At 39.5% G+C, this 208,473-nt stretch overlaps 4 protein-coding genes and 1 long non-coding RNA gene across 11 annotated transcripts; 2 read left to right on the forward strand and 3 right to left on the reverse strand.

Annotated features, from left to right (window-relative positions):
- The first annotated feature begins 25,369 nt into the window (after positions 1–25,369).
- Positions 25,370–30,947, forward strand: LOC103472410 (uncharacterized). Its single transcript, XR_014089706.1, has 3 exons — positions 25,370–27,586; positions 27,680–27,766; positions 30,835–30,947. It is a non-coding gene; the product is annotated as an uncharacterized LOC103472410 (long non-coding RNA).
- Positions 27,923–51,730, reverse strand: zbtb10 (zinc finger and BTB domain containing 10). 2 transcript variants are annotated; one of them, XM_008422037.3, is made up of 5 exons: positions 50,764–51,729; positions 41,810–42,842; positions 34,627–34,692; positions 32,595–32,770; positions 27,923–31,144 (listed from the first exon to the last, which is right to left on the reverse strand). In XM_008422037.3, exons 1-5 carry the CDS (start codon positions 51,442–51,444, stop codon positions 30,863–30,865), a joined length of 2,238 nt encoding a protein of 745 aa, XP_008420259.1. In that variant the 5' UTR covers positions 51,445–51,729; the 3' UTR covers positions 27,923–30,862. The 2 variants fall into 2 exon arrangements, with proteins under 2 accessions (XP_008420259.1, XP_008420260.1); XM_008422038.3 differs by lacking the exon at positions 34,627–34,692 and having other exon boundaries at positions 50,764–51,730.
- Positions 51,731–55,429: 3,699 nt separating this feature from the next.
- On the forward strand, positions 55,430–76,141 carry tpd52 (tumor protein D52). 3 transcript variants are annotated; one of them, XM_008422042.3, is made up of 7 exons: positions 55,430–55,583; positions 69,121–69,248; positions 69,642–69,790; positions 70,380–70,481; positions 71,733–71,774; positions 72,932–72,980; positions 74,598–76,141. In XM_008422042.3, the coding sequence occupies exons 1-7, from the start codon at positions 55,565–55,567 to the stop codon at positions 74,712–74,714; spliced, it is 606 nt and encodes a 201-aa protein (XP_008420264.1). In that variant the 5' UTR covers positions 55,430–55,564; the 3' UTR covers positions 74,715–76,141. The 3 variants fall into 3 exon arrangements, with proteins under 3 accessions (XP_008420264.1, XP_008420261.1, XP_008420263.1); XM_008422039.3 differs by lacking the exon at positions 55,430–55,583 and adding an exon at positions 64,706–65,332; XM_008422041.3 differs by lacking the exons at positions 55,430–55,583; positions 71,733–71,774 and adding an exon at positions 64,716–65,332.
- A 1,654-nt stretch (positions 76,142–77,795) lies between these two features.
- On the reverse strand, positions 77,796–146,267 carry znf704 (zinc finger protein 704). Of its 2 annotated transcripts, none has more exons than XM_008422044.3 (9): positions 145,287–146,267; positions 135,488–135,672; positions 100,237–100,340; positions 98,493–98,770; positions 94,396–94,496; positions 93,850–94,144; positions 93,628–93,753; positions 92,878–92,969; positions 77,796–92,719 (listed from the first exon to the last, which is right to left on the reverse strand). In XM_008422044.3, exons 1-9 carry the CDS (start codon positions 145,545–145,547, stop codon positions 92,605–92,607), a joined length of 1,557 nt encoding a protein of 518 aa, XP_008420266.1. In that variant the 5' UTR covers positions 145,548–146,267; the 3' UTR covers positions 77,796–92,604. The 2 variants fall into 2 exon arrangements, with proteins under 2 accessions (XP_008420266.1, XP_008420265.1); XM_008422043.3 differs by having other exon boundaries at positions 135,488–135,675.
- A 2,364-nt stretch (positions 146,268–148,631) lies between these two features.
- On the reverse strand, positions 148,632–207,948 carry pag1 (phosphoprotein membrane anchor with glycosphingolipid microdomains 1). 3 transcript variants are annotated; one of them, XM_008422045.3, is made up of 10 exons: positions 207,651–207,947; positions 189,363–189,499; positions 168,159–168,195; positions 165,528–165,759; positions 164,307–164,364; positions 160,700–160,796; positions 159,510–159,679; positions 158,919–159,350; positions 152,511–152,567; positions 148,632–151,928 (listed from the first exon to the last, which is right to left on the reverse strand). In XM_008422045.3, the coding sequence occupies exons 4-10, from the start codon at positions 165,713–165,715 to the stop codon at positions 151,587–151,589; spliced, it is 1,344 nt and encodes a 447-aa protein (XP_008420267.2). In that variant the 5' UTR covers positions 165,716–165,759; positions 168,159–168,195; positions 189,363–189,499; positions 207,651–207,947; the 3' UTR covers positions 148,632–151,586. The 3 variants fall into 3 exon arrangements, with proteins under 3 accessions (XP_008420267.2, XP_081468903.1, XP_081468905.1); XM_081612777.1 differs by having other exon boundaries at positions 207,623–207,947; XM_081612779.1 differs by lacking the exon at positions 168,159–168,195 and having other exon boundaries at positions 207,651–207,948.
- Positions 207,949–208,473: the final 525 nt, after the last annotated feature.

A 208,473-nucleotide genomic window follows, 5' to 3' on the forward strand; every position in this document is an offset into this window, starting at 1 on the left:
ATCCCTGGAGAACTCCTGTGCTTTTTTTGTGGGTAACTAATATTATTAATGTCATAAACTGTGTTTTAGTCTTGAGGGAAGGTCAAAAATCAATTTATAGAGCAAAGTTTTAAGGTACTGCTCAAGAGAGATTTGCTGGAAGCTGCTTTTAGAAGCCTGTGCTAAAGCCTGATTGGTAGGGAGCAGTAATATAGTCATGGTTTATCAAGGCAGTGGCCAGAAAACCAAAAAAGTACTTAAATTTAGGGCAAAGGTATGTGCCAGGTAGGTCTTTTTGGGGCACAAGGAGACAGAATCGAGGCCTGGTTGAACACTGAGAGCATAGTTTGAGTAGGACTTGATTACCACAGTCAACTCAGCAGTACATGGGTCTCACCATGGTTACACTTTGGTTTAATGAGTTGCTGAGTGAAGAAAGTAAGCTGTACCACAAATCCCAGGTGCATGATGACAGTAAGCAATATGGATTTTTTAAAAACTGAAACATGTTATTTGCTGAAGAAAAGGGTAAATTGCTTAATCTACTTTGATTTGAATTACTTATAATTTTACCATATCATAAACTCTTTGCCGACTTAAACTAAATTAACACTTTGCCCCATAAAAGGGTCAAAACTGTTAAATAATTGCGGGAGCTGTGCTGATGCAGCGTAACGCATTTAATGCTGTAAGATTTGCAGGTGGGAAGCCGTTGCTTTGAACACGTCAAATCCAGGTTGTGTGGGAAGTTGCTGACCATCGCTGACTACACGACTTGAATGATGTTATTACATCACTCCGAGGCCCAGTTCAAAACATTAATTAAACACACTTCCCTGGTTTGTTTGCTTTTGGACTTGTGAGTGACGTGTGTATGCCTTCGTGTGCATTGTGTGTGGTTTCTGTGATGTGAATCCAGATTCACTCACCGAGTCTCACTGTTTGCTGTGTGTGTGTGTGTGTGAGTTTGTGTTTGCATGTGTGCGTGTGTGTCACACAGTGGTTAGCGCAGTGCTGATTGCTGTTTATTTGGTCTGTGGGTCGACACAGAGCCTTGCAGTTAGAAGCGCTACTGACAGCACTGTTTTTATTGGGTCCCTGTGGCTGAACCAACACTAACATTGGGGTCGCGCTCTTCGCTCTGTCCCCCACACCAAAAAACTCCCATACCGAGGTTCCTGTCTGCTTCAAAATAACATACTGTTAATCACCATGTGTGCAACATGAGATTTTTACTGGGGAAACATAGAGATTTTTGCCTCAAAATTATGCGGAAATCCATCACACTGACGTGGATCAAAGACCTAACAACTACTCTTTTGATAGAACCACCATTTATTGTTGCTTAAATAAGACAGACAATCTGTCTGCATGTCGGTGCGAGTAAACCGCTCCATTTTGTGCAACATTTGATTGTTTTGTGTATCTTCTGGACAGTGGCGGTTTCTGATATGGGCGACATGGGCAACCGCCCAGGGCAGTATCTTGAGTCGCATGAGTCGTTAACTTCTCCTGTATAGTCTCCATGTCTGGACTAAAATCTAGGGATGTAAATCAAAAGATTTTTCATCCAAAGAACAAAGAAAGCATTCAGAAACTGATAAAATCTTATTGACACAAAAAAAAACACTGAACATATATATAAAAAAAGTCCAAAAGTGAAAGATGCAGTGGCAACATCATGATCTGAGGAGACGTTTCGTCATGCAGAGCTGCAAGTTGTTTTTGGTCAGAGTTGATGAAATAACAGTTTGGACCCATAAACTTCAGGTAAAAAGTTGTAGAGACAGAGATGCCTATTTTTCAGCACTTCTGAGTCCAAGCATTCGTCAAACCATGAGAGAAAAGTTACAGTTTCAGAAAATATTCCTGAAGTTTAAATTCTAAAAATTGGTGTAACTATTCACTTCTAAATGAAATTATTTTTGGTATTTTACAGCTTCCTGTATAATGTCTCATGACTTGGTGGACACGGTGGAAGGCCTGCCTTATCAGATGAAGGCTAATGCTCACACACTCTCGCACACACACACACACACACACACACACACACACACACACACACACACACACACACACACACACACACACACTGACATGCACAAGGTGGTGCACAGTAAATGAACGCCTAGTCATCCATGTAATATGACCCTGCCTCAGCCTACACATGAACACACGCTTATAAAGAGGTCACCGCTTTGCCGTCTGGTGGTCAACCCCCCCAAACACACACACGCACACACATGCACGCGCACGCACACACACACACACACACACACACACACACACACACACACACACACACACACACACACACACACACACACAGAGTGTCTATGTGTGATTGACTGTTCACACAGTGATCAAAGCAAATTGATCATTTTTGTCCCTTTTTTTAAAACCTAAATCACACAGATCCGTCAGCTGATGTCTCCCTTTACTGAAAGAAGCGGAGATGCACTGGTGACCTCACGGACACAGAGGGTGGGATGCTGGGATGAGACGGCTGTTTGTGCGTGTGTTTATCTGCGAGTCCCCACTGTAACGGCTGCTCCCGGCCGTCCACGCAGCTGTCTGCTCAACACACTCCCACATAAACACACCAATGTGCGCGCAACACTGAGCGGCTGTGAGAGATCCCCCCCGCGGCTGCTTCCCAGGCTGAGAGAAAAGAGAGAAGGGGAAACGGCTGGAAAGGATTACGCACAACAATCAACCAGTCGCAGAGCGACAGCCACACGTGGAACCTTGTGAATGTGCGGATTATCGAGGAAGTTATAGCAGTCATTCCTGCTGCATGATAAATAGTGCTGTAGTCTTCACGCGAAAGATATTAAAAGGCTAGTATGATGTAAAATTGGCTATTTTGGGCTTTGTATCATGTTATGATGTTATTCCCTCATCAAAAACATACCTGAAGTGTTGCCTTGAGTCTTTCATGCAAGTTTGAGAAATCTCCCATGGCAATCAATCAGCTGTGCAAAACGCCTGGTTGGACGTAGCTCCAGCTTCGAGGAAGAAGATCCTCCTAGCAGCATCCAAACGACTGTACTTCCACGTCAAAGACCACCCGTCCTCTGTAAATCCCCACTGAGCTCCTTCAGACTAGCCAGTAGCAATTAACAAACACCTAGTTGAACAGGTTACCTGCTGAGCTCATTACATCGGCCACTTCTCAGTGCAACGCTGGTAAAAACGTTGCTAAAGGGTTAATAGAGGAGGAATGTCGTGAGGACTTGAAGGCTTTAAATTAGAAAGTAACATTTCTTTTTGGTCATATTTGATACATGTAGCATTTTCATAGCTACTGCAGGTAGCATAGTTGATTGTTCTATAAAATGGGACTGTGTGCCTGGAAAACACATAACAATGCCCCTTTAAAAATAAAATTATCAAAATTTTGGAAAATTAAAAACAAACATTTCAACTGAAATCTATTTGTGATAATAATAGACATTTTTTATTTCTGGCAAGCATCTACAACTTCAAGACCTTATTGGTAGGAAAAATACAGCTTTAGTTTTGGTCAGAAAGAAAACAAAGTTTATGACAACTTTTACTTTCTGCAGACAGCAGGCACAATCAGACACCAAGCTAAATACCTGACAAGATGAGATCATTTTAATCATTTTACTTTAACACTGGATTATTTTAATCAACAACTCTTGTGTTTGAAAAGACCCTTCCTGTTTTCTAAATGGGGGTTGTGCTGAATTTAGACAAAAACATGCATGAAGTCATGTAAGAAAGTAAGAGTTATAGAAAAATTGAGAATAATAAGTCACTAAGACCAAAAGATAACAAAAATAAGTTGATAACTTAAAGAGTGTCTTCAATTATGTCCATTCACAGTTGAAAGTACGAAACAGTCCAACGTCTGTTTCATTTGTGAACGTCATGAAAGATAAATCATGGTTAGACTCCCTACTTGAATCACCTCCTGTTTGACGTCAGATACGCTCCAAAAGTGTTGTAGCCTTTTTTTTGTTGTTACATGGCAGAACACCACAAGTATGTGTTTGTTCCGTCAAATAAAGTTTAAGAAAAGAAAGAAAGAAACGAAAGATTGCCAAGTCATCTCTTGAGATAGTTTTATAAGAGCAGCAATTAATCTACCAAGCCAAAGCTTAAAAAAAGGAGAGGGGGGGAAAGAAGAAAGAAATCAGCCCTGCAGATTTTCTGTGTGAGAAGTTGTAGGGAAATTATTCATAGTGAACAGGAAATAGTAACACAGTCAGAAACAGGAAGCTACTTTAATGAAATTAAACATACCAGCGTTTTATTGCATGCTATTTTCAAACAACAACAACTTCCTTCCAGGCAGTCGTATTGTCACACATCACGTGTGTCAAACTGGCCAAGTTTAGATTTCACTTTCAGAAAGGTTTCCTTGAGTAATTGTATTCATTTTTCTCTATTTGTTTAAGATTTTGTGGGAATTCGGACATTGAAAAACACACATGGACTCAAAGGTTTTGTCTGTGTTTGTATTGCAGGCAATTTCCTTTGGGTTTGTTATCCCTGCAGACAGAAATAGACAGAAGCCGGGACAAGCAGGAACAGGGAAGGTTTAGCCGACGATGTCATGGGCCCCGCGGTTTCGCTGCAGGAGTTTCAACTTGTGTATGATCAAGGTCAGTGGGCATGTACTGTGGGTTTTAATGGAGACAAGAGGAGTAAAAAACAGAGAGGGAACTAAAACAAGCTTGACAGCAAGACGAGAATCAAAGTTTTGCCTTTGCTGCACACATTCCAGACTCCGGCTTTAAAGCTTGGTGTTCACCACACATATTTGCTTTGTAGCTGTAAAGACGTTCTCATGAATATTGGGGAGAATGTTTAGGCGACAGTGGGCTGCGCTCTTTGTTTGTATGCATGCGTGTGGCGTGTATGAGTGCTGTTGTGGTTATTGATTCATCCTGCTTATGAGGCATGACATGATGAGCCAGTCAGGACATTGGAGGGAGTGGAAGGGGGTGGAGGGTTGGATGTGTTTGTCGGGAGTTTTGTGGGAGGGAGACAAAAAACACTGAGGCACAGGAAAGACAAGGATGCAGGATTTACACGGCGCAAAATAAAAGCCGGGGGATCACAGAACGATAAAGACACAACAAAACATAAGAAGACAAAGTTTATGTGGGAATGTGGATGAAAGCGAGCCGTTCATGTGTCTGTTGGTGCAGCACTTTTGATCTGATTCAATGGGAATGTGGGGAAGCAGCTATAAAGCTAAAGTGTTCTGATCAGGAAGACGTGCAAACAAGTGGGACAAATACATTTAAGCAGAAGAAGAGCATTAATTATAGTATTATAATCACACATTCCACAATTCTTGCCTTCTTCTAGGAACGTGGGAATAAGAAAACCATTAATGTTTACCCCCAAATCTTGACGTAGATGTGGAAGATGGTGCTCAGGTTAAAAGACAAGAAGATCGCAGAAATCTGAAGTGGACAGACAAATTCTGGTTGTGTAGCTTCAAGCTAACGTGTGACACAGATGGTGAAAAAGGCTTTCCACTCTGTCCATAACTTCAAAGCTGGTCAATACAAAGCAAAACTGGTAATAAATAGATATGGAGTCCATACCCGCCTGATGAGACTCAATGCAGACGCGTTCCCACACTTCAGATGATTAAAAGCAACCTCATTCCCACACTAACATTTGGCCCTGAAAGAGCAGTTGAGCTATTGAAGAAAATTATGCCAAAGTTATAAAATGTGTTATTTTAACAAACTGGACAAAGTTCTCACACAGTTGTAAAACAGCTTTGTGTGTGTGTGTGCGTGTGTGTGTGTGTGTGTGTGTGTGTGGGTTGATGGGTGTGGGATCTGCAGTAGCAGCTGGTGGATTATGCAGAGCTCTCGCATCCCCCATGTCCTTCAGAGACTGTCGTCATGCTTCCTGTATTGTGGCCAGTACGACGTGATGTCACTTCCTGCACTCAGTAGCGTTATGTGTTTGTGTGTTTATGAGGGTGCGGACCCAACAGAGACCCAGCTGCAGCGTCGGAGTGTCTAAAAACAAGAAAGGAAAACCTCCAAGAATAGAGATCCTTCTAGGGACCAGAGCAGAATGTTTACACTGACTGCGTTATTTTTTTTTCTTGAATTTAAAAGAACGAAAAGCCTTCGAACATCATAGATTCAAACTTGTGCGATAAAAAGAGGCGTTAGTCTCCACTTGCTCATTTGATTCAGTTCACGTTGACTCTAACTCTAATAAACTCATGAGTTGTGAATCCTGGGATTATAGGTTTTATGTAATTCGATACATTCGGACGACCTTTGATCGTCGCTTGTCTCTGGGAAACCCAGATGATAACTAAAATGGAAGAGTTTTCATCTGACTGTCTTTAAAATATCATATCCATGATTTAATTGAGCTTTTCAGCCCTGTTTCTCACTAATCGCTCATTTTTCCTGCGCTTCTCATTCAGCTGTTTGTTCTCGTTCGTGTGACCCCGTTTCAGAGCCTTAGCTTGGCAGGACGGCCGCTTGGACACGTGGTTCATTGACTGGAAAAGTTTGGCTACACTCTCTGCTTCTCTTTCCTCTCACACCATTTATTATCTGCACTCGGAGACTCTCAGGACCCGAGGACTTGCGCTCACATGAACATAGAAACACACACACTCAAGCACGGAGACAAAACTCACACGCAGACGGATACAAGTAACACTCTTCCCCTCAGTGTGAGAACTTCTGCAATGTCTCCTCGGCTGAGTCACACAGATGTTCCTCTTGGCACCTCAGCAGGTTGCGGTGGGGTGTTTCGGGGGGCCTTTCTGGGATCTGGGAGGGGGCCACTGAGGGCCAAACAGGGCCCCAGAGCCTGGATGAGAGCTTCCTTTGTGGGACACAAAGCATTGTCTGTGCTGGGAAAGGCCACAGGGATGGGAACACCGCCCAGAGCCGGACACTAAGCAGCGATTCTGGCTTTTCCATGTGTGAGTGTTTGTGCGAGGGTGGAAGACCACGACGGACTCTGAGTGTGGGAGAGAGAAACAGAAAGCGTGTACTAACTTATCCGGCATGAACATGTTTGAGGAGGTGAAAGAGCAGCTGAAAGCATGACTTTGGAGGAGCTAGCTTTTCCTTTCTTTAACGTCTCACTTTCCATGACCTATTTTAGCGTCTAAGCATAGCTTTGCCCTGTTTAGACCTAACACATTTGGTTTGGTGCTCTCCTGTCTGTGGAAGACCAGGAGGAGATCCAAAGAGCTCTCTGAGGCCTTTGGAAATAACCACAGCAGTTTATTGATCTGGAAAGATTGTCTTAGCCATTTGGAAGTCATTCAATATAAAGAAAACTGTCCACAATTTAAATCAACAGCTATCATTCCCATGTAAGGCTGTTCACACAAGTTCAACCAGATAGTAGAAAAGACATCTCCATGAGACCCAGAGCAGGCTCTTTCTAATAAATAAGTGCATCCAGTGCAATTACAAAGATAAATGTGACCTATAATGCTTCCTTGAACAGGTTAGGATAGGTCTAAGCGAGATATAAAACATGTTCATAAAATTTTTTGCACAAAATCCTTTTTAGATAATTAGATTTTAGCCTGAGTTGTTTTAGAGCCTCCTATTACTTTAAATCCAAATAAGCTGCAGCTGGTCACACCCTTTCCTCCCCCCAAACTCAACATGTACACTCACAAGTGAAAATGGCTGCAAACAGATGCGCAGTCACACAACCGTACCAGACACGGACCCTCCTGCACAACCAACACTGATGTAGCAAGTGGTTTCTGAATGGTAGGTCAGCAACAAAACGCTTGTCTTTTTCAGCAGCCATTGTATGAGAGTGTGAGAAAAAAAAATTAAGCCGAAGCCAAAATAGATCTTCCAACACGATAAAAACCCACAACATGTCGGCTGGCTGAGAATAAAGAACTGGACAATTCAGAACCCGAGTCAAAGTCCAGACCTTAATCACATAAATTTCAGTCAGTTAGAAAAACGTTTGTTGGAAGGACAAATTAAATATTTCAGGTGGTTCAACAGCTTCAGCTCATGATCCTTCAACTGGGTCAATTAAAACAGGCTTAATGTACAGATCAAATCAAATCAGTTTCATGTCTATTGAGAATTTTTTTACATTTAGGCCGTAGGAGATAAAAAAAATGGAAGTATTGCATCTCATTTAGCTTGTGCAGTTTTAAAATTTCTCTATAGCATAACAGTCTCTTTAACACCAGTTCTAGTTTCCCTGATCCAATTATTCTAGCTAGATCTGTAAAACATTTCTGCAAGGATGTAGCATAAAATGCACAAAAATGACGTCAAACATTTGGGATTTTGTTTTTCTCCTGGAAACATATGTTACAGTTATGAGAATTTGCAAAACTGAAAATAACAAAAAGCATTTGTCTTCACTTTTGTCTAAAAAAACAAAAAAAGAAAAGTGATGCCTAAAAGTAAGAAAGCCATGCGTGTTTCTTAAGAGAAGAAAAAAATCATGACTTCATCATTGTAGCACTGGGATAAAGCTGTTGCTCCTACAACATCAACCCCACCCGGCTTTTCTTTCGAATATGATAAGATACGGTGCTGATGAAGGACCAGGAAGTCTATTTTAAGACTTTGGGAACTGTCGCTTGCAAAACTTGAACAAAAAAAAAAAAGTCAGCCTGAGCCAAACGAGTGAGCTTGCATGTGTGCATGAGTAACGGGGTGGAGCGTGGGGACGGTGGGAATGGACGAGGAATGTCAGAAAGCCAAAGAAGGGGAAAGAATGAAAACAAAAAAGCAAAGAAGTGGTTTATGCCCACAGAACAAAGATGAAGAGAGGGGTTTTTTATAATTGGCCTTTTCCTTCGGGTCCCAGACTCGCTGGCTGAGAGGAGGAGACGGGGGGACAGAGGGGAGAGTGTGTAGTCTCTGTCCAACACGCAGACACAGAGACAGGGAGACGGCAGGACTCTCGGAAGACGGGAGAGTTCAGGACGTAGGTGATGAGAACACTTTGATAAACGATTTCTGCCTAATTACAGTCGCCACAGCTCTTCCACATCCAAGCACGTCTCACCAAAACAAAACACAGACAAACGCACACTTTCGAAACTTTTCCCAAATCTCACACGCCTTAATCCCCTCACAAATGAGAACGTCTGAACTTCAGAGCGAGTCGGCCCTCGGGGGGGAAGAAGGGGAGCAAGCATCTCACCACGTGACTGCGTTTTACACGAGACAACCTTGACCTCGACACACCACGGTGAGTCTGCGTGTGTGTGTCTGTTTCACAAACCACCTCGGGAAGCCCCGCTCTTTAAAAAGCCCTGTGCGTCTGCGAAAGCCCCGTAGAGCGACAGTCTCAGTTTGTCGGCTTATTTCTGGGATGTTTCAGTGGGAAATCCTGAGAAAGTTCTCTGGTGGTTGTGTCTGGAATGGATGCTTCGGATTCATACGCTGCTGTAAACCATCACATGATGTGCAAGCGACGCACAATGAACAAGCAGCAGCTATGTCTGTTGCTCGGATACATCTGAATAGTAACAACAAAAAAATGTCCAACAGACGGTTAAAATGTAAAACATCACACGGGTTATGGGCAGTAATGTGTGGACAAGGTCGGGTAATAATGTAGAAATTTTGCATTAAAAACAAGCAAAGTATAATGTACAGCATACAGAGTGTGAGTGTGTGATCCCGTCTTCTCCGTCACGCTCACACACTCAGACTCAGTGGGACAGTGGCTCAGGCTGCAGGCTCCAGTTTCCTCCTGATGAAAGTGCAATCCTCACAGGTTCCTCCCTGCTGCTTTGTTCTCCTCATCCCTCAACCTGTGGGAAGGAGGGAGCGACGGACTCCGTCAGTGTCACAACACGAGATTATCGCTCTCAACACACACACACACCCACACACACACACGCACACACCCACACACACACACACACACACAAACAAACTCAAAGCGACAGGAAGGAGACGTCTGTCCTTTGTTATGCTTTTGTCTTTTCAGTTTCTCTCACATTTCACTTTTTTTTTTACAGCTGTTTTTCATCTTCTTTTCCTCCTCGGCTGTCTGCGACTGTAATTCATGATCGATTTAGACAGTGTAGTCAAACCTGACAGAATAAATCATATAAATAGACATAATGCTTGTGCAAAAAAAGTAATCTGAATGTTTTATATGGGTGTTATTTTCGCTTTACAAGAGAATAGAATTAGGTTTCTTTATCTCTACGGGAAAAAGCTGATATTGACTGAAAATATGCACAAAGTGTTTAGATGTTCAATGTCACAAATTATATTAATTAGCTTGTATGTAACTGGGATGTTTATATTAACTTAAACATGAAAATAACCCATTTAAAAAGCATTGTAAATGGTCCTAACCTTAGAATAACGTAGTGCAATGGCAGCCTCGTGTTGATTGGCAGACCAATCACAAGATGTTAATGTTTGACTGGATTTCATGAAAAACAAAGGAAGACTTTATGGGCTTATTGACAGAACTAATGAAAAGAAAACCTAATAGACTCTTCCAGAATACGAGGAGATTTCATAAAACACAACAGTAAACATTTTAAAACAGAATGATCTGTGTTAAGATCTGCTGAGTTTGGGTTATAGTTTCCTCTTGAGCTTTTTCTTTAAATTCAACACTTTCTAGCTTGTAAAGCTCCATTTATATTGTCGTATTTTATCATGTTTGATGTTTTTGGTGGGTTGTTTAATTGTGTTTTGTTTTTAAGTTGCTTTATATAAGGATGCTGATTATTTTTGTTCCTTTGCGGTAACATAACTGGGTACAAAGCTTCGCCCTCTGCAGCGGAAAGATGCGTGTTTTTAAAAATATATGTTTTTGCTTAAGATCTAGGAAGTGTAGCTACACTCCAATAAATATTCACAACTAGCAGGAGGTTGATTAAAGTGTTTTCTGGCTTGATCGGGGATCACAAGCTGCCAAAATTCACAAGAGTTAAATGGCTCAGAAAGAACCACAATTAATGGGAAACAGTGAGACAATGACTTCAGAAAACTTTTTAGGTCAATTAAATTAAGATCTGAGCATTTTAATGTCAGCATATTTCATGAACACAATCAGCTGCGAAGAAGTTTTAGTAAGTTTGAAATATTTCATATGACGATGTCCTGTATGAAAATGTTATGTTTCGTTGTTTCCCAGAAACAGACACACATCCGTCACTATTCGCAACTACATTGGAGTCAAATACCAGGTATTAGTTTGTGTCCTTGTGTTGTCTAAATGTTGGAAACCGTTAGGTTTAACTTTTAAAAAGCTAAACCTTCTTGTAATCTTTTGAAGCAGTTTTGATCAATAGTCCCATAGTTTTTCTATGAACATCTTTCAGTCCAGTCCAAGGTGCCTAAACTAAAGGGGTGAACTGGTTCTGTGTTGATACGTAAAAGACAACTTAGGGAACTGGTTTGGCGTTTTGTTGCTCTGATTTCTTTGGTTGAATCCATGAAAAATACAAAAACAACTACAGTTTGACAGAGAAACTTCCTCTTTTGTTTTTTGTTTGTCTTTTCTTTAAGTCAAGATGCTGTTAAACGACTGCAAAAGTTGGTTTTCTAAGCTGATGCCACTTTTGCACATTTACAAGAAGAACAAAGACGAGGCTTCTTAAATCTTCATTACCGGTAATTTAAAAAAACCTTTCTATATCATGATGCTGCCACCACCGTGCTTTACTTTGGGTTATATGTTGAGGGTGGTTTGCAATGTTGATCTGCTGCGCATGCACTGTTTTTCTGTTGGTTGCACAAAATTTTAATTAGAAAATAAATGCAAGTCAGACTTTGTGGTTGTTTAGAAACTACTTGGTAAATTTGAACTGCTTAGCCTCCACTTCACAATTATGGACAATTGTGTGTTGTGTGTGTTGGTCCATCACATAGAATTACAATAAAACACATGGTGAAGTTTGTAATGCTTGAAAAAAATCACTGTAAGCTAAGAGAATGAAACTTTGACTACTACAAATACGTCTGAAATCAGCAGATATAAAACAAGCTGCAATCAACTTCAAAGTCTTTTACATTGTTTGCTCGTATGGAAGAAAAGAATAGAAGAAGAAAAGTCAACTTTCTCCTTTACCCTCGCCCCCTCCCCGTCCACTTTAATGATGTGTGCGTATCCCAGGTCTTATCAAGCAACACCTGCGCTGCCGCTCAACTTCAACAGCCCAGATCCAGCCGGATCACGGTTAAATGCCCTGGGATTACAACACAGCTTAACACCAAAGCATTTAGACACAGAAGCTGCCTTCCTGCGATGTAACAATCCTCTGTTCGCTTTGACATGCGGTGGAGCTTAGCTGCCAAAAGACAGCTGTCCATCAGCGCCTGCCTTTGATAAGGAGATAAATCATGCCTTGAGGCTGCCACACTTTTTTTTTTTTTTTTTGTGCAACAAGTTATCAAAGGCCGCATTATGCTTGAGCAATTATTTTAATGAGTCGAATGCAGCCTGCAGCGATGTACGTTTTCATCTGAACTCTGTTCCAAAGAAAACAGTTTCTGCCTGTTTCAAGAGCCCGTTTGTAGCAATAAAAGGGAGTCGAGGCGACGGCTGCCAAAGCTTGATGTTTTACCCTTTGGATGGAAAAGTGACATCAAAAGCTGCAGCACATTGCTCCTGACTCCTACAGGAGATTAACAGAGGATAAAGAGAGGCGTGAACCTCATCCTATGCATCATCTGCACACAGCTGTCCACCGGGTTAGGAAAACAGAGCCACCAACAAAACCTCAGCAGCACCTGCACAGGTTTATTCCCCTCAAGTTGTTCCCAAACAGAACGGAAAGAGAAACGACAAAGAGTTCAAGTGCTCGGTGTCGAGATTGATTCTGATGTGTGCTTCGGGCCTTTCAAGGTTTGGACTTTTTTCTTTTTTTTCTTTTACCCCTAGAGTGGAGATGTGATCATAAAACAAAACTAGCAAGGAAAACAAATGAAGGCTGGGCGTATTTTTGTGTGGAAGAAAAGCAGGAAGCTTCGAGATCCGAATGCGAGCGGTTCAAAGAAGTGCAAGGAAGGTGGCAGGGTGCATATGCAGGGTCATATATCCACACGCACACATACACACACACACACACACAGTTATTTAATAAACATGAGGACCACTAGACACCCATAAGCTCGATGCATTAGCTATACCTGCTGGGCGCTTTTCACTCAGTGCAGAAGTAGCTCCATCGGCTCAGTTCATTTCACTGACAAACCACCACAAACTTGTGTAAAATTGACAAATGGAATGAAAATGATATGTTTTTACATTTTGCTTAAAAATAAAAATCAGTACTGTACTCAGCCGCTTTGTCGAGCCTCTTTTAACATTTGGTTAAAGCTACGCTTTCCTCTGCGAATTAACATCAATCTGCAATTTTTTTTTGCACCTATTTTCAATCAACTTTATGTCTGGACTTTGATTGAGCCGTTCTAACACATGAGTACGCTTTAATCTGAACCATTTCTTTGTTTCTTTGACTGAGTGTTTGGGGTCACTACCTTGAAGGTGAACCTTCGGCGGAGTCTCAAGTCGTTTGACCCCCTCTAACAGATTCTTCATGGTTGGCCATCAAATCAAACCAAAAGCATCCGACAACACCATGCTGCCTCCACAACCACGTTGTCCCCCCAATCGTGATGTTTCCAAGGTAATTTGCGGTGATGGAGTTTCACCACACGAAGCAGCGTATTTTGTCTTGGTCTTGTCTGACCTTCTCACACGTTTGCTGTCCCTTGTCGAAAACGTTGAATTGAATTTCTTACGGTTTTTATTTCAACGATGCAAAAAAGTTCACGAGGCACAAAGACATTTGCAAGCGTGTCCTTTGCCCACTTGTTTTCTCGTCCTCTAATTTTTTTTTTTCCCAGCTACGCGCATCGCCACACAGGAGAGGCCTTGTGTGCGAGGGGCCGTGACAACTGCGGCAGTAGCTGTGCGGTGACCTTTAATCCCTGACAGCATGGGAAAGTGGGCACTCTCAGCTGTTAGGACTCCAGCGGATCCTCCTGAGCAATAGTTTATGATTACACATTAATGGGAAGATGCACTAAAAAACATGGAGGATTGACAAAGTGCACACCAAAAAAAAAGGCCTACAGTATATCAGGGTTGCTGTGGTTACAGCTTCACAGTGGTATACTCCCACCAGATTCATTTGCTCGCACACACACACAAAGCTATTTAAGACCTAGAAATATTTCTGCCTCTCTCTTTATGTTCTCACAGTCCTCAGTCGCTGTAGGAATGTAAAGTATCCAGAACCCGGTTCCCCCCCAGGCCCTGGTGAGCAGGATGGTGGTGAGACCCTTGATTTAAACAACTCTGATTGTTCCCATGTCACTTGCTGCAACAATCTATACACCAGAGTCCTCCATCAGCTGCTCAACCTCAAAAGTTTTTCCAGGAACAGATGCATCGTCCTACTGTAGCTCCACTTAATCTACTGTGCACTTCACGAACAACAAGGCTGTTTTTTGTTGTTTTTTTTTTTTTTTTTTTTTAAAAGTTCATGCTTCGTTGGAAAAAATCTTGTGATTTTCTTAGATTTCTACATTTTAAGTAGAGATTTAAACGATTTTGTGGTCAGCTATTATGATTATGGGTGTGCATGTACTAAATTGTTTTGTTAAAATAAAATATTCTGCTGCTTTTGCACCAGGAAAACACAAGAGCTGAATATCGCCTTTCAATCCCGAGATTAAAAGACACGTTTTTCTGGAGGTTTTTTTTTTTCTTCTTCTCGGAAATCAGAGATTTCGATTTGGACGCGCAGTTCTGCCAGTTTTCTAATCCTGAATCCAGACTAAATATGTCTGATGAGAGGAACACTGTAAAAGTGTCTTGATTTCTGGTTGCTGTGGATCCAAAGGCTTTTTGATAAGGCTGACTGCTATAAAATATTTTAGAAATAAAGGTGACTTTATTTCTTTTAGCTTATAAATTATGTAGTACTTACAATTATCTTGCAACCCAGAAAAGTAATTAGAACAAACTTAGAATCCAGAGAAACTCATCTAGAGAAACTGCAAATTACCTTAGACCAACATTTAGGACCATCTACTTTATAGAATCAAACGGGGAGAACCAACAATTAGTTTTATGATATAAACTGTGGAGAACTTATTACTTTAGACCAATATTTAGCTTATTATTAACCACGAGAAACTCCTCCTAGCTTAGAAATTATAGAGTACTTATAACAGGAGCATTTAGTTTATATATTCAGGAAACAGAACAAACTTAGAATCCAGAAACAGAAATACAAGCACAGAAATACACAGGTCCTCAAAATTCTGCAGATGACAGAAAGTTGCAGAAATAAATGGCTTGTATCTTGCTAAAGTAGTACTTATAAAAACATAAAAATACAGCACAAAATAGTATTTTTCATTGTCAATCATCTTTGAGGGTTGAAAGTGCTATACTTTTCTTCTATCTTTATTTAACAAGGATAAAACTCCTTGAGATCAAAAATCTCAAGGGTGTCCTGACAATCTACAAGTCTGGTGTAATTTTGTTTCGTTTATTATTGTACAATCTCATTATTTTTTCATGTTCCTTTACCGTTTCAATTGACAGAGTGGTGGAAAGCCCATTTTAATTTACCTATTTTGTCTATTTGGTGCTTATTTATTGTTTATATTTGGCAGCCTGACAACTGAGCACAAGAAAGTGTTCACCCAACTTGCAACCAGAACTCATTCAAGTTGGGTGCAATGTCATTCCCAGATCTAAGCTTCGACTTCAAGGACAGTTTGACTTTAGTGTAAGTGAAACCATGCGTACCTGACAAAACCCAATGATGTCAAAAACCACTTCACTCATGTCCACTGTGACTTTGTGTCTTTAACATGCACTGAAAACCACAGCAATGTCCGTCTTTCTACAACTCACAAGATTTACCCCAGACTTGATGCCTTTGTACTTCAGTCGTATGTTGAAACGTTTGGTAAGGCGAAACTGCAAACAATGACCTATAAAAAAAATGAGTCACCTGTTGTGGGATCAAACTGGTCCATCACGGCTTCACCGCCAACCCGCCTCATGTGAAGACGTCTTTATTAGTTCTTTAAACATCTGAATGAAAATATTTTGTATTCAGAGGAAGAAAAAAAGAATGTTCTTTTGTTCGTTCTTTCCTTCTTTTTCCTCTTTCTCTTTCATTGCTTTTTTTTTTTTTTAGTTGCGGTGTTGTAATGTTGACATCAGTTTTTATTTTTCCAAAATGTCAGGATATACGGCGCGCTCTACTAATTGCTACCCCAGGTAGACGTGTATAAAAAGCTTTTCAAAAATGTTGAATTTAATTTTTTAAAAATTAATAATCCAATGTTTGTTATGGTAGATTTCTTTTAAAATCTTAACTCGTATTGCCAGTCTTTGACTTTGTTTCCCTCAGGCAGAAATTAGTCCCCACTTTTTTCAGCAATTGTTTAAAAGTGGAAAAGTAAGAGAGCATGCTTTTCAAGCGCTCCCTATGTTCATTAACCTCTCTAAACTAAGAAATGCCTCCAAGAAAATATGAATATAAAAATCCCATATCTAGTCAAAGCACCTAAATGAGACCTTGTAGAGGATGCCTCACTTGAGTCATTCTTTAAGCAGCATTTCTACTGATCTAACATTAGTGAGAAACATTTGGTTAGGATATGATTTAAGGTTAGGAAAAGACTTGCAACGAGTTAAAGCAAAGCGCCCGTCTTCGTTTGTTTTACTAAAACACAAAACGGTCTATGAACACATTTATGGTCTATGAACACATTTCTTAAATGAAATAAATGTGAACAGGTATGGGAAAGCATCCCAAACCAGAGTGATACGATTTCACATTTCCCATTGATTTGTTGTGTGGCTCATCACAAACAGAGAAAACTTGTTGTGTGGTTACAGTAGAGAATGCATCTGCAGTCCCATCAGGTTCGGGTCAAAGGACGCGCCGACCTCCAGAGCCGTCCTTCGATTGTTTCTAATCCTTCTGACAGCCGGGAGCCTCGGAGACACAGATGCACAGGCGAATGGCTGCCTTTCACAGAGGCAGCCATTCGCTTGTGCGTGTGCATATACATGTGTGTCTGAGGCGCAAGTTTACATGCGAGAATGACTGCGTGTGGTGTGGAGAGCCTCATGTTCGGCATCCTTTCCCTGTCAAATCGGCAGCTGACTGTGATTAATATTTCAAAAGGGAACAAATGGAGAGCACAGGCAGGCCAGCGTGAATGTATGTGTGTGTGTGCGTGTATTCGTCCGTGCGCGTGTGTGTGAGAGACGACGATATAATTGACATAATTACCCCCCTGCTTAAACATCACACACATCCTGACAGACACAGCCGGAGACACACAAGGACAGCGCTTCTCCCTTGTCTGTGTTCACCCAGATGATGCTTAAATGTGGTTTTAAGTGGGAGCCCACATTAAATCACCACACATGAAGCCACCAGCCCCCATACTCAAATGGTGCTTTTTTTTTTTTTGCATGATTCAAAAAAAGCCGTTTGACTAATAGACAATAAATGATGATGCTTTGGGAGATCAAAGATATAAAAGATATTAAATCTGTCTTAAAATATAATCAACACAGTGATGCCTGAAGCAAGAGGAGTTCATTCTGATTAAATATCTAACTGTAGGGAAAAATTTAAACAGTGCATTTAATAATTTACAATCTTAATCTTCATCTTAAGACAATTAATCTTAAATGATATCTGCAATGTTTGGAGAACTTTTGCACCATCTGAAAGGTGTGTGAAGACTACAAAGAACAAAACTGTTACTCAAACATTTGAAAGTCATTAAAAAAAACAACAAAAAAAACTGCAACTTCTCATACGACCCGGTTCTGGCTCTGATGTTTTCTGTGATGAAAGAAAAGTCTCACATGTATAACTTATGTTCAGATCAGACCAAAAGGTCGGAGAGCAGCAAATGCATCAAGAGACAGACAGCCTGCTCGAAATAAAAATAAAAACTTCCCTTTCTTCCATGAAGCAGTGAAACATTTTCAAATTAATACTTTTTTGATTATTAAAGGAAGCTTAAATGTGAGCATGTATGGAAATTAAACACAAGCGGAGACACAAATACTTTTCAGGGATGTGAAAAAGTATTTGATCCCTTTTAGATTTTTTCTTTTTTTTTTCTTTTGATGATTAAAAAACAGAAATTTGACCAAAAAAAAACACCCAGCAAAAATATAATAAGAGAGTCCTGGTTTTCTAAATCAAAACCCTCATCTACAGATAAGAAATGTAAATTATAAATCGCCGCCGCAATGACGTTTCTCTCTTTCGTTGCTACAAAGGAGGGTGGCACACACTTCCAGCAGTGGATAACTGATTTTGGAATGAAAATGAACGGCAAAGTTAAAACAGCTATCTCTGCTGTTTGCTGTTTCTTTTTTTGTACATGAAAAGTTCAAAATAAAATCCCAATCCCATGTGAAAGTTCTCCCTGATGACATGGCTTTGATGCGGCCTTTGAAGTGGAGACGTCGGGGGTAATAATGATGGTGATGGTGGTAATTGATAACGGGGAGCTGAACGGTAAATGGACGACCATGGGGGACAGGAAGTGCTGAATGTGAGTCAGCCTCGGGCTGTGTGATAATGTAAGGGAAGGGTTGGGACAGCCACGATAAGGGAAAATGGTAGTCGTGACGGTTTGTGTGTATTTGTCTCATGTCCGTGTTAGAGACTGCATGCTCAAGAAGAAAAATAAAGCTTGTACGCTTTCAGAAGATGCTGTTTCTCACAATGTTTTTCTTTTTTCTTTCTTTTTGTTTTTTAGGAAAAAACTCATGCTGCTACAGTGTTTACACATTAAAAAAAAGTCCGATTTTGATAATTGTGACCTCAAGTTCAGAAAACACAACAAAACTGTGGCTGTTTACTGAGCAAAGATGAAGCCAAAGCCATGAGTAGTTTTCATATCTTGAAAAGTAAGGAATGAAATGAAGTGTTACAAGATTTTTTTCTCATTACATTGCTGCTTCAGTTCATTTCTTCACAGCTCTAAGCCTTTAAATCAGGCTGTGATCTACAGTTTGACTTTTCCATGCAACATCTTCATTATCTTATTCTTCTGCCAGTTTTTTTTATTATTATTATTCTGATTTGTTGCTGTATTTAGTATTTGTTCCAGGTTGCTGCCATCGGACCGATTTCACCACATTGGATCCAGAATATGTTTGACAAACAGAGGACTAAGTGTCTGCAAGGTGTCCCTCAGCTGACTAATCATCACTACTCCACCTCCGTGCATCAAGACATACACCAGAGTCGGTTCTGATTTTTGCTTTCTCTTCTTTTGATATTAATTCGTAGGGAGAGGTTGAGTTGGGTTAGTGTGTGAGTAAATGTATGTGCAGCTTAACAATATGATGTAATATTTTTGATGCGAGTGTGTCACGAGACGTCTGCCTCTTTGACAAAGTTAAGACTTTCTTTAAACACGTTTTTGTCTGGTTTTGTACCCAAATGGGTTTTTATGGTATTTTAATTGTGCGCAACTTTGTAAAAAGAGATCTGATCTGACGGGACGTTTTTTTTGTAAAATAAAGCTCGGATAAGAAAAAGTAAATAAAATTGGCAACTTGCAAGAACATGGAGATTTGAGCAAAGAACGATCGCAGAAACGTAAACGAGGAGTTGAGATGACAACAGCTGGCTTGGATTAGACACTTCAGAGGAGTAACAAGCTTCTGACACATAAACGAGTGACTCAATGTTTAGTCGAAAGTTTGTTATCTTTTCTCCCTGCTATGTCTCTCGGGGAAAAAAGATAAGCAAACTTTGTTTCAAGCGGCTTTCTGACTTCAGCCGACGGTTTCCAGCGTAAATCCTCCCGAATGTCTCCAACACGTGAGCACACCTTGTGACGTCATGTGTTTGAGACATTTGGAGCGAATTTCAAAGCCACACACTCAAACAAAAGCCGGCAGGGTAAATACGACGGGAAAATTAGATTAAGGACATATCTGGTTCACCTCTGTGTTTTTGATGAAAGTCAATCGAATTAGATTTTTTTTTCTTCTGTTTCTGTCTCACTTTTTCATCTGCAGGTAAATAAGAAACATTCGCTCAGTTTTATTTAAGACACATTAATCTTAGAGTATTCAGAAACATTTAGGTGGTAGATAACAATTTTTAGACTTTAATAAACTTGTAAGGATGTTAAAATGCATTGTTTTAGCTTTTTATAGTGCTAAAAAACTCAATTTTTAACAGAAAGGAATTAACTGGTTCTATATTTTGCACGATTTCTCACGCTTGTATTCAGTTTGTCAAGTCCACGAGAGGAAATCAACGTGGATGCAGTTCACTCAAATGTAGAGGAAAACACGAACACGGATTCAAATCATTGTCAACCCAGACTTGTAGAGGGTTTGTGATTCCTTTGGTTTAATGTTCTTCACCTTTCATTTCTTTGATTGTTCTATTGAGTCGTTTAAAAGGTTCTGCAGCAGCAGCAGCAGGAAGCGGTGGCATGCAGATAACACTGGTCTGAATGTAGGGCTTGGTGACCCGGGGGAAACCGGGCCTGGGGATTCAAGCTCGCTCTCTCACACAAAAACACAATTGGGAGCCGGCAAGGCTGGACAAGGATCTCTTTAGTAGGTCTTTGAAAAACCAATCAAGCAGACATCTTGGCTCTCGTCATTGTTAGCTGCCACAGCGCTGCCCACAACAGACCAGGAATATCACAGGATGTAGTGGTTTGTGTGTCATATTTGAACGCAGAGAGCAGGGAGACATCTCGTCTATCAACCCTTAACAGACTTCAGAAACAAAAATATTGACTCGATCGATGATTAACTCTTCAGATGGTAGACGCGTGCATTAAGAAAAAACACAGAAGAGCAGTTGCAGTGTCAGAGATGTTACTGGACAATAATTAATTGTTAAGCTTGACAACTGAGAAAAAAAAATGTATAGTATTAAAAACAAACGATCGGCGCAGCTTTTACTTTCCTTGTCAGGCATGTCTCTGGTCTTGTTGCAACGATGCTTAGCTTTAAAAAAGAAAAAACCTTTAGAGTTTAGTTTGTTTTTTTGGCAACAAAACTACAGTTTCTAAAGTTTGGATGAACATTCTGTACAGATGTCACTGCTTGCTGCCATGGGATCATTTCTATACTCTTTTAAAATGAGGAAGTGCTGGTGGGCAAATTCACGAATCTGCTACAAGCTCCAAATGTGTGCCGACCTGAACTTGTGTGTCTGAAAGTTACACACAAAGGCACTTTGAATTGCATTAGCCTGTCCTGTAAGCAAACAATAACACACGAAGACATTAAGAACTGTCCTGTCCTAAAGGTCTGAAACATATAATGTAAAGCTAAATTAAAATTTAAAAATACAATGCAATTTTCTAAGATGTGTTCTTACGTTTTGACCATATTTTTGCATCATATCTTATTTGTGACATGAGCTATTGACTGTGACTATGGCGTATTGTCGATATTGTTATTGTGTGACTAGGAATAGATGAGTCCCTCCATGGTTAGCGACCGTTCCTTCTCCTCTGAGAACTGTCCACTTAGAGACTAATACACAAACAAGGCTCCATGAATACAGCAATAAAAAGCTCTGTGTTCACCTCAGTGACCACCACATAAACACTCGAACACTGAAACTCTGGAGGCAGTAGCATTTGCATGAATAACGGTGCACGCACGCACACACACACACGCACACAAACACGCACACTTGTTTTCACACAAACACTCAAACATGTTCTCACTGTTCACACAGACTTTCACTCCCACCCAGCCTGCCTGATTCCTCGTGATGGTGTTTTCCCCCCCAGCGCACGCAAACACAGACGCACACACACACACACACACACACGCATGCACACACAAACACACACGGCGCTCCCACACTCGCTCACATCTGTTTGAGTTTGTTTTCTGTCTGAAGCCGTCTCTCCTCCGGTTCCCTCCTCGCCTCCTCGCCTCGTTTCCTCAGCGGGCCGAAGGAAACGCTCGGCCTCCTCTCCGGCTGTTGCTCGGTGTCCGGCTCACGTTGCTAACTTGCCTCGAGGTTTTCAAGCCACTGGAAACGATATGCAAATGCTCACCTTTGAAACATAAACGTTTCTAAAAAAAAAAAAAAAAAAACACCTACTGAAAAATGCAAACTGAGCAGCTTGTTTTTTTTTTCTCTCCCTGGTTGCACAGAAGATTTTCATTTATACCTTTCATTTCTGAATAGAATGATCAACTTTTAATAATTACAACAAGCCAAAATCAACAGATTTATTAAATAACTGCAAGGAAAAAAAAGGATTTTACATGTCCTGCTGTGCAGTTTTTAAAATTATAAATATATTATTACAAGCCTCCGTTATGTGACATGATGAATGCAAATGGTGGGAGTGTCTGAGATCTGCTTTCTGCCATCACACTGCCCACTGCTGGAGTCAGGCTGGCCAAAAATCTCTTCGCTTTTAAAATAATTGTCACATTCTACTTATTTTTAAGTCATTATTTCATCTGATCTATGTTTTTTAATCAGGATTATCATTACTATCACACAAAAGTAGCCAACATTTGATTATTTAACCGACTAGCAGGTGGAAAGAGAAGCCCCTTTTACCACAAACCTATAAGCTTTAAATGTTTTATGTTTCAAACAACAATAATGTCATTAATTACAAATAACGTAGCAATACGTCGACACTTTCAAAGCAGTCACGATCCAGTCTCGACACTGTTTTTTTTGTTGTTGTTTTTTTCAGGAATTGACTTATAAAACCCTGAGTGCTTAAGGTACACCCAAGGACTGGAAGAGATGTTTTCATCCGGCCTCACATTATTCCCTCTGATGAACGCTGGAAGTAGCTTTGTGTAACTTCGACAACCACATCAGAAGAGACATCCCACGGTAATGGAAAAACTGTAAAGTCAAATTACGTGTCTGCGTCAGCTAATGAAATGTTGCCTTAAATACCTGGAATTGTCTTGAAGGGAGAAATTTGGGGGGGAAAAAAATCTCGATGTGTTCTGCTAAAAAGGCATTACTGGCAATTAAGGTCTTTTACTCATTGTCGAACGAATGAAGTAAACGAGGAGCACTTTTAAACGAGCGACGGGAAAAGGAGTGGTTTGAGAAGGAAGAAACATCTGTGCCCATTTCTCTGTTTTCAGCAGAGCCAGTTGAGTATGGATTCGGTCAAAACACCATAAAAGAAAAAGAAAAGCTGCGCGCGAGTTAGAAACTCGGTTTGTTTCAGGTCGAGTTTGAGCAACTCCATCCTTCCATCCGTCAACACTCCACCTCTTTCCGAGGAACTGAAAGCTGCTTGCTGTGCAGCAACGGTTTGCTGTGTTTTCCTTAACCTGAGGACTTCAGGCTCGTCTCTCCAGCAGGTTAAGCGTCGGCACTTTTGTGACATTAAAACGGATTGAGCAGATTTTTGCTCATTTAAAAAGCACAATGAATCAGGATTGGTCAGACTCAAAACAGTGACGGAGACGACGTAGATTTTGAAAAACAGATTAGTCACAATAAACTCGTCCGTCCCTAAAATGAATCTAAATGAATTACGTGTTTTTTGTTACTGTTTTATTTTAAACAATCATTTTAAGAGCTAAGGCACAGAACTGATATCTTTGAATCTAAACATGTTTTGTCATATTGCACAATAAAACTTACATTTATATTTTGTCAGGGAGTTCTTGTGATTGGCCAACACAGAGTAGAGCATTAATCTGTTTTCAGTCACCTGCACTAAGAAAATTGAATAAGATTCAAAGCAACCAAGTGCTTTCACAAATTACTTAATTAATTGAATATCCACTGGTGTAATTAATGGCTTGATGAATGAATGAACTAGTTAATTGTAGTGTGCTGTTCAGTCTGTCGCATGAAAACGAGAAGGAAGTGTGCAGCATAAATGTAAACCTGCAGACCTGATGGATTTGCAGTTTGTCACAAGTTGCGTCGGGAAAACGGGAAAGAAGGAGCTTTGTGAAATTAAACTTAAAATGCAAAGTTTAAGGATATATATGCAAAGCAATGTGTGCTGAGGAAAACCAAGTCTGCCCACTGCGAAACACGGTGGTGGCAGCATCACGTTTTTGTCACATGGGATAGGGAAACAGTTTAGAGTTGAATGGGAGCGATAGACGGAGAACAATTTAAAAAAAACTACGTGTCATTTCCCTCTGGCATGAAATCCCAGTAACGGACACGGAAGTCAGCAACTGTAGTGACTTTAAACATGAAGAAGTTCAAGGGGGCTGAGTACTTTTGCGAGACACAATCCGAACACAATCGCTCTGTTGAAACGGGATCATCCTGCAGATGGCTGAAAGTTTGCCACGGGGAGTCAGAGCTGCATTTATGGCCGTGAATATATGTCCAAGTGTGTGAATATGACTTTACACTGCTGCCGTCAAGCTCCTGGCGTTGACACAGTAAACTGATCCTGACGGGTCTGAGAGGGGAAACATCTCCCTAACACACACACACGCACACACACACACTCCAGAGGGAGAGGAGAGCACTGGAGGAGCGGCACTCACACGGAGATTGAGTTACAGCCGAATTAGATCTGAGCTGTGGGAACCAGCACCTTCGCCTAGACACACACACTCACACACACGTACACACACGTGGCTGTTCTTAACACAACAGACGAGCAGGGACACACGCTGAGATGACACGGTGTGTGTACTCGTTCTCACATGAACATGCTCTCCCACACACACACACACGTGAGCCGACAGATGCTTATAAACAAACACACGTCTCTGAACAGATGCAGGCCGACCCTGAGGAACACATGCAGAAAACGCGACATGAGAGAGGAGCTGCGTCGTCCTGGAAATAAAGTCCGAATGCGACACAATGTCGTGCGTGTCTGTGTGTGTCTCTCTGTGTGTGGTTGTATCAACTGACTCAATGACATAAAGATAAGTGTAGCTATAAAAAGATGCAAACAAGAAATTTCTGTCTCCCATAAACGGAAGACTGACAGAAGCCAGCAGCGGCAGGTTTATATCTGGAACAAACAATGCAGCGCACACAGCTAGCATGGAGCTTTGTGTGTGTGTGTGTGTGTGTGTGTGTGAGTGTGTGCGCGCGCGTGTGTGTGTGTGCGTGCCGGATAAAAACGAGAGAGAACAAAAGCACAGAAGAGAGGCCACAACACCACACACAAGTAAACTCTCCGCATCATAATTGCCCTTTCGTTTTCACACGCTAATGTCTTTCTGTCTGTGTGAACATGTGTGTTTATTTTCTATTCTCCTGCCAAGATTGCACAGCCAAGTACGCCAGAAAAACAAAAACCAACACAGAGTGCGTGTTTCCTGGCTGTTTACACACGGGCTGGGTAGATGGATGAATGGACGCTGCTGCTCGGTCAGGGTCCTTTCGTAATCGGCAGCGTGGACATTTGGAAACACCAACAGGAACCAAAATCCGAGAGGTTCCTCGAAAAAGCCCCAAATCCAACATGGCTGCTTTCACACAGACAATGTTTGCTTGTTTGTCCATTTTTTGAAGATGTACGAAAAATACTTGCAGCATGAAACATTATGTCAAAACCTTTATTTTGCATATTCCAGAGACTTGATGGAAATGAGAACGTAAGAATATTCCCTGTCCTTCTGCACCTACACGACTATACATTTATTACATTAATAATCCATAAATATAACATCTATACCCTTATTTAATAGTTAAACCTTCAATATAGTATGTATTTAATAACTACACTCACATCAATAACAAAAACAACAAAAAAAACTGCAACATTTGAATATTCATACTATACATTATATCCAGTAATATTGATATGTTTATGATTATTTGAACAGTTTTATGTTTGAACATTGTCTAAGTTCAACATCCAGTTTCATTCCACTTAATACTCAATATTTGCATATTTTGAACCGGGATTCTCCCTTTAACTTATAAATTTGCTCCTTCGTCTTAGACGGTTTTTGCAAAAACTGTCTTGCTTGACCTTTTCAGACTCATCCCGAGACACGTTAAGTAGGAGTGTTGCACAGGTGAATGTTGGCTTTGAGGAAAGAATGAGACGCTGGGAACCAAATTTTCCTTCACCAACCATGTAAAGGTCACAGCAGGTCACAGAGGAGAAAGCAGTGGTCGGGGGATAATGATCTGCATTAATGTTTGCTGTCCTCTTGACCTGCGTACTGTCACATGTCGGGTTATTGAGAACGCCAGAGGTCAGATACACACATAACACATTCATATTACATACCGGCACAGTGGGTGGCAGCCGGGCTTCCCTGCAGCTGTGACCATATGATTAGCCATCTTCTCTCTTTATTTAAGTGTCAAACAAACTACACACACACACACACAAATCTAAACATCCCCTCACGCCAAACACACACTTGCTCCACGCTGCCACCCAGCCCTGTGGACACAAACTACAGGAGCACCAGGGGAGAGAGAGAGAAAGGGGAGTGCAAACAAACTCTCCCCAGGCCCGGGGCTCCGGTTTCAGCCTTCCGTCCGCCGTGGGCTGGGGGGCCATGGGAACATGGAGCACCGGGGGCCCTGTGTCAATAAGGAGCAATGGTTCGACACAATGGAGGCCTGCCTGCAGACAACACCGCTGACAGACACCCACACAAAAGGGCCTGTGAATGGGAAGGAGGCAAGAAAAAGAATGGGGCAGTGTGTGGCTGGCTGCAGTGCCAGCGTTTGATGGTTGTTTCACTCGCAAAACCACGTCCACGAGGGGAAATCTCGCGGCGAACGCGAATCAGCAGACGGCTTCACGCGTTTTTTTTTTTTTTTTTCTAATTTGTTTCAGTCATCAACCGGTGGAAGTGACTGGATTTGGCGCTGAGTAAATTGTCACAGAAAGATTTCTGAGTGTGTTTGGCTTCGAATGTGCCGATCATGTGCATTGCTACAGAGACACGTTGATCTTATCTGCTAACTGAGATTTATATGGAAAGAAACTCTTTTTAAGCGACACAGAAACTAGTCTGAAACACTCAAAGGTTTGCTTTTTAAATTGAATAAAGATGAATTAAAATGTATTAAAACGAACACACGATGACCTTCTCAAGCAATAAATAGAGCATCACTGGGAAAAAAAAAAAAAAATTACCGCACAAGCCACCGTCGGTGGAAACCTGGACTGTATTTTCTTCTGTCAACGGCCAGGCTTCTTTAAAGATATGTGCTGCCACCTGGTGTCCAACGGCTGCTATTAGTCCAAAACAAGATCCCGACAGCAGGTGGCAGCACTTTTAAATCTAGCGAGTTGAGAAGAACACACTGGGGGGATTTTGTGTTTTGACCCCAGTGTGAGATATTTGCTGATAAAAACCTTAGCGCAGGATTATCTCGTAAAACCGAGCATAGACACTAATCTACGGTTTAAACGCGTATTTCTATCTCTGTGGAGGTATTTTATTAGACTTTTTGGAATAACTCAGACTGAATATGAAGCACTGAATGACTGCTCTGAGGTGCCCTGAAGCCACGGACGCTTCAGTGAATCTCAAACAGTGAGAACAAGTATTTCTACATGGATCAGGAAGGAGGTGGCGGGGAGATGTAAGGAAAGCAGTGAGGTAGGGAAGAAGGACAGATGGACAAGAAGAAGAAAGGAAAGAAAGCAAGGTAAGGTAGGGATGGATTTCACACCGTGAATGATTTTTTTTTGGAAGAAATACTTTTCTGTACTCTACTAATCTTCTTTCTACATCCATCCAGATCTGAAAAATGGCTACATTTCCACTCAGTGTGGGAGGTGGTGTGATTTATTCTGCCAGTCAGCTGTTTACTAAGTATCAACCTCAGGTGTGTCACAGTTAGAGCTGTTATTTGCGCCTCAGACAGTGGACTTTGCGTCAGTATGAACTGCTCAGGCACTTCGCTGCTTCGTTTTTTTAAAAAGTCAGTAACAAATAGCAGTTGTTTTCATGAAGACTGAATGAAAAAGGTGCACAAAAAAGGTTAAAGCAATATCAAAGTTTTATTCGTAAAATGTAGTATAGAGAGGAACAGTAGTACAATTCAGACAGAAAAAAAGGAAAATGTAGTTCCATCTTTGAAAACCTTTGATAAAAACGTAAAAAGAGTAACCTGAATTTGCTTCGTGTTCGGAAAAAAAGGGCACTGAGGCGCGGCCCCGGGTTTTGCATCACTGTTAAAGTTCGAGGGATAGAGAGAAGAGTTGAAAAATACAACCTTTTTTTTTTTTCTTTTGCAACAGCGTAAAAAAATACAGCTGGGAAAAAAAACCTCTGCTTTACATCTGTAGTGTTTTTGCTTTGTTTGTTTTTTCTCTTTTTGTGGGATTTTTTTTTTCTTTTGTCGATTTTGTTGTCCATATAACAAATACAGCATAAAATCTATCATGATACATCATAGCTTCTGCGTTTCATTCATTACAGTAAAATCAGTAGGATGGTAAATAGTATCAAAAGAACAAACATGACAGATGGTGAGATGAACGAGCACGCGGCGTGAAAACGGAGAAAGCAAAAAGGTTAAAAAAGTTCACCACAGCAGGAGGTTTGTGGCTGACCATGTTCCATTAATTCCATATATTCTTCATACATATATATATATATTTATCTCATATATTCTCAACATATATATATCCGCAACATAACCCCTCCCACTGTGACTTGAAGGTACAAAGTGACACAAAGAGGATGAATATCTCCATGACTTAAAATATATCTTCTTCCACTGAGCGTATAAAGGAAGTTACACATCTTCGGTATCATTAGCACTTCAGTACATACTGTATAATTCCACTGCATACGAACAGATACTGCTGTTCCAAGCTTTAAACCTGCAAACAATCAGTGTTTCTTTACAAAAACATGTGCTTGGTGAAACAAAGGAGGAAACATACGTGGAAAAAGACAAAAAAATAAAATAAAAATCAAATAAAACCAAGGTAAAGTGAATGATTTTGAAGAGTAAAAACATTTAAAAATCTCAACAGTTACAGACACGAGCAAGGATTTTTGTTTTTATTTCTACACTAAGCAAGTATTCACCTGGCTTTTCCGCATACATTATATTCCAACAATAATTAATAAAAACAATTTTGGTTGGACAAATAGAAATTAACAGTCTTGATTGCATTTTGGAGTCTATATATATATATATATATATATATATATATAATATTAAATAACAAAAACAGGACATCTATTAAAAAAAAGAAAAAAAAAAGATGCAACTGGAAGAAAGACAACAGTTTTTATATAGTTCCATTCAGACCCGCTTTTGGGGGAGAGACAAACATAAAAAGAAAAACTTTTTATGAAAAGTAAGTGCATGTCTATGAGGCGCCATAGAGCTTCACTTTATGTGGAACAAAGTGTTTTCTACCTGGCAGACCTAAAAAAAACAAACAAAAAAAAAAAAACACACACACTCAAAAAGACAAATTAAACTGTTGACTAACAAATGCAAATGGAGTTGTTTTGGACTCAAAACATCACGCGTCATAAATTTCTGCACGTTTCTAGCCCCGCCCCATCACAAACCAACGTTCAAGTGATTAGAAAATATATATATATATATATGCTCATTTAGCTCTCAACCTCAGTACCAAACATAAACAGGTAATTGATGTCCATTTAGGTCCTCAAGATGGCGATCACAAGATCGTTGGTAGTTTTGCAAAAAAAAAAAAAAAAAAAGGTGTGCGCGTGTTAAATTAAAAATAAAAGCTTCAAAACGATGGCAAAAGCATACCTGATAGTCGCCGTAGCAAAACAGTGTTCTATAGATTAAGCTGATTATATATGCATAACTGAGTCAGTTTAAGCTTTTATGATTATAAACATCATATATAGCCTGTAGGTCCAGTATTCTGCGACAAGCATTACAGCACCAAACGTTTCATCATTTGGCAAAAATTCAAGCTTTAAGTGAAAGTCAAATGCTTTTGTTTAATAATAATAATAAAGTGTTACTGTGACGCTGTGATTTGTATAAAGCTAGCAATAACATTTCCCCTCTTTTTCTATTTTTTTTTTTTATATTTCCCCACCCTATTAAAAACAACAAACCCAATGTTGTCTTTTTTTCTTTTTTTTTAAGTATATTCAGTAGTTTTTGTTTCCTGCTAAATCTTGGTGTGCGGTCTGTTTGGCACAATATCACAGCCCTTTTTTTTTTTCTTTTCTTTAAATTAATCATAAATATGGCTGTGATACATTAGAGTCACAAAACAGATTTTTTGGTTCCAAGATTTTTGCAGGGAAAGAAAATAGGAAAAGAAAACAAAAACAAAACAGAAACGAATACAATATTTAGCGCGTCTAAACAAGCTCTGCAGAGCAAGTATCACTCTTCCTGTGGACAGTAATGCTCTTCGTCTGTGTGCCTCAAGCAACACGCTTTCAGATTGCTCGCGCACACAGGACAAAAAAAAAAAAAAAAAAGGAAAAAAATTGCATTTAATAAGACCATATTAAGCTCTTTTCATAAATTAAATAATTAACATTTCTTTGTTTAGATGATTGGCCTACCTCAACTCAAAAAAATAAAAAAGAAAATTACAACACCCCACCCAACTTGCACCCCCGAAAAAACAAACAGGAAATAAAAATACATCACCAAAAACCTGATTCATCATATAATTCATCATTAGAATCATTCTCTTATAGGCGCTGGGCCCCAGAGTTGGACACATTATAATAATAAAATCTGTACATATTGGAGTTCCCATACTAACAAGACTTTTAAAAAAAAACAACAAAAAAATCATCTCTTTGTTGTGTACTTGCACAATTAAGTAACCTCGAGGTTTGATAGCACTTTGGAGTTGATTGTTTACCAGCTAGGTTTTGTGTACATATATATATTAAACATCAACCTTTTTTTCTTCTTTTTTTCAGATTTGTTTCTCAAGCTTGTTTAGATTTCTTAGTCCTCGTCTGGAGCGGCGGCGGCGTTGCACTCGCCCCAGTTTGATTGGTCGTTGTCGGTGGGCTCCTCCCCCTCCTCCCCCTCCGCTTCCTCGCCGTCGAAGTCGTCGTCGCGAGGAAACTCCATGCCCTCCAGGCCCTCCTGAGTGGCTTGGTGAGAATCGGCGCAGTCGGCGCACACGCCGTAGCGCCGCGAACCGTGACGGATGCCGACGCTGGCGGCGAGCATGAAGATCTTCTTGCAAACCATGCATTTGTATTTTTTGTCTTTCTTGTGCACCTGAGAATAAAAATGAAGCGGGACGATTACAAAAAAAAAAAAAAAAGAAAAAAAAAGTTATTGGAGTTGTGATCGATTTGTGACCATTTTTAAAGCTAACCCCATTTTAAAACGATGGTTATCGGTAAAGCAATATACTGCCCTATGAATAAAATCTGTGTAGATTTTATTCGCAGTAAAACAAATTAAAGGACAAAAGATTTGGATCTTTCCCTAATTCATACTGCAGACTAAAGTATCTACATAGAAATTTTCCACAAATGCAAGCAAAAAATTGGCAGTTGCACAAAGCCTTAGTTAAACAAATTGCCCAGAAAGTCTATTGTTCTCTAAAATGTTGAGTGATTTTTTTTCCCCCCCATAAAACCTGAAATAAGTAGACTCACTGTTCACTGCAGATCTACGTTTAGTCTGGGATTGTAATCGTAGTTTAATTGTAATTTATCCTTCCGAGAAAAAGATAAATGCACATTTTAAGTAAAGTGCAAAACTGCTCATTTTTGTGATCGTTCTGGTTTCGTCTTTTACTTGTTTTGCATGTTTTAAAGTCAGTTATACACTCTGTGATTAGTCTGTTGATGATCACATGTGAAATCAAAGCTTGGAAATTCTGTAAACTTTAAGTTGTAAAACAGGAAAAAGCCACTGTGCTTGTATACATAACATTTCAACTATTTCAATAATAAAGGTCTCAATTGGTTTTGAGGCGGCCAACGACAGAAGCTCTGCTGGTAACGGATTGGTCTAGAATAAATGGGAAGTGAGAGATGAGATTAATTATTTACAGGGATGCATTAAAAAAAAATTATCAAGCTGGTAGAAACCAATTAAGTCAACAAGTCAACTGATTTCATGGTAATACAATTAAGAGTCACTTCCTGGTTTGGGTACTTCGTTATAGTGTGACCAATAAGCTCAAAGCATGCAGCCCCTTCCCAGGAAAAAGCCTGTCTAAAATGGTCTTTGCAGGTCATGTCTCTTTTTATATTGTGTGAATTCCTTTACACTACAACAACTGGTCCTTTTATTCAAAGATATATTTTGAAAATCTCTTACCAGCCCACGCTTAGATAAAAGTGTCTTTTCTTATTAAATTCTGTGGATTATCCAGATGAGCCTTTGTTCGTTCAAGATTTAATACCTGGAAACAATCATCTTTGCCTTTTTTCTTTTTGGCTTATGAGCACCCATTCGTTTTTGTACCACTTTGTGAGTGACCCTACCTCACTCCCTGTTTCAACGGGAATTGATAAAGAGTCTGAAAGACTGTGTGTGCACTCACTCCCTGGAGGAAAGCTGCCAGAAGCAGAACACAAGGTGGTGTGGAATGAAGTGAGAGAGGCCAAAAATCTGGAGGGTTTGGCAGCGTTCGGGGGATGCGCACTGACCGGTGGCAAAACGGAGGAGAGAAGCAGGGGCGGAGTTGTTCAGTGTGCGTGTGATGACTCACCAGGGAATGTCTCTTTACGTGCTCGCGGCGGGTGAACAGCTTGCCGCAGATGTCGCAGCTGAAGGAGCGCACACCTGAGTGGATGATCAGGTGCCTCTTGAGTGTGCGGCGGTGCTTGGCGATGTAGTTACAGTGGGGGCACTTGAGCTTATTGAGGGCTAGGTGTGAGGCCTCGCCTGAGGAGAGAGAAGCAAAGCAGCAGAGGACGATCAACCAGAGTCGCCGTCCGTGAAACTTCAATTCGAGTTATCGGGAAGTTCCTTTAAACCAATAACGCTTGAGAGGCAACAAGACTATTATCATAAAAGCTGCATTTCAATCCGAGGGCCTAATGAGGAAAGGGGGTGTGTCAGGAACCAATATCCTGTTTATCAAATCAGTTGAGAGTAGAGATGCGGTGACCATTACTGCAAAAAAAACAAACCACAATCTGAAAAGATGCATTCAACATAATTTTCTCCAAGCTATGGAAGTCTGATAAACTGCAAAGGCACAAATGAAATCATTAAAAGCATCTGTGTTGCTGTTGCTACGTAACCGGTGTGCTACACGGAAAGAGGAACTGCATCCTAGTGCTAATTATGAAGCTCGGTATAACTGAACACAATAAAAGATACTGAATTATGCACAAGCTAAAGTCACACATTTTTATTTCTAACTAACACCAAGTTTTAGTAGTTTATTATGTAATAATTATGTTTATTTAATAAAAAATAATGTTTTAATTTTGCATGCTTTTTTTTTTTTCCAGCTGGATTTGCAGAAAACGCTCCAGTGATAGTCTTCCTGTTAGGAGAGTGGGGCTAACACGGCAGGGCCCTTTGTTTAGGCCGGAGAGAGCAAAACAGAGGCGTTGTTAAGGTAGCTTGCCAAGGGGCGAGGAGGGGGGATGGTTGATGAGAAGCAGGTCACCTGTGTATTCCCCTCGTGCGTGTGGCTGTGGGTTTTAAACAGCTGAAAAGAAGGTAGTGGATGTACCGCAATCTGATTGTTTAAGCTACATGGAAAGTTGCAATCTCTTCGCTGACTCGGCAGCGCAAAGAAGTGGTCCTGAAGGGTCGCATTAACGTTTCTTAAATTGTGTTCCTCTGGTTTGCGATCACTGTACAGTCTGTTCCTCTTTTGTCTGTTTTTATCTCGGTCTGAATCTGAACGTTTCGGCCTGATCGTCACTTTACTAGGAACCCCTACTAATGCGACATCCGGTCTTTCTGTATAAAAAGTCGCAACATGTTGGCGTTTCAAGCATTTTATATCTGAACTCTGAAGTCCCAATTTCCAAATTGGTAGCTGGGAGAAACATGAACTGGAATGAGAACTAAACAGACTGAAATGAAAAGCAGGAAGTTTTTCCTACTACATAGAAGACTTAAAGATCAAAAATGGCTCTTGCAGAAGAGAGAGCAACAAACTGTTAATTTGGATGTCTGAAAGTTTGTATCTTGATAAATCAGATTTTTTTACTGCATAAACACACAAAAAATATCCTTTTGAACCATTTTGCCAATAAAAGATAACAAAAGGAGAGATAAGTCCTACTAGTATTGTGATTCGCAGCTGGAACACCGGTTAGTTCGGTGTGATGTCATATCCGGATCCGGTTCTGGATTCCAATGTGAATGGAAAGCTGGATTAGCTGGCAATGCTGGTGCTTTTATACACCCATCACTTTTCAGAAGACATGCACCGCAACAGCTTTTTTTTTCTTTTTTTTTTGCTTCACCTGTGCATTGTGTGATCATTCCAACATCATTAGGTAGAAAGAAAAGGCTCAGGCTTCCTGTTTGCTCTGCTGTAACAACCAACAATGCACTTGAGGACACGTTTCCCCTGAGAAAACGCCTCATCATTAGTTGGAAAAATAAAAAATCTGCTTCATGTGAATCAACTACACGTATAAAGCCTGGTTTAAAGGATTTATGTGTAAAAGTGTGACTCAAACCTTTTTCAAAAGAAGCACATTAACAAAATCTTTCATTATTTACTAAATTAGTTGGCGGTTTAAGCTGTGCTCCAGAGAGTGGCATCTTACCATTCTCCCAGGACTCCCCTTGCTGTAAGTCTTGCATGATGCTATACTGGATCTGATTGGCCAGCTCTGGGAAAAGGGAAGGAGGGGAACAAGGGGGAGGAAAAAAAGAGAGAGAGAGAGGAGAGGAGGGTGAGAGCCTGTGGGGGATGCACACCTCACGATGTTCTGTGTACACAGCCAGCCGCCCCCACTCGACACAAAGGAGGCAAACAGACACTCATAGAAGCCTACTGTATGTAAAGCAGAGGTTCCCAAGATGGCAACAAGCTAACTAGGTTTCCAGCATGGTGGGGGTTAATGAGAGGATGACAGAGTAGAGCCTTCACACCGGCTCGTCTTACACTCCGCTTTTGTAAGCACCTGTGGATGTGTGAGTATACCCTTCCTAAAGCATCAGTGCTTAGAGCCCATTAAAGACACACCCCTATGAGTGAGTGAATGTGTGTGTGTGTGTGTGTGTGTGTGTGTGTGTGTGTTCATGCTCCCTGGGTCAATATTTGGAATAGTGAGGACAGCCCTGGTGCATTAGAGTGGATTAGGAAATGAAGGGACTGCCCCTGGCAGCTTTGCACCTCTCTGGGACCGCGGTTGGGGGTGGGGGGTAGTTACTCTGCATGGGTGTGTGCACTTTAGAGGCTGGTGTTCATGCAAATGCCCACCTGCTCTATGTGCCTGTGCAGATACAATCATTTAAAACAATCCAACAGCCCTGCTTGGAGCAGACAGAAGAACCTGCTGGCTGTGTGTGCTGTAGGAGCGCTCAGCGAGAGCAGCAGCTAGTGACAGTAAAGTACTTTAATCCTGTAAAGCACTCGTAGCTGCGCTTGCTTTTAAAAGCTACAGTGCGACTCTAAACTCGCTGCTGTGTGTCATTTTGGGGGGTAAACCTTCAAAAGACACAGAAGCTAATTGAAAATATGAGAATATCATCTGGATATGCCTCCATGAAGATCTAGCGTAATCATTAGAGCTAGGTTTATATTTTCTAGCGCCGTCGTATGTTAATGTGTGCGATTAATCCAAGAGTTTTAGCAATTTTGACCTAAAAGCCTCTATGCCGCAGAAGGTTACCTAGTTCAAAGTGGCCCGTGACACGGTTTTTGTACTGCGCTCACAAATGTGAGTGAAAATATGAGAAAGGAGGCAAAACTTGCCACTGAACGCACCAGCCTGACTCACACCAAAGTTCGAATCCTGCCCTCTGTTCCTTTGCTGTGTGTTTTTCGTCCCCATGTTTCAGATTACTGTCAAAATGAAAGCCGCTAGAGCACAAAAAAATTCTTAAAAAGAAAAAAAAGAAAAACTCATCATGATGGATGTTTGGTAAAAACTAAGGTAGTATGTAGCTTACTTGTGGGAACAGTGAAGAACCTTCCACCAAAAAACAACCAGTTAATAGTTAACATTTCTAGATTATGTTTCAAACAAAATGATTTCTTGTAAGAGAACCTGGATGTTTGAGATGTTTGGTTCGAGATAATAAAACATTTAACAGGTATTGAAAATTTCTCTGTTTCTGGGTGATTAATTTGATTAAAAAAAAATGTATCAATTGACATCACTGGTATTTTCCCCCAATCTTAAAACGTGAAGGAAACAAACACAGAAGTGTGGAGAATGCCCTCAGGCTGCTGCTGGTGTTCTGTCTGATGTAACTGTGTGAGGGTTGGTGTTATAACTGTAAAAAAAAAAAAAAGTAGCATTTAAAGCTGCAGAAAGAATGCCATCATTCAGGCCACTGTGTTTCCATCCTGAGGGCCTGGCAGCGCAGAACAAACTGAAGCCAAATGAAAGCCCAAAGCGTGACATCACTGTGGGAAACTGGGACGACTAATATCGCTGCACAAATACTCACAGGTTCAGATGGAAGCACGTATCCGGGCTATTTAGCTTTAGCAATCAGATTCAGTGAACCGTTTTCACAGTCAATAGAAGGGACGATACATCCACACAACTTTATGTATTCTCGGTCATTTTAAGACAATATGAGACTGCTCTACAGTAGGAATAAATACATGGGCTCTGTTTGCAATAGAAAACTAGAGAGAGGGAGAGAGGAGAGAGAGAGGAAAATGCTGTCACAAACAAGTAACGTGATGTCTATAAATGGGACAGGACAACTGGGTTGAAAAATAGCATTAAGTGGGTTACAAGTACTCCACATGCATAGTACTACTGAGCCTTCAAGTCTTTTCATCACCAATGTATGGGTCTAGACAGAAGGTTACTTAGCCTTTGCATGAGGGGAAAGTGAGAAAAACAAATATTACCACACGCTACATTGCTGTGAGCTAACTGTCACAGCAAATATACGATACGCTTCAACGTCTTTGATCGAGCTCAACAAAATCCCCACAGAGAGTGTGTGGGTGTTTTTACACGCCGAGTAGGGTCACACTTATCTTGTTTAAAGCAACATGACAGTGTGGCTGGCAAAAAGACCCCTGGGATCACTTATAGATAAATCTAAATGAATAGTTCAGCACTGCAGGGAAATAAGAGTCTTTTTTAACGTTCTGGCAGGGTGAACTCTAATCGGGTCAAAAAAATATATAACCCTTCAAGAAGAGTGCGCTGGTCTCTTATTTAATATTGCAAAACACATTATTTTATTAATTATGTCATCACTGCATTTTTTTTTTTCTTTTATGCAGACACTGTGTGCAGGCTGCGAAGAGTTTTGATTGGCAGAAACTGTCCTCCACTGTGGTCAAGTGTTTTATTATGTAATGGAAGACAGTTCATCCTGACATGAAATGTTTCACTACTGGATAATAACACCACCTACTACAGGGAGGAAGGGACAAAAATGATTCTTAGAAAGCTGGTAAAAATCTAACCACAGAAATATACATTCATTTTTTATGTTAAAAGCTTCATTTTTCTTTGCAGATCTTGGTCAATTTGCCCCTTTGCCAAATAATTTCCCCTTTTTGTTACCATCTGTTGCAATTTGTCCAAACAAAAACATTTATGTAATGGATTTCAAGCACTGAGTAGTAATTTATTTACCATGAAAGTTACATATGCTGATAAGTTATGCAGATTAATAGTCACAACAAAAGCTAAACCTGTCAAACCTGGACTGAATGATTATTCTACACCAATTAAAGAGAAGTAGTAGTTCTTCACACAGTTGAGCCCAATAAGTAAAAATCAATAAATAAAATTTAAAAAACAACTAATTAAACTGATCTTTTAGGAATTTTACATCAAATTCGGTTTCCGTTGACTGAACTTATTACGTTTATGAGAGATTATGATCTTTGATTAAGTTCAAACAATTTACCAACAACCCCCTGTAGCTAGAAATTATTCATCAGCATAAACGACCCTGAACGAATACAAATCATTGGTTCTCTTTGGGTATGAAACAATACAAAGTATCAGAATACAAAGTATAGCCAAAAGCATGATCAAAAGTGCTTGTATTTTCAAAATGGGGATGGAAATGCCCAGGGGTCTCAGTTATAAACATAGCTTATGTTCAAAATAGCACCTGAAACTGGTATGTCACTTTCCACTCAAAGGTTTTGATCTACAAACAACAAACGTGTGATCCCGCACACAAACTCTGACCCACTCTTACTACTTCTGCTTGTTTTGGAAACTGGAAACTATCATAAGCATTGAAAACAGCAAAAATAGTTAAAGTTTGGAGTGTCAATATCAACACATCATAGATACAGATCCTTCCACTCCGCATAAAGGACTTACTCCTGAAAACAACTCCAGAGGACTTGCTTCAAACAAAATCTGAATGATCTTTTTCAAGAAGGAGAACAGATGCTCCTCTGATCCTAAAAATAAAACCACTCCAGTAAAGTTTTCTAAAATTATCTCTTGGTTCTAACACTAATTGTTTTACAACCCTGCTTTCATATGTTCAAGACTGTGGCAAATAAATTCTGCAACTTTGAAAACAAAACCACCTTTTGAGAGGAAACCCCCCCCCAAAAAACATCTACATCTATAGTTAAGTGTCTAACAGTTTAAGCTTCCCAGCATGAGGCTATATTTAAACTGAACAAGATCTGAGAAAATTAACTAAATGTAAGAGACGCTTTTTTTCTTTGATAACCAGCCTGTAGCTTTCTTTGGGAAAACGAGCACAGGTGGGTAAATAAAGCGGCGCAACAAAGATGTGTAGAGAATAGAAAGCAGAGGAGTTGGCAAATTTTACTGGTGTTTTCACTAGACCATTACAACACACTGGACTTCTTCATGCACACGCATAGGAGGAGCTGGAGGCACTAAGAGCATTCAAGTGCATTTAGGAAGGCCTGGGGGAGCAACAGTTTCCCCTGCTTCCTTCATTATCCTACATCAGGGAGGCCTTTGCTCTCAAACACACTGAAAGCAGTTCTCCATTTCTGCACAGCCTTTCTGACACACACACACACAAACACACACAACTCCTTCGCTTGTCTATACCACTTCACCTAATATATGATATCATTATGGGCTAAATGGGACCAGCAAAAGGAGGTGGTTTGAGCCAGGAGATTATCAAAAGCACACCACTGGATACACATGCAGGGTACAATGAGTAGAGCAATGTACAGATTAAGAGATTTAGGAGGGGAGAAGGAAGAGGTAAACTGACAAAATGATGGGAAAAGAACAATTTTATCACCCAAAAAGGCCTAAACCTGAAGACAGGGCAGCTGGAAGACTTGTGAGAATGAAAAAACCCAGCAAACATCAAACGTCTAAAGACATACAGTGTCTTGCTTTGAAATTTTCCACATTTTGTAGCTTCAAAACACATTTTCAGTATTCTATTTTACGTGACAAAGTAGTATATATTTGTGAAGCGGAAAGTAAATGCATGGTTTTAAATACATTTTGGGAAAAGTGTGTCGTATTGAGCCCGTCCAATTTGCACATACAGACGGAAATTTTTGCCAATTCTTTTTTGCAAAATTTCCCAAGCTCGGTAAAACTGGACGAGAGTCTATGTGCTGAAAGGAGTAATCCACAGCATGATGTTTCTACAGGTGAAACAAGTATTTCACCTGTAGACTGATAAAGTTACATTTTTCATCTAACCAGAGTCCCTTCCTCTAAGTTTGTTGTGCCTCTACATGGCCTTTGAAAAACTTTTTTCAACAGTGGTTTTTTTTTTGTTTTTTTATCCAGACCAACTTGTAGCGGTCCTGTCAGCAGATTCTCATACTTACAGGGATAATCTCTGCTCCCTCTGCCCAGCCTGTTTACAGCAAACGTCATGTCCTGGTAGGTCTCTAGTGTTGCCTTACTTTTATTTTCTGATGATCCATTAGCAGATGTTCAAAGCTTGGGACACTGACAAATTAAATGCAGGCCACACTTTTCAGATTATCACCAAGATTTTATATTTAAAAAAAGTTCAAAACCTTGTAAGATTTTTCTACCATTACAGAAATATGCACTACTTTGTGTTGCTTTAATGCAAAACGTCCCAGCAAAACGTGTCCAAATGAACAAGTCAGGGGTGGGAATACTTTTGCAAGACACTGCAGTTCTTTATAGGTAAATACAAGTACTGATTAGCTACGTTTGAGTCAAACTTTTACATTTATTCTGCAATGAACAACAGCAGTTTATAAGAGAAAAAAAAGTTGATATCTCATGTTATTAGTTACTTTGAGAGTAGTAATAACTCCAATCAGAATAACTTCCATAAGAAAAGTCCTGATATACAATAATGTCCAATTAAAAATAAGTAAATACAAGTATTTTTTTTAACAAAACCGGTCAATGGAAAGTAGAAACGGTAGACCAGCCAGGAGACTTGGTGAAGCATATGGCAGATAAACTAGCTAATTTGGCAACGTCACAGCTGGACACAGGAACTTGCTCTCTTTAAAGCCCCTGACCATGTTTGCAGAATCAATCTCAACGGATCACTCGAGTAAATAGGAAGCACACTGTGGCAGGAGTAGGAGTATAAATTCCTAACATGAACTTTTATGGCTAAACTCCAGTCGCTCTAGTTAGAAAACCCCCCAAACGCAACGACCGATTATTTATATCCCTACATTCCTCAAACATCTCAGAAATTCTTGCATCATCTGCAGGCCCCCAAAAAAGATTTGTAAAACAGGTCAGTTTGAAAAGTTATTACAATTGGTCTCTATATGAAGTTCTTCTCTGACCCTTCTGTGACCCTGTCCATTGTTAATCTTTAGGTACTAGAAGCTTATGTGCTAGAGGCTACTTACACATGCAAAGCACGTTAAACTGAATGCCCTCCCTTCCCTGCAGTCTCTATCCACAGCTTCTCATTCACAGATCAGCCATAACATTGTGACAACAAACAAACTTGTGAAAAACAAACTGTTGTCATCATAGTGGCAGCGGGTTTGACGTATTAAACAACAAGCGAGCAACCTGCTGTCAAGGTTTGTGTGTTGAAAACAGTAAAAATAAAGACTAATTTATGTAAAAAGATTAAGCTACTGTGGTCCAAGGTAAGACAACTGGTGAAACCAATAACACGGGGAAGAAAGTCAAGGCCCACTGATAAGCAATCGGAGCAGTTCCACTTCTTGATAAGATTTGTGCCATCTATTGATATGACAAAGAGCGAAACATTTCTAATTTTCAGACTCTTAATCCAACAAAGTGCAGTAACTCAAGTTGTTTAATGAAAAATGAATGATTAAGGATGTAATTGAAACATTAGTTCAGAAATTTAAGTTTTATGCAATGAACAAAATAAGCTGTAGAAACTCAAATATTTTTGATTTTGATTTTTTCCCCCCAGATTTAGGCTTGTAAAATTCTAAAGTATCTGACAATGGATACAAGATCAACAAAAGAAGCTGAAATTATTAATCTAATGTTTTCATTCAAATTGATAAGAGTCTGTTTGGGTTTTTTGGTTTTAGGATAAACAAAGTTTAATCCAACAAATCATTAATTAAACGAGTATAATTCATCAAATCCCCACTTTAGAGCTTTGACAGAGCTGAAGGAACTGATGACAACTTTGGATACCATACAGACGCCTTGTTGAATCATACAGCTCGGTGCTACTTTGACCTAGTCAATATTAGATGTGTAATCACATGGTTATGGCTTAACAGTGTATAATCTTCACATTATAATCGCACTCAGGCTATATCTTAATCAGAGTTGTGAAATGACAACAGTAAACACAAGGAAATGCTTTCTAGATTTCCAATGCGCGCCTTACCAGCATTTTCTGAGAGTGAGGAGAAGTCCTCTCTGGGATAGGAGGCCGACGGCTGGATGAACATCCCTTCATCGAATCCTTCTTCGGGCTCTGGCTGGAAGTTGTAGACGAATCGCCTTGTGGTGGTCTGCTTTTTTCGCCGCCCGCTTCCCGCGGCAGCGTCCGTCGCCTCTCGCTTTATTGCGGCAGGCGCTGCCGCGGTGCCCCCCGCGACCGGCTCGTTCCAGACGAAGACCTGCGTCTGGCCGCTTGCCGCCCGCATGTCATTGGTCTCTGCTGAGTCAGATGAGGTTTCATTGTGGTGGGTCCAGTTACCAGACGCCCCAGGGGTCACAAGGGCACAGCCCTCAACCCCGGCCGCTGTCACCTCTATGTCACTGGTTTCCTCCTTTACCCTGCCATTAACATCGTCTTCTTCAATTGCATCCTTTCCTTGGTTGCCGCTTGCCTTGATTGACAGCTTGGACAGGATACTCGTGGCCCAAAAGTTGCTTGGTTTACGGTCCAGCCCTCTCTGTCCCTCCTTGGCCACAGTCTGCCTCTTGTTGTAGTCCACCACCACCGAATCAGGAGCCTCTTGCTTAATGCTGATATTCAGGGCGTCTTTTATGAAAGCCCTGCACGACTGTACGACCTCCGTCATTTGGAGGTAACTCGCAACGGTCATCACCTCAATGGCATTTTGGCTTGTGAGCAGCAAATTTCCGGAGTAGAGAAAGTCGAGGATGACCGAGAAGCCCTGCACGGCAGCAACATCAAGGTGTGTGACAGTGGCTTGGTCCTGCGCCTCGCTCTTGGTCAGACAGTAAAGAGTTTTGAAGTAGCGGCTGCCCGCCACCAGGATGTTCTTGTGCGCGCGGAACACCTGGCCTGAGACAACTATGTTCACATCACAGAGGATGCCACTTTTGCGCTGTTTGTCCAACTCTTGTAGTAGCTGGTAACAGTAGGAGTTTTCATTGGGCTTGTTGCGGTAGTCGTCCTCTGAGCAATTAGTGGAGGGGCTGGTGTTGTCCGATGGTCTCACAGTCTCCTTATAGCAAAAAGGGAGAAGAAATCAAAACATTAGTGGGGGGAAAAAAAACAACAAAACAACATATGCAAAATCTCATGGTATTAAATAGAAACATGTCGCCTCACAATGTAGTCCAACAATGAAACTTGCATGTTTGCTACTAGCATGCAAGTTGGTCTCAAGAAATAAGTATTGTTATAATCCCCAGACAGGAAGGTGTGTCCTTAATATTTGACACCCTGAATCTATGTATGAGACAGCATATAAAAAGGTTTCATAAAATCTCCAAATTAATTTTAAAGGAATCACTGTTCAGTGTCAAAATACCAGGTTTAGGTATGCCCATTAAATTATTTTTAGATTTTTTACATAAATATGCTCAATTTCTTCCAAAAAAGAAAAAAAAAAGCCCTTTAAAGAGCTTCTGCAAGTTTCAGAGAAATAAAACACCTGCGATAAAAATTTTAAACTTCCAATAATGACAAAAGAATAACTTGGTAACTTTATAACTTGCTTTGTTACTGGACTTTAAATCTTCACGAAAAAAAAGACTTCAGTAAGCTGCATAATACTGACTAACGACTGGTTTGGGCCAAATGCTTCAAACCAAAATTTGTTACATTTACGATCTCCTATGAGGAAGAAGCAGGTTGCAAAATAAGTAACAAGAAAAAAATTGAGCTGAACTAGAACCATGGCTAAAACACAAAGAATGAAGTATATTTCTCAAAAACAAAATAAATTAATGTTAGAATCATAAATTTAAGACATAACAGAGTGAAATGATAGACATAATATGGGAATTTTTAAGGTATTTAGTACTTTTACATCTAAAATTTAGATTATTAAATTTAACAATTTGACTTAGCAACACTCAGTTATGATATACAACCCTTTGTGGCAACAGTTTAAACTAGAGCAACACAATATATTAAATAGTAACCACTTATTGTAAAATCTCTATTTGTTAAAAAAAAAGGGTTTTATTTTCTAAGAAAAAAAGTAAAATTATATTGCTCTCGTGATCTTAATCTTGTGTCTTTCCTTCTCCGACACCTTGTACATGTGTTGCTACACCTTACTCAACTTTCGCACAAATATAGACACACAAACAGGTTTCATCCGTTTGTTTATATACAGTGGAAACATGCACACACATCCCCTTGACTCTCTATGTGACACCACTGCACCTGCCTCAAAGAGGTGAAACAGGTTCAACAGGCTACTGTTAAGAGGGGGGCAGGTAGGAATGAGGCAACGAAAGACATTACTTTAAGGCTTGCTCGTAAACAGCCATATAATCAAATTGTTTCCTCAAACAAACTTTAACCTCATAACGACAGATAAAAAACATGCAACGAAAGACTTTATTAAGCAGTTATATAACAGTCAACCTGCCGTTTGCTCTTACGTCAGGTCTTTCAGGTACGTACGCGTCAATAAATGTTTTAATAAGTTTCCCAAAATACCAGGGAACATGTACAGACTCGCTGAATTTAGCGAAGCAAATGAGAGAACAGGGTTAAGGTGGTAATAAGGAGCAATCTCATGGGAAATATCAGACTGAGTTCAATAAATATTTGAGCTTTTACTTATTCAGCTCCTAAAATACTTTTTTTTTTGTCGTTTGCATATACAATTCAGCTAATATACATGCATTAGATACAAGAACACAACCTGCCTGTTGAATGGGAGGGGAACAGGCGAAGCATAGACCTACCCTGTAACATCCCACTCACCCGGGTATTCATATAGCAGGGAGGGGGAGGGCAAAGAGCCAGCATGACAGGGAGCAGAAGACACAGTGTACACATACATGCACATGCTCAGTAAATACACGGCATCATTATAACCCACAAAAGACTGGGCTGAGGTGAGCCTTTTAAGCGTCCAGATATAACAATAGAAAAATGTTTTTAAATGCTGAAGAGCATAAAGGTGCTTTTTGTTTTGTTTTGGGCTTTTCTCCCCCCAACATAATACACACAAGCAGAGCGTAGATCTCTGGCTCATTTTCGAATTGCACAGCAGATGTCCTAATCCAGAATAATTCACATTGCTCTGGCCCTGCATTTTTGCCCCCACCCACCACCATCTCTGCCTCGCACGCTTGCGTGTGCAAGCACGGGTTGGAGTCAGGCTGCCCACACGTACACACAGCTGGGGCTTCGGACCGGGTAATTCAGATTAAATCCATTTCTCAGAGGTCCCCACCCAGCCCCCGCCTACCCCCCACTCCCTCCACACTGCAGCTCTTGTCCAGGGCAGCCTGGGCACAGAGGGCTGTATGGGGGGATGAGGGGGGCTTATCATCCTCTGCCACAGCTGGAGGGGGGTGGGGGGGAGATGGAGCGAGATGGGATAGAATAAAATGAGAGGCAGAATGAGGGAGAGATGGAGTGAGTGGAGGTTGAGTGGTAGATATAAAAAAATAAATAAATTAAAAAAAGAAAAGAAACTTAGACAACGATTGCAAGGGTTTGTGGGAGAAAAATATACATGTCACACACAGATGACAAAATAAGGTAAAAGGAGAGCGTTGAGAATTATTGTTGCGCAGATTAATGACGTGAACTAAAGGACGGGGACGGAGAGAGCAAAAACCTGAGCGCCGTGGAAAAAAAAAAAAAAACAGGCTGAGGAGACGACGTGAAGCAATGGGGGACAGAAAGCCAGCGTGATAGAGAAGGAGTTGTCGGGTCACCCCATTTTAGCATTCACAATAGCCTGTGCTCTCCCCGAGGCTGATTGTCCACTCACTGTGGGCCTTTGTAAAAAGGCTTGGCACTCAACTCTCTTATTACACAGCAGCTCAAACAAATGCAGAAAAGAGCCGTGGTGCATGTGGGTGAGTCTAAGAGGTTGAGCAGGGAGGATGAGAAATTAGTCCATGATGTACACATCAAAGCCTCTGGAGGGGTACATCCACCCTGCTGAGTACTAAGGTTGAATACATTTGCGTGGTAAAATGAAGGTGCACAGAGATCAGCTGGTAAACACAAGTGGGCAATATTGCAGCTTGCCTGGCCAGTCAGGAACTCAAAATCTGATTTTTATCTGATTAGTAAATGCACCGTATGAAAAGGCCAAGACTACAGGTATTGATAACACTCTTCCATGGGGAAGTTGCTACTGTGGGAAGAAGAAAGCCAGCCATCTGCAGTATCAGTATGGTTTTTAAAAATGAATTTAATGGTAGCTGAGATGCAACAAGTGGAGGACAGTTGTAAAGAAATAGGCTTGGTGGTCATTTCTTTTGCTTTTAGAGCAAAATTATTTTTGTGGGATTGTGACTACATGGAAAGATTCGTAGGTCACTCTTATCACATACCACAAAGGTTTGTGAAAATATGTCCAAAATGACCATCGTCACACATAATGAATTTAGAAATGTTAGCAGATGTTTGAAAACCTCAGAGTAGAGATAAGTGGGTGTCAGCCTTCTTCAGGGCAGGAGTTCATTATCGTGCAGTGCAAAGAATGTAAGAGGAAATACTGCTAAAATTCGTTTCTACTACTAATATAAGATGTTACAAGTATGAAGCATGTAAAAACAAAGTCCTATTCATTATGTTCATGTTTAAAAACAATGTAAAATCATATTTTTCCTAAAACAGTGTGTTGCTTCTGCTCCAAATCAAAATAATTATTCGCTACTTACTGCAGAAGCATCTTTAACTATCCAATTTAGACGAGAAAATATAATCTGCCAGAAACTGATTTTGGCAAGCCAAACGTTTATAAAGTCAAGAGATTGGAAATTTGTAACAAATAAAGCAAGAAGAGCCACACAGGCCTTTGAGTTAAATTGCACTTGTTAGAGGTTACCATTTTGACTTCTCTTGATTCGACAAGCTTTTAACCAATTATGTAGCAACAGGGAAATATCACCTAAAAGACGGTAGATCTTTTTGCAGGTCTCTGTACCTACAACTTTATACTTCCCACAGATTTTCTATGTTTGAACGTTAAAAGTCCAACTTTCCGGGTGCTGGATAGGTTGCTTCATCCTGGCCTCATCAGCGGCAGCATCCCTTCTCCAGATGTGCCACGTATGAGCTGAGAGCTACAGAGACCAGCAGAACAACCCTGTGCAGCAGATGCTGGAGGCAAAACCTAACTAAGCCAAGAGAGAATTGAGGGACAACATCAACCTCTGCCAAGTCCTTATTTGTTCCAGAGATTGCAAAAGGTGAACAGAAACCAAGAGGAGATGGGCAAGACGAGTCCTTTGATGTAGGTCAAAAAGAAAAGTTTGCAAAGCCAAACGTATGCTGCCAAAAATCTAGTGATTTACAGGTGCATTAAATGAATCAAGATGGCTTTAAAGTCAAGCTTAGCAATGTAGTGTATCAGCACTCAAGAAATTTACAACTTCAAAAAAATAGACCGCAAACCCAAACAATCCACAAAGTACCAAGGCCAACAGATGCATTAAAAAAACCTTTAGACGCACACCATGAACAAAATCACGTGATGCGACTCCTGTCTCCATGTGACATAAAGACCCACTGGAGTCACTTTTGTTTACCATTAAAGCACACGTTACCCTCCATTTGCACACCCGTACCCCCACCCACCCAGCATCCATCCTGTCCCATGACCAGCCCAGCCCAGAGGCCATCTCCACCGCTTTTTGCCTAATGCTACTGCGTCCTCCACTACGCCTGGCCCCTCCTCCTCGCCCGGCCCGGCTGTCCCCTAGATGCTAGAACAATATCGCAGTGTGCATTTGGCCCAAGGTGTGGGAGGGCTGCTCCGAGTGTCTCCCTGCGTACCGACAATGCTAAACAGCTATGGTGGGGGTGCCACAAGAAAGGGGGTTTTTAGCAAGAAGAATTCTCCCTCTGGCTTCACCCCACCCATTCCCCCTGACCTGTGGCCCCCAATAAACATCCCATCTATCTGCTAGGCTCCACTGGGTGTGTCATTTGGGGAGACGCTGCAATTATGAGTAAGCATTTGTCATAACCAAATTCAGGGAGGGGGGTTGAAAATTACTTAACAGTTCTGAAAATATCTTAATTTCCTGTCTGAGAATTAACTGTGATGATCTAATTTCACACTAAGATCAAGAAAAAGATAGGCATCGGCTAAGCTGTGATAAAGAATTTTTTTTTATTCCAACATAGCATATTTCATTAATTGTGTGTTTATTAGCAACGTAAAGAAAAGCATGACAGTGACACAAAAGGGAAAAAACAGAGAATGAATGGCGAGAACAGTTGTTTAGGACTTGAACAAGTTTCATGTGACAATTCAATTAATCTTTGTTTCATATGGTGGGAATGGAAACACAGTCATAGTTCGGCTTAAAGAGTTTAAATAGAAGGCGATAACACATAGGTCTGTGAGCAGTGGGCACTGACATAGGATTGACACATACTTGATTACTCTTCTGAGGAAAAATGAGGCAACAGTACATCATGACATCATGCATATAACAAAATGGGAAAACTGTTGCCTGTTCAACATTTAAGATCAAAATATTTGATTTCAGACACCCAAGGTCTACTTTCCCCCTGCCGCAACCTCTCACCATAGAGAAGTAGTATAGGAAGCATAAGACAACACGGAGAGAATTAAGAACAACAGCCCCCTTTTTTTTCTGAGGATACCCACATTTACTACAGCTGCCCGGGTGTACCAAGGCTAATTGAGTTAGCTTTAACAAATGCAGCAGAGGCCTGACTAACATCAGGAATGAGTGACGAGAACAAGACGCCGTCTCATAACGCCTTTAATGTGCTGCTTCACAATGCTTTACGCCTTCTATTATCATATTCAAGAAGCGGTCCTATGAAAGCTCTGAACTGAAGAACACAAATCAGAAATAAATAACTGTACACAGCTAACCAAGTTGTACATACAAACTAAACTCAGAAACTGGACTTTGTAGCTCAAACAGCCTCCTTAGTGGTATCTGGGGTCCTTGTTGCTGGGGAAAAGAAACACCAAGCCCCTAATCCACTCCTACTGCTCTCCTTACCAATTAGAGATGTGTACAAGTTAGTGGATGACTTTAAGTAATTCTGATTAGCAACTGCGTGTACAAAGGAAGGGAACTAAATGTAGGAGTGAAATCCTCTCTGCTCACAAATTAGAGTCAAATAGGACCCTGTTCTTAATTCTCCTGACAGCTCAGGCCATTGTCAGTACATGAGGCGGTACGCGACCATGATTAAGGAACAGAAAATGTGGGCACTAATCGGTGAATCAATGTTTCAAACTGAGCAGTTTGTTTATACGGACATCACAAACAAATCTGCTGTAGATGTAGGGCCTCTGCTCTAATAAAATTAAGTAAACCAATAAAAGACCTCATGCATATCAGCAACTAAATACTTATACTATTAAAGTGTCTTGATTTTCTTTAACAACATTCAAATGATGATACTGACAATTCCCGTCTACCTCCCGCACCCTTACGGTCAGTAATCTTTATAGCCCGATATAAAAAAGAAGTCATCGCAAAGTCAGTGAGAAGATGGTTATAATAATAATAATAATAATAACAATAATAATAATAATAATAATAATAATAAACCAGGATAGTGACCTCCATGTGAGCATTTTTGTGAGAGGGAGTTGTTTATGTTTATTGTTGTCCATTTTTACCTGCACACAAGACGTTTTTGTTTCTGAATCAACTTGTGAGGAAGTGTGGCTATGTGACTCCATTATGAGAGGTATGGATTCAACCAGGTATGGATTCAACATTTTTCAAATAAAAACAAATTAATCAAGGTTTTATATTACCTTCTAGCAATATTTACGATTCATTCAGAACAATATATACAGGAGCAAAGCTATAATGCTGGTTATGAAGTTGGGGTACCAATGGCAAGAAGGCAAACTGAGCCAGAGCCTTTCACATTTTGCATACCCAATAATATATTTGACTACCGTAGTCACATCAGAAATTCACCTCTTCCTACATTTATTGTTTCAAAGAAAACAAACTCGTAATGTCCTTGGAAGCTTGATCAATGCATCTCTAATGATTTCCCTAAACAGTAGGCAAAAAGTCCAGTTGTATATAAGATGATTCAGGTGATGCTGTGCTACTTGATTACAAACATCTATTTCACTGATTCCTCCCTGTTGTAAGGTCGCCTGTGGGCAAAGCAAGCTGTCAGGCTCCAGTCAGCATGATTTACTCCCAGCCTCTTGTTCAGCCTTGCAAGTGACACCATCTATGGATTTTGGGGGGTCATTCTCGCACAATGCCTCTAATTTAGCTCCCTGAAGGGAGGAGTAGGAGGAGGTTGGTGGAGGAAGAAATGCGCCAAAGGTCACCCGTGACTGCAAGGCAGTGGAGTTAGCATGAGAGGCGGGGGGTTGGGTAAGGGGTGCGGTTCCCCAAAGGCTGTCAGGGTCGAGCCCTTGCCATTGTTTGACCTCTAGGCAAGCTAGCAATCAACACAAGAGCCAATACAATAGTACTAAATTCTAAATGACACAATGACTGCCTTACATTTGTGAAATCAAAGTGCTGCTTTAACGATGCATTCTGAGACTCAACCTCTTGGTGTAGCAGGTGTCAAACAGAAGCAGGTGTAATTACTCTGATATCTGAAGGGACAGTTCATTTTAAACCTTGAAATGTTTTCTTAAAACCATCTTTAAGTGACTCACTGTTATGGGAGCACCTCACCGCCGTTAATGACCATCTACCTTTAGCTTGACAGCAACGCCTTAAGCGGCTAGAAAGCTATGCTAGCTGTTAGCTAAAGCTAGAAGGCTGGAGCTAACTAATTAGCCAGGGGGAGGGATTGGGAAGCTTAGGTAAAAGCCAATTTTCGCCTTAGCTTTATATTTTAAGTTCTTCAACGTAAAAAAGCAACAATAAAACAAGTAACGAAATGATAGTTTGACAGTTGTCTGACTGGTATTTCATGTTACGTAGGTAAACGGAAGCGGAGCCAGCTAACGTTACCTGTTTGGTGGGGTCATTTCTACCGTGCTCGGAAGACAGGTGATGTCTCAGCAGCAAGGCCCGCTTGTAGTTTCGGCTCCCTTTGACGAGCTCGTCGCTGTTTTTAGTGGCAATGTTGTGGCACCAAGAACAAGACATGAGTCCCGTCTCTTGGCAGAATTTGAGCCATGGGAATTCTTGCAGCCACGAAGCGTGGAACCGTGAGTGTTTCTGAAGCAGGGTCTGCGGTCTCATCTCTACCCCAGATTTCCTGGAACCAGTTTCGCCTCCCTTCGCAACGCCCCGACACTCTTGTCCTTCTTCAGTGTTGCTGGTGGGACCGTTCCCCGCTGTCCAGCTATTCCCCTCCCTACACCCGTCGTCTCCTTCAACCGAGCCCGCACGATCGTCCCCGTCCCCGGCTGCAAAGCTGCCCCCTTCCGGGTCCTCTTCCTCCTCCGCCTCGGGCTCCGTGCTGTCGCTGACAGACCCAGCGCCCTCCACTCTCTTCTGCGACGGTCCCTTCGCCCCCAGATCCCTGTCCTCCTCTTGATCCGGCCTATTCCCGTTAAAATGTCGGTCTTGACAGGCCGGGGCCTCCCAGCTGTTACAGTTCCCCCCGCCGATGCCGCTGGAGCCCGTTAACCCAGCTGATCCACCTCCTCGGAAAGCCAGAGACCTGCGATTTCTCTCACCGGACATTTTTTCTTTATAAATATTACTATCTTCACTTTCCCAACAGTGTCTACCCTCCAGCGAATAAACAGTGAATTTAAAAGCGATGTCTTTCCCCGAAAGAGATGGCCCGCCGTCGTTTCTTTCCCCTGCCTGGCCCTCCCGGTGAGAGTATGTAGGTTATGCGGAAATAAATAAAGGTTTTAAACGCATAATGAATTTCAGGGTTCTCGCTGCGTCCGCGCAGGCCCCGCAGAGGTCGAATGGCAACGACTTTCCTCCCCACAATGCACCTCGACCAGAGCGGGGGGAGGCTGGAGAGACAGAGAGGGAAGGGGGGAGGAAGGGGGACGGCTTTAAAGGGAGATGGGGGTGCTGTTGATCTGCAAGGGGTCCTTTGTATTTTAAGGCTGCACCCATTTTCCGCGTGCTTTTCATCTTTTGACTTAGCTTTTTTTTTTCGGTCTATAAATGCCGACATGCGTTCCCCTCTTTAGCTTAAAGCATTGTGACCACAATGGTCATATGACTTCTACAGGAGTACATTAACCGGGAAGTGTACATTTTAATAATAATATTCTTGAATAAATATTAACTAAATATTAATATTCATTTTATATACATGAGAAAAGCTTTTCAACAATTTTAATTCTAAATTGATCACATTTATTGATTTTTTTTACACTGTTGATGACACTAATGACACTACACGTGACCAATTTAGTCTTTATTTATTCCTGCTTCTGACCAATAAAATTGTAATTACATACAGCTATTGCTAGTTAAGGTGCACATAAAGTGATTTTATATCAGTTTAATAAAACACATAATAATAAATCAAATAACTAGCTTTTTCATTTATTTATTGGTGTTTTAATGACTTGAGATAATTGTGTAACTATTCCTAGAAAACAAGTGTACATATAGTCATAAATTACAACAATATTATTAGTATTGACAATTCATCCACTGTCTTTAATTATTATCATAATTATAATTATTGTTATTATTGGGACAATATAGAAACATAAGTTGTTATAAGTAATAGCTTATAGAAAAAAATATAAAATGTGTATGTTTAATATAAATACAAAATATTAAAATATATTTGGAAAAGTATTTTCATTTTGTAGATATTTTATATATTGACATTCCTTTGATATTCTAAAAACGAGTTAAAAAATGACTTTTTTATCAAATTTTATTGACTACTGGCTGCATTAATACAGTGGTTCTTGGTAAACTCTAAATCTGACCAGAATAAAATAAAACAGTGGCATTAGCTTTTAAACTGACCTAATTTATTGACATACATTCAATTTTAAGTCACTTAAAATAACGTGTAATACCAACTAAATGACTTCAACAGTCCAAAGTAGTATATTCACGTAAATATACACATTTTTCATCTTAAATGTGTATATTTTTAGACCACCTATTAAATCCTTTGTAAGTCATGATCAATATTGGACTTCATATCCACACTTTAAGGAACACTGGTCTACCAAAGAGCCATTTTTTTGTCTTTAAATTACATTAACAAAGTAAAAAGTAATAATTTGTTTCATTTTTGTGACGTGCATTGAGCAGTGTTTAATATTCTTTACATAAAAACTTTGACTTTGAATTATGTTGAGTGGATTTTGTTCAACCAACAACTACATGTACCAAGATAAGAATAAACATAAAGTTACGTAACTGAATCAACCTTCATCTTTCCCTGGATAAAATTAATCTATTTTGAGACTTATGTAAGGAACTGTAGCAGATCTTTCTAACAAGTCTGTTTCTACTTGATGTTAATGCAATGTATTCCAGCAGAGGGCACTGTTTCACGATAGCCTTTCTCTTACCGTGTGTGTCTGTTCATGGGTAATACTTGAAATACTTGTGGATATACTTTATCTGCTGCTTCTAATTAATAGTTTTACACACAGTGTGTAAACAAGAGAGGGACTTATCCGACGGTGTGGGGACAGTAAGATGGAGGGCATTATGTCCCACTGGTTTAATTGGTCTGGGGCGCTGTCGTTTCTTGTTAACAATGTGAAGGATTGTTTTCCCCAATAAAAAAAAAATCCATGCAGCCCCCCCCCCCCCCCCCCCCAAAAAAAAAAAACAAAGAGAAAAGAAGAAAGAAAAAGACTCTACAAGAGCTGCATATATTACAAGTTTGTATTATAAAAGCCCTTGAACCAGCATTTGGATTCTTTACAAACTCTGAATAAGTCACACCTTATTAATCAGATTGATCCATGTAAGTACCAGTAAGTACTGTAAGAGTATTTTGTAAGTGCCCAGTAAAAACTCTTATATACTGTGTGGCAAGTCACGCTTGTTACTTAGGACAGTTACAACCTGGTACCTACCCACAAGTACATGGTAAGTCCTGCCAAACGGATCTCTTGAGAAGTTAAACACCTACAGCCCAAAATACAGTTTAAATATCTTGTCAGCCCAAGATAAGTATTCTTACCACATAATACATCCAAATCTGAACAAGTACCTCATTAATACAAGTATTTCCCCATTAACATATAATAATTATTATGTGTATGATTAACATATGTATGAAGTTACAGGCACCCTTTAAGTTACAGGTAACTTGTCATGCCTGATAATACAGCCTGGTACCCATAAGTAGCCTGTAAGTATTCCCAAAAGTGTCTCTTTAAAACACTTGCTCACATCCCACAGGAAATATATGCCACCCTTTAAATGCCCTAACAGTTCATGGTAAGTAACACCTCATAATTTATGTATTATAAACATTGTCAAAAATGTAGAATGTCCTATTAAAGCCCATAAGTACATAGCCTGGTTAAAAAAAGCAAAAAACAGAAAACAGCTCCTTGGCCTATGTTATTTGCTGTAAGCAAGATTTTTTTTTCAAGCAGAATTATACAGGCAGGCAACGGTACCTGAAAATGGGTGAAAATTCTGGCTGGACATATTCAATTCAATTCAATTCAATTCAATTCAATTCAATTCAATTCAATTCAATTCAATTCAATTCAATTCAATTCAATTCAATTCAATTCAATTCAAGAATGATTTCTTAATCCCAAAGCTAAATTAAATGTTGCTGAGACTCATATTATCTTAGGTTCTTCAAATAGTTGTAGATCCTGATGACTGGGGGTTAGAAAGGATGTCCTCTAGTAGTCTGTATTACAGCAAATCTGAAGAAGCCTCTGACTGAAGACACTTTTGTTGTAAAGCAGTTGACTCATGAAGAGGATACTCAGGGTTGTCCATCATTTTCTTGATTTTATGAAGATCTTTGCACATAATCTCCAGGGGCTCCACAGAAGTCCCTAGAATGGAACAAGCCTTCTTTTTTATCTGGCTGTTTAGCCTTATCAAGTCATTGGCTCTGATGTTGCTACCCGAACAGATGATGACAGAAGAGATTATGTTACATCCCTATACCCCTATAAGTTTGTTTTCTGCAACAAATTTATAGAACATTTGCAGCTTCTTGCAGAAAATATTGAATGACTAAGCTTCCTCAAGAACCACATTCTGCCCTGTCTCTTCTTGTAGATGCCTTCACTGTTGCTTGTCCGGTTCAGTCTGTTGTCCAGATGAGCATCGAGGTATTTAAGCTTCTCAACCACCTTCACTTTTTATAAAACATGATGGAAATAATGCTTAACCTATCTCTTTTTCTTTTGATATTTATAATCACTTTCTCTGTTTTGATAAAGACACAACTTTTAAATGTACTTTTGTGCACTTCTGTCTTTGTTTGAGTGTAATACCTCTGTTAAGTCAGAGGTAACATCTATAAGCAGAGTTTATCTAGAATAAAATGTAAATACTTTGAATTTAACCCAGCACAGCACAGCGTGTGTTGATTATGTTGTATCCAACATATATTTTTTTATGTAAGTTTTTGTAAGAAAAAAAAAATCGTCCATAAGCTGACTTCTCGTTCATTTGCTGTGCTCTTAATAGTGTAAAAACTCAACCCACGTGCATCTCTTTGTTTACACTCCTGCGTGTTGACGTCACTTATAACTCCACCCCGTACGGCGGGCTGCCTGGCAACATGACGGAGAGAACAGGAAGACCTTCCGCCGTCAAGTTGGCAACCTGCACACCCTGGACTTAAAAACGACCAGAAACATTTCTGGACCACACGATGGAGGGCGAAGAGAAAGGTAAAAACTTTATTGCATTTTATTTGCACTGTCAGTATTGTTATTGATGTTTCTCATCTTTTTTTGTTATGTCTCAAAAGTTCACAGACTAGCTAAAAAGTTTGTATTGCGGTTGAATCTTGAGGCATGACAACATATGCTGTTTTTTTTGTAAAAAAGTGATGTAAGTAAAGTGACAATAAACTAACAGCATGTAGACTTTATCAACCTATTTTTGACACTGTTTCCAAATTAGAGTTTCAACGTTGCAAAAAATAATACGGAAGTCTGATGTTCCACGCCTTTTACCCCCACATGTAACTGTCAGATGGGCTACTTTAGTGAAAATATCAACGGGGAAAGTATATTAAGATGTTCAGGTTAAAATAGGGATTATGGCTTTGATAGCTACTAAAAAGTAAAGCAAAAAGAAGTGTTTTAATAATAAAAAGATAAGTTACGTAGGAAGCAGTCACACCTGTTTGACAGCTACATTCTGTAAATGTCATGAGTAGACAATGTTTCTTGCAAATAACGCGTTCCTATTTAAAAAACATTGTGTTTTGGGATAAAACAAGGTAAAGATATACTGCAAACATGCTTTACATGCAATATTTCATCTTCTCTGGCTTCCCGAATATTTCTGTAACATTTTATCCGTCTACACTTAAACCTCTTCATCTGAGACCTTTGGCTTTGTTAGCTAGTGTTTTAAGCTAGAAAGTATCTGGAGAAAAACAAACGTTGTAAACACGGACAGTTGGTTATAGTTCTACTGACTACATAGAAGCAGGTGACAGAGGTTTATTTGTGATCATTCAATAGAAGTTGAGTATTACTATTAATTAAAAAAGAAACCAAACAAGCAAAAAAAAAAAAAAAACAGCTCCCTTCCAGGTTTTCTGTATGTAATTTCCTGATTTTTGCCTGCCATTACAGCAACAGAACACAAAATATGTAGGAAATTCTTGGTGAACCAGCAGACACAGCCTGTTACAAATTTAATATAATTTTGTTTAAGTTTTTTTCTGCAGTTAATTGAGGTAAGAGTTATATGATAAATCATTTCAATGACAGTGGGAGGGTACTCCTATGGCAGCTTACTGTATCATCTTATGCTACAAAAACTGTACTAGCATGCGTCAAATATCCAGTATTTGACTAATCTTAAATGTGTTTCGGAAAAACCAGCACAGTTTAACAAAATCTAGCAATGCACAAATTAGGTTTTTTCTGTTCAATCATTTCTGTTTTTTTTTTATTCTGACCTGTTGGTTCAGACTGATTTATTTTCTTTTTTTTAATGCTTTTTAGGAGTAACGCATTAAACTAGAAAAAACGCATTACAAGTTTGTTAATAGAGACAATAGTTTATAATCCAACAGCAAATGAAGGAATTGCAATATTTTTCCCAGTTATGAATCAAATGAACCAAATTGCTATTGAACTGTAATCAAATCAAAATTTTGATGAATTCAGTCCTGGTTGATGCTCTTGTTGACTGTAAATGGTCAGTTTTTCAGTTTTGATGTATACATTGAATGTGGAGGAGAACAAATTCAAAATGTATGATCAGGGGATAACTGGCTGATTGGTGCATTACTATCCAATCACAAATGTTTTGCCTTGTAATGTAAGTGGATGCAATATCACAATAAAATATGGCTTGCATGTACTTTTTGGCAGACTATTGTATTTGAAGTGTCATATGTCAGTAGTCTGAATAATACATTTTAGCAGCTGGATTCACATTGAAGATAGAGTATGTTAGAATTTAGAGACCCAAACTCTTAAGAGCATATAAACTGCCAGAGATATTATAATAATTTAAAAGGAAGGGAAGGTTAAAGAAATTACTGCCACCAATATCATGACCACGAAATTCTACCAATAACATTGCAGTTGAATATTTTTATTGTCATGAAATTGTAAAGTGAGAAACACTCCACAAATGAATATTTTTGTGGGGTTCTTTGTTCATACTGTTATTCATGAGAATAAAGATTTTCATAAGGTTATTCAACTGTCAGTTTATGTAATTATTGCACGATATAAATCCAGTACTTTCAGAATTAAGCTTTTATTTTTTGCAGCAGCAGCTAACAAAGTAAAGTTAAAAGTCATTCTTCCTTTCTGTCACTTTAAATACGGTCACTTTTGTGTTCTCCTTTATGGAAATGTGCATTGTCACTCCAACAAACATTAATTTAAATTTTTTTTACATGTCCAGATATCCATGGTAGATGTGTACTGTCTACTATGGCATAAAGCTACTGACACAGTGGTTTATCTGAATACCTCCTTGTTTTGTTTAATTCTAAGCTAAAATGTTCATTTAGGGGAAGGTGTAGATCATCTCATTGCGCAGGATTGCTTTAAACTGCTACAGTTTAAAAATTGAACATTTTTATGCTTAAGTGTAAAATATTCTTAGTGAGAAGCACAAACAGTGCTGGAGGAGACCAGATTTTTCTTGTATAGAAAAACCTGTCACCCACATTTCAACGCACGCTTCTGTTTAGCTTCCTGATAGATTTCAGCTGCACTTTCTTACCTCATCCCCACTAACAAATGTGGGTGTTTGGTAATATTTTCCGACACAAAAAACAGAGACCTACCAAAATGATTCCGATTATGAAGTGTTTATTTTAAATTGCTTGTTATGCCTGAATAAAAATTAATCAAAACAATAATTAGATTTTTTTTTTAAATTAATTACTCATAACCTGTGGTGGTTTTACACAGTAGTAATATGTTGTTTTTCTGTTTTTTAAATTCGCAATACATTTTTTTTTTCAATTTTTGTTCAAATAACATTCAATAGCGGGATTTTTCCTGAGAGTTATATTACAAGCGGCCCACGCCTCATAAAATATGTCAGTCATGTAGACCTCTCTATAAAAATCACCTTATTTCACTCATCATCTAGTTTTCCCTTTGAAATGTGTTTCAGATGAAGCCTTGTGGTTATGCAGATGAAGTGAAATCAGGTTATCAGGTTGTAGTAGGAGTAAGGTTAGTGCATACTGAGCGGTTGGTAGTTTTTAAGAGTTCCCGTTGCTCTTATTGTGTGTGTGGGAAAGATGACCTACTTGCTTAGAAGCATCTCTTTCTTTGAGTGATCAGTTCTTTGCATTGTTTCTTTATGTTCAATGTGCTGAAAAGGAGCGACCGAGCGTACTTTGATAACGTGATTTGCATACAGTGGGAAAGATTAGGCTCTAATCAACATTTCATTCTTCGTTGCTGTTCCAAGCAAATGTTAAAAGCTGTGAATGAAAGTTTTTTTTTTTTTAAGTTGTGTTAAGCTGTGTCTCCTGTATTGTGTGTATGTTTTCTGTTTCCTTGGTCACTGACCTTTACATTCAGAATCAAAAACAAGACAGTCGTGGTTTCTGTCCAATGTCGTTTTTCGATTGGCTCGACTAAGAAGGTTGATCAGGAGCGCAGATCAACAATTTTGCTTTATTAGATTTGTATGAAGAACAACTGACTGCTTTCATTTGCCAGAGAAAGTATCTCACAGTCAAGAGCCTCAAAGCTGGTTTGTTTAAAAAAGAAATCAATTTAGCAGAACCAAATTTTTTTGTAAAATGCCCTCTGATGTTAGAGGTTTTACGGCACATCATTGCAGCCTCGTGTGAGAAGTTATTACAATCTCTACCAAACTTTTAAATTCATATTGATGTGTTTCAATTCCTTTAGGGCCCAATTTCACAATCACCTGCTTGTTTTGTTTTGTTTGTTTGTTTGACGTCTACAGCAGCTACACTGTATTTCACATTTATTGACATCCTTGGTATAGACGTGGAAAACTGACAACTGTAGAATAAATCAGTCTGCAATTGCAATAGCATAAATTCTACACAGAAAAAAAGTGCTGCAGTTTTTCTTGTTATTAAGGCTTTTACACATCTTTGCAAAAAGGGTTTAAAAAATTAGAAAGCATTGTAAATTTATCTGTTCTTTGTATTGTAATACTGCTGTCTTGTCTATCTGTGTTTGTGATTACAGATAGAAAACTGCCCTTTCAGTCAGTAAAATTAAATCAAATATGTTGTAGATAAATTGTTTTGTTATTGTTTAGTAATTGTGACTTAAAAAAACACCGTACTGCCTGCCTACATAATCACTCTCTTGTCATGGAAAAAAAAATGGCATTACGTTTTGAAGCTTTTGAAGATAACTTAGAATGTCTTTGATTATAGAACCAGATTTACAAAGGCATAAATTCATTTGCTGTTTTTAGACCTTTCTACTGAAGTTGTCGTTCAGATGTGAGGTTTGGCCTGGCAGTGCCGTCAGCTGAACGAGAGCTCTTAAATCACACAGACGGCCAACATGACACTGTGGAGAGACTCCTGAAGTTCCCCTCTCTGCCAAATGGAGCACAGTGTGGAGCCTATAAATTGTAATTCCTAAATAGCTGAAGATTTAATTGTGTAATTTGGGAAGAAGTTCTGTTTTTTAGACATTCTTGGAGGAGATGACTTGAACTTTGCTGCTTAGGCCCAACCATTTGTAACAGAGATACTGGAATTTTTGGTCCCTTTTTTTGTTTTTGTTTTTTTAACACTCCTCTGTTGTTATCCTGCATGACTGAAGACGACTATCATGTACCTCTTGGCATGCAGGATGGTGGCTTTTTCAGCATGGCTGCAGACTCTAAAGTAAAGACAAAACTGGGATACTTTGTTTTTTTTTCCACTTTAATGTGCCTGACTGGTTTAAAAAACTTTAACAGGAATTATGATGGTGATTATATCCTATAATTAACATTAAAGTGGAGCATGCTAAGGTGCTTTAATTAGTCATATTTCACAAAGTAGTGTGTAATTTCTTATATGTTTTGTACACTGCAGCAGCTTTTTCTGTTTCCATTTTGTGGAATTGGTTAAATTGGATTTGCTTTCTTTCATTTAAAGCTGCAGTTGAATGTTTTCTTTTGCTTGAGATTTACCTGATTTTATTTATTTGTTGGAATTATTCAATTTAATGCTTTTTTTTACATTATTGCTGAGTTTCTCAACCCGTGTTTAAAAAAATTGCAATTGCAATTCATTTTATCACTCAATAATTCACAATTGTAAATATTCATTCTGATAAATTCCAGTTTTGTTTTTAAAACAATGTTTTATTTTCCACATTTGATGGTTAGTTAGATGTTGGCACTCTGAAAACGTCCTTAATCATTTAAAAAGATTTTTGTATAAAATTGCAATACATGTGTTTTGAACTTTTTCACAATTTGTCCTTAATCTTTTTAATGTATTTTGGGGGGATTTTGTGAGATGGGCTAACACTTAGTAGTGGACAATTGTTGATTTTCTTCTTTTTTTTCCCACCAATATTCTTACAAGTAAAAACAAATTTAACAGATTGTCTGCATTTGTATTCAGCCAAACCAAGTAAAAATACCAAGAGGCTCATAGCTAGACTGCTACATATTATGTCACTTTGTTATATTTTTGTTCTTATGTTTGTGCTTTTGTAAAGCACTTTGTGATTTTTTTTTATTTTTATGTCTGTGACAGGTGCGATATAAATCAATTTTACTTACTTTTCTTAGCTTAATGACTTTGTATCTGCAACTACAGCACATCTGCTTGGAGTATTTGCTCCTCCTTCTTTTGAAAAATAGCTCAACATCAGTCGGACTGGATGGCGAGAATCTTTGAGCAGCAGCTTTTTTAAGTCTATTTGATTTTACTTCTGGATTTTTAGTAGTCTAGTCTAATGGATAGGTGTGCACGTATTAGTTCTTTCCTCTCCTGATTCAAATAGTTGGAGGTGGTTTCTTAGATGGAACAAGATTTGGTTGGACATTTTATTGTGAAGAGGTTTCCTCTAGCTTAGTGGCGGGGGATTTTTTAAAATGTTTTTATCCATCCTCCTTTATAAACTTGCATTGAAAACACATGTACAGTCTCTCTGCTCCATCTACGACTTTCCTTATTATTTTCCCATGATGCACATCTGATGGGAGCTTTGTGGGTCCAGTTCATGCAGTCATTCATGTCCCATGATTCTTGTTTTAGGCCAATCATGTGACAGGCTATGCCTCGAATAGTGGTGTAATTGATCTCATGCTGTGCTTCGTTAACCACTTTATGATGGCTGTTTGTTCCCTGTTACAGTCTAGGCGGGTCTTATCTGTTCAAATCCCGGTCATGAACATGTGAATATTAATCTGAAATGTTGCATAATTTATGACTTGAATGTAATTCTTTTAAAGATTCTGTGAGTTGCACTAAATACTACTTTTTAACAATCGTTATGTGAATTTTTTGTTTTCCTAATCTCTATGACAATTAGCTGCTAAAATATTCATAAATATTTGTTTTTTTAGTTAAGATAGAAAAAAATTATTTGAAAATATGCATTACGCTTGATTTTAAAAAACAGATGCTAATTCAGCTATTACATAATCAGGTCATTATCAGAACTCTACTTGAACCTTAATGCACGAGGATGTAATTCAGTCATTTAATTCAAGTGACCCATCCCTGAGCTCCGGGGTTTGACCCCCAGATCTAAAGGGTTTAGATGTTTAGGGCTAGCAGTGTATTGCTTTCTCTCTCTTAGGTCACCAAGGTTGAAGAGTTTGTGTGGAGTAGCTAGTGTAATTTGGGAACTTGTCATGGCCAACCAGCTACTTCCCCCTTGAGCTGGCTTTTCTGACTGGAAATGCACTTTGTCAAAGTTTAGGTCATCAAAGGCAGCAGCGTCATGCTTTTCTGTAGCAGGGGTAGAAAAGTTGGTCACATCTGATCTGATGAGAGGATCCTGGAGCTAAATTTCGAAAAACACTGAAAGATAATCTGTTGGGCACTAGAAGATGCTAGACCGGAGAAGAGGTTCCCTTTCCAACAGGACATCTGTTCTGGAGCCACAAGGACTGGTTTAGGTCGAAGCACCTTCATGTGTTAGAATGGTCCTAGTCAAAGTCCTGACTTAAATCCAGTTGAGATTCTGTGTTGGGCGTTTTCATGTGCAAAGACGCTCTTTTGTCATTGTGACTCAGCTTGAGCGATCCCCGATGAAGACACAGTGGATGTAGAAACATTAGTCTGCCTTGGTGTTGACATGTCGATCAGTAGTTCCCAGCCCCAGTTAGTCTTCTGAGTTTGAGTTATTTGGCGAAGATGCATGCACTATTTTATTTTATTTTTTACTATTACATATCTTGAAACGCAAACATAAATTCCACTTCACAATTCTGCTGAATGTGTTGATACGATGACATAAAATCCCAATAAAATATAACCACAGGGTAGTTTTGCAAAGCATTGTGTTTTTAGACAACATTTTTAGTTGCTCCTCATCAGGGCATTATTTGGTTATGGGGTGGTAAGGTAAAACAAAAAATTGTATGTTTGTTTCGACGAGTTTTTCCTATCTAACTACAGTTTATTAGAAAAAGAAAAGCTCCTCAGTGCTTGTGTTTAGCCAGTATGGAGTCTCTGTTGCTTAATCGAAGCATTTCCTCAAACAGACCAGTATGGACCCGCTTGTCTGACTCCTTAGAAAAGAAGAACAGTTTGAGCTGAACTGTTGAAGGATCTCACCAGTGATTCATGTTTCTAAGGCTAAAACTGTGACTGTTATTCTTAAAAAATTATGATGAAACAATCCTATCTACACTAATCTGATTATAAATGAAGTCTACACTGGTCAGGCATAACAATATAGCAGATGAGGTAAATAATGCTGAAAATTTCTTGGTCACGGCACCAGATGTGAACGACAGCAAGTGAATATTCCATGATGGGTTGTATTTGGAACAGGAAAAATGGGAGTTTAACAAGAGTTGATGTGTGATGCCATGACTGGATCAGAGCTTAGTGTTGGGGTGTTCCCAGTCTGCAGGGATCGGTGTTTATTTAAAGGTGGTCCAAGTAAGGAATGGTGTTGAACTAGCGTCACGGTCTTGTGTGGACAAGTTTGCGACTCGACCTTTAAATTTCCCAGATCTCATTCCAGCGGAGCATCAGCAGGATGGGCTTGACAAACGTGTCTGTTTCGTGGAGGCTTCATCGCATAGCTTACATGAATTGAGTATGCCAGAGACGATGAGGCTGCACAGTAATACATGTGTGACTACAGCCCTTAATATTTACACTTGTGTATTCGTAGGTTCAGTTATGCCAAAGCTCATTAAAATGGTAGGAATATTGTAAAGGGAACAAAGAGGAAAAATAAAGAAGAGGAAGTGACTCTATCATGATTGGTGTTGTCACAGCAATGTTCAGTAAATATGGTGCAAGTCTTACACCTACCAGGATGCCATTCTCCTCACCTCGTCCTTTAGTTGCACTGACTTTTCTAAACTAGACCAAATAGTTCCAGCATCAGAAAACTGTGGTAGCGTGCATGAGTCAGGAGACATTACAAAGTAAGAATATAGTTTCAAAATGATCCAGGTATTAGTCTTTAACAAACTGTTTTAGTGGTTAGTTGGAGAAAAAACTTAATGATGAATAAAAACTTTAACAAAGCAGCAGCTGACGTTTCTTCCTCTTGGATCGGCATAATTGGCTCGTAATCTGGCATCTGCTGTGGCGTCACAGAAGCGCTCAGTGAAACCAAAGCAGAAATACATTAGGTGTGTTTATTAGGTTTGTTGCAAAAAGGAGACCAATGGAATGTCAGGAAGGTGATTATAAAATTATCTCTCATTTAAATGTGATCTAGAAATGGATTTCTTAAAAAAAAAAAAAGATTTATTTACTTTTCTCAACCAATCTTTAAAATGTTCAAATGTCTCCCTGTGACAACAGAAACCTGCAGTTTAATGAAAGTCCTTGTTGCTCGGAAAGAACAGATGAATTCACGTACTGAACGTCCACAGTACTTTTTTTAAAGCACAAAAAGCACTTTCTCTCCATTACCTCCAGAGCAGCCAGTGTAGCCTGCAGCATCATCCCATCTCATTCTGGCTGACTAGCATTACTGCTGCTGCTTCGAGTTGGACTGGCCTCCCAGGATTATCGCTTTGCTGTAATCTGGGACACTGCAGATTATGCTTTTCATCTAATGCGCCCCTACACACACACACACACACACACACACACACCACATGACCCTCTCACACAAATGGACTCTCTCCTACTTTCTCCTCGCTTCACAGTGAGGGAGTGAGGAGTGGAAATGGCAGAGAGACTAGAGAGCTGGACCTCTGCAACACGCCTTCAAAAACTCGTGGTAAAACTGGTTGTACAAACGGATTTTTGAATGATGGACTGAGAGCTGACCTTTGGGATTATAGTGGAGAAGAGGAGGGTGTGTGTGTGCGTGTGTGTGTGTGATCTACAGCAGCTGCTTGAGGGGACGGGTAACTTATTAACGTCCTGCAAGAAGCAGAGAGTTTACAATCCTTTGGCCTTCTGCACCAATGAGCAATGAAAACGTGGTGCTGCTTTGTTTCGTTTTTGTCCTTCTGGCTGCTCCTAAACCAATCTAAAATCTGCTTAAGTGTCCCTCACAAAGAGAACAAGAGTCCAGAGTGTCGTAAGCAAGGAGAGACAGTGACAACCAGCACGCGGCTGGATCACATGCAGACAATCAGGATTCGGGCGGCTCTGCTTAGGTAGAGGTTGCGTCGAGGAGGTGGTTTTTCACAGCGGTACACAGCGAACCTGTAAATATGGAGCCTCTGGAGGAATACCACTCTCCGTTTGACTTTGAACAAGGGGTCAACTCCAGTTATCTCTACCTCTCCCCAGCTTACAGCGACACACCGCCCAGTTCGCCAGCTGTCAGATCCAGAGGTAATCACAAGGAGGAAAGGGAGAGGCTGAGTAGAGGGTGTGTGTGCGTGTGTGTGTGTTCACTGGACAAAACAAAAAGGCAAACATGGCTTTGGGTCACAGAGCAGGAAGAATTTGGGGAACACAAACTATAAGAGGAGGGGAAAGCTTATTATTGTGTGTGGTAACAAAAGTGTTTGTTGCATTTACTGTTCAGTTTTATGTGTCTGTACAAGTTGTTTTGTTGCTGTTTCAATGCCAAAACTAAAAGGAAAACGTGGTTAAATGTTTCTTATCTTTGCTTTCAGTTTGTGTTTTATTTGATATCCATCTGTTTTAGCCATCAGTTGTGTTAATACGCTCTGTTAGAATAATTATCAATTTCCTAGATAGGAAGATTAAGATTTGAATAATCTAGTTAAAGAAAACTAAAAAAAATAGATTACAGTAAGCTACATACATTACCCGATCCTGTTAAGATTTGGACAAAAAAACATCAATTTATCTATTGCATTTTATTTGAGGAGACTTATCCAGTGAGCAATGAATCCCAAATTAAGAAATGATGGTATCACTTTATTTTGAAGGGGTGTGCATAAGACTGACATGACACTGTCATAAACATAACACCTGTCATGAATATGAAGAAGTCTTTATGAATGTTTATGATAGTTGTCATGAAATGTCGTTCGGTAAATAATGACACTTTTAATGCAAAGTTGCTCTAAAAGTTGCATTAAAAGTGCCAACTTTGCATTAAATTATCATTTTTGTAAATTATGATAATTTAATGCAAAGTTGGCATTTTTAATGGCCTTTCAATGCAACTTTTAGAGCAATTTTACATTAAAAGTGTCATTATTTACAGAATGACTCTTCATGACAACTGTCATAAACATTCATAAAGACTCCTTTATGTTCATGACAGGTGTTATGTTTATGACAGTGTCATGTCAGTCTTATGCACACCCCTTCAAATAAAGTGTTACCGGAATGATTGTAACACTGGGTGATTTGTTAAATAATACTTACTTAATAAATATAACTTCAACATTTTTTTTAAATTTGGAATTGATTTAATATGATGTGACACTGAGGGTCAGTTCTGCTAGCCCTTCCTCAAAATGAGAAAGACAAAAGATCTTGCCGTTCAAGTAAGAGTGATGAGTGTCATAATTTGTTTTGTTTTGGGGCAAAACAACAACTCTGTTGGTAAATCATCATTGATTAAACTTGCAACCTCCCCAAAATTCATGGCATGATCAGGATTATTGACATTTCTAATTAGAATATTTTTTTATTGTTTATTCCGTGAGAGGATTATTAAATATTGACATGTTTGAAACTGATTATTTGTTATAATGAAGTGCATCCTAAAGTAACAAAAAGTCCCATTTTAGACAACTATGTCACATTTTTACATGAGGGATCATACCGCTGGAAAAGCTTTGTGTATAGTAAGAAAATAATCAAAATGTCGACACTACTTTCATTCACATTCACTGTCTTATAATCTCAGAAATGTATTACCTAAACCATATCTGGCTGTTGTGGTGAGGGATGATGAAACTGAGGAGATTGGAAGAGTTTATTAGATTTGGCTCTTACTTCTCTTTTGTCTCTTCTGATTTGTGGAGAACCTGCCTACCTGTGAGAACTGTCATCCTGAAATTCTGTTGTTTTCTTTCTCACAAGCCTGTTTTGCATCCAACTTCTAATTATTTATGCTGCTTTGACATCCACTCAAAATGGGGTGGTCATTGTGGAGGCGAGTGATGTGCAGTTTTACGGTAACGAGCTGAATTTCGACATTCAGACTTTTCTATTCCCTTCAAATCAGTAGCTTTCTCTTTTTCAAACACCGAATGAATCACTCCTTCAACAGTCATGTTCACTTTCAGACTTTGTCACTAGCGTGCACCTAGAAAGTGTTTTGTAAAGAAATGCAGTTTCTAAAAGTTATTCAGTTGGTACAAAGGCACACATTTCTTAAAGCAATAGAGCCTGCTCTACCAGTTCTTTCTTTATAAGGAGGCCAGTATCTGTATTGTGTATTTCGCTAGTGAAATGTAATATAGTGGATCACCCACGTTTGAAAAAAAGGGTTGAGGACATGATGAAGCGATAAGAAGAACGATCCTTCAGGGTAGCGCAAGTGTCGCGCTTTGGAGGAACAGAGAAATGGCTTCAGAGTTTAGATATAATTTATCATTTATGCTGTTAATTTAATATCCAAACAGTTAGTAATGACACAACAAATCACCTTGAAATAACTCACAGGGCTGTCCAGTCTTGACTTGTTCTGTCCAGATACCAATCTGAGTCATTCAAGAGAAGAAAATGTATTTGCGAATGCAGAGTCTCCATACATTTAAAGTAAATTAACACCCACGATAGTCTGTTAATAACAGAGTTGAGTTTCACTTAAGACGAGTTGCGAAATGCATTCATCCAGTCACATTGTGTGCAATATTGCAATTTCAAACGACTTTTTGAACACAATAAGGCATTTTAATTCTCCCTACCAGTAATATAATTGGTTGGCTAAGTGGACTTCCACTTCTCCTTACGTCTGCACTAGATGCAGATTTTAGTGCCAGAAATGCTACAAGAGAGTGACAGAAACATCATGTTGTATAGGAGAAGAATAATATATCTCAAGAGATATCGAGGAAATGTTTCCATTACTTCTGATATTGTCACTGGAATATTGAACAACATCTCCATGTCTCACTGCCCTGATTAGTCATTTCTGCAGAAATGTATTTGAACACGTATGTAAAGCTGCAGCAGCCTGATCTTCAGACCTATCTTTGCACAAGTGTTAGAAACAGTTTGGCTGTGTCCAAAATTAAACTATTATTAGCGATTGACACCCTCATTGTTTGTTGACTGCATTGATAAGCCGCTATTGTTTGTTCACACTAAGATCAGGCTCCGACGCCTTGGGAAGACTCATTCGTAACGCTGCATGTCCTCATGTCTCCTTGGTGCCTTTTTCTCTTTCAGATTAGATGCACTTGTGGCTTTCGAAACTCTTAGAAACAGCAGCATCTGTATCAGTGTTGCACAGGAATGACCCTGTTTCAACTTCCCCGCTTTTCCTTTTTTGTCCACCTCTGCATTTTGACCACTGAACCGTGCGTCTGTCCTCAGACACACTGTAGCACATTTCAGAAACAAGGCGGCTCTGAATCAGCCTGCGTAGATATGAGTGAAATGGTGCAGACTGCATCAGACTTATTGTCACCAGAAATGTCCAAATGGTTGCTTCTTCAAAGCATTTTTTTCATAGTATTTGGCAGTATTAAAATATAAACCAAAGGTCTCCCATGCGATGTAGTCACAGTTTGAGAAGTGAAACGACCTAATTGCAGTGTTTGGATGCATATAGACGGCTCTCGTTTCAGCTTTTAGATAGGTGTGCCTCATTTCACTGTAGTAAAAGACATCCATCACAAACTTCCTGTTTTGACTTCTTCTATTCTCTTTTTTTGCATTTTACTTCCTTTTATTTAGGATTCCACAATTTTTAAGAGATTGAAGACGTGTTTGCTGTTGCCCACTCCAGCTACTTTTCATAGTAGCCTTATAATTTTAATAATGTGTTCTTAGTCGTGTAAAGAGGGAAAATAAATATGGCCACATCCTTTTGTAAAGTATGAAAAAAGCAAAGGGTTTCCTTTGAGACTCTTAATATCTTATTGCTATTTTTCTTCTTTTTTTTACTTGTTGAATTTTTGAGGAGACTTGTGCTTGTAAAGTTGGGATGGTTGATCTGTGTTTCTTTACATTTTTGTACTTGCCAGATTTCCAGGAGCAACCGGACTCTGTCGCCGAGGTGGGAGAGGATGCAGTGACATCTGTCGGTGCAGCTCCTCTTCCTCCTGTCATGACGGAGGAAGAGCGTCAGGAGCTGCAAGAGGAGCTGGCTAAGGTCAGGAGGGAACAGGGATTAATGAGCGACGTCTTACTGAAGAGTGTTAGAATACAAAGCTTTCATCATTGTTTACTTTTATATATGACAGTTCCTTGCTTTTCTTACATTATTCTGCTCTGTTTTTAATCTCCTAGCAAATAATTTTTCTCTCTAAAGCCTTTAACTTGCCTTCTTCGATCAACAGTGGTTCATTATTTAAATACTTACGCTTTTGTGCCCTGTTGCTCTTAGAAATGCTTTTCAGAAGCAAGATCAAGGTGTATTTTTTTTTCTTTTTCTTCCTATATACATTTTAACCAACTTTAATATATAGCAGTGCTCATATAGCACTGAGTAATTTGGTGATTTGGCGTCCCATAACTCGGCATGGCGTGTGTATTAATCTGTCAGGTTGAAGACGAGATCCAGACTCTGTCCCAGGTGTTGGCAGCTAAAGAGAAGCAGCTCGCAGACATCAAGAGGAAACTGGGCATCACACCTTTAAACGAGCTGAAACAGAACATCACCAAAACCTGGCAGGAAGTCACCACTTCCACAGCGTGAGTACTTTTACCTACCAAGTTGTGAGGTTTAAGTTAATGCACTTTTGTTATGACTATCAGGCTTTTTTAGTTTTTGTGTTTGATTTTTCTTTCTCTCTCTCTCTTTCATGCGCTACTCATCTGACCAAGAAAGAGTTTTGCTTCATTCCTTTATAAAATAATAATAATAATAAAATGACTGTGAGCATGTTCTGAGATGCCTTTGAAGTATATTTTCTATTAACAGAATGGAAACCTCTCGGGTGACGGCTTTATTATATTTAAATTATTCATTATTGTTCTGCGTTTCTGAACGCGCTGAAAACGCAGCTAGCTGTCAGCGCAACTGAGACACAACTCCTTCCCTGCTGTGTGAGGGGAGAAAAAGATGTCGGCGCTGTCGACAGGTTGCCTCTGGCTTTTGCGAAACTGTTTGATGGGGTTTATTCTGCAGGAAATGAGTGGCGTTGGGATTCTCCCAGGCTTACTTTAAATGAAAACGACACCGAAGCTTTACTCTGACCTTGACGTTTCTCCTCAGCCTTTGATCCCTCGGTCTTTCTTTATTGCATTCATATCCTCCTCTCCTCGCCCTGCTGCGTTTCAGCTATCGGAGGACGTCTGAAACTCTGTCTCAGGCCAGTCTGAAAGCGACGGCGGCCTTCTCCAATATGGGCTCGGCCATCAGCAAGAAGTTCGAGGATGTCAGGTATGTCAGATGCCAGGCGGGAGGTTTACTGTGAGCTCCAAAAGTCCAGTGTTTTATACTAACAATGAACAGAGCTACTTAAGCATGATTGCAAGAAAAATTTCTGTCTTTTCTTTTTTTTTTCTCTGTACATTTTCAATGAAGATGCATCAATTTTTGATTTTTTTTTTTCTGGTCAAAACTGGTTTTTGGGTTTCTCTGAGGTCTAATTTGCCAATAAAATTGCTATTTTTCCCCCCCATTACTGTGCTGCAGTAAAAGCTTTAAATACAATTGAAAGTGAAGGAATTGCAGCTATTATTGCGTCTAGGTACAAGTTCCCAACCTTTATCTCGTTCATTTTATTCAGGGATAAACTCTACATGTTGTTGGTCAACGTATTCATAGATGGAGTATAATGGGAGTTCTTTGTTTTGGTTCAGGCACGAAAAAGGAGCAAACGATCAATCTTTTTCATTATTCGACCTTCTGATTACCAATCAGAAATGCTCAAAGGAAATTAATTCCCACGACTCACTGATTGGTGCATCTTTACGTTTACTAAGTGATGCACCAATCAAGCTTTTACAGGCCGATACCAATTTCTAATTGTCTTTTAGGTTTGAGCTGCCGAGTACGACATTGGCATTAGTCCACTTTTCCTCAATCCGTCCATTCACTCGCCTGTCCATCAGTCCATCCATCTATTCATGATTAAGCGGGATTAAAGACAGTTTAAAAACACCCAACGACAGCTTGTTCAGAGCGGGATTCACCTCCCGTTGATCTTCCTCTGGACCTAAGCCGCCTTCTACCCCGTCATCCTTCTTCCCTCGGGATTATTGACCCACAAACAAGATTGTTAGCCCTGGTCAAAGCTGCAGTGTGCTGACAAATGCAGCCTTACAGATCCAGAGTCCGTTTAGAGTTGGGGGGCGTGAGGTAAAGAACAACGAGCCCACTGCGGTTGGAGACGTTTTGTGTATGTGTGTGTCATCTTATTTGTCTCTGTGCTTTGTGAATGTTTTATATGTGTCTGTTTGATGAGCAGATATTCACCCTAATGCAGGGGATTAACACATATCCTCTGTGATAGCAAACAATCGATCTTAATGGGATGAAGCAGGGTTTACAGGCTTTACGCACTTGGCAGAATAAATTACGTATTGTTGTGCTTGTGAAGCCTGTCTCACCTTTGTTCTGTCTGTGCACGCTATGCTTTTATGCGACTTGACTAATGGCAGATTTCTTCTCCTTAATGCTGTCGGATAGTCTACAGTCAATACAACATTCAGCTAGTATGCCCGCAATCAGGTAAGGAGCAGCCTAACTAGTTTATGCTGATGACACACGAATCATAAAGATAACATAAAGGCGACATATGTTGGGTTTTTTTTTTTGACATCTTAAAATGATGCAGTCTCATTAGCTTATTATTATTATTTTTTTAAATGGGAGTGCTGTAATGTTGCATATTTTAATCCAATCTTTAATTGCATAACGGAAGAGTGCATCTCTTTTATGTCCACACTTAATAAGAGAACATGCTTTTCATTCAAGACCTGCAGTATGTGAGTTTTATAATTCAGAAAATGTCTACTTGAATACACTCAGCACATATGTTTAGCTACCAAAATAAATGTCGGGCAACAAACTTTTTCTTTCATCCCTCAAATGTCTACAGTGAGATATTGGCCGACTGCAATAAATTAATTGTCGTCAATTCTAGTATTTTTATTCAGTACAGAAGGTTTTTATCCATCATTACCAAAATGGCCAATAAGAGTAGAAGACCCTGCGAGTGAAGAGAAGCATCTTCTGTTTGTGTTGGCGATTGTGCAGAGGTCTGAGTGTTAACTGTAAGCATCCCAACAGTATCAGCTGGTATCAGCACACAGCAACACCGCAGTCTGAATAATCTCCCTCAGCCAGGCTGCTGTTTCTGCAGGTCAGCAGAGGTCGAACAGAAATGTTGTCCAAAACATGGAGATAAAACCCCGAGGCGCCCTCTGAAGATGCGGGGAAACACCCGCCTTCATCTGCGTGTAGGCAGACATCCCGCCCTGAATTTCAAACTTTGTTCGGCTTCAGGGTCCCAAAGTTTCCTGGATTCATTTCAGACCAGATATAATTTCTCTTTAAAAAAAACAAACACATGTCCTCTGCTTTATCTCCTCATCCCTTTTATTCTGCTTTCTTTCTTTTTGTTTTTTTTTTGTTTTTTTTTCTCTTTCCTGGAAAACAACACCAAGCAGCTTTTCAGTGGAAACGGATCTGGACAGAATGGGGTCACCTCAGGAAAAGGCTGCTTTGTGAATATTTGGTATCAGATATCTGGACCTCCTAAAGTTGTGCTTACTGTTGGCATTTGCCCTGCAGTGAGCGGACGACGAGGTCGGATAAATGCGGTGTGCTCAGGTATGTCTTCTGTTTGTCAACTCACCGTTGCGTCTTTTCCTCCCACTTCACAGGAACGCGCCAACTTTCAAGTCACTGGAGGAGAAAGTCGAGACGCTGAAGGTATGGGATTAATAACTGGATTTTTGATTTGCATGATATAAAAGAAACCAAGCTACAAAGTTTATTGGATTGTGTTTGCCAAGTTCTGAATATCAACAATAAACATTATAAGCATCATTATTTTATCTCTAATGAACCATATTATTATTGCGAGGACTGTAAAGGCAGCAGTTGATGTGATTTGTTTTGAAAATACTTGGATCATGCTCTACATCTTTGCTTTTATTTTTTAATACAATGAACAATAGTGTTTTTATACCTGCCCATGAGATTCTTCACAGCATGATAGCACTGAGTAAAAATATCGAAGCATTAAAGTTTCTCCACAAAAAATGTTATACAAAAATAGTTAAGGTGCTGTGTTTGCTTTTTAAAAATGCAAAAAAAAAAAAAACAGAAAATCAATCAATCAATCAATCAAATTTTATTTGTATAGCACATTTCAGCAGCAAGGCATTTCAAAGTGCTTTACATAATTAAAATAAAAACAGAAATAATCAGTGAGAAAGAGAGAGATTAAAAAAATAAAAATAAAAAAACAAAAAACATTACATCATTAAAACGTCGAAAAGAAAGAAGAAATTAAAAACATTAAAGACATAAAAACATGGAAGACATCAAAACCGGCACTCTAACCCTAATTTAGCCATAAGCAACTCTAAACAGGTGAGTTTTAAGTTGAGATTTAAAAGCACCCAGTGTTTCAGCTGTTTTACAGTTTTCTGGAAGTTTGTTCCAAATCTGTGGTGCATAGTAACTGAATGCTGCTTCTCCTCGTCTGGTTCTGGTTCTGGGGATGCAGAGCAGACCAGAACCAGAAGATCTGAGGGGTCTAGACGGTTGGTACAGTAATAACAGATCTTTAAGGTATTGTGGTGCTAAACCGTTCAGTGATTTATAAACTAACATCAGTATTTTAAAGTCTATTCTCTGAGCTACAGGGAGCCAGTGTAGGGACTTTAAAACTGGTGTTACGTGCTCTATCTTCCTGGTTTTAGTGAGAACGCGAGCAGCAGCATTCTGGATCAGCTGCAGCTGTTTGATTGATTTATTAGTCAGACCTGTGAAGACGCTGTTGCAGTAATCAATGCGGCTAAAGATAAACGCATGGATGAGTTTCTCTAGATCGCGCTGAGACATAAGTCCTCTAATCCTAGAGATGTTCTTCAGGTGATAGAAGGCCGACTTTGTGACTGTCTTAATGTGGCTCTGAAGGTTCAGGTCAGAGTCCATCACTACTCCCAGGTTTCAGGCCTGATCGCTGGCTTTTAGTTGTAATAACTGAAGCTGTGCATTGATTCTAGTTCGCTCATCTTTAGGTCCAAAGATAATAACTTCAGTTTTGTTTCTGTTCAGCTGGAGAAAGTTTTGGCACATCCACATATTTATCTGTTCTAAGCATCTATTCAGAAAAGCGACAATTCTGCCACATTTACATTTCAAACTCGTCCTCCAGGTTTTCATTGTAAACCCAGTTTTATGCACCTCTCCATCCACGGTCATGTTCACAGTTGGGTTTGAGAAACCCTTTAAGTTGTTAACTTGCAGACTGTTTGTGCATTAATCATTTTAACATCATGGAAGCCAATAACAGATTTCTTCTCCCTCCTCGTTCAGACTAAGATCACCCCCACCACTCCTCCCAGCAACCTGGACGGCGACGTCCCGGAAACCACCGAGTCTTTGATCAACCAGCCTGAGGACGCCCCCACCCAGGACGCACCCATGCAATGAGACTGAGACCGCACTTTCACCCTCTGACCTCTTTACCACCCGCACCCCTCACCCCCCCCTCCTCACCCAGCTCCTCTGACCAGTTTAACCCTTGTGTGCCAGTCTCCCCTCTATTGGAAACAAATGCCTTCCCAGCATTCTCTGCGATCGACTTGCCCGCTGTCCTCTTCCGACACACATGCTCAGTCGTTAGCTTGTTTGAAACTAAAACCACGGGATGGGTTCAGGCACATGTTCTCACTGTCTTTTTGGGTTTGTTTAGTTGGTTCAGGCTCACTGTTAGAGGAATCCCTTTTCCTTGTTGCACTCATTATTTCTTTGCCTTTTTTTTCCCTCTAACCAGAAAAGCTTGAATGCCAAACATGCTCCAGTGTACTTTGGTTTGTTAATGATATTAAAACTCAAGTGTAGAAAACTGTGCAGTTAAGAACAATTGTAGTGTACTTTAGAAATGTATTAAATGTTGGAGTCATTGTTATTAACCACGGGTGGTTTTGGTTTAGTTTTTCTTCCTGAGCCATACTGTTCCCCCTCTCCCCCCCGAGAAATATAACATGGTGTCCCAGCAGTGAATATTAATATTTTTGTATCTTGTGCTGCGCTCGGGTCACTCAGCTTTCCGGGTTTGATACACTGTGTTGTTAATATGACTACTAACTGCACGTTTCAGATTCAGGCAGACCTTCCCCCTTTCATTGTGGAGAAACCTGTCAGAACCTCCCCCCCCCCCCACCACCGCGCTCGGAAAGCTGCAGGAAAACGGCCAAGATCAGCAGAACAGCTCAGAGCAAACACGCCGTCAAGGTCCAGCCTTGACCTGAGGTGACAGAGAAATAAATGTAGCCTCCACAGCCAGCCAGAGTCAATATTTGAACACTAGTGCATTGTTTCTGCGGGAGCGGCAACACCCAAACTACCCATGCTGTGTAGTACACAGCCCTGCAGTAGTGTTTCCCCGTTTTTTTCTTTTTTTTATTGTGACAAAAACGAGCTTGATTGATTGATGGCAGGGATTTGTAGGAAAAGTTTCTTTTGCATTTATCAAATACGTTTTTTTGTTGTTTTTTTTTATATATCAAAACTCTAGTTAGAGTTGGCTTTACAGCCTCATGCTGCTTTACGTCAATTATATGCTGGGAGCCATTAAACTCTAATTTATTGGGCTTCAGACAGTGATCAATAAAACCCCAACGGAGCCGATTTCAACACAAACTGAGGTAGGACAAACTTTTCTATCGGGCGCAGCATCAAACTGGTACAAGTCCTCCCCTGCTGGTGGATAAGAGGTACTGCATGAATATAAATCAACTCCCATTGTCAGTATGAAGCACGAGTGATGCCTCTGAGCTGTGCAGACTGGATCAGAGAAATCTAGTGTTTAGTGTTGTTTTCTTTGTTATCAATAAAGATTCTCGTGTTTTCACTGACCACCACGTCCCAGTAATGATTTACCAACAGTTCAGTTTTTACACGGTCTGGAAATGTAATTCTTGCACAAATAAGAAAAAAAAACCCTTAGAAGTTTTCTTTCTATCTTTATTTATTTAACAAAAATATGAATTTCTGAGACAAAAAAGGCCTACTATTCAAGTGTGCAACTTCTTGTTTTGTGACCACAATTACCTGTTAGTAACTTTTAATTCAAATGTAATCAAAAATAAATCTTAATTTTGTTTTCATAAAATAAAACATTTTAAATTGGACATGTTGTTCCAAAACGGTCGGCAACTTCCAGTTTTGTGTAGTTTCATATATTTTTTTAGACCATACTCGGATAACAGAACTCAACATGTCCAGACTTGATGCTAAAAGTCCCAGAAGTTTGAGCCTTGAAAAGTTTTTAAACAGGAAAATCTGCAGGAAGCTGCCTGCATGTCAAACATTGGATTTTTATGTGGAGTCATATTTTTATTTCTCACAAATATTGTTTTTTTATTTATTTATTTAATAGAAACACAAATGCCCTGTAATTAACATAGCCTCTCGTAAAAGAAACGCCAACCAGTGTGGAAGCTCATATTAACCTAATTGAGATGCACTACCTTGTCTGACCACATGAGGGCAGCCAATCACAGAAGTGGCACCTACTTTTGATGGCTTTATTTTTCTGTTCCAGACCAGACTGCCTGGAGCCGAAGGCTGGCTGCTTCTGCCGCTGCAGCATTAAGTCACACTCGCCACTGCTGGTTGTTGTATTAAAGAAAACCTCTGATGGAGACAATGATCCTAATTGGCTTCTGACTGAGAAGAAGGAGCTCTGCATGAAGACTTTACTAAAATTTAGCCCATTTTATTTTTTATTTTATTTTTTACTTTCATCCTTCTGTTTAAATTATAATTTCAGTTTTGTTTTTCTTCCATCTTTCAACCGGTAAAATCTTAAATTATGGCAAACAAACTGTGAATACAATTATAGCACAATTTAAGATTATGGAAAACTATTTTATTACTGTTATTGAGTAATTTATTTTTGCAAATTGATGTAGTAATGAATTTAATGCATTTTCTTACTCTTAAAGTTGCTTTTAATATGACCCAATCCCCACTGCAATGCGCAGGTGGTAATTATTCTATATAGAGCATTTCTAGACATAAAGAGCACTTTCACACACATTCTTGCTCAGATTGATAAGCAGTTTTGTGTGAAGTGCCTTGCTTAAGGGCATATCGACATGTGGCAGTGGAGGAAGCTGGAATTGAACTCATTGCTTTGCAAGACGACTACACCGCCTGCTGATTCACAGTCAGACCTAATTAATATGACAAGACGTTTCTATAAATTAAACTTTTTAAATAGACGCTTAAATGAAATTTGATTTATTTTTTTTGCCATCCCCAACAAATTAAAACCTAGGAAATCTAAATTCCAGGTCTGCAGTCTTGCACAAAGCATAAAAGATCAAATTCAAAGCAGCAAACATTAACTCCCTACTGACTCCACATGCAAAAAAAAAAAAAAAGCCACAACTGAGAAGTCATATTTTTTTAATGCGATGGTTTCTCCTTTGCTAATACCAGCCTGGCCCAGCACACACAAAAAGAGAGGGAGAGAAGGGGGGGAAAAAAAAGACACATCTACAGTTTTTAATAAACAGCTGCCAAAAAATCTTTATTCAGTCATAACGGTATGCTGCAGAATGAGTCTCTCTGCAGAAAGTCTAAACTGTACAAACACCAGGAAACGCGAAAAAAAGTAAAACACAGCTTACAACAAGAGAGAGATGGCAGTATCTACACACAGAGATCACAGGAATAAAAAACATTACAGTTAACAGTCAGTCAGATTCTTCTCATGTAGAAAAGGAAAATCTTTATATACTGATAGAATCCGTTTTATAATGTGGGACAGAATATAAGGAAATGTCAGAGGTGCAGTAGAATATACATTTTGCGAAAGAGAAGGTTTATATTGCAGTTATTTCTGTATGTTGGTTTGATAAATATATCCGGACTGACTCAGTGTGTGACACTGATGGCTGCTAGTGTGTGTTTGCGTGTGTGTTATGGAGACGTAGACCATTTAAAATGTGCAGAAAGCGAACATTCAGTTCAAACATGGCTTTGTGTGTGTGAGGTCCAAATCCCAAATGTACTTTTTGGGATACATTTTGATGTTTTTCTTTTTTTTGTTTTTTTTTTTTTTTTTTGGAAACTAACTGCTGAGGTAAAAGTGAGGGTTGATGCCAAACTCGTATCTGAACGTCAGCTTTTGCAGAGGTGGCTCAGCATTAAGAGGTCAAAAGGTGGAAAATAGTTTTTATCAGTTCTAACTCACCGTTTTCTTATAAAGGTTTTTCTTTTTTTTTATTCTAGATTAAGCCAAAATCTGAAAGCACAATGAGAGCAGTGGTGCTGCCAGTCCTTCCAAGATGCTTTATTCTCCATTTGACTTATTCCAAGCTAAACTTTCGATACCTGCAAGGGCTTAAAACAGATTTATCAGTAGATAAATGACTCTATTCCAAAGTGATAAAGTGCCGATATAAACCTGTTGAATTGGAGACAAGCTTTATTTATCATCTAAAGCTTAGAGATACAAATACAGATGTTTGCCCTAAATATCCTTCATTCAAGACTAATTTTAAAGATCCAAAAATTGTAGGAACAGATTGTCTAAAAGCCACACCAGACCTTGTAAAAACTTAAGGTTCTGTAAACTGTAGTTTAATCAACATATTAACTCTGTAGAAATGACAGAATGCTGCACCTTAAAAACACAGAAACATAAGAACCCAACCTTCTCTGATGGTATCTATCCAATAATAAAGAACACACAATCACAACTGTTCAACTTTTCTACATTTTCTCACAACAAACATCTATGGGATCAGTGTTTTATGTTGCGGAATAAGACAGACGTGCATAAATATGAAGAGGAAACATCTGGGAAGTGTGCTGTATTCCACCCCTTTACTCCGACAACCTTAAATAAACCTAGTGCAAGAAATTCCCTTCACAGGTTAAAGACCAAGGGCTATCGCTGAGGGGAAGGGCAATCGGAATAACAATATACTTTATTGACCCCCAAAAGGAAATTGCTTATTTGTCGACAAGCCACTCCATCCAAAATGTCAAATATTAGCAATATAACTATAGTATAACTCATAAAACCTTACAGCCTCTTTTCAGGGTTTACCTCACCTCTCAGCCAGAAATTGCAAGAGAATAACCTAATGTAAGCTTAATTATTATTATTTTTAAAATTATTTCGTTAATCCACTGTTTTGAAAAAAAAAATGTTGAATTTAAAGCAACCTCACGTTGTGTTAAACTTTCTTTTGCTAACCTTGAACTTGTTGCACAGAATCCAGAAATTAGACCGCAGCGACTAAGGCCAGCTGACCTTTCAGACTGAGCCTGCTGTAATAAAACCCAAACTGAGCTCCCTGCCACAGCCTGCGGCTCGCTGAGGCCTGAAGTCCTCTCCATGCCTTCATGCTGCTGCTTAGAAGCAAATCCCATCAACCCAGAGACGCAACCAGAGCCCCTCTGTTCAACTCTTATCTCGATCCCTGGATTGAGGGTGATGCTCTGCAGCTATCCACGTTTATGATGATCAGTCACACTGGCTGGTACGAAGCGCGCCAGCGGGAGGCTTATTGGGCTTCGTCAGTCTCTCCAGCTGATAACGCGAGAGATACGACAGCTTGAAACTGAAAATGTGCGTTACGGCAGCGAAAGCGCAAGAGAGATTGGAGCTGAGACGCTCGTGCTCACGGCGAGCTTTTGTGCTCGACGGAAACAAACAGGAGGAGGCGTGAATGTTGCACTGAGCAGATGGGTCGAACCTCGGGAGGTCACAGGAACGGCTCCCCGCGACACGGTAAGGCTAGCAAGCGTTAGCAGAGCTCCTCAACCCAGACATGAGCAGCTTCCATGTCGTCCCACGGTGAGACCCAAAGCCGCAGGGACATATGCGAGGCGGCGAGGGGACAAACCGCTCTGACAGCAAGACGTCATGTCCGGGTGCGAGTGTTTGTGTGAGAGGGTCTGAGATGGTGAAGCTCTGGAGCCCAGAGATCTTCTTACGGTCCTTTTTACATATTTATGCAGTTTTAGCTTTTTTGTTGTTGTTGTTGTTGTCACACTTGCATGGTGCAGATCTTCAACCAAACCTTAATATCATAAGATAATCTAGACTCCAATGGTGATTTTAATATGAAGAGGAAAAAAATAAACTGGAAAAAAAAAAAAATCTTTACCTCACCACAAAACATTCCTTGAGATTACATTTTTTTTCTTTTTTTTGTTTGTAAGTGGGTTGTGACAAAGACTACCAAGGACACCATTTTAAACTTTTGAGAAATTCATTAAAAATAAGCACAAGTTTGAGAAATGTGCCACTTGCTTCAAGTCCCGGTTCAGAGAGAGACCAATTGAGGAACGTTTTCATGATTGGTTTGAAAAAGGTTTTGGAGTGGCCTATTTAAAGTCTGTGCATAAATATGACCTGGATGCTTTTTGGATTATTTGAAATCGGCCAAAAACCCTTCTCGTGTGGCTGAATTAAAACAATTCAGCAAAAAAATTGGAAACCAAAATTCTGGTAATGAGTAAAAAAACAAACAAAAAAAACAAACTGCAGTTGTTGGTGTAATTTTTCCTCAATTAGTGATCTCATTGTTTATCTCGGGTTACTTCAGTTAAAACTTGCCTGATGATCTGACAAATGTAAGTGTGACAAAGTAGTACAAGCAGAACAATCTGGAAGGGGGTAAATACTTGTAGTCTCAGCACTGCAAATTTCTGAGATTTATAGAAACTACTGATCTGATGGGATTTTCACTCGATCTACTCGTCAGTTTATAGAAAACGGTTCAAAAAAAGTGAAAATATCCACTGATTGGAAATGAAACACCATGTTGATATCAGAGGGGAATGAGCAAATAAATCCAAAATTACAGGAACTTAAATAACTCATCATTACACACAACTGAGACAACTTCTATTTCCAAACCGTTCTTGACCACGCCTCCTCATCTTCATCTGTTGCATTAGAAACAAAGGAGGGGTCGCAGGCATTTTATAGCTTTACGAGTTTCCACATCTCTTTTAGACGAAGTGAGAAAACGAGTCGAAGTTTTAAAACAGATGCCGCAGCTCCGTTTAATACGACCAACGTAAGATGGCATCTGCAGAAACATTGTCTTTTTCTCAGGTGCCAGGGAAAATGTCTCATTTATTTCTGATGTCTTTCAGTCACTCTTCCTAATCTTCATGAATGGTAAACAAATTGTTCAATATTTTAATCTGCTTACTTATAGTTTGGTTAAGAAGATATTTTAGCTTCTCCTTAAGAATACATTTATTCCACTCATTTATCACCACTGCTTTCATTTGAGAGTTTCAGAAACGCTTTTTGACTCCAGAATTTATCTGTTTATTTTTTAGTTTTTTAAAATCCTCCCTGTTAATGAAACTTGATCCTGAGCTTCTCAGTATGAAATAATACCCGCTCCGCCTTTCTCTACTGACTTCCATCTCTGTGCAACGTCAGATACGTTCGAGTTTGACAGTTTCCAACCCAGCTGGGTCGCCGAATGCACTGAGCAGGATGGGAGGGAGACGGGCTGCATCTACAGTTAGGGTTGCACAGGTCAGAGACACATAGAAAACATTTACATTTCGAGGCTTTCAAAGAATTAAAAAAAAAAAAAAGTCAAAGGAAACTGTGCCAAGCTCCTGGAGGGCGGAGAGCAGCCTCCGACTGACGAATTACTCAGGGACGTTTTGTGAAATCCACGTTTCTGCTTCCCATAAACAAACTGACGCAGGCCAGTTCGGTTCTAATGTAACAGCTGTTTAAGTCAACTGGGTTTTTATCTTTCCGTGACCCAGAAAATGTAGCTTTTTTTTTTTTAAGCTTAAGCAAAGATGATGAAAGTTCGTATTCGTCGGCACACTTTTGCGGACGTTTTTACACCTTTCATCTGAAATTTAACGGGGCGTCGACGGAAGGTGTCCTTTCAAAGTGCTCCTGTAAACTACAACAGCAAATAAAACCGTTGTTGTTGTTGGGTTTTTTTTTTCCCTCAACACCAATTATCAGCCGTGGGAGCAGCTGAAGTTGGGCTTGAACACCCACACTGAGGCGACGCTGGCTGTTCTCAACCCGTTCACGGTGCTACGGCACACATAAGAGACATTTATATAAAGTCACTACTTTACTTACTCGCATGCACATGCAGCATTAAAAATACTGTTAGACCAGAGCAGTACACCGTTTGAAGAGAAAAGGGTAAAAATCCAGTGCGACAGTCGTTGAGTTCTTGAGGTCTAGGTGATTTAAATTTTATATATATATATATATATATAATATATATATATATATAAAAAGAAAACAGCCAGTGAGATGATCCTGTCGGAAGAGAGGGACGGTCGCCGCTCTCTGTTGCATATTCAGGTTGAACCCCGGGGAGCTAATGCCTCTGAAGGATAACAGCCAATTGATGCTGCAGTCAAAGCCAATAATGGAATCAAGGCTGATGAGAGCGGGAGGTGGGTGTGGGGGGGTTTCTTTATTTTCTTCCATTAAAAGCCACTAATGTTCACCCACATTCAACACTGAAAGCGGGAGGAGTCCCGCTCAGGTTCCTGTGGAAGGCGGATCATTTCACCGACTGTTTTGGTGAAGGAAGCTTCCTTGATTTCCCAAACATTCCTGGTGCGAAGCATGACATTTCCTCGCACGGTGGTCTACAAGAGCCCTTGCGTAAAAGGGAGAGAGAGAGAGAGAGAGCAGTCATGTTTGGGAAAACAAAGATGACAATCGAACAATAAACGACACGTGGAAAATTCATTGTCATAGTAGTTGGAAAAAACGGTTTACAAGTTACAGCAAAGAGTAGAAAAGTCACCCCAAAACATCTTTCCGGAACCAAAACAAAAAAAAAGAAAGAAATGGAGAGGCCAAAACGTCTCTCTCCACACACAACGCACAAGACGGATTTCGTTGCATCACAAATCTATTGACTCATAGATACAAAAAAAAACAACAAAAAAAAGCAGAACTCGGACTAGCCAGCACCAGAAACATTCCATCGTCGTCTTCGTCCGTGTGCTGCTCAGTCAGCAGCACACGTCCCACAGTTTCAACACGCAACGTGGTGAATCTCCACGCTTATCAAGGCACATTCAACACTCCTCCAAATATACTCAGACTGAAGATGATCCTGGAGCAACAACACACACAAGCACGTACACACACACACACACTTCTGGTCATGTTGTTTAGAAAACCTGGAGCACTTTGCTAAAGTTTTGTCACATTACAACCAGAAATGTAAAACCGATTTATGTCACTAAGAAATTTAGCTGATCTCTGAAGTCTTAAAGTTATAGCTGACCTGGAGGAATTTGCTATAAGCTACATAGGGGACAAAGTGACAAAGCTCATCATCCTGACCGGATCGTTTTCCGGGTCAAGCACGGTAGTTGCAGAGTCATGCTGTGGGGATGCTGTCCTTCAGCAGGATCAGGGAATCTAGTGGAGTTGATAGGAAGATGGAGGAAGGCAAATAACGAGGAATGTTGGAAGAAAGCCGGTTAAGAAACTTAAAACTTCAATGGAGGTTCACCATCAAGACAACAAAGTCACAGCTATTATTAAGTGTTATAGATCAAAGCATATTTGTATTTTAAAAAATGGTTAAAACGTCATATTATTTTTCCCATCAAGCTTAAAATTTGTGCACCACTTTGAGTCGATTTGTCTCGTTAAATTCCAGTAGAACAGACTGAAGTTTGAGGTTGGAATGTGACAAAAACTGAAAGGTTCAGGTGTGGATACTTTGCAACACTGTGTATAATAAGTGGCAGAAACGACTTTAGTCCCTGTGACTCATTTTCACATTCCTGAATAAAGCGAGAGAATGAAGAAAACCAAGTAAAAGCGAGAGAGACTCTCCTCTTTTCATTTGCGCAAGCAGCCAATAAAAAAACAAAACAAACACACAATGACCCATAAAGATGGCAGGCGGAAAACCCTGACCATCACATGACTTCTAACTCCTCAGAGCGCCACCTGCTGCCAGCCTGCAGAAAGCAGGAAGCTCTGTGTGCAGGGAGGCAGATAAAGACGCCTCGGACGTTTCTTTATGGCCCGCTGGAAGGGGAGGCGGCTCCTGGTTAATCAGCAGCCACAGAGCCGAGAGGAACTTCCTTAACAGAACAAAAGCCTCTTCGCCGCACCGACCGCAAACAACACAAAAGTTTTGAGAGAGTACAGTTCTGGATACTGGTACACACTGAATACTGGTTAGATATACTGCACTACGGCTTATATTGTAGCATACTGACCTATATACGGATGATACGGGATATATTAAGTGTCAGTTTCTCGTCACGTACAAGTGTTGTCGTGTAGCTAAAGATCACTTACATAAACCAAGACTCCATATAAAACTGTCAACAACATGAGCTGCAGTTAAAGCCATCGCTGCCCGTAATTATGCTGGACACACGGCCAGAGTCCACCGTTAACTCAGAGGAGGAGAGTTTTTTTTACAACATCCATAAGCACAACAACGCAATCTTTGTTTTATTCTGAGCATAATTCACAGCTCAGCCCTTCATTAGGCAGCACAGAACAACCAGCAGCTCTTTGCAGAAAACAAATCTTAAGTATTCAGATTAATCTCGCTGGCCTTCTGATGGCACACAGTTTCCAAATCGTCCTTGCCAGAAAATCCCCAACCTCCGTCCAAAAGATTTTTGGAGGTTGAGAGATCGCTTTAATATAAATAAATCACATCAAATGCCGTTAGGCATCATTAGAAATATTCTTTTGGCCAGGTTTTCCTGAAACAAAGTGAATTATTCAGAAACTCCTACATGCTTCAACATGTTCATCTGATGGTTTGGTAAAGCGCCAACAGGACCCGCAATCGTAGTCGGAAAAACCAATTTGTTGCAACAAAAGTGAAATAATTCAGACATTCCTGGATGAAAACACGTATTTTATTCTCTCTGGAGCTTTTGACTGCTTCACATGGTCTTCATCAGACGTTTAAGTGCTCTGTTGAGGTTTAACCATGCTTATATGTAGCTTATACTCATCATAGCCCAGATCACTCTGAGAGCTCAAGGCTACGGAACGCATCCAACATCTGCATAGAGGCTTGCAGCAGCCAGTAATGTAATTTTGGCCGTTTTAAATGCAACAAAGCCAATAATGCTTTGACTTGCAGGTAACATTATAAAGTTTTTTTGAGGCAATAACAAAAATATTTTTCCAAAAACATAAACACATTTTTGGCTATTATATTGGTTGTGTAAAATTTTTAAAAAATCCTTAGAAAATGTACTGCAGCTAATAAATCTACCCGATAGTATAATTCAATGTCTCCAATACTTTTGAAGAGCGTTTGCAGTTTTTTTTGTTTGTTTTTTAACAATTGGTAAATCAAAAATAGTTGCAGTAAATATTATACTCGTATTCATTTATAAAAAAAACTGCACGATGCAGCACTCTCTTTCCTTTACTGAAGAAGATTGTACGAGCCAGTTTGAGGGATAGTTGTACAAAACCTCTGTTTTTGTTTGCTTGGATGTCAATTAACAATATTACATGTAGAAAAAAACATATTAAACTCCTGTAACATGTATCTGGTAGTAAGCAGTTTTAAATGTCGGGAAGAGAATAATTCTTCCATTTGAAACGGAGTCTTTCCTCTCCACTGTCGCCATGCGATTGCTCAGCATGGGGGATCGCTGCAAAGTTAACGACTCGGTGCAATCCGCTGGGTTTACCGGGAAGAAGCCTTTTAACTAAACGGTGTAATAAACTGAACTGTACTACAGCTACGATTCAGTTAGAATGACTACTTAAATTTTAATTTGCTTATATGACCACGCCGAATTATTTTTTGACAAATTTGCGACTTGGTGCCAAATAACTGACCTAGATTTGCTACATGTGCAAAGGAGTTTTTAAATGCTGTGTGAATAACTAATAGCTAGCCAATAATGCAATAACTTTTCATAAACTGGCAAAATGTTTTGATGTCATTGTCATAATCGAAAATATAGATCACAAGATTATAACAACAAAGTTGCTGGCTGTATTACGTTAGAAATAACAAAAATGATTACTCCACACGGTTAAAGTCTTCCTTTCCTCAAATCAAAACACGCCAAGCAATACTCGGGCGCATTTCTATACTTTATCCTAGAGAATACTAAAAGTGTATTTCAGAGACGGCTCATGCCTGTGCGGTCTTTAAGGCGTCAGATTTTTATCCACCGATGAAGACATTGTGTCATAGATCAAAAGCTCAAGAAAATCAAATAAACAAGCCATTAACGAATATTACTCTCCCTCCAATTTAAGTGCTAAAATGTTTTACTTGTGCCTTAACGCACTTCAGCGTTTTGATAGAAAACGATCCGATTGCTTTGAACTCCAGTAATCTTCCACACGTGCAAAACATTTTTATAAGCAAATGTGTCCTTTATTACAGTAGCATAATATCATACTACCAATATGTGAAGATATATGTAATCAGGAGGATGGCCCACATTAAGAAGGTTTATCTTAAAATTGCTAGTTCTGCAGACCGAGGATGTCATGAGATGTTAACGTTCGTCTGATGAACATGATCTGAGTTCATCAGATCATGAGTCTTTAAGCAAGGTATCTTGCTTAAAGACTCAGTCGTGATGCTTTTTCAGTTTTCCAACAGTGTCCACCAAGGTTTTAAACTAAAATTTCCTGGTATTTAAAACACACTGAGTATCAATCTCCATTTCTTGTCAAACCAAACTGGGATGATTTCTGCCAGAAAAACAGTCTTGGTCTCTATTGAGACCAAAGCACACCTTTCCTGTTCAAGTCCAATGATTTTAGTGCTCTGCATCAATTATATATATATATTTATTTTATTATTATTAGTTTTTGCAGCTCCTTCAGCTTCAAACTATTCAATTCCTTTGACTGTAGATATGGCCATGTTTAAACAAGCAGCTATTTATTTGGAGCTAATTAGTTTCCCGAGTGATTAGCCTGAAATACATTTACCTCGATTAACAGGAATGTTCACTTATCTTTTCCATTTTGAAGAGCTGCTAAAAGAAATCAGCCTGCATCACATTACACACCCGACTTACAAGAGTAAGTTTTTAGCTTTGTATTATTTCTATTTTTCTCGCTAAATAAGTATATTTAAATTAAAGGTATTTTTTTTTATCACATTTTTTTTCATTCTGAAATGATGCTACTGCAATAAAAGGTGAATTTATCTTCAGGCCTTTCCCCACATCTTCACAGAGATGTGCGGAGGGCGCCGTGGATTCAGGCTGCTGTCGTTACTGATTTGTGTCCGGACACATCGGCAGACTTCAGTCAGGGTGTCTTTTATTTTCATGTTCTCTACAGCAAATATAACAATGTGTACAAAAAAATGGAATCGATGCGATCAGAGGGAGAAACAGCACTGCGTGGGTATTTATAGCACCTCTGTTTCTCCCCCCACCGCCGCGGCCACAGCACCAGAACCCCGACCTCAGCGGGCCGAGGCTCGATAAGCACCGACAGGCTGGAGCGATCTTCGTGGCCGTTGTTGACGAACGACGCTCTCGGCACCGTGAAGCAGGTCGGACCATTCCCAGGAACAAATCCCCGGAGTTTCCAGAGGGAGCTGACAAATACAGCAGCAAGAGCTCTTTAGAGTTTTTATTTGGAACAAACCAAAAAAAATAATAAAACAGCGTTACGTTAGCTCAGCTTTAGCCAAATCTCGTAAAAACTGAAACATTACCAGCGATAATATCTTGTGAAATTAGCTGCCTGGAAATGCCGCTGCTTCGTTTATATCCGGCTTTTTGCCAGCAACTCTGAGGACTGCAGGGACTCGTTCCTGGAACCTGGACTGCGGCCGACGCCGAGCGTTTCCAAACTCGAGCGGAGAACAGAAAAGCACCACAGTGGTGGAGAGAAAGCAGTGGGAAGTACACGGAACAATAATTACAAATTTAAACAAAACAAAAAAACATTTTCAACTCAGCTGCTAACTAAAACATCAGTGAACTCGGGATTGGACCCGAGCGAAACCGGTGACACTTTGAGAAAGGTGTGCAGTTCCATGCAACTTCGCCTGGAGTTCCTTCAGTTTCCCACGCTTGGATGGAAACGCAATTACCGGAGACTTCAGTCATCTGTGGGTTCGGGATGCGTTTAGCGGATCGGTGGGAACATGAAGGAAAACCGAGTGGGTCACACATAGAGACAACAGCACAACAAGCTGAGATTGGAATGAGTTTCCACCTACAGCCTCCTCAGAAGAACATGAAAATAAAACGAATAAAACAGTTTATATATATTTATATGCATATACATATGAAAAAATAGTGAAAGGTAAACAGCCTAAGCTCTTTTTTTTAAAATCCAGCTTTGAATTTAAATGTTTCTCTCTTTTTCTGAAACTATATAGATTTGTCCTTTTTTTTTTTTAAACAACAATATGTTCACATTGTACAAGGGCGAATGAGCTTTGGAGTAATCTAAATGTAACGACAGAAGAAGCACAATGATTCGACATTAAGGCTGAACAGCAAACTTTTCTCACAATCTGTCCTAGAAAAAAAAAAAGGATTCAGATGAACCGCTTGATCTATGAGCTTAAAAACAAAAACAAGCGTAGAGTGATACACAAGATCTCCATATATACAGAAACAACAACCAAAAGGACAAAAGTAAGAGCTACGTCTGCAGATGTGGAAGTACTGAATGGTAAAATGGCAAATGCGAGTTTATCAGCTGGTGTTGGTTTATAATAACTGGTGTAAAAAAAAATGGCTGACAGAAGTGCAAACCAAGATTAGAGCATGCGTTTAAAAATAAAAACCCGACAGGTAAAGCAGAGCAAACGACACAAGAGGGAAAGACGAGGTGCCTGCTTGTTCGACTCTGCGTCTCGTCTTCAACACGTTTGTTTGTGGTTCACAACACTGTGATAAAGTTGGCCTCAGTCTGAGCCAGAATGGAAGATTGAAATTCAAAGAAACACTTTGTTTTTAAAGAAAATCTCTTCAATTACAATCTGAAGCTTAGAGTGTAAATCTGTTTGCATGATGGGAAGTGAGTGGATAAGTGCAGTGCATGGTATACAACACCCGATAGGGTCATTTCACCAGTTTGCCATTTTATACTTTTCCCATTTGACTTTTGCTGGAGTAAAAAAGAGCTGTCTGCCGTTGAGATGAACCGGGACAACGTAGCGACCAGAACCTGAAGATCTGAGCTGGATCGGCCCTGACCAGCGACAAGTCGATTGGAAATAATAAAAAAAATTATCTCTTTCATTAGCGCTACATGGTCGCACTGACAACAACACTCTTCAGTGTGGAAGTTTCTATAGAGCGACAAAGTCTATAAAGGTTACTTAAAAGAAAATTGTATATTATTGAACATGCCAGAACAAGTCTTAAGTTCAATGAGAGAGAGGGCAGTAATTTGAGTAGATAACAGGAAGGCTTTGTGTTTACGCTTCATGCATTAGAAAATGCTGGCTATTGGATCTCTCAGGATTGAGGTCTTCATTTTCTAGCCTCGTGGTAAAAGTGTCTCATATGGGACTCTGGGTAATTCGAGTGATATTCACAAGAGATCTTGGAACACATACAGCCTAGTTAACCGTGATTTACAGGTAATGAATACCAAAAGCTAAAAATATGAACTATTCAAGGATGTTTTTTTTGTTTTTTTTTCTGCCTCAGAAAAGTGCAGAGACGTTTCCAGAGAACTAAAGTGAATAACTAACAAGGGCTAATGGCTATTTGTGCAGCACCAGATCTGAAGGCAGACCTCAGATCTGGGAATGTTATCAAAATTTACCAAAGTTCCAGGAAAGAAAACAAGCCGGAATTGCTAAGTGAAATGCCGAGTGACCAAGTTAACAGCAATGTTTTTAACAATATAAAGCAGGTTTCATGGTACTTTGTGATCAAATTAAATATATCTCTTAAAAAGGTAAAAAAAATACATTTTTACTATGATTGTCATAATGTTTTATATGCAGAATAACCACATTTAGCTTTGAGATCTGGGTTGCAAGACACATCCAGCTTTCCCAACCTTAAGGTGACCTTTATGTCCATTTCTTTCCCCCAACTTGAAACTTGGACATTTTAACTTCTGAGTAAATATTGACTAAATAATTAAATTACATCATCATAACTGATAACAGATTTTTCCTGTACAACAAACTGTTATAAAATTGTTTATCTGTCTGATGATTCTTGACATGTGAGCTACAGCAGTGATCACTTCAAAAAAATTTCAAAAGATTTTGCAGCTGCTTCCTCTCTCTCTCTCACACACACACACACACACACACAGTGTGACGTTGCCTCTCTCTTTTTTTTACATAAACAAGAAATGATAACGACTCACAGAAGAGGCCAGAATTAAAATATTCTGAATTCTTATACGTTATTTAATTATAGTTCTCAGAAAGAACTCAAAATCTTACAACACAGGAATCGGCATGTAAAACTTGGCAGAGGCATGTTGGTGCTTTTCATGTGATGTATAATAATCACAGTTTTGGTTTAACTTAAATTACTGTATTCTACTAAAAGGAAATGTGGTTGTGTGAATAGAATAAATATGAGCAGGAGGTATTTTATAGTTATTTTGGTTTGGTCACATGTCATAATCACATTTTCTAAGAGTTCAGTGGCCCAAATAAATAGCAGAATTGCAGCTAATAGAAGTGGAGTGCTATATTTCATAAGGCAAAGAAAAATTACTTAATGCGAGCATTTGAGCATTTTTTTTTAAGATTGTATGTTATTCATTAAAATACCAAACTGACTGAATTCATCTGATAAATGGTTGAACAGTTTTGTTTATGGGGATGAAACGCTGACGAGTAGGTACAAAAATTATGGCACAAAATAGCAAAGTGGTGAACTGACCCAGAGCTCTTACAACTTTTCCCTTCACTTCTACAAAAGACAAGAATGGCGTATGCAACTATGTTGTTTTTTTGTTTTTTTTTGCTGTTACATCTCATTCATAGAAACCATTTTAATAAGAAACCGAGTTTACATAGTGGTATAAATCAGTTTTTTTTCTTTTAAATTAGTGCAATTCTTTTGGTTTTCAGCCCTCCTAGCTTTTTGCTTACAGATAATAAAGATGCACCTTTGTAACCTTTTGTAAACAAAGTTTCCCGTTTCAGCGGTTCCCTTTGGAAAACTGCAAAATGTACTGGAGGGAGAGGGTTACTTATCTCTGCATGCGGCGAAAACATGTTGCTCTTTTTATGGTGCGACTTGAAGAGCTGCCAGGGAGTTGTTTTTAGAACGCGTTTTGTTTAAAAATCTTCAGTTTGATCCCATTAAAACGAGAGAAGGAGCAGCATGCTTAAAACAAGAAGTAAACATGGCACAGCAACAAAAGCCAAAAAAAAAAAAAATAAGAAGAAAACAACCCATGAACAACATGACAGAGGAAGGAGGTTTTGGTACAAAGTTCAGAAGCTGCCGAGATGGAAGCAGCAGCTCCATCTCAGCAGCTTAAACCCGACGTTTAAGCTGCTGGTTCTTTCACTTTGAGAATCACATCCCTGAACAACAGGAAGGAAATGACTCAAATAAGCAGGTTTGTTTAAGTGTGATGTGGTCCATCTGTTTTCCCTGACTTGAGTTTGCATTGATCATTCACCTTGCGTGTCTCTCGCTTCCTTCTCTTATCCAATCCCCTTTGCGTTCCCCGTGGAGTGCTGAAGGAACAGGAGTGATTGTGACGCCGGTGATAGAATATGACCTCAAAACGTCCAGAAATGAATCAAAACGAGGGAAAGGATTGAAGGAAGAACAAAAAAAAAACAAAAAAAAAGATTCTCCTCCAATGTTCTTCTTTTGGATAGAAAAGTAAAAGTCTTCTTTTGAATCTTTTTTTTTTTTTATCATAACACAAAAACACTTTTTGGTCTTTTTTGTTTGTTTGTTTGTTTTTCCTCGATTGCTTCTTAGACAAGACTCTCCATTTAAAACCAGAGCTGTACAAAACTAGAAAGATGCAACACTGAACCCGACATGAAAAGATCTATTTTTACACCGCTTAGCTGCACTGGGGTTTCCCATTCGCTGGGAATGACGGGAATGGTGGAGGCAGATTTAGGAATCCTGGACAGAACCGGAGGAAAAAGAAAAAACAAAGAAAAAAAAAAAAGAAAGAAAGAGAAGCCGCTCTGCCATCCTTCATTTGCCTCGGCTGCTGGAAGGGGTTCGCTAACGTGGAAGAGGGGCCAGAGCTTGACGGATAGTTGCGTTTCTGGGTTTGCAGAAAGACCGAGTGCATGCAGAATGAAGCCCCCTCGCTCCACGTTTCTCTGGCCGACAGCTACGGCGCCTGCTGCTGAGGCGTTGCATGGGCCGGCTGGGATCAGTCGGTGAATCTCTGACAGGCTTTCTTCCAGCGGCAGGCGGTGCACCACATGTCGCGGTTTTCCATCCCGTACACCTTACGGCACTTCTTCCCCTCGCCGCGCACTTTCCGGCTGGAAAAAGGAAACAACACACAAAAAAAAGGTCACGATGTTGTGAAGTAAGCAATTAATATCCATTGTGCTAATGTGCAAAAATAATTTTCGCAACAGGCATTACGAAAATTGAGGTGCATTTTATTTGCAGATAACAAGCAGCGAGGGTCGGGTACCTGAGGGCAGTGGTCGCTCTAGGAGGGGACGAAAGGACGGCGATGGTCTGGGATCGCTGCTCTCCAAATCCCTGGCTCTTAGTGGGAGACACCTGGAGAGAGGAAACAGAAACTTAATCATGTGAAGCGAAAGGTTAAAAAAAAAAACCCCCGCCAAAAATTGGATTACATTTAATCGCAAAATCCTCCCAGTGTCACACCTCTAAAAAATAAAAGTTACCAAAGCATTTTAGTAGCTTTTATTACCTTTAAGTGATTTTCCCCTGGTTATACATTTTTCTTTGTAAATACAAATAAATTTCCCAGTTTTTTTTTGCCACTCTGTTAAACCATTTCAAAATACCCATGTTTTCACAAACCCAGTTTTACAGGTTTTTTCTTATCTGTTTTAAAAACATTATGACAATTAGTGCACAAAACACTCATCAGTTTTTGTAACAAAAAAAGTGTATTCTCCATTTTCTTTTTTTGCCTCAAAGTAAAAAAAAAAAATCACCAAGACTTCAAAACATCTAGACTAGGCCGTCACCTTTTGAAAGACCTTCAAAAAAAAATCTAAATAATTAAACATTGGGTGAAAAATTCAGCAAACTAAGAAGCTAAGACATTTTCAGAAATTAAATGCTTTGTCTTTAAAATTATGGAACAAGGCATGAAATCAGAAAAGTCTTAACATTTCTCTATCCTCGTTCTGCGGGCGGAGTCGATGTATTTTGACGGCTGTGTAAATAAACGTCGACGTTCCCTCACCGTGGTTCCTGTGAAAGTGACGGGAGGAGACTGCCAGGAGATGCTGAAGCTGGAGCTGTTGGTGGGAGTGAAACTGGTGGAGGACGAGTTGCTGCTGCTGGAGGGGATGGACACCGGAGCCGTGGCCTAAAGGAGGAGATTCGAATGTTTTAACGTTTCCATGCAACGCTGCAAGTCAAAAACCTTCTCTTTGTTTCATTTTGAAGGCTATTATTTCCTCGCCTGATAGGCGTGGTCCGTGTGGATGAGGTAGAGAGCGCTCGGAGCGGAGCGGCTGAGCGGGGTGGTGCCGCCGGGGTGGGGCTCCTTGGAGTCGGACGGGTGGGCGGGTCGGTGGGAGTCCGGCTGGTGGTTGAGAGGGGCCAGAGGCGACGGGGGCAGCGGTGGGGGACAGAGGACGGAGGAGGACACGGGCGACAGGCTGCTCAGCCCGTCGGCGACGGAGTCCGTGTTGAGCTTGATTTCTGTGTAGTAGAAATCCTCCTCGCCGTCGCTGCAGTCTGAATCACAGTTACGCCTAAAAAAAAAAGAAAAGGTGACGCATAGAGATTTAGAAAAGCAAAAGAGAGAGAAAGCACGTCAGTGAAATCTAATGTCAGCTCACTCGTCAACATTAGACAATTTATCTTTCATTCTCTCTGTTTTCCCCTGGATTCTCACAACATGACCAGGAGCTTTTATAAATGCCAACTATTTAGCATCTGTGTGAGTCACAGAGTCACAATGAGAGCCGTGGTTCACTGAAGTTAGTGAATGCTGGTGCCTCACCCCAGGTGGATGGTGCGGATGTGTCTCTGGATGCCTGCAGTCGTACTCAGCACCTTGCCACAATTCTTCCACAGGCACTTGAACATCACCTTCATGGAGTTCTGCAGGAAACACAAAACAGAAACGTGCTAATTCAGATTAAGGTGATAATCTGAATTTAAAAATTGACGGATGAAAAGGCAGCATAAAGCTGTGGATTATTGACTCTGCCACTAGCACAGACTAAATTAACTTACCTAAAGCAAATATTAAACTTTAATTGATATGTGTTGCAGAACAAATACTGTGTTTGGAGGCAGGAACAATTAAACCAGCCACTCAAGGACTAAAGCAGAGTCAATAAAGTGTAATAATAGTCAGTTTGGTTCATTTTTAGAATTGCTGGGAACAATAATATTATCTCTGCCTTATGTCTAACAGTAACTCTGCTGTTGTTTAGGTCCCGCTGAGTCAGGAAGCAGCTGCAACGATGACAAAAACAACCTCTCAAACTTTGAACTAGTGATTAATCGGTCGCTCTGTTAATCAGGATGATCATTTCCCTTTACTGGCTTAATCTCCATGCACTGATTATTCCAGGGCATCAACCGTTAATCATTTCACAACGACGGCAACCAGAAAATAAATAAGTAAAAAAAAAAAAAAAAATCGCAGACACATCTGCATTGCAGGCAGCCTTGCCTGCGGATATGATAAAAGACGATGGTTTTAATTAGACCTGGATTGTGTTTCCCCCCCATTGCAAGGCAGATTAAAGAACAAGCCAACTTAAAATGAGTTAAACATAAAAAAATTTAATAAAATCTTTACCAGGTGCAAGAACCAAACGTATGGCTGCTCTGCTCTCACAAAAAAAAAAAAAAGATCCAACTTGGTCGTCATTTATTTTCATGTGTGCACCAAAATTGTGGAGACGATAAATTTATATACTGAGCAAACATGTGGTTCAACACTTCAGTTACCAACAAACATACGTCTTTCTTCTGAAACCTCAAAACAGGAACATGAATTTTAAACCAAACCGAGAAATGCCTGCAAATTTCTCCTCCGTCTGCATCGGAGCTGCTGTGTTCTTTACAACATGCTGTTTATCTGTCTGGCTTTGACATATGGGGAGATGTTTGTTTTCTTTGCCTCTGTAATTCAAAACAGGCTAACATTCCTTCGACCCTGAATCCCCAAAAAAAAATTTTATAAAAAAAATGGAGGGCTGGGGTTGGATAAGCAACTTCACCGTGCAAACATTTGCCTCTCAAATATCCGTCACTGGATACACAAGCCACTTGTTAATCTAAAACATTGTGGTGTGTAAGTGTTATTGATGTTAAAGAACAGAGTTTTTAATAAAAGATTACAGAAATTACAGTGAAATTAGCTTGTTGAAGGCAGGTGCAAAAGGCCCACCAAACATAAGATTTCTCCTTGTGCAGATGATATTTCACTTTTTATTTCAAATCCCCAATTCAAGCCTCAATGAAACCGAAGTAGAAACGTTTCCAGACACGCAAAAACCCCCCCAAAAAACACGTTTTTGCTCATTTGGAGGTGCCGGGGTCATGACTGGGCTTTTTCCTGCAGTCTCAAGCTCCGGAATAGCGACTGAAGGAATGAGATCGCCGACAGAAACGACTGAAAATGGTTTCCTCCACGAGGTGTGAAGCTGAGAGTAGAGCCACGGCTGCTCCATATCAAGAGGAGCCGGTTGAAGTGGCTCAGGCATCTGGACACGTCCCAGCAGGAGGAGACCCAGGACACGCTGGAGAGACTGTGTTTCGCCTTGGGATTCCCCCGGAGGATCTGGCCCAAGCGGCCGGGGAAGTCTGCTTCTACCCGTGCGCCGACCCCGAGATAAGAGGAAGACAACGGACGGATGGATTCAGTCAAGGACGTTTCCCTCGTCTCCTTATCAAGTTCTTCCCCCTCTCTGTCCGTGGATAAAACTACAGTCAAACTGCTTCCACTGAACAAAAGATTTCACCCTGCACGGCGCTTCATCCATTCATGAGGCGACGCTGGACACGATTCAGCCGGTGTGCTGCTGTCTTTCGCTCATCTGCTGTAATTACATCACTGGTTTCCCCTGAGAGGCTGTTTATTGTTTTCATGCAGGAAGAAAAAAAAGCCCCTCAAGAGTTTCCCCTCCTTGCTCTTCTGTCAATCAAACTTTTGTTAAAGACTCTGATTTCATTTTGACGAGATGCCCCCCCCGCGACTACATACACACACACACACACACACACACACACTTTATAGCAGAAATGCAAGTACATGGCAATCATCTGTCCCCTGAGCATTGTTTTGTCTCGACTGCGTTGTGTGTTACGGAGTGTGTGCTCCTGAAGAAACCCTTCACAGTTAATTAATCAGGGGCTTCAAATGGTTTTGTGCTGCCAAGAGAAAAAGACCACAGGAGGTGAACGCAGATCATCTGCTCACCGCTACATATACCACAGGGCGGTGAAAAGCAATCTGATTTACAGAAAACCACAAATTTTACAGTCAGGCAAAGATAACCTGAGTTAGAGGATTTCCACCGATGGTTTTCATTTATCCAAGCCAAACTTTTTTTGCATTAATCTCGGTTTTCTTTAACAGTTTGACAAAACTGAGCATACCTGTAGATGATACTTTTCACAGCTTGTATGAGTGCATCTTCCCTTATGCTCAAACTCCTCCAAGTTCTTGTTCAGCTTTTCATCTGAAACCTTCGTCCATCTTCAGCTCCCCCCCCATTTCTTAAAAGTTTTTCCACCTCCCACCGAGACCCAATCCATCAGCGCCGAAACTCCAAGAAGGGACACGAAGCCAGAATGATCTCTTTGTGTTTCTCTGTTACAGATATATAAAAATCATTAAAAAGGTGCAATGGGGCGACTGAGAGGGAACGGAGGGCAGTAAAAATGAAGAGTGAAAGTCTGGAACATGAGGAGGTAAAGAAAAATCGCTGCGAAAGAGCAGGACGGGAAGAAGGAAAGGAAGCCGAAAACGAGAGACAGACGGATGATTGTGTCAGGGAAGCGGAACATAGCAGCGCCGATAAGAGGAGGAAGCACAACACGATGTATACCTGAAAAATAATAAGTGACAGTGAGCTGTCAGGGTGAGTGAAAATGAGACAAAATGAAATGATGAGTGAGAGAAAGAGCACTCTGTGTGTGTGTGTGTGTGTGTGTGTGTGTGTGTGTGTGTGTGTGTGTGTGTGTGTGTGTGTGCGTGTATGTGGAAAAAAGAAAGCAGTATGTTCCATTTTGTTCCGTCCCTCAGAGAGTGGATCAGAATCAGGCTGAATAATAACACTGATGTGTAGAGATGTCCATCTGGCAGGCGGCAACTCAGAGTTCCTGCTCCTTCGTCTTCTGTTAAATCAACAATGTCTTAAAATAAAATAAATAAAAAAACGACACTTTTCTCTTTAATTATGCCCTCCATCTGGACTCTACTGTCATCCACAGCCACACTTAACAAAAAAAAAAAAAAAAGTAGTTTTTCAGAGGAAAAGCCGTTTCATTTAACTTCTACATCATTTTATTATTTGGGCTTGTTTCACAGCCGCAGAACCTGAGGAACTTGACATTATTAAGCAGATCCAAAGTTCCTGTTTGGACATAATTTGCTTAATATCGAAGCAATCTGTTTGACAGAAGCTTGGATGGAAGTTGTTCATCTACAGCTCAATGATCCCAAAAAAAACAGCAGCAGATCGTAACAAAATGTCTGAAAAAGAAGCAAATTAAGGTGTTGCAATGGCTCAGTCAAAGTCCAGAATAAAAGAAGAAACAAACGTCTGCAAATCTCAAAGAGCTGCAGTAATGTTGGACTGGACTGTCACTGTAAATGTTGTTTGTAGTTACTGCTGTTAAATTGAAGACTTAATCACTTGCCTAATAAATATTACATGGTGGAATCTGTTGCTATGGGAAACTTTAAGATTAAGTTAAATACTTTAGAACTTAAAAAGTTGGTTAATGATCACTTTCATTACGTCCTGACATAAGGGTGTATTTTCTTTGATGTCAGGACAATAACGTATATCAAAAGTAGTTTTAATCCATTTGCTTTCTTGCATTTCAGCTTCTGAGTCGATACAGTGAACTCACCTTGCGCTTGCGCGGGATGGGCTCGTCGAACAGCAGACTGCTGCCGTCCTGCTCGTCCAGACTCGGGTCCTCCGCCCCCGCCGGGTTGGACCCCACGCCGCCCACGCTTGGCACACGGAAGGGCTTGAAGCTGTCAGCAGAGAGCGGCGGCGAAGGCGTGGACGGATTGGACTGGTCGCTGGGCGCGGACCAGCTCCAGTAGCCTCCCGAGGAGCTGTTGCTGGACGGGGTGAAGGGCCCAGCGGAGCCGTTGTCCTTCCACGAACCGCTCAGGCCCTCTGCGGAGACGAAGTGAGGAGAGGGAGGGGTGGAAAGGGAAGCGGGTTGACACAGCAATAAGACGATGGACATGCTTGAGAAGTTTCAGACTGCGCTCTGGATGAATATTTTTAAGAGTACTCCAAAAAATACTCTTCATCATAACTCAGCATTTTAGATATATTTGAATAACTTTTATATAATTGTGGTATATTTACCATTAAAATGATTTTAAAAGAGTTTCTAAATGTGGAAACTAACGGTTGTTCCCCCAAAGTCTTGCGACAAAAATCGGTTCTTCGAATTATTGACTCACACGGACATTTCTTGATTTTATTTTTAAATCATGTTTTCTGTTCCACTTCACAAAATAACACAAAGTAAAAAAAAAAACAAACAAAAAAAAAAAACACCTAGAGAAGTTTGTAGTTCCAACTAAACAAAACATGGGAAAGGAATACTTCTGCAAGTCGTTGCGCTTTACGTGGATGACAGAGAGAGGAGAGTCACGTAAGTTCAACTTCATTTCCACTTCACACAGACGGAGCCCGAACCTATACGGTTAACTTCCCCGTTCTGTGATTCCACCGAGACAATAACAAGGTCTTGCTTTTATAGATCAAAGAAACATTTCCTTTGAATACCAACTACAAAAGACATCTCATTTTAGCAAAAAAAGATATAAGCCGGGTGAAGCGTTGAATATCTGTGTATGTATTTAACAGAGTTAGTGAGAGAGACCCAGTTTTGTTCAGTAAACAGCTTCCCAGCAGCGAGTCTCTTCTCTCGTACTTATACTTTACAGCAGCGGTACTTTACAAAGACTTCAAAGCATCTCATCTTTGATGTAAAAAAAATAAAATAAAAATATGCGTTTATGTTTGAGGTGGAGAAAAATGAAGTATAATAAGCTAAAATTCAATTATTACAAGTGCATTTTCAAGTAAATGTCAGCGTGAACGTTCATCTAACATCTGTTGTTGCTCGAGCCTGCTGTCTTTTGTAAAAAAAGCTAATTGCACATTTTCAAACGCGTGGGTGTAACGTCAGCAGAAAAACAGCCACTTAAGACCGGGATCTCAAATCAAGTGACGGATATATGTAGAGAGGCTGGCGTCATGCTTGGTTGAAGGGACAATCTTGTGGCGGCATAGATGGAAAAATTAAAAAATTGCAGCACATGTTTACATTTTGGATTCCTGCCGCTACGTTGAGTGGGCTCAGCTCCAGCATGTGTGAGCTTCTCTGTGGATTTTCCCCAAATTCAACGATGAAGCAATCCAACAAGCACAGCAGGCAGTGGTAATCTATCAGCCGAAGCTTCTGCGTGCATTCACAAGATAACAGCTGTGAGGGAGGGAAAACATCAGCGTGGAGAGGAGCGTACAAATTACCGGGTCGGCGTGAAGCAACGTCTCCGTGTTTTGTGGACGCGGAGACTCGGCTTCCTTCGTCTAGAGCCGCGTTTGTCGGACGTGCAACTCACCGCTGACTTTGACCGGCGGACTCCTGACCAGCGGGCTGGTGGAGAGGCTCGTCAGCACCATGGCGGCCGTCACTTTGTCCATGTCCACCTCCTCCTCTGACCGTCTGTGAAACAGAACAGAAAGGGAAGAAGTCCTGAGCATCTTCTGATTCCAGACGGTTTATGTTGACCATGAGAACTTATTTGAAAACTTTTTCCACACATACTGTAAAAATTATCCTACACCATTAAACTATGAACAAAAAAACATAAAAAAAAAAATTGAAGGTTGGACTTGAGAGTGATGATGAAAAATAAAACCCAAAGATTATCTCCAGGTGAAGATTTTGAGTCAAGATATGACTGCAAAAAACAAACAAACAAAAACAAAACATAGTTCCACCTTAGAAATAGGAAAACCAGAGCTTGATGCTGCCATCTCTGTGTTTCACTGTGGGTGTGGGGTCGTTTTGGTGATGCTTTGGGAAGTTACTGTGAAATTGTTTCTCAAAATTTTAAGTTTAGTTTTATGAACCACATCTGGATGTTTAATTTGTAAATAAACCTGTAGAGCTGCACAAAGTATCTAACTGCAACATCACTGCGTGCAATGCTGCAAAAGTGCAAAGAACTCATCGGATTACATTTTTGTTATATTAATCTTATCCTTATGATTTCTGGTCTGTTTATTCAACAGCCCTGAACGCTTCAGACTGCATGGATATTTCAGTGGCTGGATGTTACTCTAAGGACATTTTGAAGAAAGACAAGAACTGTCAGGTTATTTACAATTGTTTCCATCGTTTCAATATTAACCATTTGCATCGCATTTCCATGTTTTTCTGAAATCATGCATCTTACTGATAATTTCAGTATGAACGCCGACTTCAAAAAAACACAATGAGTGCTTGTGTTTCTCGCGTCCTTCAGCCAGATGTTTCAGATAAGACGCAGACCTTGTGGTCTGCAGACTACTGCTCTGTCTGCAACATACGCCACTAATTACATTCAAGTGTTTGTTTTGTTAAGCCCTTTGTGAGCGACTGATGCAATCGCTCAGACCCCACGGAAATATCCGAGAGCCAGAATGTGGTATTTTGCAGAGACCAAAATAAATGATAAATATTTGCTTTGTCTAAGTGAAACGCACAAACCGAAGCAGAGTGGATGGGTGTCTAAATCCTCTGGCACGCACCAGTCCTACGAGTAAAACACAATCTGTGATCAAAAGAGATGTCAATACCTTCATCGCCGACGCTCTTCTACCTGAGCTGTAATCTCCCTATTAATAAGACATGCACTGTGCGTTCAAACGCGTCAGTCTTTGATGGTGCGTGGATGTCAAACCATCAAACACGATCCGTGGAGGAACATGACATCAGCCAGCTCAGATTTTCATAAGACGAGTTAAAAAACCCCAACAACAACCGCGTCTGCACTGCGACGCGTACAGTAGGAGCAACGTTGAAACAAACACCCTGCTGTCTGCTGAACAAGAAAATTCCAACCAAACCAAGCCAATGTCCGATTTGTGCAGACCAAACCAGTTTGAAGTTGCAACCACATTAAGTCACCAACTTGCTGTGGTTGCAGCAGTGGTCATATCAATGGTGATCATTTACTCCAAATATGGCGGCTCATTATTTTGAACATTTAAAGGAAGAGCAACTTTGAACCACAAACGGCTCAAACTGGTTGAAGAAATCTATTTTCAGAAGAAGACTGGATGACGGTGTGTGACTTCATAAACGCATATCTATGTATTCTAGGTGTAACTAGGTGGTTTTTCAAGATTAGTAAAAATGTTTTCAATTACACAAAAAGTTGATCAGGTCAAGTTTTTAACATACTTAAAAGAAAATGGATTTGATACTTGTGTACACGAGTTTAAATTTGAATTCTATTTGTATATTTTAATCGTAATTTCAAGAATAAATGACAATGTTTACTTTGAAAAACAAGGTCAACAGAATGTTTTGATTAAACAACAGATTGGTTCACTGGAATATTTAAAACAGAAAACTCTACAGCAACAAATAAGGGGGGAAAATTGTCATTTTGTCTGACATTTATGGCAAAAATCCACACATTTATATATTTTTTTCAAATTATCAATATTTATAAAACAACTATTGTGACCTAATATTAAGTCCAAAGCAAACAACACTATTACAAAGTTCAATGTGATGAAAGAGGTTTAATTTTCATAGGCTTAATGCTTAGATGCACCTGAAGATGAATAAAAAAATGAGTTTCACTCTTTACATACAAGGATAAAACACCAAGCCGAAGTCGTAAACAAGCAGTGAAAGCATCTCCTGCCGTTGCCAGGAAAGGCTGCCCTTGAACACACACTGAGGATGACCTCCAAGTGACGGCTTCAGAGAACTTGTTACACAAAGCCTTCAGCTTCAATGCACAATGGAGTCATTTATTTATTATTCAAGGCAAAAACATGCAAGAAAAACTAGTTTTCTGTACAGTTGTATTTTTTTTGTCCGTTTTTTTTTACTATTAAACACACTTCTAGTTTAAGGTTTGTTGGTCTTTAAATACAGATGAAACTGGCATATTACATGATGCTTAAATAACTGATTACAGCGAGCCTGATCACACTGCTCATCACGCACTGGAGAGGCGTCTCTTTGTTTCCGTTTGCTCCACTCAGACCTCTGATGGTCACTTTGTGCGTTTCTCCAAATGTGTTTATTGGGCTTTTATTTTGGCAGCCTGAGCTCCAGTGAGAACTGAGGGTCTGTGTTCCCGAGTCCAGAACTGAGGGGGATTTCCAGAGTTCCCTCCTAAACACAAACAGACCTCAGAGGGATTATTGTCAAGAGCTACTTTCATTTAAGGCTAAACAGTTGAAGCTAATGTTCAAAAAATTCCTAAACAAGGTTTTGTGTCCGTTATCATTAAAAACATGTGGTGTGGAAAAAAAATACTGCAGCAGAAACAATGATAAGTCTGTTCTATCAAACTAGACTAGTTAAATCACAGCTTTGTTTTTTGTTTTTTTTTCTTTGGCTTTTGCAATTTTTCATTGTTTGGCATCTGACTTCTTTCAGGTAATAAATGATACAGTCTGCCAAGGGTTTTTATGGGCTAATCATGAATAAATTGTTAATAGTTGTAATCTCCTCCTTTGACCTTTTGATCAGGAGTGCACGGATTGGTCAAGCATCAACTGGAAATCTCTACAACGGCTACATTCTTTAAAAACACACTTCCAGAAATCCAAACTCGTTTCTGGAGAGAGTTGAACTTCACCAAGGTTTCCCTTTGACACAGATTCTGGTCATAACCTTAATGGACAACATTTCTAGCTGCAGTCAAGGTGTTGACGGGATCAATTTTGGTTCTGTTGGCTTAATTAGACTGCAATCTCCTGCTTTCCCCTGGAGAAGTTCGCAGCCAGTTATGAAACGGCCAGGATGAGAATCAGTACAAAACGTCCGAGAACATTGTCCTGATCCATAAAACAGTGGTGTGTCTTCTCCAGCTTGGAGATAAGGTGCTGTTCCAAGTGAAGGAGTTTAGGTATCTCGGGGTCTTGTACTTTAAGAATTGCGGAAATCGATAGGCGGATTGGTGTGGCTAGTAGAGTGATGTGCAAGCTGTACCAGTCTGTAAAGACAGAGCCGAGTCAAAAGGCCAGATGATTTATGCTCCAACCCTCATCTATGGTGAAGAGGTCTGGGTAGTGACCAAAGGAACAAGATTGTTGATACGAGCGACCAATTCACTTTCCGCTGCAGGGTGTGTGGGCTCTTCCTTAGAGATAGGGTGAGACGCTCGATCAACTGGGAGGGGCTCAGCGTTGGGGCTGGCCTGGGAACGCCTTGAGATTTCCCCACAAGGGCTGGCCCAAGAGGCAGTGAGAGGGAAGTCATGATGCCCCTGATTACTCTGCTGCCCCTCTGACTTGAATCCAGATTAAGCTCAGGAGAATTCATGGATTAATGGAACTTTCCCTCTAAGATTTTGATCAGAAGTGTAAGGATTCTCTTTAAAAAAAAACTCCAGAAAAACACAAACTTTCTGAAATCTGAAAACTTCAGACAAAGAAACCTTTTAGTTTTCCCCAAAATATGCCTAAAATGTTGCCCTCTGTGAATAGAATGTAACATTACACCAAAAACATAAATCCATAAGTAATAGTTTAGGAAATGGGCACAAAACCGTTTGTTGACAGGCCCGCATGGAGCAAAGACATTATGAAATGAGAACGTGTGGATATGAAAAGGTTGTATAAACCGGTAAAAGTTAAATCCAACAAGAGCTGGTGCACAAAAAACAAAAGATTCATTAAATGATTTATTTTTACAAATCACTCGCTCGTTTAACGCATATAAGCACATCTGCTCTGTGAATTTGCAACATAATTCAAGTTGCAGGCAGACTCCTAAAACTTAGCATCTCCTCATTAATACTTCAGTTGTGATTGAATTCCATAATTAAAAGCTTATTTACACGGGCAAAGCACAAGCTATGAGGGAAGAGAGAAAAAAAATAAATAGTGTTGGCTAACAAAGAAAGAGGCTCAGCCTCCATTAGCTGATGGCTAATTTATAACCCTTTCTGCTGCTAAATATGATGTCATTACAGCTTGCACATGAATCAAGAAAGGAAGCTGCACACACAGCTGTCACTTTTCCCCGTAACCCCCTCCGCCCCGCTTTGCTGTAAAACGCTGTCCTGGTCACCTTGGGAGGGCATCGACTGACTGCAGATATTATCTCCACTGCAACAGTGTCAGAAAATAATTACCGAGAGATTTGTCTGTCTTGAAAAGCAAACGAGTCGATCTTAGGAAAACAGATTAGGAAGAGTAATAATTAGGATGTGATGTTTTGAGAGAGAGGGGGGAGAGGTGTGAAAGAAAAAAAAATCCCAAATCACATCATTAGTGGTTTTATCAAACTTAAACAGGTTATTATGTATTTAATTAACCTGCATGTGTGCTTGATGGCACTGTTAGGTGCATGATGCATGGGTTAATGTATTGCTAAGTGAATTCCGAGAAATGAGTTTCATTCGTTTGAATTTTTTGAGTCAGTGTTTTAATCTTCTCACTTTAATCATCTGCAATAAAGCGTGTTCTTGGATCTGACCCCCCGAGACTTCCTGAAAGGGACATTATCCAGGATGTATATAGTGGCATTAACACAACTCTGCAGTGGGTGTTAAGAGCTTGTTTACTAAAGCAGATTGTACGAAACAGATCCATGTAATTTAATCTTGCTGCAGGCCGCTCATAAATAGAGAGTAAAAATTACACATGAGATGCTGTTAATGTGGTTACAGTCAATGAGAGACTGACGAGACTTTCTTTCTCTAACTAAAACAAACACTTTAATTTGAACGTATGCTTTTAATGTACTGACAGTATTCAGAATAAATGGTCTTTAAAACCTTTTTATATTTTTAATTGCATCATATTTGAACAAAAGAGGTTTTTCTCTTTGCTCAGTGACTCTCAAGGAAAATATTTTCAATAAAGACCGAAAGGCAGCGTATATATTGAATCTGAGCCTAATATATTTTTAATGAATAGCTATTGCTTTAATAGGGGATAGTTGCACAATGGCAGAATAAGTTTAATTTGTGTCAACACTGACAAAATAAGAGGTACAACAAACACGTAAAAGAAAAGTTCTCAAAGTTCTCATATGTGAAAAGTTGACCCGTAACAATGACCAAAAATCAGCCTGCAGATAATAATAATCAATCGTTTAACTGACCGTTGCAGCTCCACACACAATCCCTTCAAGCGGCAGCAGAGTTAAAAAACCGAATGGGCTGATCGAATTTGATCGATGCTGTTCCCCTTTTGACAAATAAAGAGAAACGGTAGGAGGGTCGTGTCAGAGAGATGCTGATCAGCCGAAAACTCCCACACAGCTCTTAGGCGAGGTCTTATCAAGATAAAACAAGTGAGGACAAATGTGAGAAGACAAAGGGTTGAGCTGGACTGCAAAAGAGTTACTGTGTGTTTCATGTACCTTCCTGTTTGATGCAGATAATTAATGAGTTACATTTTGTAACCCATTAATTATCTATTTAGACAGAATAAGTACTGTAAAGTTTTGAAATTGTATTATCCCAGTGTCAGCTGATTTGATGTTTGTCCTAATTATGTTTCTATATGCAAATAAGAGAGCAACATTATCTGAAGCATCACACAAAACAAATAGTGGAAAAACAGTATTTCCTTTATCCCTGGCACATGACCCATCATGTCTGCCAGGACGTCGATTGCAGAAAAGACTTAAAAGCAAAGAATCGAGCATTAGCAAATCTTTCTCATTTCCAAACTGATTTGTACGCAATCATGACAACAGTCAAACATTCATAAAGACTTCTTTATGTTCATGACAGGTGTTATGTCATGTTTATGACAGAGTCATGTCAGTCTTATGCACACCCCTTCAAATAAAGTGCTACCTTTATGTTTTACCAATTTATTTATTGGCATTCCCACTCATTAACTGGTATTTTATTAATTTTTATTGCTAGCCATTTATTTCATTACATGATTATTTATTTGCAAATTTATTGACTGACCACCAGCTATTTATTTATGTCGCTCAATTACCCATCAAAAATAAACTTAACTTTATTTGAATGTATTTTTTTTATTTCATTTAATTTTCATTTATTCCTTTTATTCCTTTATCCCCTTTCGTATTGATGTATGTAGTTACACATTTACGCAATAATATTCTTCACATTTTACAGTCATGCATCAACAACAACAACACAAGAACACATTTTAATTATGCAGATCAAGATTTTAACCAAAATCCAAAGCAAGAACTAGAGGCAGCAAGAAGCAGAAGAATTTTTAAAAAGCATAAAAGCAAAAAAAGGAGAAAATCAGGAGCTGATGGATCTCACTGACACAAAAAAGGATGAAGATCACGGATTGGTGTTGAGGAAAATCCAAATCATGTGAAACTATGAACCTTTAAAGTTAAAATGTGAAGCAGCGGTACGTCGCAGTCGGTGAAACCGGTAAAACAACAGCTCCCTCTTCAGGGGTACTGATGAGTTTGGTGGGAGATCTGGATGTTTGCCAGCCTGCCACTGAAACATCTGTCTGCTTATCTGTGCCAGATGTTTACATTTGTTGTAGCTCCCCGCCCAGATGTGTGTATACCTTTAAAAGACGGCCCAAGTCAAACAAATGCAGCAAAGGAGCTGTAAGAAAATAAGGGAGACAGAAGGCGGGGCTGCATACATGTGTGTGTGTGCGTGTGTGTGTGCGTGCGTGCGTGTGAAAAGGGCTGAAGCCGAGTCCCCACCATTGTGCGGGGACAGACAGTGTCAAGTTTCAAGCAAAACACAGAGCTGGGAGAGAAAATAACAGGAGTTCATGTTACTGTGACTGTCTAGATTTGACAGATAAATGGGGAGCCAATGAAATGCCGAGTTGAGGTTGCTTTTTCCACCATGTTTTTAATTTAAAGTGGATAGTGAAAACAGAAATACATGTGGCCGTATTTCTTTTATAGGTAGTAAAACATATATTAAAGAACTGATATATTGTTGGCAAGGTAAACTCGGGTCCTGGTCCCGTGTTCTTTGTCACAGTGCCTGCTGCAACTGTAAATACATGCATTTAAGCTCATAGTCCTTTGTACACTAGGATGATTTATATTTAAAATTATTTTTATTCCATGAAGAAGTTTGTTTCTGGTAAGAACTGAGACGTCTGAGGTTTAAAGGCCTGTTTGCTGTTGCTGTAATCTTCAGCTCCGTCCACAGATTATTTATTGCTGTAGGTCATGAGCTATTTTCTTGTATCCTTGTCCTGATGTTTGACAATTTTTCTTCCTTTTATTGCATCCTGTTATGTCTTTCCGACTTTGAGGAGTGTTTAAGAACAAAGTAGAAAGAAAAATGAAGTCCTTACACAAAAGTTATCCACATGTAGTTCATAGAAGGTATTAGGTGGTAAAATGGTGCCAGTGATTTATAAAAATAAAATGAGTTCTGGAAACTTTTCCCCTAATGAGTAAATGGATTAATTGCAATTTCTTGTATGCTACATGACATTTTATATAAATGCAGTATTAGTTTAATATTTGTCTTGTGTTGTTTACAGAGCTTTTCGCACTACTGTGGAAAACACCAAGTTGTCTGAGCTTTGAACAATTCTGTTGTTTTCATTTTAAAAAAACAACATTTCTTTAAAAGATCTCTTTTTATGTTTTTATGCATTTTTTTTGTTCATCTTCTGTGATGAAAGTGACTGAAAGTTTTCTTATTTCACTTTAGAATATAAGAGTCATCATTTAGTTTCCCTTTAGGTTGAATGCAGTACTGAATTGAAATGAACTAAATCCAGTGTTTTATTGAACATTAATGAGTTTTGTCAAATGTTTTCCAAACCTCAGGTTCACAAAAATTGTTAGAATAAGGTCACGCTATAAAAAAATAAAATAAAATATTACAGCATAAAAAGTACACTTTGACTTCTTCTAAAACTATTCTGAATATTTACCAGATTACTTTTTTTATTTTACATTCAAGTTTATTGTCAGGTATTGTCTGAAAAAAAATTATTCACTTTAGGTCACAAGTTTTCAAATTACAACACTAAATGTAGAAAAAGAAAGACAACAAATGGAGTCTTCTACTTTGCAAAAAAACAGAGATAGTTTCCTGCACAAGGTAAAGAAAGTTTTTAATTTAATGTAAAGTCAGGAAAAAAAATCTGAAGAATTTCTAAAACAATCCTAAAATGTATTTTTTCCCCCTATGCCTACAGCTAACTTTGTCCTAACTCTGGCTAAATGGGCCATGGTCAGTCTTTGCACACACAGCTATGCACAGTCTGGCAGAGCCGGTTTCCATGTCACCCAGAACACTATCAATCATTTCTAATAAAGGCAGCTGAAATGCGGGGAGGGTAACAGGAATCCCCCTGAAACACAGGCCAGCGCTGCCGAGAACACCCGAACTCCTCTCTCTTCTCCAGCTCCTCTTCCTCCCTGCACCCCTGCCGGACTCACTTTCTATACTCTCAGGATCCTTCATGCATAGAAAACCTTTTTCCCCCCTACAAACACTTTGTACTTGTTTGACATATTTGCCACAGATCAGAGCTGTAGACAGTAAGGGAAAAAAACTGTTTATGAAGAGCTGGGAGAGCGTTTTGGTTGGCTTGCTTCTTTGATATTGCTTAATTCAGGGAGGTATTCTCATATATATAAAAATCGCTGGACTATGCAGCCTATTTCTTCTTCAATAAGCTCTAATAAATCTGATTTCTGTCACATAAACAGTATCAAATCAAAGGAAATCTGCTTATGAAACCCAGCTAATAACCATGAAGGGTAGATGAGTCTAAGCAGAAATATATCCAACTTCACTCAAGGTTTTAGCAAACAAAAACCCTTTCAAACACCAAATACATAATGTGTTGGATTTAAACATCAAGTTGCCTTAGTTTTCTGTGGCATATATCAAAGAAATTGCTACGCATAATATGCCATATAGGCAAGGACTGAATGCAAAGTCTTGAAAAGCACTGCCAACAGCTGCAGGTAAGTGTTTGCTGTAAATGTGAGCACATGGCATGGAGGGAAAAATGGTTTTATGGTTGCAACAGGAATTTTTTGGCACAAAGAGAGAGTGTGCTAAATGTATATTTTAGCCCTGTCATTTATTTACATATTTATTGTTGCTGGTCAAACAACAGCATACACATGTCAGTATTTCCTTTAACATTACAGTTAAATATCAGTAACACCAGATCACAACAAGTTCACTTAAGGTTGCCTTTCCTATAGAACAAGTCTATAACTTTGGTGTCTACATACGTCTTCTCTGCTCCTTGTATTACATAATATACACAAGGCTTGTGTCACCAGCACAATTTTATAAAAATTCTACTCTTTCAAAATAACCAAAATACGTTCCTTATAGTTTAAAGTCATGTTAATAAAATGCCAGAGAAAATTGTGGAGTGAGAAGAGATGTCTCTGATTTTCTAGAGTCCCATATGGCTCAATGTTTTAACATGCAATACCTGTTGAGGATCTTTAACCCTCCTGTAGTCCTAAGTGGGGATCCAGGGGACCCCAGGTGAGCCTTTTACTCTGCGCACAGTCCGGGCGGAGTCACACTGACCTCGCATGCGCTTTTATAAGTTTTTTTTTTTTGTGGTTTGGGGAACCAACAGGCCGACACCTCTACTGTTTCCCCGTTGTCCGACCGTGACATCTGCTGCGCTCTTCCTGAGTGCCACACCAAGACTGCAAGAGGATTGTACAAAATTCAATTCTTCCCAGTCAAAATGTATATTCCAGATATCTACAATGGAAATTTTTCTATCCACAAGTCACATTTCAACTATGTCAAACATAGCTTTTTTCTAGCTAAAAATAAGGGATTTTAAGACAGTTATAGATTTCTTCATATCAGGATTGCATAATATCAAGAAAATATTTAATAAAGACTTAAACACCGATATTAAGATAATTTTGTCCAGGCCTCTGTGTAGTTAAAGTGCTTTAGATTTTGATATGTCTACAATGATCATGAATTGAAAGCCTCCACTACAGAGTACATATAACTACAGAACAGCTTTATCTTCCTACCCGTAACAACATATTGATGCAGCTGGTCTCCAGCATGGTGGGACATGAGCAACATACATCCTTTCCCTTCACTCAGACACTAAATTGTGACCAAAACTGGCTTCTTTCAACACTGACAAAGAGGCTCCAGGAAGAAATGTCAGGATACCCTCATCTAGACTTTACATTATACTAAAACATGTAAAAGAGATTGGTTTTAAGTTACAGTACCTATGGGAAATTACTAATCTAATCTAACACCAACTTTGTAGTTAAGAGTGGAAGCAGAAATGCCATTGTTTAATTTGAACTTGAATTTACCTCAATGTTGTAATCATCATTTTTAATCTGTAAAATCTTCCTGTCAGATTCTTGTTTAAACAAATCAAGAAGACTAAGCCAATAAGTCATTCTACTGAACTTTTGAGGTTCGGTAACCTCGTACTGTAAACAGGATAAACCATTCTAATGAAACTGGGATTGCTTGGTTCAAACCACAGTTTGTGTTGGTGTGCGACATATCTAAAAAAATAAAGAAAATAAAAAAAAGAGAAGAAATGCACTAATCTTGCAGCTGCAATGTGAAAACGGGAAAAACATCAAAGGGCACGTAAAACTTTGCATGATACTGCATGTTATTAAATCTTTGTTTTGTTTTTACTGAGGGCGATAAATGAGTGAGATATCTATTGTACCGACTCCTCTCTCGTCGTACATCTAAATAATCCCTTTTTTGTAGACACAAAACCACACCAACACGTTCTTCTTAAGCCGTTTAAATCCTGCACACAATCTCCTGCACTAACTACAGGGTATCGGTTATTGAATTTGCTTTAAGCACTCGGTCACGAATGGATAACAATGGATGATGAAGCCATTGTGGTTGAACAATATTACTGAGAGCCACACTTGTGGTCAGCAGGTTTTAGTTGGCTTTCTATAAAAATAAACTCAAACAATCACTCAAAGATTAGACACAAAAAACAAATGACTAACTGAAAATGTGAAGTTTTTAACAACTAGCAGACAGTTACGGCTTAGGCCCTCAGGTAAGAGAAGAGATGTGACATGATTTAGCTGTAGCCAAACACACTTTATATGTCAGTGTATGTTTCTACTGTATGTGTTTGCACAGTCCAAACAGTGGACCAGATATCAATGTTGTTTTTCTTTTGTATTTGTCCTTTCCTGCTGTGCAGAGCTCCTCCGTTCAGGAAACGGACAGATTTGTTGACGTTCTGATGCACAAGTAGCCTCTTTCTGTCATGCACGTCTTACGATGCACTGTAAAAAATAAATTAAAAAACCCCAGCAAACTGTCTTTTAGCCATTAAATTAATGATAAGGTCACACGAATTTTCAATATCAAAAAAAGCAAAGACAAAAACACACGGCCCTCTTTCCTGCTTTTCCTCTAAGCCCATTTCCTTTAAATCTAATAAGCATTTTCATGCCAATCACCCCTGGGAGATGGAATATGCACCGACAAAAAGCCAGCTCAAACACCTCTGCTCCTATAAAATTGGAAATTAGATTATATATGTAAACAAAGATGGATGCACAGGGGAATAGCAATGATTTCTACTTGGACCTACCAACTTAACTTAATAAATGCACAAAGAAATCTGATTTAAAACGCCTTTCAGCTGCCATACCCCCCCCAAAAAACATTGCCATAAAATAAAATGATTTTCACATCATCTAAGCAAAGTATCTTTGAGTTGCACTGACTCTCTCGTGACCTTACCAAGTGAGTGAGTATTCAAATCTACTTATTACAATATTTGAAGGACATCTATGTGTCACTCGAGCAGAATTATAATCTACACAAGAACCTTCTGTGGTAGTCAGAACTTCTGCACAACAGCTAGAAATGCTAATCATACATCTTTTATCCAGGCATGTATTAGAAATCATCAAAGAATCTTTTAAGTCTTGAGATGTTAAAAACATTATCTTGGGCACACATTTTTTCCAATCCAAGTTATCCCAAGTAACTGGAAATTACACTTTCTTTTCAGTACTAAAAGTTGGACATTTATTAAAACAAGATTTTAATCCAAAAGTACAATTAATAAATAAAATAAATTCTGACTGATGAGATGAGAGTTGCTCAAATTATTTAGGGAGACAGAAAATAGACCATAGAGGAAATGCCTTCTAAAATATAATTTACATTTCAAATTTTGTATGTTGTTTTCAAAGAAAAACATTATTTCACATTCCAGGGTTTCCCTTATAAGCCTGGCGGGCCACCAGGTTTTACTTGTGCCCCCACCAGGCTTAGCATTGTTAATTTATTTTAGTTTTTTTTTAAAAACGATTGCCTCTTTAAAAGACTTTATAGTTGGTGTTTAGGTATTAATCTTCCAGTCTTCCAATAATGTATAACTATCAAGTGATATTTTCAAATCTCCTGTCAACTATAAACATGTTTTACCTCAAAAACATGGTGAGCAGCTGGATGACTCCCCTAGCAACCCAAGCACCGGTCTTAGCAAGTTTTCTGGGGGAAACCCTGCATTCTGTTTCCGCTATTATTCCCACATTGTGGAAATTTTAATATCAATATTTTTATTTCTACATCACATCCCTCTTGTCATCATTTTTAGGGGTTGAATGTGTGGGTTGAGTGGGAGGACATCTACATCTGAGCAGAATGAATAAATTGATCCCAGGTTATCATTGATTTTTATTTTTATCTTGCAGTAAATTATAAAAATAAAGAAATACATTTGTGCTGTATTCAGAGTCCATGTATTCTTCTTAGATTTTCTTTTATCTCCAATATAAACATATGAGGACAAAGGACAAGCCAGACTGTGAGAAGCAATGGTTTTATTCATTCAGATGAAGCGATGGTGAAGCGTCTGAAAGAAAACTGTTTTCAGATAGTGCGAGTTTATTGAGGAAAAGAGCTGCAGGGCAGAGACAGGGGCCTTCAGTGAATGTATGTGTCAGTGATGTATATAAGTCCAGATTTGTTCCTACTTCGCATGAAATAAGAGATGAAAGTGAATGATCTTCCTTGCTGCTTTCTGCCTTTTAATAAGCCTTTTGACTGACACATGTGCACGCTTCAATGCTGTGTCCTAGATTTCCAATGCAGGTAAGGGGCTCCTTTATATTTTCCGACCTTTGAAATGAGAGTGAAGACTTATAAACCCATCTGGATCAGTAGACTGATGGATAGAGGGTCTGTTTAATGCAAGCCTCAGGCTGTACATCATATACAAACACCAGTAAAAAGGAATCTAGCTAATCCTCTACACTGGTGAAAAAAATAATCTTTCAAGCTTATCAGAAATTACATATTTACATACAATCACTTCAGCCAGCACACTGTATCTAATTTTCTAAATGTTTGCGCAAAAGTCAAATATAATTAGTCTAAAACTTCTATCTCTCAAATATTGAGTTTTTTTCTGCGCCATTGTGTGTTATGTTCATACGTTACATTCACTTGACTACTATGGGTGTACATGTAATGTCTGCAGCCTGGATTTCTGGATTGTGTTAGTATGCAGGTGGTGTTGCTTGGGTCTGTTTTTCTTTTGTATGTACATGATTTTCCTTGAACTGAGCTAATCCCTTTTGTAGGTGCTATGCTTACAGCTCAGCATGGCTTCTCCTGGTGCCTGAATCAAAAAGGAAGATGTAGACAAACTCATAGAGCTACACTAGACATGCCAAGGACAGGCAGACAATATGAGCTCTATGTTTATTTAATCTTTCTGATATACAGCTGAAACACAAAGCATAAACTAAAATCCCACCACATCAAAAGGCAAGTTCGCTCAAGATTGAGTTCACTTTATAGCCCTCTTATTGAAAACCAAACAGTTGCACCTTCATTTGCCAACACAATTTTTACTAATTGGTTTAAACAGGAGTTCAACACGTTTTAGATACATCAATATATTATATATGTAAATCAATGCCCAGGTGAAAAAAAAACATATCCTTTAGTGTACTTCAAACATACTTACATTTGTGAAAGTACACTTTAAGTATACTATATATTAAGTGTACTACCTTCAAGTATCTCTGAAGTATACTAAAAATACACTTGTACCAATTTCGAAATTAGAACTTTAAACACACTTAAACATAATTGTACCAAAATACACTTTTAATATAATAAAAGTATACTTTAAGTGAACAAAATATGAATGAATATGTATGAATTTTTAAGTGCCTTAATAATCTTTTACTATTTCTTAAAATTGCATACAATAAAAAAAATATAATCATGATGTAATTTTTAAGAAAGTATCCAATCAATTTTCAGATGTGTGATGTAAAACCTTATAATCAATAGCATTAGCTCCAGTTCATATTCCAGACCAGATGGTGGCGGTATTTAACACTCATTTATTTAAAAAACGCCACAAAGAGAAGAAAAAACTTGAACGCAGGGAAGATAACAGACGCTGTTCAAATTCGCCATTTTTACTCGCATAATGCCTTAAAAGTAGAGAGGGCCTTGACAATAGTTAGTAATTTTGGTAAATTCAAGCTGGTGACGTCCTATTCCGAGTTAGACGACAACACAACGGGACAACAACCGATGGAAATGAAATGTGTGTCACAAAGGCTGCTAAGTGTTGCTAGCGTTTGCTTATTAATTATCTTCATTTAATTATAAACAGTGCAGTAAAGATATATAACTTATGTTGGTTTCTTAAATAATTTAGCAATTTTATTCTGACTTGTATGATTATTACTATAGCAATCATTCAGCTTCATGTTATAACTGCATGGAGGCTGTTTGTTGCGACTTATACTTTAATTCATAAACTAACCTGGTTTTAATTAAGCTTCATAAGACAGAGAGACTTTGATATTGTGAGGTTGTTGTTCTAACTCGTTCATCAATGATTTCATCTTCAGCATATGTTTGCAGTCTAACTAAGCAAATGAAGATGAAAGAGGAAGCCAGAGAAATCGGGTGTTAGAAAACCTAAAGACTTTTCTGTCTCAGAAGAAGCTCTGACTCCACCAGATCACCAACCAGCTCTGACGATGAACCTCCACATCATCTTCATGATGCAAGTTTGTTTTTTCAATGAGGAGCTAGCTACATTTTCAACAACAAAAACTGCTGTGTTACCAACACCAAGTGCTTAATAAACATGATTTGATTTAAAGGTAACTGGAAAGAATTTTTCTCTTCTTGTTAATCTAACATTTATCTTTTTTTTTATTATTTGTTGTTGTCCCTGTGATGGACTGGTGACCTGTACAGGGTGAACCCTGCCTCTTATCTGATGGCTGCTGGAGATGGGCACCACCAGCCCCCTTCACCACCCTGCAAGGATCAGTGTGTTCAGATCATGGATGGAAAGATTTTAAGATAGTTTGTCTCCTTAAGTCCACACTTAAAACAGCTTCATAGTTAATGCCAACATCAACTGATTCTATGACATTGCTGACTATTTTTTTCTACTTCTAACATAAACATTCAAAGACGACACCCAGAAATGTTTCTTCACCCCAGGCATCCGATCCCAATCATCATCAGTTCTTATGATGTCACATACACAGCGAGTACAAAACGTCTTAAAATTGTAAGTATTTTTTTTTAATTTGCCATTTTTTCTGTTTTCTTTAAATACCAATGATTTCTCTGTTTAATTGCTCTATTGTTCTTTTTTGTAGGTTCCTGTAAGGTGCAGTGAATAGGAATGTTCTGTCGTTGATCCTCACTTTCCTGTTTTATTGTCACACTTAAATTTTCATGTTCATGTGTTCACTTTTGATGTGTAAACTGGTAATTTATGTAAAGTTCGTAAAGCTGTGAGTAAAATTGGACAATTTTAAAATGTCGGTAATAAAACAAAATATTTGAATTACCTTGGGCATCTTGTGTAATTAATCTTTCCATGTAATTTTAGCCTAAAACAATGTAAGTACTGTAGTGTAGTTATGCATGTCATTTACAAAATAGGTACGTAGGAATAAAGACTTTCACGAGTAATTAAAATTGTAGTTTATCAATAGCAGGAAATCAAAAATAAAAATCAAGTGTAATTTAAATGCATTACTAATATATTAATAGTATATTTAAAATATATTTGAAGTATATGAAATATATATTTTAATATAATTCGGAGACAGAATTATTACACTCAAAATATATTATCAAAATATAATAATAAAGCTCTGAAATATTTAAAAAGTATACTTTAAGTACACTCTAAGTACACTTGAAGTTGTTCCAAAAAAGTACGCATAGTATACTAAAATATACTATTAGTTATAATTTAATACTATTTAAATACTGCTAATGTATACTAAGCACAAAATTAGTTGTTCCAAAATAGTACAATTTAAGTACATCGATAAAAGTATACTAAAGTATGTTAAAATTTAGAATACTAAAGTATACTTTTTTTTCACCTGGGTGGAATAGATAAAGTGAGAATGTGGTAGTAACAATTCAAGAAATACTTACAGGTATGTAGTTTTATTTTACAGAATTGCCCATTGTACCCAAATGCCCGTAAGACGGGAGGAATATAAAAATTATACAAAAATGTTTCAAACCTGTCTGGTTCGTCTTAATACCGATGACCTCAAAATATCCAGGCAGGATGATCGAGGAGCGAGATTAGAGAACAACGGGAGACATCGTAACAATTCGCAGTTCCTTAATATGCGCAACGAGCGGACTTCTGCAATTCAAAATAAACAAAACAGAAACGTCACAAAATATTCCCTTCATTTGACCTTTCATGTGACAAGTGTGGACTTGTCCAAGGGAGTCATATGTTCTGGAATTGCCCAAAGGTTTTAATTTATTGGAAAGATATTACTGAACTTTCAAATATCTAAAAAAAGCAAAATGGAACATAGTAAAAAATCTGTAGTAAAGTAACTGTGTGTGTATGTTCATGTAATTGGGTGGCTGTGAATCGGTAATGTTAACGGTACCATTGGCATCATACTCCTTTTGACTTGTACATTAGATGCCCAATTTACTGACATATTTGACGTATGAAAATAGATGGTGTAACTGGATATACGCTGTTTACAACTTCTGCTGTATGTTAAGTTAAAAAATGTTTGTTACTGTAAGACATTAAGTCAGACACACGACCATGAATGTATTTAAATAAGGCTTCTCAAATGTGCTGTATTCTAGTAAAAAAAAAAAAAATCTGGCAAAATCTAAGGAGGAGAATTACATACTCTGGAGTCTGGTTCACCCTTGGGCATTATTTCCATATGCCTGAGGGTGCCACAGTCATCTGTTCAAAAAAAAAAAAAAAAAAGTTCTATGCAAGTGTAAAAACGGAGGTAATGACCAGTCATCACACTGTTCAGGAAGGAGAGGATTCTGTTCCCGCAAGATGAGTTTTCTTTGTGTGAAATGTACAGAACAAACCAAGAAGATGCTGGCTGAAGCTGGTAAGAGCGTGTCATTATCCACAGGAAAACGACTCCTCTACTTACACTCAGAGGAAATGGCCATTATTACAAAAGAAACCTAAAAGGACAGACTACAATTTAGAAATAAGCTAAAGGATAAAGACCCTAATTTTTTCAGACATGTCCTCTGGTCTGATGAAATTATAACTGAAGTGGTTGACCATAATGACTAAAGGGGGAAGCTTGAAAGTTTGAGAATCACCTCACAATGATGAAGCACAGCAGTGGCAGCTTCATGCTGAGTGGGTGTTTTGCTAAAAGAGGAACTGGTGCTTTTTACCAAAGAGATGGTAAAATACAGACCATTGATTATGTAGAAATATTGAAGTAACATCGAAAGACATCAGCTAAGAAGGTTAAAATGTGGATAAATGATGAATACAACTTTTTGGGGTGGTTGGGACTTTAACAAGTTAATTTTGATGAATTAATTACATAGATTTCAACACTTTTTTTTTTAAATCACAATTTATTTTCATTTTTATTTTTTACATGCAAAAGTCCTGAGTCTGAACCTTTGTTATGCGTTTCTGGTTCGCCTGTAAATCTGACGCACAAGCATCATCTGCAGACAAAGTGATGGATGAGAAAGCTCTTTCTCTTGGCCCTCTGGGGGTTCATTTTTGCTTCAGATAATGATCCGATAAGATTACAAAATAAACATATTTGTTGTTGAGCTAATATGCAAGTGTATTTAATACTTTATCAGTAAAAAGTATTTTTGTAGACCAAATAAGAAGGGGTTTATTTTGTCTACATATGGTTTTCCTTTAAAATGCATTTAATTTTCATTAATCAATTGCAGACCCTGCAATTAACTTGATTACAATTTTTAATTGAGTCCCACCACTAAATAAAAATACTGTAAGACATACAGTATTTACAAGGCTCTCCTTCCAACTAATGCATCTCTGCATTAGTTGTTTAAAAAAAAATCTAATTTTTCAAAAACAAATGACCCCAGGATTAATTATGGAGACATGCTTAAAATGCAAATCATTATAATGAGAGAGAAGAATACACAAAAGAAGGTCAGTAGGAGCACAGATAACCCTTCTCTCACACACAGAGTCCGGTGGGTTTCCCCTGAATTGATGTTGCTGTATGCCTCTAATGAGTGGAGGGAATACACAAGATCTCACTGCTCCGAGCTACTCGGTTGGTCTTGTGTGTGTGCATGTGTGTGCAAATCAGAAAATGTGTTATTTTTGGGAGAAGTCTGACTCTACTCACATATATACATTTGCAGAAGCACATGAATTTGTATGAAGTCATGTGTCAACTTGCCAAATAATTTGAACAAAGGTTTAGCAATAACAGCCAAAAGGACTTTCAGAGTTGCTTTATGGCTGATTTTTTTTCCAACCCTTACTTCTTTCCTGTACTCCTTCAATCTTTTTCTTGTGTTTTTTTTGTTTCATAAAGATTGATCTTTCAGATGTAGCCTGAAGTCATCAGAGGGATTAGGAGAGAGGAATGAAGCATCTGAGCTCTGTCACATGTAAGTATCAGGTGATGCGTTTCCCAGTAGATCCATTAGGTCATTTTTCTGGCAGTGGTATAACACAATACGTTTGTGTTACCATCAGATTTCTGGGTCACGGCGAACTTTGTCAATAAATACTTTTTATTGAAGAAAAAAAAAAAGTTAAGCAATATATCTTGGAGAGAAACATTGTTTTAACAACAAAGAAAACAAATGTTAAAGCACAAATGTTCTCATACAAATAAACTTGATTGACTGATCGATTGATTGTCATGGTCTTGAAGTCAAATAAAATTTCAAATTATTCCGGCATAATAATTTTAAAGAGTGTCCTTCAGTTTTTCTCATTCATCTTCAAGTCAGCCAAAAAGCACCTCGTCTTTTGGCTGATTCTCTGCACAGAGATTCACCAAAAAACTTTCACGAGTTGCTTCCAAACCACCAAAACTATTGGCCATCAGCAAAGTTTGTTCAACCAGTTTTTCTAAGGACTGTCTATGAAAGTTAGGGGTTTGGTTTTGATGAACAGAAGCTTTGTGATCAGACTGATGAAGGAAACCTCCTCCCTCAGTTTTCAGATTTTGATCAGGAATGTTAATGACGATGCCTATTATCATACCAGGTTATAAGGTCGTGAAATGCTTGTGGGCTGATTCTTATAATCCTATTCACGTAATATAAAGTTCATAGCAACCTTGTCCCTCTCCTCTGTCCTACATTCTGTTTAGTAGATAAGTGTTTGTGCTTGAAATAGTGTTTACTGATGCTGGTCGTAATGATAATAGAGGTCACCAACATGAGTTGCCCTGACTGCTCCTGCCTCTTCCTTTGCCCTCAGAACGCAGTCATTCTACCAATAAATGCCATAAACCTGGAAGACAACCAAACATGGGCACCTATTTTATCACCAGGCAGCTTGATCATAAACTTTTTTTCTGTAACCAGATCAGACACACCAAGACACGTCCACAGACACCTTCAACCTCTCCTTTTTCTCAGGAGACCAATATTCGCGCAGGGGGGAGTGTAGATGTGTATTTCAGTGAGAGTGTAAGTGCGTGTGTGTTCTAGATGAAGGTGCTCATAAAACGTCTGGAAGGAGAGCCTTGTAAAACCTGGTCCAATCAGCTGTCGACCATAACACGGGCAGAAAGGTGCAGGACAAAGGATGAGGCCTTCAACTCAATATTTACCTAAATGATCCTTTAATTCCAATTCTCCCTTCATAATGGCCTCTTCCCCTTTATTCTTTTCTTCATCTGCATTTTTTTTTTTTGCTTAACTGTGCAAAAATGAATCCCTTTATCCAGAAGAAATGCTGTTATACAATTTCCTTTCAAGGACACACAGGATTTGTAAGTTACTTCGTGTAAAACTTGTAAACTGCATCACCCCTGCAATTCTGAGAAAAAGCAACAATTTTATACATTTTGTGTATCTTTAGACGCACAGTTTCTGATCATTAAATGACATCAGACAAATAAAGGCAAAAAATGCAATTTTTAATTATCAGGAAAAAGGGCTTTTCAAATCAGGGCAACTCCTTTTTGTACATCAAAATGGAGTTGCCCTCTTATTGCATTGGCAGGACAAACTGCCCTTGAGTGTCTGTGATTATTGGCAGTGAGTCTTTTATGTTGCCGTGTTCCATTTTGGCCTATTGAATTGTTTTTGCAGTTGGCCAGTTTCAGGATTTAATTAATTTAAGCCTTTGACTACATAATTATAACACCTTCCTTTGGTCTTTCTACTTTATTAGTTGTTATGAAGGGGACTTGCTAGTGTGCTGTGGATCACTGTACTGCTTCTAAACCCAGTACCATTTCAGCTTTATGTCATGAACTGATGCTGCAGTTCAAGGATTTTCCGACAGAGAGCAGAATTCCTCATTTCATCAATCCTATCAAGTTTCCCAAGTCCCAAAGCAGCACAACAGCCCTAGACCATCACACTACCACCACCATGTATCTCTGTTGTTTTGCAGATATGATAGTGAAAGATTTAATACATATCTAGTCCATTAGCACCATAATAGGTACAGATAAATGTAAAGAAAATTATCCATTAATGAGGTAATCAAAACAAGCCAACGCAGGAATGGATGACTTTTTTCAGGTTTTTCTTGGCAATGAAAGAAGTAGAAGTGTTTTTAGAGGGAGTGGAAGGTCTGCATCAGAGTAGGATCATTTCTGATTAATCTATTGCATGGGATGAGGATGTGACATTGAGCAAGACACCACCTGGTACTTGTTCCTGCTCAACCATGTTGACAAGTTCAAACAAAAACTTCTCAGTTAGACATCATGGATCTTTCCGGATACATCCCAGTCTTTTAATAAGAATTTATTTGCATCTCTAAATCCGGCTCACGTGAAAACTACAACTTAAGAATGTGCCTGGTACTTTATGCGTCGGTGAAAGACAAATCCATTTGAAATTGAGTCAAATTTGCCTTCAACACAAACGAAAAATCTGGAAATGATAAAGTGTGTCAATATAATAATGTGTAATTTCTGATTGCAAAACACAGAGTTGAACTATTTTATATTTGATTTATTTATGTTTTAAGAACAGTCTCTTGTGGTTCCAGCTCTGCCAACACAAGCTTGAGCAATCTGTGCATTGCATAAGGAACTGTCAGTGAATTTTGTAATTCCCCAAAAGGCAGATAGGGGAGAAAAGCTAGAAAGTTGTTTGAAATGAAAATGACCCTCCATCTAAGAGCAAACCTAGACGGGGAAGTTTGGGTTCTTTCCATAAGCGATTTTAGGATTTGACCTTTAGTGTGCCCGGCTCTTATTACGTAGCCGGCAGTGGCCCTAAGCCAGAACAATGGTTACACTGTGCCTAGTCCAGTTTTTAGCCATTCCAGAATAAGACAACATTTTTGTCATAAGTATTCATGATAATCTACAATTTACAATCCACGTGGATTGAAATGCAACACCTCGGCTTCGCCAGCATGTATCTCACAAATCAAGATGCCTGGACTCCAGAGCTGCACTCGTTCCACCTGCCTTTGTGTCGTCATGCTGCTCACGTCTTTGTGGCAATGCTCAAAGAAGCCGCAAGCGAGGGAACAAATTGATGGACAGTTTCAGCCAACCAACGTGCCAATTGTCACTTGGCATTTGAGTCAAGGTTGGCTGGGTTTACTCACAACTGTCTGCGGTCAAAAGTTTAAAAACATAAACAACCTGAATGGTAAAAACCGTGAAATGAATGAAATGTGTCCCTCTGTTGTTCGCGATCCAATTGTATTAGCTTGAAATCGTGTGTTTGGGCTACAAATTAATTATTAAAACCTCCACAGTGTGTAAAATTACAGAAGCATTTGCATGCTTAATTGGAAATGTTCACGTATGTCGCTCTGCTGTTGGAGAACCTTCATGCGTATTAAGAAATTAATTACAAACTACTTCTTGCTCGTGCTGAAAGGCAAACTGGAAGACAGACAAAAGCAAACTCTGCCTTCTCTAGCATGTGGGTTACACATTTCAATGAGGCTTTGGTGCCAAAACCTGACACAGGTTTTAGCTAAAGAACGCTCAGATAAACAACATGTGTCTGCCTCACATTGTTTATCCCAACTGATTTCATACGGGGGTGTGAGTTAGCCACACACCCTACTGTAATGCCAGCACACAGCTCCGCAGCAGGCAAACATCTTTCTCTGCCAGTCAGAGGGAAGAAAAATACAGTCTCACACACACACAAAGCAAGCAGGGGGAGAGGGAAGACAAAGGAAGAGAGGGAGGGCTAGGGTGTGGAGGAAACATCATGGGGGAACGAAGGGGGAAATGAGCGGGAAAGCAGGGATGGAGAAAGCAAGATTGAATAGCGAGAGCCAAGGGAGGTGAAAACAGAAAGAAAGAAGGAAGGAGAGAAAGAAGGGTTGGAAAGCTCATGCAGTCATTTGATCGAGAGGAAACAAAGTAAGGGGAGATGAAAAAAATAAAGTAATAAAAAGGAGAGCAGAAGGATTAGACAGCGAGACGAAAAACAAGTTCACTTGAATGAAAAGAGGAGCAGCTGGAGGTTTTCACGTTGCTTCAGAGAAAACCTGATCCCACATTTACATAATAATCTACAGCAGTTTTAACAAATGGACATTATGGCCAAAGAAGACCAACATCCAACCAGTTGCAAAAAAAAAAAAAAAGTTTTAGATGATGCAAATAAAACAGAAATCTGCAGAGGAACCCACTTCTGATCAGAACCTTTTGATTCTTAGCTTGATCTGCTGGTCAGAGACTCAGAAATCTTTTTTTTTTTTCAGTCAGCAAATGCATTGTACCAAAGTGGTCAGGCTAACCACAATACTTCTGTGTGGACGGTGTTTTGTGGAAAGAAGACTCAAAGTTATTTTTGGGTATCGCTACTAGCTAGACTTTGATGAGTGCTGGGGATTTCATCATGAAACAGTTCTAGTCATCGTGCTGCTGGCTGGATGATAACCTGTAAATATGTTGGTGGTTTCTATAGAATGTGAGACAGTGAGAAAGAGCACGACTTACAGCAGATAACAGGATGGCAAAGTTGCTTGGCTTTATCCTATTGAGATTTAAATCCCCGTCCGATAGGGAACATGCAACACTTAGAAATTTTGGCAGACTTTTGAAAATCTTAAAGATAAATTTAACTAAATAAATGTTTTCCAACCCTGGTCCTCAAGGCACACTGCCCTCAATGTCTTAGGTGATTCCCCGTTTCAGCACACCGGAATTAAAATGATGGAGATTAACAGGCTTTGCTGAACTGCAATCAACAGGTCAGTTAAAGCGGGTAAATGTCTAAAACATGCAGGGTAGTGTGCCTTGATGAACCGGGTTGGGAAACACTGAGCTAAAGTGCTAATTGCGTTAACAGCTAATTCTCTTTTCCTTCATTTTGATCTTGCTTCTGCTACCACTTTCATTAATTAATGATCGTTCATGGCAGGATGGCTAAAATAAAATTCTGTTATTTGTAGTTCTTAAAGAAGAAGCTCAGAGCTTTGCAAAACCTGCAATTGAAATCTCAGATAGGCATAAGGCATGACTTTTAAAGGCGTTAAGGTATGTGTAGGTGAAGTTATGCTAATACAAACTACAACCGCCCAACCGTCTAACAAAGAGACGCCGAAGGAAGCAATCGTGTTTACACAGGAGTTGGTGGGAGGTCATGAATTATGCATGCCATATGGAGGACTGTGGCTATGCACCATATGTATGTGTGCATGTTAGCAGTCCCAAACTCAAGGAAATGCTTTGTGTGTCCATCTTAGGGGAGCACTGTGCCCCCCACCCTCTTCCCTCCTATCCCACATCAACCCCACCCAACCCAGGCTGTAAGTCTCAAATAGCTGTAAGAGAGAAAATAAAAGAAGGAGCCTTAAGAGAGATACAAAGGGAAAGAGATAGAGAGAAGCTGCTGGTAAACACATCCATTTTCAGCTCGTGGTGAGGTAATGCTGCCAAAGACACCACAATCGACTCACAAGTACACACTCAGGCACAAAAACACCAAGTTCTGCAGCTCCGCAGCCCTCGTGTTTGGCACAAGATCGTAGCCCCACCCCAGCCCCTAAAGTGACTGCATACAGAGAGAGAGAGGGAAAGAGAGGAGAGGGAGGGAGAGAGAGAAAAAGAGAGGGAAAGAGAGTCCAGCTCACATGGGAGGGAAGTTGAGATTGTGGAACCAGAATCAAAACAATAACACCCTCGTCCGCAGATGCTTTGCAGCTCATGTGACCAAAGCCACCGATTGTTTACGGCAGGGACGAGAGTGAAGCTGGGGTGGGGAGAGCCGGAGGTGATGGAGTTTATAATCAGGACAAACTGCTGCTCCTTTGTGGATATCACCAGCTCCCCCCTTGACAGTGCAGGCACAGTGAGCGTCGGAGGGAACAACAGGAGATGGTCTGAACAACCACTCCATTTAGGGGCACAAGGGGGGGCAATAGTGCCAGCTGTTATCTGAATTCCACTAAATGTCGCCCCTCTTACTACCACAGACATTCATAGTCCACCGCAGAGCTAGAAATACTACTGGCTGTTTACCTACTGACATGCTGTTATGCAATGCAACAAGAGGCGTCCTAAAATAGTAAATATGAGGTAAAACTAAGCTTTGCTTTAATGGCTTGTGTGTACATCAACGATGCTGTTCTTGTCTGCAGAAATCTGTAGACTGCAGCCAACTCACAGGTGAGATTAGCGGTAAATTTCTTTGAAGAACAAAGGAGGGGGAATGACAAAGAGAAAGCGAGATGGTGTAAAAGAAAAAAAGTGAGAGAATATTGCTTAAAACCTCAACAAAAGACACATGCAACGATTAAAGCGTGCTTTTTTGAAGGTTGGTTATTTGGTGTAATTAGGCAGCAGAGCTCTTTAATTTAAATCCTTGCAACACAGGGGCAAGACAGGTACTAGGTTTACTCGTATCAAGGTATACCAATTTTTTCACAACACTAACCTACAATTTCAGGTCCATTTAAAAAGATGAAAAGGAAAGTACTGGAGTAACCTGAGTTTTTCCAAGCTGTACGAAGAATAGAGGAACTCAGTGCTGCCCCTTCCTCACTTGTTGCTTCCAGCCTTGCTTACAATTATTTAACTATTTTTGGTAATGACAACCATGGTTTGAAAATATCCATGGGTGCACCCATTTAACTGATTGTTAACAAGTCATCCAGTCCAGTAGCAGCAACTTCCTAAAGTTAAATCCAAGTATTAGAATAAGCTGCAAATGGGAATTAAGTTACTTTTGTAGTTGATGATAGACTGGGTGTCATGTGTACTTCAGAAACTGCTCATCTATTGGGAATTTTGACACTGCCAAGTCTTTGGTTTACAGAGAACGGGACAATATCCAGTAAGCAGCAGTTACATGGTGATGTCTGTGATCACAGGGGAATAGGTAGATTGGTTTGAGATGATGGAAAGGCAACAGCTGCTTAAATAACCACTTGACAAGGGGATGCTGTACTCAATTTCTGAATGCTGTTCAGCCTAGAAGCTGCTGGTCTACAACAGCTAAAGTCTACAGTGGGTTGCCACTCTGAGCTAAGCACTAGAATCTAAAGCTATGAGCCACACAGGTTCATTACAGCATCAAATTGGAAAGATATTGCCTGGACTGATGAGTCCCCATTTCAGGTGCAAAAATTCAGATTAGGGTTAGTGCTGGCGGTAGAGATGCAAGAGAGAGAGAGAGAGGACACACTTAAGGAATCTAGTATCTATTTAAGCTACAGTAAATGCCACACCCCACTTAAGAGTTTTGACAAACCACGTTTATTCTTTATATCCATAGTGGCTACTGTTCGAGCAGAATAATGCTCCAACATCACAAAGCTTCAATCAACTAAAACCAGCTTTCCAAAGCTGATGATGTATTCAGTGTCCCCAGAGGTTTTCAGTCACCAGATGTCAATTCAACAAAGCAACTTTGGGATGTGATGTGATGGAATGGGATGTTTGCATCATGATATTGCAGCTTACCAATCAGCAGAAGCCGTTATGTTATTGTGCTAATATGGATCAAATTCACTTTGTTGTATCTATGCTATGACAAATTGAAACGGTCCCAAAGCTAAATGGATGTCCAAACTGGTACTAGCAAGAAACATCCAATAAAGTTACGATAAGTGGAAAGCTTCACTTCTCTCTTTAATTTAGGGTAATTTTTTAATTTGGAGCAATAATTGGGGCTATTCTGTAATAAGTAGAAGAAATTTTAATTTTAAAAAGTTAGATCTCGTTTTATATTTTGTGCAATTGCAGTGATATTTTAACCATGATATTTTCACTCATACTGGCTCATGCCTAATTGCAACTGTCGTGATCTTTTAATGAAAGTACAAAGAAAAAACTAACAAAGTTATGGAGGGAGTGCTGGCATATGGACCCAAACTTCTGGGATGAACAGATGAATCAAATTATCTAAATGGAATTAGAGCCAATACAACTAACGTAATCTGATAACCTTTCCAGGCAAAGGTCTACTTTCAGAAAACATATCATAAGCAAAAGCTCTCGTCTCTGTTTCTCCACATCAGTGAAGCAAAACCCAGCAGATGATGGATTAGTTTGGCTGTTCTTTTTCATTTACAATTCTGGTCTGTCGCCTACTTATAGCTTTGGATCTTCTTGGGAACACCAAAGACATTATTGGATTAAGAAGTAAAAGGATGTTCCACTGTTGTCCTCTTTGGAAACAATTTATGTAGATCTCTTTAAACTCTTTAAATGTCAAGACAAACCAACTTTGTGAACTGTTGCTATGTCTCCTAATAGCAGATGGTCTTTTTTTTATGTCAAAAACATTTCAGGAACAGGTTGACAATATGTGCATTCTTTTTGGTCGCAAGAATATGTGCCACACAGTGAAATTAAAGGATTCAGGGTTTGCAAAAACAGATCCTTTTTGAGGGTGGAATTGCATGCACGAGTGTTAAACGCATTACAGCTTCTCCCACGGTGTAAGTATCGCTCCCACATCTGTTAGGCCAGAAGGTGCTTTCATACCACATATGGAAATTAAAGCGGTAGACATCATTGATGTGATTCATCGTGGAAGTTAAAATTACATGAAAGAACATGGCTAATGCTTCTAATTTGCTAATCATCTTAAGATGTTTTTTTTCTTGACTTAAACTAGTGTAAGAATATGTGATTTTTATCCAGAAAATGGTCATTTATTTTTTTTTAAATCTGACGCATAATTCAGTAACGCTTTATTTGTGCGGCATTCTTTTTTATAAACAGTGCTTCATAATGTTCGTCATGTTCAATCATCCCCAATAATTTGTTATAAATCTAGCACTTCTGCAGGGGTAGCTATTAATTGGTTACATTTGAGAAGAATGTCACCATGTCTTTGCCCCAAGCCAAAGATTTGTCTAGTCTGGTAAACTAACACAAATACTGAAGATACAGAAGGTGTGGTATCATTATATTTGCAAACCTCAGGCTGTCAATTTCAGACCTCAGTCTGTGTTTTTACAAATATGCATACCATTTACTGCCATTTTATTTTAAACAAGATGGACAAAATGTAAGCCTGAAAGACCACTTTGGAGTACTCCAGCAATAATTAATGTTGTCTGCCAATTTAATTGCCTACCTTAGAGCAGCATCTTACTTTATTATAAAACAGAAATCCGTTGAAGGATGCCGCTCCATCTCCTCATTAGTGCTTCTGTTTGGTCACAACGTGAGACACTTGAGACTGCCATCAATTGGTACCACCTTGTACACGCCATAGACGACCATACTGCACACCCATCAATGAAATCAATTAGAGCTTTCCTCCTCATGCAGAACTCTGGGGCATCAGTCCATTAAAGCAGGGTACTATAGATTAGTTCAACGCAACAGAAAACCAACTGACCCAACTCTCACATAAAACACAGGCCTCATGCATTTTTGATAAGTGTGAAAAAGCTGAACTTTAGAGACTAAAAATAATACTGTCAGGCTGTTTTGCATATTTATGCATTTGACAATGACAATTTCTTTGGTTCATCTGCATATTTTTTTTTTTACAACATTAAGATTTATTTTTACAGCTTTAAACTGAATGGTGGGTATTTTGAATGGCACCAGTTCCCCTTTATTATTCAGAAATATGCAGAAACATTTACCAGGACGAGGAATTGGGTGATTTTAAATACATCTCCCATATTGCTGATCAGTCAATCAAAAAACAAAAATAATCAGTAAACATGCTGTACCTAACCATCCAGATAGTCTAATTTATCTGTCATAAAACATGTAGGTTAAGGAAATATTGGAAGTCTCACAGTTGAGGTGCGATTCCACTAGCGCTTCAGATAATGACACATTGACTGTATTTTACAGTTCTAAATAATAACCACAACACACCTATTATTTGCTGTGAAACACTAAAGTTGACATTTAAAATGTGAACTCTATCCTATCCATCATTTTCATATTTATTTTGAAGCAATACTGTAATTTCTGTCTAGCGTTAAAGTATTTTTGAATTTCAACATGCCTGGCAGAAAATCAAAGTTGTTTCCTTTCAAAATTGCACACAGTAGCTCTTAAATTTGAATGGATCTGGAAAACAAAAATTTCTTTGTTAAAATTTTAATTTATCCAAGTGTTGGCAGGTTGGGGCTTCACAAAATCTAAGATTGCTGCATCTCTAATTTAGCAGGTCAGTTCTGCCAGCAGTTAGGTTAAAGAAAATGAAATAAGGAAGAGAAAAATATCCATTACTTGCACATGCAAGTAATGTGCACACGGCTTTAGAAAAAGATCACGGTGACATTGGCCACTGATCTGTGGATTAACCTCTCTGATTTACTTTAATAGATATTCAGGCTCTTTAATTAATTAAGTGCCATTTGCATATAGATCTAAACTCTCAGTCTACCAATAGAATAATTGCTGGTTCAAGTCTTGGGGAGCCTGGAGAAGGAGACGAGGATCAGCACCATGTTGAACAACGAGAGCTTTGCCTTTGATGAATCAGTGCGTTAGAAATCAAACATTAATTTAATAGAAGGAAGGGAGATATCAATCTGTGCAAATTTCCTCTTGTATTTCAAAATTCAGATTCACTTACTTTTCCTCCTCATCACTTTTTGACTGGACCGACAGGTTGAGATGAAACGGCTCCTTTTCTCAAAATTGCAGCAGAAGTAAACAAACTCAGAGGTGAGTTATTTTGATCAGTTTTTAGTTTGAAAAAGGTTTCATAAGAACTCACAGCACCTTCAAAAATTGGCCAGATTACAAGACGAGATGGCAAAAACATGTTTGTATCCCCTCTTTTTTGTTAAAAAAAAAAAGTGAGGGACCATTTAGTAAACGGTTTAGGATCCTATGGATGAATTATTTCACTCAAAACACAGCGAAAAAGAAAAAGGTATGAGGCATTGTGTTGTACAGTTTAGCACAGCCACAACGGCAGTTATTACCAATCTAATTAAAGATTCAGATGTCATCCGAGATTTTTTAAATCACACAAGTCAGAGACTGGATCCCAAGTGGTCACCATGGCTGTTACAGGCTAATTCAAACTAAGTAGGAATCCATCTGACCCACCTTTCGTTTGTCTTTACAAGCTCTTTAGTCACAGCTGGTCATAGTTTAAAGTTTTCCTTGCTACTTTCAAAACAAAAATGTATTTAAAAAGATTAGCAACGCCTAAGAATTAACAGAAAAAAATTGCATAGCCTTCACGCCACAATATATTTTCATGTTTCTCAAAATTGTTTTGCTGTTTGCTTGAATTTAAGAAAACATTACAATGAAAGGTCCTCAGAAAACACTGCCTCCTGAAGTCATGATGACAAATTACATAACATTTGGAATTTAGGAAGCCATTATGGCTCCAAAGTAGGAACGCTCCATTACACAAGTTGAGCAACGCTTATTTCACAGCATATAACTGCAAGCACTATTTTTCGCTGCTATTTTTACAGTAAATTTGAATAACTAAGCTTATCAAACTATTTGACTCGGCATATGCCGAGTGAAAAAACATCTACATTTGCTCCAACGAGAGAAGGCTGAAATTAGCGACACAGAGAATCAGTGGGAAACAGAGAGATCACAGGAGCTGTCGTCTCAGATGGTAATCTCATGGTTTCTCAAATCTACTTGCATCCAAACCAGAAAGACTGTTTTCTTTGGCAACCTCTCTCTCTCTCTCTCTCTCTCTCTCTCTTTCTCTCTCTCTCTCTCTCTCTCTCTCTCTCTCTCTCTCTCTCTCTCTCTCTCTCTCTCTCTCTCTCTCTCTCTCTCTCTCTCTCTCTCTCTCTCTCTCTCTCTCTCTCTCTCTCTCTCTCTCCAGAGAATCAACTCTGCTCTCTTCTTCCACACTGACCTATTCACTCCTCCTTTCGTTTATTTCGAAACTCAGACCGCAAACGCCAACAGGGAGTTATAGAAGCGGTCCAAAAGCTAGAAAATGGCCACAGAGACGAGCAAAACCACGAGCAGAACGAAAAACAAGCGGATTACTGGACAAGCCACTTTATCAAAAGATAAACAATAATTTGAAAGTCCCTCTAGGCTCCTGTTTTGTGATTGGCGTTCCTCCATGTCTGAGTTGGCTGCTGCACTGTACTCGGAGAGCGAAGCACATGGTTGGCTCGGCCCACTGAACTGGCTGATCTGAAAACACACTGATGAACAATAAAAACGAAGCTAACAAATTGTTTTGCAGTGGCATCAAATCTGGCTTTAAAGTCAAACTCCTGCCCGGTCCCACCAGACTCCATGTTTTTCACTTACGGCTATGAGAAAGCCGTACTTTGAGGCAAGTGGGATTATTTGACAAAAAAAATAAATCACAGAGAGGCCAAGGAACGAAGCCAAATGCGAGTAACTCAAGTTCATAATAGAAAGGGAGGCCTGGCTGCTGAGTCTGAGGATCTGGACCCTTTGAGCTGTTGTTTTGGTGTTTTGCAGTAATAAGCAGAGCATGCTTCTGATTTCCCCTTAACCAGTGCTGCAGTTCACTTCCCCTCACAGCAATTTGGCTCCAGAATGTTATTTATCAAAAGGCGAGCCATTCATTTCTACCAGTCTACCTCAACCAGCTCTTGCTAAATCGTTTCCTGCAAGGAAAAAATACTCACACACTCGCTCTTAGAGCAGGCCTATAGCAGCTGGCTCAGAGCACAAACCCAAACTGTAGACAAACATCTTTAATAGAGACACAACTGCTCAAAATTAAACTGTGTTAAGTTATAACCTGATGAAGCATTTTTAAAAAAAATTGTTCTAGGGACCAGAATGAGTTTTCTGATACCCTTGATCCTTCTTCAGATTACATCATGTTATATGCATTACTGCCTGGCAGATAAACTTGTGATTTGGGAGGCTTTCAGGGTTTGTCCTTGTCTTAATTGCAGCTTTTCATAACTTTGTGGTCAGGAGAAACTCCTGCTTCCCTACAGCATCAGGGCAGAACTGAAAATCTGTCGCAGGTGTGCGCGGAGGATGAGGGCCATGGATCTTAATCTTGAGGTAATAATACCACAGTGTGCTGAAGAGGTCACTTTATGGACATCAATGAAAAAAAGCTCAGGTTGCAGTCTGCACAAACATGAGGAAACAATGAACTTTTTCAGTGTTCTTCAGTGTGCAGACATATTTCAGGAATTGGGCTGAAATGTATTTCAACTTAAGTCTGATTTTGTAGTGGCTTTGTTTCAGCAGAATATGTTGAGGAACTTTGAGTATCTGGTTTTAAAGTGTCCAAGAAACATGTTAAAGGGGTGGTATTATGTATATTCCTGGCACAATGTCATTAGAGTATAATTAAGTTAATTAAATTACCTTTAATTGCAATAAAAATACTGTATATATACGAGTATATAAATATATATTAAAGATAACTTTAAAAAAATTTTGACTTTGCAATTTGATGCCTTGAAATTATTCTCCGTCTCTTTAAGAAACTCCGGCTCTTTCCAACACTCCGCCTTCAGCATGTCGTCACAACAATGCCTCTGATTTTGGCATTTTCAACCATTCTTAGGAGTGTTGGACTGAGAAGTAGCTGGTATGATGAGCTCTCCAAGGAGAAGGTTTATGGAAATAGACACTGCTTTGTGAGAGCCTGGGTTTAGGTGCCCCTGAATGGTTGCCAAAGGAGATATAAGGATTTCTTAAAACATGCATGAACGAATCAAAGCAACACCCCAGGTGTGTTTTTGATGAGGGGATAACACTATAACATGATGTAAAGCTCAAAAATGTTGATTCTGCAAAATACTCCCACCCCCTTTAAGCCTACAGAGTAGAAATTTGACGTCCGTAAACAGAAGAAAAAAAGATGTTTCTGAACCTACATTTTTAATCCAAAAGCATGTTGGTGTTTTATATCTCCTTCTGTAATGATAATCCAATAACTGCTAAATAGCAACATCTATTTTTATGAGAACAATGGGCACTTAGTTTTGAGACTTTGCCACACCAATAAGTTGCGACTTCTCTCCACATTCATAATGGGGATAGCTGTTGGTGTGGACTGATTGTGCCATAAGCCACGCTGAAATGCGTTTTTGTTGTTGGTCTCATTTTAATGACCAATGTTAGGACTGTTCATAAAGTGCTTGTCTCTGGGAGGACGAAAATGGCTTTTACTTGTTGAAGCTGTGAAATAATCAATACGCCATCTTACTTTGACTATGTGAGTAATAATAATATCACAGCCAATATGCAACGAGGGAATCGTGGCTGGACAGGTGCACAAGTTCTGTCCAATCCATACAGGAGATTAAATTTAAAACCAGACTTATCCTCTAAATGGACAGCAAGGCAGGGCAAAAAAATCAATAAACAAATATCAAATCTGGACCTCGGAAAGTAGTGATGAACCTGCAGATGTTCCTGTTCTTTTCGGGAAGTTGTGATCAATCATAGTCCTCCAACACCAAGTAACCAGAGGGGATGTTCAATAACGGTGTTGAGCATTTAGATTGCAGAAAAGGGATTAGATTTTCCATTTAATAGAGAAGGAGTGTTGCTTCCTCGTATGACGTTAATAGCCATCAATGTTTCATTGCCCTACAACGAATTAGCTTTGCTTGCAGACTCTATAGACAACCTAACAGATTCTATGTGCAGAAACGCAGTGAGTGAATGAATTAATGCAACATCACATCCTAATGGTTTCCAGTTGTAAATGGTAATGTGGTACATATTACAACATGGGATCGGATGTTACATGCTGCAAATGTAAGACAGAAGATAAAAGAGACTGACATATTCATTTACAAATTTTAGATATACTCAATCAGATGAGAACATGCTGCATATAATGAACCTCTAGCCATTGTGTCTGCGTTGTGGAGGGAGGAAGACATCCAAGGGGATAAAGGATGATGTTTACATGGTCAGGTAAAGCTTATAGCATTCAGTGCATCTTGAAATCCCTTTAAAGTGCAGGGAACTCTCGGGACGATAATGTCTAGATAGTAAATATGTCTAGTTTTCACATTTTGTCACATCCATGTTCCCCATGTCTTCTTCTAACTACATGCTGGTACCGACGTGTCTCGTAGTGATGGTGAAAATCTGAAAAGTGTGTCGTGCATTCAGTCTCACTTTCACTGCAGCCCCAAACAAGTTTATTTAGTTACATAATTTCATCATCTCTGAAAAGCATCTCTGACCTTGCCGAAGGACAGCAAGGACCACCATGTTTCAGAGAGGATGGTACATCCAGAGTTTGGCTTGTAGACCAAAAAAATTTTTTTTTTAAATCTCTTTTCCTTGTACTTGCTTTAGCACATAAACTCTCAAAGATTCATTCTGTGGTTTGTTGTTGTAAATGTGACAACATTTAACAAAGTTCAAAGGGTATGAATACGTTTTCAAGAATAGCTGCTGTAAATTTGGCTTTGTGCAGCCCAGAATCTTTCAAGACAGGGCTATAATTTTGCTTTGGATAACTTTGGTTGGTAATTAATCATCTAAAGACGCTGACGCTACTTGTGTGAAAGAACATGTGGTATGGGATAAAATATGTATGTGTAATGGCAGCAGAAATGGACACCTGCCAAATTAAATCAGACTCTGCGTGCTGCCAAAACGGTTTCAAGGATACGACGAGAAATGGAACGCCATCCAGCATAAACTGTGTCCTACTTGTCAGATGACATATCAGTGTCATAAACTCTCCATGAACTCTGCATTGGAACATGAGCCAAAGTCCCTCTGGGAACCACGCAGACAGTCAGTTCCTCAGATTTGGTATGCGCTTGAACGCATTTATTCTCAGAGGGTCTTACCTGGCATGTGGGACGTCGATGCTGGACGAGACCACTTTGCGTTTCTGCTCTAGGAGGGACACGGATCGGGCGTCGGGATCCCGGCTAACTCGCTTCCCGTCCACAGGCCTCTGCTCTTCCACTGCCTCTGGGCTCCAGCAGCCGCTCTCCAACTTGTGACCATCTGAAACCCCGTTGCTGGAGCTCTGCTGTCAGGGGGGTGAACAGAGGAACAAGTCACTCCCTGCACCGAAACAAAAACAGCTTGCCACAACTCCGAGGAAGGAATGTTGTAAACATGAGAGAAATGCACAGTTCAACGCCATTCGAAAATAAGTCAAGCAGCTTTGCAGCAGGTAGAGTACTCCTAAATGTAACTTTGTAGATACATTTAATTGTATTACAAGAATTTTGCACAATTATGGGGAAGCTTCAGGGTATAAAACAATGGGGGGTTTTAAGCCAGAACCAGATGAAGAGGTAGGTTTTGGCTTTGTCTGAACTTGTAATCTAAATACTGACAACAATTCCATATTTACATTTCAAATGAAGGAGTACGGTATGGTTTTAGAACAATTTCCAGGATCCTGAACCTTAAATGGCTGTTCCAAACATATTGGAGAAACTAGAAAATGTGCAGTGGTCAGTTACAAACAAAGCTCTTTTTCCTGCAGACGTTTTGGCATTTTGAAGGTTTCCTCAAAGAAAATGTCTTATTCAAAAAAACTTTTTCTTTTTTAAATAATGGAAACTAAAGTCTGATTATAACTTATGAAAAAAAATGAAACATTTCATTTAAGTCACATCTAGAGGTATGTGCTTTAAGTATTTTACTATTCTTACATTGCAAGGTTACGGTTTTCAATAAGTCAACACAAAGCCAAAGAAGATGAAAACTGCAAACTCTTAAATAATATTCAACATATTCACTATATCTTTGTATGTCCTCCCACATACTGCTACAAATAATCTTATGTCAAAAAGGTCCAAGAACACAAAGAAAAACTTGGCACAATATGTATATCTAAAGCAAAAAAATGTAAAGGTAAAGTCTCTAGTTTTATGAGACACATCCTTGGGTTTCCAGCAGCTTTACATGAACAGCAACGCAAAATAGGTTAAAGAAATACACAAATGTTCAAGGAGTCATGATAGTAGAGTATGACAGAGTAACAACGTTGATAAAATACAAAAGCGTATTAAAAGTTACATTTCCTTTATTTGAAAGAATAAACATAAATACTCAGACTCCAGCAATAACACACTAACATAACGACAATTCATGTTATTATAATGTAATCTATGTCATTTTTAGAATGACTTTGGAAAATCAAACCAATTAATGTAGTAGCAGCTTTCAAGTAAACTGTTATTTTGAAGAATATCGTGGATTTTTGCTGTTCTGCTTCTAATAGTAACAAGACAAGCCGTTCAAGCTAATATTTTTAATGGTTTGTAACCTGGTTAAATGCTGGAGGTATTTGGCCTCTAGTCATGCAGATTAACAGATTTGCTAGTTAAAATAGAGTAAACTTAAGAATAGTTGTGTTTTTTTTTGGTCCCTATAATGGCTGTCCATGCTTAACATTACTGGAAATCTGCAAGTGAGAGAAAGATGCAGTTCTGAGACCATAACTTGATCTAGAACTGAGACGCTTAACCACTGTTTCTTGTTAAAGAAGTATGTTTATCAGACATCTTTCAGTTTCATATTTAAAATTGTAATGCGACTTTAAATCGTCGCAGTTTAAAAAAAACAACAAAAAACAGTCCCCCCACAAACTGGAACTGAAAACCACATAATAAAAATGATGAAGTTGGCTGAGAATAATGCCACCAAACAAGCTTCTTAAATAGAATAATTACTGACAAAAAACAGCTGCATGAATTAACATGTCCTTTTGCACAGTGTAGTATTCTGTAGTAAACGTTACTCCTTCTTACGCCGCTAACATCAGCATTTCTTCACAAAAGCAAAACAGAAAACGCCACAATCTGTCATAAACATGCAAAATTCCAGACTTACATCTAACCTCGTGTGACATTTATTTTTTTATGTCTTCCATCTGTTTTATGTTAGTTCTGCAACATATACAGAAAGCCCATTCTGACCTTTACATGTTGTGGTCGTGACAGTGGCAGCTTTTTTAATAAAAGTAATTAGATCATGTCATACATTTTTTACATTTGTGGGGAGGATTCAATACAGCGAAACCAAGATTATTCTACAGAAGCTCATTATGTTGTCAGAATCCCCTACTGGTGTACGTCTATTCCTCCTAACTGGGTGAAATTTACCCAGACGTACCTCAGCAGGGGTCATGATGTGATATGAGCTGGGTGGATTCTCTGAACTATTAAGGAAGGAAGCTTTCATGCTTCCTCAATCTCTCCTAAAACACAAGGAACAGTGGACTGTCTTTCAGTTCTTTACAATGGTGCTTTCAAAGCCTTTCTTATGGTCTTTGTAATTGGAATTAGTTTAAATAAACATTACACAAGTGTACTTAACAGAAGAGAGCTGATTAGGAAAACTATAGACATGATAAAAAGAAAGAATGCCTTTCAATTCTTGGGGTAAATTAAATTTTTATATCTCTAAGGCTCAAAACTGGTAAATAGCAAATCTCTTCATATCACAGACAACCTAAATAAATCCTAAATAAATCCTAAACAAAGTGGAAGTCACACTACCATATAGTATGGATATAGTGAATATAACAGCACAGTATGGCTATTTATTGGAGTTTAAAGAATACCGTTTGTTTTGTTGACCTTATTCAACAGAAATATAAAGAATGTACATGATGCATCTTATTGGCAACGCGGAATAAGAATGGAGTCTAACTTTACCAAAAAGGTTCTCTAGAAATAGATCTGGTCAGCTGTCATACCTACAGGGCAAACAGAGGTGTTGTTTGTGAGCATAATGTCTTTGTCGTTCCCATCCAACTAGAAATGAAGCATCAGCTTGACTCAAGTTTTGAAGGCAAAACGAAATGTAATATAAAAAGATAACTTTGGATCAACGTATAGAGATTAAGTGGAGTATCTTAGTACTGTGGGAAAGTTAAACTCTCACAAGTAAAACACAGATTGATTGTGTTCAGAAAGGTGGGACTTTTACGACCCGGCTCACTACAGTTAACTTCCCAGGTAGAGTGCCGGTCTAATAGGTCTCCAAGATATTGCTTTCAGACCACATTTCTTCTTACCTCTGGACAAAGCCCTGACTCGCATTAAAGCTGGAGTCTTTGCTATTACTGATTTCTTCTTGGATAGCCATTATATCCAGTGCTCTAGTTTGATTTTCCATTCTTAGTGCCTCAATCTCTGAAACGTTTTAGCTGCATTCTTAGCTGCATTTTGCTCAGTTTCTATTAGGGCTGCACAGTCTTAGAAAATCTCACAGTGGTGATAATAATGGTAAAAAATAATATCTACATCAGTTGCAATATGTGTCTATTTTCTTCTCTCTTGTTATTTTCATCTCTGCTTCTATCAGTCTGTGTGAGTATCTGTTGCCATGAGACTTTGACCGAAAGGTCAATATTACACTAATTTGTAAAATGTAAGTTCATAACACTTTGAATAGGTTAGCCAACACAAAACATTACAGTTCCTGGTGGTCAGAGTCTCACTGGAGAACAATGGCATTTCTTTCACCATTTTCATTGAGTCTGATTCATTTCCAAACAAGATCAATGACGAAAACTGAAAAAGAGACAAAATATCAATTTGGTATGGAGTATTTGAAAAACTGACTGAAGTAAGACATTTTTTACTCACCAGAAGAACAACAATATTATCACAGAAAAACACAATTTGTCCCATCGCATGCTGCAGATGCATCCTTTGGTAGCAAAGTTTGTAATAAAAAAACATAATTGTTGTTGCTTACTTTCATGGACACATGTAAACGACAACAACAACAAAAAAAAAATGCCTGAATCTCAGAATGAATTCACACACCACCACACCTCTGTAGCTCTCTTATCTTCCTGCCTGGAGGCCTGTTGAAACAATCAGAGTAAAGGCCAAAACATAAGCATAGTGACTCACACTTCTGACAATAGTGCATTGAGGAGTATTTCAGGTTCGTGTGTGTTCATGTGTTTGTGGGTAATCTGGATTGTTGCCGTAAAGATCAGCTACATGATTAGACATGAATGAGACTTTTTAGGCAACAGATCATTTATCTAAACACTAGAGTCTTTCACACAAAGCCAGTTTAGGTTGGACAACTTATTTTGCCTTAATCAATGAAACAAAAATTGAAAACTGGCTTTTTAAAATATTTTTTCAAGCCTTCGTAAAAACAAAAAAATATTCAGAGGGACAACGGTGACACAAGCGGTGTGTGCTTGTGGACACAGAGATGTTTGTTTGTGGAGCTAACAGCATACAGAGATGTAAGGATATTAAATTCAGGTAACACAGGTGATGTTTTTCCACACCGAAGATGGAAAATTTCACACCAAACTGTTAAAAATTGACTTGCCCCCGCTTCTCTCAACACGTTTCGGATCACGCCATCATCTGTCGTAAGCGAGCCCTGTGATCTGAGCTGTACTATTAAGGCTCTGCTATTTTGTATCGGTGCATATAGCCTGAAAGCTAGCTGAAGTGATGCTCGAGTGAGGAATTTGCTCCTACAGTCGGATTTCTGTGAAGCACATAATACTGCACTCCTACAGTTTTTCTGGGTCCTCTTTGGAAATTCAAGCTACTGAGGTGACACATTTCAAATCATGATCAAAGTAAGACAATCCTCCTCTTCCTTGCTCTCATGTTCCTCCAGCCTTCCTCTACAGCGCCTTTTGGACTTGATATCTTATTCAAGGTATGACTGAGTCTAGCAGCAAAACAACCAAGTCAGCAACATATATATATATATATATATATATATATATATATATATATATATATATATATATACAGTGGGGCAAAAAAGTATTTAGTCAGCCACCAATTGTGCAAGTTCTCCCACTTAAAAAGATGAGAGAGGCCTGTAATTTTCATCATAGATGTACCTCAACTATGAGAGACAAAAGGAGAAAAAAAAATCCAGAAAATCACATTTTCTGATTTTTAAAGAATTTATTGGCAATATATGGTGGAAAATAAGTATTTGGTCAGCTACAAACAAGCAAGATTTCAGGCTCTCACAGCCGTGTAACTTGTTCTGTAAGAGGCTCCTCTGTCCTCCACTTGTTACCTGTATTAAAGGCACCTATTTGAACTCGTTATCAGTATAAAACACACCTGTCCACAACCTCAAACAGTCACACTCTAAACTCCACCATGGCCAAAACTAGAGAGCTGTCAAAGGACATCCAAAACAAAATTATAAACCTGCACCTAGCTGGGAATACTGAATCTGCAATAGGTAAACAGCTTGGGGTAAAGAAATCAACTGTGGGATCAATTATTAGAAAATGGAACACATACAAGACCACTGATAATCTCCCTCAATCTGGGGCTCCACGCAAGATCACACCCCGTGGGGTCAAAATGATCACAAGAATGGTGAGCAAAAATCCAGAACCACATGGGGGAACCTAGTGAATGACCTGCAGAGAGCTGGGACCAAAGTAACAAAGGCTACCATCAGTAATACACTACGCCGCCAGGGACTCAAACCTGCAGTGCCAGACGTGTCCCCCTGCTTAAGACAGTACATGTCAAGGCCTGTCTCAAGTTTGCTAGAGAGCATTTGGATGATCCAGAAGATGACTGGGAGAATATCATATGGTCAGATGAAACCAAAGTAGAACTTTTTGGTCAAAACTCTACTCGTCGTGTTTGGAGGAGAATGAATGCTGAGTTGCATCCAAAGAACACCATACCTACTGTGAAGCATGGGGGAGGAAACATCATGCTTTAGGGCTGTTTTTCTGCAAAGGGACCAGGACAACTAATCCGTGTAAAGGAAAGAATGAATGGGGCCATGTATCGTCACATTTTGAGTGAAAACCTCCTTCCATCAACAAGGGCATTGAAGGTGAAACGTGGCTGGGTCTTTCAGCAGGACGATGATCCCAAACACACCACCCGGGTAACGAAGGAGTGGCTTCGTAAGAAGCATTTCAAGGTCCTGGAGTGGCCTAGCCAGTCTCCAGATGTCAACCCCATAGAAAATCTGTGGAGGGAGTTGAAAGTCTGTGTTGTCCAGCGACAACCCCAGAACATCACAGCTCTAGAGAAGATCTGCATGGAGGAATGGGCCAAAATACCACCAACAGTGTGTGAGAACCTTGTGAAGACTTACAGAAAACGTTTGATCTCTGTCATTGCCAACAAAGGGTATATAACAAAGTATTGAGATGAACTTTTGTTATTGACCAAATACTTATTTTTTCCACCATATTTTGCAAATAAATTCTTTAAAAATCAGAAAATGTGATTTTCTGGATTTTTTTTTCTCCTTTTGTCTCTCATAGTTGAGGTACATCTATGATGAAAATTACAGGCCTCTCTCATCTTTTTAAGTGGGAGAACTTGCACAATTGGTGGCTGACTAAATACTTTTTTGCCCCACTGTATATATATATACTTATATAAAAAAAAGATTCAAATATCTGTGCTTCAAAGAAAGTTAAAGAAGCATCCACAGGAACCGTAAAAGGCTGACACTGGTGAGCATTTATTGTTTTTGTAGGTTGAGCTGTTTAAAAGTAGAATATTTATTTGTTAGAATTTACAAGGCAGTATGATCTTTCTTAAATGAATTTGTATTTTAGACATTCTTAGCAAATGCGTACTGGAGATTGTTTAAATGCTTTTACATTACAAACAACAGCTACTTGGACTTAAGGTGCAAGGCTGAGCACATTCAGAAAGCAGAGTAAGTTTCTCACCTTATGACTAGTGAGAAATTTAAAAAGATTGTACAATATATATATTTTTTTAGATCAGCCACATCCCTATATGGATAACTGTCTACAAGTGGATGACATTCAACACAGCTGTCTGGGACAGGTTAGGGCGCCCCAGCAAGTTTGTTCCAAAATCAAGACCACAAGACGCTAAAAAAAAAACTCTGAAAATCCTCAAACGTCATCATGGGGCTTACAGCAGGTTCTTGCTAATATTTATATGAAAGTGCATGTTGATAAAATCTGGCCAGGCCAGCTCACCTTCATAGATAAAAATGAAAATCAGAAAAAGCTCTCCGTGATGGATTTATCTGTACCCATCACCACAAAAACTACATTTAATATGCAAGTAATAACAGAGTTTTATCAGATAATTGTGATGCATAATAAATATGAAAAAAAAGGACTCATTCACACCCACGTTTGTTCACACTGGTTTTCATCCTGATGTTGTTCAACCAACCAATTAAGACAGCCGGCGCTGGAATGCCTGGGACCTCAGCGTCAGAACAAAGAGTCACTCAGCCTCTGTCAACAATCGTTGACTCCTGCGCTGGCGGGCGCTTAACACAAAAACAAGCTGGTCTTTTTTTACTGAGCATCAAGAAAAATCGTTGTTGCTTGAGGTACAAAACATACTTTTGCAAGTGAACGAGTCAACAAGTGGCACCCAGTTTACCCACCAGCCCCCCTAAAAAAAAAAAAGAGGGGGCATTCATTTGCAGTACTGGGCTTGGTGCCAAGCATCCAGATTCTTTGGGGCATGCCACCCGTTGCCAACCTGAGGGTGCCTGCTTTATTGGCTGTACAGCTGCTACTGCTCAAACGAGGCTGCAAGCTCTCAAAAACAGGACCCAATCCAAGGTTTCGAGAAGTTTGGGGCTTAGGAATAACACACACCAGAGGGAAATTACAGCCATACCACACTCTGATGCACACCATAGGCAGCACGGAGCCACACGTGAAGCTACACACACTGCACGGGCAGACTCCTCCTACTCCTCGCTTTATGGCTTGTTTTCGACCTCGGTGGGAATTGAGTCGTGCTGAAAGAGACTTGACCATTGTGCAGCGAGCCTCAGCTGCACTCTGCTTGCACTGGTGGCTGTAGCGCTGCAGCGCAACAGCTTTTGTTTCCACAAAACTGCAATGAAAATGAACAAAGTATGAATAAAGAAAAGAAAAAAAACAAGGCAAACATCTGGCGATGTCTCCAAGGTTATATCAAGATCTTAAAAAAAATAGTGGTTTTGTAAGGAGTTAAGTTGGTAATGGATTTATAAGCGTCTGCAACAGAGGGTCTGGAATCTAAATGCTGCCACCGACAGTCAAAAATGTGAGGAAACAAAAGTGACCACAGGTTTCCTTTTTGCTCCAGAAATAGAAAGCATGTTACTTCATCTGTGACACCAAAACCTGACATAAACAAACACGAGGGGAAAAGAAATTCAATTCTGAGTGAAAAAAAAATAGCTGTTTACTCAGTCTTACTCATTCCTCAGTCCCTCCCTTACTGTAAGGACAGAATAACACAAGCTTTCCCCATAACAGAAAACACTCAACTGGTTTCTCCTGCTCACACACTCTTTATCGTTCAAGTTTTGCCATTAGATAAGCATCGTTGCCTGCCTCACATTTGGATATTTTAAAACGGAATTGCAATGTAGCTGCATGCTAACCTGGCGTCATGATGTCCCATTCACAGCGTTTATATTTTTATGTAGACGACATCGCTCACTGCTCAGAGCAACACGCCCTATGGGAGACCCCAGTCAAGTTTTCTATTGTTCATAACGCAGGTCCTCTCAGTGGGGAGATGGTCAGTGTTGTGCCCACTGAAAACAATGAAAAAAAAAATGTGACTGTGATTATAAGTTAAGGGAAACTTCAGTGTTCTGCAGGGAATCCGTATTGAATTTGATAATCTCAGCCAAAAAATTGAAAATACTTAAAGAGTTAATCTACCCCGTGCAAAAATAATTTTAAAAAACAACTTGAGCCCTGAAATCTGTATTTTATGTAAACACAAAAAAAGCATCTTTATTATTATTTTATTTTATTGTAGAGATACAAAAATCAATAATTACCTGGCCCAATTTTTCAGTATCAATTCAGATGATGACAAATTGGCTTTTTTCACTAAATAAAATGTGATGTGTTGATAATTTTGATGCATTCAAACTAAGGGGAAAACATCAGATTTTTTTTTCCTGGTCAAAGTAACATTGGCCAATTCTAATCTCTGACTCAAGAGCATCGTTACATTTTTGTTATTCAACTGTTGTTGAATAAAAGGGCGCAGTTCAAGCATGAACCTGCGGTCTATCATTAAAAAAAGTAAAATATTTTACAGAGCAAATTCAAAAAAACTGCAAGTATTCCCAAAGTGCTGAACAAAAATAAAAGAGCATTGTGCTTGCAAAAGCTATAAAGTCAGTGATTATTCTGTATACTAAATGAATGAATGTGCCAAAACGACGCAAATTCGACAAAAATATGCATTTAAATGTTACATGCACAAAATTGCATGCGATTATTGTTCAGTGCAAAATTGTACAACGAGTTCCTCACGTCGGTCCAAAACGCTGCAGCTGCAGTCAGAGCGTGTTTGTTTCCTTCATATTACCCACCCTCCAGCCCACATAAACATTGCGCAGGCCCCATCAAGCCCTCTTTGTCCCATATATGTGTCATCGCCAAATGTCATGACAGCACATTATTTGACAAAATATGCAACAAAACGGATCTATGCTATATTTTGACTGATGCATGTTTGGTTTTAACCGACTAAATTTGCAGAGAGAGGCATTGGTGGCTGACACCGTTAAATCCGCTCCGTGCAGGAAGCGGTTAAACGCTGCAAAACACCGCACAACAGTGAAGCGCAGCCCGCCGGTCGGGGCCCTTTCCGTCCTTAAACATATAGAGAGGCAGACACACACCTTCAGGCTGGACTTGAGCGGTCCTTTGGCCGCTGTGTGGTTGGATCCAGCCGCTATCTCCTCCTCGGAGAACTCCTTCAGGCTTCCGTCCTGCAGGAGCACGGTGTACACGCTGCGCCGGGGTCCAGCGGCGGACGCGTCCCTGTTTTCCTGCTTGACAGCCTGGACCACTCCTGTCACCGGGGCACCGTCCCCAGTCGGGCTCGTCGCATAAACGCGGCTGCCAAGGATCGACCGCTTCACCAGGCGCCTGGTGTGCATCTCCGCCGAGTGTGTCGCCGTATTCAGAGCGCTCCCCGCAGGAACTTTAATTCATTAAACGTCGAAACACGGCCGGCGGTGAACAAAACGTCGGGAATGGCACAAGACCGCAGCGGGTAGACTAAGCGCTCCAACAACCTCGACGAAAATGTTGGAAAGCGACAACATACTCGGTGGGGGAGGCAAAAACTTCCGAACTGCGTCCCGAATGCAGGGGACTCAAGCCGCAGAACTTTGAATTAGCACCATACGGCATAAACACGAACCATTCGCTACCAAACAGCCTCCACATCTAACCGGCTACCAATCTTCCTCCGTTCGACCTGTTTGTTTTCCCCACTGCTCCCAGCGAGCTGCGAGGGGGGCGGCGGAAAAACGCGGAGTGATCACAACCTTCTGAAGCCGTAACAACATTCGTTCACGATTAAACAAAATGGCGACACAATCAAGTCAAAAGGTCCCGGACAAAGGCAGGCAACTCGTAATACGTCGAATTATTTTATTCTGCCCTGCAAAACACATCGCCGACCTGCTTCAAGTGTCGAAAATGATAAAGACAATACCGTTTGATGACTCTGGCTCCGACTGTGGTCTAAATCCAGTCCGTTCTTTGCTCCGACCGAGCGGGGCCTTTACCGGCGGATCGCTGCCTGTAAACATGTGCGGTCCGGCAGCCAAGACGGGCTGCAATTGGACGACGAAGCACACGCCTCCACAAGCCCCCACCGCTCCCCCTTTTTCTGCAAAGGAGGGTAATGCAACTCTTGAAGGGTGCTCCATTCAAAACAATGACGCAAGGATGGAAAGGAAACGAGATGGGAGGGTGGATGGAAGATGGAAAGTGGGAAAAGGGGATATTTAGGCTACAAGAAAAAAAAAATTGTAGACCAGACAGACAAGCTTTATTCCTTAACCTAGTTAAAGATGGATGTGTGACCTACTTTTAAAGTACCATGGGAGTCATAAATTACTGTGATCTGGTTGAAATATAAAATGGAGTGCATGAGGATGTATTAGTGAGTCAACCAGTGGTGGTTCTGGCACGATTTGATGCCCCCCACCCCTCTCAAACTCCGCCACCAACAGCCCATTTCTTTTCACACAGAGAAAAGTTTACACTAATTCAGAAAGTTTGTAGACAAGAAAAAGAACTTGCAACCAGACAAGAATGACTCAAACACTGACCAGTCTAAAAACTGAAATGCTTTTTTTTCTTTTCCATTTCTGCTAATCACCAACTACCACTGATAGAGAATGCAGATATATATTATTAGCATGCACTGCTAATAGCTGTTAGCATTGTCACTGCCTGTCCATTAGTAAACCCCATAAGTTGTCAGAATTGGAACTGTAAAAAAAATCAGGGGTATGATGTAATGTCATGTTTTGCTTCACAATAACTCCACCTGCATTTTCTCCTGGTGAACTGAATCCATTTTTAGTTTTTTTCTGATGTGCTCAAATAAAACCATGGTCTTAAATGATTTTATTCACCCCGTGTACGTTTTTCTTCAACCGAGGCCATTGGCCATTAAAGTTAAAGAGGCTGGATTATGTATTTTACAGGTATATCGTGGCATTTTACAGCACAATCAAGTATTCTCAGTTTATATATAAGTGTTGTATATCTCAAACATAACTTAAAATAATTTAGACTTTGCAATTTTATGCCTTGACAGCAAGTTCTGGGACACCAATGTATTCACTTCCAACTACTCAACTCCCAGAAGCCAGAGGAGGCGCCGCGCCAGAAAGTATGACACTCTCCATGATCATTTTGTGAAGTTGTAATAATTGTTGAACTTCAGAGCAAAGTGTATATATATATATATATATATATATATATATATATATATATATATGCGCTAAAATGACCCAGTCAGCCAATTAATAATTCTTGGAAAGACTGAGCTTGAGATAACTTGGAAAGAAAAATGGCCAAAGATGTTTGTTTCCAGACTTGCACATGTAATTGCAGCGAAAGATGGTTTTATGAAGTCTTGACTCAAGTGCACTACATACAAACACATGCCACACTTTTCAGATTTTTCAGAAAAATGTCAGTAACTACGCATCATGTTTCCACTTTACAATTGTACACTACTTTGTGTTGGTCAATCACACAAAATTATTTTAAAATACGTGGAAACTTGTGGTGTGCAAGGATGCTAGGAACTGGACGAATGTTACTAATTTTTCATTTGGAAAACCTGGAATGGTTACTTATGTGTACTTCAATATCAGTTCTTCTACTCTATGTTATCGTCGAATCCAAAATGATTTTTTTTTCAAAAATCATAGTCTAAAGCTCATTGCGAGTGCTGCTCAGAATAATAAATAAAAAAAAACAAATCACAAATTTCATTTCATTGTTTAATAGAATTCATGTGATAAAATATTTACTTGTAAAGATTGGAAACTTGATGTGGCGCAGCAGCAGATGTGACAGTAACTGCCAAAACGGGCTTTGCCCTTTGATCAAAGGCGGGTGTCACTACAGAGTTGTCTGCTGCCTATTCGGGAGGAACAAACGGCCTCATTAGGGGAGGACTAGAGCTAAAGAAAAGACATCAGAGGGAGGGGTGCACTTCTGTAAACCTCAACTAGTCCCACCCTCCCTGCAGGGGAAAATCTGTGTTTATATGACCAGGATAGGAGGAGAAGGAGCAGAAGTGAGTTTAGGTCTACTAATATATGTTGTCCTGATTAGATTTGGCACTAAAACGTCTCCATTTGGCATTTCCTTAGAGGTCCTTTATAGCATTCTGAGAACAACATTAAATCTGATTACCTGATATGCTGCTACGTTACTGCATAGGGGAGCAATACCCTCAAATATTTGCTCTTCTTACACAGGAGGGTATAAATAACACTCACCATTACGTTCTTGTTGAAATGTGTACTTTCTTACTGGTCTTTATCTGTAGCACCGGGGTTGAAATGCATGGACTCATTCAAAGATCAAGCATTAGAAGAATATTTAAAAATGTGCATCATTTAAGAATCGATTACCTGTCAGAACAGGCCGACTGTGTGTGCTTAAAACACAAACAAGCTCCATCATGTCTCATGAAACAAACTAGCTGGAGATACTGTAACACTTTAATATTTGGATGTGGGTGGAAACAGCTGACAGTAATTTTCTGCAAGGGGAGTATACTATGGCAAAGAGGGATAAAAAAAAAATACAGCAAAATTACAACCAAGTAAACATACTTAAAGACTTTTTTTTTCAAATTTAAGTACCAAACTCATCTTTCAATGCTTGTACCAAAATAATTGTACCACTACACTCACATCTGATTAGTTGCCACTTTGTTACAATCAACAACAAAAAAAAACAAAACAAGATGGACATTCATAATTGCTCTTAAATAAAAAAAATAAAAAAATTGACATTTCACAAATAGGTACAAGATTACATAGCATTTCCTGTGAATAACAGTTGGTTAAAATAGTGCTTTTACTATATACACACCTTAGCTGGCATTTTGTCAGTACAAGCTAAGTAGATGGGTCTAAAATGCATCATGTGCTCAAAGTTTACACTTACAAACCTTCTGGATTCATTGGCACCCATATTAAAGATGTGTCAAAAGATTTAAAAATAAATGCATCTTATAATGGAGTAGCATAATCACACACACACACAAAAAAAATTCAGCCTTTAATTTGAGAACGTTTGATCAGTTAAGGAGAAAAACATTTAAGTAGTAATTATTTGGCTTATAAAAAATATTGTAAAATGTCCCATTAGATTTACAAATAGTGAAACTGATTCATTTTTAATGTATATTTTACTAAATTTAATCATAGTATAAATAGACTTACTTAAACTTACTTGGAGACTTACTTAAACCTGTGATATTTATTAAAATAGCAATGTAAAATAATACTAAAAATATTAATAGAGGGAAATCCAATTTTCCCTGCGATATAACTGGTGTGAGGCATCAGCAAATTTCACTGAGGCACTCTAATTTGAGAAGGACAAGAGAACATACAGTTCACGTGAGCCAGATGCGTGTTGATATTTAGAAGACAGGAAAACAAAATAGCAATCCACCTACAGATTACCATAGAAACAGTCAGATCAATTTTGTATTGTAAAAGCGTTGGAAAAATCTAAGCTGAACGAGCCCCCATGTTTACCCAAGGAGTGTCAATTCCTACAATTAAAAAAAAAAAAAAATCTACAACATTCAAAACACATTTGTAGATATTTTTTTGTGGTTTTACAACATTTTGGACATTGGAGTAAAAAAACATCTCACTAGTTTGATTTCATTAGTAGTGTGATCATCCACAGATCCTAAAAATCCCAATGCTGAAGTTTGATTCAGAGATGTGGTAAAGGACAATTTCACAGTTTTTCTGACAACATAGATCACCCTATCTTTTAAAAATGTATAACTCCTTGTAAACCCAGATTGCATTATATTACACTAAACATAGATTCTGGAAAGCAGCTTGTGACCTTATGCAATCTGCAAAACTTTCAATCTGCTGGCCCTGTGGTATCGAAAACCACATAAATGTGAAATTATTGATCTAAAAGCTTCTAAACGGTAATAAGGTGAAACTGCTTTTTTAAAATTTCTGGGCAAACATATAAATAAGGGTTCTGTCACCGACATAAAAACATATGAACGATAAAAAGGACGACTGAAGCCTAAATTTCTATGTGGCAAATCAAAGATAAATGTATACAGGGCTAATTTTTCAGACATTCTGAGGTTTTGTCTTTTAGATAATAAAACAAATCTGGAAACTTATTTTCCAGAAAGGTTTCCAGATTTTTCTCTCTTTCTTATCCAAGTCAAAAAATATATTTACGCTTTTCAATACTGCGAAGAAAGTGTTTATCTTGTCACACACACAAGATACGTGGTAAGACGTATATCCAAAGCACATTATTGTGAAAATTTCAGAGTGGAGTTATGCTCCTGAAATACAAATGAGTATATTTTTAAGGCTTTGTGAACTTCTTTATTAGAGGTGCTAATAAATATTGAAGGTGCTTTAAAAACTGAACTGTGGTGATGGTTTCTGTAGTACCATTAAAATAATTCAAGTGCTTTGAAGCAAGATGAAGACTGTCCCTTGTACCAAAAAGACAAAAACCTGTTAAAGAATACATTTAGGCAAGTGTGTTTTGTCATTAAAACACATAAGTACTTCAAAGTTTGTGAAAGCTGACATCTTGACAATAAAATGAAAGGAATGCGTACGTAAGTGGCATCAAACCCTCTGTTAACTTTCATTTAGTATCTCAATGAAAACGCAAGAAACTTCTATAAAATCCTCTCACAGACACAGTCAGAAACATTTCACAATTACACAATAATAAACATTTTCCAATAAATACAATATGATTTGTACAAAACCTGTTGCTGTGGGCCCTAAAGTTTATAGAAAGGCCAAAATGCACTATGAAACTCTAAAGCTCAAATGAAAAACAATTTTTTCCTTCGCAGTGACTGTTTCCAACCTTTCAAATGTCAAGCCCGCTAAAGAAGGTAGCAGTCTCAGTTTCATCTAATTGACTCTTTTTCCGCTAGAACCCCTTTCACAGGAACATCTAGTGAGAATGCACGGTGGAGGTGCCGCAAACTTGACAGAAGAAGGCCTAGAAAAATGCTGCTTGATGCTTCAGTAAAATATGACAGTTATCTAGAAGCTTGAAAAACTAGCTGCTGCAGAGAAGCCATACAAATAATCTAACCTTCACATAATACAGTTAGTGAATGACTTTTATGCAAGTTATATGGCACTAGATCAATCTTTTTTTTTTTCTTTTCCTCTCTCTGTTGACCAGAATATGTTGCGATTATTTTTAACAACCCAGAGCTTTTAAGGCCTGCCAGTACCGATGTCTCGCTCTGGTTGATAAGTAAGGTTCAGATATGATAAGCCGTACCTAAGCTGCAAAGAAGATGTACACTCGATAAGGAAACTGTGAGAAGCAGTTTGCATCAAAGGCATCCCGAGCAGCTGCTTCAAAGTGCTACTGTAAGATGCGACGCCGAGGCAGTCGACTCAAAGACGGGACATCTCCCGACTGAGGCCCAGCTCTCCCACGCTCTCGTAGTCGGGCTCCGGCTTGCCGTTCCCGGCTCTGTGATCGTCATCGGAGCTACTAGTCTTTGGGATGCGGATCGATTCGTAGCCGGGATCTGAGCTGTCCATTGGGGGCTCTTCGCCCGCCTGGGGCTCGTCAGGTTGAGCGTAGATGTCGTGGACCGTGGCGTAGAGGTCGCTGGAGGACGAGTTCGGGACAATACCTTTGATCTCTGCGATGCTGCTGTAGTCGTGCTCTTTATCGTCCTCGCTAAAAGCCTGGTTGCAGTTCGTCTTATTAACAGTAGAGTACAGCGGTGACTTAAACGAGGAAAAAAAGAAGAAGAAAGGAACATTAAAGAGATGACAATATGGTACTTGATATGGGGTTCAAGAACTTGAGACAAGACAAGGTTTTAGAAATATTTTCTGGACAAACTCCAATTTTCTTATATTTCTTTCTTCTTTTTCTTTTTTTTTTACAATCCAAGTTTCAAAAATCATAAACTGTGCTTGAAATGATCTGTAGATGAGTCCACATTTGACTAGTTCATATGCAGTTGTTTTTAAGCTAATATGATACTATGGTAGTCCTAAGTGAAAAATCTCCAATTTAGTTTTTCTAAAAATAAAAATAGGGTTTAATGAATCAGAAACTGCGTTTTAAGACAAGGGTCCCAACCTACCTGGGGTAAATTGATATGGTACTGGAGAACTCTTTGAGACTTTGATCAATCTGAGTATTTCAGATTTTGAACGAGAGACGACCAAATGCTGTTCAGACTGATTTAATCATTAGCACTTCAGGTTGTTGGTGGATTACTATTCAAATATTTAGAGAGCGCTGCTGTCTCGGATCAGGAAACATTCAGGTTTAGGAATAAGCAAGTTGCACACACTTACTTCATTGTCTGATTGTGGGTGGTCTTCAAATTCCAGTGGAGGAGACAGGGAAGTTAACTGTGGAGAAATACAGAGAAACGGATTCAAACGTGGGAGCAAAGGTAGGAAAGGAACAGCCACTCCAAAGAGGCTTTTAGTAACATTTTAAGGGCTGTGTTCACCTCCTTGCCATTTTGCACTTTGGTAGATTCAACTTTTTGTAACAACAAAGTTTTCATAATAGACTGTTGTAAAGCTAAAAACTTTTGATACTGACTTTTGCCAAGACAAAAAAGTTTTCAGACTACGGTACTCTTCTGGAACATAAACGTTTTGCGTCCAACTTCTGTGGGGTAAAAAAAAATTTGGTACAGATTTTTTTTCTTGACGCACCTAAACATTTTTGGAACAAGGTTTTCATACCCAACTTTTGAAACACCAGCTTTCCGCAAGCAAAAGTTTTGCGTTTGATAAGTAGTAACCTCACACTAGGTGATTCATACTGACTGTGAGTCAATTTGTACACACATGAAAGTTTCGTACTTCTTTGATTTAAGTAATCAATAATCAGCTAACTGTATACTGCAGGACAAAAAGTGGTTATGGTGCTACACTATATATAAATTGACCTAGAGAAATCTTATTATTTTCTTCTTTACTTGAGCCAAATGCTTAAGACACGGCTATGAAACGATTTGTTTACAGGTACAAAATGAAAGTAGGTTGGGCTGAAATGCCAATGTGGACACAAAATAAGGGCATGACCTGCTGAAAGGGAGAATTGATCTGCAGCCTCCTTAGAAAGGATTAAAAGTAGCCGACTGCAACAACAAAAAGCCAACTAAGACATTCCCCAACAACTTTGAAGGAACACAATTAAGGAAGAGTTGCACTTCTTATTGAGCTGTATTAATAAAACATGCTATCAAGATATCGACCACTTCTGAAAAATGCATACTCTGGTAAAAAAGAAAAAAAAAATCTGTATGAATGCCTTGGAACGCTCTGGAGCCGATCGATGGTGAAATTCTAAACTAACCCCTCTGGTGTAAGTCGAAAACATGTTCTGCATCTTCTGCGATACATTCGAAACTAATGTTGTATATAACCACCCATTCATTAACAAAAATATTGAGTTAAAGTCAATAGGGAGCGACAGGGAGAGGGATGCTTTTTCTGCACGCCCTCTGTCCATTTTGTCTTATGATCGATGAGGTAGCCATTAATCAACGAAACCCATCAGACGAAGCACTTCAGGAGAACTAACAAGGATCTCGATACGCCCACCGGCATTACCTAAGTAGTTTACATCATGCGGAAAGAGAAACAAAAACAGAGTTTTTTGTCTGGACACTTAAATTAGGTCCTTGGCTGGAGTTCCCAAGGTTAAAGCTGATGGATGCTGAGGTGCAGTCCTTTGTTTTAGTTACGTCCACCTCTTTGTTCGGACCACACGCCAACATGCAGGATACAACCTGCGCACAGAGTTCATCCATCAAACTGTCCAGCCCAGCTGTACGTCTTAGTGTCTTCACGTGTGTTTCTTCCCCGGAGCGTGAAAATCAATACGACTACTTTATGGATGCCACGTATTTGGAGACATGATTACTTTTATAGATCCGACCTGAGCTCAACAACGCAGCAGACGTCTTTGTCATTTCACTTTAATTAGCCAGCCAATTAGGCAGGATGCCCCCAGGGGCGACATATTTATAGAAAAACAAGGATGCAGGCAACTCTTGGCCCAGTCAGTACAGCCTGGAAGTGTGTCTCAGAGTGAAATAGTCCTCAAAACTTTATGCTAATCAAAGTGGACATTTAATCTTCAAGTAAAATCTGGTTTGTATACAGACAACAAATGTATATATACATGCATATGTAGTAACGATAAAAGCACACAGAGAAGTTAGTCTTTCGCCAGCTCAAAATGAGGCCGGCACCTAACCGATAAATATTTTGACGTCCAACAATAAAATGTGGCGTGCTTGTGTGTGTGTGTTGAAGTGAGAGCAGATTAGGCGTATGCGTTGATGTTCCATGCATGTAGGAGCTTTAATAACACACAAGGCGTGCAGGAAAGGCTTTTGCGGTAAGCTGATTACAACCACCTCATGTGATGGACGGCCCAGGTGTCGGCGCGTCAGTCATGAGCGACGTATTTGTTGACAGACGCACACATCAATCAGTTTGAGCGCATTAGGCTGAGCGTGTATGTGGTCACTCGGGAGGAAAGACCTAAGAAAGCTAAGGTGATACAGAAAGGATAAATTACATCTCGCAGCAAATACCTTTTCCATGTTAGAATGACTCCGTTTCGCGACAAGTCCACAGCAGTGCTGAATGATGACTAGATCACCGTTTTTCTGGACTGCATCCCATATGTATAACCTGGCAGCCCACCAGCAGGGTCAAATTCATTTCCTGCCTCTCACATTACATGCCCACAGGCATCAAGCCGCTGCAAACATGTGCTGCTGTTGTATATGACAGTTCAATAAATGCTCACCTTTGCAGCTTTACAGAAACTGAAGCTGCTTGGGAGTGTTTTCCCCGTTTGCACCAATTCATACAGCAAATCCATTAGTGTGTGCAGTAAACAGTAAGTATATATGGTATAGTGCATGCTGCACAGTTACTGGCACCTCTAGAAGAGATGCGTAAAAAAAGTTAAATTCATCTCTTTACTAGCACACATTTCTTAAAGAGTTGAGAAAAAAAAATCTACTTTGTTTATGTGCATTCATCTACTAGATTTCATGTTATGAAATGTTAAAGAAAAAAAAATCACTTGTACAATAAAGCAAGGGCTCTTAGATAATTTGTATTCATATAGTCTCTCTGTATCATCCAGTATCCTCTCCTTTGTCCTCTTCTAATTGTCCATATTGTTTTATCCGTATCTGAATGAATTACCCAATAAAAACACATTTCAGTTCAGTAGTAGATCCATGTATTCAATTACAAAGGCCCACAGCATCACAGATCATCCGCTATGCTTAACAGCTGCAATGAGGTGACATGCGGAGGGGGGAAAAAAAATCATTTTTTGTTTCACATTGGCGCCATCTGGATTGCAGATCAGAGCAGAATTTTTCCATCAAGCGCCTCAAACCGAAAATTTAGTAAAACAATTATTTCTGGGCAACACTGAATAAATGAACACAAATTAAAGGTTAGATTAAAATATAAATAAATAAATTCAGAGCAAGATCACACTGCTGAATTAAAAACATACATTATTTAAGGGCTTTTTGTTCATCTCTGCATCGAGTGCTGACAAATGAGGTTGGCCCTCTAAGACAGCCTGTCTGTTCAGCAAAGCAGCCGCCTGATCGGAGGGCTTTTCTTAAAATATTTACATAAAGACGTTGCAGTGTTTTCACAGATGATTTGTCCGTCAGCGGGTCTGTGTGTAAGAGGACCCAGACAGATGAGGAGTTTCTACGGCCCAGATCATCCATCATCAAGTCTGGGTAACTGACAGACGGGGTCCGAGGAGCCAGTCAACACTCACAAAGACGCAAGAATACCCGGTTCTGACAAGACAAATGGCAGTCGGCATCCTGGTCATACATGGGTGTAAACCGCAGGGAGCGGTAAACAGTCACTGTTAACCTTACATTAGCCCTGAGGCGTCTACGCAGCAGAATATATGTAAGCACACACGCTGTGCTATCTGCGTGTGAGATATTAGGGGGATGGGAGAAGCAAAACACATGTGGCTGTAGCCATTTGTTAGTGGTTGGATGAAAGATAATATTTGTAGTTATGTGTGTGTATGTGTGTACATGCTATCGCCAGTATTTAGAAGAATAGAGATATACAGAAGCTTGCTAGATCAGGGTTCATCACTGGTAAAGGAGAGGGATCATTTCCTGCTGTCTAACGATTAACACATTGACTTCCACATGGTAATAAACAGACAAACAAGTTGGAAAAATATCCGTAAAACAACTTATGTATATCATATATAAAGCTTAAGATAATGTGGATAGATGATGCAATCATTAGGTGTTCTTTGAGCTCTAACCTGCTAACAGACTTAATAGATTTAATGTATTTTTTCTAAGATATAAGAGTTAATTTGCATTATTTCCACTGCTGCGTATGGAGTACTTTTTAAAATGAATTTAATAAAGAACAAAAAGGTACGTCAAATGCTGACCTAGTGATCAAGGAGGAAACTGGTTGATTACAATTTTTACTTAAAGATACATCAAAGAATAATAAACTATTTTTCCACTCTGACTATAATACCCATTAGATTGAGAAAACCAATAATACCAATAATAATAATAATAATAATATCTTTGAGAAAAACTGTGCTGCTACTGACAATAGAGAGGCCACATAGGCAGTTGGGGGCAACAGAGGGGGAGTGGTGACACATTTTAGATCTTCAGAGGAGGAATCAAATTAGATGACAGACTGCCATATCACTGATTACTGCGATGTTTCCCACCTCTCAGCAGGACTCGAGGGAATGGGGGGGGGGAAAAACACCTACAAACTAGGTCTAACAAACAAGCTGCAAAATATCACTGCATCAAATAGTACGAGTGAAACTGACTGTATATACAGTATTGACTTTGTAGGTTTAATGTGAACCTCAAACATGCTGTAATACATTTTTAAAATGCTACAGGGGACTGTATTTTTGTTTCTCTCCACAACTTCAGAACATGGATGGATAGCAGAATAGCATAGGAGGATTTTTAATTTTCAGCTGCTTCAACATTTACATTTAAAGATTAAAAAATATATATATTTGAAGATTAAATTCAAGGTAAAAGTCTTTACGCATAAATCAAATGTTTTATAATTTCTATGGAGAATAACATTTAGACTGCATGGACTACACACTCATCAAAATAAACTAGATATATAATATAGATATACACATGACCCCCCCACCCCCACCCTCCGCAAAACTGCTGGTGCAGGGTGGGTCTCTATTGTTTGTATATGGCAAACCTTTAACAGAAATCACCCCGTCTCTTTTTTATGAAACTTATCCCAAGTTCATTGAGTTTTGATGCCTTCTTGACAAAGTATTGTGGGGTTTTTTCCCCAAAGGTTAGTTTTACAGCTAAAACAGAAACAAATAAATGTAGCTTTTCTTTACAAACTGGCAAACCACATCATTCATTTAAAACAGGGGGAAGGGAAAGGAATGTGAATAAAAGCAAACATGTATAACTTCAGGGGAGAGTTTTTAAATTAGAAAAGTTGCCTCATCAAGCAGTTTCTCTGTGATGAGCTTGTTAATGTGATGTGTTGTTGGCATGCCAGAGGTAGCTTCTTGAGAGCAGCTGTATTTTGCTCAGCTCCTGACACTACAGCGATGTTTATCGGTTTTCACCTCTTCAATCATTCCCATCTCTTCACCGCCACATCTCCCTCTCTCTCTCTCATACCTCCTTCCTCTTCAGTGCCATTTTTTCCTTATCATCCCACCATCTTCACTACTTTTCGCTCGTTGCTACAGAGGACTTCATCTGTATGCTGCTGCGTTTTCCTTCTTCACGTTTCTCGCTTTCTATCCTCCCATCTCTCACCTCAAACCCTTGACTCTTTCTCCTTAATGCCTTCCAATCCTTTCGATGCCTTTCTGAGTAAATCTCGCCATCGCCACCTCTATTTCATCCATCTCCTCCTGCTTTTCTAACTCCGGCTCCCGATTTTAGTCTTCTCTTCGACATCATCAAAGCTCTTTGTTTCACTCTTTGTGCTCAGTGATGGTCATCCTGAAGGATACTGTTCTCAAAATTGTTGGAGTAATTTTTTTTTATCTAAATGTGCAAAGGTATTCACACCCCTTGATTTGTTTTTCATATTTCCTTAACAACCACCAACTAAACTTCAATAAATGCCAAGTGCTACATAATTATATTGTCAAAAGACATTTATATATGGGTTGGAAACATGGAATCTGAAAAAAAATCTGCATGCGTTTGTGTTCAGGCCCCTTTCTATGATAAATAAAATCTACCCCAAACAATTGCTGTCAGAAGTCACACAAGTAAAGAGTTCACCTTTAAAGACTCCAAAACATTTGAGATGTATGTGTTGGTTTATCCACCAGAAGGATTACAATCTTAAAATTCAGTCTGAGATTCAGTGGTTTGGATGAAATGATGGTGCAGTCTAAGGTTAGACATAAATTCAATCATGAGTCTGTGGCTAGACTTGGAAAAAGATTGGTTACTGAAAATCTGACTGAACTTCAGGTAGTCTGTGAAAAATGGGCTAACTGAACCAAAAGGTGTTTAAAAATCATCGAGGGGACTAAATACAAATGCACACCACAATTTTTCAGATATTTCCAAAAAGAACAAACAATGAACCCCACTTATAAAAGTGACATATTTCAGCTTTTAACCGTTGAAATGTAAAATCATCTTGCTTAGTGTGCAACAAATTCCTCACCTCTCCATTGTCCAGCCCAGACCCTTCCACGCCATTCATCACCGCTGGCTGGTTGTCGTTTTCGTCGAGAACCTTCTTCGGTATGGGCGGCGGCGGCTCCTCCTCCGGCTCCTCCACAGGTTTGCGTGAGGGAACGGCGGCATTATCGGAGCGCCTTTTGGCCTCCATGTCAGCGCTGTGTCGGCTCTTCTTTCGCAGGTCAACAGAGGCGTACTCGACCCCTTCGCTCAGCGGCACCCGCTCTGGGGTGCAGGGGCTGGGGTGGCCGTTGACGAGGGCGGGAGGTTGAGGTGGAGGCTCATTGGGGCTCGGCTGGACGGTACCGTTGGCGAGGCGAGGCTGCACCGAGGTGTCTTTGATCTCCTTGACGGTCTCGTAGAGAGAGTCCTCAACGCTGACGTCGCGGGATGCCACCTCCATCTCCTTCACCACCTGGATACCACAGAGGCAGACTTGTCACTTTGCTGTGTGAGTTTACAAAGCAACACATATTCTTCTGGGTTTCTCATTGTAACATCCTTTAATTCACCAGTACTGACAAGAACATCAGACGTAATAGAAACACAACGTAAGGTGACTTTAAATGCCGACCTCATAAGTGCTGTCTCCTGAGGCTGGGGGTCTGTCCTCCATGGGGGCACTGCCAGGAGGGAGGCTGGGAAGCTCTCGGTCCTGATGACACTTAGAGGACCTGAGCTCTGATTGGCTGGAGAGCAGCTCCTCAGACAACTGAGGGCTGGTGTCTTGTGTGTCTGAGAGGACTGTCGAAGGAAGAGACAGAGGCTACATTTTTGTTCTGTTGCATGTTGAATTTATTTCCCTTTTCGGTCACATTACAACATACTTGAACGTACCAGGCATAACATTATGATCCTTAAAGTGTGTGGGCCCCCTTCTGCAGACAAAACAGGACCCCCCCCCACTGAACCACCAAAAGGTGAGCTATTCTGTTAAGACTTTAGCAGTCAATCCTTAAACAGGGGTGTCAAACTCATTTCCATTTTGGCCTCAAACAGCTATGATGGGCCAGATTTAACCCCGCTGGCATCGAGTTTGTCACATGTGCTTTATGTACTGTAGGCTACTAATAACGACGCATCTCTGCTTTGTTCATTCCCCCAAACTCTCAAACAGCTTCCCTATCCCTGCTGGAGAAAAGCATTCTCACAGCAAGATGCATGTTTTAAAACCCTAAATTTTAGTCTAATCTGTCCAAAGCGCTTTTCACACGTTTACAGTTGCCAACATGGCTTGTGGAAAATTCCAGGGGAAGATCATGTTGGCTTTCTTTCTACAATTCAACAAGCTTTGCTATTCTTCCAAAACTGCCAAATTTGTGTAGTGCACAACAACGGATGACCCTCCCTAAGCTGTGGATCTCTGCAGCTCCACCAGAGCTGCAGATTAATGCTCTCTTTGCCTAGTCACTCAGTTAAGGTCAGTGGTAATGTCTGGGTATGAAGTTTTGCCATTCTTTAGAAATATTAATGAATCTCTAAATATTTTCTGAAGTGAAACAAAACACACTTTTTAGATGTTTAATTGCACAAAAATGTCTAAGAATAGATAATTTTCCTTCTACTTGTAAGCTGTGATCTACTCTTTCTTGGATTTATTATACACTTTGTTGTGTGTTGCTTTAACGTGAGAAAATGGGAAAAGATTTAAGGGGTATTAATACTTTTACAAGGTTCCATAGATGTATCACTAAGCAACAGCATCCAGAAGTTGAAGCGGAAACATGATGGCTCACAGCTCTGAGGCTAAATGTCTCTGCTTACTTGTACCGCTGGTTAGAGGACCGTTGTGAGAGCTGCTGACTGCTGCGTCAGTCACTGGACTGTCTGCTGATTGGCTGACCATCTCCTTCTCCGACACCTGCACAACAAAGGATGAGATGTTTGTCACTGCAGAGAGAGCTCACCTCGCTGCGGAGCAAAAATCAATCGGGGCTCGTCCCCACTCGGACAAAATGGTTGGCTTTCACACATCTGCGCAATGCAGAATAAAGAGGAGCAGATTTCTACAAAGATTCTCCAGCTTTCTGGATATTTCGCTCATATTTGCAGCACTAATTCATTTTGTTTCATGCTTCCCTGCCTTTTAATCTCCGCTTCGCTGAGCTATTCTGGTCACACTACTTTAAGTTCATTATCTAAACATTATTCATGCCTAATTAAGCATCTGTTTTCCTTGATTACCAAGAAAAGACTTCTATAGATAGTTAACATTCTCTGTTTGCATAAAAAAACAAAGGAAAATTCTAACTTAATCAGGCGTGTTGCATGTATGGGGACTTGCGTTTTGAGAAATCGTCGGCATCTGGCATGTTTTAAAATAAACATGACAAAAAAAAAAATCTCAGATGGACACATTTTCTTTCATGTTTTTCTTTGATCTAAGATCGGCTGTGTTGAGACAGCAACACTATGTCAAGAAGATTAGAAAAGTTCATCCAAGAAGGGTAAGCCACACAAAAATCTGTTGCCCTGCTTTACCAAACTTCCTTCCACAAAAACCACAGTGACACTGAGCAATATCTCTGAAAGTGGCAAGTTGTCAGCGTTGCACAAGGACGCTCCAGCAGCTGAACATCCTGTTCTTGCACCTAAATATGAGCACCTTGCAGCAACATCATGCGGGCCTGTCAAACATTGACATCTCTATTTAGCCTGCATTAAAAGTTTGCCTCCACCATAAATAATAGTTGCAGACACGTATACCAATCATCACAGGATGTGGCATGCAGTTTTTAAAAACAGAGATGAGATTTGTTAACGTGCAGTTTGCTCAAACTGTCTTGTTTCTGCAGTTCCTCAGTTAAAGAGTTCAGAAAATGTGAAAACATCACCAAAAGGTGTCAAGCTGGATGGTTCTTTGTTTAGGTTTGTTGTTTTCATTCTGTGTGTGAAAGGAGGGCATAAAAGAAGCTCTACATCCCCATCTAGTGGCCATACACTCCCACAGCAGCCAGTTTCAATGATGTAATGTTTTAACTGTTTTATAACCCCAATATTTTTCATATGGTCTTGCCATTGTTTGTCCTCTTAAGACAAAAAACACGATGACATTTTTTAAACAATCATGTCTTCTGTTACATCGCTAATAAAAGTCGTCTACAGCATTACGTAAAAGAAAATGTCGTCGTCATGTCATGTTTTATTTGACCTCATAGTTATGGTGTTTCATCTCTTGTGTCTCATAGAACCCAGACTAAATGAAAGAGAAATCGCCCTTAGCACAGTAACAGAGAACCTGCAAATATATTAAGAGTCAGAGGCATAAGAGAATTTCAATGCAGAGAGACTGCAGGTGACAGAGGAAACGCACGTCATGCTCACAGACAAAGACCCCCATTTACCCTGCCAGGCTTTGACATGGTCCGTCATACAAATGGGCACCTCTTGTAACAATCTGGAAAGCTGGTAAATTATGTTTGTGCACAAGGTTGGGGTGAAGATATCAATCAAATGCAAAAAAGCACTCTGCTGGATGTTTTCACAGAGGACTGCATGCGACAGACCGATGCAGACGATAAAGCCACCAAATTAGAGACAATAAAAGAGCGAGAAGACGCAGTTCAGGCTGTGAAAACTGGAGATTTGTCAAGTCCAACAGTGCTTTGATTACTGGGCTATGACTATTCATTTATTTGGTAATTAGTATCCAATAACTAATGTATTGTTAAAGAGAACACCATTTAATTATTAGTAGAGAAACAATTGCCCAAGGTCACCTTAATAAATACTCTGTATAATTCTTTTTGTCTCACAGAATTGAGAGACTTTGCAACAGTAAAGTAATTGATCTGGAAATGTCAGTGAAAGTTCACCTGTGTTTGTACTGAAGAGATAGACATGATTGCAGAAATGTTTTACAATAATTTTGCCTTTATCTTTGGTTTCCTTTGTTTTTCTTCTTATTGAAAGTATATCTGATTATGCTTGTCTTTAGCAACATCTCATTGGAAAAATAGACACTCGTGAAGTTATCACTGCTATTATTGTCATGTTTTGATTTCTTAATCCTCCCATTGAAAGTAATCTTTGACCATTGTTTACAAATTTAGCTATGCTTCTTTTGGTGATGATAAAACTACCATCTTCTCTATTGTTGTTCATATTGAAAGTGCTTTAGTTGAGTTTTCGGTATGTACCGTATTTTCCGCACTATAAGGCGCACCTAAAAACCTTCAATTTCCTCAAAAGCCGACAGTGCGCCTTATACATGGACCAATATTGAGCCACAACAGGTCTAGCAACTACGGTAAGCAGCCGCCAAATTCATTTTCCCCCGTAGAAGAAAAAGCGCGCGGTGCATGCTGGGATAGTTGTCAGAACGCTGGTTTGTTAATAAAGTTTGACTGACCTATCTACCTACCGACCTGATCATCAGGTCGTCTGCGGGTCATTTAGCACCACGTTCTCCACGAACATGCTGTGCGCGAACGGAGAAGGGTCACCATCGTCCGGCCACGCCCCGGCCCAGTCACGAAAGGATCTCCTCGCCGACCCAAGTCGGACTGTTTTGTTGACATTCTTTATGTCAACAAAGTGGCTTTAGATATTCATCCGGGGAGAGAAGAGAGACAGAGACTGCGGCGGCAGCGTGTCGGTTGGTCTGTGTTACCCAGAAAGCAGCTGAGCACAATATCGCAACACCAACACCGCGAGTGAAACAATGACTGGGGCAGCCTACTATATAAAGTACTGGGGGACTATTTCTTTATTATTACACATCCACATTTGTAGAGAACGGACGGGACGGGTGGCAACCGTAACTTTAGCATCTCTTCTATGCGCCTTATATATGTAAAAAGTTTTAAAATAGGCCATTCATTGAAGGTGCGTCTTATAATCCAGTGCGCCTTATAGTGCGGAAAATACGGTAGCTATGTTTCTTTCAGGGAAGAAGTCATTGGCTATGCTAAAACTACTTTTAATTATGCTTCCTCTCTTTCTTGATTTTTCCCACAGAAAGTATCCTTTTCCTAGCATTTAGCTGTGTTTTCTTCACAGAATGAAGCCCAGGCAAAGCAATCAATATTGTTAACTATCTCTCTTTCCATAGAAGAAACACCTGGTTTTTCAGACGGCCTGCTTCCGCTGGATGTTTTCTCCTGCTTAAAGGGAGTGTCACCTTCATGCTAGCTCGAGACAGACTCACTGCAAAGACAACAATCAGCTGGACCTTCTCAGACAAATATTCTTTAATCTAATTTTTTTTTTTTTTTTTACCGGTTAGTTTTTGTATTCAACTGGGCACAAAATACCTTAGTTTATCCTAATATGTTAAGAATGAGCAGGGAAGAGAAGCTCTGCTGCAAGAACATAGATCATACTTTGTATTTGTACTAAAATGCAGTAAAAACTCTGTGATCCTACTTACTCCATTTACAAGGTTTTCTTGGTCTCCTGTAGTAGTTCCATTTATTACTTTCTTCTGCCTGAAAGAGAGAAGTATAAAAAAAAACAATAGAGGGATAAATGCAGCAAAGAACTGTGAGTTTCATTGTTTTGACTATCACACAAGATCAAATAACAGATTTGGTTTAAAAAGCTTCAGCCTCTAATGTGTACACTGCTAACCAGGAATGCAAGGACTTTGTCCTTCAGGTAAAAGAAAAAAAAATACACCCTCTTTGTTCGCTTTGTAAGGTCCGCTGGTGCAATCTGATGCAATCCAGTGTAACAGACCTGACAGGATTTTTTTTAAACAAAGCCTGTGGGCTTCAGTCTGACATGGAGGGGCTCTGAGAACAGACACAACAATGAATGGACCATGAGAGGAATATGGAAAACCAAGAAACCTACATGACGATGAACTGGACACGCATAGAAAAGGAAAAGGGAAACAAAAATATAACAGACATAGCTGTACATGTGTATCTCAATTCATCAGGATTTCATCAAAATGTTGATTTCAATAATTCATTTGTGTAAATACGGAGCGTTTTTTGTAAAAATAAAATATTGTATTACACATTGTATCAGTATTAAAACCCTCTTCTATTTCTTTGATGTATTATTCACTAAAAGTGGAGTTTTCACTACACTGTGCATGGTAAGAAGCTGCATAATATTTCATCTTAAATTTTTAACTGTATTAAAGAAATTAATTACATTCTCAATAATTTTCTGATTTATTCAGATGCACCAGTGAAGGTGTGCATTAGTGATGCGCTGCTATGATTAACAGCAATTTGCTTCTAGAGGTTTGTATTGAGACATTTAAGCAGTTGAAAGGTCACACATTGAACGGCTAAAAAAAGGTATATATTCTTTGCAACAATACTAAAAGAGTTTGCAGTATTTCTTAGTTAAAAATAAATGTGATAAACTTTTAATATGCGAGTGTATGAAATATGCTTCCTGTGAACCTGTGACAAAGATTTAAACATCAGGCTTTGGTTAAAAGTTGCAACTTATAGCACAAACTTTGGAACTGAAACATTTTTTCTATCTAATCTGACTCTTCCAGCAAACTTAAACATTTTTTTCATCTTGCTTTCATCGGAGGTTATCAAGCGCCATTTCTGGCCTTAGTCATATTCCTGAACAACAGGAAAAGTGCAACAGAGGACTCGTGTTGTTGTGCGATGCAGCTCACCCCCGACAGCTGGCGCACAGCCCAAGCAGCACAGAGAGCAGCAACAAGCCGGTGACGATGCTGAGTGTGACGACCAACACCAGCTGCTCACTCTGTGGCCAGTACGCGGCGCCGGTGGCAGCTGCCGTCCCCGACCCAACAACGCCCGCCTCCGAAAGCCACCGCACTCCACTCAACACCGGAGCCATGATACATCACACTGTGTGGGCAGAGGACATCGGACAGGTACCAGCTGGGAAAACACAAGCACAATACAAACACGGTTGAGTGCAAGTTCAGCTGGAGCCAGGTTCAAACCCCCCCCTCTTCCCCCTCCCAGCAAATTGTTCAAACTGTGATGACTTGTTGCTTTGACCCAAAATAACCCAAAGATAAAAGAATGCAAAAGGAAAATCAGTTCTAGAAACCAGCAACTGTTTCCATAGCAACCATCAGATGTTATCTTAATGTTGACCAAACAAAGTTCAGAGACTTTTCCAAATGCTACTGGTATTTTTTTCCTCCCACCACCAAATAAATATCTTGAATTTAATTGTTGTCGATTTCTAAAATACTCTGTGCTAAATTATGTTACTGTAAAATCAATCAATCAATCAATCAATCTTTATTCCAGACCAAAAAGGTCCATAAAAAAAGGAAATAAGAGAAAAATAATAAAATAAAAATAAAATAAAATAAAAAATAAATAAAAAAACATGACATTCACTGAGTCACAAATAAATGATGACACCAATGTTTCCACAATCTTGAGAAAAATCTCACTGTACTAAAAACAGGATTTACTAAAATTGCAATTATATTATTGCATGACACAGAAAATCTACACATACATCTATACATGAGATTCCTGAGCACAGCTGCACATGTGGGAACATCATTATGTACAAACATATGGCTAGCACTGCTCCATCTAGGCACTCTGAGTAGGAGCCTCATGCCGTCATTGTAGGCCGCATAAAGTTTCTGCAGGCTACTTTTGTTGTATCTTCGCCACAGATGGGCCGTGTAAAGTGAAGTGCAAAAAGCTTTAAAAAGAGCTATCTTCACAGAGGATGAACACATACTAAACTTTCTGACCAAAGTATTAGCTTGTGCATACATCATACAATACTGCCTACGAATGTCAAAATCATCAGACAAGTCATCAGTTATGTAATGTCCCAAATATTTAATTTCATTGCATCTGTTGAGGACAAAGAAAAGAGGGAGAAAAAGAAGAGAAGATTGTTACCGGAAGTGTCAAAAAGTGAGAAGGTGCAGTGTCAAGCGGCTTTGTTGTAAAAGCTGAATCAAACACAGAGCTGTTAAAGTTTGACCAAAAATATCAAACTTTTAAGAGTATCATTAACTTAAAACCCTTCCTGAACCGTTGACTCAAGTAAACTAAACCAACCTTGTTTGCTTTTCTCTGTTTTGGAGACTATAAACTCATAATGTTTATAAATGAAAAATAAAACTTCGGATTTTAGATTTTCTTATTTTAAATCAAGCTGTTACGCTTAAGGAGCATTTTTGGCAACAGACTATACAAATGCGAATATATATAACACCAGAACCGTACGGGAAATTTACTACAACACACATAATTTTACTAAAACTTGAGTGTGGCTTGTGGCTCAGTTAACGAAAATATTTACAAAGATTATTAAGACCAGAACACCAAACTATGGTGCAGCCACCTCATATTACATATTACATTTATGTCTATAAATGTAATAAAGAATAAAGACATTTTCAAGTCTTTCTTTAAAAGTGACCTTTTTTGAGGCTGACCCCCTCAGCTCATCACTTCAACTGCATGCTATATCTGGATATGACCAGCAGGTGGCAGGGCAGAGCAGAGAGCGGCTGCAGTGCAGTCTGCTGCAGTGACCCCCCTCTATACAGAGCCTCCACAGCCAGCATGCGGGTTCTGCGCACAGCATCAGAAAGCTCCTCACGTCTCTGTCTAACAGCTAAAGTTAGGCTTCACTGAACTGATGGAACCCCCCGATGTTATCACAGATGATTCATGGGTGATGTGGAAAGTGGTGGTGGGGGGATCACAACAGGGGGAGGTGGTGGAAAATGTGTGAGCTTCAAGAAATGTCAAACAAATATATGTGGAAAGGGGTGGTGATATGTAGCCCAGAGAGAGTGTGCTTTGTGGGTTCACAAGGGTGCAGAGACACAAAGGAGGCCGATGAGCAAGGATTGCACAAAGTCAGGAGGGTTTAGTTTCTGCATATTTGCCTGCTTTGGCATTTTCATTCAATAACCTGCGAAGACAGCCACACCAGAGATGTTGCAAGGAAAACTAGAAATTCGGCTCTTTATTTTGCATGAGCCAAACTCCCGCCAGACAGCTTGTACAGAATGAACGCATGTTGTTCCAGGACTGAACAACTTCTTTGTCTCTGGCAGTCTTATGCTAATGTGTCCTGGGAGCGTAGGAGCTGTGGACTCAGTTCTACCAGGCGAGAAAGTTTTGTGTGCGTCTCGGGCTGAGCTGCAGAAGTCAAGTTAAACTTCTTCCTCAAAGGACGTTGAGGAGAGGTTTCTGTTTTGGTTACAGGAGTCGAGTTTCTCTTGATATAAAACACACCGGGATTTCTGTGCGAGTGCCTGTCGAGGAGGGGAAAACAGCCTTACCTCGACACTGTGGATGATTAGTCAGGGATGGCCTCGCCTGGAAGAGAGCAGATAAAAATTAGAAGGAGGTAGGGGAAGGTTATTACCTCAGGGAGTGGGGATTGGCTTTTTGTGGGAGAGAGTATCAGTGACTGTAGGCAGAAAAGCCGTGTAAGTCGGGGGGTAATGAGGGAATTTGTGAGCAAATTCAGATCAGGCTGGATGAAAGCTCTGGTTCGCACACACAGGTGCATCCCTGAAACATGATTTTCTTTCAGTAATTCTATATGAAATGGTAAATTTAATTGCATATTTATTACACACAGGTGATTCTTGTCCTGTGTGAATTTTGATGATCGTAGCTTACAACTAACAGGAAATCAAAACCAACTTTTCTTTGCATAAGACACACAAACAAAGGGTTTTAATACAGAAACGTTATGGCCATGTTATGACCTACACAATCCTGTGGGAGAATGCTGACTCGACAACCTCTGCAAGAACAGTAAAGTCATAGCTAAAGGTGGCTGATCATATTAATGGAAAGTTACATTGAAAATTACTTCATAAAAAGTGAATAAAACAGATGGTGCACATTTCTATTCTACACTAAAATCACAACCACAAACCCTTCTTTTAAATCCTCCATTTACATAGATCCTATGAGATCAGAGGTTGTGTATGCTTTCTAAACATTCAGCAAAAATCACAGAGCCAAAGGAGCGTGGCTTACAACTCACAGTATTTACCTGACCAATGTGTGTAAAGTGTGCACAGCAGACCTCATCCAGACTTCAAGCAAATTCAAGATGCAACATCCTTTCCACTGATGCAGTAATTCATGCAAAAGGAGCCCCGACCATCCTGTACAATACTAGAAAATGGGCCTGAATTTGTATGGTAGTTTTCTTATCTTAACAACCACTGAAAGCAGTTGACACCACAGAGACATTCACCCAACTGCATTTCACAAACTCAAAGACTCAGAGATTTAATCCATAACTTTTCATTTGCAAGACGACTATTCATGTCTTTATACATACTTTAGGAAGCAGGTAGAATTTTACAAATACAAAAATTCATTTTATTTTTGCTCCCATCAGTTATTACAATTTTTAGCATAATTGAGTCATCCAAAGTAACATAAGTAAACATTTGGAATATATCAGTCTGTGTGTAATCTTTAAGCCAATTTCAGTTTCTAGAGTGAAATACTGAAATTAGTTTGAATAATATCTACTGAAATGCAGTCTTATAAACGGAGTACAAGATGCTACAATGTGTAGAACACATGGGGAACAACTATATTGATCAGTCATGTAACTGAGAAGATAATGACTGAGTGACATCACGGCTCAACAGGATCATGTAACACATTATAACTAATATGAAGATTTTCACATTAAATCCCTAAGAGTTCAGTAGTGAAGACAATAAAACCAGCAGGACACAGTGATTTTTCTGACCTTCATTTTTCATTTCTGCTTAAAAAAAACCCACAACTCCCCAACATGCTGTCAGACTCTCTATTACTTGTGTCTGGGAATAATAATAATAATAAAAAAAGAAATTCCTCCCTCGACATCGTCTGGCCGGCTCCTGTCCAGGTGTCACTATCTGGCAACTGTGTGCCGGTTCGCTTACGTCTCGGCTGGTGCTCAAACCAGAATAATTACCGGCTGCCACTGTGCAGCATCACCATGGCAACATTGCCTTCTACCCATCAACACTATTTATGGCGGCACATAGGGAAGAAGAAAAAAAAAATCAAGAGAGATGTTTTAAAAGCAACTTGTGGGTGATTAGGCTGCAGGTGGTGGGTTTTATTTGTTTGATAAAGAACCTCTGAACTCCCCACCAGCAGAGCAGAGGACCAATGGACTGGAAGGGATTCAGGTCCTCTAAAAACATAAAATAGAAAAAAAGGACCACTCTTTGACATTAAACACTTTAAGAAGCAAAAATAAACCAGCTACAATCTGTAGTTTTTAGTATGCCTGAGAAATTCTGAGTGTCTCAAGCTAAGGATATAATTAAGTCTTTATTGCGGATTGAAATTGTGACATAAAAACAGAAAACATCTTCTGACACTGAGAAATGACTCATTTTAAGCCACTCCTAATCAACATTCACAGCAGTTTTTATGCACAAAAGTGCATATACATATGGCTTTCACATCATGAAAGTATATGGATTAATTGTTGAATTGTATAATTTTAACAAGAAAAGTAATGAAAGGAAACATGATTTTATTAGATTACTATTTAGATAACAGTATCTATTATCTACACAAAATAATTATTTTTTTAAATAGATTTTGTTTACAGGCTGCACAGTGGCGCAGTTGGTAGAGCTGTTGCCTTGCAGCAAGAAGGTTCTGGGTTCGATTCCCGGCCTGGGGTCTTTCTGCATGGAGTTTGCATGTTCTCCCTGTGCATGCGTGGGTTTTCTCCGGGTACTCCGGTTTCCTCCCACAGTCCAAAAACATGACTGTTAGGTTAATTGGCCTCACCAAACTGCCCTTGTGTGTGTGTGTGTGTGTGTGTGTGTGTGTGCATGGTTGTGTGTCCTGTGTGTCTCTGTGTTGCCCTGTGACAGACTGGCGACCTGTCCAGGGTGTACCCTGCCTCTCGCCCGAAACGATAGCTGGAGATAGGCACCAGCAACCCTCCCGACCCCACTAAGGGACAAGGGTGCAAGAAAATGGATGGATGGAGATTTTGTTTACAATGATAAACAAAAATCATGCATACATGCATAGGTCTGACATACATGTTACAGCCTTGACATTTGCTGTTGCACACATTGTGTTTCTCTTGGTGAAGCATGGTGGGATGGGTTTGAGAGTGCTGGTAAATCTTACAACTTTATTTGTGCTCAGCAGGTTTCTTAATAATTATATATATATATATATATATATATATATATATATATATATATATATATATATTAGAGGTATGCCGATCGATCGGCCACCGATCATAATCGGCTGATTTCCGTGAAAAAGTGTATGATCAGTGATTGCCGATTATTGTCTCTTGTTGCCGATCACACAAACCGATCACCTGCTTCTCATTTCTCAGCCTGCCTCTGCAGCTGGTCTCCTCTTTCCTTCACACTGCGCAAACGCGCAGCAACAAATCCTAAGCGACGTGGAATTATAACGCACTGAGTGAACGGGGAAGTTTGTGTGTTGTGGCGGAAAATTGAAGCACGTCAAAATGCATCAACACAACAAATCTAATATGGCATAAAAACAATGACATACTTGACGGAGTTTGGCTACATCGAGGGTCACTGCATCATATAGCAGCTAAAGCAGCGCACAGCTGCAAACACTCACCCGGATTAGCATGACGTTCAGAAAGCTAAACAAATAACCCGCAAAATTATTTAAGTCTTCGAGCTGCGATGTAAGACGTTGGTTCTGCTCTCGCTGTTGAACCGCTGCTATGCGCTACAGGTAATAATATTTCACAGACGGAGCGCCGCTTCTGCTCCACCTGGTAGTGACTCTCACACTGAACCTCTGCTTAAAGCTGCAGCATCTAACTTAAAAAAATACATTTTACATGCATATTAAAACTTTCGCTGTCTTAACATGAGACAGATAAAAAATAATAAATCTCCTCCCTGCTCTGCATAATTACTCCGCTCAGTCAGAAACAGCCACTCAGAACTAGCAGTAATCAGCTAGCCGCCATGCTATCAGGAAGTTTTCATTCAGTAACTCTGGATTGTTTATTGTAATGGAACCTGTATTTGCCTTTGAATGTTAAGTTTTATACTTGAATTTCTTTGGCAATGTTGAGAGGTTTTATTTTGGCTCTTTGCATTATTTAGCCTCTTCAGAGCCTTCATATGTTATCAGTCTGTTAAAGATAATATTACCGATAGCAGGACAATTTGCAGAATACTTGTTTTGTTTAGTTTTCTTCTTGGAAAAAGTTATTAAAAACAAGTTTTTGTCTAAACTAAGGTGAATTCATGGTTCCTTTTTCCACATAATGTAACCGGTATTGCTTATGATTTAAAAAAAAATAATTATGTGATCGGTATCGGTATTCGGCCCTCGTGGGTGATCGGAATCGGTATCGGCAGGAAAAAACCTGATCGGCACATCTCATATATATATATATATATATATATATATATATATATATATCTCAGTAGAAAATAAGTTCAAACAAACATTATATAAATGTATATAAAATATATAAAAGTTGATATGGTTTAAACAGTAGCACATGTAGCACATAACTGAATATCTGTACATTAATCAGTGGAACAGTGACTGTGATGAATCAATAAATTATCAAATCTAATTTTTTCATGTCATTTTTGCTTGGGTTTGTATGAACAGCAAAAAAAAAGAACAGAATGGCTGCACAACAGCACTGACCAGGACCAGAGGGCGACTTGGATGGTGGGTGAGAATGATGGAGGAGGGGAGAAGGTGAATTGGGGTGCGGCCAAGAAAGGAGGAGGAATGATGATGATGACGAAAATATAGAGGGGAATGAACAAGCTGCACAAAAACACCACGATCCACACAGATGTACAGGTGAAGAAAAGGCAAACAAAAACAAAGCAGAAATGAAAACGGGGAGAAAAATTAAAACCACCCTGGAAAGCAGAACAAGCACTCAGGCTGATATACAGTAGCCATAGTGACACATACACCCATCCCTGGGGAGGTTTGATGATTTACTACTCCCTACATTCTGCAGTGTAAAAGCGACCCTGCCCTGACCGAGACACTGTAATCATCTGAATAAACACACAGGCACAAAAGGCATCCAGAACTGCTGAATTGGTTCCACAGATTCATTATAATTAAAGAAAAAGAAAACAAAAAACAAAAAATCTTGAGCGCCAAACCTAACAGTCTGGCGTTCATCCAGAAGCACCATCATGCATGTAATTCAGTTCACTCTAATTTGCTAATCATGCCCCCATGTGTCTTAGGTGTGTGTGTTAGGCAGAGGAAGCGTAATAACAGGTGCTTCTCATCAAGGGACATATCAGTGTTGCTGTGGTAACGCTGGCCAGCCTAAGGGTTATTGGTTTAGTATGAGAAATTGATCCATCCTCTCTAAATGGGAATATTGAAACTGCATAATTTAGAGGCTCCCCCTCATATTTGCAGCTCTCATATTACAAATAAATCTGTTGTATTGATACAAAGTAATAAAGCCCTTTGCTTGTACAAGATGCAGAAGCAGTGTCTAACAGCAACATTTATATCGATTGGTGTTTGCCGGTAGGATTCGAATGCAGTCTGATGATGTTTTGCATATCTTCTTTTAAAACAACCCTGTAAAGTTAATGTGTGCACAGATTAGCTAGAAAAAGGCAAAACGCATACAGTTCAAAGACAGGGAGGCTGTCATGATTTTAAAAAACTATTTGGCCGAGATGGTAGGACACACCGAGAAAAACCAAGCAAAAGCAAAGCCGACTAGTTGCTTTAGAGAGCCTGTGCTGATATGTCTTCCCCTTGTTCCTGTTTAAAAAAAAAAAAAAAATCAAAAATAATTTCAGAACATCCTCTAAGCTGGTTTGCAAATGAATAATGTCCTGACCCTAACCCTTGAAATCCAAACCAGCTGCAAGATCACGGATCAAGCGCATGTCCATTTTCCTCCATCGCCAATGACAAAGCTCTTGTCGTCCTCATCGTGCTCTGACCTGTCCTGACCTCACAGCACTGCTACAGTCCACAGAGGCTCTGTGCATATGTGCAGTGATTGTGTAAACACTTGTGAGCGTCTGTCCAATCTGCCTCCATTTAAAGTCTGACAACCTCATGGGAAAGCCTCATTTCCTGCCTTCCTCTGTTCATTTTTTTAAGAGGACATGACTGACCCTGAAGTCCAGCACCAATTTGTGTTCCGAAACATAACTTAACACAAGCTGCTGTATTTATAGTGAATAAAACTATAACGTTAATTGATGCGCTTCTGAATCAACTCATGGATTGCTCACAATTTGCTTTAACTATGGAGAGTCATAGCTCTTCTTTAGCCAAATGCTTTTATTAGCTACATAAATCAAATCATACTTAAATATAATTCTCTTTATTTTTCTCCACTAGAAATACTTCTCTCACTTGTACTTTCTACAATTATTTTTGCCAATACCTGGTCAAAACCTTTAAACCTCTATCCTTCAGCTCTGAGAAGTTAAGCTCAGTGAAGAATATCTGAGAGCACCAAGATTATAGGAATAATCACTCTTTCAATCTAAAGTTCAGTTCCGCTTTTATCTTCCCATCTTTAACCACTGCAATAAATACATCTATTGCAGTTACTCTGACATATCTTAACTTCACTCTTTTTTTCACACGCTCTCCCGGCTTGAAAAGAGGAAGAGCCTCGTCAGTGTAAAGAACTTCGCCCATTTGTTAGTGTCAGCAAACCTCCATAGCAACAGCAGCTACTGTAAACGCCCTCCGAACATGTCAGGGGGAAATTCAACCGAGGCAATCGCCTGCAAAAATATTCACACCACTTTTTTAGGCTAAAAGCAAAAGATAACATGTTTGACCCATAACTAAAACTGCACACCACTCACAATGAGTCCTGAGAGTGGCAGCATAAACATCTCATTAAAACTGATGAGATCATGTATGGTGCTATATACAGGACTATCCTGAAATAAAACTTATTAGACTTTGCAAATGATTTGAGATTTGGGTGAAGGTTCACTTGCCAACCGTACAATGACCCCAAACTTGTCGCCAGAGATACTTTGATTTAGCCCAAAGTATTAACATCTGTTTAAGTGACTTAGTTCAAGTCCAAAACATACCCTCAAAGACCTACGGCAAACGTTAGCAAAACTGAAACTTGGTGAGAGAAGCCAGATTTTGTGCATCTCTGACACAACAACGCATTATTTCATTGTCACAAATTGATTAGCTGTGTGATGGCAGAGCCACTCGGCTATTAATAAAATGCTAAAACAAAAGCAATTTGTGCATCGCCACTGTATCCAGCAATTAAACCGAGCAACCAGGCATAACATCCAAATATGTAAATAGAGGCATGGAGCGTGAAAATAAAAAAACAATACAGCTATTATTAGGATTTGATGAACTGTCATTTATACTGTAAGTATGACCTCTAATAACGAGAGGAAGAGAGTACTGAACTTTGAGGATTTCAGACGACCTCTAAATTGTCTAACAGCGAACATGAGAGCAGTCTGGTTTTCAAGTGATCCGCAACGTGCAACTGCTGACCTGCCTCTGCTGAAAGCAAAGGAAAATATGAACTGCTCCAGCGTAAGCAGATGCACATCCATGCGCGCGACCCTGACGAGGATATAGCCGATTTATTTAGCACTGAAACAACTGCATGCATAACATTTCTCCATCATTGTCACCTTGAGATGCAGATTAGCATTAGAGTGAATGAGTAGCAGATACGACCACCTCATTATTCACTGGCGACGGCCTTTATGAGGCGAATAGCTGCAAAGATAAGGGGATTATCAGGGTGAATGGAATGGGATGAAGGATGTTTTGTGTTGTGTGTGTGTGTGTGTGTGTGTGTGTCTGTGTGTGTGCGGCTGCAACTGAGAAATCCATGGAGGTAATTCATTGTAAAAGCTGCTAATGAGATGCAACAGATGCATACAGACGAATGGGCTCGTTCTCGCTCCAGCTAACACACATGCCTCACTGAGCTGCCATGTGCACAATAAACACTTACACTGAGGTTGTCAAAAATGTAAGAGCAAAAATAAGTCCTTAAAGTGTCTCTGCCACACCCAGAGCTGCTGCGGAAATGGCCAAGCGGTGGTTCATTTATCTCCCTCCCATGACACCAACCTTTTGGACAAAGGGCACAAGGCAGCTAGAGGATTAATAGAGGCGTGTGAGAATAGGAGCGACTGAAATGGAAATAGGGTCCATCTTTACAAGGCTCTAATCACAGCAGGGGTGTCTTAATAGATGACCCAGGTGGGCTGAGTAATAAGAGGCTCTTTCAAACAGAGTGCAAAATGGATTTACATGTACACTGAATTTCTATCATGCTCCTTCCCTTGTCATCCTCTCACCTTTTCCACACTCCATCTTTATAGTTTTTCAGACAGAAAACACTGCATCGTCCGGTAAAGATATGGTAAAATATGGAAGCCCACAGGGCCTCAAAGGGCACAGCTACAATCAGCAGCTGCAGCAGTCGGGGGTCAGTCGGACAGTTGGGGGGCTGGCTGGGAGGAATTTTGAAGCCGAGAGAGGATGGCGACCTCCATAATGGCAAAGAGGGGTGGGGGGCGGCTGCTGCAAGACATTCAGATGCAACTTGGAGATTTCCAATCTGCCTCCCACATTCACATGAAAATGCAGACGCAGTTCTTAAAGATTAAGATGAAAATCTGTCTTCGCCTTTTTCACAATTCCATTTGATTTCTTATTTTACGAACCAAAGTGTGTTCCAAAATGTATGGCAGCGAGGAGAAAAAGTTATTCAAAGCAAAGTGGAAACTCAGGTCTGAGAAAAAGGAATTAAAACCAATTTGAAAAAAAAAGAGGAAAAATTATTATTCAAATATAAAAGTAGCTTAAATAAAGTAACTGGATTTGGAATAAGAGAGTGGCTTCTTATTTAGAAGGCTATATGGGTCACAATTTTATTTTCACAAAAAAAAAAAAGGGGGGGACAAATTCTCTATGCCTTGCTGACATATCAAGTAAATAATTACTTTGTTTCCTTTTTTCTTTTAGCATTTTTTTTAGGTTTGTAGACAAGCTCACATGTAGCCATTTGTGGGGGAAAAATGAGAGGACCCTGCAGAGAGAGGAGCTGGGAGGCTCGTTCCGGTGTTTATGGCCTCTATCCGGGATCAGTGTCAGAGTTGCTGGAGGAACCGCAGCAGAGACTCCTAACTCAAAAACAGAAACACTAAATCACAATCAGACGCACAAGACTGCTACACAGCTTTCTGGATCAAGATTATGTTATTTAGCCATTTTACAAAAACGCACTTGTTGTAGAAGCCAGAGGAACACTGTCTTGTTTTGTTGTATGCCATTTAGTAAACAAGAAAAAAAAAACAAGTTGAATTGCTTGACTGATTGTTCAGTAAAACAGAGCAGAAGCCAGAAGCACTTATTCAGACTGAAAGCTGATTCAACCTACCACATACAACAGTTACCATATTGTACAATTCATTTTTCATTACTTTGATCCTAGCAGCAGAATTTTCTTATTGAATAGACTTTGCAAAGATTTAAAAAAATGCTGTAAAAAAGAAACGCTGGTGGTTTTATTTGGTCAGGTTTAATGAGTCTGTTGTTTTGGCATGTGTCCTGTGAATCAACTGGTGTTGTATTAAACATATATGTCACCTAGAAGGTGTCAAAGGAGGAACCTTTAATAACAGTAGATGTAGCTCTGTAACATCAGTATACACCCATGATGTAAGGAACTTTAAAACTTGACAAATTAACAGATGTTCAGTGTGAAACACTGTCAGGTGGACAGCTCAATTATATCCCCCACAACAATGTGGACTGAAAAACCCAAACTGCAAGAGCCGCAGAATGACCAGAACCTGTGCGCTTTCAATGCTAACTGCTGTTTTTACAGCAACAGGCTGATAAACGTTAAGGTTTTTCCCACTAAGTTACAACATAGTTATGAATCAAGTGACTAGAATAACAGAGGGAGATTTATTAAAGTCCTCTCATGCTGTGACTGCAGCACAATGCTCAATGCTCAGAAAGTAAAGGGAAAACTTGTTCCCTTTACTTTCTACTCCGGTATTGTTTAGGTTTTGTCAGCCGTATGCATTTTATTTTTCTAGCTCTGTTGCCGTTGGAGTTTTACAATAAAGAAGAACCTTCAGCTGGACCATTGTCATGAGGTTCCTCTTCCACATGCTAGTCTGAAAATCACACACACAAAAAAAAACAACTGAACAAAGATCAGATGTTTTAGGCGCTATTGTTAAAGGTACAGCAGGAAGTGGTTGTCTGCAGTAGATCAAATGCAGCCTTTAAAGTTGGGAGTGGTACTAAACCCTAAATGGATTCCTGATACTTGTACTACACCATTTACTCATCTACTTTTATTGTAGGGCTGTTGTCAGACAGTTATTTCTGCAATCTTCTGCACCAAAACTGTTGGCCTTCTCTTCGCCATCACCGCTCTTCAACATGAGCAAGAGAGCCAAAACCACGTACAATAAATTTACAACATTTCAGAATTTCTAGTTACAGAAAGGCAGCGGCTGCAACAGTCCTTTTCAAATCAGTTAATGGGGGTTGGCTCAGCATGTCCCCCGGGGAGAACCGACACCAAATGAAGCAGCTGAATGTGCACCAGAGCAGTAAACAGAATGCCTGCTGGTGGCAGACAATCTGCTGTCAGTCACACACATATTCACACACAATTATTTAGGCCTGCGTACACACTCGAGAGTTTCGCTCAAAACGGCACTGGAAAATGGACTCACGTACACAGAGTCACCGGAATAGAGATGGACCAATTAGCAAGTGACAGACAGAACGACGGAGGGAGAGAGATGGGGAGAGAGATGAGAATACATTAAATCACTCAGTGTGCAGCAATTCATCAGAGGCACCTTCACACTCTGACACTTTCAAGGAAGCTGAGGAGGCCAGCGGCAAATCCATTCAGTTACAGTGGGAGGATAATATGAGACAGTGTGGAGAAAACGGAGTGGCACGCTTGCACTTGAACATTGAAGCACAATTCAACTTTAGCAATAACTTGATTGGGCATTTACTAAATAACGAGTGTAACCTTTTTCGCTTCTGCGATGAATCGGAGAGCAGTCCGAGGTTTACCTCGCCTCTCGCTCCATAACTGCTGGAGATGTGCACCACGGATATGCAGATGCAGCCAATAACATTTTTGTTCACAGCCTCCTTAAAGTGTAGTGCCTGACAGTGGACACTACTTCAGAATATAACAGGAGTCTCGCCTGCAACAAACACCTGCAACACAGCACAAACATGTAAATGCACAATCGAACTGCTACGACTAAAGGTGGAGATGATAACAGTGCTGTGTGAACTCAGGAAACATTGGAATGCAGAGTTACAGCCTGCTTCCACCAAAGTTAACGAAAGACTCAAAGCATGAGTTCAGGAACTGCTACGTTCATTTTTAATAATAAGGAGCACAAAGCGGCTTTTGAAGTTATTCTTATGTTGATGGGTTTGGCGTCAATAAAGACTTCATTTTTGACTACTCTCGGTTAACAAAAAAGTTTTAGTTTATATTTACTAGATTAGAATATTGTACCGACTGCGGAACAGTTAAACATTTACATGACTGTGCTTGTAAAAATAGATTTACATTAAAAGGGTAAGCTCATTTGGAGAGTTGTATCTCTCTTACTAGATTGATTTTAAAATTGTTTATTGTAACTATGCCAGTTAAGAGAATCTTTATTCCATTTTGCAAAAAAATGTCTTTGGTGATCTACATTCAGCAAAAGGCAAAAAAACAGAAGAAATATGTAAGGGGACAAATACCATATTTTAGGAGAAACATTTCCTAGTGAATGAGCTCTGCTGCTAGACAGGTCATACAATGTTTGACTGCTGTAAGATGGAGCAGGAAGAAACTTCCCAAAGTGTGCCTAAAGTCAAACACCATTATATCACAGCACGTGTGAATCACTTAATGGCCCCGACAACAGGACCATTATGGGAACCCAATACATGTAACACAAATTGCAAAATTGCACCAACTTAACAGAGGATTGAAGCAGTTAGCACTGCTTATGGCTGCTGAGGTTTTCCTCAGCAACAAACCATAATCACTACGACTCATGTTCGACCACCAGAGAGCTTCCCCAGGATCTCTGATTGACTGCTGTTGTGTGTTTTCAAGGCAATGACCCCAGGTGCAGATTGTTGGCATCTCTCAGAAGAATTCGTCTGACGAAGAAAAGCTGATTTTTTATTTATTTTTGTCTTTAGAGATGTACAGTAACAGTTTGTTTGCCCATTCTCAGATATAGCACAATAGATGCCCTCTAAAGTGATACTTTGAAGACAAATTATGTTTGTAGTCAGCTGCAGATTAAAAAAAGCAGATAGAAAGGGCAACCAGTTTACTTTCAGCTGAGAAGGCAAGGCTCATGAGAGCCTTGAGGAGGAATTAACAGTATGCACAGGGTCAGAGAGAAGATTGATGGTTTTCTCTTAAGCTGCTACGGTACAAAAATAAAACATGAAATCCCCTCACTTCTAACAACAATCTTGTTGTATAAGACTTCCTAGATGTCAACGGGATGTGATAGAAGGAGAGATCAGAAAACCAAATCCATTAGACTCATTTAAGCCTAAATATTGCACAAACGGCATACTCTGACATTAAAGTAGAGTTATTTTACTTTTAAGACAATTTAAGATGTTTATGTTTATGTGAACGCTCCAAGGAAAGACTTAAAATATCAAACATCAACGCATAAAACAGACTATGAACCGTTTTGGCCACAGGAGCTAAAGGAATGAGACAACAGAGAGTAAGTTTCCCACTGGAGCCAGTGGAATGTAAACAGGCCACCCGCATGCATAGTTTCAAGCTGATTCTTTCGAGGCCGTGAGACGAGAGCCACATCTGGAAAAAGTTGCCCCAAGGAGCAACGTAGTTTGTTGGGATTGTCCTCCAAGTTTCCTCCTTCTAACCACACGCTGTGATCCAAACAGCCCCTTGAGATGCTGCAGGAATGTTGCTGCCTGCTGGGAAAAATGTCAACCTTCAACCTTTTCAATTTGTAGTAAACATCCTGTGTCTAAAATCCTGCAGATTTATGGATAAAATTATCATTTTGTCGCAGCTGGGAATATTTAGGCTGCGGATGCTAGAGCCCTCACACAAAGGCGGTGTCATTTACAGGTATCCGTCACAGGAGTTTAATGAAAGAGTTTCAGTTCTGCTTTACAAATCAGAAACTGAAAAACAAAACAAAAAATATGCAAACCATAGGATATTTGATTCAAGGTTTGTTTGACGAGTCCACATTTTGTAGTTCATCGGCCTATGATGAGCCTAATGTCAAAAAATAGACTAAAAATGCTTATTTTGTATTTCAATCAACGGAATAAAGGTTAAACTCAAAATGTTTTAAAGAACCACTGTTCAGTATGGAACAGAGATGGACAATTTTCCCAAAAAGCCACATAAGCAACCCTATGCAAACCATTTAAATGGGTTGGAGTCTTGAGACTTGGTGTTATTGGTCAATCATTAAAGACTCTTTCAGCCAGCACTTGAGGTTACAGCTAAGAGGAAGCTCCAAAGCTGATGCTAACTTTCAAGTCTTTTTGCAGCACCTAGCTGGTTGACATATTCTCTCAGTCCAGCGTTTCCTGCAGTGCATTATAAGCCTGACGGGCCACCAGGCTTCACTTGTGCCCCCACCAGGCTTAGCATTGGTTATTTATTTAAGTCCTTTAAGAATGTTTGACATTTTTAAGACTTTATAGTGGTTTTTCAGGTATTAATCTTCCAATCTTTCAATACAATTATCAAGTGATATTTTCCCATTTCCTGTTAACTTTAAACAGGCTCAGCGCCCCAACCACTGATCCTAGCAAGTTTTCTGGGGGAAACCTTACAAATAATTCTTTTTTTTTCTTTCATACGTTGAGTTTTCAAAATAGTCAATTACCAGTAAAAAAAAAAAAGATCATTATTATTTAAGACAACTGAATGTTAACTAGCAACAACAGGTGCTATGTCCAGAGGAAACTCCTTTTCTTCACTTGTAGGCTGGCAGCATCTGGACAGAGCTTTATAAGACAGACTTATCTTTGATATAAAATATGAGAGCATCATTGATAATCTAGTCATCACACTTACAGCTCAACAAACTATTATCTCTTACATTATGCATCGTCTCCACAGATGTGTGGCATCGTTGCCTCTCATATTGAGTCAGAGTTCTGCTTGGGTTCAAACACACCCAGGTTCAATTCTTGTCGCCAACGTTGACTCCAGCTGACACCAGAACCCAACTGCTGCCGCCGGCACTTTCACGCTTTACCCTATTGTGGTGCTATTAAGCTTATGGCTCACATGACCACCTGCTCTGAAAAATGGCTTTCTGGGTCGTTGCCGGATTATTTCACCACAGTGTGCAGTCTTGGGGGGGCACAAATAGGTCAACACAGCTTCATATCACAGGGTCCTTACAGTGCAACATGCAACAGCGAAAGCACATGCCATTGAGATGAACAAAGAGCCATGCAGCAATTAATTAGCAGGGACACGTCTAGACAAGTGAAAGCAAATAGTGGCTAATTTCCTATGTTGTGACTTCTATTGGCCTTGTTTTGTGGATTCGCAGGTCCAATCCCCCCCACCCTCTTCTGTGACCCCTTGTTGGTACCACAGTTATTGTTCTGTTGACAGGGCCACTAATAAAGCAGCTGGTAACAGCTCTTGTTATTGTGGTAAAACTGGCCACAGCTGCTTTAACAAAAAAAAAAACATCCGGGTATGCGTTTGAAGCCGTTTTCTCTTTGTTAAAAGCTGCAGGATAAGTGAGCATGATCACTTCAACTTCCAGGTCCTTTTATAGTGTATTCTGTCAGTAGAGCTGGCCAAGAAGATGCCAACACACTAAACAAAAAGAAAGAGGATACAGGAACACGTGCAATAATGTATAATAACCACAAGGCATTAGCCATTTCTCTTTGTAATATGAAACACAAAATATAGTCAAGTCTCTTAAGTCATAAGGCTTTAAGAGTACCTGCCTTATTGATTTCCTTACACCACTAATTAAAAGAAGACAAGTGAGATGGTTAGAGTGATTAAAAACACACTTTGCATGGCTGTAATGACCTTCATATTGTGGCCATAATGGCCCATTAAATAGTCAAGAGTGTATCGAATGTCGAGCTTAGAGGCTTTTCATGTGAAGCTCTTTAAAGGTAAGACCAGGACAGAGGTTTAGATTCATTACCAAACTAAAAACATACAGCATAGTCTTCAAAGGTTTTTACAGGAAGTGACAGAGTTCAAGTGGAAGGGAAGTAGGTAAAAAAAGGAGCTGACTGAAGCACCATGAGAGGCCCAGTTTAACCCCTGGAGACAGCTGCCGAGTCTCAACCCCTTTGGGAGACTTTAAAAACTGTTATACAGTCTGATATGTTTGTTTTTTAAATACTAGATATGGGTAGCAGCATTTGTGAACAAATACCAAATAAATTCCAATAGAAACAATTTCACCATCGCTCTTTTTTGTTTGTTTGCTTTTGCTTGCCCATTTACTACCACAAGGTGGCAACAAAGCACCAAGTTGTTTAGAATAAAGCAAAAAAAAAAAAACAGTTTGTACTAATAAGCAAAGACAAGATTGGCTGCTGTGGAGGAGTTTTCACTTGTGGTTTGCTCAAGCCTCTTTAAGAATACGCTTCAGTCACATCGCCTCTTAAAGCCTCCTCTGGAAGAGCCGGTCTGTTTTATGTTACATGTTTCGCACAGATGTGAGGTTTGCAGAACTACAGACTGTGTTCAAATCAGATAAGCTGGGTCAGAATTGAGCTCATCTCTATTCTGAAGGATTATTATAGATTTCCAGGTTGTCTTTAAGGTCTGAATTGTCAATTCAGGTTAAATTTTGAACACATAAAAAGGGGGGAAATGTCCAAATATATTATTGATAGAGCGTGAATGCACACCACCTGAAATATAATAACCAAATATTACGTGTAATCAGTCCTTAGCAATTGCAACATCGAGCGCAATTATATTGCAACGGCAATTGCGATTCCATAATATAGAGCATTCATGTATATCTATAGAATGGTATGTTTTGAGCTATGTTGGTTAACAGTGCATGAGTGAAACATGCATTGTAAAATATGTACATGGCTGTCACATGTATCCCTGTGGTTTGAGGGTTGAACTGAACAATTGGCAGAAAATTCAAGAAACATTTTCTGTTGAAATGCACATGTCAGTCCTAAGAATGCCCTGGCAAACTTATGATTCACCTCACAGTTTTTTCACATAAATAATTGATCAACATGTCAAGAAGTTGGTCCAAATGATGATTCATTAATGAGGTCCACAGCCTGATCCTGAAGTACTTTTTCCTGAGCAGAGATTTGATTGATTTTAGAGCTAGGAGAAACGGAAAAGTTGCTGTGACATGAGATAAACCAAAGTGTAGGTTCGTGACGGACTCAATTCAGAACCAAAACAGAAATGGGAGTCAGTAAGTCTGTGGACTGAGAAGAGAAACTGCTGACGGTGTAACCAAAAAATGTCTTAAATGGTCATGTCTTCACATGTCATGTTAGATTTTAAACAGTAAGACAGTGGAAAAATTTATTTGATGATGTGCTCTTTTTTATTTCCTACTTCCTACTGAAAGAGTTGCTGTTACATACTCCACCCACAGTCCTTTCTAATAATTGATAACTTTGTTTATTTTCAAATAACTGGCTCCCAGAAGGCAGGTTGCTTTTCCTGCTTTTAATGTAAATATTCACAGACAAGAAAACAAAAGTAAAAAAAATTTAAGCAATTACTCCAATACTATTTGACCAAGTTTAAAAGCAATTATTCTTTTTATTTTAAAAAATCTTGCTTGTGCTTTCTGCTTAGTTAAAGAGGAAGTTCATGCAAGACCACAAGAGACTTTTGGTTTTCTGACGCTTAGTCAGCAAGAAAATATGAGTGCGTAGCATGACAAGCGCCCAGGTATTGAGAAAAGCCTACTCCTATCCCTGCCGATGACAAACCTCGCCGGGTCTTGTTATCACTTCGCAGACCGTCTTGCGCCCAAAGCAGCGTGTCCCAATAACAGGCTATAAAAGTGACAATGCGTATCGACAGCCTAAGAGGTTGCTGGGACGCATTCAAAGATAGAAGACAACCTCGAAGTGTGCAGAAAGAACGTATTAGGGATGACGCAGCAACAAACAGAACACACACACACACGAGGGCACGCGTTTTCCCAGACGCATTACACATCGATTATCCCTGACGAGTCACCAAGTGTCTGAGGAGTGTTTGTTTATGTGCATGTGTGGGTGTGGCAAGCTAATATTCCTGCAGTCGTGTGCAAGTTTCACCAACACTGAAAAAAAAAGAGAGGTGTAGACGTACTAGCTAGAAGACACTTTTTATAACCTTGCAATAACCGAGATTGAATCTGTAATAAGAGAAATGAAATGTGCAATAAACTTTTTTTTTTTTTTGCCATATTATGTCACCATTCATAATACAAAAAGTCAGTATATTGCTTCAAATTGATAGTGGGCAAAGTAAGCATGAGAAGTTAAAACCCTTAAAAGTTGAGAAAAATTGAGAGAAGTTCTTTTGGAGGAGCGCATGTTAGCAAAAACAAGATATTTCAAGGTTTTAAACAAATATCACAACTTCCAAACTGCTCAAATTTTCCTTCGTCCTTGTCCTATGATTTCTTTGCAATCTTTTGTAAAAAAAAAAAACAAAAAAACATAAATAATCAAGGCAGAGTGACAAGTTTTTCTGAGCAGTTGTACGAAGCTTAGACTAATGGTGTGTTGCCCTGGCCACACTTGTTGTTGCAGACTGCCAATCAGCTGGTTGAAGGACAGGTGTTATGCTTTCCTCTCGCTTACAGGAAAAACAAAATGGTGTTCTGAAACATTTCCGGTGGAAGGAAAGACAGACATGTAGCTGAAACGGAATGTAACAAAACGTATGTTTAGACCATCACTAGTCACTTTTGCATCAGACATGCGTTCACCGAATCACATTACCGTATTTATCTAAGCAATGTCCATGTTGCGGGACTCAATCCTATACTGTTAAAAACTTAAACAGTATGTGACTTAACTTAAAATGTGACTTAACTTAAAATCAATATGTGACAAACGGAAACCAGTCTGGAAAGCCAGACTAAACAAGTATCTGTCTGCTAATATTTCTGATTTCAAACCTTGATTTGATATGTCAGGTAAAAATCAACATCCTTCCGTCCATTTGTTTTATATAAATTAATTTATTTTAAAAGTCTCTAGCTTGTATGAATAAGATGAATTTTTATAATTTGGAAAATGAAAGAATCTGTGGAAGGAAAAACACAAAGCAAATTCCATTTTCTTATGCAGAGGAGAAACTCTCCTGAGAAAAAAAATCACTTTTGCAGCATCAGTGCACACAGTTACTATAGCAACATGAACATGTTGGTTTTTAAAAATCCACAGCAACTGCAGATCAAACAATTCCTCTTTGCAATGGTAAAATTTAACTAGTGAAAAAATGAATTAACACTACATTTAGCTATTGTGCTTCTAAAAAACACAAGTATGTTGTTCAAACAAACAATTTAACCAGCATTCATCTTTAACCATAGCCCTTTTTTTATAACTGTTAACATTTGTCAGCAACTATTGTGACTGAACTCATTCAACCATCTGTGAATGCCACAATAGCAAGTCAGTAAAGGCAGCAGCAGACAAATGAGTAGTTTCACTGACAAATGACATGCCCACTCACAAACTACAGGGTAGGTTATGTGTTGTTTGTCCTCCTGCTCATTTGTTGTAATTCTCCCACAATCCTTTATGTGGTAAAATGACACAGCTGCCAGACATATCCACTCTGCTGGCGCCTCTGACCTCCACTCCTTTCCTCTCTCGCTCACTCACAAACAAGTTCTCCCTCCAATGAACAAACTTCACAACCACAACATGTCTTCAAACATCCAAGCTGAGAAGAAATCTAGTCTCTGGACAGCTGACATCTCTTTGTTTTTTATTTTGATAGCAAGTATGGGACACACCCTGTTTACCAAGTTTGATTCATAACTTTGAAATCATTGGTGACTCAGGGGCTTCTAGAGAAAACATCTGGTTGACATATTTTTTCCAAATTGCAACCTTGGAGTGAGACACACCACAGAAATCTGTACAAGTGGACAGGGATGCAACTACACATTATTCAGGTGGATGCGAAAACATAAATCATCCCCCCCCCCAAAAGGAAGGTATGTCAGGGTGAAGGAGCGTAGAAAACATACGCTCGCTCTACACCCCCCCAAACCCAACGATACGTGGAGGGTAAAACTCGCTACATTTACCTCGTTATGTGCGCGAGGTGAAGGAGCGTAAGGCGCGCTGAAGTGTACGGGAAAACATCATCGGCGCGTCGCCCCCTCCAGACGGGGTTTTGACACCCCCTCTGGTGCTGCGCCCCTATGCGTTGCATGCGCTGCATACCCACTTTTTGCGCCACTGCAAGTGGAATAGAATCGAAACCTTTAACAACAGGTTAACAACATGAGCCGAGTTGGCTTTTTGATATTGCTGAACATCCCAAAGCAACCAGGCCAGACGAGGCTTCTCTCGGTTCACTTATTAAGATAAGAATCCTGCCTCACGTTGGCAGAGAGCTTCTCATACAAAAGCAGCAGGCTGCGTATTTCCAATGGGGTGCAGGGCTGTCTGGCATCTGGCCATACTGGGATCTGCTTCCTTGCAAATCCTTGTTGATTTAATTTGTGCACGCTCGACCGGCAATGTCAACTTCGCGAAACGCGGCCCTGAAAGCTGGGCTAAATTAGATGAGCGTGCTTAATGCTCGCTTTTCTGCCTCCGCTGGATGCCAGATGACAGCACATGAACAAGTGCTAAAAAAGCCCAGAGAGAGCCAGCAACGCCAACATCACAGCAAATAGGATTAGAAATTTCTGGAACGGTGTCCGTATTGTTGGGAAAACACTGCGGGAAGGGAAATACAGAAAAGCTCAGCTGCACAAATTACCCGGCAGATGCCGTGTTGCTAATGTTCATATCTGTGCAGAAGAATCTAATTCTTGTCGTTCCAACCAGCAAGACACAAAGAACTCTGGTAGGTGTGTCGTCTGACTGAGGCTGAGGGCGGTCATTATGGTATTACGTCTTTAAGCAGGGTCTATCTAAGAAGCAATCCAGGGTCATTAGCGGTGTAGCTTTCAGGGTTCAGCATGCTTAATGACTAGACCTGTCCATCCTGTCTGAGTGATTAGTTATTGACTAGGTTGAGCCCGACTGAATGTGCACAAGGCGTAAGCTTTCTCAATATTTAGTGAATGAAAAGTGGATTTGGTTACAGAGACAAAAACAAAGACTTTTTACAACGTCTAGATCCACCTGCTGTGCATACATGGTAACGTTAGGGGCAACTCTGTGTTATTAACTAGCTGTTACCTGGTCCTTCACATATCCTGAACTGGACCACAATGGCCGACCGTTATCTGAAGATGTTTTCTCAGTGCCACCGAGGGAGTTTCTTGTTAGTACTGGCTATATTCTACATGAGCTAAAAAATCTCCTGTAATCTCTGTATCTCTATTCTGAGGAGTCGTGGTTGAAAAACCTGAATGCTTTTCTACAAAATTAAACATCCAGGTCTGGCTAGAGTCTCCCAAAACCTTGCTGGGGAATATGGTTTGGTTTTTACTGAAAACAGACTTTAAGCCACAACTCTAAAAGACAAGACAGAGACAGGAGTTGGATTAAAGCGAACTGTTCAGGGTCGGTGTGAATGCATTCATAGCATTACCTTAAAAATAATCCGAGTGTTAGGATGTGAAAGAAGAATGTGACAAATGTTGCAAAGTCTTTCGTGCATTCCTGCTGCTACTGAATGCATGAAAATTAAATCAGAGCAACAACACAGAAGCAGAGTACACAGACGGGTATTAAAGGGAAAACTATCAGAACAGATCTGTAACAAGCTGACAATGACAGCCTGTATGGTCAAGGTTAACCATTATATGCTTTCAGTACATGTTAGTGCAGGTAAAATATCCAGATTAGAGGAATAATGAACAGTGAAAAGGCATAACTATTCTCATGACAAACATTTCAACTTAGATTTGAGCAAAAGGGCATCAGTGTTTGTTCCTCAACAGCAAATTTCTTCCACACAAAAACCTGTAACATCTCCAAAACATCCGATTCTAGTATCTTAAACAACTCAGGAGGTAATAGTACATGGATGATATTTGCTCCTTAAGTTTGTAACTCGTGAAACTCTCATCATTTCAGCAATAAATCCCTTCTTATTTGCATGTAAGAGCACTTATAGACGAGTCAGTCAGCAATCAGTTTGAAAAGACTTTGCCCAACTCATTGTACCTTCTTTATTCTGATAAGGATGCAATTTTCTTGAGTGTATAAATCTACCACACAGTTTTGAGGTCGTATCAAGTCAAAGACAGACAAGTTTGCAGGTTTACATTTACCTTTTTGCGTTGCTAGAAGTCGGGTTTAGAAGGACAGGAAACCCACTGGGAATCAAACTCTGATGGAGAGTCCAGCTTTTAATTGAATATCATCAAACGATTGTGGATGATATGTCAGGTTGGTCCACGCTGATGGTCTGGGAAAATATAAGAAACGAGATTTATATTATAAGAGAAAAGCTAAGCAAATGAGAAAAAAAACAGATCTATAATTTCTCACACTTATTTACCGACAGCGTCTAAAGCTTGGAGGGATTTTTTTTTTAGTACATTTCTTTCTAAACACTGCATGAAAAAATCTTTTTGTGATGAGGGAAAAAAACAAGCTGTAATGAAAGCATTAGTTTGCAAGATTCACCACAGAGTGTTGGGAATTTCAAAAAGGACTGTTATGTCTGGCAGAGCAGCATGAAGTAGGTCTTTTCCCATCTTGGATTTCCTGCATCCTGTCACTTCCCAGTCTGTCTGAGAGTTGTCGTTGGCTCACATCCTCAGCTCTATTTTTCCCAGTTTGAAATTCCTCTAAATCCACAAACTCTCTCACATAAGTTCCCACTTTAGTCATAAAAAAAACCCCTCTATCCAAACTAGAATTGTTAACCAATTCCAGCTGCTGTGCCTTTCTGTCCTCAGGCATCCGACTGTTTGCTTTATACTCATTATGTAGGAGACATTTATAATGATATGGGTCATCTCTGGAAGCAAACAGTTCAGAAATACTTTCACCATCCTCTTTGTACTTTGATTTCCTTCCTCTCAATTCAGACTTTTCTTCTCCAGTCCTTTTGCCCTCACTTAAGATGTTTGGTTTTCATAAGGAGTCTAGGGCTTAGTCTCTGTTTTGAAAGCTTATTTTTGTTTTTGTTGCTGCTCAGAGTGGCACCCTGCTGCAGTGGGTCTGCTCCTTTTTCAGACTTACGTCTTCCGCTTAGAAATGCTCCACTCCCTTCTCTGCTTCACTTCCTTTACCAGAAGCTGGAAGGTAAAAATCCCTTTTATCTTCCCTTTCTTATTGGTCTTCCTCCAGTCAAAACTTATTTTTTCCCCACTTCTAAAGAAAGTCCTCTAGCTGCTGCACTACAGGCTTATCAATACTTTTGTTGGATTTACTTTGAATCAGGACTGTCTCTTGGCTAAAGGAGTACCTTACACAACCAAAAAAAGAAAAGGAAATGAAAAGAATTTAAGTATTTTTATAAAGTAGCACTATAATCAGGGAGAGTCTGCATAACATTATGGCAATATATCTTCATTTGTGGAGGCTTGTAACTCTCAATAGTTATAAATATTTTCATGTTGGAGGCAATGAAATAAATATAAAAACAATTTGAAAAGTAGCTACAAAGCCACATAAGAATGCAGCTATTGACAATAAAGAATAATGGAGAAATGGCCCAGAGATAAATTTGACAGTAAACCCTCCAGCTGAAATATGAGTTCATATAGCCAAGATTTAAAATAGTCTTATGTGAAAGGAAAACAAGATGATAATGGCTGGAACCTCTGGAGATTATTGTGTAAAGAAGGTTCTTCATGAGAAAGTTCTACTACAACAGAATGTCTTCAGTCAGAGGCTTCTTCAGATTCACTGTAATACAGACTGCTACAGGAGAACTTTTCTGTCCACAGCCGTCAGAATCTATAACAAATCTTTGGAGAAACTTGGATAATGTGAATTATAACATCATTTAATTCCCCACTGGGATTAATAAACGTCTGTTTGAACTAAAAACAAACATTTATATCCAGTCAGGAGAAACATCTAAAAGAGGTATTTTGGAGACCTAACAAACAGGCACCATATCCAGCTTGTTATGAACTGTTTAGAGATTATGATGCATTCATAAAAATATGGGTTTGCTTACTGTGGTACTGGGTGAATTATATGTCTTAGTGCAAAACCCTTTAAATGGTTGGTACGACTAGAAAAGCTCCATTACCAGTTCAGCCCATTCCCCATTTTGCTGCTGGTTGTGTGACGCATAGCAGTCGTGAATGGAGTCAACTCAGAGATGATGCTGAGAAGTTGATGAAGGGCTGACATGAGGGAGGGCAAGATCTGTTCAGCAGTAAACAGTTCACTTGGGTTCACGGTTTTTGTGGTTCTGCAGTGAAATCTATTAGAATAAACCCCAACCACTTCGCTGTTGGATGTCATGGTGCCAAGACTTCAAACCAAGAAGAAGGAAGTCAGGTGGTCCATTTAAAGACACACATGTGTCATGATAGGAAGCCCTCAGCAGAAATACAGACATGGAAAAAGAAAAAAAAAGAAAAATACTTAGGAGGTTCAAATAACACTGGCGTATACTGGTGAACCAAGCGAACATGACAGCAAACAGTTGTTAAGCAAGTGAAGTTTCTGAATCCTTTAACATTTCAACAAAGACTCTAAGGAAAACATCAGGAACTGACTGTTCAGGAGGAGAAAGTCTCCTCAGTTTGTCTTAACAATACGGTCCTTGTTCTTTCGCTCGGCTTAAACAGCTTTTATCAAAATCTATTTACTCGCTCGTTCAGACCCAACTCCCTGACTGTCACATTCTGTCTGTGTATTTTTTTCCTTTTTCCTTTATGTTTTCCCACCGCCATCTTCTCTTGGATAAAGAAGCAGATTTAGCGGCAGCCAGCAAATAGACACAAGAAGTCTATTCAAACAGCCCAGCCAAGACAGAGACTGAGGAAGGACAAGTGAGCGGGAAGAGCAGCAGAAGACGGAGTAAGTTCCCTGAATAGCATGAAAATACCAATAAACAACATCTTTATGGAATGAAAATCACATTATATGAAGACATAATGCCTTTAATTGCATCCATTTCGTATTTGCAATTTCCCCCCCACCTCATTTATCACTGCTTTCCATTCTCATCTTGACAAACACAGACACACTTGCATAGACACAATGCTCTGATGTTGTAAAGCCCCGAGGTCCATTAACCAGACCAAACTAACAACAAAACTAATTGGCAAAAAGGCTCCAGAAAATCTTTAAAAAAAAAAAAAAAGAATTTATTTGCAGAAGTAAATTTCTTAAAGCAGTCATGCACTGGAGGCAAAATGAAAACTTGCTTGTTTGTTGTTGCTGTTTAAGATCAGAGGCAGATGTTACAGCTAACAGTGTTCAAGACTTGTTAGTCAACATATTAGTTACTGTTGATGTTCAAATATGTTTCAAATTATTATTTTAACATTGCCATCGCACTGAATGAGTGCAATGACAATGTTAGAGTAAGCTATCCACGTTCACCAATGCAATGATGGAGAGAAGACATAAAAACACCTCAACAGCTTAAAGTGCAGCTACATCTTTTAGGATTATTTTTTTTCAAACAGATTAAGGATTTTTATACGCAAACGTATCAAGAGAAGAGTAAAAAAAAAAAAAAAAGGACCACATTACAGGTATGTTAGAGCCAATATGAGAAAATATGAAACAGCAACGAGACTAAAAGTAGACGTGTAATAAAGAGATCTTCATTCCTGGAACTATTTTTACTTAAGTCACTGTATAGCACTTTGAGAGCACTTTTTGCACTTTATTAACAGGCACTTTATTTCGCACTGCACTTTAAGCATAGATTTGCACATCAATAACAATTTGCACACAAGACGACTCAAGTATATTTATCCCTGTGAAGGGAGGACAGTTGTTACTCAGAGCAAGGAGCTACTGGTGGGTAAAACTTGAGCAAATGTCCATGCATAATCTGTAAAGTGTGAAGGTGCTAAGATGGAGTGGCCGTCTTTTCTGTGTCCTCTCCAGGGTGTTTGGACAAAGGCTGGGTCCAGACACCATTTAGGTTCTGGGAGAAGCCATGGAAAAGTGGGAGGGGGGAAAGTGTTTCTGGGGTTTGTAGTGTTTCTATGGTGTAAGGATAAAACATAAAATATTGCTATATAAATAGAAATGTGTCATTTGGTACAAATGTATTTTATTTATTTATATACACTAGGTGGAAATTGGTAAATTGAGATTCCCTGTGATTTAAAAGGTGGTTTGGTCCTTCACATTTGGGACAATTTAAGGCTGCAGTTTCACCTGGGGTTTTGTTCTCGTCTTCTGGAAGAATAAACCTTTGCTGTTTCCAGCTCAACTTTCATCCTCACTGTAAATCCAGCCGCACAAGGCCGCCTTGTTACAAGATGCTTTTTTTCTTTTAATTCATAAAAAGACATGTTAATTTCACTCATCTTCATTAACAACACCAGTTCCACCTGGAGACAAGTAATCCCAAACCATGATGCTGCCAGCACTGAATGGGGAATGTTTGTTGATGTGCAGTGTTTATCTTGTGCTACATACGCTTGAAATTTTGCACAATAACTCAGGTCTGATTTCATCACCATGACACACAATAAAAGACTTCTACGTTAGAGTAATACTCCTTTATTTAGACATTAGCAGAATGTGTAAATGTCTGTCTCATGTAGAGCAGTTATAAAAACTAATAACCAGAATTTCCTGCATCTCATTTTTCGGTATGTTGTCCTCCTCTTAGTAGCCTCATGACCATTTTTCATCAAATCTTAACAGCGATTCAAGGCAAGTATCCAAATTGACCAAACAAAGAGTTTTTTGGAATAAAATTCAAGTTTTGGTGTAGCCTAAGAGTCCAGACCAAATACAGACAGAACATCTGGAAGGATTGCCAACAAGCAATATCCTCATGGTCTATGGAGACTTGTTGTCATCCAAATTCTTCAAACTTTGCCAGGTAAATGTAAGAAATGCTGCAATTAAATAAAAAGGAGCCATTACCAAGTGTTAGTTGAAGGGTGTGCAAACTTATACAACTGGGTGATTCATAAAAATATAAATACTTCTCTATGTCAAATTATTTTGTAGCAAATATGAAGCCACCTCTGTGACAGCTATTACTTTAATGAAATCACGTCACAATGGTCCAGAGTAAATCTGGAAATATGGAAAACAATGAGATGTGCCGATCAGGTATTTTCCTGCCGATTCCGATCACCCATGAGGGCCGATCACCGATACCGATCACATAATTTTTTTTTTAATCATAAGCAATACCGGTTACATTATGTGGAAAAGGGAACCATGAATTCACCTTAATTTAGACAAAAACTTGTTTTTAATAACTTTTTCCAAGAAAAAAAACTAAACAGGCATTATGCAAATTGTCCTGCTATTGATAATACTATCTTTAACAGACTGAAAACATATGAAGGCTCTGAAGAGGCTAAATAATGCAAAAAGTCAAAATAAAACCTCTCAACATTGCCAAAGAAATTCAAGTATAAAACATAACATTCAAAGGCAAATACAGGTTCCATTACAATAAAGAGCCACCTTAAGCCACCTGAGTTACTGAATGAAACCTTCCTGATAGCATGGCAGCTAGCTGATTACTGCCAGTTCTGAGTGGCTGTTTCTGACTGAGCGGAGTAATTATGCAGAGCAGGGAAGAGGCAGATGGGATCAATTATTTTTTTTTTTAGAGATTATCTGTCTCATGTTAGGACAGTGAAAGTTTTAATATGTATGTAAAATTATTTTTTTTTAGGTTAGATGCTGCAGCTTTAAGCAGAGGTTCGGTGTGAGAGTCACTACCAGGTGGAGCAGAAGCGGCGCTCCATCTGTCAAATATTACTACCTGTAGTGCGTAACAGCGGTTCAACAACGAGAGCAGAACCAGCGTCTTACATCGCAGCTCGAAGACTTAAATAATTTTGCGAGTTATTTGTTCAGCTTTCTGACAGTCATGCTAATCCAGGTGAGTGTTTGTAGCTGTGCGCTGCTTTACCTGCTATCTGATCGCTCCATGTGTCTTTTTTATTTTTTAGTGCAGTGAGCCTCGATGTAGCCAAACTCCGTCATGTTTGACATGGCATTGTTTTTTAGAATCGCCGTGTTGATGCATTTTGACCTGCTTCACCCCACGTGCTTCAATTATCCACCGCAACACGCAAACTTCCTCATTCACTCAGTGCGTTATAGTTCTACATCGCTTAGGATTTGTTGCTGCGCGTTTGCGCAGTGTGAAGGAAAGAGGAAACCAGCTGCACAGGCAGGCTGCGAAATGAGATGCAGGTGATCGGTTTGTGTGATTGGCAACAAGAGACAGTGATCGGCGATCACCGATCATACACTTTTTCACGGAAATCGGCCAATTATGATCGGTGGCCGATCAATCGGCACACCTCTAATAAAAACTAATGACATGTTGGATTTAAAGTTCCCATCCTGACTGAAAATCTTCAGACAGATCAAGATAAACTTTAAAGTACTGAATAGACATCAACATTTTGCATATCGTGGGATTTTTTTTTGTTCATATGTGGTTGAATTAAGCTAATACTCAAGAGCTTGTGTAAACTGATTGATAAGATGCACAACGCTCACGGAAATGGCCACAGAAATCTCTCCTGAATAAGCATGTGCAGTAAGATGTGGGGTTAGCCAACGACAGAAATGTCCATAAGGGCCCAAAAAAGCTCTGCCTTTCCCTTCCTGCAGTTCTCACTTCTGCTTTCTGGCTTATCTGTTCTTGACCTTCTTGTGCCGCAACCAGCATAATGAACTCAAACTGTAGAGGAAAAAAGCAGCCTGAAGAGGTGGGCTCTGTATAGAACCAGCCAGCGTGTGCTTTATCGGAGCAAGGACACAGTAGAGCACGTATCCACACCTTGTTTGCCTTTGGCTTAAATTAATACACTGGTACCCAACGAGATAACAGGGGCATTTCCTATTATGAGCCTGCTTGGGAAAAGGGAAGAGGGAGGTACGGTTTAATTGCAAGCAGGACAAACTTGTCTTTGAGTAGCTGACATTTCTTTAAAACTAGAGTGAGTTATAAACAGTGGGCTGGCAAAGGGGAAGGGTACACTTTGAGAAACATGTGACAAATGGTAAAAGAGGAATAGAAAGTGGGCAAACTGAGAGAAAAATGTGAAACACGCCTAAGAAACAACAAGGAGGGGGGAAGGGAGAGGAAGGCCAGGTGGAAGTGGTGAAAACGAAAAGGTAAATTGGAAAAAAAAAAAGAAAAAGGGTCAAACAGAATCTCAGAGGAGGAAGGAAAATGAGAAATACAGAGAGAAGGTGGAAAATGGTGTCAGCCAGCCGGAGGTTCTTTATGATGGATGACAACCAATCATCTGCCTGTCCATCCATCATCTGATAACACATAAAGGGAGGAAACAACCAAACTGAAGCACAGAAAACCCTTACAACACCTTCACTGGCATGTATGGCTACGTGCAGTTTATGTGGAATAGTAAGCAAGAATTTTTTGAGAGAGAGAGAACCAATAAACAGCCTCGCCTTTGAGTATCATCTCCTCCCAAAGTCCCAGATAACCCTGTTTCAGCTCAGATATAAACTGTCCATGAACAGAAATGTTATTTCTCTCCAAGCACATGACGCTCACCACAGAAACCACCATGACTGGAGGCTGCATCCAACACAGATGGACTCACTGTCATGCAGTCATGTTGGACTTTGATTAAAGGCCCGTAAAAATAAAACCCAGAGCATCACATGAAGCCGATGATGAAATATTTCACTGTATCTTTATCTTTTGTTGATCTGCATGTCATATACAAGGACACTTTATTAGCAGAAAAGCAGACAAACAGATTGGTTCACAAATGGATTGAAATTTATCTGGCTAGAATCTGATTGTGTGAAATTATATAGGGTTATGCACTCACTGGCCAATTTATTAGGTACATGTAAATGCTGATTAACAAAAATAGTAAATCAATCAAACAAACGACAGCAACTCAATCCATTTATGCATCTGAACATGGTGAAGACAAACTAAGCATCAGAATGTGAAGGAAGGCAGATTTCTTGGACTTTTAACAATAAATATTTGTATTTCAGAAAGTGTCTCAGCTTTACATACGTAGAACAGTCAGCCTTGGTGACGTGAGATTTAAAAAAAAAAAATGCAACAGTATCCAAAATATTTTACAATTTCTGAATCTGCAACATATTAAAACTTGAAGTTGACTGGGTAGAGCAGCGGTAGACTACACCAGGCAAATTCTCAGGACAGTCAAAGGACATTAAAACTTAAAAAACCTCTCCAAAACAAAACTTCTTCAAAATTAGCAAAGGTTAACTTGTAAACTATTTCCTAAAAGTCAGGTCCGTTGCAGGTTTACATTCACAGGCACGAATGACTACGCCCTAAATTCTTCCTCTTGAAGTCCTTTACAGATCAGTTCACATTTCTTTATGCAAAAGCATAAAATTGAGGAACGTAGTTTTATGCTGAGGATAAGGCATTCCCTTTGCTTTAAAAAACAATTAATACATTAAAAACTGCTTACTGTTTTTTAAGACCAAAATGTTTGCCGAAACATAGAAACACAGACAAAGATGAAGACCAACTTGCATACACAGAACACAAAGTTTAGTCCAACTTGGAGTCAAAGAGACAATGAACCAACAAGACACAGAATTTCTTTCCAAAAACATAACAAGCCATTTTGTAGAGCATACAGAGAAGGCTTGTTGAAAGTGCAAAAAGTTTGCAAGCGGACCTGTGAGTACACGCCTGTGCTTTAAATGCATGAGGGGATATTTGTTTCTGGCAGTGCTTAAAATGAGGATCCTTCCCTCGGATGACATTATAGCATCTATTCCCAGCAGAGTACAACTGCAAGTACAACTGCTGCATCAGCAACTCTTTGCATGAAGGCAACAAGGACAGTCCAGGCAATTGTCTGTGCATCGTCCCCCCTGATTTCAGTCCTCCATCCCCACTCCTCTTTATTCAACTAAACATTTAGTCAACACTTGTTTATATTTTGGTCACACATGCGACACATCGAGCACATTCCAGCTTTTAAAAGTGTTAAACATGATGGTGTAACAACCACACTTTCCATTTGACTTGCTACGCAGAGGACGTTGTGGGTTGTCCACACTGTCCTGCACACACTGCTTGACTTGAGGACGAAGAAGTAAACATCTTCAGGTAGCCATAAGTGCTCTTTCACAGTCTTTCCACATTATATTTTGCAAAAAGCTGTAAATCATATTTTTTCCAATTAAAAAAAAAACATGTTAAAACAATAAAAGGCAAAAATAAATAAATAAATACAGGATGACAGGAAAACTTAAAGTATTTTTTTTTCTATTTAGTCATGTTCAGTCTTTTAGTCTCCAGTGAAACTCCTTTATCAGACACCTTTTGATATATTATTTACCTGTTGTAAATAACTTGAAAATGACTAAATATACGTGGCAATGTTTAACACGATACTTAGTGCAAACTGTTGTTTTTATGTCACAACTTTACATTAACTTCACGTTATTTAACTTTACATTATTTAAATACACACTATTTCTTCATTTGTGAGTGATGTTAATGGTATTCTTCAAAGCATTTAAATATGTGGAAAGAAAAAGAGCTCATAATTGTTCTTTTGTTCAATTTCATTGCAGTTTCTCTCCTCACATCTCCGCACTCCTGTTTAGATATGTTTTTACATCAGCGTCAGTTTCTCCTTCACGCTGCTCTTATTTTACAGTTTTCTTTATGTGGCATTCAAATAATTTTGTACACTGACAGAAATCTCAGAGTCAGATCTCCGCTGTTGAAACTAGAGATTGTTGGCATAGCTCAGTGTCAGTCGGCGACAGCATGATGTTTCATCTTCCCGACATCAGAAACCAGTTTGGTGGAATTAAAATGAGGTTATGAACGAATAAATAAGGAAACGTGAAGCGTCTCTGCCTGTAAAGTCTGTTTTGAAGCTTAGATCGCACAAACACCACTTGAGAGAAAGTTGGTGTTGTCATAGTGATAGATTTGTCAGCTACATTGATAAATGAGGGAATCAAGCTTTCTGGTTAAGCTTTAGATACATACGACAAGTAACCTTGCGTAGTAAATGACTATTCACAGTAATATATTATGCAAGTCATAACCATCTACCAGTCACATTTTATAACAAATTCTGCCAAGTATGATTTCTAGAAAGAGGAACTCAGATATCCCTCTAAAGCTTCCTTGTAGCAGAACTTAGTGAATTGTTTTCAAAATGTTCAGTGGCTCTACATGCACTAATTATGTCGATCTTCCTCTCCGCAGCACTAAGGGAAGTTTTCTTTGCTGCTTCACAGAACACAGTCAAATAAAACTGGAATTATGCAAACCCAAATATTCAGAGGAAGCTGCTAAGAACCACCTGCAGTGTGTGTTCGAAATGCTTTAATTTACTGTTTATTTATTTGAAGCACTTGCGTTTTCGGTATGTGATTGCACGTTTTCTGCTATGTTTTGTTTGTTTTTGGCTGGTAGTGCATCTCTGGGCATGATCAGGCAGGATTCCAACCACTGTACATCAGGAAGAACAAGTTCCACTTCATCGTTGGGTGTTTGTACATATGCAACACGTTGAGCTCCAGAGGTTGACAAGCTGACATAATAAGCTTAGCTTAAAATGTTGTTGCAACTTATTTTTTCTAAAACACGCAAGGAATGTGTGAAATATTAGAGAAACACCAAATGAAAAAGAAGTTATGCATCGTTTCTTCGTTCTGCTGTTACACTCTAGCAGTTTTTGTTGGCTTCCTTTTAAAACAAAACCTCCATAAACGCATAAAATAAATAAAGAAAGAAATTTTAGGACTTTTTGATCCAAAATTTTTAGAAGCTTAATTATCAGACAGGTTACAGTTGTGACTACAGACATTTTTGGTTTTAATTAAAGCAGAACTCATTTGTTAAGTTGGCATCTTAAGGTTTCCACGTACTTCACTCTGCAGAGACCCGTGTGTACTTGAGGTAGACTTAAAATAGACTCAAAGCAGATATCCGCACGCAAGCAGGAATTGGTGTTCATATTTTTAACAGAATTAAAGAGGTTTAGAGTCGGAGAAACCAGACGCCCAGACACACAGCTGCCACTTTGTGTCGCTCTAACAGTTGTGCAGCGGCTGCCCTGATGAAGAAGAAATGAGGCACCTAACCAGCTCATCAAACCTGATGCAGTATCCATTCGGATTGTGGGAAATAAAGGAGTTTGTCACAACAAATGTCGGTGATTGGTACGCTCGACTACGAAACCGCAGCCATCCATGCGGCTCACAGGATGTGTACGCCTGAGCATGAGGGAGCCTTCAGTCTGCAGCGAAACTGAACATTTATAAGAACAGCCTGGTTCTCCAAGAAACACTTCATAGCAAAACGACTGTTTCTCACCACAGATGCTAAGTTCAAACTGAATCCGTCTGTCCATTAAGATTTCAATAAGCTGTTTGTGCGTTCAACTGTCCTTGTGATTGTTAGCTTAAGGTGACCTCTAGCATTTAGTTGTTTTCAGAAGACAAACAAGACGTTGCCTCATTACTTTCTCAATACAGAATGACAGCAAGTCACTGGTCCCTTTCTGTACACCATGAAGTCTCCTTCTGTCACTCTCGCATTTCCCCTGGAAACTCAGTAAAAAGATTTTTAAAATGTAGGAACAGCATTTTAACCACACAAATAGGTAGGAGATTAAAACGATATGATGAAGTTACACAGTGTCAGATTTGCTTTACAAAAGAGTAAAACCTAACTGGTCCATTTAATGCTATAATCTTATAAACTTTACCAAGTTAGGCATTTAGATCCAATTTTTGATTGATTTTTCCATATTTAGAAAACGGTTTAATCATTTGTCCCGTCACTGATTAACTGTATTATTTTTGACTCAGCTCATCATTACGTAATTTCCCTGCTTTACACTTACAGTTGAAAGGATTTCCTGAAGCAAGAAAACTGAAAGTCACATAAACACCTATCCGCTGCTATTTGATTTGTTGACTTTTTTTGTTAAAACTCATCTGGAAATTTGATCAAGATCCTTTATTCTTTCTTTGAAGTTTGTGCAGCAGTGCAATGGACGCTCTAGAGACTACAATAGACGGGACTAACAAAAACAAAACAAGACAAAAAAATTCCCTCTAGAATGAGAGAAGAGGATTAAAAATCAATTTCATGAGGTTTGCTGCTTTTGAGGAGCAAAAAAGAAGCAGTGGTAACCCAACTCAGACACTGCAGATCAATATCAGCCCCCCCCCGCAAATTATTGCCTCATTTTTATTTCCCTCATTTATTGCGTCTGACTGCAGCTCCATGTTTTTATTGCTGTCTGACTGAATCTGCTTCTGTCTCATTTTCCTTTCAGAAGCTTCTAAACTTTAAAAGCTGTGGACAAAATTTCTAAATTACCACAGAAATCTGTAATTTTTTTTGGAGTGCTGCAGTAGAAGATTTATGCTTCTTCCTTCACCAGCACCAAATTATTTCTCAATCTGGAATTGGACTCTTTATATAACAAAATTATGGATTTAAATAAGAGGTAGAGAAGTATAGCTGCACTTTTGAGCTTAGAATAAACAATAACCACAATCTATCTGAAGTGGCCTACAGTAAAAACCTAAATTAGAAGCAATTATATATACGTACCCATGATTTGGAGAAAATGTGATGGGAACTCCCCAAAGACGCAGCTTATTTTATAATTTCTGCATTCAGTTTTGAGATTTGTGTGCATATGAAACAAAATATGGAATTAAAAAACTAAAAGTCTTAATTTGATTCTGCACTCAAAGGGCTTTTTTTTAGTCTACCAGACTACTAACTGTGGAAGCAGCCCTCTTCTGGACGGTGGCCACATCACAATTTTTGATATTTTATTTTGCATTCGTTTAATGTTTACAAAATGCAATAAAGTCTATATGTGCTCCAGCTCTTGCCCATTTCCTCAGCTGCATTTACAAGGCTATTAATTACAACATAAGCATGATCTTATCAGCATCTAACTGCAGAGCTGGCAAATTTATTTTAGAAAAGCTGCTGCTGTAAAATGGCTTTTTTGGGGGGTGTAAAAACCTGGGGAGAAGTTCTGAAAAGCAGCTTCACTCAGTGACATAATTAGGAGCCAGAGATCTCACCAAACAGTGTCACTTTAGTGAAACCAAGTCAGATTTATGTGACTGACATTTTCTTTACCTTTCCTTAAAAGATAGCGTACAGAGCTCTGTTAGTGCTGCAATAAATGCCTGTGTTTATTTTACGATTATAAATATTTCTACCTTAAGTCTGACAGCTAAGATTTACAAATCCCTAACAGATTAAGCTTTAAGAGCATGAAGTAATGACCTTACTGTAATCCAGTTAACCTTCCTGATGTCTGTTGAAGCTCTTTGTCCCTACTCTGTAAAGTAAATGAATCTTGCTGCACTAAGTCCTATCCTTAGTTATTAATTCTCTTAACACCAGCTTCTTTATTTGCCGTATTCTCTGCCTCTCCACTCTGAAATGTATCCAAAGAAGGCCAAACCAAACAGGCAGACTGTTCTCAGACAGGATTTTCCTGCAAGTTTAAATGAAGCTTAAAATCAACTGGAGAATCAAACAAAGATCTACTGAAATCAATGAAACATTTGCTTACATGCATTTTATGAAACCATTGTGTACATTATGCTTGTGTGCAGCATATTTAGCCGCAAATTCAAGGGTGAAAATCTGATGGGCAGAAACACAGAACAATAGTATATGAACCACAGGAGGTGCAGCCTAATATTTGATCCAAAAATGATGTTGGTAAAGGTTTTGGTTCTGGTTCTGCATCTGATTGGAAGAGTCTCCATTTTAAAAAGTCATATTTGTACGCTCTTAAAACCTATTTGCTAAAATATTTACTTTTTGGTCTCCCGAAGCACAGTTTCCTCGTGGATGCATATCAGCTCTTACTGTTGAGTTCCACACAATGTTTCATTCATTTCATTCTGCACTAATAAGTCTGAATTTCTGTTGGTAATGCCAACAGATTAGATTCCTTCACTCCATTAGGGTTTGGTACCGGAGTCAAACATAGTTGCTCTCAACAGGAGAACCATTTGGTTCTACGACAACCAGAACGCCACCACAGCTCAACCTCATTACGCCACAACAAATAACTCCCCTAACGTGTGATTCTGCCTGTAGCAGGGAAGTCTGTGTTTCCAAGGAGGACCTCAGAGCAGGGAAGCAACTCATCAACGCAGCACGAGTGAGTAAAGCAGCCAGCAATCACAACACACACACAGCAAGTTTCAACAAAGAGCTCATAGGTTTACAGTAATGTTGCATTTCGTTCTACTCAAAGTGATAAGAATGTTATTCTAGATAAAGTAAAAGTTTTGTCCCAGCAGAGCAGCTGCAGCTTTACTCATTATGTTGCTTTAGTGGCGCGATAAGCAAAGCAATGGCCAGCAAAAACCTTCTCTGAGATCAACCCAGCAGCACCAATGGTTACGTCTTTAGCAGGGAGTGATGCGTCAACCCACAGTGTGCTCCGCGCTAAACAACCACAAGCTTTACAAGCGTCTCTAACTGCAAATGTTTTGTTCTCTTACCAACCACACACACACACTTTAAATAGGCCACATTTCATTAAGTGTCAAGAGTAAAAACACCAACACTAACTTAGAGGTTTCCTATTTATTTCGTGTAGTTTCAATGAAACTGCTTACATGAGGAGAGAGGATGAATCTGTTGACCAAAAAATAAATAAATAAATAAATCCTCCAGGAAATGCTTACTAATAAAAAAAATAATAATTGCCTCCCCAGTTAACTCTATCCCAGGCCATTTACTGTGGTTTTCTTTTGTGTTTTGATGATTGAATTCTGCTCAGTGCACAGGAAGCTGGACATTTAACAAACGCTCATTGCTAGTCAGAGCAACGCGCCCTCCTCCAGACTCAATCTTCGCTTTAATTCCCCCAGGTGTACGCGCCTCCAACGGACAGGAGTGTCAAACAGGGCGCGCGGCGTAATTGTAAAATCTGGGGCCACGGCTCCACTGTTTGCCTTCAGATGATGGGGATGGTGTTCCTGCTTGTTAAAGCCTAAGTGACTGTGAAATGTGTGTAGTCTGCTAAACGACATCTCGACAGCCAGTGATGAAGCGCCGCCCGCCAAGCAGTCGGAGAAGGAGTGATTACAATTTATCCTTTTCAGAACAGGACGCTCCAGATCCAGCAGAGGCATTTTAATGAGCGCAGAAATGTACATGGATGTTAGTTGAGAAAACACATAGCAGGTTTTGTTGGTTTTTTTAAGGCTAAACATACAAACATTTGCATAATTCAATATTGTTTACGCAAAAGAAATGGCAAAACATTGAAATAAAAGCCATTTTTTGAACGTATTTTCTAAGATTCCTTCTGTGAGTTGACATAAATTCAGAAGACAGGCTGACAACACTCTGAACTACGGAAACCCAAGGAGTCCATTGGTGACAAAAAATAAATAAAATCCAGATTTTCTACGAAATTAAATCTTCAAATAATCATTACAATCGATTTATCGTCTTTGTACTGTATATTATCTATCAATAAGATTCAATCTAACAGTAGGACTTTTAACCTGGGTGTTCGTTTCAATGTAACAAACACAGTTTAGTAGCCCACCCTCGTCCTCATTTGCTTCAACTCATCTCCCGCCTTTTATGCAGCAGCTGCAAACACCCACCCTGATCGCCATCCAAATTCCCGGATTAGCAGTCCACTATGAATACCGGCAAGTTAAAACTGTCACAAAGCATTTGCCGTTCGCCGCCACGCAGTCAGTTGCTTACAGGGTGACGGGGATTTAGCGATGTGCAGATTTCCCCGCGCTGACCCTTCTGACATGTGTGTTTTAAGCTGCAAAAGCCTCCCTGTCACTTCTGTACAATGCACACGTAGTAGCACAATAATAAAGGATTGAGCCTCTTGAGATGTTTTCATCTAAATCCCTCGACTTCAATCTGGGTTTTAAATACCAAAAGGCGTTTATTGCTGCTGTCAATCAGTGGTTTGTACATTTATGTAAAGACAATAGGCTAACCCGCTTCCAGAGAGAAATTGTTATTCATTTACCATGTTTTTATCAAAAGATGCCACCAGAAAGAGGAGAAGTCATTAATGTTTAGCATATCACACAAGGAAGTGCTGTGAATGCAAAGGGAAGCTAAAACAAAGTGCAAATTGTGTTTGCTGAAGTGAATGTCAACTTGTGTGACAGCCAGACTGCTGCGGGGTATCTGCCAGCGTATTCAACAACGGCGCGCATCAACGGGAGCTGAAGGGGGGGGGGGTCTTCTGTTGGCTCCGTTTGCGTGTCTATGCGTGCGTGTCAGCGTGTGTGAATAAGATAAATGAGAACCGCCAGAGTGTGAAAAAGAGGGGGATGTATTTGGCAGGTGAGCAGAAGGGTGGATTTGTTGTAGAATTGAGTGTGTTTCTCATCTGCATACCGTACAGGATGCAGTACAGTGAGGTGTGTCTGGCCGTGCAGGCATGCCTGACGGCTTCAGCATCAGGTGGAGGAAAAGAGGTCACTCGTGTCATCGTGAGCGAATTAGGATGTTTATAAAACTTGGCTTATAAAGACGCATCTTACTACCAGCGACTCTACAGATCCTGCTTGTGCTTGTACTGGTGTTCACGCTATTCACTGCTTCATCCTTTCAAAAAAAAAAAACACAGCCGTTTGAAATGAGAAACTTTGCATGGAAAAAACCCTTTTGGATTCATCTAAAGAGAGGAAGAATTTTCTAAAATCAGCTAAATAATCTGGTACTTACAATTTAACTTTAAGAGTGATGTGTTTTAACGGTTATTGTCAGTTTTAGGTGATTGTGACTTACTTAGCATTTAACTAACTCCTAAAAACGTTAGAATATTACAAACGACCAATCAATGCATTTATGCATGAATCGTTTGTTGTTCCTCTTGAACAAAAGACAGAAACAAACAAAGAAAGTCAGAAAGAAAGAAAACTTTTCTCGAGATGCTGATTTTATTTACAGCATGCACCTGGTCCAATGCTGCCAAAAAGTACCAATGTCTTCTTTAATCCCTGGTATCACTGTGATTGATATGTCGCCAAGATCTCCTGATCAAACACCCGCAGATAATCTATGGTGGCGTTGTAAAGAGGAAGATGAGAAACGGCAAACCCAACGAAGCAAGACATGAACACTGCTTTTTAAGCAACTCGGGCTTCTTGAACACCTCACCAGAATGAAAGGGCTGATTACACTGCACTGAAGCAGAAAATCAGGCAAAAGGAGCCCCGCCAAGTAACACATGGACATACAACACATGGACATATTTTTCAGTAGACCCACAATATTCTTGTCCAATAGTACAATTGTCTAAGAAATTGCATTTTGATTTTATTACCTGTAACTATATAATAATAAGTATTAACAGAAATTAATTGCAATATTGCAAATAATATTGCAATTTTTTGAAGAAACCAATTTATTCAGATGCACCAGAATCAAATGATTTGACTGAACTCATTAAACAGAGGTTAATATTTTATATCTGACTTACAGGATTTACCTATAATGTTTTACTAGGAGAAACAATGTAAGCTAGTTAATTTGTTTCAAGGCAGGACTTTTCTCTCTCTCTCTCTCTCTCTCTCTCTCTCTCTCTCTCTCTCTCTCTCTCTCTCTCTCATTGTTTTAATGTTAAGAACACAATCTGGATATGAAAGAGCTCTTTTTGGGTGAACTATTACAAATTTATTGACTGTTTAAAGTTGACAGCCGCCAAAAAGGTACTCGCTTGTTGAAAGTTTGATGATATCAAAATGACTTTTCATTTATGATTTGAAGTTACAAATTGTCAAATGGGTGGCCATGAAAATGAAATTCTAGGGCGGGATTTTGATATTATTTGAAAGTTTTATTACATAACGGAATACTTTTATCTGCAGAGGAAATGATGCAAAATATACAAGTACTCACACACATCAGTGCTCTCCTTGTGCATGTGTGCAAAGCTGTAACAAGACAAAGTCGAAAAGAATGACGGAAGTTGATTTGCATCTTTAAGCAAGCACCTACCCTACTGAGGATTAAATTAGAAATGCGACAGCTTCCCATGTTTGTTCTGCAAAATGAGCCCACACAGCTGACATAAGCTTAAATGACGAGTTAAAACCATAAAAGAAGTTCATTAGCAGCAGCGCATCTGACATCTGAAAATTAACTAGAAGTTTCATACAGATGCCTGGCGCTATGTGTGAACACTGAAATGTATGCACAGATGGCAACAAGTTTCTCCTCTCACCGTTTCTCTAATTCTGCTTTCAGCGCGACCACCGAGGCTGCCGCAGTCGCTGCACCGCGACGCGCCGCTCCCCTCCCTCTCGGTCTGCAGCTCAACTTTTCCAGAAACCCTCACGAATATAGAAAACCCTCCACTCCCCGACCTTTTACAAATTACAACTTTTACACACTCACATGCGAAGGTTTGGAAAGGGGCGCTTACCCAGAGCCCGAGGAGCGACGAGCGTTTAGCGGCTGTCTGAGTCCAAAGTAGCCGGGTTCCTTCAGTAAGCTGCTGGTCCAAAGCCTCCCGCCCCCCTGGCGCTACGTTTGGAGGAGTAGAGGAACAGAAGCGGGGTTTCTGTGTTTGTGGAGGCCACAGGTAGAGATGTGTCTCGTTGCGCAGCCCGAGCGCATTTCAGGAGGACGATAGAGACGCGGTGCTTCTCAGTTCAGTCCAGCCTGCCGCGCTGTGCGGCGGTCGCTCGGCCAGCTGTAGAGGCTGTAGCCGGGAACGCCGGTGGGAGGAGGAGCGGCGAAAGGCTGCCGCGCAAAGAGTCATGGGAAATGTAGTAGCATTGGCGCGGCGCTCAGGCAAATTTTGCTATGAATTTTAGTTGGGTTTTTGCCCCCCAGTCCCAATCCAATCCAATTTGATTCAGTTCTCATTAGATTTATTTAACTAAGCACAGCACATTAAACAATGCTACATATTAATAACCGTTGTTTTGTACGGTTTTGTAGCAAAGGATAAATATACTGAAGTTCTGGTTAAACAAAATAGCACTTAAAAAAAACTGTCAGCTCTTCAAAGTTTTGAATTGATTAGTGAGGGTATTTTTGTTTGTTTTCACAGTTTTCCTCTGTGGTTTATGAACTGTTATGGTGTATGTGAGGAAGCCTTCTGCCCAGATTTTTATTTTGGTTGCACTTTGAAACAGTGATGGTTTTTATAAATGGCTAGAACAACGTATGACTTCAGTGCCCTGCATAAATAAACATTGCTGTGCGGAGCTGCACAGTGGAAGAAAACCACTGCATGGTTT

This window comes from Poecilia reticulata, chromosome 11 (assembly GCF_904066995.2).
Source record: "Poecilia reticulata chromosome 11, P_reticulata-male-v2, whole genome shotgun sequence".
In the NCBI taxonomy this organism is placed as follows: Eukaryota; Metazoa; Chordata; class Actinopteri; order Cyprinodontiformes; family Poeciliidae; genus Poecilia; species Poecilia reticulata.

Bases quoted from the DNA above. Each gene is read 5' to 3' on its own strand.
- zbtb10 (XM_008422037.3), bottom strand. From the start codon at position 51,444: ATGTCCGGTGAGAGAAATCGCAGGTCTCTGGCTTTCCGAGGAGGTGGA. The intron at 42,843-50,763 runs GTAACGTTAGCT...TTTTGCTATAAG, and splicing joins GAAATGACCCCACCAAACAG to GAGACTGTGAGACCATCGGA. The intron at 32,771-34,626 runs GTAAGATGCCAC...CTCTCTCCTCAG, and splicing joins AGGGGAGTCCTGGGAGAATG to GCGAGGCCTCACACCTAGCC.
- znf704 (XM_008422043.3), bottom strand. From the start codon at position 145,547: ATGCACACCAGGCGCCTGGTGAAGCGGTCGATCCTTGGCAGCCGCGTT. The intron at 100,341-135,487 runs GTAAGACCCTCT...TCTGTTTCACAG, and splicing joins ATCGACGTCCCACATGCCAG to ACGGTCAGAGGAGGAGGTGG. The intron at 92,970-93,627 runs GTGAGGGAACGT...TCCTCTCTCCAG, and splicing joins TCACTTTCACAGGAACCACG to GTGTCTCCCACTAAGAGCCA.
- pag1 (XM_081612779.1), bottom strand. From the start codon at position 165,715: ATGGCTCCGGTGTTGAGTGGAGTGCGGTGGCTTTCGGAGGCGGGCGTT. The intron at 164,365-165,527 runs GTGAGCTGCATC...TCTCTCTTTCAG, and splicing joins CTGTGCGCCAGCTGTCGGGG to GCAGAAGAAAGTAATAAATG. The intron at 152,568-158,918 runs GTGAGGAATTTG...ATTTCTCCACAG, and splicing joins CTGGGCTGGACAATGGAGAG to TTAACTTCCCTGTCTCCTCC.
- tpd52 (XM_008422039.3), top strand. From the start codon at position 65,209: ATGGAGCCTCTGGAGGAATACCACTCTCCGTTTGACTTTGAACAAGGG. The intron at 69,249-69,641 runs GTCAGGAGGGAA...TTAATCTGTCAG, and splicing joins TGCAAGAGGAGCTGGCTAAG to GTTGAAGACGAGATCCAGAC. The intron at 70,482-71,732 runs GTATGTCAGATG...GCTGTCGGATAG, and splicing joins AAGAAGTTCGAGGATGTCAG to TCTACAGTCAATACAACATT.